Source organism: Peromyscus maniculatus, chromosome 13 (genome assembly GCF_049852395.1).
Source record: "Peromyscus maniculatus bairdii isolate BWxNUB_F1_BW_parent chromosome 13, HU_Pman_BW_mat_3.1, whole genome shotgun sequence".
In the NCBI taxonomy this organism is placed as follows: domain Eukaryota; kingdom Metazoa; phylum Chordata; class Mammalia; order Rodentia; family Cricetidae; genus Peromyscus; species Peromyscus maniculatus.
The window spans coordinates 7,896,448-8,184,805 of record NC_134864.1 but is presented as its reverse complement, the minus strand read 5'-3'; the positions used below and the strand labels follow the sequence as shown (position 1 = coordinate 8,184,805).

The following is a 288,358-nucleotide window of genomic DNA, read 5'->3' as shown; positions in this document are numbered from 1 at the left end:
AGTTCATCCTTCACAGACACTGGAGCACTGCCTCATCCTTCACAGACAGACACTGGACCAGAGCCTCATCCTTCACAGACACTGGAGCACAGCTTCATCCTACACAGACACTGGACCACAGCCTCATCCTTCACAGACACTGGACCACAGCCTCATCCTTCACAGACACTGGACCACAGCCTCATCCTTCACAGACAGACACTGGAGCACAGCCTCATCCTTCACAGACAATGGAGCACAGTTCATCCTTCACAGACACTGGAGCACAGGTTCATCCTTCACAGACACTGGAGCACAGCCTCGTCCTTCACAGACACTGGACCACAGCCTCATCCTTCACAGACACTGGACCACAGCCTCATCCTTCACAGACACTGGAGCACAGCCTCATCCTTCACAGACACTGGACCACAGCCTCATCCTTCACAGACAGACACTGGAGCACAGCCTCATCCTTCACAGACACTGGAGCACAGTTCATCCTTCACAGACACTGGAGCACAGCCTCATCCTTCACAGACACTGGAGCACAGTTCATCCTTCACAGACACTGGAGCACAGTTCATCCTTCACAGACACTGGAGCACAGCCTCATCTTTCACGGACACTGGAGCACAGCCTCATCCTTCACGGACACTGGAGCACAGTTCATCCTTCACAGACACTGGAGCACACCCTCATCCTTCACAGACACTGGAGCACAGTTCATCCTTCACAGACACTGGAGCACAGCCTCATCCTTCACGGACACTGGAGCACAGTTCATACTTCACAGACACTGGAGCACTGCCTCATCCTTCACAGACACTGGAGCACAGCTCCATCCTTCACAGACACTGGAGCACAGTTCATCCTTCACAGACACTGGAGCACAGTTCATCCTTCACAGACACTGGAGCACAGCCTCATCCTTCACAGACACTGGAGCACAGCCTCATCCTTCACAGACACTGGACCACAGCCTCATCCTTCACGGACACTGGAGCACAGCCTCATCCTTCACAGACACTGGACCACAGCCTCATCCTTCACAGACACTGGACCACAGCCGCATCCTTCACAGACACTGGACCACAGCCTCATCCTTCACAGACACTGGACCACAGCCTCATCCTTCACAGACACTGGACCACAGCCTCATCCTTCACAGACACTGGACCACAGCCTCATCCTTCACAGACAGACACTGGAGCACAGCCTCATCCTTCACAGACACTGGAGCACAGTTCATCCTTCACAGACACTGGAGCACAGCTCCATCCTTCACAGACACTGGAGCACAGTTCATCCTTCACGGACACTGGAGCACAGTTCATCCTTCACAGACACTGGAGCACAGCTCCATCCTTCATAGACACTGGAGCACAGTTCATCCTTCACGGACACTGGACCACAGCCTCATCCTTCACATACACTGGACCACAGCCTCATCCTTCACAGACACTGGAGCACAGTTCATCCTTCACAGACACTGGAGCACAGTTCATCCTACACAGACACTGGAGCACAGTTCATCCTTCACAGACACTGGAGCACTGCCTCCTCCTTCACAGACAGACACTATACCACAGCCTCATCCTTCACAGACACTGGAGCACTGCTCCATCCTTCACAGACACTGGAGCACAGTTCATCCTTCACAGACACTGGACCACAGTTCATCCTTCACAGACACTGGAGCACAGTTCATCCTTCACAGACATTGGACCACAGCCTCATCCTTCACAGACACTGGACCACAGCCTCATCCTTCACAGACACTGGACCACAGCCTCATCCTTCACAGACACTGGAGCACAGCCTCATCCTTCACGGACACTGGAGCACAGCCTCATCCTTCACAGACACTGGACCACAGCCTCATCCTTCACAGACACTGGACCACAGCCTCATCCTTCACAGACACTGGACCACAGCCTCATCCTTCACAGACACTGGACCACAGCCTCATCCTTCACAGACACTGGACCACAGCCTCATCCTTCACAGACAGACACTGGAGCACAGCCTCATCCTTCACAGACACTGAAGTACAGTTCATCCTTCACGGACACTGGAGCACAGTTCATCCTTCACAGACACTGGAGCACAGCTCCATCCTTCACAGACACTGGAGCACAGTTCATCCTTCACAGACACTGGAGCACAGTTCATCCTTCACAGACACTGGACCACAGTTCATCCTTCACAGACACTGGACCACAGTTCATCCTTCACAGACAGACACTGGACCACAGCCTCATCCTTCACAGACACTGGAGCACAGTTCATCCTTCACAGACACTGGAGCACAGTTCATCCTTCACAGACACTGGAGCACAGCCTCATCCTTCACAGACACTGGAGCACAGCCTCATCCTTCACAGACACTGGACCACAGCCTCATCCTTCACGGACACTGGACCACAGCCTCATCCTTCACAGACACTGGACCACAGCCTCATCCTTCACAGACACTGGAGCACAGCCTCATCCTTCACAGACACTGGACCACAGCCTCATCCTTCACAGACACTGGACCACAGCCTCATCCTTCACAGACCCTGACCACAGCCTCATCCTTCACAGACACTGGACCACAGCCTCATCCTTCACAGACAGACACTGGAGCACAGCCTCATCCTTCACAGACACTGGAGCACAGTTCATCCTTCACAGACACTGGAGCACAGCTCCATCCTTCACAGACACTGGAGCACAGTTCATCCTTCACGGACACTGGAGCACAGTTCATCCTTCACAGACACTGGAGCACAGCTCCATCCTTCATAGACACTGGAGCACAGTTCATCCTTCACGGACACTGGACCACAGCCTCATCCTTCACATACACTGGAGCACAGCCTCATCCTTCACAGACACTGGAGCACAGTTCATCCTTCACAGACACTGGAGCACAGTTCATCCTACACAGACACTGGAGCACAGTTCATCCTTCACAGACACTGGAGCACTGCCTCCTCCTTCACAGACAGACACTATACCACAGCCTCATCCTTCACAGACACTGGAGCACTGCTCCATCCTTCACAGACACTGGAGCACAGTTCATCCTTCACAGACACTGGACCACAGTTCATCCTTCACAGACACTGGAGCACAGTTCATCCTTCACAGACATTGGACCACAGCCTCATCCTTCACAGACACTGGACCACAGCCTCATCCTTCACAGACACTGGACCACAGCCTCATCCTTCACAGACACTGGAGCACAGCCTCATCCTTCACGGACACTGGAGCACAGCCTCATCCTTCACAGACACTGGACCACAGCCTCATCCTTCACAGACACTGGACCACAGCCTCATCCTTCACAGACACTGGACCACAGCCTCATCCTTCACAGACACTGGACCACAGCCTCATCCTTCACAGACACTGGACCACAGCCTCATCCTTCACAGACAGACACTGGAGCACAGCCTCATCCTTCACAGACACTGAAGTACAGTTCATCCTTCACGGACACTGGAGCACAGTTCATCCTTCACACACACTGGAGCACAGCTCCATCCTTCACAGACACTGGAGCACAGTTCATCCTTCACAGACACTGGAGCACAGTTCATCCTTCACAGTCACTGGACCACAGTTCATCCTTCACAGACACTGGACCACAGTTCATCCTTCACAGACAGACACTGGACCACAGCCTCATCCTTCACAGACACTGGAGCACAGTTCATCCTTCACAGACACTGGAGCACAGTTCATCCTTCACAGACACTGGAGCACAGCCTCATCCTTCACAGACAGACAGTGGAGCACAGTTCATCCTTCACAGACACTGGAACACAGCCTCATCCTGCATGGATACTGGACCACAGCCTCATCCTTCCCGGACAGACACTGGACCACAGCCTCATCCTTCATGGACACTTGACCACAGCCTCATCCTTCACAGACACTGGACCACAGCCTCATCCTTCACAGACACTGGACCACAGCCTCATCCTTCACAGACAGACACTGGAGCACAGCCTCATCCTTCACAGACACTGGAGCACAGTTCATCCTTCACAGACACTGGAGCACAGCCTCATCCTTCACAGACACTGGAGCACAGTTCATCCTTCACAGACACTGGAGCACAGCTCCATCCTTCACAGACACTGGAGCACAGTTCTTCCTTCACGGACACTGGAGCACAGTTCATCCTTCACAGACACTGGAGCACAGCTCCATCCTTCATAGACACTGGAGCACAGTTCATCCTTCACGGACACTGGACCACAGCCTCATCCTTCACATACACTGGAGCACAGCATCATCCTTCACAGACACTGGAGCACAGTTCATTCTTCTCAGACACTGGAGCACAGTTCATCCTACACAGACACTGGAGCACAGTTCATCCTTCACAGACACTGGAGCACAGCCTCATCCTTCACAGACACTGGACCACAGCCTCATCCTTCACAGACAGACACTGGAGCACAGCCTCATCCTTCACGGACACTGGAGCACAGTTCATCCTTCACAGACACTGGAGCACACCCTCATCCTTCACAGACACTGGAGCACAGTTCATCCTTCACAGACACTGGAGCACAGCCTCATCCTTCACAGACAGACACTGGAGCACAGCCTCATCCTTCACAGACACTGGAGTACAGTTCATCCTTCACGGACACTGGAGCACAGTTCATCCTTCACAGACACTGGAGCACAGCTCCATCCTTCACAGACACTGGAGCACAGTTCATCCTTCACAGACACTGGAGCACAGTTCATCCTTCACAGACACTGGACCACAGTTCATCCTTCACAGACACTGGACCACAGTTCATCCTTCACAGACAGACACTGGACCACAGCCTCATCCTTCACAGACACTGGAGCACAGCTTCATCCTACACAGACACTGGACCACAGCCTCATCCTTCACAGACACTGGAGCACAGCCTCATCCTTCACAGACAGACACTGGACCACAGCCTCATCCTTCACAGACAGACACTGGAGCACAGCCTCATCCTTCACAGACAATGGAGCACAGTTCATCCTTCACAGACACTGGAGCACAGCTCCATCCTTCACAGACACTGGAGCACAGTTCATCCTTCACAGACACTGGAGCACAGTTCATCCTTCACAGACACTGGAGCACACCTCCATCCTTCACAGACACTGGAGCACAGTTCATCCTTCACAGACACTGGACCACAGCCTCATCCTTCACGGACACTAGAGCACAGTTCATCCTTCACAGACACTGGAGCACTGCCTCATCCTTCACAGACAGACACTGGACCAGAGCCTCATCCTTCACAGACACTGGAGCACAGCTTCATCCTACACAGACACTGGACCACAGCCTCATCCTTCACAGACACTGGACCACAGCCTCATTCTTCACAGACACTGGACCACAGCCTCATCCTTCACAGACAGACACTGGAGCACAGCCTCATCCTTCACAGACAATGGAGCACAGTTCATCCTTCACAGACACTGGAGCACAGGTTCATCCTTCACAGACACTGGAGCACAGCCTCGTCCTTCACAGACACTGGACCACAGCCTCATCCTTCACAGACACTGGACCACAGCCTCATCCTTCACAGACACTGGAGCACAGCCTCATCCTTCACAGACACTGGACCACAGCCTCATCCTTCACAGACAGACACTGGAGCACAGCCTCATCCTTCACAGACACTGGAGCACAGTTCATCCTTCACAGACACTGGAGCACAGCCTCATCCTTCACAGACACTGGAGCACAGTTCATCCTTCACAGACACTGGAGCACAGTTCATCCTTCACAGACACTGGAGCACAGCCTCATCTTTCACGGACACTGGAGCACAGCCTCATCCTTCACGGACACTGGAGCACAGTTCATCCTTCACAGACACTGGAGCACAGCCTCATCCTTCACAGACACTGGAGCACAGTTCATCCTTCACAGACACTGGAGCACAGCCTCATCCTTCACGGACACTGGAGCACAGTTCATACTTCACAGACACTGGAGCACTGCCTCATCCTTCACAGACACTGGAGCACAGCTCCATCCTTCACAGACACTGGAGCACAGTTCATCCTTCACAGACACTGGAGCACAGTTCATCCTTCACAGACACTGGAGCACAGCCTCATCCTTCACAGACACTGGAGCACAGCCTCATCCTTCACAGACACTGGACCACAGCCTCATCCTTCACGGACACTGGAGCACAGCCTCATCCTTCACAGACACTGGACCACAGCCTCATCCTTCACAGACACTGGAGCACAGCCTCATCCTTCACAGACACTGGACCACAGCCTCATCCTTCACAGATACTGGACCACAGCCTCATCCTTCACAGACACTGGACCACAGCCTCATCCTTCACAGACACTGGACCACAGCCTCATCCTTCACAGACAGACACTGGAGCACAGCCTCATCCTTCACAGACACTGGAGCACAGTTCATCCTTCACAGACACTGGAGCACAGCTCCATCCTTCACAGACACTGGAGCACAGTTCATCCTTCACGGACACTGGAGCACAGTTCATCCTTCACAGACACTGGAGCACAGCTCCATCCTTCATAGACACTGGAGCACAGTTCATCCTTCACGGACACTGGACCACAGCCTCATCCTTCACATACACTGGAGCACAGCCTCATCCTTCACAGACACTGGAGCACAGTTCATCCTTCACAGACACTGGAGCACAGTTCATCCTACACATGCACTGGAGCACAGTTCATCCTTCACAGACACTGGAGCACTGCCTCCTCCTTCACAGACAGACACTATACCACAGCCTCATCCTTCACAGACACTGGAGCACTGCTCCATCCTTCACAGACACTGGAGCACAGTTCATCCTTCACAGACACTGGACCACAGTTCATCCTTCACAGACACTGGAGCACAGTTCATCCTTCACAGACATTGGACCACAGCCTCATCCTTCACAGACACTGGACCACAGCCTCATCCTTCACAGACACTGGACCACAGCCTCATCCTTCACAGACACTGGAGCACAGCCTCATCCTTCACGGACACTGGAGCACAGCCTCATCCTTCACAGACACTGGACCACAGCCTCATCCTTCACAGACACTGGACCACAGCCTCATCCTTCACAGACACTGGACCACAGCCTCATCCTTCACAGACACTGGACCACAGCCTCATCCTTCACAGACACTGGACCACAGCCTCATCCTTCACAGACAGACAATGGAGCACAGCCTCATCCTTCACAGACACTGAAGTACAGTTCATCCTTCACGGACACTGGAGCACAGTTCATCCTTCACAGACACTGGAGCACAGCTCCATCATTCACAGACACTGGAGCACAGTTCATCCTTCACAGACACTGGAGCACATTTCATCCTTCACAGACACTGGACCACAGTTCATCCTTCACAGACACTGGACCACAGTTCATCCTTCACAGACAGACACTGGACCACAGCCTCATCCTTCACAGACACTGGAGCACAGTTCATCCTTCACAGACACTGGAGCACAGTTCATCCTTCACAGACACTGGAGCACAGCCTCATCCTTCACAGACACTGGAGCACAGCCTCATCCTTCACAGACACTGGACCACAGCCTCATCCTTCACGGACACTGGAGCACAGCCTCATCCTTCACAGACACTGGACCACAGCCTCATCCTTCACAGACACTGGAGCACAGCCTCATCCTTCACAGACACTGGACCACAGCCTCATCCTTCACAGACACTGGACCACAGCCTCATCCTTCACAGACACTGGACCACAGCCTCATCCTTCACAGACACTGGACCACAGCCTCATCCTTCACAGACAGACACTGGAGCACAGCCTCATCCTTCACAGACACTGGAGCACAGTTCATCCTTCACAGACACTGGAGCACAGCTCCATCCTTCACAGACACTGGAGCACAGTTCATCCTTCACGGACACTGGAGCACAGTTCATCCTTCACAGACACTGGAGCACAGCTCCATCCTTCATAGACACTGGAGCACAGTTCATCCTTCACGGACACTGGACCACAGCCTCATCCTTCACATACACTGGAGCACAGCCTCATCCTTCACAGACACTGGAGCACAGTTCATCCTTCACAGACACTGGAGCACAGTTCATCCTACACAGACACTGGAGCACAGTTCATCCTTCACAGACACTGGAGCACTGCCTCTTCCTTCACAGACAGACACTATACCACAGCCTCATCCTTCACAGACACTGGAGCACTGCTCCATCCTTCACAGACACTGGAGCACAGTTCATCCTTCACAGACACTGGACCACAGTTCATCCTTCACAGACACTGGAGCACAGTTCATCCTTCACAGACATTGGACCACAGCCTCATCCTTCACAGACACTGGACCACAGCCTCATCCTTCACAGACACTGGACCACAGCCTCATCCTTCACAGACACTGGAGCACAGCCTCATCCTTCACGGACACTGGAGCACAGCCTCATCCTTCACAGACACTGGACCACAGCCTCATCCTTCACAGACACTGGACCACAGCCTCATCCTTCACAGACACTGGACCACAGCCTCATCCTTCACAGACACTGGACCACAGCCTCATCCTTCACAGACACTGGACCACAGCCTCATCCTTCACAGACAGACACTGGAGCACAGCCTCATCCTTCACAGACACTGAAGTACAGTTCATCCTTCACGGACACTGGAGCACAGTTCATCCTTCACAGACACTGGAGCACAGCTCCATCCTTCACAGACACTGGAGCACAGTTCATCCTTCACAGACACTGGAGCACAGTTCATCCTTCACAGACACTGGACCACGGTTCATCCTTCACAGACACTGGACCACAGTTCATCCTTCACAGACAGACACTGGACCACAGCCTCATCCTTCACAGACACTGGAGCACAGTTCATCCTTCACAGACACTGGAGCACAGTTCATCCTTCACAGACACTGGAGCACAGCCTCATCCTTCACAGACAGACAGTGGAGCACAGTTCATCCTTCACAGACACTGGAACACAGCCTCATCCTGCATGGATACTGGACCACAGCCTCATCCTTCCCGGACAGACACTGGACCACAGCCTCATCCTTCATGGACACTGGACCACAGCCTCATCCTTCACAGACACTGGACCACAGCCTCATCCTTCACAGACACTGGACCACAGCCTCATCCTTCACAGACAGACACTGGAGCACAGCCTCATCCTTCACAGACACTGGAGCACAGTTCATCCTTCACAGACACTGGAGCACAGCCTCATCCTTCACAGACACTGGAGCACAGTTCATCCTTCACAGACACTGGAGCACAGCTCCATCCTTCACAGACACTGGAGCACAGTTCTTCCTTCACGGACACTGGAGCACAGTTCATCCTTCACAGACACTGGAGCACAGCTCCATCCTTCATAGACACTGGAGCACAGTTCATCCTTCACGGACACTGGACCACAGCCTCATCCTTCACATACACTGGAGCACAGCCTCATCCTTCACAGACACTGGAGCACAGTTCATTCTTCACAGACACTGGAGCACAGTTCATCCTACACAGACACTGGAGCACAGTTCATCCTTCACAGACACTGGAGCACAGCCTCATCCTTCACAGACACTGGACCACAGCCTCATCCTTCACAGACAGACACTGGAGCACAGCCTCATCCTTCACGGACACTGGAGCACAGTTCATCCTTCACAGACACTGGAGCACACCCTCATCCTTCACAGACACTGGAGCACAGTTCATCCTTCACAGACACTGGAGCACAGCCTCATCCTTCACAGACAGACACTGGAGCTCAGCCTCATCCTTCACAGACACTGGAGTACAGTTCATCCTTCACGGACACTGGAGCACAGTTCATCCTTCACAGACACTGGAGCACAGCTCCATCCTTCACAGACACTGGAGCACAGTTCATCCTTCACAGACACTGGAGCACAGTTCATCCTTCACAGACACTGGACCACAGTTCATCCTTCACAGACACTGGACCACAGTTCATCCTTCACAGACAGACACTGGACCACAGCCTCATCCTTCACAGACATTGGAGCACAGCTTCATCCTACACAGACACTGGACCACAGCCTCATCCTTCACAGACACTGGAGCACAGCCTCATCCTTCACAGACAGACACTGGACCACAGCCTCATCCTTCACAGACAGACACTGGAGCACAGCCTCATCCTTCACAGACAATGGAGCACAGTTCATCCTTCACAGACACTGGAGCACACCTCCATCCTTCACAGACACTGGAGCACAGTTCATCCTTCACAGACACTGGACCACAGCCTCATCCTTCACGGACACTGGAGCACAGTTCATCCTTCACAGACACTGGAGCACTGCCTCATCCTTCACAGACAGACACTGGACCAGAGCCTCATCCTTCACAGACACTGGAGCACAGCTTCATCCTACACAGACACTGGACCACAGCCTCATCCTTCACAGACACTGGACCACAGCCTCATCCTTCACAGACACTGGACCACAGCCTCATCCTTCACAGACAGACACTGGAGCACAGCCTCATCCTTCACAGACAATGGAGCACAGTTCATCCTTCACAGACACTGGAGCACAGGTTCATCCTTCACAGACACTGGAGCACAGCCTCGTCCTTCACAGACACTGGACCACAGCCTCATCCTTCACAGACACTGGACCACAGCCTCATCCTTCACAGACACTGGAGCACAGCCTCATCCTTCACAGACACTGGACCACAGCCTTATCCTTCACAGACAGACACTGGAGCACAGCCTCATCCTTCACAGACACTGGAGCACAGTTCATCCTTCACAGACACTGGAGCACAGCCTCATCCTTCACAGACACTGGAGCACAGTTCATCCTTCACAGACACTGGAGCACAGTTCATCCTTCACAGACACTGGAGCACAGCCTCATCTTTCACGGACACTGGAGCACAGCCTCATCCTTCACGGACACTGGAGCACAGTTCATTCTTCACAGACACTGGAGCACAGTTCATCCTACACAGACACTGGAGCACAGTTCATCCTTCACAGACACTGGAGCACTGCCTCCTCCTTCACAGACAGACACTGGACCACAGCCTCATCCTTCACAGACACTGGAGCACAGCTCCATCCTTCACAGACACTGGAGCACAGTTCATCCTTCACAGACACTGGACCACAGTTCATCCTTCACAGACACTGGAGCACAGTTCATCCTTCACAGACATTGGACCACAGCCTCATCCTTCACAGACACTGGACCACAGCCTCATCCTTCACAGACACTGGACCACAGCCTCATCCTTCACAGACACTGGAGCACAGCCTCATCCTTCACGGACACTGGAGCACAGCCTCATGATTCACAGACACTGGACCACAGCCTCATCCTTCACAGACACTGGACCACAGCCTCATCCTTCACAGACACTGGACCACAGCCTCATCCTTCACAGACACTGGACCACAGCCTCATCCTTCACAGACACTGGACCACAGCCTCATCCTTCACAGACAGACACTGGAGCACAGCCTCATCCTTCACAGACACTGAAGTACAGTTCATCCTTCACGGACACTGGAGCACAGTTCATCCTTCACAGACACTGGAGCACAGCTCCATCCTTCACAGACACTGGAGCACAGTTCATCCTTCACAGACACTGGACCACAGTTCATCCTTCACAGACACTGGACCACAGTTCATCCTTCACAGACAGACACTGGACCACAGCCTCATCCTTCACAGACACTGGAGCACAGTTCATCCTTCACAGACACTGGAGCACAGTTCATCCTTCACAGACACTGGAGCACAGCCTCATCCTTCACAGACAGACAGTGGAGCACAGTTCATCCTTCACAGACACTGGAACACAGCCTCATCCTGCATGGATACTGGACCACAGCCTCATCCTTCCCGGACAGACACTGGACCACAGCCTCATCCTTCATGGACACTGGACCACAGCCTCATCCTTCACAGACACTGGACCACAGCCTCATCCTTCACAGACACTGGACCACAGCCTCATCCTTCACAGACAGACACTGGAGCACAGCCTCATCCTTCACAGACACTGGAGCACAGTTCATCCTTCACAGACACTGGAGCACAGCCTCATCCTTCACAGACACTGGAGCACAGTTCATCCTTCACAGACACTGGAGCACAGTTCATCCTTCACAGACACTGGAGCACAGTTCATCCTTCACGAACAGACACTGGAGCACAGTTCATCCTTCACAGACACTGGAGCACAGCCTCATCCTTCACAGACACTGGAGCACAGTTCATCCTTCACAGACACTGGAGCACACCCTCAACCTTCACAGACACTGGAGCACAGTTCATCCTTCACAGACACTGGAGCACAGCCTCATCCTTCATGGACACTGGAGCACAGTTCATCCCTCACAGACACTGGAGCACTGCCTCATCCTTCACAGACACTGGAGCACAGCTCCATCCTTCACAGACACTGGACCACAGTTCATCCTTCACAGACACTGGACCACAGTTCATCCTTCACAGACACTGGAGCACAGTTCATCCTTCACAGACACTGGAGCACAGCCTCATCCTTCATGGACACTGGAGCACAGCCTCATCCTTCACAGACACTGGAGCACAGCTTCATCCTTCACAGACACTGGAGCACAGCCTCATCCTTCACGGACACTGGACCACAGCCTCATCCTTCACAGACACTGGACCACAGCCTCATCCTTCACAGACACTGGACCACAGCCTCATCCTTCACAGACACTGGACCACAGCCTCATCCTTCACAGACACTGGACCACAGCCTCATCCTTCACAGACAGACACTGGAGCACAGCCTCATCCTTCACAGACACTGGAGCACAGTTCATCCTTCACAGACACTGGAGCACAGCTCCATCCTTCACAGACACTGGAGCACAGTTCATCCTTCACGGACACTGGAGCACAGTTCATCCTTCACAGACACTGGAGCACAGCTCCATCCTTCATAGACACTGGAGCACAGTTCATCCTTCACGGACACTGGACCACAGCCTCATCCTTCACAGACACTGGAGCACAGCTCCATCCTTCACAGACACTGGAGCACAGTTCATCCTTCACAGACACTCGACCACAGCCTCATCCTTCACAGACACTGGACCACAGTTCATCCTTCACAGACACTGGACCAGAGCCTCATCCTTCACAGACACTGGACCACAGCCTCATCCTTCACAGACACTGGACCACAGCCTCATCCTTCACAGACACTGGATCACAGCCTCATCCTTCACGGACACTGGAGCACAACCTCATCCTTCACAGACACTGGACCACAGCCTCATCCTTCACAGACACTGGACCACAGCCTCATCCTTCACAGACACTGGACCACAGCCTCATCCTTCACAGACACTGGACCACAGCCTCATCCTTCACAGACACTGGACCACAGCCTCATCCTTCACAGACAGACACTGGAGCACAGCCTCATCCTTCACAGACACTGGAGTACAGTTCATCCTTCACGGACACTGGAGCACAGTTCATCCTTCACAGACACTGGAGCACAGCTCCATCCTTCACAGACACTGGAGCACAGTTCATCCTTCACAGACACTGGAGCACAGTTCATCCTTCACAGACACTGGACCACAGTTCATCCTTCACAGACACTGGACCACAGTTCATCCTTCACAGACAGACACTGGACCACAGCCTCATCATTCACAGACACTGGAGCACAGTTCATCCTTCACAGACACTGGAGCACTGCCTCATCCTTCACAGACAGACACTGGACCAGAGCCTCATCCTTCACAGACACTGGAGCACAGCTTCATCCTACACAGACACTGGACCACAGCCTCATCCTTCACAGACACTGGACCACAGCCTCATTCTTCACAGACACTGGACCACAGCCTCATCCTTCACAGACAGACACTGGAGCACAGCCTCATCCTTCACAGACAATGGAGCACAGTTCATCCTTCACAGACACTGGAGCACAGGTTCATCCTTCACAGACACTGGAGCACAGCCTCGTCCTTCACAGACACTGGACCACAGCCTCATCCTTCACAGACACTGAACCCCAGCCTCATCCTTCACAGACACTGGAGCACAGCCTCATCCTTCACAGACACTGGACCACAGCCTCATCCTTCACAGACAGACACTGGAGCACAGCCTCATCCTTCACAGACACTGGAGCACAGTTCATCCTTCACAGACACTGGAGCACAGCCTCATCCTTCACAGACACTGGAGCACAGTTCATCCTTCACAGACACTGGAGCACATTCATCCTTCACAGACACTGGAGCACAGCCTCATCTTTCACGGACACTGGAGCACAGCCTCATCCTTCACGGACACTGGAGCACAGTTCATCCTTCACAGACACTGGAGCACAGCCTCATCCTTCACAGACACTGGAGCACAGTTCACCCTTCACAAACACTGGAGCACAGCCTCATCCTTCACGGACACTGGAGCACAGTTCATACTTCACAGACACTGGAGCACTGCCTCATCCTTCACAGACACTGGAGCACAGCTCCATCCTTCACAGACACTGGAGCACAGTTCATCCTTCACAGACACTGGAGCACAGTTCATCCTTCACAGACACTGGAGCACAGCCTCATCCTTCACAGACACTGGAGCACAGCCTCATCCTTCACAGACACTGGACCACAGCCTCATCCTTCACGGACACTGGAGCACAGCCTCATCCTTCACAGACACTGGACCACAGCCTCATCCTTCACAGACACTGGAGCACAGCCTCATCCTTCACAGACACTGGAGCACAGTTCATCCTTCACAGACACTGGAGCACAGTTCATCCTACACAGACACTGGAGCACAGTTCATCCTTCACAGACACTGGAGCACTGCCTCCTCCTTCACAGACAGACACTATACCACAGCCTCATCCTTCACAGACACTGGAGCACTGCTCCATCCTTCACAGACACTGGAGCACAGTTCATCCTTCACAGACACTGGACCACAGTTCATCCTTCACAGACACTGGAGCACAGTTCATCCTTCACAGACATTGGACCACAGCCTCATCCTTCACAGACACTGGACCACAGCCTCATCCTTCACAGACACTGGACCACAGCCTCATCCTTCACAGACACTGGAGCACAGCCTCATCCTTCACGGACACTGGAGCACAGCCTCATCCTTCACAGACACTGGACCACAGCCTCATCCTTCACAGACACTGGACCACAGCCTCATCCTTCACAGACACTGGACCACAGCCTCATCCTTCACAGACACTGGACCACAGCCTCATCCTTCACAGACACTGGACCACAGCCTCATCCTTCACAGACAGACAATGGAGCACAGCCTCATCCTTCACAGACACTGAAGTACAGTTCATCCTTCACGGACACTGGAGCACAGTTCATCCTTCACAGACACTGGAGCACAGCTCCATCATTCACAGACACTGGAGCACAGTTCATCCTTCACAGACACTGGAGCACATTTCATCCTTCACAGACACTGGACCACAGTTCATCCTTCACAGACACTGGACCACAGTTCATCCTTCACAGACAGACACTGGACCACAGCCTCATCCTTCACAGACACTGGAGCACAGTTCATCCTTCACAGACACTGGAGCACAGTTCATCCTTCACAGACACTGGAGCACAGCCTCATCCTTCACAGACACTGGAGCACAGCCTCATCCTTCACAGACACTGGACCACAGCCTCATCCTTCACGGACACTGGAGCACAGCCTCATCCTTCACAGACACTGGACCACAGCCTCATCCTTCACAGACACTGGAGCACAGCCTCATCCTTCACAGACACTGGACCACAGCCTCATCCTTCACAGACACTGGACCACAGCCTCATCCTTCACAGACACTGGACCACAGCCTCATCCTTCACAGACACTGGACCACAGCCTCATCCTTCACAGACAGACACTGGAGCACAGCCTCATCCTTCACAGACACTGGAGCACAGTTCATCCTTCACAGACACTGGAGCACAGCTCCATCCTTCACAGACACTGGAGCACAGTTCATCCTTCACGGACACTGGAGCACAGTTCATCCTTCACAGACACTGGAGCACAGCTCCATCCTTCATAGACACTGGAGCACAGTTCATCCTTCACGGACACTGGACCACAGCCTCATCCTTCACATACACTGGAGCACAGCCTCATCCTTCACAGACACTGGAGCACAGTTCATCCTTCACAGACACTGGAGCACAGTTCATCCTACACAGACACTGGAGCACAGTTCATCCTTCACAGACACTGGAGCACTGCCTCCTCCTTCACAGACAGACACTATACCACAGCCTCATCCTTCACAGACACTGGAGCACTGCTCCATCCTTCACAGACACTGGAGCACAGTTCATCCTTCACAGACACTGGACCACAGTTCATCCTTCACAGACACTGGAGCACAGTTCATCCTTCACAGACATTGGACCACAGCCTCATCCTTCACAGACACTGGACCACAGCCTCATCCTTCACAGACACTGGACCACAGCCTCATCCTTCACAGACACTGGAGCACAGCCTCATCCTTCACGGACACTGGAGCACAGCCTCATCCTTCACAGACACTGGAGCACAGCCTCATCCTTCACAGACACTGGACCACAGCCTCATCCTTCACAGACACTGGACCACAGCCTCATCCTTCACAGACACTGGACCACAGCCTCATCCTTCACAGACACTGGACCACAGCCTCATCCTTCACAGACAGACACTGGAGCACAGCCTCATCCTTCACAGACACTGAAGTACAGTTCATCCTTCACGGACACTGGAGCACAGTTCATCCTTCACAGACACTGGAGCACAGCTCCATCCTTCACAGACACTGGAGCACAGTTCATCCTTCACAGACACTGGAGCACAGTTCATCCTTCACAGACACTGGACCACGGTTCATCCTTCACAGACACTGGACCACAGTTCATCCTTCACAGACAGACACTGGACCACAGCCTCATCCTTCACAGACACTGGAGCACAGTTCATCCTTCACAGACACTGGAGCACAGTTCATCCTTCACAGACACTGGAGCACAGCCTCATCCTTCACAGACAGACAGTGGAGCACAGTTCATCCTTCACAGACACTGGAACACAGCCTCATCCTGCATGGATACTGGACCACAGCCTCATCCTTCCCGGACAGACACTGGACCACAGCCTCATCCTTCATGGACACTGGACCACAGCCTCATCCTTCACAGACACTGGACCACAGCCTCATCCTTCACAGACACTGGACCACAGCCTCATCCTTCACAGACAGACACTGGAGCACAGCCTCATCCTTCACAGACACTGGAGCACAGTTCATCCTTCACAGACACTGGAGCACAGCCTCATCCTTCACAGACACTGGAGCACAGTTCATCCTTCACAGACACTGGAGCACAGCTCCATCCTTCACAGACACTGGAGCACAGTTCTTCCTTCACGGACACTGGAGCACAGTTCATCCTTCACAGACACTGGAGCACAGCTCCATCCTTCATAGACACTGGAGCACAGTTCATCCTTCACGGACACTGGACCACAGCCTCATCCTTCACATACACTGGAGCACAGCCTCATCCTTCACAGACACTGGAGCACAGTTCATTCTTCACAGACACTGGAGCACAGTTCATCCTACACAGACACTGGAGCACAGTTCATCCTTCACAGACACTGGAGCACAGCCTCATCCTTCACAGACACTGGACCACAGCCTCATCCTTCACAGACAGACACTGGAGCACAGCCTCATCCTTCACGGACACTGGAGCACAGTTCATCCTTCACAGACACTGGAGCACACCCTCATCCTTCACAGACACTGGAGCACAGTTCATCCTTCACAGACACTGGAGCACAGCCTCATCCTTCACAGACAGACACTGGAGCTCAGCCTCATCCTTCACAGACACTGGAGTACAGTTCATCCTTCACGGACACTGGAGCACAGTTCATCCTTCACAGACACTGGAGCACAGCTCCATCCTTCACAGACACTGGAGCACAGTTCATCCTTCACAGACACTGGAGCACAGTTCATCCTTCACAGACACTGGACCACAGTTCATCCTTCACAGACACTGGACCACAGTTCATCCTTCACAGACAGACACTGGACCACAGCCTCATCCTTCACAGACATTGGAGCACAGCTTCATCCTACACAGACACTGGACCACAGCCTCATCCTTCACAGACACTGGAGCACAGCCTCATCCTTCACAGACAGACACTGGACCACAGCCTCATCCTTCACAGACAGACACTGGAGCACAGCCTCATCCTTCACAGACAATGGAGCACAGTTCATCCTTCACAGACACTGGAGCACAGCTCCATCCTTCACAGACACTGGAGCACAGTTCATCCTTCACAGACACTGGAGCACAGTTCATCCTTCACAGACACTGGAGCACACCTCCATCCTTCACAGACACTGGAGCACAGTTCATCCTTCACAGACACTGGACCACAGCCTCATCCTTCACGGACACTGGAGCACAGTTCATCCTTCACAGACACTGGAGCACTGCCTCATCCTTCACAGACAGACACTGGACCAGAGCCTCATCCTTCACAGACACTGGAGCACAGCTTCATCCTACACAGACACTGGACCACAGCCTCATCCTTCACAGACACTGGACCACAGCCTCATCCTTCACAGACACTGGACCACAGCCTCATCCTTCACAGACAGACACTGGAGCACAGCCTCATCCTTCACAGACAATGGAGCACAGTTCATCCTTCACAGACACTGGAGCACAGGTTCATCCTTCACAGACACTGGAGCACAGCCTCGTCCTTCACAGACACTGGACCACAGCCTCATCCTTCACAGACACTGGACCACAGCCTCATCCTTCACAGACACTGGAGCACAGCCTCATCCTTCACAGACACTGGACCACAGCCTTATCCTTCACAGACAGACACTGGAGCACAGCCTCATCCTTCACAGACACTGGAGCACAGTTCATCCTTCACAGACACTGGAGCACAGCCTCATCCTTCACAGACACTGGAGCACAGTTCATCCTTCACAGACACTGGAGCACAGTTCATCCTTCACAGACACTGGAGCACAGCCTCATCTTTCACGGACACTGGAGCACAGCCTCATCCTTCACGGACACTGGAGCACAGTTCATTCTTCACAGACACTGGAGCACAGTTCATTCTACACAGACACTGGAGCACAGTTCATCCTTCACAGACACTGGAGCACTGCCTCCTCCTTCACAGACAGACACTGGACCACAGCCTCATCCTTCACAGACACTGGAGCACAGCTCCATCCTTCACAGACACTGGAGCACAGTTCATCCTTCACAGACACTGGACCACAGTTCATCCTTCACAGACACTGGAGCACAGTTCATCCTTCACAGACATTGGACCACAGCCTCATCCTTCACAGACACTGGACCACAGCCTCATCCTTCACAGACACTGGACCACAGCCTCATCCTTCACAGACACTGGAGCACAGCCTCATCCTTCACGGACACTGGAGCACAGCCTCATGATTCACAGACACTGGACCACAGCCTCATCCTTCACAGACACTGGACCACAGCCTCATCCTTCACAGACACTGGACCACAGCCTCATCCTTCACAGACACTGGACCACAGCCTCATCCTTCACAGACACTGGACCACAGCCTCATCCTTCACAGACAGACACTGGACCACAGCCTCATCCTTCACAGACACTGAAGTACAGTTCATCCTTCACGGACACTGGAGCACAGTTCATCCTTCACAGACACTGGAGCACAGCTCCATCCTTCACAGACACTGGAGCACAGTTCATCCTTCACAGACACTGGACCACAGTTCATCCTTCACAGACACTGGACCACAGTTCATCCTTCACAGACAGACACTGGACCACAGCCTCATCCTTCACAGACACTGGAGCACAGTTCATCCTTCACAGACACTGGAGCACAGTTCATCCTTCACAGACACTGGAGCACAGCCTCATCCTTCACAGACAGACAGTGGAGCACAGTTCATCCTTCACAGACACTGGAACACAGCCTCATCCTGCATGGATACTGGACCACAGCCTCATCCTTCCCGGACAGACACTGGACCACAGCCTCATCCTTCATGGACACTGGACCACAGCCTCATCCTTCACAGACACTGGACCACAGCCTCATCCTTCACAGACACTGGACCACAGCCTCATCCTTCACAGACAGACACTGGAGCACAGCCTCATCCTTCACAGACACTGGAGCACAGTTCATCCTTCACAGACACTGGAGCACAGCCTCATCCTTCACAGACACTGGAGCACAGTTCATCCTTCACAGACACTGGAGCACAGTTCATCCTTCACAGACACTGGAGCACAGTTCATCCTTCACGACAGACACTGGAGCACAGTTCATCCTTCACAGACACTGGAGCACAGCCTCATCCTTCACAGACACTGGAGCACAGTTCATCCTTCACAGACACTGGAGCACACCCTCAACCTTCACAGACACTGGAGCACAGTTCATCCTTCACAGACACTGGAGCACAGCCTCATCCTTCATGGACACTGGAGCACAGTTCATCCTTCACAGACACTGGAGCACTGCCTCATCCTTCACAGACACTGGAGCACAGCTCCATCCTTCACAGACACTGGACCACAGTTCATCCTTCACAGACACTGGACCACAGTTCATCCTTCACAGACACTGGAGCACAGTTCATCCTTCACAGACACTGGAGCACAGCCTCATCCTTCATGGACACTGGAGCACAGCCTCATCCTTCACAGACACTGGAGCACAGCTTCATCCTTCACAGACACTGGAGCACAGCCTCATCCTTCACGGACATGGACCACAGCCTCATCCTTCACAGACACTGGACCACAGCCTCATCCTTCACAGACACTGGACCACAGCCTCATCCTTCACAGACACTGGACCACAGCCTCATCCTTCACAGACACTGGACCACAGCCTCATCCTTCACAGACAGACACTGGAGCACAGCCTCATCCTTCACAGACACTGGAGCACAGTTCATCCTTCACAGACACTGGAGCACAGCTCCATCCTTCACAGACACTGGAGCACAGTTCATCCTTCACGGACACTGGAGCACAGTTCATCCTTCACAGACACTGGAGCACAGCTCCATCCTTCATAGACACTGGAGCACAGTTCATCCTTCACGGACACTGGACCACAGCCTCATCCTTCACAGACACTGGAGCACAGCTCCATCCTTCACAGACACTGGAGCACAGTTCATCCTTCACAGACACTCGACCACAGCCTCATCCTTCACAGACACTGGACCACAGTTCATCCTTCACAGACACTGGACCAGAGCCTCATCCTTCACAGACACTGGACCACAGCCTCATCCTTCACAGACACTGGACCACAGCCTCATCCTTCACAGACACTGGATCACAGCCTCATCCTTCACGGACACTGGAGCACAACCTCATCCTTCACAGACACTGGACCACAGCCTCATCCTTCACAGACACTGGACCACAGCCTCATCCTTCACAGACACTGGACCACAGCCTCATCCTTCACAGACACTGGACCACAGCCTCATCCTTCACAGACACTGGACCACAGCCTCATCCTTCACAGACAGACACTGGAGCACAGCCTCATCCTTCACAGACACTGGAGTACAGTTCATCCTTCACGGACACTGGAGCACAGTTCATCCTTCACAGACACTGGAGCACAGCTCCATCCTTCACAGACACTGGAGCACAGTTCATCCTTCACAGACACTGGAGCACAGTTCATCCTTCACAGACACTGGACCACAGTTCATCCTTCACAGACACTGGACCACAGTTCATCCTTCACAGACAGACACTGGACCACAGCCTCATCATTCACAGACACTGGAGCACAGTTCATCCTTCACAGACACTGGAGCACAGTTCATCCTTCACAGACACTGGAGCACAGCCTCATCCTTCATGGACACTGGACCACAGCCTCATCCTTCACAGACACTGGACCACAGCCTCATCCTTCACAGACACTGGACCACAGCCTCATCCTTCACAGACAGACACTGGAGCACAGCCTCATCCTTCACAGACACTGGAGCACAGTTCATCCTTCACAGACACTGGAGCACAGCCTCATCCTTCACAGACACTGGAGCACAGTTCATCCTTCACAGACACTGGAGCACAGTTCATCCTTCACAGACACTGGAGCACAGTTCATCCTTCACGAACAGACACTGGAGCACAGTTCATCCTTCACAGACACTGGAGCACAGCCTCATCCTTCACAGACACTGGAGCACAGTTCATCCTTCACAGACACTGGAGCACACCCTCATCCTTCACAGACACTGGAGCACAGTTCATCCTTCACAGACACTGGAGCACAGCCTCATCCTTCATGGACACTGGAGCACAGTTCATCCTTCACAGACACTGGAGCACAGCCTCATCCTTCACAGACACTGGAGCACTGCCTCATCCTTCACAGACAGTGGAGCACAGCTCCATCCTTCACAGACACTGGACCACAGTTCATCCTTCACAGACAATGGAGCACAGTTCATCCTTCACAGACACTGGAGCACAGCTCCATCCTTCATAGACACTGGAGCACAGTTCATCCTTCACGGACACTGGACCACAGCCTCATCCTTCACAGACACTGGAGCACAGCTCCATCCTTCACAGACACTGGAGCACAGTTCATCCTTCACAGACACTCGACCACAGCCTCATCCTTCACAGACACTGGACCACAGTTCATCCTTCACAGACACTGGACCAGAGCCTCATCCTTCACAGACACTGGACCACAGCCTCATCCTTCACAGACACTGGACCACAGCCTCATCCTTCACAGACACTGGATCACAGCCTCATCCTTCACGGACACTGGAGCACAGCCTCATCCTTCCCAGACACTGGACCACAGCCTCATCCTTCACAGACACTGGACCACAGCCTCATCCTTCACAGACACTGGACCACAGCCTCATCCTTCACAGACACTGGACCACAGCCTCATCCTTCACAGACACTGGACCACAGCCTCATCCTTCACAGACAGACACTGGAGCACAGCCTCATCCTTCACAGACACTGGAGTACAGTTCATCCTTCACGGACACTGGAGCACAGTTCATCCTTCACAGACACTGGAGCACAGCTCCATCCTTCACAGACACTGGAGCACAGTTCATCCTTCACAGACACTGGAGCACAGTTCATCCTTCACAGACACTGGACCACAGTTCATCCTTCACAGACACTGGACCACAGTTCATCCTTCACAGACAGACACTGGACCACAGCCTCATCATTCACAGACACTGGAGCACAGTTCATCCTTCACAGACACTGGAGCACAGTTCATCCTTCACAGACACTGGAGCACAGCCTCATCCTTCATGGACACTGGACCACAGCCTCATCCTTCACAGACACTGGACCACAGCCTCATCCTTCACAGACACTGGACCACAGCCTCATCCTTCACAGACAGACACTGGAGCACAGCCTCATCCTTCACAGACACTGGAGCACAGTTCATCCTTCACAGACACTGGAGCACAGCCTCATCCTTCACAGACACTGGAGCACAGTTCATCCTTCACAGACACTGGAGCACAGTTCATCCTTCACAGACACTGGAGCACAGTTCATCCTTCACGAACAGACACTGGAGCACAGTTCATCCTTCACAGACACTGGAGCACAGCCTCATCCTTCACAGACACTGGAGCACAGTTCATCCTTCACAGACACTGGAGCACACCCTCATCCTTCACAGACACTGGAGCACAGTTCATCCTTCACAGACACTGGAGCACAGCCTCATCCTTCATGGACACTGGAGCACAGTTCATCCTTCACAGACACTGGAGCACAGCCTCATCCTTCACAGACACTGGAGCACTGCCTCATCCTTCACAGACAGTGGAGCACAGCTCCATCCTTCACAGACACTGGACCACAGTTCATCCTTCACAGACAATGGAGCACAGTTCATCCTTCACAGACACTGGAGCACAGCTCCATCCTTCATAGACACTGGAGCACAGTTCATCCTTCACGGACACTGGACCACAGCCTCATCCTTCACAGACACTGGAGCACAGCTCCATCCTTCACAGACACTGGAGCACAGTTCATCCTTCACAGACACTCGACCACAGCCTCATCCTTCACAGACACTGGACCACAGTTCATCCTTCACAGACACTGGACCAGAGCCTCATCCTTCACAGACACTGGACCACAGCCTCATCCTTCACAGACACTGGACCACAGCCTCATCCTTCACAGACACTGGATCACAGCCTCATCCTTCACGGACACTGGAGCACAGCCTCATCCTTCCCAGACACTGGACCACAGCCTCATCCTTCACAGACACTGGACCACAGCCTCATCCTTCACAGACACTGGACCACAGCCTCATCCTTCACAGACACTGGACCACAGCCTCATCCTTCACAGACACTGGACCACAGCCTCATCCTTCACAGACAGACACTGGAGCACAGCCTCATCCTTCACAGACACTGGAGTACAGTTCATCCTTCACGGACACTGGAGCACAGTTCATCCTTCACAGACACTGGAGCATAGCTCCATCCTTCACAGACACTGGAGCACAGTTCATCCTTCACAGACACTGGAGCACAGTTCATCCTTCACAGACACTGGACCACAGTTCATCCTTCACAGACACTGGACCACAGTTCATCCTTCACAGACAGACACTGGACCACAGCCTCATCATTCACAGACACTGGAGCACAGTTCATCCTTCACAGACACTGGAGCACAGTTCATCCTTCACAGACACTGGAGCACAGCCTCATCCTTCACAGACACTGGAGCACAGTTCATCCTTCACAGACACTGGAGCACAGCCTCATCCTTCACAGACACTGGAGCACAGTTCATCCTTCACAGACACTGGAGCACAGTTCATCCTTCACAGACACTGGAGCACAGTTCATCCTTCACGAACAGACACTGGAGCACAGTTCATCCTTCACAGACACTGGAGCACAGCCTCATCCTTCACAGACACTGGAGCACAGTTCATCCTTCACAGACACTGGAGCACACCCTCATCCTTCACAGACACTGGAGCACAGTTCATCCTTCACAGACACTGGAGCACAGCCTCATCCTTCATGGACACTGGAGCACAGTTCATCCTTCACAGACACTGGAGCACAGCCTCATCCTTCACAGACACTGGAGCACTGCCTCATCCTTCACAGACAGTGGAGCACAGCTCCATCCTTCACAGACACTGGACCACAGTTCATCCTTCACAGACACTGGACCACAGTTCATCCTTCACAGACACTGGAGCACAGTTCATCCTTCACAGACACTGGAGCACAGCCTCATCCTTCATCGACACTGGAGCACAGCCTCATCCTTCACAGACACTGGAGCACAGCTTCATCCTTCACAGACACTGGAGCACAGCCTCATCCTTCACGGACACTGGAGCACAGCCTCATCCTTCACGGACACTGGACCACTGCCTCATCCTTCACAGACACTGGACCACAGCCTCATTCTTCACAGACACTGGACCACAGCCTCATCCTTCACAGACACTGGAGCACAGCCTCATCCTTCACAGACACTGGAGCACAGCCTCATCCTTCACGGACACTGGAGCACAGCCTCATCCTTCACGGACACTGGACCACAGCCTCATCCTTCACGGACACTGGACCACAGCCTCATCCTTCACAGACACTGGACCACAGCCTCATCCTTCACAGACACTGGACCACAGCCTCATCCTTCACAGACACTGGACCACAGCCTCATCCTTCACAGACAGACACTGGAGCACAGCCTCATCCTTCACAGACACTGGAGTACAGTTCATCCTTCACGGACACTGGAGCACAGTTCATCCTTCACAGACACTGGAGCACAGCTCCATCCTTCACAGACACTGGAGCACAGTTCATCCTTCACAGACACTGGAGAACAGTTCATCCTTCACAGACACTGGACCACAGTTCATCCTTCACAGACAGACACTGGACCACAGCCTCATCCTTCACAGACACTGGAGCACAGTTCATCCTTCACAGACACTGGAGCACAGTTCATCCTTCACAGACACTGGAGCACAGCCTCATCCTTCACAGACAGACAGTGGAGCACAGTTCATCCTTCACAGACACTGGAGCACAGCCTCATCCTGCATGGATCCTGGACCACAGCCTCATCCTTCCCGGACAGACACTGGACCACAGCCTCATCCTTCATGGACACTGGACCACAGCCTCATCCTTCACAGACACTGGACCACAGCCTCATCCTTCACAGACACTGGACCACAGCCTCATCCTTCACAGACAGACACTGGACCACAGCCTCATCCTTCACAGACAATGGAGCACAGTTCATCCTTCACAGACACTGGAGCACAGCCTCATCCTTCACAGACACTGGAGCACAGTTCATCCTTCACAGACACTGGAGCACAGTTCATCCTTCACAGACACTGGAGCACAGTTCATCCTTCACGAACAGACACTGGAGCACAGTTCATCCTTCACAGACACTGGAGCACAGCCTCATCCTTCACAGACACTGGAGCACAGTTCATCCTTCACAGTCACTGGAGCACACCCTCATCCTTCACAGACACTGGAGCACAGTTCATCCTTCACAGACACTGGACCACAGCCTCATCCTTCACGGACACTGGAGCACAGTTCATCCTTCACAGACACTGGAGCACTGCCTCATCCTTCACAGACACTGGAGCACAGCTCCATCCTTCACAGACACTGGACCACAGTTCATCCTTCACAGACACTGGACCACAGTTCATCCTTCACAGACACTGGAGCACAGTTCATCCTTCACAGACACTGGAGCACAGCCTCATCCTTCACGGACACTGGAGCACAGCCTCATCCTTCACAGACACTGGAGCACAGCTTCATCCTTCACAGACACTGGAGCACAGCCTCATCCTTCACGGACACTGGAGCACAGCCTCATCCTTCACGGACACTGGACCACAGCCTCATCCTTCACAGACACTGGACCACAGCCTCATCCTTCACAGACACTGGACCACAGCCTCATCCTTCACAGACACTGGACCACAGCCTCATCCTTCACAGACACTGGACCACAGCCTCATCCTTCACAGACAGACACTGGACCACAGCCTCATCCTTCACAGACACTGGAGCACAGTTCATCCTTCACGGACACTGGAGCACAGTTCATCCTTCACAGACACTGGAGCACAGCTCCATCCTTCACAGACACTGGAGCACAGTTCATCCTTCACGGACACTGGAGCACAGTTCATCCTTCACAGACACTGGAGCACAGCTCCATCCTTCACAGACACTGGAGCACAGTTCATCATTCACGGACACTGGACCACAGCCTCATCCTTCACATACACTGGAGCACAGCCTCATCCTTCACAGACACTGGAGCACAGTTCATCCTTCACAGACACTGGAGCACAGTTCATCCTACACAGACACTGGAGCACAGTTCATCCTTCACAGACACTGGAGCACAGTTCATCCTTCACAGACACTGGACCACAGTTCATCCTTCACAGACACTGGAGCACAGTTCATCCTTCACAGACACTGGAGCACAGCCTCATCCTTCACGGACACTGGAGCACAGCCTCATCCTTCACAGACACTGGAGCACAGCTTCATCCTTCACAGACACTGGAGCACAGCCTCATCCTTCACGGACACTGGAGCACAGCCTCATCCTTCACGGACACTGGACCACAGCCTCATCCTTCACAGACACTGGACCACAGCCTCATCCTTCACAGACACTGGACCACAGCCTCATCCTTCACAGACACTGGACCACAGCCTCATCCTTCACAGACACTGGACCACAGCCTCCTCCTTCACAGACAGACACTGGACCACAGCCTCATCCTTCACAGACACTGGAGCACAGTTCATCCTTCACGGACACTGGAGCACAGTTCATCCTTCACAGACACTGGAGCACAGCTCCATCCTTCACAGACACTGGAGCACAGCCTCATCCTTCACGGACACTGGAGCACAGTTCATCCTTCACAGACACTGGAGCACAGCTCCATCGTTCACAGACACTGGAGCACAGTTCATCATTCACGGACACTGGACCACAGCCTCATCCTTCACATACACTGGAGCACAGCCTCATCCTTCACAGACACTGGAGCACAGTTCATCCTTCACAGACACTGGAGCACAGTTCATCCTACACAGACACTGGAGCACAGTTCATCCTTCACAGACACTGGAGCACTGCCTCATCCTTCACAGACAGACACTGGACCACAGCCTCATCCTTCACAGACACTGGAGCACAGCTCCATCCTTCACAGACACTGGAGCACAGTTCATCCTTCACAGACACTGGACCACAGTTCATCCTTCACAGACACTGGAGCACAGTTCATCCTTCACAGACACTGGACCATAGCCTCATCCTTCATGGACACTGGAGCACAGCCTCATCCTTCACAGACACTGGAGCACAGCTTCATCCTTCACAGACACTGGACCACAGCCTCATCCTTCACAGACACTGGACCACAGCCTCATCCTTCACAGACACTGGAGCACAGCCTCATCCTTCACAGACACTGGAGCACAGCCTCATCCTTCACGGACACTGGAGCACAGCCTCATCCTTCACAGACACTGGACCACAGCCTCATCCTTCACAGACACTGGACCACAGCCTCATCCTTCACAGATACTGGACCACAGCCTCATCCTTCACAGACACTGGACCACAGCCTCATCCTTCACAGACACTGGACCACAGCCTCATCCTTCACAGACAGACACTGGAGCACAGCCTCATCCTTCACTGACACTGGAGCACAGTTCATCCTTCACGGACACTGGAGCACAGTTCATCCTTCACAGACTTGGAGCACAGCTCCATCCTTCACAGACACTGGAGCACAGTTCATCCTTCACAGACACTGGAGCACAGTTCATCCTTCACAGACACTGGACCACAGTTCATCCTTCACAGACACTGGACCACAGTTCATCCTTCACAGACAGACACTGGACCACAGCCTCATCCTTCACAGACACTGGAGCACAGTTCATCCTTCACAGACACTGGAGCACAGCTTCATCCTTCACAGACACTGGACCACAGCCTCATCCTTCACAGACACTGGACCACAGCCTCATCCTTCACAGACACTGGAGCACAGTTCATCCTTCACAGACACTGGAGCACAGCCTCATCCTTCACAGACAGACAGTGGAGCACAGTTCATCCTTCACAGACACTGGAGCACAGCCTCATCCTGCATGGATACTGGACCACAGCCTCATCCTTCCCGGACAGACACTGGACCACAGCCTCATCCTTCATGGACACTGGACCACAGCCTCATCCTTCACAGACAGATACTGGAGCACAGCTTCATCCTTCACAGGCTTTGTACCACAGCTTCTTCTACCTTCCAAGTGGACCAATGACTAGTGGCTCTCCCAGAAGCCTCCAGGCCTTCAGTTCTAGATGGGGACTGTTGAGGCTTCAGGGTTTGTGGAGTGAGCAGTTCCTGGCTTCTCAGCCTCTTTAGCATGCTGCTGTTGTTGGACTACCCAGCCGACACTGTGTGAGCCAAAGTGAAAAAGAAAGTCCCCTCTGCACTATCTGTCCATTCCACTGGTTCTGTTCCTCTAGGGAACCCGGACAGATACATATCAGATAAGATATATCAAAGTTACAAAGTTACCACGGCTCTTAGCACATGAAGATGGTCTCAGCTTTCTTCTAAAGGTAAAGGAAATAATTAAGGTTCTTAAGCTCATTCTAAAGGCCCAAGCTTGTAAACTCAGTGTTTGGGAAATGAAAGTGGGAGGATCAGGAGCGTGGGGCTAGCCTGAGCTACAGAAAACCCTGTCATACACACAAAAAAGAAAGAAAGCAAGAAATCAAGAAGAAAGAAAGAAAGAAAGAAAGAAAGAAAGAAAGAAAGAAAGAAAGAAAGAAAGAAAGAAAGAAAGAAAGAAAGAAGGAGGGAGGGAGGGAAGGAAGGAAGGAAGGAAGGAAGGAAGGAAAGAAAGAAAGAAAGAAAGAAAGAAAGAAAGAAAGAAAGAAAGAAAGAAAGAAAGAAAGAAAGAAGGAAAGAAAGAAAGATCAAAAAAATTTTAAAAAGATTTAGATGAACTTTTAACCAAAGCCTACTCAGTATGTCCCTTCATCTGCTGTGAGGAATTGCATTCTGGGTGGTAAGATGCCTCTTAGGCAAACATGACTACACTTTGAACAATCTGGTGTGTCTTAGTGCCCATGCTGTTGCATAAAAACAACCTGGGAAGTCTCCTGGAGCAATCCCACCTGGTGTCTGCTGTGACAGAGTCACTGCCTTCTCTCTTCCCTGGTGGAACAGGAAGTCCCTGGATTGGTTTGCTCATGAAAGCCCCAGGGTCTAAGAAGAGACCCCACAGTGCGCAGCACCATCCCCTCCCTGAGAAAATTAACAAAGAAGTAAAGAAGATGGAGGGCGATCTGAGCATCTCTACCTTATTCTGGAAAGGAGAAAAACAATCCCTAAGAACTCAAAGTACAAGACTGTGGGTGGGTGTAGGGGCTAGTTTCACACCACCTTTGAGGACTCATCACAGGTCTGTTTTAAAGCATCCCTTCATGGATGAGGCAGCCCAGAGCAAACCCAGCGTTCTGGGAAAGAGCAGCCTCCAGTCTTGCCTCCAGGAGCCCCCTGAGCATCACCGACCAACCAGGAACTCACAGGCAAAAATGCTTAAAAACCCTCCCCAACCTGCAGAAACAAGTTACCGTGTGCTTTCGACAGGAACGGCAGATAGCAGGACCAATCCTGCACAAACTATGACGAGCATGCAGAGAAGGCCAGGAACGGGGTGGGGTCGGGAGGGAAAGGCAGGAGATGCCAGTAGAGTGACTAACCCACAGACATCCAGGTTCCAGGAGGAAGACTCGGGAGAAAGGGGCTGTACGGGCTGATGCTGGGGAAAGTGGCCAATGAACGACACAAGTCCCCAGACTCAGGAGGGGCGACCAGCCTCGGCCACAGTTCATACACGAGCTCAACATCCAGGTACACGGTAAGGACATTTGTCGAGGGGAAGGCACAAGGCGGCGGCTGAGGAACTGCTCTGGAGGAAAAACAGACTCAATGGTGCCCTGAGGAGACTGGGCCACAGCACCAGAGGAAGTCAAAGTCAGAGAGAGGGACTCTCACACACCAAGGATAAGAACAGCAAACCAGGTCGTTAACTATGAGGGACGGCAGGATCAAAACGGGCACAGGTTGGCAAAACCCACCGTTCCCTACCAGGAAAACATCCCGAAAAGACCTCTTAGGAATTGGTTCATTTTAATGTTTTAAAATTAAGTGCATGCATGGGTTTGTACAGGGGAGTGTCGGTTCCCACGGAGGCCAGAAACTGACAGTGCCGGGAACCGAACTCTGATCCTCTGCAAAGACAGCGAGAGCTCTTAGCCACTGAGCTGTTCCTCCAGCCCCATAAAGGAATTTCTTAAGAAGCTCTGCTGCTGGGAAAAAGAAAAAAAAAAAAAAGAACATTACTCCAGAAACAAAAAAACAAATCAGTCAGTTGTAAATAATTCTATCATCATCATCATCATCATCACCATCATCACCATCATCATCATCATCACCATCATCAATCTGTGCTAAATCCAGATGTGCTCTGCTTTGGGTTGATTCTAAATCTGCCTCTTGTTGGTATCTGAGATTCAGGAACCACACTTCATTTTTGTGTGGTACAATTTGAATGAGTGGCAAAAAAAGGCTCGTATTTTAAATGGTTTCCCTCCACACGTGGAGAGGCTTTGGGTACCTTGTGTTCCCTTGTTGATGTGTTTGTGTGTTTTGTACAATCATCTTTGCTGAGAGCCGGTATCCACTGACCACGATGACAATGTGAGTGTGTGGCTGGAGGCAGGTTCCAACTGTGCTTTGTAGACAGGGGTGGGAGGCTGGGGAGCGGGGTTGGGGGAAGGGTCCTGATGAGGACAGCAGAGCAGAAAGTCTGCCCTAACCTCCATCCGTTTGACCCCAGAGCCAGTGCCCATGAAGCACCACCCAGAGTGGAGGCCAGGGAACAAGGCTATGCCACCTCTCAGTACGAAAAGGGGTACCCTTCCCTCTGTCCAGGGAGTCACCGAGGAAAGCAACAGAGGAAGAGTGGTATCATGGGTCCCCAGCCAGGCTGAAGGGGATGGGATAAATCACAGTCCCCAAGAGAAACGCAGCTGATAATCCTTCTGGACGCTGGACCAGGTCACCGGTCTCCTGGCACAATCATCGTGTCCCCGGGCAGGGTCTAGATGGTGACTAGCCCTGGCCCTGGTAGTCTCTCAGTCTGCCACACATGCTGCCTGATTCCTCTTCTTTGGTAGGTGAGCCTTGAATCAGAAGGGGTCAGGTCTGGCAGGCTGAGGCTCCCAGGACACCAGAAATCTGTTAGGGATTGTATCATTGAAATTGCAAAGGCTACTTGACACTCTTAAATCTCATCACTCAGTGGCACTCCCAAGAGCTGGCAGCATGTGCTATTACATTTGGAGTTGGGATCTAGGGATGTAATTTAGTGGAGTGCTTGATCAGCATGCGCAAAGCCCTGGGTTCCCTCCTCAGCACAGACTAAAACTAATATGGCTGCACACACCACAATTCTATCACTCAGCAAGTGGAGGCAGGGGGATTTGAAGTCCAAGGTTGTTGTTGGCTGTATAGAAACTTAGGGGCCCTTATGAGCTCCATGAGACTCTAAAGAAAAAGAGAATTTGGAGTGGGGAAAAGTCCATGTAGAGCCGAGTGGTGGTGGCACATGCCTTTAATTCCAGCACTCAGGAAGCAGAGGAAGGTGGATCTCTGTGAGTTCGAGGCTAGCCTGGTCTACAGAGCGAGATCCAGGACAGCCAGGGCTACACAGAAAAATCTTGTCTTAAAAAAAAAAAAGTTTGCCAGGCAGTGGTGGCACACGCCTTTAATCCCAGCACTCGGGAGGCAGAGCCAGGCGGATCTCTGTGAGTTCGAGGCCAGCCTGGACTACCAAGTGAGTTCCAGGAAAAGGCACAAAGCTACACAGAGAAACCTTGTCTCGAAAAACCAAAAAAAAAAAAAAAAAAAAAAAAAAAAGTTCATGCAGTAAAGTGACTCTTGTATTATACAGAAGGACAGGTGGAGAGAAAGCATGGGGTGGGGACTTCACTGCATGCTGAAGGTAACAGGCCTCAGTGGCAAGGACTGAGGGGCTGCCCTTCCAGAAGAAGCCTGAAAAAGAAGCCCAGTTTCCTCCAAGGCATACCAACCATCAAAGACCCATTTTCCTACAACTAGGTGAAAACCCAATGCTCACATTACAAATTCAACAAACATCACTGGGTATCTAGTTTCTCAAAAGATCAGGGATCACCAGAAGGAACGTTCTAGAATAGCAGCACAGTGTTATGGGCCCCTGAAAAGAAAGTAAAAGTCACTGTGGTCAGAATAAAGGCTGTCATCTGTAGCTGCGCCAGGTGGCCCATGCCTTCATATCCTTTCACACGTACTGAAAATGGGGGGGGGGGCCTTGCGTTCTCATCCAGTTGTGTGTCACAGGCATATGAGAGAAGAAGTCATACAACTGATTTAGTAAACGAATGTTGTCTTTCTAGCAATGGGAAAGTGTGGTAGAATAATCTTTTTGTACACTGTGAAGATATGTCTTTGCCAAGGCATCTTCTGATTGGTTTAATAAAGAACCAAATGGCCAATAGCTAGGCAGGAAGAAGTTAGGCAGGACGTCTGGACAGAGAGAGCTCAGGGAAGAAGAAAGCAGGGCATTGCCAGCCAGACTCAGAGGGAACACGACATGCAGGAGGAAAGGCAAAAGCCACAAGCCACGTGGCAGCACGTAGATGAATAGAAATGGGTTAATTTATGTTAAAAGAGCTAGTTAGAAACAAGCCTAAGCTATAGGCTGAGCTTTCACAATTAATAAGTGAGCTGGCTGGCAGGACTGAGGAAGACTGGCTACAGGAAAGCACATGGCTTGGAAAGCATCGTGGACTCCCCTCTTAAAAGCTACAAGTACTTTCCCAGGGGTGTTACAACACATCCCCAGAGAGGAAAGACTCTACAGTGTAGCTTGAGTTTTCCTGCCTGGCCCACAGTCAGGACAAATCTTTGTCACCCGCCAGTCCCACGGCCACTCAGACCCAACCAAGTAAACACACAGAGACTTATATTGCTTACAAACTGTATGGCCATGGCAGGCTTCTTGCTAACTGTTCTTATATCTTAAATTAACCCATTTCTATTAATCTATAAGTTGCCACGTGGCTCGTGGCTTACTGGTATCTTTTTTTTTTTTTTTTTTTTTTTGGTTTTTTTCAAGACAGGGTTTCTCTGTGTAGCTTTGCGCCTTTCCTGGAGCTCACTTGGTAGCCCAGGCTGGCCTCGAACTCACAGAGATCTGCCTGGCTCTGCCTCCCGAGTGCTGGGATTAAAGGCGTGCGCCACCGGCCCGCTTACTGGTATCTTAACATCTTCACATGGCGGCAGCTGGGAGCATCTCCTCCATCCCAGTCTTCCTGTTCCCAGAATTCTCCTCTCTGCTAGTCCCGTCTATACTTCCTGCCTGGCTACTGGCCAATCAGTGTTTTATTTATCAATCAATCATCCACAGCACTACAGTCCCCTCTATGAATTCGCTATGTTTTATTACCACCTTGTAAAGTGCAGCATTACAGAGTTGTAGGGGACGTAAGGTCCCTACGGAATCAGTCTCCTGCCCCAGCTCACTGTTGAAGCAGAAAGGCTTCAGTGGGGATGAGGAAGCTGAAAGCCAGCACAGCTGGCTTCCGGACCTTCGTCAGATCGAACAGCGCTTGAGAGAGCCGCAGGTTAGTTCCCACAGTGTTATTGACATGTTACCTGCACTAATTCACCCCTGGACACTAAGACTTGGGGCGGGGGAGTGCAATGGTAGGTCGGTGTAAAAGTATGTGTGGGTTCATATGCACATACATGTGTGTACATCTATGTAGAGGCCAGAGACCAATGTCAAGTGTTTTCCTAAATCACTTCTCCCTCTTTACTTTTGAGATGGGTGCTTTCCCTGAACCTAGAGCTCACTGATTGGTTGGTCTGGCTGGCAAGATGAACCTAGAGCTCACTGATTGGCTGAGCTGGGTAGTCTACAAGCTCCAGAAGCCCTCCTGTTTCTGCCGCCTCACCGGTGGTGTTACAGGCTCATGCCACACCTACCCTCTTCTGTGGGTGCTGGAGATTCAAACTCAGGTCCTGATGCTTGCATGGCAAGCTCTTTACAGACTGACCCATGTCCACAGTCCTGAATCCTAACATCTTCTCTCTCTTATTGCCAGACCTTGAACAAAATCATCTAAGTATTTATCACATGCTTATGGCACTCCAGCTCCTGCTCATGGGGTGTGCATTCTATTACTTCATCTCTGTCTTCTCTCTGATGCACTGATGGAAGGGACCAAAGGCCCTCAGACATCCACCCGAGACTAGAGGAAGGCAGGTAGGAATTTGGAAGTGGTGGTGTGGCTTGTCACTCTGTCCACTGGGGACATAGAGGTTCAGTCTTCATCAGGTAACTGAAGATGGGGCAGAGGGTCCCCCTCAGAGCGAGCCTGCTGGAATGAGGCTAGCATCAGTGGGCATGATTCTCAGATGAGGATTTGCCTCACATTCTTCAGTTGCTAGAAGCGAAGGTCTCTCTCTTCCACGTGTAAGCATCTAAAACATGAGGAGTGTGTAGAGGTAACTCAGTGTCCTGTGGAACCGAGAGGAAGCCAACGCAGCCATACTGAGAGGCAACCGTGAGCAGGCGCCGTCAGCCCAGTGTGCTATCCACCTCTCAGTTCTCTCCCACTCTGCTTGTCATCGCAGCAGACAAGATTGTTCCTTTTGGGTAAAACACAAATGCTCCAAGTCGCCTACAAATGTGTACACAAGTATCCAATAAAAATCATCTTGTATACTTGAGTGCATTAAAATAATTGCCTATACAGAGTCCCTATTTTTCCTTACAACTGTATTCTTCAGTGGGCCTCAGATTCTGCACAGAGTCAGTTGTCTTCCCCTGGAATTCTACTCCTCTGTGTTCCTACAGCTCAGGATGACCACAGGTGCCCCTCACCGGCTCATCCAGAGCCCAGAAGTTGCTGCCCTTCTTCTTGATCCTTTGCATTTGATGCTCACTTGGTCTCTGCTCACACAAACAGTCCTGAGTCTTTCCCTATCTCAGCTGTGACTATCATTGCTGAGTCACGTGTTCCCCAGCAGCCCCATCACTGGCCTCCTGGCTTCAGACGGTGGCCATTTCCCCAGGGAGGCTACCTGCCATGAAAGACAGCTACAGAGCTACCTCCACTGTGTGAAACATGGACGAAAACCCTCTGGACCCCAGGACATGCCCATTTCACACAGGTAGAAATATCTGTAGTCACTACATTGAGAAGGTTTAATTGGTGGGTTTGATTCTGTGGCAATTCTATTTGGGAGCCTTCATATCTGTAGCAGGAGATGAATCTTCTGCCCCAGCACATTTTACCATCTGTCCATTTTCTCTCAATTACTGTGATCAACACCATGACCAAAACCAACCTAGGGAGGAATGGGTTTATTGGGCTCACATGTCCCCATCACAATTCATCACTGAGGAAACACAGGGCAGAACTCAAGACAGGAACCTGGAGACAAGAACTGAAGCGGAGACCACAGAGGAACATTGCTTACTAGCTTGCTCTCCACAGCTTGCTCAGACTGCTTTCCTACATGTCCCAGGACCACCTGCCCAGGGGTGACACACTCCACAGTGAGCTAGGTCCCTCCCCTCCCCTCCCCACATCTATTAATCAAGAAAGTACCCCACGTCTTGCCTACAGGCCAATCTGATGGAGGTAATTCACCAAATGAGGTTCTCTCTTTTGGGATAGCTTGTGTCAAGTTGACAAAAGAAAGAAGTCGTACACCACGATTCCCACTCACTGTCAGCTGATCAAAGTGTCGGAGACAGTAAAGGAAACCTCCAGTGTTTACACTACAAGAAGAAATGAGTGTTTGAAGAGATGGATGTGCTGAGTCTGAGTGAGAACAGTGCAGTGTAGACATGCTTTCAAACATCGCGTAGTATCCCACAAGTATGTACAATACTTTTATTCTTTGTCAATTAAAAGAAAAACAAATTCAACATGCCCAGTGTAGTGGCTTAATTAAGATGTAGCCTGTCAGCTGCTATAATGTCTCATGCCTGTAACCCCAGCACTGGAGAGGCTGGGACAGGCCCGAGGATTGCCCTAGGCCAGCCATTCTCAACCTATGGGTCGCAACCCCTTTGGGGGCCGAATGGTCCCTTCATAGAGGTTATCTAAGACCATCTGCGTGTCAGATATTTACATTACAATTCACAACAGTAGCAAAAGTACAGTTGTGAAGTAGCGATGAAAATAAATGTATGGTTGAGGTCACCACAACCTGAGGAACTACATTAAAGGGTCCCAGCATTAGGAAGGTTGAGAACCACTGCTCTAGACCATGTGGTAAGTTCCAGGCAGTTTAGGTCTAGAGTGAAACCTTGTCTCAAACAAACAAACAAGCAAAACTCTATATGCCAGTCCCTTGGAACTCTACCTACCTGCCAGCCCAAACCTCCCATCATAGGGCAGGCACCTGCTCAGGAGGGCAGGTCTCCCTTTCTCCCAAACCCCACCTCCATTTGTATTTACCTATCCACAGCCCCAGGGGTAAAGGAGGGTCTGGGACTCGGCACTTTCCTAACTCTCCTAAATCTGTTTTCTCTCCAAGCCTTTCTGAAAACTCACTGTGGGTGAGGAGTGCAGAGCCACGGGCCTGCTTTGGCTTCGGCCACCTCCTGTTTGGTGGCCTCAAACCACTTTGGAGCATGATTTCCATTTTCTTGAGTATCAGTTCTTACTGCACAGCCATTCTACATCAGTGTCCTATTTCACACCACAAAGCATGACCCCCCACCTCCCCAGGTAGTTTGCCCAACACTGAGCTGTGCACCCCCAAGCAAGGCCTGAGAGGCCTGAGCCTCCGGGGTGTTCCTTCCCTCCCTCTGTGGGAACATGGGCTCTTTGTCTTCTGCTGGAGTCACTCCCACTCAGCCTTTGAACTCCAAACAGCACCTGGCCCAGGAAGGTCTCCATTTAGATCCAGCAAAGAGTTTGTGGCACTAAACTAAGAATGTCTTCCTCACTGTGACCTACCGTGGATTTGTGGTTCTGAAGAACTGTATCTGGTCATGCCTGGTGGTATGTGCTTGTAATTCTAGCCTTGAGAGGTTGGGCAGGAGAATTATGAGTTCTATGACAGGCTTGGCTACACAGTGAGAATTTTTCTCAGATAGATGGAGATAGATATAGATATAGATATAGATACAGATACAGAGATAGATAGATAGATAGATAGATAGATAGATAGATAGATAGATAGATAGATAGACAGACAGACAGACAAATAATAGATAGATGATAGATAGAAGATAGATAGATAGATAGATAGATAGATAGATAGATAGATAGATAGATAGATAGATAGATAGATAGAGATAGACAAATGATAGATGATAGATAGATAGATAGATAGATAGATAGATAGATAGATAGATAGATAGATAGATAGATAGATAGATAGATAATAGGTAGATAGATAATAGATAGATAAAGCAAAGGGCTAAGAAGATGGGTCAGCAGGTAAAGCATTTGCTGCATTAAGCACGAGGACCAAAGTTTGGACCCTCAGTATCCCCAAATTCACAGCCTCCAGCTTGCAGAAGGTGGAGGGGGGATTCCTAGAGCAAGCAAGCTAGCCAGACTAGCGGAGGTATAGAGCTCTAGGTTCAAGTGAGAGGCCCTGCCTATAAATGTAACACGGAGAAGGTTTGGGGAAGACACACAGCATCCACTTCCAGCATCCACATGCCTGCATACATGTACCTATAACCTACACACACACATAAGTGCACCTGCACCCGCACCTGCACACATACATGCCCACACAAAAGCAATTATATATGCATACACACAAAGAAAACTAAAATGAATTAAAATAAAACAGCAACAAAAGAGTTCTCTCTTCCTGCAGCCCTGAAGCTTATCACAGGGCATTCCTAATGCATAGATGAAGGTCCCCAAGGGAACAGGCAATGGCCTCATGTATCAAGATTGTGGAATGTTCTCCAAATGAAGAGGGAGAAATTCCACGCTCATACGTAAGTGCGGTAAAGGATCGACCAGGCTCTCCTTTCAGGCTTATGCTGTTTATAAAAAAATGCCATATACTCTTTAGTCCCACAGAACCTTAATGCAAACTGAAATGCCACGTCTCCAGAAACACGGCCGCACTGTTCAGCACAGAGCCCGCCCCATTCCTGCCTAACCCCAAACACGTGCACGTAAGACTCTGAGATTCTCTTTGCCAATTTGGTCTGTTGTAGTAACAGACCCAAGAGATGGTTCGGGGGCTGTGGGTAACTCTTCAGTTGAAGTGAATCGGGAGCCTTGCCAAGTCTGTTCAGGCTCTGAGCCTCTCTGCCTAAGGAGGCCAGCCATCCTAGAAACAGGGAAGCCTTCCTGCCTGCACTTGCTAGAATATAGGAGGGTAGGAGAGACGTCATAGGCAGAGAGACGCAGCCCAGAGTGGACACCTCAGGCCCCACACACTGACTATGAGCTGTCCCCAGGGGAGTCCCCTCTGTTAACAGGTTACATAGGTGGTCTTGGTCTTGATTCTGTCCTGGTGTTACAATTGAACACAGTGTGTTCATGCATGTCTGTCTCTGGCAGGGGGGTGCCAGCTCCAAAATAAACTTGTGTGGAACAAGCCTTTGGTCCATCCACAGCAGTAACACCTTATCAAAACGTGGTCTCCCTACCATCAAGAAGACTGTATATAGGATGTGTTCCACACATTGCTAAGGGCTTAATGGCCATTCCTTGGGGCTAAGGGTAGGAGATCCTGAATTTGCAGCTCTTACCCAGTCCTGTGGTGTAAATGTTTTCCACCATGGCTGACCTCAGATTACAAAACTTACCTCGCTGACCACACGTGGGAAGAGATAAGCACTGCCCACTCTTGAAAACTATCATAAGCAAGCCGCATGTTGGGCCCCAAATTACCATTGCCAGGAAGTACCAAGAACTGAACCACTGCTTATGTGTACATTCACCCTGGAAGCATGAAGCGCCTACTGTATACATGGTGCTGTGTCAAGTCTTACAATACAGGGCAACAGGTCTCTGCTGGGGGCCAGGACACAGCAAATACAGTGAAAGTCTATACACTTGCACACTTGACCCCCAGGAGACAGAGTGATTTCAGGAAGCAGAAGGAACTTCAGGAGGTGGGGCCTACGCTGAGAAAATCGGGAGGACCTTATGGGTCACAGCCTGGTCCTGGCTCCACCTCAAACCTTTTGCTACCTCTGCCATCATGGTATAACCAGATGCTCATGTTCCTTCCGACACAACTGCCGACCACTCCCACCACCACGTCTTCCCAGCAGGCTGTGCGGGATCCCCTCCGTCTGCGAGCACTTCCTGCCTTAACTGTCAGGTACCTCGTCACAGTGATGTAAAGTCACCAACACACACACAGAAATTCTGATCACTTAACAGCAAGCTGAAAACCGGGAAGATGGCTCGTTGGGTAGCACACTGGCTGTGCGAGCTTGAGGACCTGAGTTCGGGTCCCCAGACCCGACATAAATTCTTGGTGGGCCTGGCAGCCCACCTGGAACTCCAGCGTGAGAAGGTAGAGACAAGAGATCTCCAGAACCAGGTGGCTAGCAAGACTAGCCATATTGGTAAGCTTTGGGTTTGACTGAGGGATCCTGCCTCAGTAAAAAACATAGAAGGGCAATTTTGGATGACGTCAACTTCTTGTACACACACCCACATACACGTGTTCCCACGCACTTGCAAAAACAAAAGACAACAAAAACGTGTGTGTGTGTGTGTGTGTGTGTATACACATGCACACCACACACACACACACACGCACATACACATACACACACATACACACACACATACACACACACACACACACACACACACACACACACACACACACACACACACACGGAAATGGAGAAACAACAGCAAGCTGAGTTTTCTCCCACAACAGGGCTTCAATTAATCTGACACAGCGGCACGGAGCTGGCTCACAGAATGACTCAGAAACCCAAGGGGAATTGTGGGAAGGTGCTAACAAAGGAGGCTTCACTTGCAGCTGCTCTGTGGGAGAGGAAAAGGCGGCAAGCCGCTGCTGTTGGAGTCAGGATGGCATTTTCGTGGTAAAAGTAGAAAACGTTAAAAGCTAAAAAGTTTAAAGTGTCAAACAAATATTTTTTTAAAAAAAACTTTCTATTGTTATGCCTTATAATGTGAAAAGGGAAGTAATTGCAGAGAGGAAGAGGGGAAATATATTCCTTTCTCACTCTTATGGTGAACAGCATGTACTGATAGGTAGTGCTTTCTATGTATCAAGCCAGAATCAAGCTACAAGCAATCAAAGTCAACAGAGGGACAGATAGACGGGGGATGGTGTCAATAAACATACCAGTGTACAAGTGTGAACAGAGAAACGCTTCGACTCCATCCAAGCCTCCAGCTCCTGGACAGTGCACCCACATTCAGAGCAGGTATCCCCACCCACACCCCACCGATGCCCTCTCAGACATACCCAGAAACCTGCTCTCCTAATTTCGGGGCCATCTCTCAATCCAATCAGGATGATAATCAATGCCTACTATTGACTACTACAGAAAGAAACTCCACATCACGGAGCCAACAACAGGAAAAAGCTGATGGTGCAGAATTATTTTTGTAGTTTTGGCCAGCCAAGCTCATCTCCATCCTGTCCAGGTCTTCCCTGCTCTGAGCTGGTGTGGCCAGGGTGGGCAGGACGCTCAGCTACGCTTCCACTTCAGACAATACCAGGAATGATTTTAAGACGGATGCAGTCCCACACAACACATGAGCTATGCACAGCACCTCCATGCACTCTGAAGTCCACATGCACTAAAGACTCGGCATGGACCAGAGGTCCTGTAGGCCTGACCTCACTCTGTCCACTCCTCAGACACGAACCGAGCCCTGTGCAGGTCAGCTTGAGCATGCAACCAGCTCCTCCACATACTTGGTGTCCTTTGCCCCGGGGTTTCTAAAAGGGTCCATTCCACCTTCCTGTCCCTCAAAGGTTGTGCTGATGATGTGCACCCAGGGAGGGCACATAGCTCCCCCTGTGGGCACAGAGTCGAATCTCTAACTCAGATGGATCCTTCTGATGGGGTTTTTTGTTTTGTTTTTGCAGTTTCACATTGTGAAAATACTCAGCGCTCTGCTGCTTTTCACGTTGGTAACTGGATGTTCTGTGTGTCCCTTCTGAAGACATCTAAGGACTCCATTATTCTCCAGGACAGACTTAACCACAGTGAATCAAGTTAGAAACCTGATCTGTCAATGGCCTTCAGAAAATTTCTGAGAAGTCAAATCCAGATGAGATGATGCGGCTTAGGACCAGCCACCTTGCACTAGGAAAGGGAACCCTGTTCTACTTATAATGGTTTTCACACTAAGGAAGGGAAAGAAATAAACAGAGAGGCCTTTAACTCAAAACCCCTTCAGAGTTTTCTCTAGGAATAATTTTCAAAGGCTTGGTTCTTCTCAGAGAACCTCCTTCCAACAGCAACCTGTCTTTAGAGGCTATTTTTAGTTTCCTATCAGTGAGGAAAAGATGTCGAGTACAAAGCCAAACGTGTTGTAGGAACACCTGGGGTGAAGGAGCATGAATACATGCTAAAGCCGAAGCAAGACTAAGCTGGGGAGGGATCACACATCTGGGGGAAAGTGCAGACCGGAGAGGAGATGAGAGCTTTGATTGAATTCTTACACACGCCCCTCCCTCTCTCCCTCCCTCAGGGTCTCTGCAGAAAGTTACTAACGTTGAGTCAGTAAGTGATGGTAACAAACAGATAACAGAAGGAAAAGCCGGGCCAGAGCTGTGAACATTGGAGAGGGAGGACTGTGCACTGTGAGCACTGGGAAGAGAGGACTGTGCACTGTGAACTGTGGGAAGGGAGGACTGTGCACTGTAAGCACTGGGAAGAGAGGACTGTGCACTGTGAACTGTGGGAAGGGAGGACTGTGCACTGTGAGCACTGGGAAGAGAGGACTGTGCACTGTGAACTGTGGGAAGGGAGGACTGTGCACTGTGAGCACTGGGAAGGGAGGACTGTGTACTGTGAACTGTGGGAAGGGAGGACTGTGCACTGTGAGCACTGGGAAGGGAGGACTGTGCACTGTGAGCACTGGGAAGGGAGGACTGTGTACTGTGGACACTGGGAAGGGAGGACTGTGCGTGCACTGTGAGCACTGGGAAGGGTGGACTGTGCACTGTGAGCACTGGGAAGGGAGGACTGTGCACTGTGGACACTGGGAAGGGAGGACTGTGCACTGTGAGCACTGGGAAGGGTGGACTGTGCACTGTGAGCACTGGGAAGGGAGGACTGTGCACTGTGGACACTGGGAAGGGAGGACTGTGCACTGTAAGCACTGGGAAGGGAGGACTGTGCACTGTGAGCACTGGGAAGGGAGGACTGTGCACTGTAAGCACTGGAAAGGGTGGACTGTGCACTGTGAGCACTGGGAAGGGAGGACTGTGCACTGTGAACTGTGGGAAGGGAGGACTGTGCACTGTGAGCACTGGGAAGGGAGGACTGTGCACTGTGAGCACTGGGAAGGGAGGACTGTGCACTGTGAGCACTGGGAAGGGAGGACTTGCACTGTGAACTGCGGGAAGGGACGACTGTGCACTGTGGACACTGGGAAGGGAGGACTGTGCACTGTGAGCACTGGGAAGGGAGGACTATGCACTGTGGACACTGGGAAGGGAGGACTGTGCACTGTGGACACTGGGAAGGGAGGACTGTGCACTGTGAGCACTGGGAAGGGAGGACTGTGCACTGTGAACTGTGGGAAGGGAGGACTGTGCACTGTGAGTACTGGGAAGGGAGGACTGTGCACTGTGAGCACTGGGAAGGGTGGACTGTGCACTGTGAGCACTGGGAAGGGAGGACTGTGCACTGTTCATCCTGAGATAGGCTCTGGGTGTGAATTGACATGTGCACTGAAATATCCCAAGAAGAAGAGAGTTCAAAATCTCTGTGTCAGGCACTGTGAGGACTTGACCCTAAAAATCATAAACCTGCCACCTAGCAGAGAATACAGATAACCGGGGACATTTAGACCAACAGGCCCAGCAGGCTCAGGCACTGCCCCCACGATTCATCCTGGTTAACCACTTGTGCCATGCATTGCCAACCTCAGCTGTCGTTTCTCCCAGCTGTGTCCACTGAACTCCCATACTTAGCACTGGTAGACTAACCTTTGACCCCCATGCTCGCCTTCCCTGCAGAAGGTACTCTCAGACTTGGATGGTGAAATTTGTGGTCCCAAGGTCCACGGCCAGAGGTCACCATGTATGACCCACGCTTTGGAGAAAGATTTGGAGCAGGCAGGGGGCTGTCCAACCCCTCCCTCCACTGTACCTCTTCTAGAAGGACCTGTGTGTCTCCAGGTCTGTGTCCTGTGAGAAAGGATGCTAAGGGTGGTCAGTCACCCTGGGGACCACAGTGAGGCACCAACGCTGCTGTGTGTGGCAAGATACCGGATGTTCACCAGGCTCTCCAGCACCGTGGGATGCCGTCGTTGCTACAACCCCACGGTCCATGTGCTTCCCTCTGCCCTCCATGGAGAGTCCGGCTTCACTGCAGTGCAGGATTTAAAAACTGCAAAGCACTTCTGTCAGCGGCCTGTCGTTTCCAATCTGTCACCACCACACAATGCCCACGAGGCAGGAATGGCTGAGAGTATTGTTCTCGCTTCACAGGTGAAAGACTGAGTCTCATACAGGCCAGGTGAGCTAATTTTCTAGACTCCCAACCCTAGCATAGCCCTCCACAGCCAGACAATGGGGACAGAAATCCAGAAGCTGAAAGTCACCTAGCCCTGAGATAAAAGACACAGAATACCCACTGTGTACCACCCGAGTTCATGAACCTCAGAGGGACTGCTGGACCCTGACGCCCAGCACACACGGCAGGTGTGACTCAGGCCCTGAGGCAGACCAGAAGCCCCTCCTTGAACTCCACCTCCTTTACCTCCTGGCTCACCTTTCACTCCAGCCATTGTGGCATCAGCCAGCTTCCTGACTGAGATAACTGTGGATTCTTCACCCACGATACCTGCTCGGCCCATAGGCACAGACACTCACAGACACAGCCCAGAAAAGCAAGAGCTGTGTGCAGCAGCCTCAAGCACAGCACAGGGATAAGCTAGAGTGTCTGCACCCTCTTCCCCTGACTGAGAATTCTGAGGGGTAGACCCCACAGTGCTCCACACAGGGGTTGGGACTGCGTGGCCTATAAGATCAGCAGCTATATGTATCAGCAGGGATGTGTGTGTGTGTGTGTGTGTGTGTGTGTGTGTGTCCACTGCCTGTGAAGAGAGCTGCACACAGTACATGTATGTGTGTATGTGTGTGTGTGGATATGTATACATACTGTGTGCAACTCTCTTCGCAGGCCGTGGACATACATACATATACACATATGTGTATATGTATATATATACACACACACTGTGCAGCTGTCTTCACAGGTAGAAGACATACATACATATATGTATGTATACACACACACACACACACACACACACACACACACACACACACACACACACCGTGCACAGCTCCCTTCACAGGCAGTGGACAGTACCCAATGGCTCAGTTGCACACATGTGCTCCACTTGTACACAGTGGCTCTGAGCACTCGGCTGATGAAGGTGTTAAGCACATAACTGAGAGACAAGAGCCACAGCAGACACGAAGGAGGTGTGATGGTTTGAATGAGGCACGATCCCCACAGCCCCAGCCCCTAGTTGGTGGCTCTATTGGGGAGATTTAGGAGTGCAGGCTCGTTGGAGGAAGTGTGTACTGGGGGCAGACTTTGAGAGTTTGACGACTCTTGCCATTTCAAATTCTTGCTCTCGGCTTCCTCCTTGACATTTAAAATGTGAGTTCTCAGCTGCCTCTGCTGCCACCCCTGCCTGTTGCCATGTGTCCCTACCCTGGTGCTGACACCCTCTTATCCCTTGGGAACCAGAAGTCCAAACAAACCCTTCCTTCTGTAAGTTGCCTTGGTGATGGTGCTTCATCATAGCTAAAGGAACGTAACTAAGACAGGATGTTAGTTTGCGAGTGGTCCAGGTAGTGATGGTGTCGGATGTCCGCTCCTTCATAATTTAGTGCTGAAGAGACTGAGCCACAGCACCTGCCGGTGGCTGGAAGCTGGACGCAGCTCTGAAGGGCTTCTGAACAGATGGGGAGGGGAGGAGAAGAGCTCTCCAACTTCACAGAAAGGAGACGATGATGATGATGATGATGATGGGGATAACATGGTAAGGGAGTGCATGCCAACCCTCACAGTCTCAGCCTGGGTAGAGTGCCAGGCCGCCATACGATGGGGATCTGCATGGCCAGAGCTGCAGTGCAGAAATATGCCCCACAGACACACAGGGGACATCAAATTGTAGAAAAGCTCGAGCTGAATACGGAATAAACTCACATGTCCTTCCCTGGATGAACTGATAATGAGAAGGCGGTGGATTTGCATCCAGAATACTATGTGGCCATAAAAAAGAATGAAATCCTATCGTTCTGTAGAAACCAGTAAGTCATTCTTGTAGGATGAGTGGAACAGTGGTCCCTGGGAAGGTGGCACAGACCTTCAAGAAGAGGTGTCAGACCCAGCGGGCGTGGAGGAGCACCCCTTATTATTGCTAAGCACCAACCCCTTGTTATTGCTTAGCATTGTAAGGCAAATGAACCAATGATACATTTCTGAACGGCCACCACTAAAATGCAAAATGCCCAACACGCTGAAGAGGGGTTGGCTGTCTTAGTCTGCTTTCCTATCGCTGTGAAAAACACCTTGTCCAAAAGCAACCTGGGGACAAAAGGGTTTATGTGGCTCACAGGTTACAGTCCATCATCCAGGGAAGTCCGGCCAGGAACCTGGAGGCAGGGACTGAAGCAGAGACCATGGAAGAGCGCTGTTAACCAGCTTGAGCTCCATGGCTTGCTCTGCCTGCTTTCTTACACAACCCAGGACAGCAGCCCAGGATGGCACCTCCCACAGTGGGCTGGTCCCTCCCACATTCATCGTTCATCAAAACAGTGCCCCACAGACTTGCTCATAGGTCAATTTAGTGGAGGATTGCCTCAGTTAATTCCTTCTTCCCAGGTAACTCAAGCTTGTGTCAAGTTGACAAAAACTAACCAGTGCAGAGGTTCTTACGAGTCTAAACAGTTACACGTACTAGACATGTATGGAGTGATCATCATGCATGCCACAAAGTTGGAGGGATTGAAAAAAAATAGTCAATAGACATTAAAATGTGTGTGTGTGTGTGTATGTGTGTGTGTGTGTATGTGTGTGTGTGTGTGTGTGTGTGTGTGTGTGTGTGTGTGTATGTGTGTGTGTGTGTGTTGGAAGATGACTCAGGTTCTGTTGCCTGTCCAAGCACAGGGTATCTTCAGGCCCTCCATGGTTCCTTGGGTTTTCTGATGACCTTGCCTCTCTTCAGATCAGATGTCATCACCCCTGTTCATGAGTGTGGCCCATCCATGGGCCATCCAGAGTCTACACAGAGGACGAAGGCAAGGCAAGCCCTGCTTGGCACTGTGCTCCCCTGCATGTGTGGAAGGTCTGGGGATGGCAGATGAGCTTTCTGGGTGTCCACTTGCAGTTCCTATGAATGTTGTCTGATGGTACTTGATATCACGGCCTCACTGAAAAGAAATGTGCAGTCAGGTTGTTCCCTTTAGGATAAATTCCCAGGGGTGAATATTCTTAATCATTTCCCTGAAGGGGAAATTAATTACGTCTCGTGATTACATGTATGAGTGAACATTTTCCATCTTATTTACTAATTGAATTTATTCTTATGGAAATGTTTACTAATAATTCTACCCATCTACAGACTCTTCCTATTCATAATTTTAATCCATTTATTTAGATGTTGATATAACATAGCTCTGTATTGTTCTCTGTATCTCAGGTGTTTGTGTGTGTGTGTGTGTGTGTGTGTGTGTGTGTGTGTGTATGAATGTGAGCATATGTGTAGGGGCCAGAGGCTAACCTTTGATGGAATTCCTCAGGTGTCATCCATCTTGTTTTAATTTATTTATTTTAGTCGATTAATTTTTTTTGAGAGAAGCTCTCTAGCCTGATCCTGGACTTCATAAATTAGCATAGACTGACTGGCCAGCAAGTCTCAGGGATCTTGTCTCGGGTGCCACAGAGGTGGGTTTTACAAGTGTGCAAGCACACCAGCAGCACTCTCAGCTGGGCTCTGGGGTTCCTCATGCTCGCTTTGCAAGCATCTTACACACCAAGCTGTCTCCTGGGCCATTTGTATGATTTTTATGAGCTCTTTCCATGCCTATCTTGGTGGGCCACCAAGGGCTACATCTCCATGGCCTATGTTGTATAAGTGCATCTTAGCATGCATGAACACTCTGCACAAAATAAATAATATAAAGAGCCCATCTCACCTTGTTTAAAAATGATTGGCATGTGATGTTTCCCTTTCTTACAACCTCAGGTGTTTCACTAGTGACCTGGTGTGTCGGGACATGAATTACATTTTGTCTAGACTATTACTTATGCTGAACCATGCGTGGAGGGGCTCAGGGCTTGTGATCTGAGATCTGATGTGGAGGAGAGATACCCACAGGCCCATTAGCTGACCGAGTTTGAGGCCCACAGCTGCAGAGTGAGGTCAGCAGCAGCCACCTGCTTCCTGTCCCCTAGCTTCTGGAGCCCTGGCCTTGGACTGCAGCAATATTTTTTTGCTCTTATGTTAGCTCTTAGTCACTGAGACAAAATGCCTGACAGGAACAGTTTAACAAGAAGAAATAGTTGTTTTTGCTCACAGTTGACTGTCTCAAGGGCAGAGCATCTTCAGTGCTTTTCCGAGTTGGCCGGTGTCCTGATTCTGTAGCCACTGATGCCGAGAACACTGCTTCACATAAATACACAGTATAAAATGGCAGAAAGAAGCCGGGCGGTGGTGGCGCACGCCTTTAATCCCAGCACTCGGGAGGCAGAGGCAGGCGGATCTCTGCGAGTTCGAGGCCAGCCTGGGCTACCAAGTGAGTTCCAGGAAAGGCGCAAAGCTACGCAGAGAAACCCTGTCTCGAAAAAACCAAAAAAAAAAAAAAAAAAAAAAAAAATGGCAGAAAGATGTTTAGACCTACTTCATAAATTGTTGGAAATTCCATCCCAATTCCAAGCCAAAATTCATTTGAATATTTTCTTTATTGAAACTCAGGTCCACAACTTAAACAACAATTTTTAGAATTGTATATTCTAACCCAATCCAACACAATGACAAACCAACCCAGTTAGCATATGCTGAGGGACCAGGGTGGGACAATAGTAGAACCCTTTGCTTTGCATAGTTAATCCCTCAAGATTAAGTTAACCCCTCAAAGAGCAGGAGGCTTTGTGCGTACAGTAAAAACCCTGCAATCCATGATCCACCACAGTCTCTCACAGTCTCTGAGCCCAGGCATTTCAGTGCTTGCTGGTATCATGCAGCCCGAGGGTCCCAGCAATGCAACCTGTCTGTAAGGTGTTCAGAACCATGGCTGCAGCGCAGCTGTGTGACGCAGTACAGGTGAGTATCACCGGAACCCCTCCGATTCACTGCACATTTGAATCTGGATTAAGTTTTCATGGCTGTGTGTTCAGAAACCTTTTCCCATTACCAGACATTCTGCGACCCTCACATTAGAGGCCATGGTTTAAGAAGGTGGGTTCTCTGCTAGAAAAGTCCTGAGGTAAAGTCTTGACTTTGCTCCTGCCATCTGGGTTAGCCTGGGGAAGCTCCTGTGCCCCCTCCATCTCCATCCCCATCCCCATACTGATGGAATAAGAAGTCTTCCAGCTTACTATGGTGGTGCAGGACAGTAAACCCAGGGACTCAGGAGGCTGAGACAGAAGGATCCCAAACAAGTTCAAGGGCGAGGCTGAATCGAAACTGAGTTCAAATCCATCCCGGGCAAATTACTGAGAACCTGCCTCAAATTTTTTTTCTTCAAAAGTGTTTTAAGGGCTGGAGATAAAATTCCATGGTACAGCAATTGCCTACCATGCACCAGGCCCTGGGTGCAATCCCCAGTACCACAAACAAACAAACAAAAATGTCATCCAGATAGCCTATCACCTACAGGCCTGTAACTTCTTACATTGTCAAGACTCGGGGGTGGGGGCACAGGGGTGGCTGGCTGGAGATAGGCTAGAGAAATTCAGAACAGGCACTGTGAATCTTCATCGAGAATGAGATGCCAACAGAGAGAAGAAACACAGCAAACCCTGCACCCAGCCCCAGCTCAGAGGCTTCATCAACCCTGGGTTTCGAGGGACTGCCCGCCAGTAAACAGTTAGTCAACTTAAGCTGTTCCCCTCTCCCTGACATTTACAATCTGAAAACATAAACAACTATGCTAGAATTTATCTGAGGAAGAACCCAGGCCCGGAAGAAATGCCACTGCAGAATCGGGGTGCCTCTGGCCTTTGAAGGTGTCCTAGAGATGAGGGATGTGGAATCTGAGACAGGTTACCAGTGAGAGCTGGTTACCAGTGGGCAGAACTCAGCCATGGGCCCCTCTGGGGTACCAGGTTTCAGTTGGGTGAGGGAGAAATGGAACTGGAATTCCATTCTCTAGGCAGAAGGCTTCAATGTGGGGATAGGTCCACGTGGAGCTCTGGGGCATGTCTTGGTTAATCTTTCACTGAGAAGATAAGAACCAGCTCTGGTGTGATAAACAGCTTGACATTTCAAGTACTCTGTATTATTGGAATTCACGGTGCCAGGTCAGTCTTAAGTGCAGCGTCCAAAGCCCTAAACAAGAGGAGGGGGAGTCTGAGATCTAACAGTGGTTATTGAAAGCAGGCCTGGTGTGTTTACATGTCAGTACCAGGTATGGCTCTCAGAGCCTGAGGAATGAGAAGCACCATCAATAACATCTCTTAACTCGATACAAACTCATACCAGGTCAGCATACCACTAATAATTCTCTCACCCACAAGATGGATGATAGCCCACCACAGACTTTATTTTATGCCCTGAGCAGAAGCCTCTCGCCAGCTCTCCGAGGGCTAGGCTAGCAGGCTTTGGGGTACTAATAGGTCTGTACCCTACTTGTTCCCATCAAAAGACTGTGTCACCCCCAAAACCGGGCTTGGCTCCATCTGGGGAGGTCATGGCTAGGGGATGGGGCAGTCATCCTCTGGAGGAGACTCAAGCTGAGGGAAGAGGGATCAAGCAGCTTTAGAGAAGTAGACTGGCATGCTGGGTAAGAGTGAATGACGAAAAACCAAGGACAGCCCACAGTAGCCTCTGTCAACCACCAAAGCACGCTCATAAAGGGACCCAGAGCATTGGGAAGGAACAGGGGCCTGGATGGCACTCAAGTTCAGCTCAAGGTTGTGAGCAAGGAACCCGGATACCATGGTTCACTTTGATAAGTGGGCTGAGACAATCACACAGGGCACATCTTCCACCAATTCTACCCATTTGTCCTCCTTTCCTTTCTGGCTTTTTCTTCGCATTTTTTCTTCTTCTGGCCATTTTTTTGTATCTGTTCACCTCTACTTGAATTCTGTGCCCATCACTCCACATGGAAGCCACAGGGCCCCCAAACCACAGGAGAGGAAGTGTGGCCCTTGGTGACCCCCATTCCCTGGCATCTCTGATCCACCCAAGGTCACAAATAAGCAGAAAGAGTGGGACAAGTGAAGTGTGCCCACCCGTGCTGCGGAAATGGAATTTCATCATTGCCACAGAAGCCCATATTTCCTATGAGTAAACCTAAGTGTTTGGTTTGGAAAATGATTGTCCCAAGAGGCCATAACAGGGGGTATGCGCAGACTCAGCCAGACCCCTGTGCTGGGATTTGTGAGGACATCACAGTCTCTCTGAGCCTTGGAAGATAGAAGTGAGTGCCTGCTGCACAGGAATGTGGAGATGGTTACGGATATACTGGTGGATGGTCTATACAGTCCTGACACACCTGTCCCCCTGCCCTCTGGTCTTGGGGCTGTCTCTCTAGGAGTGAGTGCCCGCTGTACAGGAATATGGAGATGGTTAAGTATACACCAGTGGATGGTCTATACAGCCCTGACACACCTGTCCCCCTGCCCTCTGTTCTTGGGGCTCCCTCTCCTTCCCTTTTTCATCTCAGGGTCTTTCTCAGGGAACAGGGATGATAGTCTCAATTCCAAAAGGAAGCCATGGACATGCCAGTGTCTAGACGGATGGGCAGCCCTGAACTGGAAGGTGCGTTTGGGATGAGTAACAGTAACAGGAGGGTGAACTGTCTAAAACTTAAGTGAACTAAGGGCTGAGGAGGTGGGTCCGTGGGTGAAGTGCTTGTGATGAAAACATGAGGACCATGAGTTCGAATTCCAGGAAATCCAGGCATGGTGCTGTGTGCCTGTAACTCCAAGGTTAGGGAGGCAGACAGGAACCCCTGGACCTTGCTGGCCAGCCTACCTAGACGGAATGGTGAGCTCCGCAATCAGTGAAAGACCTTGTCCCGGGATATAGGGCGGAGGACAGGCTGGACGGCTCAGCTGCTAAAGGCACTCGTGGCTGAGTCTGACGACCCGAGTTCAATCCAGGGAAGCCACACAGAATCAACTCCTGCAGGTTGTCTCTGACCTCCACACTTGGTGGCGTGTGACGCACATGCACACACAAAGAAAGAAAAATATCTGGTTTTGAGGGTCCATCGTTAGCCCTGACTCCACAGAACAGTGTTTTGTGACCCGGTGCCTTTGTGTAATGACTGCCTAAGCTCCGTAAGTGACAGATGTGGAAGACCCGCCGCCTGGATGATTAAGCAGCCCATGCTTCCGTGTGGCTTGAATCACTCACATCTAGCTGATGGCCCAAACAGGAAGAGACTGGAAGAAGCTAGGACAGTTCCAAGGCAGAGAGCATCAAGAAAGAATTTTGTACAGAGATACAATCCATCGATGAGAAAGAGCCTAAAATACTAAGGGGGTTACTAATCAAAAGACTAGTAACCAATACGAATTAATACTAATACTAAGTACTAACGACTATGTTCCACTCTGCAGCTGCATCGGACCAGGCCTCCAACCACAAAAATCATAGACTGGATGGAATCGGTGTCCCTCCTGTTTTTGGACTTTTTTTTGGAGCAAGGAAGTATGGAACTTGAGAGATGAGCAAAGAGGATGAGGAGAGACATGGCTTCCGGGAGACAGGGTGGCCAGGTGTCTCTGGCCCTCCCCTCCCCCAGCTCTATCCTGCTTACTCACTCTGCTGGAGTTAGTCACCATGCTGTGGCCTGCCTGTGGCAAGTCCCTCACCCCACTGTGGGCAGGCATGAAGGGAGCCTTCTCTAGTTAATGCCAACAAAGAACTCTTGATTCTTCAATCCAGCAGCTCAGGGGACAGGATCCCCACCCTGCTGACAGCTCTGTGAGTCTGCCCGGAAGCTGCTCACCCCCAGGTCAGGTGCTTGGGTGATGCCATTGTGCCAGTCAAGCCTTTGATTTCTGAGCCTGTGAGCAATCCTCATGCAGGGACATCTGAGCTGTACCATTCCTGACCACAGAACTCAGGGTCGATGGGAGTAGCATGCTGTTTAAGTGACTAAGGCAGGGGGATCATTAGTTATGCAACAGTGGATAACTCAAGCAGGAAATAATCAAGAAAATTAACCAACCAAGGGCAGCCTCCAAAAACACTGAAAAGAATGATAAACTAGAAACAGCAGTCAAAGACAGAAAAAAAAGCAGTTACACATATCAAACAAGGCAAAGGGGTAGGGGGAGTCACCAAAGATTCTACAGGTATTAAACAGATGGTATGGAGTCACTAAGACCCTCAATGACATTAGAAAGATGATGTGGAGTCACCACAGACCCTACAGACATTAGAGAGGTGGTGTGGGGTCACCACAGACCCTACAGATATTAGAGAGGTGGTATGGGGTCACCACAGACCCTACAGATATTAGAGAGATGGTGTGGGGTCACCACAGACCCTACAGATATTAGAGAGGTGGTGTGGGGTCACCACAGACGCTACAGACATTAGAGAGGTGGTGTGGGGTCACCACAGACCCTACAGATATTAGAGAGGTGGTGTGGGGTCACCACAGACCCTACAGATATTAGAGATAATGTCAAGTATCCTGAGCAATTGAATAAAAGAAATTCCACAACTAACACGAAATGATCAAATTGTCGGATGCAATACATAGCCTACTAAAGCAGACTGGTAAGGCACAGGAAGCTTGGGCCAAGTTGTACTGTAAGCCACATTGATGTTTCTTCATTGAAAACCTTCCACAAAGAAAATTCCAGACCCAGCTGGTTTCTATCAAATATAAAGACATAATACCAACCTTATGTAAATTCTTAGAAACTACAAGAAGAAAGGAACGCATCCCATCTTATGAAGCCAACATAACCCTGATAATGAAACGTGACACAGTTGTTAAAAGAAAATCACAGACCAATTATCCTTCATAAGCACACAGGAAAAACCTTCCAGTTCTTAATGCAGGCAGCTGGGCAGTGCCGAGGACCCCGCCAGCACAGCCCAGATGAGCTTTTCTTTGTAAACTCAGCTTTCCTGAGTTGTTTTGTTTTATAAGATTTATTTTTATATTTTTACTTAAGTGGATGCCTGTGTGTCTGTGTGTGGCTATGTGCATGTGAGTGCAGGTGACAGGCAAGGCATCAGATCCTTGGAATGGGAGCTACAGGCTTTTGTGAGCTACCTCATGTGGGTGCTGGCAGCTGAACTGGGTCCTGGGCAAGAGCAGCCGGTGTTCTCAACCACTGAGCCATCTCTCCAGCCCTCCTGAGCTGTTTTCTGAAATGCTGTCTCCCCCTCCCCCATCATTGCTTTTGTCCACATCTCACGTGTCAAGATGACTACAAAGTCTGAAGCCATGTCTTTGGCATGAGAAGGGTTAGCACACAACAAACTGAGATGCTGAGGCAGGAGCATGCCCAGAAGGTTTTCCTCTCATATTTACACTCCTTCACAGCACAGGCAGGCTTCATTATCTGAAACCTGAGCCCATAAGGCGCTGGGGAAGGGCCACAGATGAAACTCAGCTCTCTGGAGATGTGGGCTTGCTGCCATCCTGACCCCTGGCCTCGGTCAAGGCTAGATCTAGAAAGTGCTGAGCTTGAAGGTAAACAGTGACCCTAGCCTGGGAGGCAGAAGGGAAGCAATAAACACGGTCAGTCTTCCAGCCTCCTGTCTTTAAAACAAAGATGTTTCTACAAAGCCTGACAGTTTAATATGGTGGATGATAAGCCACATTGCGGCTTTCCCTGCTTTTCAGCTGTGCCTTGCTTATGTCATTGGGCTTGGTAATCCCTGTCTCCCCGTCTCATGAGCGACTAAACGTGTCACTTCTGTTTTATAAACAGGCCAGCTGTTGTTTGCAATTAGCTCCCCGTCATGGGTCCCCAACCTATTGTCTTATTATATAAGTCTGGTGAAAATAATATCGAAAGAGACGGGACGTGAAAACCCCAAACAAACCAACAGAAACTGGAAGGACACGTGTTATTTACTCGGAAGTATTTATCGGAAGTGAAATATGGGAGACCGTCAAGAGGGGTGGGGGCAGGCTGGATTTCTCAATGGCTTGGGGAAGTTGTGTTCCTTTTCAAAGAGAGCAGGTGTTAAAACAATGAGAAGTGACCTCTGCTCGGGGTTAGGAAGGCTGCATCAGTGTTTGTGAAGAAACAGGACAATAATAAAAACAACATCCTGCGCTGTGGAGAGTCTTTCTACTCCGTTCTCACGCAGGCCAGCTTTATTTATAGATAACAGAAGTGGCTTAGAAGATACACACACACACACACACACACACACTCATACATACACTCACACCAACACACATACTCTCATACACACACACACACTCATACATACACTCATACCAACACGCACACTCTCATACACACACTCACACAAACACACACACTCTCATACATACACTCACACAAACACACCTCTCACACACACACACTCACAGGCACACACATACACAGGCACACATTCACAGGCGCGCACACACTCCTTTCCCCGGGGAGATAAACTTTACTTGACATATTTGACTGAGGTGCCCGTGGGAGCCTTTTTTTCCGGAACTCTGTCCAGAATGCTGTGCTCTGCCGCTTGAATCCCTTTTAGCTACCAGCTTCCTCTCAACGCAGTTGGCCACATCAGACTCGTTTCCAGGATATATGATGCTTGGAGGCACAATTAGTACAACTGGAGAGAAGCCAAGATTGGCAGCCCGAACTGTGCAGCCTGGGGATGACCTGGCCTGGCCGGGTTCCAAGGACAGCTGCTCCCAGGGACACCTGTCCTAAGCTCTCACTGAAGACCTGTGTGTTAGCTCACCTGAGATGTGGAACAGACTGTGGATGGATGGCATACGCCCTAAGACCCCTGGCTAGTCCTTGGGCTCATGGCTGGCCACCAACGCCAGGAGTCATAGAACACCTGTAATTCCAGTTCTCAGAAGGTGAAAACACCTGTGCTGGCTAGTTTCTGTCAGGTTGACACTGATCTTGACGTATCTGGAAGGAGGGACTCTCACCCGAATAACCGCTTCTATCCGATGGCCCTGTAGACATGTCTGTGGGGCATTTTATTGGTTGCTAATTGATACAGGAGGCGTGAACAGTGCTACCCATGGGCAGGTGGTCATGGGTTGCCTGAGAACGGTAGCTGAACAAGTCAGTGAACAGCGTCCCCCCAGAGTCCCTGCTTCAGTTCCTGCCTCCTAGGTGCTTGCCTTGAGTTCCTGCCTTGGTTTCCCCTGATGATAGATGGCAAGCCAAGTAAACATTTTCCTCCCCAGAGCTGCTTTTGGTCATGATGATTTTACAGCAACAGAAAGCAAACCAAGACCCAGGGGATCCCCGGAGTGAGCGGGCTGCTAGACTTATTGTAGAGATGAGCCCTTGGTTCAATGAGGTACCAGCTTCAACAAATAAGGTGTAGGGAGACCCGGGAGGAAGACTTCAGACATCAACCCTGGCCTCCACATGCATGGCTCCAGACATGCACACATGTGCATATATACCCCTTCCACATGCATGGCCTCAGACATGCACACATGTGCATATACACCCCTTCCACATGCATGGCCTCAGACATGCACACATGTGCATATACACCCCTTCCACATGCATGGCCCCAGACATGCACACATGTGCATACGCACCCCTTCCACATGAGAGACAGATGTTTCTGGCAGCCCCGAAGTATGAACAATATTGATTCTGGGGAGAATCTCAGACTCCACATAGCTTATGAACCTACCTGACAGCCAGCAGAAGGTAGGTTCAAATTTGCATTCAGTATTCATGCAACCCCCATAACTGCCTAAGGAGAGTCGGAAGTCTCCCCATGATGAGTTGTAACTCCCCAGGGACCTCGGGGGCTCTCAGGAAGCATAAATTCTGTGATTGTCTCTCTTGTAATCTTGGTGACGGTCCCATCAACGTGTGCCTTAACTAATTCACAAATGGCAGGTGTCACTCTGGTCCAGATACGCACGCAAACATAACGAGCCCCCACTCCCATCCACTCCTTCTGTATGGACCTGACGCCTGACATGAAAGGGGTCGGCGACAGCAGACAGCTTCCGTTCTGTCATCTTAAAACACCTCTCTCTGAAGAACGGCGTTTCCCACTCAGAAGCACAGAAGTATTTCTCACATCTCGGTTTGGAGGAGCAGGGCCTTCCAGTTCTGAGTGAACTTCAGGTACCTTGGCTTTCATCTAGCCCAGTGCAGCCTACCCGAGCGGCGAGCGGGACAGAATCAAAGTCGACCGGAAACTCCTGCTTCCTTTCCGCTGGGCCTTGAAGTGCCCATCAAATGATGGATCCTGAAGTACTGTTGGACTCCCGCACTCCAGACTCTGCTCAGGTTGAGTAAACTCATCCTGGCAGACTCCACTCCTGCCTGGGTTCAGTGGGGGAAGTGAGGAAAGTTGCTGAGGACACCACAGCCCTGGTTATTACAGAGGGAGCTGCCAGAGTCTGACCACGAAAGTGTCCCCGCTGCCCCAGGGCTCCTGTATTGCAAGGATCCATCCAGCTGGTGGCGCCATTTTTGAGAGGTTCTGGGAACTTCAGGAAATTCAGCTACTGGAAGCAGGTAAATGGTTGTGGGTCCTTGATGGTCGGTTCACCTGTGGACTTCTCTGCTTCCTGGATGCTGTGTGGGAGCAGCTCTGTTCCTCCGCTGTGCTGTTCCATGACGGACACACACCTTTGACACTCGGAGTCAATATAACCTTTTTTCCTTCTGAGTGAGTGAGTGATACAGAGTCCATCTTCTAAACCGTGAGCGTCAGGTAGTCACTCTAAATACACAAGACCACACTGCCCAGTTTCTCCAGCACATGGCAATTTAAACAAAACAAAAAAAACACTGGAGAGGGGCTGTGGCTCAGCAGTCAGGAGTATATACTAATCTTTCAGAGGACCTGATCTGTTTCACCTCCAATACCAAGCAGAGCACAACCAGCCATAACTCAGCCCCAGGAGATCTGACGCCCTCTTCTGGTCTCATCAAGCACTGCACTCACATGCACATACCCACACACAGACACAAATTTCCACACATATTAAAATTGAAATAAATCCCTTTAAAAACTATCAAAAGACACACCACCAGGGGCTTTGAGTGACACAAGGGATCCTCTCACCCTGTAGAGGTAGACTGGGGTTCAGAGGTGTTCAAAATGGAAGAACAGGAGGTGGCCGTTTTGATTGGTTGCAGTTTTACACATGTTACTTGAACATCCAGTTTATACCATGGCTTCTAGAGGACTTTGCCTACGGGGATCTTTGTCTCCCACTCACCTCCTAAAGGCTGGGCTCCTCTCACAATTCCCTCTTCTACAGAGTACTGTGTTCAGTATAGGATTGAATGAAGTACCGTGCTTTGCATAGTAATGGGTGAAGTACTCAGCACAGCACTGAGTGGAGTACTGTGTTTTTCATACTACTGCAAGGAGCACTGTGCTTCCACAGAGGGAGGAGGCATCAGTAAATATCTGTCCCATTAATTTAGTAGTCAAAGGGACAAGGAAGACGAGTCTTCCCAGAGACTTGGGAGCCTGGCCAGGAGGCTGGACAAGAAGCCATTCACCACTTCGCATGAAACAAATCTGCTCTTTAAGACAAAATGTGGGGACTGCAGAAGAGATACTGATCACATGCAAGGAAATTTCTGGAACAGTGACCTGGGCCTCGGATGTCCAGCACGGCAGACCACAGGTGCTCCAGTGTTCTTGCAGAGGAAGAAGAAATCTTGGCACTCACCTCTGTGGTGACCTCTGAACTGGCGGCAACAGCTGAGAGGTCAGAGGAGACAGAGCAGAGCCCAGGCATCCCTGGAAGTCTAGGAGGGGCTGTGTCCCTGGGGATCAATCCCCTTCTTGGATCAAGGTTATCTGGCTGTCCCCTCCCCAGGGCTACCCAACAAGCCTTGGGAGCCTTTGTCCTCCTATGTCAAGGGTTTGTCCCGTGGTTTCCTGGTGTAGTTTTCCTGCCTTGACATGCCTTGTTATGTCTGGGAAATGGGCAGATGTTAGGGAAGGAGGCAAGAAGGATACTGGAGCCTTGAGAAGGGGTTTCCAGGGTCCCTGTGGAGTCTCACTGGACTAGACAGTGATGGTATGCCTGTCATGGTGGCAGGAAAGAGGCCTGAGAGTTGGGGCAGATAAGGTGTACACTGAGGTGGAGACATTTAGGTGATCCTGGGGAGACAAATTCCTGCTCTGACAGGACTATCTCGGGGTCACAAAGACTGGGGTCACGAAGAATAACATCCCACTGATAAGAAGGTCGAGTTGAGGCCGGTGAACTTCCTATGATCCCAGAAAGCAGCGCAGATCATTAAAATGATTTCTGAGTCTGTAGAGAAAGCAAACACAGCAAGCGCCGCTGCTTGGGTTCCCTACAAACACACCAGGGCAGCAGGGAGGTGGAAGCCCGCGGTTCTGGCCTCATGGGTCAGCATGATGCTGTGACCACTGAGATGGAGCCAGGTGTCCCCAGCACCTGCCGCTGTCTTCATCTCAGGGATCAGGGAAGGACGGCAGGAGCAGGGCAGGCTTCTGGACTGCTGATTGACAGTGACTGTGCCTTTGGGCTGAGATGTACCGAAGGCTCCTCCAATTTGGTGGGGGGGGGGGGCATTTTTATCAGTGGCATTGGCTAGATCAGAGGGACCGCGTGGACCCGGATGGGATGATGAACCTCTATGTGACGACAGAAGACATTGCAGGCTGATAGAGTCGCCTGGCCAGGAGCACCCCATGAAACACCAGGGTAGAGCAGCCACGCAGAAATACGCAAGGTGCACAGGAAGGCTCTGGATGGGCCAACCTGGTTCCCACTGCTCTTTCCCTGTGGAGCATCCTTGTTTTCTGCTCAAAGGACACAGGAAGAGGAAACCCACCACAATATACCAATGGACCGCAGTCAGGCAGACTTAAGGGAGACTGGTGTGGGAGTTTAACCACACATAAATTGCTCCTGCTGCAGAGGCTGGACAGGGGCCAGCTGAGCCTAAAGCAGGAAGAGGAATGGGAGGTTTCCATATGCCCCCCTTTGCCAGTGTGGCCAACACAGGTGCTCAGGAGCCTAGACTCTCGGGGACAACTCAAGCTGCAGGGGCAGACACACCACCACTATCCACCCAGTCCAGTGGAACCCCGTGGGGACTCCAGAAACCCCTTCTCAAAGCCCCACTCTCCTCCTTCCCTCCTTCCCTAACATTTGCCCATTTCCCAGAAATAACATGCCATATCAAGGCAGGAAAACCCTGCACCAGGGAGCCAAGGGACAACCATCCAACGTAAGAGGTCAGCGGCTCTCAGGGCTTGCTAGGCAGCCCAGGCCCCCGGGGACACAGCCACTCCTAGACTTGCAGGGATGCCGGGGCTCGGCTCTGTCCCCTCTGACCTCTAAACCGCTGATGTGTGTTCAGAGGTCACCTTTAGGCATCGTTTGAGGTCATAGCTCAAGGGGCTGTCCATGGCCACCTCAAGGCCCGTTCACTTTCAAGGAAGTGTCCTTCTCTAGGGACAGCCTGTGGCTCCCGATGGTCACGTCTTCCCCAACTACATGAAGGCAATTCACTCCATCAAAGCTCTCTGCTGCCCCATTGGGCTCTTCAGATGGCAGCAAAAACGTCTATTTGCTCCAAACACAGCCAGAAGAAATGCTCCCTTCCCAATGAGCGGGCAGCCCCGATGCAGGGGCGGTATCAATGACAAGAGGGTGAGCATAAGGCGGACTTCCTGCTTTGCCCCCACAGCTGGGAGTCAGGATTCCCTGATGGCTAATCGCCTGGGGACCCACCGTTTTGGTCTCACAGAAACCCAAAATTTTAAGGAAGGCAAGTGTTGGTACCCACATAGGGACAGAGACCTTTTGCTGTTTGTCCCACAGCAGGACTGTTGAGGATCTGTCCTCTCAAGGACATCACGAGGCAAGGTGAAGTCGGGGTTCCCTTCTTTACACAGTGGAAACTGAGCGTGGTCTTCGGAGCCCAACCAGCCCTGGGTTTGCATCAACTCCAGTGTCCCTTTGAGCGCAGCCTCGAAGCCAGCTGCCTGTGCCCTCTGGCTCTCAGTTTCCACCCTGCTTAACTGCCAACAGTAAGGCAATGGCCAATGTCACAGGACGTCATCTGAGTTAGACCCATGCTTGAGACCCTAGCACCAAACTCAAGGGAGCGCCAAGGTCTCTGCATACAGAGGATGTGAAAGGACTGGGTGTTTGTTTGTTTGTTTGTTTGTTTGTTTGTTTGTTTTGGACACAATTTGTGCCTTCTTTGCCTGTCGGAACGCCATCATCAAGCAGTTTGCTTTCTAAAAGAGGTCACACGTGACTCCTAAGGACCATATAAGGCTGGCACTGTCCTCTGCCAGCTGAGTCCTGATTGGGTTATTTCTTCTACGTCTGCCTGGGAATGCAGGTGAATGAAGGGAGTTTATGCAACCTCTTAGGGTTAAGCTGCGGGGTCCTGAGATCTCAATTTGCATTTGTTAACATGCTAATTTACAATTTAGGTCCCGAGGGCCTTGCTGTCTGACTGCTAACTGGGGTCTCCCTCTACCTCAGGAGTTTCGCACTAGTTGGCCTCTAACTCACTTGTCCCTGAGAGCAGCTTGGCTCCTGATGCTGTTGGTTCTCCCAGAGCACAGCAAGATTTTTTTTTTATTAAGTTATTTCATCTTAGAAATGTCTCATTTCCCTGAGTTGTGTTGTATGCATGCATATGTGGGTTTTTTTTTGGGGGGGGGGGGAGGGCACACACACACACACACACACACACACACACACACACACACACACACACACAAGCCAGAATCAACATCAGGAGTCTTCCTCAACTGCTCTCTATCTCATTCTTCCTTTTTATTTTGAGACAGCGTCTCCCCTGCGCCTGGAGCTCACCCAACAGACTAGATTGGCTGGCAGTATTCCCCAGGGCTCCTCATGTCTCCACAGGGATCACTGATGTGTGCCATGGCTTTTTACATGGGTGCTGGAGATCAGAACTCAGGTTCTCATATTTCTTCCCCAAGGAATTCACCACCGGAGCCATCTCCCTAGCCCAAAGGTCTCCCTCTAAGCCAGCCCCATCACCGTGGCTGACTCAGGCTTCCCTCTAGGTCAGGGGCCACTGAGATATGTCTGGCCTTTCTCAGCTTATTCTAATCCCTTTCTAATTAGTCTTCATTCGGTTCTCTTTCATCAAAGAGCATCTCTGAGACCCCGGATGTGTTGTCTCCCAGCTGCTTTCCCCAGGGGGACTTTGGGAACTGGGCGGGGAATAGATCCGGTCTCCACTGCAGTTTCCAATTGGAGGTTCAAGGCAGATTCCTGTAATTCCTCTGCGACTGATACCGGGTGGGGGAGACGTTCCAGCCCCCTTTGCTGCCCCCCTCGGTATTGTGGGGAGGGGTCATTGATCCAGGTCTGTTGTTTCCTGCCTTGGCGCTCTCCCTCGCCACTGCCCACTGCGAGGGTTCAGGACATGCCCCTAGGGGAACTGTAGACTCTTTGTAAAGTTTGCCAGTAAATCTCAACTTTAACCAAGGATGAAGAAAGAGGAGGCAGGAAAGAAAGCCTCCTTGCGGGTCGCCAAAGGCCCACATACACAGGGCACCTCCCCTTTATGGAGCGCCGGCCTCTTTGGTGCTCGTCGGAGTGCGGGACGAAGGAGTGACTTCTGCGCCCACTCGGAAGATGGGAAGACTGAGGTCTGCCGTCAGGAAGGTCCGTGTCCAAGACCCTAGGCAGAGACAGGTGGGACCGCGGCCAGTAGGACCTCGAAAGCCGGACGTACCTCCGCACTCGACCAGCTGCAGAACCTGCCCCGCCCCCAGCTCCTCACCACCCGCTGCCTTGCAGTTGCCAAGGAAACGGGACACGCGTGAGGGCACCGCGTAGGCGTAGAGTTCCGGTTGCTAGGGCGGCCTGGAGCCGCTCTAGTGCGAGAAGGAGAAGCGAGGTTCCAGAGCCCGGCAGCAGCCAGAGCAAGGGAACCCCAGTCGGTGTCTGCGCTCCCCGGAGGGTGACTGCAGGGTGATCCACTTCTCCAAGCCTTTCCCGGCCCCAAGAGACAGGGACTCTGTCCGGTCCCTCCCTCAAGAGGAACCCCCCATCCCTGGGAACCTCAGGGGGTTCCCTGACCTCTACAGTAGGTCAGCCTTCAGAGGGCGAGGAAGAGCTTCCTGGTGGGTGAAGGAAAGACAGAAAGAGGCCAGCCATGTCGAACCAGTAAGTGGTGGATTACCGCTTAGCCTCGGCGGATTCTCCAGGGTGGCTTCTTCTGCCGTTTCCTCTGCTCTCCTCACCCTCCTCTCCATCGTCCTCCTCTCTCCTCCTTTTAATCTTTCATCAGTTTCAGTATGCCTCAGGATCGATTATCCCTTCTTGTTGGCAAAGAACACTAGGCTGTTTGCCTCCGTCCCCAGGGGGAGGACCTACTCCCAGGCCTCTATCACATGCCCATGGCTGACCCAGGCGGCTTTTCTGTTAGTTATGAAGGAGTTGCTTGTGAGAACCCCAGACCCTAAACTACATTCCAGAAAGATCTGGAGGAAGCATCAGCACCCGGCTTCCCATCCTAGTCCCCAGGCCATTGCTGAGTGTGTCTCTCTTACCTCCTTATATATACTTGGCTCTGCAATTGCCGCATATTGTGAGCATGTGGTATGACTAACTGGAGTAAGTCCCAGACCCCAGCCATGGTCACAAGCACTCTGCAAAGCTGTAGCTCTGAGTACTGTTTCCATATCCCAGCACAATGCGGGGCATTGGCTTAGAGCATCCATTTGTGGCAGCCGTAGACCATGGCTCTAGGCCCAGCTTCCAGGAAACCTAAGCCTGGACGATCCCAGCTCACGAGGCTTGGGGTGAGGAGTAGGGTATGGGGAGATCAGGAGAGCAGATGGAGACCCGTGGGGCTGCACGAAGGCTGTTGAACATCAGGTCTAAGCTTCCTGGAGATGAAGTAGGAACTTGACAGTGTGGACACAGGGTGGTGTGCATGAGACATGGAACAAGTGTAGGTAAAAGGGCAAGCCCAGGACAACAGGGCGATGAGCTACCAGAAAAGGAACCAAAGCCTCCCTCCATGGGAAAATGGTGTGGGGAGGAAGGCCAGGCTCTGCTGGGTGCTGTGGGGTGAGCCGGTGGAAAGCCAAGAATGGAAGCCAGATTAGGCATCAGGTCCACGCTCATCACTGACAGTGGTGTGATGGGCCGGAAAGATCATTCTGGAGACAGGGAGGGAAGCCAGTGCAGTGGAGGCCTGACAGTTTCCCCACAGAGGTGATAGGCTGGCCACCCTGGCAGCGGACAGAGTCCTTAGACGTGAAAACACTTTATTTTTGGAATGTCTGGTGGTGAAGGAACCGAGACAGTATAGGAGGCTGGGAGTGGGCGGGTGCCACCCTTGATGGTGAGAGCCAGTGGGACATGTGGGCCAGCAGACAGCTGGGTACTGATTTTGCAAACCGAAGCTGAGTGTAGCCAAACATCTAGAGGGAAGGCAAACGAGAGAGCTCTTCTAAGAGAAGGGCGTATGGAAAGATAACACAGGAACATTGGGGGGCAGTGATGGCAGCTACTGAGAATGTGGGACTCAGCTGGGAGTCGGAGAGAGAGGGGTCTGGAGGCCGTGTGAATAACCAGGAGGCCCCTGGGATGGCACACAGCCAGGACGGAAGGGGGACCCACATTAGAGAGCACCCCCAATACAAACACCTAAACTCCCCAACACAGGGAGGGAGAGAGGGGAGGGAAAGGGAGGGGGAGAGGGGAGGGGAGGGGAGGGGAAGGGGAGGGAGGGAGGGGAGGGGAGAGTGCACAGGCAGGGAAAAGCCAGGCCTCTGGCAGAGCAGGAAGGTGGTTGGAGCATGCAGAAAACAGTGACCGACCGTGCACCCAGGGGGAAGTAGAGAAGGTTTCATTATCTGCCAGTGGTGGGAGATAATCCCCATTTACACACGTAGACACGCCAAGGAAACTCAGCTTATGGTCCCTCCCTAGCCATCGGTGGCAGGAAGAAATCTATCAAGCTCTAGAGCAGCCATGTGGTCTTTCTCAGCTCTTACCCACGGCCCTCCTGACTTCAGAGTCTGTCACGTTTCTAGGTTGTGTTCTCAACTCTGAAATCCATCACGAGCTTTTTAAACCACTAGGCAGTCTCAGGGTTGAAATACATCTAAGTTCTTCTCACCATCATACCTGTGACCCAGCCCCTCGGAGCCTTGGGGGTGGGGTCCACTCCTAAGGATTCATGAGCTCAGGAGGTGACATAGTCCGTCCATACCTAGCTGTCTTGAGAGGAAGGACAGCCTGACCATTACTGCGCTCTCCCCTTTGACCCCCACCTGGCCACAACCAGTGTCCACACAAAGAATCGTGTGACTGAAGCATCCTCACCATGCTCGGAACAGGGCAGAAATGTCCCACGGGCCCCTTGACTGGTGGCGGGTAAGCCTCACAAAGGTGTGCCCACAGCCTCACAGGTTGTTTGCCATTAGACCAAAAGAAGTCCTGGCTTGTGCTACAACGTGAGTGAACTTGCTACACAGTACGAGTGTAGGAAGACACCCACAGAGAGTGAGTTAGGACAGACTCCGTTTATAGACCGCTCCCAAGTAAAGATGGCCCACCTTACATCTGCATCATGGAGGCATCAAAAGCTGTCGGAATTAAGAAGACACCATACTGTGACTTTTGAAGGTGGATCTTCTCCTGGGCTAATGATTTATGTCTGGTTCTCTGGATGCTCGGCCAGGTCAACTCTTAATCAAGAAGGAAACTCCTGCCTCTGTAGTGTGCCATGCTACTGAAATAGGTCTTCACTGAGGATGTGTGTGTCACGTAAAGCTCTGTGTGGCACTGTCTAGATAAGGCCAACTGAGGCAATCTCGGGATTCATGGCCAAGGGCTGGGACGAGGCAGACTCAAGAGTGACTATTTGTCTGGACAGGATTCTCTTGGAGTGATGAAAACGTTCTAGAACTGGACAGTGTGATGGTTGTACAGCACCGTAAATATACTAGAGCCACCCTGCTACCCCATGGAAGACAGGGTTCCTGGTGGTTTGAGAAATGTGTCTCTTGTTTAGCGCCTTGCAGCGTCCCTCACCTCACATTATCATCACATATGTCCCACGTGCGCCGAAGGACCAGACCCTGCAGGGAGGGCGTGAGCTCATGCCACACCATGTCTGTGAAGGAGGTCAGCACTCTGTAGGCTGGTGTGGCTGAGGCATGGTAGTCAGGTCCCTGGCAGCCAGAGTGGTGGAGTGTGGCTACAGATACAGTGAAGGGATCAAGGCAGGACGCCCTAGACTCTTAAGGAACAGGTCTGTCAGAAAGCGATGGAGCCATCTTTAGTGGTGAAGAAATCAGGCCAAGACATGGAATCCGAGTGCTCACCTAGCACTCCATATTTCCCTTCGGCCACCACCATGCCCCTAGGGTCCTTGAAAGGTGCAGGTGAGGAAGAGAGAGGCTTCAGCCCGCAGGGAGAACCTGTGAGGCTCCAGTCACCAGGACTGCCTTTGGCTCAATGTTCCAGCGATAGCCAGTCTGCCATAGCCACGAACGTTCCTTGTTGTCCTTTCCTGGCTGAAGTGGGTGCATGAAGGCATAAACTCTGTGGAGGGCACAGACCCCCCGTGAGCCTGTCTAGCTGGCTCTCCCCAACACAGTACCCACTCACCCTGCCTTTCTGTTCCACTGGGGCATCTGTGGATCCCCATGCTAGAAGCCTGAGTCTGTTGATGCATGTGGGTCTGGGTGGGGTCAAGCCACTCATCCATGCTTTTAGGAGGCAGCCCCTTTATAGTGCTGCTGCAAGGATAAGCAACTTGAAGTATAAGTTGCTGTGGTAGTTTAAATAAGAATGGTCAACATAGGCTCATGCATTTTAATATTTGTTCCCGGTTGGTGGAACTATTTGGGAAGGATTAGGAGGTGTGGCCTTGTTGGAGGAGGTGTGTCATGGGAGGCAGGCTTTGAGGTTTCAAAAGCCCATGTCATTCCCGGTTAGCTCCTCTACTTCCTGCTTACTGATGAGATGTAGGCTCTTGGCTACTGCTCCAGCACCATGCCTCCGTGCCCTCCGCCACACACTCTGCCATGGCAGTCATGGACTCTAACCCTCTGGAACCACGAGCCTCTTCTAAATTGCTCTGGCCATGGTTTGCTATGGTAATAGAAAACTTACCAAGACAGTTACCCATAGTCTTTCACTGTTTATTCCATCCCCACATTAAAATTATAATATTTACTCTCAGTTTATTATTCCCAGGTTCTTGTTCATATTAAATTTGTATACCAGCCTCCAGACTTTGCTGTTTTTACATTTTAAGTCTTTGAGCAGGAGCAGATCTTGCCTTCTGTTTGTTCTTGACTTCTGCACTCTAGAATATTTTCCAGCTGGATCTGTGTGGCCCCCCACTCCACCCCAGTATTCTTTAACGCCCTTAATTTGAACTGGAATAGAGCTGGGACTTCTATTTTTTCCTCGACCCTTCCTTTATGTAGGGGGTCATCTGAGCCTTGCAACCTTGCTGTTTTAATCAACGTCATTTACTGTTACTGATTTCCTTGCATTTGGCAGTTAAACCATTTATAAACAGCAGTGTTAAAAGTCCTTTTTTTTTGGGTCAATCCCTTCTTCCTCTTTTACTCCGAATTTCCAGGGTCATGTTGCTTGTGTTTCCCTGGTGAGGATGCAGTGGTCCCTAGATCCAGCATCCTGCGGCAGCCATCTCTTTAGTGTGCACAGGGCATCTTTGCTCAGGGCTGTCTGTCAGTTTGCCAAGTATTTTCTCAAATGCCCGTAACTACCCTGTAGTTTTGACCTTCTAGGGCTGTAAGTAGGTGCTCCTGCATGCTGAGCCGCAGTCATTCCAAGATTCCCCCTGCCTTGGTTAGAGATGCTTTTCTTCTGGCTGTGTTTGGTTTGCTGAATGGAGTTTCGGGTCCGAGTCCTGATCAAAATCAGCCTGTGCTCTTCTCCTGTCCCCATATCTGTTGGCTGAGGCCCCAAGCCCCAATTTGTACCCAAAGCAAATCCTACGACATTTCTATGTTTGATGCTACCAGCTGTGGGGCCTGCTGGTGTGCTCGGCCTGCGTTCTCTCAGGCCAGTGACCGTCCTAAGTTATGTTCCTCTCAGATTCCGGGAGTCTGGGCTTTGGCGACATGACCTCCTTCTCACTTTACACCCTTCATGACATTGCGTTCTCCAGGCCGATGGCCAGCCACAGCTGCCTCTCTCTAGGTCTGACATCATCTTTGACTTGCTCATCTGTGCTGTCTCCTGTCCTCCCCTGTTGCTTATCTTTCTGAGGTGTGAACACACAGATGCAGCAGGTCGGGCATCTGAGGTGTGAACACACAGATGCAGCAAGTCGGGCATCTGAGGTGTGAACACACAGATGCAGCAAGTCGGGCACACCTGTGCTTTGAGCGCGTGCACGGTTGCTTCTGTGGGTCTCGCTCTTCCGTGGACAGTCATCGCCTCTGCTCAGTGATGCCTACCATTAACCCCTAAGGAGTTGGGGAGTGGAGTGTCCTGCAGTAGCCGAAGCTCAGACTTCCTGAGGATCCTGTTCTCTTCTGTGAGACACCACCTAGCTCTTCCACTAGCAGAGCCCTCTAATTGATGTTGAATTTTTGGAAGTGTGGTGCTTGCACACACTGTGGATGGAGTGCGGGATGCCTGACTCAGCATCCTAACTCAGTGGGATGGAGTGGCGGATGCCTGGCTCAACATCCCAACTCAGTGGGATGGAGTGGCAGATGCCTGACTCAGCATCCTAACTCAGTGGCATGGGAGGAAGGAAAAGCTCTGCTTTGGGATTCGCACAGTCTTTGCTTCTCATAGTAACCCTGTGTCTTGCCCCTAACTGCTCATGCTTGCTTTCCTCCTGACATTCGGGAGCCATAAAGCTTAAAAGGCCAACAATGAACCCTAAGGCCAGAACACCACCACATGGTGTGCCCTCAACCCCTGTGACTTGAGCTTCTGAATGCTCTGCCTTCCTCATCTCTAAACCAGGAAAATCTTTTACCTACATCAGAAGGGTATTGTGCATGCACTATTATGTGAATAGCTCTCAGAAGTGTAGCTGAAGGAGTATATAATAAGTAACCGCCTTTATCACTATTAACTCACCACCTTCATCATTAGATCATCACCAGCATCAACCACTATCACCACCATCACAATCATTAACCACTATGACCACCATCATCATTACCACTATCACCACAGTCATCACCATCACCATCATACCACCGTAACCATGGCCTCATGACCCTGAAAATCTTCTCACATCAGGAGGCTGCATCTGTCATTGGGCCAGTTAGACAAAAGCAGCACTGGTGATCCGGGCATCAGCCAGGGGCCACTGCAGTTTATCAGCACAGTGGATTGTAGAGCAACAATTCTGAGGAATGGGTTGGGGGGTGGGGGTGGGGGGATGTCAGAGAAATCTGAAGGTGGAGCTTATTGCTGACATTAGGATGCCATCAAAACAAGGTGGTGCTCTCCCCCAGTGCTCCCTCAGTTGCTTGTTGAGTGACAATAAAGGACTTGAAAGGCTGTGAACTCACAAGGAGAAAGAGCACCTGAGTACCTGCTGAGAATCATCAGGCACCCTGAAGAGGGAAAGATGGGCCTGAGGTGTGAAGCAGTTGGGGAGCTAGACCCAAAGCCAGAGGTCCCCTGCAAGGGGCATGCCCTGGAGCTTCTGAGGGGGCTGGAAGGAGCTTTGACTGTAGGGCAGTATCAGGTCATGTCACCCCCAATCCCATTTCTCACACCCCAGGGAGCAGGTGGCTAAGCGGCTCCAGGTCCAGCAGAAAACGCAACATGCAAACAGGTAGTTGGCCACCAGGACAAGGACACCTGGAAAGTGTCTAGGCTGGAGCCACAAGGGCATCCAAGTTCTCAAGCTCTGGCTTCTCAGATTCAAGGAACAGGGTATTCATCCTTTCCAGAGCAGCCTCCGCCCAGACACCCTTGATATATAAGCTGATTTCAGCCTTAGTTCTTTTTTTTTTTTTTTTTTTTTTTTTTTTTTTGGTTTTTCGAGACAGGGTTTCTCTGTGTAGCTTTGCGCCTTTCCTGGAGCTCACTTGGTAGCCCAGGCTGGCCTCGAACTCACAGAGATCCGCCTGGCTCTGCCTCCCGAGTGCTGGGATTAAAGGCGTGCGCCACCACCGCCCGGCAAGCCTTAGTTCTTAAGTGTCAAAGGCAAAAATTTGGGATAGGAAAATGTCTCCTGCAATTATTTCAGTCTGAACAGGCATATTTAGCAAATCTAAAACCTGAACTATCTATTAATAGAAAAAACAAAAAGGGGATGGTATGGTGCTTTTGGTGAATGATGTCCCCAGCCTTCAGCTGCCTCCACCCCACCCCAGGAGGGCATGGAACAGTCTGCATTTCATACAGCTATTCAACAAGCTTCTTGTTGTATAGACTCCACCCAGTCGAATGGGGCAAGAGACCCCAGCAGGCACAGACCCCACCAGCCCCTCACTTCTCATACGCTGTTATGGTTCTAAGGACAGCAACTGTTGGCTTTAGCTGTGGTTCATCCACACAGTCTCACATCTGTGTGAAACCGTCTGTTTGGTGACCGACTGTGGTTATTCACGTCTCATTGGTGGACTGTCTCTAGTCCTTTGCTATTTTCTTAAACAATGTTTTGTTTTATGTGTGTTAGTGTTTTGTCTTCATGTATGTGTGTCTGTGGACCACCTGCATGCCATGCCTGCTGAGGACAGAAATGGGCATCAGATCCCCTGGAACTGGAGGTGCAGAAGGCTGTGAGCTGTTGTGTGGGTGCTGGAACTGAACCCAGGTCCTCTGCAAGAGCAACTAAATACTCTCAACCACTGAGCCGTCAGCCTCAGACTTCCACTATTATTATGTCTTAAAATACTGGAGCTGGAGGGATAGCTCACCCCGTAAACGGTTTGCCTTGCAAGCATACAGACCTGGATTTATTAAAAATAAGAAAGAAAAAAAAAGGCTGGGTATGATGACACACTCTTACACTTTCAGCACTGGGGAGGTAGAAAAAAGGGGGAATCCCTGGGACCCACTGGCCAGCCACTCTAGACTACGGGATGAATACCAAGGCCAGTGAGACCCCATCTCAGGAAACAAGGTTTTTGTCTCCTGAGAAATGACATAGGGGTTGATCTTTGGCCTCCACACACCTGCACACACACACACACACACACACACACACACGCGCGCGCGCGCGCACCCACACCAAGATTCTAAAGGGCTGGGGATATATTTCAATGGTAAAGTGTTCACCTAGCATGCTCAAAGTCCTGAATTCATTCCCCAGTGCAGAAAAAAATTATACTGCTACAAATCATACTTGATACGTTGTCATAAAATTTTATCCACAGAGTCTGCACAGATCTAACTTTACAAGGCAATGTGGAATTACTTTCCAAAATGGTAGTTTCAATACACACTCCATCATATATACATATATACATTTAAATCAGTTAAAATCAGTTAATTGTTCTGGATATACATTAATTTATTATTTAAATTAGTGTAGTAACACTGGCTTCACAGACATGCTGAAGAACAGTTATATTATTTATAAAGAGGTTTTTAAAAACTGTTTACTAATCATAGCAGTGGTTGGAGGGAAACAGACAAACACGGGCATGTCAAAACACTGTAAGTTGTCTCGAGAACCTTCCAGTGCCGGGCAGTGGTGGCACATGCCTTTAATCCCAGTACTCAGGAGGCAGAGGGGAGGTGGATCTCTGTGAGTTCAAGGCCAGCCTGGGCTACAGAGTGAGTTCCAGGACAGGCTCCAAATCTCCACAGAGAAACCCTGTCTCGAAAAACAAAAAACAAAACAAAAAAAGAGAGAACCTTCCAGCCACTCACTGTGTTCAGAGCTCACACCTGCCTGTGTGTTCTGTTTTAGGATGTCAGGTGGCCAGTACGGGTGCCCAGTGGGATCAAATGTATACATGAGGTTGTCTAAACGCTGTGTCTTCCTCCAGAATGTACAATAAAATGTGGCACCAGACCCAGGAAGCCCTCAATACTCTGCTTGACAAAGAGTCTGAGAAGATGACCGAGCCTCAGAGAAACAAGGTCATAGTCTTCCAGATGTTAGCCACCTTCTACATAAAGTATGTGCAGATCTTCAGGAACATGGAGAATGTCTATGACCAGATAGTCCATCCGCAGAAACGCCTGCTGATTCGCAAGATCCTGGATGGAGTGATGGGTCGCGTTCTGGAACTGAAGAACGAGATGGTAGAGTTGGAAATGACAGAGTTCCATTATTTTGACGACATCTTACAGGACCTGAAGTTGGCTCCCGTAAGTGTTTTTGTCACTGTGTCCTCGGCAGGCTTTTTTTTTTTTTCTTGAAATAAGGCACTTGAGGCTGTGTCCCACGGTCTGCAGACTCTTAGCCGTGTTGACATGTGATGACCTTGTTGAAGTAAAAGCCTGAACGTTCTCTTCACTTAAACCTCACCATCATGAGGAAGGCGTTGGGTGCTTCCTTGTCTGTGTAGACCAGTCTTTGCGCCGTCCATGGGTCTGTTTGACACCGAAGTCCTGTTATCACAGAGATGCCATTATGTCAAGATGGTTGAAATGGAGTAAACTGACCCTCGCACAAATACTCCATAGCCCAAAGTCTCCCATTTTCTCTGGGCCATGCCCCCAAATCTCTGGGTCCACGATGCCCTTCTGCCTTCTAGTACCCCATCATCACTTAGATGATAGTCTTGGAAGGCCTGGACCTTGTGCCCAGTGGGATGACTCTCTTCCTTTGCTTTGGGTCAGTACTGATCCAGAAGGTTTATAGCTATGGCCTTTGATCCTTAGGCACTGCAGAAGAAGGCATCTCTCCTTATTGCCCAGGAAGCCTCCCTCTGCCTCCTGGTAATCTGGCCATCTCCTATGGTCACTCAGACCCTGCCACTGGACCTTTTCCCCTTACTGACAGACATTTGCCTGAGGTTTCTCTAATATCCTGGGTGGATGGACTTTCAAGGTCCACTAGACACCTCATTTCTTCCAGCAATAGGCCCTATGAACTCACCTTCAATTTTAAAAGGGTGATTCCCTCAGGTAGAGTTAAAAAGACAAAATGTCTTTATATGGGACTTAAGGCTTCTTCACTTTGAAAATAGTTTGATTTTTGTAAATGCAATTCCTTTTTCTGGGGAAGATTCTTCTAGCAGTGTTATCTGATGGCATCAGAATAGACTAACGAAAGCAGCTGGAAAGAGTGGAGACATTCCAGAATTTGCATGTGCATTTCCTGCGTTTCTAAGAACAAAAGTGAACCACCAGATTCAGTCAGGTGTGCTTGGCTCACCCGGGTGAAAAGAAGAACAGCCTGGGCCAAATGTGGAATCGCTGTTTATTGAATTATAGTCCCAAATTGAATTAGTAAGGTGACATTCAATGTCTAAATCTAATTTCAAGGCTGTTAAATGGTTACAGTCTAAAGAGTTTGGGGGACTCACATGCTGGCCTCCCTCCACTTTCCCTGCTATTCACACTGCCCCAAACTTCAACTCTTCACCTTCCTTACAACTAGGAAATGTTGCTGCTGTGAGAGGCCAATTATGCCCAGGAAGGAGAGGGGTGACGGGAATAGACATCGCTCAAAAAGTCTATGCTATAGGATGACATCAGCAGTGTTTCCCACCAGCCCTGGAACTGGTGGACAAGCCATATGATATCTTTGACATGCAGGGGCCAGAACACTGGGCCAGCATTAGCGTCTGGGTTCCGTGAACAGTGTCCTGGTAAAGAAGCAAGCCTTGGGAATGTCCCTGCCTTTGGACCATTCCAGCCAGCATCCTCTGCAGTTGGCCACTGTGGCCATTCTCTCACCAAGTCCACGCTCCTTGCTGTTTTTCTGGCCAGCCCCCAGCAGTTTGTATGGTAGGACTTGAGTCCTCTCCACAGAGATTGGGACACCAGGGGAGCTGTGCCAGTCAGAACTTCCCTGAGAGAATCTGAAGCCAGAAAATGATGGTATCTGTGTCTCTGTGATGAACTGTCCTCCTAAGGTGGGCCTCAGTCAGCTGTGGAGAGTGGAGAGAATAAAGCTAGAGCCAGAAGGAAAGATGGGGAGGAATAGCAGGACATCTTCATCCCACCTCTGCCCTTGGTCCTATGAATTACTCAAAATGCTTCCATATGTGACCACTGGGGTGTGAACCCACATCTTCATGCTGTGTAGCAAGCACTCTCGGCCACTGAACCTTCTCTCTGCCCCACCCCCCATCATCCACCCCTCACCCCCATCCCCCCACCTTCCATCCCCCCACCTTCCATCCCCTCACCCCTCATCCCTCACCCCCATCCCCCCACCTTCCATCCCCTCATCCCCCCATCCCCTACTCCCCACTCCCACAAGCAAGTCTCTGTGATTTGCTCATCCTGCAGCGATTCTAGGTGGATTTAAGTCCTGGGAGCCCGACAGAATGGTCTTACACTTATTCTCTCTTCCTCAGCAACAGTTGGACGTCCCCATACCCAGGTATTTTTTGAAGGAGAGGTTAGAAGTCATAAAAGGAAGAGAGAAGATCCTCGCCCGGATCTTAAATGAATGTGGACTGAACCTTCCTGATGTGGTTTGTACCATTCTAACAAATGTCTTTCTTTGTCTGTCTAACCTCCTCCTCCTCCTCCATGCCCCCGACGGTCTGGGAAACATTTACCTTATTCTCAAATAGAGAAAAGAGCTTCCCTTCCCCGCTTGCTATATGAGGCCTATAAGGGATTGTGTAACTTTGGCATGGTTGTTAGTGATTTGTTATAATTACTTTATATAAAATAAAAATCAAATGATAATGCTTCGTGGGTTACATCGGGAGCCATAAGACTGAGCCAATCACCAGCTGGGTTTGCTTTTTCATCTCTAATTCACCAGGTAAAGTCAGGAACTAAACCCACCAAGTTCAGAATTCACAAACTCAAAACCTACTGTGTGTTCTCAGTCGCTCCCTGGTCTTTTATGAGTTCTAACTGAGTGACATTTGAATCACCTAGAAGGATTATTGCTGGGAAAAGAAAGCCTTTAAGAAACCCTCAGAAGGGCCTGGGAGACGGTTCAGTGAGTAAAGAGTTCTCTTCACAAGCATGAGGCCCGGAGTTCAAACCCCCAGAGCCCTTGTAAAGCTGGCTGTGGCAGCAAAAGTGCCTCTACCCGTCCAGGGGCATTCTCCCATGATGTTCCCCTACGCGGGTACAGCTTCCAGGACAACAGTAGCCTCACTCTGATCCCATTCAGGTCTTCATGGCCTCTAAAGACTCCCTAACAGCCTTGCTTATGTATGTCAGCACCCCTAAAAATGGCACACACCAGTCACCTAGACCTGTTGCTATGTACCCCACCTGGGACCCCACAGTCTGCAGCACGAACCCACATTGTTTTCTGTTTTAATGATGTTCATCATGGTTGGATGTGTGTGTGTATTGTTCATGTGCACACAAGTGCATGTGCGTGCACTTGTGTGTTGAGTGTGTTTCTCAATCATTCTCCACCTTACTTTTTGATACAAGGCCTCTCACCCGACCTGGACATTACCGATTCGGATAGACTGGTTGGCCACTGAGTGTCATGGCCCCTTGGCTATGCCCCATGGGGTTCCAGGCACACACTGTCACACCCAGCTTTTTAGCTGAGTGCTGGAAATTCAAACTCAGTTCCTCAGCCTTGATAGAGACTGAGTCACCTCCTCATCCCCTGTCTTTTCACACATAAACGTAAACAGTTCTGAATGGTTTAACATTCTAGTCACTGCCGTCTACAGCTGACCTCAGCCTCTTACTTGTAGTACATTTAAGTCCTCATCTCAGAGACATCGTTTCCATTGCTATTTTCTCATTAAGCAAATGATGGAATCTCCAGCCTTAATCAATATGTCTGATTGACATTTCTGGTCATCTCAGGTCTAATTTGCTATGGAACTAAACTTTTGGTGTGTCTGTTAGCTTTCTTTTTGGAAAGTAGTGGTCTGGTCCATAGTGGCTAACCTTGGTTATTAACTTATCACACCTGGGAAAAGGGAACCTCAACTGAGAAATGGCTTCCATCAGATTGCTCTGCGGACAGGTATATGAGGACTTTCTTTTTACAAAGAATTTTTGTTTTGGCTTAGTTTTTGAGAATTTTGTGCATGAGCCCTGTGTTTACACCACTCCCCACAAACTCTTCCTGGGACTCACCCCTCCTTCCAAATTCATGGTCTCTTCTTTATTTACCATTGTTGCATGTATATATAGAGACATTATATATATAATATGTAATTGTATATAGTTATATATATATAACATATATTTATAGTTCATTATAAAATAATGAATGTGTGTATATACATTATATATGTTATACATGATGAATATGTTACAAATACATTCATACACGCATCTACAACCTACTAAGTCCATTTAACATTGCTCATGTGTACATGTGTCCTGAGATGACCACTTGAGATCAGACATCCTATTTGGGAACTTAATCCCTGGAAGAAACTAATTCTCCCTCTCTTCATTTTAATGTGGGACATTTCCTTGATTGTTAGCTGTAGGAGATCCCAGCCCACTGTGGGTGGCGCCATCCCTCAGCAGGTGGGCCGAGACTGTCCAGAACGGTAGCTAACGGTGAGCTGGAAGCCAGCCGGTAAGCAGCACGTCTCTGTGGTGTTTGCTTCATGCTTCTGACCTCAACTCCTGTCCTGGCTTCTCTTGACGATGAAGTGAAATAAGCCCTTTCCTCTCCAAGTTGCTTGTGGTCATGGTTTTTATCACAACAGAAACGCAATCTAGAACACAGCCCTTAAGTCAGGATCACAGTCTATAGTTGCTGTAGTACAGTACGCAGTTGGCGGCAAGTGCCTTACTTGTTAAGCCGTCTTGCTGGTCTAGTTCAACATGTATAAGTAGCGATTTGCCTGATTTTTTTGTTTTTATTTTTGTAGAAATTCGCCGTAAAGAGCCTAGCATTGGAGGAGGCTGTCAAAATGATCCAGATTGCTGAGCGGGCAAGGCAGGGCCGCCTCAGGGCAATGTTCATGAAGCAGATCTTCCTCCAGGAGTGCAGAGCCAAGGAGATCAAGCTGCTGGGCCAGAAACTAGCGGACACCAGCCTGGCTGCGCTGCAGATCCAGAAAGTACGGACGTGGGGGCGCTTCTGGATTTGGGGGGCAGGCAACACGTTCCAGCCTCGTGGCTGAGCTCTGAAATTCAAAACCCCTACCTATAGGAAAGCTGTGTTGAGTTAGTAAACCCCACAAAGATTTATTGGCTTACCCTGGAGAAGCATCGTCTTGTTTTTATTTTGTTTGTTGTAAACTTGGAAGTTAAAGATGCAGAACACTGTGTTTAAAGACTTCCAAAAGGGCACCGATAATTGTTGGAAAGAATGTTGCTAGACTCTAGCAAGGATGTAAACCCACAATCAAGGTTTTAAAAAACTGCATCCATGCAGAGACAATTGGGGAGATGCCAGGAGCAACTCCTGGGGCCTTGAAGACAAGCTCGCTACTTAGCACATTCCAGCCACCAGCCTAAGGGCCAGAACCACGGTATTCCTTCTAGAGGGGCCCCAGGGACTGATTTTTTTTCCCTCTTAAATAGTGTTGCTATTAGTGTACCCTGTCTTTTTCCTAGTGGAGGGCAAGTTTGCTTGTAAGAAGATGAAAACTACTGCCATGTGGCACAAATCTGAATTAAATTAAAAAGAGAGTAAGTCTAGGGAGCCTGAGTATGCAGCACATTGTCCTCAGCTGTGTCTGGGTAGTCGTGAGAGAGGACATGAGAAGGACAGGCAGATCCCTTTCTTTCTATCTCTGGCCTCTGCACCCTAAGCTACGCTTTAGTTTTACAGTTTTTGGAAGCATCTGAGCTGTTACTTCCCAAGTTACTTTGGAAGGTTTTAATTGTAAAACAATGAAGTGCTATCTTTAGGTACAGCCTCATTCTTCTGACTTCTAGAAGTTTCTCTTGAAGAATCCCAAGTAAGATTCGAAGACATCTATGAGTCATTTCTGTAATCACCCTTCTTTAAAACTATTGTCTGTGGGGGCTGTAGAGATGGCTCAGTGGCTATAGCATTGGCTGCTCTTCTGGCAGACCTGGGTTCAATTCCCAAGCACCTACATGGTGGCTCACAACCGTGTATAAATTCAGTTCCAGGGGATCTGATGGGCTCTTTTGGCCTCTGTGGCTGTTAGTTCCCATCCATGTATTGCACAGACATACATGTAGGTGAAACACTCGTACACATAACATAAAATAAAAATATAAGAAAGCTGTTGCCTGTTATCCCAACGTTTAAAAATCAATCCTAGTGGCACCCACAAGTGCGTGCTAGAGCTGGGCAGTTTCTAGGAGAACTTCGGATGGGAGTAACGATGCATTTGTTCGCAGGTTTGGCGAGGTTTCCATCAAAGCAGGAAAACAGTGAAGGAGAGGGAAGAGGAGATGGTATTCCTGGGGATGGTAAGTTCGATCCTTAAAGAGCAGATTCTGCCGGATGTGCAGCTTCTCTAGTGAGCATCTGGGGAAAGCAAGGAAAACAGAACTGGTGACTGGCATGCCTCTGCGAGATGCAGAGAACTCCAGACAGGAGGCAGGCGGTTGCGTCGGGAGTCCCGCACTCCTGCCTAGTGCCGGCAGAGTCCCGGCTTCCTGAGTGTCTTCCTGGTGAGAATGGAACAGCTTTGGTCCAGCTGGCCCTGGAGGGTCCGTTTCCACAGATGAGTAAGTCCTGGGTGTATCGCCGTGTAGCTGTGTCAACGACACAAAACAGTGGCTTAGGCAACCATCCGTGCTGTGGCGCAGGATCAGGAACCTGGCACAGCTTAGTTCTCTGCCTAGGGTGTCACACGGCTACTGTTGTGCAAGCTGGGGCGGAGGGGTCTCATCTGAGGCTCAGGTGGGAAAGGATCTGCCTCCAAGGCCACGTGGCTGTTTGCAGCGCCCCACTCCTGGTGGGCAGTCAGACCAGGAACATCAGTTCTTCGCCAGCTCTCAGTGGAAACAGGCCAGCACCTGGTCTCATGGACCCTGGAATCTCCCATGTGGCAGCTTGCCTTCCCAGAGACAGCAGGGAAAGAAGGTACACTCGTGGTATGCAGACCTTCGACATTGCCGTGTTGTTAGTTAAAAGTGAGTGACAGGTTCCCACAGAGGAGTTACAGCAGGTTGTAGGGACCAGAAGGCAGGGCACCAGGATCCCCTTAGAGTCTGGGGCAATGGATCCTCAGTACATTCTGTGCATGGAGCATGGGGCTTCTGAAGAGGGTTCATGTGTCCTGATCAGAGCCCATGCCCCCCAGGGCAGCCCACGACTTCGTTTTCAGATCCCTCTCTTCCTCAACTGAAACCATCCCCCCTCTCCCCACCCCCACCCGGGTCCTGCTAAATTACTGGGTACTGTTCCCTGTCGAAGCTCAGGAGACCTCGTGTGTCCTTTACACGTGACATCCCTTCAGAGCCCAGGAAATCAGCTCTGTAACACTGGCATCACCAGGGATGTGCTCAAGTGCTCATTCCTGATGGGGCCTCATTTGTTGTCAGCTTTGGTTGCCATTAAAGGAATTTTAACGGAGAATCCTAAAATCCCAGCAAGTCCTACAGCATCAGCTTCGGGTGTATCACATGCAGCCAGCCGCATTGCTGGGGGCCCCATTGGTGCCCTCAGATAAAAACACATCGACAGCAGTGTTGGCAAGGACTGGGTATGTGAAAAGAACTAGCTGCCTGTGGAGCTTTGGTGAGGCTGAGTAAGATAAAGAGAAACAGGAATATAAATAGACCATAAATAACCACAGACACTAACAGGCTAAAAAAACTATTAGAACGTGTCTTGAACCTCTGTGGTCATAAATTAGAAGACACTGAACAGAGAAGGTCATCTAGGGAAATATAAATATCAAAACTCACGGAAGCCGTAAGAAACCTCAATTAAGCCAATCACAGTAGCAGAGGCTTGACAGATTCTCCAGCCTCTGGGTTAGTCGGGGCCTTGGAGAATTAGGCGCCAAGGGCAGAGTCAATGCTTCTGCAAAGTCATTCAGGAAACTTCATTCCAGAAACCAGGGTGGAGCTGAGCCCAGTCAGTACAGCGGAGGTGGTTCGGGTGGTACTGTATGGTCCACATAATGATGACCTGTGTGGCCAAGCACCAACGCCAGCGCACAGTGAGTTAACCTGGCTGGACCTTGCTCCCGGGGCTTGGAGCACCTGCCCATGAAGGACCAGAGGTCCATCACATCCCCATCCTGCTCCATTCCTCCACCTAAGCAGTTCAGCTAGGGTCAGACTCTGGATAGGGCATTTCTGTTGCAAAACAAAACCAATCAAATACAGTTAATTTTCACTCGGTCGGGAGACAGAGCGAATTACCAACCAGAAGTGGCCTTGCCTGTATGCTGTTTTGTCATAGTTGGGGCAGCGCACATGACAGTGGAATGTGACCAGGACACTGCCCCCCACCACTGCAGCAAAGCACCGGCTCAGCAAAGCAAAGCTCACTCCCTGCTGCCGCCTCCCTGTCACCTCCCCACTCCACTGGTGGGTGAGGGAGGGCTGCTGTTATTGGGTGTTGATCTAGAGAGGAACTGGGACTTACTTGACATGCTTTTGAATTGTTGTTGGAAAATCAGTCATAAGCAGTTTCTGCCTCCCCCACCACGTGATATGGTAAAAGGACAAGACACGTTGGGTCAAAATAGAAAGAAAAAGATAGAAGAAGAAATAAATCTTGGCTGTGGACTTCGGGTCAGAAATACAAACTGAAAGCTGAATGAGCCGTAGATGGGACTGAAGAAGCACCTGAAATGTCACCTGCTCCCAGTGGGCTGGGCTGAGCCCATGTCAGTCATCCGCCAAGACAATCCCTCCCAGACATGCCCACAGGCCGCTCAGCTAGGGAAACTAGTCAAATCTGGAAGTCAGCTAGGGAAACTAGTCAAATCTGGCTCAAGTGAGAGACCCAGCCTCCACGTGTAAGGTGAAGGGTAATCAAGGCATGGACCCGAATGCACAGGTGTGCCTACACACATACAAATGCCCACATAAACACACACACACACACACACACACACACACACACACACACACCACATATGTATACATGTGAAAAATAACCTAATTATATTGGTGGTTTTTACTTTAAAAATCAAACCAGCAATCTAAGACTCATGGCATGAGCTTAAGCACTATGTGAAATTTCACAGTGGTCAAACTTTTGACGCAACAGCTTCTATTTGAGTCAACTTCTATTTAATGTGATTCATTCGCCTGCATTCATTTCCTGGCTATCTTCTGAATTAAAAAAAAAAAAAAAAAAAAGACCAGAATCCCAGGCAATAGCCAAAGACCTTTGCATTCACCCTTCGGGCTTGACTGCCTGCCCTGGTACCATTCTGAGGTGGATAGCTCATGGATAGCTCAGACTCCCCCGCTTTCCTCTGTAATTTCCGTGTGCTGGACTCGAGAGCCAAGCATAAGAACTCTCCACAGTACCGTTTGCACAGAATGAGGAGAACAGCTCCCCCGCTGCGTGTTCCCTGCGACTTTCTCTGCATGCTTTTTTACCCAGCATCCTGCCTCTTGACAATACATGTGCTATTGAAATTTTAACCACTGAGAAATACATGGATTCAATTTTTGAAAGAATGTTATCTGCAGTTTCCTGGCTGATGACCATAAAAAAAAAAATCCACTATCCCAAACCAAGGGCATGTTTTCAATTGAATATATTTTCCACTCTGTCACTGATGAAGGTGTTGCCTCCTCATTTCAAATCTCAGTTTTCCATTTTGTCACTGTAAAAGCCAGTGGTTTATCTGATCCCAGCTGTGCCCGTACCTTCACATAAGCCCACCACGCTTCCAGGGGCAACGACTTGGTCTCTGAAGGCGAAATCAGAGCAAAGGGCATCACTCTGTCTTTTACCCCAACCAAATGTTTCTCTTAACCATTGGCATACAAATTATTTTTTTGATACTGCCATTTTAAATATTTAGGTTCTAAGGTCTACAGAGGAAAATAAATAGTGGTCTAAAAATCATGTACGGCTATTTTAATTGGCAGAACCAATGGCACGGATCCCGTGAAAGGAAACTTAATGACCACAATCCATTCTCTTCCATGGACCCCTCAAAGCCATCCGTCCCGCAGTCAGGGCCCTATATATTTTACATTACCCTAAAGCCATGGCTGTTTGCATTGTAATGAGGAACTCTGGGGACACTTATTAAAGGGTAGGGCCTGTCCTTCTCCAAACACCATCAGAATCCTGAAAGCACCATAAACCCCCATTCATTTTTAGACTCTACCATCAAACGAGCTATTTTCTCCACTGCTTTGGGGCTAATAAATTAGAATTTTATTCTTGTTAACCCCAGCACAGTCTGGATTACCCTGAGACGGAAGCTCCTAGAGACCCTGCTGTATCTTTTAACGTTATAAGAGCTGCCTGTCCCGTCCGTGTCCCAGCAGAGGCAGCATTCAGCCACAAGCATTTCTCCTGCAATCACTGGGACCTCTGGGACCTCTGGCTGGCAACACGTACCTTAGAGGCAGACTTGGTTCAAAGCCCGGCTCTATCCTTTGCCAGGGGCAGGACCCCAAGTCTCCCACGCTCTCCCTGGGGAACTTCAGTTTCCTCTATGGCCAGCACAATACGGCCTCCATCACAGAGCAGCAAGCAAGACATCCGAAGAGCATAGAGAGGCCTTGCCGGAGTGGGAAGTGGGAAACACCTCCGAGGAATGTGGCTGATGTCATCTTGGGAAATGATAAAATGTAATGATGGTTGAGTGACCCCTGAAACAAAACATTTTAAGTCCTGGAAGTTCATATACAAAACCACAATACACTTCAAACTTAGCTCTTGTGTGAAGCACATGTACTGATGTCCTAAAGATCCAGTGTATCTGGACTCTCATTGCCACACCTACTGAATCTGTGTACTGAAAACCAGCCTGTCAAATTTTGATCTGGAAAAGTCCACGAGGCTGAGTCTGTCTTGATGCCTCCTGACCAAGCTGCAGAGGGACCTTCTGGAGATTCCCCCAAAGCAAAGCTGTGACCGCCTCCGCTGGAGTCTGCCAGAGGAAAGCCCACAGAGGCAGTAAGCCACCCCTCCAGCCCACCACGCCCAATGGTGAGGGGCCTTCCCCAAAGTGCTTAGTGGTTTCAAAAGCTCTTTTCAGCCAGACACTGTCCCCTTGCCTTTCATCCTGGACACTGAGAAAGGAAGACACTCACAAGCTCCAGGCCAGCCTGGGCTACAGTGTGAGGCTCTGTTTCAAAAGGAAACAAACACCATCCACTTGAGAGGCGCTGGAGAAAAAGCGAGGCTATCTCTGTCTTTTCTATTAAGTAGGATTTTACCATCCAGTTCCCTGACCCGATATAACTGATATATTTGATTTCAGGTCAAATGTGTGTGTATGAATATACATATTCATTATACATATTTGTATATGTATATTATGTATTATATATCCATATCCATATAATATATTATATATTCATGCATACATATCAATTGTGTATTAAGAAATAATATATTATTATTACTTGTTGTTGTTAATATTCTGCTTAATTATGGCCCCGGCTTTCCAGGTCACCGGACATTAAATGACAAAGATAATCCTTTTCTTTGTCTTCCCTTTGTCCTCTGGCCCCAGGAGTGCCTCGTGGGTTCTCTTGAGCTGGAGGCTTGCTTTCCTTCATCTCACAGGAGACCCTTTACAAAGTCTCTCCATGCTGGCTGGCTCACAAGGGCCTTCTGGGACTGCTGGTGCTACCATGCTGTCCTGCAGAGAGCAAATGATGTGGAGCTGTGTCCAGCTCACAGCACATGAGGAACACTGGCCAAGCATGGTCTGTTCTGCTCTTCAGAAAGCTTAAGATCCTGGGTTAGATACCAACATCATTTGCCACTCAGACACACTCAGTAAAGTCTTAGCAAGTGTTTTTATGTTTGTTGTTTGTTTCGTAACCCACTTAAGTTAGAGGGGGATCGGGAGGGTTGTGTCACCATGAAGTCACGAAAGGGCACTGTCACAGTCTCAGCAGGGAGAGGGCCTTGTGTAAAGCCACCACATGAGACCGTTCAGCAAGAGCCACCAAGTCCAAATGCACATTGCTTTCCATGTGCATGTGCATTAGATCATGTATGATCTATAGCATCCATAAGAAACTATTTTCAGCCAAAATGGCTTAAGCCTGAGACTCAACCAAGAGAGGCATCAAACAGAGAGAGTAAGGGTGGCCTCAGTCTGTGTGTTCTGCCTGTGTGACCCTGGGCAAGACCCTCGACATCTCTGTGCTCCTATTTCCTCATATAAAATGGAAGTAGTAACCTTCTCTCTGGGTAAGGCCTCTGCGGGGACTAATTGAGTTCATATTTGTAAACCACTCAAACTTGCCTCACAGTGAAGACTTTAAACTGTGAGGACACAAAGGGACAGACTCGGCCTGAAAGCTCACCGACACCCACCCTGTCTCAGTTCTTCAGTAAGCGATTGACTTTTAAATACCAGGTTTTTAAAGAAATCGAATCTAATGTTACTCTTTAACAGATTAGAGCTGGCTAAAATGGTGGGTCTTAAATAGTCACACTGAACTCCTTCAAGCCAGAGAACCAAAGAAAAAGATTCTCTTCCCTATAGTCCTTGGCTTTTGCCTGTCCTTGAGCAGAGTAGGTGTGTTTGTAGACCCACAGCTGCATACACACAGACAGGTGACTCTGAAATGATGGGGCACCCACCAGTTGGCACATTCCCAATGGGACCTGATGAAGAGTAGGGTGTTGTGTAATCTGAGGCCTTCCTAGTATGAAATCAGAGCCTGGATGCCAAGGCAGCCCTTGTAAGCACCTCCCCCAAGCACTAGTGGACACGAGCAGGCCCTGGGAGAGCTGGTGTGACAGTCACTAGCTGAGGTCTGTTCCTCCCCTTTGGGTGACAACCAACAGATAGACGTTCTTTGGATAATCACCAGCACCAAACCACGTGATTCCCAGTCTATTTGGGACTGATATACTGACCGGGTTTTTGTACATGACCGTTTTCCCTTCCTAATTTCAACAAGGGTTTTTAAATCCAAAGCCTGTCGAACGTTAGCTAAACATGGACATTAACGGAGCGTGGAGTCTTGTCCCAGCGCCCCACCCTCCCCCAAAGTCAAGAAGCATTGCTTCACGTCGCATTTCTTCAGCAACATCAATTATTAATGTGTGTGTTTTTGCTGACAGAGGACCTCGCTGGAAATGTAGGTTTCGTTACTCCGTTCTGGGTCGTTAACTGTGGAGAGCTGGTAAATGTAATGGTTTGCTCACATGGGGAGCCTTCATTAAGATGCATTAATCTACAGCCCATGCATTTCAGTGCATCGTATGTTATCATGTTCTCCCCTGCCTTTTAATATCCCTAATTTATTTTTAAATGAGTTGCTGTTTATGTGGCCAGCTAACAAATTTGAATTCATAAGACCAGTGTTGCTAAAGAAGATAAGATGTTTGTGCCCAAAGGACAAGATACTCATTAGCATAGGATGCAGATTTATTAGAACCTTCCAATGCAGAAACAGCAAGAGGAGAGGGTTACAGATGACCCAGATGTATTCTTGCCAGAGAAAGTCTATATGGAGAAGCGCGCATGAACTCTGCCATCTGAATGGCACAGCAAGGAGCTTCAGAACAGAGTGGAACGAGCCTGCAGCTTGCTGCTGCATCTCCACTGGCTCGGACCTCTGCTTTCACATCTGTCCAGTGGGATTCTCCATGCTCTCATTTCTACTTCTAAAGATGAATTCGAGCGTCACCCAGGAGACACGGTGCAAGGGCGTATGAGGAAAAGTACAATCACGTCGTGAGATGATTAGATCAGCCTGTGAAATGATTCTAACGGGGCTGGAGAGATGGCTCAGGGGTTCGGAGTGTTCACTGTGCAAGCTTGAGGACTGGAGGTCAGATCCCCAGGCCCCACATAAGTGCTGGGTGGGCGTGGCGGCCCGCCTGTAATCCTAGCTCTCGGGAAGGGAAAACAAGAGCAGACTTCCCAGCTAGAATGACCGGATCCATGAGTTCTGGGTTTAGATGAGAGACTCCAGGAAGATGCTCAAAGGCAGCCTTTGACCTTCTCACACACAAACACACACACACACACACACACACACACACACACACACACACACGTACCTGCATGCACACACACATGAAAAACAAAGATTTTGTATTTCTCACTCTGGATCCACCTGAATAAAAATTGTACTCTTCATACTAAATTCTCTTTATACTAAGTGAGAAAATTGTCTCATTTTTAGTAGTTTCTGGTGGGTATGTTTATAAAGTGTTACACATGTAGCTTCCTCTCCTGTTTCACTAGACTGTTTGGTTTTAAGTGGATTCTAAATTCTAGCAGATGGAAAGGTAAGATAATCCTACATGAAGTTCCAGAAGTGCTCCTTAGAGATGTGTGTGTGTTCAGAATTTCGAGAATAACTGAGTCTGGACTTCCATTTGCCGGTTGTGCTGAGACATCAGTGCCAAAGCCACCGACCCACTGGCTAGCACAGCGATCCCTGGGACTGACCAGAGCTACTCCCCCAAGAGTTAAGGAGTTACTCAGACTGATGCAGTAGGAGTTGCCAGGGAGACAACAGACACAAATGTCTGTAAGAGCATCAATGGCAGGAAGATAGTTCAGAAGCAATGAGTGCTGAGTATTGGTAACTTGGTTACTGACATAATTGACTTAAATTATTCCATGTAATTTTAGATTTAAAGATACCCATGTTTAAAACCAACATGCAAATTTCCCAGAAATGTACCCGTGAAAGGCTGGCTTCAGTACCCAGTCTGCCTGCTTTTGAGAGCCTTGATTGAACCTTTGGATGTCTCTAAAGGACGGGCTCTTCCCTCACACGGGAGAACTGTCCTGATGTTGTGTTTCTGATCTCGGGGAGTGGAAGTACGAGGCTCAGCTTCCTTGTCCACGCCCCTCTACGTCATCGAGTCCTCGTCTCCAGTGTGGGACTTGGATAGATTGCTGCAGAGGTGTGGGCTGATCTTCCTGATTTTGCTCCCTGTGTTTTATCCTAACACCCTTTGAGGCATGTCTGTTTACAACCTTGTGTAGATGCTGCCCGTTGCTTGGGGCCAGGGCCTAGAAGATGCACCACAACCAACCGCTTTCTGATTTGTTGATTGACAGATCTGGAGGGAGAACATTCTATAAGATGTGTTGAGATGTATGTCTGAACTGGGCTGCACAATGTCTTTCTTTAGAGTTGAGAGTGGATGTTTAGATCATTCTGAATAATCAGACTACAACTCCTTTCAGTAGCCTTTGTGACAAACATCCCTTCTCTGCATTCTGTTTCCTCCACTGATAAGAAGATTGGGAAAGCTTGCTGAAGGGACTTTGTAGACTTCCTGAATGTACTAGTTTTGGGTCACGGTAGCAAAATATCTAAGATGATCAACTTAAAATATAAAAGATTTATCTTACCTAAGAGTTTTGGAATTGTTGTTCATAATCAATGGGTCCTCACTGCTTTGGATCTGAATATGTGTGTTTTGAGCTGTCACCCATCTCAGTGTGTGCAGTGGCGTGGAGCTTGCCTTGTTCTCCCCCCTCCACAGTGAACGAGTTCTTCAGAGTGCACACTGGCTATGATCCGGTACTCTAGACGTATTTTTGTAATGCGTCTGTGGTGAGACGCCTCCAAGACACAACATATTGGATTCCCTTTTAATATTTTCCCCAGTCCTGTGACTCTCGGAATCTCAACTTCTGGGGGATTTTCTTTTCAGAAGCCGCCTCATGTCTATAATGAAATCAGTGCCGCCACCATCCAGTCTGAACGCGTGACCCGCCTGCGGAACGAGGTGCAGTTGAAACATGAACAGAACTACAAGGAAGCCTTGGTGAACATCAAGGAGGAGCTGAAGTTAATGGAAGGCCCTGACATCAAGGAGCACCTTCAAGACCAGATCCGGCAGTGGTTCATTGAATGCAGGTAACAGCGTCCCCTCGGGTGGCGCGGCTCACTCCGTGCTGTGGTTGTTGGTTGGTTGTTAGCTTGTTTGGTTCAGGCTTGAACTTAAAGGAAGCCTCTTGCTTCAGCGCTGGTGTGCTGGGCTTACAAACATGAGCCACCGCCTGGCTTGTTGTGTTCTTCAACACCAAGGGACCCAGGATGAAGATGTGAGGTTTCTTGACTTCATTTTGAAAAAGTCAAATGCCGATGCTGAGGATTCAGAAAGGTTTTTGATTAAATTGTTTCTCAGTCTGTGTTTGTTTTTTTAATATGGCCCATGTAGTGCTCTGTGACTGCATAAAACAGACTGTGCTGGGTAGGGTACAGATGGCCAGGTGAGTCTAAAGCCGAGGGAACTAGAAATGACCAGGTCTGACTGCCCTTCCCTTGAGAACCAGCAATCCATTGCTTATAGGAACCTCCTTCCGGCTCTGAGCCCCTGGTCCTCCATCAGTTGGAGGTAGCTGCGAGTTCTGAGCCCTAGGACTCCCTAAAGTGTTGGGTTGATAGGAGTTCTGAGGCCAAGGCTCCAGGCCTATTCTTATATTAGACTTTTTATTGCCTTTAAATGAAATGCTATATTGTCTGAAACTTGTTTGCTGGAGACGTTTTAAAGTACATTTTTTTCCCAAGGGGAGAGAAATAAGGGTGCTCTGTAGCCAGAAGTTGCTCTGGTCCTGCCTGGTCTGAGGCTGCTTATAAAATAATCATTCACTGGCTTATATTAATTACCAACTGTATGGCCTAAGGCAGGCTTCTTGCTAGCTAGCTCTTATAACAACTTATTTCTATTAATCTATAAGTTGCCACGTGGCCTTGGAATTACCTGTCTGCTGGTATCTTGCTGCTCCTTCAGTGACAGCTGGAGTCTCTCTCTTCCTCTTCTTTCTTCTCTCCATATATCTGCTTGGATTTCCTGCCTGCCTCTAAGCTGCCTTGCCATAGGCCAATGCAGCCTTATTTATCAACCAATCAGAACAACACATATTCACAGCATACAGAAAGACATCCCAGAGCAGTGCTCTGTCATGGGTGCTGAGGCAGGAGATTCGGACATCTCTTCCCATGCTGGGGTGTTGTATCACCCCAACATTAGGTTCTGAGACACTCCAATACCAATGCTGGTCAGCTCATTGGGACGAGAAAACTGAATTCTTGGGAATAGAAAAATCATATCTCCTCTTTAAATAAAATCACACCAAAGAGTGAATGTGTGGGGCAGGCAGGCTGTGAGCAGACATCTGGGGATCCTTGCCTTCCTGAGCCCAAACTTAGGAAGTTTCTCACAGCAGAAGAGATGGACCTCCTTCTGGTTCATCATTCACCTTCTTGTCACTGTAGAGGCTCACAAGGGACATATGGGGGCTCTCAGATGACAACTGGCAAGAGGCAGGGGCCTGGTTCCAGCAGCTGGACAGCCAAGCCCTGTCCACAGCCATGTGAGTGGACCGGGGAATGGAAAGGTGTAACCGTTTTCAACCTCCCGTGTTGACCTCATGTGGAAATCGAATACTTGTTCCCTGCATGGGAGTCCGACTTCATCCAAACTTGGTGGTGGGTGTTAGGCATGGCAATTATACTCTTTCTTATAAATGGCATTTCTACACATTTAATGATTTTTCTCAAATTGAGCATTGAATCTGTGAACTTTCCTTTGCCTGGGAGGGGCACTTAAATGAGGATCTTAATGGAGAATTTGGAACTTACTCTAGGAGACAGGTGGGCTCATCCTGGGGGAGGGATATACAGCCAAGCAGGTCCCCCTCTTTCTTTGCTGTCAATCTCCCTGTCTTCTTCTCCAGGAGATGGTTGCACAAATGCACACATTTGTCAAAACTTATCAAATCCCACTCTTGAAATCTGAGCAGTTTATCACCTATCAATTATACCTCAAGCCAAGCTGTTAGAATGCTATAAGATGGGTGGGGTACCAGCAATATGCCATTGTGTTAGTTCTTAAAATTCACACGATTTGCTGTTTCTCAGACTATCAAAACCCAGGGTTTCAGCCTTATTCCCACCCCACGCCTGCTGCTCATAGCATAAGGACAAGTTGCTCTTCTGGTTTAAAACGGTTGCTTCGGGTCAACTGTCTTTTCTTTAACGATTGGCCATCAGTTCAGATGTCCCCTTCTCAAGAATCTTGCCTGCTTTCTCTTCTTATGGAGCCTGCCTACACAGAGACCATGCAGCAAACACCCAGCCCCACGCTGGGTGAAGAGTGACCAGACTGAAGGATGTGGACAGACACCTGTCACTTATCACCTTAATACTGGGTCGTGTGGTGGGAAATGAGGTGTTAGGTGAGTTCACTGTTGTGTGTACATCACAGGGGTACACACACACACACACACACACACACACACACACACACACACACACCTGGATGCCCAAGCCTCCCTCCATGACTGGGCGCCATGATGCTTCTAGAGAATACCTGTATGTGCGTGTAGTAGTAGTGTGTAGTACATGCGTGGAATAGCACAGCACAGTGTTTTATCACACTACTCCAAATGGCACACTGTTTAAAAGGAATGGACTGTCTATTCTGGAATTCGGGGCTCAGTGTTCAACAGTGATCCCTGCTGACAGTGGGTCACCAAAGCCAAACCCACAGATAACAGCGTTCCTGTGCTCACAACACACGAAACACGCTAAGCTTTGTGGGCACTCATGGAAAGCTTTTGGGAGGGTGCAGCAGGAACTGAAGGTTGCCTCCAGCTAGGCTCCAGGGAGAGGGGTTAATCTAGAGTCGATCTTCTGTACTGTGAGAATTCTTTTGTTTCAGTATTATTTTTAGGAAAAAAAAAAAACAGTTATGAGAGGGGAAAAAGGCAATCAGCTTGTGTTGATTTAAAATATTTAAGACACTCGGGTTTCAGGGAAGTAGATTAATGTGATGTCATCATTATACTGTGTCATTCTCAGTGCAGAATTAAGTAAAATGGCAACAGGTATGAATTATTTTCCCTACCTGAGTCCTGGGAGGCCCTGGCTGTCACTCTGGAAATGCCCAGTTGTTCAGCATTTATGAGTTTCTTTGAAGATCCAGCTGGTGGGTCCTCTGAGGACACTTCCTCCTGACCCCACCGTCTCGGGGCTGGTTCGAGGCTCCCTCGTGGGTACACTGGGCAGAATTCACAAAGGCATAAAAATTCCTCTTTTTGAAGTAATGGAAGGTCGAGGGTAGATTTATTTTCATAATTGGATTAAAGTCATCTGATGGACTTTGATAAAGAGCTTTGCTCCCTGCCTTTTTAAATCAAAGGCAAATAAAAGCAAATATTGTCTTTTGAAGTATGAATCACAGTCAGTTCTCAGAATAAATTCCAAAAAGATGCGCAGGGCAGGGCAGCTGATCATGAGAAGCCATGAGCAATAAACAGACACTCTTGGTCAGCGTGTACAGACTGGCCTCAGGCTCCAGCTCACCATGCCGCTGAGGGTGAAGCTACCTCCGAGGGCTGGGTCACAGGTGTGCACCACCATGCCTTCTGATTATTTGTTTCTCAAGCTGTCCTAGGTGAAGGTTTAAAAAATTAACAGTTTCATACACGTATATAACAATTTTAGGTCGTTTTCAATCTTATCTTTGTCTCTAATGCCCTCCCCCTCGCGCTGAAAAGTTAAACTTCAAAAGTAACACATATTCATTTGAGGTAGAGTTAAAAAAAGAAAAACTGGCCTATGTATAGTTTTCATTTCAGCATACAGACAGCAACTGTGAACATTTTCGGTCAAGTTTCTTCCTGTCTCTTTTCTCTCTAATATATATTTTAATTAGTTTTATTTATACATATTTTGCATTAAAACTTCAACTTTGAACTTTCCCATGGCCCTGTAATGCTTTTCAAAAGATTTTTTTAAATGAATGCTTGGCATTTGATTGCATGGGTGCACTAGATAATAAACTGATTGTAATCTTTTTAATATTTTTCAGAGCCAATAAAAAAGGCTATCAAGTGATCTTGGAATTTGTGTTAATTTAAATTTTTAAAATTTATTTATTTATTTATTGGTTTTTCGAGACAGGGTTTCTCTGTATAGCCCTGGTTGTCCTGGATCTTGCTCTGTAGATCAGGCTGGCCTTGAACTCAGAGACTTACTTGCCTCTACCTCCCGAGCACTGAGATTAAAGGTGTGTACCACCAGCACGCCTTTAATTTAATAATTTAATTATTTTGGGGGCTGGGGAATAATTCTATTTTTGTTTTAGCCTTGAGACAGTGTCTAACTATGCAGCCCAGGTTAGCCTTGAATTCAAGATCCTCCTGAGTGCTAGGATCAACAGGTGTGTAACCCCAACTTATTTGAGTTGTTTTTGCTTGTTGATAGTTCTTCATCTGGGCTGTTCTATCATTTATCTACTTCTCTGTGTCTTGGTGTTGGGTTTTTCTTCAAGTGATCTCTGATATGTAGTTATATATACACGAATGTTAAACATCCTTAAGCTTTTGGCTTATTTTTAGAATACTGACTGTTTAGGTTTTTATTTGTCATTATTATGCCAAGGGAGGCATCACACCCTTTCCAGGTACCTTCCACACATATCCTTTAGTATGTCTTCTTCCCCTTCTTCACACTCTAAGGACCTAGGCTCTCCTGGAGAGTGAGGCAGTGACCTGGGCTCTCTCTCCTGCAGAGTGTGGCAGTGACCTGGGCTCTCTCTCCTGCAGAGTGTGGCAGAGACCTGGGCTCTCTCTCCTGCAGAGTGAGGCAGTGACCTGGGCTCTCTCTCCTGCAGAGTGTGGCAGTGACCTGGGCTCTCTCTCCTGCAGAGTGAGGCAGTGACCTGGGCTCTCTCTCCTGCAGAGTGTGGCAGTGACCTGGGCTCTCTCTCCTGCAGAGTGTGGCAGTGACCTGGGCTCTCCTGCAGAGTGAGGCAGTGACCTGGGCTCTCTCTCCTGCAGAGTGAGGCAGTGACCTGGGCTCTCTCTCCTGCAGAGTGAGGCAGTGACCTGGGCTCTCCTGCAGAGTGTGGCAGTGACCTGGGCTCTCTCTCCTGCAGAGTGAGGCAGTGACCTGGGCTCTCCTGCAGAGTGTGGCAGTGACCTGGGCTCTCCTGCAGAGTGTGGCATGTCTGCATTTGAAGCAGTGCTTTTGTTGAAGATCTCCATCTGGGAAGGATAACTAGTCAGAAGTTGTTCCAGTTGTTGACTAAGCAAGAACTAACTTCCCAGGCTTCACCTTCATTCCTCCTCCTAGCCCCAGGGCCAGAATTCAAAAGTGGGGTTCCACACTGTAACTCCCAGGGTCTGCTTGGTAACTGTAGCCATCTTAGTGACTGGGTACCTCAGGTGTGCATACAGGGAGGAGGGGGAGACTGTCATTTCCTGAACACTTTTTCTATTTCAAGAATGCTTTACACAAAGCGACCTTTGAGTTACTTTGCTCTTGCCGAATTAAATCGCCGCAATCTTGGTGTCTTAACCGGAAGTCTGGATGTTCTGAGATGAAGGGGTAGAGCCGTGCTCCCGGGAAACTCCAAGGATAATCCAGTCATTGCCCCTTCGAGCCTCTGGTGGCTGCTGCCACTCCTTGGCTTGTGTGTCTAGGTCACTCAGCCTAGCTCAGTGGTCACATCGCTCTCTCCTCTGTGTGTCTCTGACCACCGGGCACATGTTTTGCAAGGTATTGAGGGCAACATGGTGGGAATACCACATGACACAGATAACTCCAATCGGAGGTTCAGTCACATCTTCCAGAACCATTCTTCCATGTATGGTGTCATAGACTCCAGGGATTAGGACTAAGGGTCTTTGGAGCTCACTGTTCAGCCCACCCCACACCTACAGCCCTATGAGATACACTGTGCCTTTCCACCCACCGACAGCACAATAAGGTCCACACTGCAGGGCTTTGGGTTGGTCTAGATAGTTACTACCCAACAGGACTCTGCTGTGCTGCAAATGCTCTGGATTCTGCCCGCCAGCACAGTAGTAGAAGATGACCCCGTCTGGGTGTGTGGACTGGCTCTGACTCACAGAGGCTCAACTTTGCAATGCGCAAACCAGGGCACATTTAGAAGAAATGGCTTTCCTAATTTGAACGTGGACCTTTTCTGGACTGGAGCTGTGTGGTATGATCCTTGGTGATGGGCAGTAGTGGGTGGTAGCATGGAGTATGGTGTGAGACTGAGCTCCCAGTCAGTCCAGTGACCTCCAGGGGATTCTGTGGTGTGCTGTGTGGTTAAGCTGGGACACTCGACAGGGCAGGTATATTAAATGTATTTTCCACTTAATGTGCTTTCCAACTCACAGTGTGTTTATGGGACACAGCCCTGTAAGGTGAACAGCAACCGTGTATTTTTTTTTTACTTCATTTGAGTGTAGGTTGGGGCAGCCGCCTGTCCCCAGTAGCTAGCACATGGAGCAGCGCAGCTGAGGGGATGCTCGTTTCCAGAAAGCACTTGCTGTACTTGGTGTCAAGTGTCCTCACCTGAGACCACCATTCACTGCGTTGTTTCTGGGCTCAGTCGTGAACTTCATCCCGAAGTCTCATGAAGGGGTCCCAGCCACAGCTTCATCCAACACGCACTTATGAAGCAGAACCCTGAAGCTCAGCCAGGCTGCAACCCCCAGAGCCAGTCTATGGAACTGGGGCTCTCATCACTGAAGAGGCGACGGCCTTTCCTCCTCCCAGTCACCTGCATCAGCACCATGTAAGCTGCTTTCATCACCAGAACACTGGGGCTAATTCCAGGCCTTGAGATCTTTACCGACGAAAACCCCAAGTTTGTTTGGGAGTCTTGTGGTGCCTCTGCCCACGGCAGTGCATTGCTCACTGGCTTAGTTTAATTTCTGTTGCTGTGATTAAACACCCTGACAGAAAGCAGCAGAGAAGAGGAGAGGAAAGGAGAGAAGAAGAGAGGAGAGGTTTGACTTGTATTTTTAGCCCGAGTTCTAGCCCATCATTGCAGAGAAGAGCCACAGAAGCAGGAGCTTGAAGCAGTTGATCATATCATATCCACTCAAGAGCAAGGAGAAATAGTGCCCCCCTGCTCCCTGCTTCTGCTCCTTTCTCCTCACTCATACCAGTCAGGACCCAGCCTAGAGAATGGTGTCACCCAGAGTGGGCTCCGTTAGGTGCTGATCAAGACAATTCCCCAGAGATAGCCCCACAAGCCAACCTGATCTGGGCAATCCCTCCATTGAGGCTTTCTTCTCAGGTTATTCTAGATTATGGCAAGTTGACAGTTAAAACTAACCAACATTTATTGACCTTATAAAGTCAATAAATGCCCTGACTTCCAGGGACTTCAAATGGGGGCTACAGCGCGGGAGTCAGAACACTCTGATGGCCTCTCCAGTCCCATTTCAGCAGGCTTCCATGTTACTGTTCCCATTGCTGGGATCAAGTTCCTGACAAGAAGGGACTTAAGAGAGGAAAGGCTTCTGTGGCTCACAGTTTGAGGGGATACATCCATCACAGCAGGGAGACAGGGCACAGAACCCTGACCATGGTTGGATGGGTTGCATCTGGAAGCAGGAAGTAGAAAGGAAGTGCAGCAGGCCTACCCTCACTGCGTACTTCCTTCACTGAGGCTCCATCAGCACCACCAGCTGGGGACCAGGTATTTAAATGCAGGAGTGTATGGGTGACATTTCACATTCAAACCGGGGAGTGCTGTGAGCGATCTAAGGGGCTGTGTCGCTTTTCCAGCAGACACAATAATCACTGTGAAGGTCAAATGAAAGGACTCTGGGGGGGCAAGTTGGACCCCAGCAGTGTGACCCCCTGCTGGAGATGGAGCCACCACCACTGCCTGTTAATGTTATGATGCAACCATGCATCTTGTATAGACAACACACAAACGTACCGTGAATGCTGCTGCGTACACACACAAGCTCTCACGCTAACTTGGGAGTTGAGGCCCTAGAGAAGAGGCGCGTGGGTTCAGATCTCCACTCCTCCACTTAAGTCTTTGTGACCTTGAGCCATACCTCGTCTCTCTACCTTTGTTCCCGCATCTAAATGTATGTTGGTGATGGGGACAGTCTGAATGCCTGCTTCGTGGACAGGATGGTATAGATTAATAAATATGACGCCATTAGAATGCTGAGGACTCATGTGCTCCATCAGACACGCAACGTATGGCTGAGAACATGTGTTATATCCTTGGTAGCCCATGTTTTCGTCCCTGCGCCTAGCACTGTGACATCCCCAGCCATAGGCGTATTTGGTGGCCTCTTAGTCACAGTGCTGCCTACCAGCCTACAAAGGAGAGATTGGCTGGTGGGGGTGGTGGAGAGAGGAAGCCCCAGAGGGGGAGAGGCTTAGCTGGGAGAGGGCTCACAATAGGGTTGTGATCAGAACAGCAAGTGAGGAATGTGCTCCAGCCCCAGGGCACGGGAGCAGCTTGTCTGAAGTCGTGTGCAGATGTGCATTCTTCCTGGAGAAGGTTTCAGTCATTTGGGGGGTGGGGGGTTGTGCTTTCAAAACTAAATTACAGTCTTAGTTACGGGGGCTAAGCTTTGGCATTTTAGGACTGGGAGACCTTGAATGCGGGACCCTGTCTTCTCCCTTAGATCATGCTTTGGGAACTCTAGAACCAACCTGTCAATGCAGAGTCCCCGTGCTCTGGCCCCGGGAGGGCCAGTCTAGGAACAGGAACTTGCTGGCTACGCCCGCTGTCTTCAGTGGGCAGCGAAACCTTGGCTTTGACACTGGCCTGAGGGAATGGAGTCCTGTTCCCCCCACTGCCGCCCCGGGCACTCCCTGCCTGAACCACCAGAGCTGCTGGACCACCTCAGCTCCCGCCAGCTCCGCCCTCACAGTTTGCCCCTTTCGGATGAACCTGCCTGCCTCCTGCTCCGCAAGAGAGGGGTCTGTGCCAGGTGCTCATAATTAGCACCCATCTAATTAGTTCTTTAGTCCTCTAATTGTTTCACTGACGCACCTTATACATCTAGTGCAATTAGCCCACACTTCCCACAGGCTGAAGCGGTCGGAACCAGCCCCTCAGCTGTCGCTTTCATTTTAATTTTACTACCATCACCTTGAATTCTTTACGTAATACAGGAGATGTACAACCCGCCGAGTAACCATGGTAACCGTAGGCCGCCCATGGCATTGAAATTAGGAATGCAGAGATTGGGAAGCTCTAAGTCTGGAGTGCTGTGTAATCCCCGAATCAGACCAACACACACTGGAGACTTAGAGGGGCTTTCTCGCTCAGGGTTCTTGACTAGAATTCTCCCTCAGCTCTGATCCCCAACGCCCAGGACATCACTTACTTTTCCTGTTGCTCTGAAGAAAGCAGTTTAAGGAAGGATTTATTCGGGCTTTCAGTTTGGGAGAGCACAGTCTTGGCAGGGAAGAGCCAGCCACAGGAGCGTGAGCAGCTGGTCACACTGCAGCCACGGTGAGGAGACAAGGAAAGCCAAACACAGTACTCAGGTCCCTCCCTGCCTTTCATTCCGTTAGGATCTCAAGCCTGCGAGGGGCTCGCCTCAGCTAGCCTGATAGAAACTCCCTCACAGACACGCCCGGAAGTTATCTCCTGGGTGATTCTAAGTCCTGTAAAATTAATTATTAAGTTCATTAAATATTGAAAATACTCACCATCACACCGACATTTCCTCCTCCCAAGGGCTCCAGCAACAAGGCCCTTGGCCTGAATGTCCTCAACTCTAAGCCACAAAAGACTGAGAAACGGTCACCACCCCTTTGTATGAAAGGATGGTGGACACTTGTATTATTTTTTTCACTGCTGTTTTCTTTTTTGATGTTTTGTGTCTTAAAAATTGAGATATGAGGCGGCAGTGGCGCATGCTTTTAATCCCAGCACTCGGGAGACAAAGCTGGGCGGATCTCTGTGAGTTTGAGGCCAGCCTGGTCTACAGAGTGAGATCCAGGATAGACACCAAAACTACCCAGAAAAACCCTATCTCAAAAAAACAAAAAAAAATTGAGATACGGCTTAAATGACGTTAAGTCTGCTCCCCACCCCCATTTCAGTGCACAGTTCTGTGAGTTAAAGTTTGGCATTTTAAGTCTGGGAGACTTTGAGACTGTCTTCTCCCTCATGCATCGGGAACTCTAGAACCAACCTGTCAATGCAAAGGTCAGGCTGGGAACAGAGACGTGCTGGCCGACAAGAAGCAACCTAAATGAGGGTTTATTTTGACTTTCAACCTCGGGAGAAACAGACGATCACGGTAGCAAAGGCGTGGGGGTGGAAGAGTGAGGGAGTTTACAGGCAGGAAGTAGAGAACGGCAGGAAGTAGAGAACGGCAGGAAGTAGAGAACGGCAGGAAGTAGGGCCAGGCTACCAAGCCTCAAGTTCATACCTAGTGACTGCTTCCTCCCATGATGCACCACCTTTTAAAGATTCTACAGCCTTCCAAAACAGCACCACATGTGGAAACTGAGTGTTCAAAGACAGGAGCCTGTGAGAGCATTTCTTCTTCAAACCACAATAGTGCTCACAGCAGTTGGGCTCATTAGGTACCTCCTGGGAGCCCAGGTCTTTGCTCCTGATTCCTCCTCTTCCCTCGGCTGCTCCATGTGTTCATGCAATGTAGTTAAGAGGAAAAGAGGGAGCCACAGAGAGAGAAAGAGGGGGTGAGGAGGGAAGAAAGGGAGGAGAATCCAGGGATTTGAGAAGGCTGGCTGTGGCTTGCCATAGTTATTTCACAGAAGACATCGTAGACTTACGGAAGCTGGGCAGCTTGGCTCGAAGTCCACATAGTGACTAGCAGATGGAGAATAAAGATGCCGGGGAGAGACCTTTAGAGATGTGGGCATTGTGTAGACCCAGGGTGGTTTCAGGGGAAAGGGCAGAGCTTCCCTCCGAGAACTTTCAATGACATCAAAAGAAGCCACCAGCCTGCCCCTGTCAGGTACCCTCCGGGTGGTTGGGATCCGAGCTGTATTTGATTTTTTTCCTTCACATTTTCTACATGTTCTGCAGGAACCCTGCGTTATATTCAAAACGAGACAGAAGTTTAAGGAAGACAGGGTGGTCACACATGGAGAGACGAGTCGAGGGCTCATTATTGTGAATTCTTTGTGTAATTACACATTCAGTGAATTTTCAAAAGCAGCTGCAGTCAGCAGAGGAGATGCAGACATACGTGTGGGATGCTTGAGTAAGAAGCCAAATGAACCTCCTCCCTGCCATGGCTTTCATGGAAAATGTATGCGGTTGGGCAGGGCACGCAAGAAAGGATGGGTAAGAACTCGCGGTCCTGGCACTATTCACTGAGGCCTTGAGGACAGGCACATAACCCATGTGAAAGTGCAGATTTGATGTGGCTCATCGCAGTAAATTAAATTAAGAGCACCCAGGGGCTCTTGTGGTTCCCAGTCCAGGTACCAGAGCTGAAAGACAGACACTAGGCTCTTCCCAGCACCCAGGGGCTCTCGTGGTTCCCGGTCCAGGTACCAGAGCTAAAAGACAGACACTAGGCTCTTCAGCAAATGCAGCATGCCAGTTTCCTTTGTCTTGGGCCCTCTGCATTCTCAGTGTGCCCCACAGAGTGCAAGGACAGAACAGCCATCTCTGTGACAGTGACCTCACAGAATCAAGGTTGGCACTAGCTGCCCCTGCTGGATCTTCTATCTCCAACACCACCCAAGAAATGAAAGCTTGTCTTAGGCTTAGACGTGGAGACTTACATCCAAGCATTTTTGCTGCAGTGTGTGTAACACTGTGGTGACAGGATCACACGTGGGTTTTTGCATTCAGGGCCTTCTGGTTCTGAACAGACAGAAGAGCCGTGGTTTTGTGTAAACACTGCAGGACAGAAACAGCCACACCTTTGTGTTTTCTAAATATAGTGACACTCCCTTGCCATGTGATTGAACAAGGACAGAGGATTGAGAAAGGATGGGAAGATGAAGCTCCTGAGGAAGGGCCGGGGGAGACGCTGGCTGGGTTTTGAGCCTTGCTCGATGGGAAAGGGTAACAGTGAAGAAAGGCCTTTGCTTTTATCCCGACAGGAGCAGCTCTGTCCTGAGCATTTATTCTCCTCCATAAATGACATTTGGGATAGGAAAGCAGAAACAAGATCTACTTGTCACTTTGTCAACAGAGGAGCAAACCAACATAGGTTCTCATATCATCCCTAAGGAATTGTTTCTTTTAATGAAATTGTAAAGGGAAGGGCAGGCTGGCTGGATGTGGGGGTGTGCTTGTCACGTTCAAACATGAGCAGAATTCAAGACAATACTCTTGGACCAAGAAGGAAGCCTTGGTCTAGACTGGAACCAGCTAATAACATCCACTAATAAGCAAGGCATCTATGAATAGACCGACTCTCTTATCTGGCTCTAGGGGATCAAGAGACTGGGTGCGCAGGGCTCTCCTGCTCTCCTGTGAGCACAGATCCACTTGGTGTCCCAAGGAGGCCATGTAATCAAGTCCATGTGCAGTCCTTTGCCTTTATTGAGTGTCTGCGAATTTATGGGCAGCAAGTGACACCTTCAGAGGCTTCTGTGCAGAGGCACAAGCTGCTTGCTTTAGAACTTGGGAGAAATTTATGGGGCTGCTGACATTAATGGAGGTGGCTGGATGACTGTGGGGGATCGGCCGGAAACCCCTCCATCCATATATTTTTCATACTTGATGAAACACAGATAAATCTCTGTCCTGTGCGTCTGAGACGGTGAGACCCGTCGAAGCCTGGTGTCGGGCCTCGGGGGGGAATTTATCATTTGAGGAGTTCTGCTGTCTAAATCACTGTGAAGTCCAGACTGGCCATTTGCACATTTGTATGAGAATTTTTGACAATATCCATAAATTTTTAATAGGCCCTAACTTGACCAAGCGCACCACACCTACCGATTGTTAACAGAAAAATATGAGACCGGAGTGCTTCCCCTTCAGCGTGTTCAGATAAAGGAACAGGAAAACAGCCCTCCACTTCCACCGTATTTTTAGTGAGAAAGACAACATTAGTCACTAAATAAATTTTATAAGAAGTTAGCAGGGCCCCCATCATTTGTCACATGTAAGTAGTAGAGTTTCCTGAAGTCAGAGAAAATACAAAAAATTGTTTCTTGGGCACAAGGTCCCTATTTTTAAAATAACAAAGCTAAGGTTTTACAGAGACAGAAATGCCCTGGTCCCCATGGAGATTTTTTAATTTAATTTATCATTATTATTATGATGTGTGTGTGCGCATGCCATAGCACGTGGGTAGAGATTGGAGGACAATTCTGTGGTGTGAGCTCCCTCCTACCTTCCCATGGGTTCCAGGGATGGAACTCAGTTAGCCAGGCTTGCCTGGGGGCGGGGCCGAGGGCCTGATCTGCTGAGGCAGTCCAGGCCACTCCGAGGGGATTTCCTACTTTACCCCATCACAGGAGTGGCTAGCGGCAACTACCACACAGCTTTCCCCATTTCCAGTAAAATCCTGTTTATCATACTTCTAGTCTCCCAGCCGTTCCCTGATCTGGTGTGAAGCTTTATTGTAAATGCAATTTATTGGCATCTCCCCGGGCTGTGCGCTTGTCTGCCTCTGTCTCCCCCCTGCTATTACAAGAGATGTTACCACACCCGGTGGGTAACTGTCCTTTAAAATCTTAAAGCAGAGGGGATTCTGATGGCACAGACCTGGGAAGCTACTCAGGAGGCTGAAACCAGAGGATCAGAAAATCAAAACCTATCCAGGCTACAGAGTGAGTTCAAGGCCAACCTGGGCAATTTAGCAAGACCTGGTCTCAAAATTTTAAAAATATAAATATTTTAAAATTGAGGATGTAGCTCAGTTATAGAGATGTATGTTTTAACATACATACAACCATGCTTCTGGGTACAATCCCCAGTACACACACACACACACACACACACACACACACACACACACACACACATACACACCTACGAACACCCCGCACACACGTGTACACATACACACATATACTCATACATGCACAAACCCATGCATACATATGATCACAAACATACACACACATATAGACATGCATATGCATGCACACATGCACTGCATACATATACACACACATATGCATACGTGCTCGCGCGCACGAGCGCACATACACACACACACACACACACACACACACACATGCATAGACACACAAACAATATCCTAACAGTCCCGTCGAGGGCCCAAAATGCAAGTGTGACATCCTGTGCTGTTGTCAAGTACATCCTGGGCTCTCGGGCACCCAGGAATGTCCTTTTGTCAGAAGCTGTGCGGCTTCCCCCTCACGGGGAACTTCCCCCTCGCAGGGAACCCTAGCTCAGGAGAGCCTTCCCGGGTTTTTATGCTCTCAGAATTGTCTCCAGTGTTCTGTGTTTCATTCTCCAGGTGTTGGTGAAGGGGCAGGGAGTGGGCTGGACTCATATTGTTTCTTACCCTGCAGGATTGAATGGGCTGCTGCGGAGTCCATGACATCCTGTTTTGTTTTGATTGCTCATTTCCCACAGGTTCGTACTTCCAGAATTTCTGTGATTCATTCAGTTATTTCAGAAAGCACTTTGGCCCTTTCCAGTAGATGTACAATTAGAATGCTAGTATCCGTCCTTACAAATACAGTTACATGGTAGGGAAGTTGGAAGTGAATGAAGTCATATTATCACCTCTGCTTGTGCAGAGAGAAAGCATTGGATCAAGTTAAATGTCCCCTTCTCATCTGAAAAGGCAAGGCATGGGAGCAGGGGCATAAACTGTAATGGCATTTAGTTTAAGTGTGGCAAGATGTAGCTAGGTGTAGAGAGACTGTTATATCTTCTACCTGAGGATTTTTCTCAGAGCCATAGGCACTGTCTAGCACACCACACGTACTCAATGAGCATATTGTGAATGAACAGATGCAGGATGAACGGGTGAGTCAAAGATGCTGTGTCCTCAAGAGAGACACACTTCACAGACATTGGGCACAACCTTTGACCCTACCCATAACTGCTGCCATGATATGAATGAGAGTTGATAACCAGGATAGTACCAAGGGGAAATAACGAGAATCAATGTCTTACGGAGAATGGGGAACTATACCGTTAAATAATGATGGACGGCAATGCAAGGAAAACATCAGCCCTATGTGAGATGAGAGTGGGCCGTGAAGAGACAGAAGAATCACTGGAATAGACAGAGAGATGGACTCTGCTGCCGGCTGAATGGAAAGACGATGAATTGACCCCAGGAGATTTATAGGGATAAAACAGTTTCAATTAAAATCCCAACAGGATTATTTGTGGAACAGGAAATATAATTATTAAAGTCATTAGGATTGAAATAAGATCTAAGAACAACGAGGAAGAACAAATGGCCATGTATTCTAAAGTACATTATAAAGAAAAATAAGCTGCTTAGTGCTAATAAGAAAGCATAAATGTAGATCAGTGGACTAAGAGGGCGGCCCGGGAGCTGACAGACGTATATGGGATGAGTAATTTCTGATAAATGCATTTTTAAAAGGGAGCCAGAACATAAAAATACAGTTACGGTAACTACATTGTTAGAGCTGGCTGGTAACAGAAACGGAGAATTTAATGTCCTGGGAAAGACGCCACAGAAGCGTAAATATTATAAAATAAAATTGGGCAAGCCCACTGCAAAAATTATGAGGCCTATTCAGTATTAAGACTCTACAAAAGGAGAGAAACCAGCCGAGTATGACAGTTGCTGTGATTACAAATTGTTTTGCTCTGTGCTTTGTTGCGTTTGATATATCGTTCCTACTTGCTGTGCTGAAGAAATCAATAGTGAAGCAGATTCAAGAACTCAGCAGCCCTGCTCCAGCCCACTCCCAGGCCTTCACCTGTCCCCAGGCCCTGAAGACACACGGGCAGGGGATCACCTGTTGTCCCCTTTGCTCTTAAACAAAAGCAAGGAGTGGTGATCATCCCGTTGCCGGGTCTTTCCCGCTAAGAGCCGTATCATCACTTCAGGAACTGACGGGTGTTGAGCGCATTTCCAGCATCCTGCAAACACTCAATGGGAGGAAGAACATGGTGACTGTGCGGGCAGCACAGCTCTGTTCCCTCTGCTTAAAACCGTGAGAACTTAACTCCAGCAAAGTGTCCCTTGCACACAGAACGCTTCCGACTTGAGGAACGGGCTGTTGTTAGCCTAGATGCCCACAGGCTGTAAGCTAAAGTGGCTGAGGTGGGCTGGGTGGGTCTGGGCAGGGCAGGAAAGGCTGAGGTGGGCTGGGTGGGTCTGGGCAGAGCAGGGCAAGGCAGGAAAGGCTGGCTGCTGCCTCCCCACAGGAGTCCAGTGTAACCTCTGCCTCAGAGCTGAGAGGTACAGGAGTGTGGTCTTTAATGCACAGAAGGACAGGGCAACAGTATTTATTGTCTGAGTCTCTCAGAAGCCAGGTAAATACTTCACAAATAAGGCAGAAAATGCCCTGTCGGAAGAGCGATGCTGACAGACCCGCTGGCCCTAGCTGAACTGGAGGCAGTACTGGGCTCCATGGTGTCTGGCCGGGGTTCTTGTCTGAGACCGAGGCAGGCTCAGGATGACACAGCCACATCTGAGAGCGCCGAGACAGGGGAATGAAAGCCAGGTCCTAAGGCCACAGCCACAGTGGAGGAGCAGTGGGGTTGGAGAGGTTGGGATGAAAGCATTCAGAGTCAAGCCCGTGACTGATCCCAGGAGAAGCAAAGGAAATGTCAAACGCTGCTCTCCAGAGCTTTCCCCACCCCGGTGGCGCTCCAGGGCACCCCAGCTCACAAAGCTGGAGTCTGGTGGCCGCCAGCACCGATGAGCACTCCAGGCTCCCTGGGATGGCACGCTTGCTCTCTGGGGTTTTGTCTCTCCACATTCTAGGGGTGATTTATCACTTAGTGATGGGGAGGTGACATTCATTCTGTTAAAAATATTAAATCACCTCTAAAATTTAGTGTTTTCGTTTTCTCAGTACATTTCAGGAAACATGTTCGGGAATAACTAAAAGTTTTCTTATTGGAAATTAGTATTTGTCTTGATTAAAAATATCATGGGCTGGGGAGATAATTCACTCAGTAAAGTTATTTGCCCCTTGCGAGCTCGGGAACCTGAGTTTGACCCTCAGAGCCCGTGAAACAGACGAGCCGGTGGGAAAGGTAGACAGGAGATGTGCTGGGGCTTGCTGGCTGGCCACCCTACTTGGTGAGTTCCAGGCCAGTGGGAGACCCTGTAACAACAGCTAAGGTTGTCCTCCAGCCTCCACATGCGTGAGTACACACATGCACACTTGTGAACATGCACATGCAATACATAAATACCCCGCGAAGTTTGCTGTAGAAAATGTCCTTCCTAATAAAATACACCAGTGTTTGCTTGTAGTGTCAACAAATGGTTCACAGCTTCTGTAGATTTGCTCTACCAAGACAGCACCGATTGCAAGCTTTCTGTCCCCATAGCTGCCTTTCCCCTTCGCCTCTGTACTTCTCCCTCCCGTCTCCCTCCCACCCCAAGCCCGCTTTGTTCTGTAGACACAGGTGAGCTGGTAGGTCCCATGCAGGCGGCTCTGGCTATCCCCACAAAGCTTCCTGTGTCGTTCGTCTCCCCTGGAGGCTCTGATGCCCACGTGGAGAGTCTTTCTCTGACCATGCCTGCCCAGCAATTTCAGCATGAATGGAAAAGGGTGGGGAGGCGGAGAGGAGACAGAATTCGGGAATGGCATTCTAGCTTGCTACCCGCTGTGTGTCAGCAAGACGGTGCAAGTTTAAAGATAATCAAGGCTTTAGAATCATAGCTGAGGGAAAGCTGTAATTTTAATAATTATGCATAATCTCAACATATTGAACATCTCGGAGCTGTGTGGAAAATTCTGCCTCAAAGTTCATTTTAAATAGAACAGGTTCTTGCCTTTATTAAACTATTTTCCAGACTGCAGAGAGAGAGAGAGAGAGACCCAGGTTATCACCCTCAACACAATTCCACAGATAGGTGCCTCTACCCGATCTTTTTGTAAAATGAGAGAGAAATTATTATATTTGGTCAGTTTATGCCATATGGTGTGATTAAGCAGGGCCTGTCTGATGCTATGGGATTTGAGCAAGATTTAAAGTGAAGGAAGAAATCAGAAGGTAGCCAAATCCATCAGAGCTAGACATGCAGGAAACAGTATAGGAGACAGGGTGAGGGAGGGTCACTGGAGAAACAAGGTAACTTAAGTCCTGAACTAGGACAGCTTAAGGCCCCTTAAGAATAAAAGGGGCCCTGGGATCAATTGTCCCAAGAGAGCTGGAACGAAGCTTAACCTAATAAAATGGACAAAAGTTTGGAAAGAATTAGTGAGCTTTGAGCAAAGAAGTGATGCACTATGACTCATGTTTTAAAGGGGTCACTCACCTGCCACCTACCCCAGGTGGCCACAGAACAGTAAGAAGAGGTCAGCTCCTGGTGTAAGCAAGCGCTTGGTGACAGTGTCCTGGGTCTAGTGCAGTGGTGTGTACCAGTCACCCTCAACACATGCTGGGAAGGTGGAACCATTGGAAAAGAGACAGGTGAGGATGACTCCGGGCCGTGCTCCTTGGAGCACTCCCTGGAATGACTGAAACAAAGTGTCTATTCTCTACAGTAGGAGGAGGAGTTTGGGGGGTCAGAGTGGAAAGAAGACTTGGGCTGCAGACACATCTCAGAACTTCTATGTTCCTTGGTGTTGGGTGGGCAGCTAGATTGGGTCAGTACCAGGGAGAGGTGAGAGCCAGGGAAAAGTGAAGCCAGGGAGAAGCAAAAGCTGGAGATGCCATTAAGGAGCTGAGCATGTGGGGGGTGAGTCAAGCTGTGAGCTGGGTGAGACCCCAGGCTGTGAGGGTGGACAGAGAACAGGGGGCCCTAAGATTGAGCCCTGAGCTCAAGGTAAGGGGTGGGTACAGAACACTGGAAACTGAGGCAAAATGGGATCATGTGAATTGGGGGGCGGGGAGTGTAAGTTACAAGGCTGGAGAGATGGCTCAGCCATTAAGGTTAGGAGCATGTATTGCTCTTCCAAAGGATCTGAGTTCAATTCCCAGGACCCACCTCAGGTGGCTCACAACCTCCTGTAACTCCAGCTACAAGAGACCTAAGACCTCTGGCTTCTGCAGCACCCACACATAGCATATGCTCACACAGACACACGTAGATAAGGGTGGGGAAAGGACCCAAAAGAGGGGATTGGGTTGCAGAGATCGGTGTGAGAAAGGAGAGCCCACAGAGGATCCCCGCCAAGAAGGGAACAGGAACTGTGCCCATCCTGTATGTGACCAGCTGTCTCTATGGAGGAAAGAAGGTATTCAGTGAGAGAGGAAGACCCCCAGGGATGGGGGGGGGGGGGACGGGACACTGGAAACTAAAGCAAGAGAACCTTTCAAGAAATAAGGCTCTGCCTTCCAACTGCAAAAAAGCATGTCCTGGCTAGTTTTATGTCAACTTCACACAAACCAGACTTATTTGGGAAAGGGGAACTTCAATTTAGAAAATATTCCACCAGATTGGCCTGTGGGCAAACCTGTGGTACATTTTCTTGATTGATGATTATTGTGGGAGGGCCTAGATCACTGTGGGTGGGGCCATCCCTGGGCTGGTGGTCCTGGGTGCTGTAAGAAAACAGCCTGAGCAAGCCATGAGGAGCAAGCCAGTAAGCAGCACTCCTCCATGGCCTCTGCATCAGCTCCTGCCTCCAGGTTCCTGCCCTGGTTGAGGTTCCTGCCCTTACCTCAGTGATGGACCATAATACGGAACCATAATATAAAATAAACTCTTTCCTCCTCAAGTTACATACAATCATGGTATTTAATCACAGCAATAAAAACCCTAAGACACAGCATCATGATGGAATGCCCTTTAGAAAACAGCAATGCTAGGCCATAAGCTGTATACTAGGATGCTGGGCCCCAGCTGCCATAATTATGTCCTAAGTCTGGGTGGCCGAGCAGCAGGAATGCATTGTCTGGGTTCTGGGCAGGAAGCCCAGAGGGTCAGCAGGTTGGTTCTTTCTGGGGACCGTGAGGTGGAGCCCTGTCTTAAGCAAGCACAGCTGCAAGGATCTCCTTTCCAACAAGGCCATATCTGAGGTGCTGAGGTTAGAGTTTTAATGTAAGCATCGGCAGGGGCAGGGGCACAGCTCAACACTCCACACCCGTGAGAGCTCTCTTAACGGGGCGGTGCGTGTGGACAGTTCTCCCAGCTGAGTTCACGGGGTGAGAGCTAAGAGAAGTGAGCATGCCGACAGAGGGGCTGCAGATGACGAGGGGGAGGGGGAAGTGGGGGAGTAGAGGAAGTATGGGAGACTGAGGGAGAAGGAACCTCAAGAAGAGTGGCTCCTGAGAAGGCCGGAGACTACCGAACAAAGCCAAGCCCTTGGGGACAGAAGCATGTCTGAAGGAGGTGACAGGAAGGTGGTGGCTCACTGGCGGGTGGGGTACCTGGCTATAGGAGCTTGTAAAGATGCAAGTGCCCATCACTGAAAAGGTCCCACACTCAGTGCTCTCATGTGAAGCACAATTACGTGCCTATTGATTTTCAGTCCCATGGGTAGTGTGACTGTATTTGTCCTGGTGTCCAGGGGTCCACCATCCATAGGACCCAAGACCGTGGGGAGAGTGTGTGTTGGGAGCAGAGGCATAGGAGTCCCCAAGACAGATACTTTGTGTTCCACTCTTAATCAAAAGCATCTTGGTGCTGACACTGTATAATTTGGGGTCGTGACACTGTATAATTTGGGGTCTTCAGTTCCTTCTGGGAGGCTCCAGAAGGGCATCCCCTGTAGTCACAGCTATCAAGCCCCATAAACAATGCCAAAATTACCATGGAAGCCTAAATCACATTCGCTGTTCCGTCTTAAAGACCATCAGCACCCCGACTCTGCAGCTCACACACCCATGGGAGCTTATCCCAAAGCTTGGAATACTCAGGGACACACTGAACATAAATTACAAGACATAAAGTACCATCATTAAGATGAATATATTTGATATTATTTTATGAAAATTACCATGGAATTTTAATATTAACTCTTGCTGTGAAAATTGATACATTCTAAAATTAAGAAGTAACGTGCAAAATGGGATCATGTGAATTTGGGTTTTTGGGGGGGGAAATGTAAGTCATGAGGCTGGAGAGATGGCTCAGCCATTAAGGTTAGGAGCATGTATTGTCTTCCAAAGGACCTGAGTTCAATTCCCAGCACCCACCTCAGGAGGCTCACAACCTCCTGTAACTCCAGCTACAGGAGGGCTAATGCCTCTGACACCCACACAGCATACACTCACACAGACACACATATATGCATACAATGAAAAGCGTGTGTGTGTGTGTGTGTGTGTGTGTGTGTGTGTGTGTGTGTGTGTGAGAGAGAGAGAGAGAGAGAGAGAGAGAGAGAGAGAGAGAGAGAGAGAGACTAAATTTGTCATGATCCCTAAAAAATTCAAGTTCAGCAATCCAAGGAGAGAGTCATATGATGGCGTCCCTTGCGGAGGGGTCTGCAGAAGTCTTGTAGGTGAGCATGTTAGGAAGACTGCTCCAACCTCCACTCCAAATGCAACTACTGAGTGACGGGTTGAGAAGTGAATCCGGGGGCCCTCACCCTGAGTCTGAGAGCTTCCGGGTCTCAGACTTCCCGGTATTGATGAATGGTGTCCTTGGCATTTTCCTGCTTTTCCTATTGTGACAACTCACAGTTTGAGGTGCAGGCTGAGGTGGCAGGGCAGTCAGGGAGCGGGGACATGAGGCAGCTGGTCACATTGCGTCTGCAGTTGGAAAGTAGAAACGAATGAATGCTCGTACTTTCTCTACTTTTTTCTTTACTTTTTTGAGATAATAATTAGATCATTTCTCCCTTCCCTCTCCTCTCTCCAAACCTTCCCATCTACCCCTCCTTGCTCTTTCAAATTCATGGCCTCATTTTGCATTAATTGTTGTTGTTGACAGTGGTGGTGGTGGTGTGTGTGTGTGCATGCATGTGCATGTGCATGCATACATGTGTGTTTCTAAATACAACTTGCTCAGTCTGTCATCTCTTTCCTTGAGGCCGGCCTTGAACTCACGAAGACCTGCCTTCCTCTGCCTCAGGTGCTGTTACTTTTCCTTTTTATCCAGTCTGGGGTCACAGCCCCTGGGATGGTACCAATGACATCTAGAGAGGGTCCTCCCACCTCAGTTAAGCTAGCCTAGAAACTGGAAAACAACCCAGAGTCTTGTCTCTTAGGAGATTCTAGATTCCGTCAAACTGATGATCCATATCGAATCTCACCATGCAATGAAATGCCTTGAAGAACCCAGTGGACGATCATCTTCTAAGTGAGCAAAGGCCTGACATTCCCAGTGCAGCCCATAGGTCCATCCGGCCAGCGAGGTAGTGACGAGGGGAAGTTCGTTGAGAGGGTTGATTCCTTACGGCAAGCAGCTACAGGCAACTACACTCATTCAGCTGCCGTTCCTGAGGCCAGATTTCCTTCCTGAATTTAGCACAACATAGTGCAGCATATTGAAGCATGGAAGCAGGGTGGCACATCCAGCCGGCTTCCATTAAACCAGACCCTAATAGACTTGAACAGTGTATAGCTTTGGAAACTACTTATTGCTCGTAAAATTGTATCTATGCAAACATGATTGGTTGTTTCTTGTCTGTTGGTTTGTTGCTTATTAGTTATAGTTTTTGGGAATGTTGTACAATGTGTTTTGATCATATCCACCCCCTCCCCAACTCTTCCAAGGTCTATGCCCCCTTCCCTACCCACCTGACTTTGTCGATAGCTTTGGAGCCTTTCCTGGAACTCACTCTATAGCCCAGGCTGGCCTCAAGGCCTTTTGTGCTGCTCATATATTCTTGGATGTGTGACCTTACATTGGAGCATAACCAACCCACCAGAGGCTACACTCTTAAATCTGACTCTCCCTCTTCCGGTAGTTATTATTATTGCCAGTAGCTCCTTGGCTAGGGGTGGTCTTCATGACCACGTCCCCTCTCGATGTTTAGGGTTTGGGCTGGCTTGATAGGTCTTGTGCATACTGTCACAATCACTGTAAGTCTGTAGATGCAGCTGTCCCATCGTGTCCAGAAGATGCTGTTCCCTTGAAGTCATCCGCTACATCTAGATCTTACCCTCTCTCAGCCCCCTCTTCCACAGTGATTCCTGAACCTGGAGAGGGTGGGAGTATGATTTAAATGTGCCATTTAGGGCTGAGCATTCTGCAGTCTCTTATTGTCTTCATTTAGGCCCGGTGTGGGTCTCTGTGTCTATCGCTGTCCTAATTAAGGTTACTATTGCTGTGATGAAACACCATAACCAAAAGCAAGTTGGGGGAAATGGGGTTAATTTGGTTTATGTTTCCCATCATAGTCTGTCACTGAAGAAAGTGAGGACAGGAAGTCAAACAGGGCGGGAACCTGGCAGCAGGAGCTGATGCAGAGGCCATGGAGGGGTGCTACTTACTGGCTTGTTCATCGTGGCTTGTTTACCATGCTTTTTTTTTTTTTTTTACAACACAGGCTGGGCCTTCTCCAATCAATCACTAATTAAGAAAATCCCCTACAGGCCTGCTCACAGCCTGATCTTACAGAGACATTTTCTCAATTGGTGTTCCTTCCTCTCTGATGACTCTAACTTGTGTCAAGTTGACAGAAAACTAGCCAGCTCCATCACCGTCTACTACAAATAGAAGCTTCTCTGACGATAGTTAAGAAATGTGCTCACCTATGGGTGTAGTGGTAACTCATTAGGAACTGGTTCACTGCTATCCCCACTCAGCAGAATAACAGCAGTAAGTTCTTCCCTAGGGCCTATGACCTGTCTAGCTATAGGTTCTTGGCCTAAAATATGGTGCCAGGTAAGAGTTCTGCCTTGTGACGCTGGCCTTAAATCCAATCAGAACGTGGTAGGTTTTTACCCCCATGACATTTGGACCACTATTTGCAACCATGGGCACACCTTGCTAGGCAACTGGGTTTTGTAGCTCGAAGTGTTCAAAGATGGATAGGATTAGTGATTAATTTCTTCCTCTGATAATAGGTTTATTATTGTTGTTGTTGTTGTTTGAGACAGGGTTTCTCTGTATAGCTTTGGAGCCTTTCCTGGATCTCACTCTGTAGCCTAGGCTGGCCTTGAACTCACAGAGATCCGCCTGCCTCTCCCTCCCAAGTGCTGGGATTAAAGGCGTGCGCCACTACAGCCCAGCTTAGGTTTATTGTTTTAAAGTGAACTAAAATATACATATTTTAGAATTTTCTGAGTTTTAGTGTCTAATAGAGTAAATATCAGTTGTGCAGCTCACATAAACAGAAACCCTTAGAGGTCCTCAAGAATCATTTAGCATGAAAAGAGGACCTTGAGTTTGGGAAGCAGTTAAATGTGGCCATCACGTCCAAGCCTTGGGCTTTCTACTTCTGGGAATGAAAGGCTCTGATCTAGCAGCTAGTATATTTTTCCTACACATGGAGTAAGTGTAGCGCTTATGTCAAAGTCAGTTTCTCTTATAAATAATGACCACATCCTCCTTTGGTAATTCTCCACACTAAATTCCACCGGCTTCTTTCTCTGTGGTTGCAGGAAAAATACTTGTTGGACCCTATCAAACATGGGGGCCCAGACTTCCTGAAGCATGCGTGAATGTTTCAGACACTTGCTGGACATGCCATTTGTCCAACTCCACCCTTCTGTTTAGTTTCAGAGTCCTGTGTTTACCCTACATTTTAAACAGGAAGAAATGATTTGTGCTTCTGTCTTGGTTGAAACTAAACCACAAAGAATTTTAATATTAAAATGGAAAAAAAGGCAGAGGAAGAAAAATAGAACCTGTCTAAGAGAGCGATGTCCACCTCAGACTAACATGTCCCCAGAGGCAGGAAACCTCAGGCTGCTTGTCCCTACTCCTCTGCGTCTCAGGGACCCTGCCCAGCCCTGAGCACAGGGTTCCTCACCCTGGATAGCCGTCACTTACTGATATTAACGCACGTGGGTTGGTAAGTGCGTTACCAAAGAGATTCATCTCGCTTCTCTTTCAACTCACATTCTTTCTCTCTGCAGGAATTTAACGGGTACATTTCCAGACTACCCCAATGTAGAAGACGGAGGCTCAGCCATCATATTTTCCAACAAGACCCCAGAGCAGGTAAAGGAATATATGAGAAGTATGAGGTGATCAAACCATAGTCGCATTTCCTTAGACTTGAACGTGAATGGATTTACAGTGTGTTACGTCTCCATGATTTATGGTTACTTACATATCCCAGGGTGAATATCGTCTCACCTATCCTTTCTGATTTGTTTCATGATCAATTCATTCTTTCTCCTGTCCAGTTGTGGAAAAGCTGTGATGACACATCAGACCATTTTCTCTGTCAGTTCTTAACAGTCTGAGTTCTGGTTCCTGGTACCTCCCCATCCCTCTTCCATCCCCAGCATCAGGTCTGTGACCCCTGCAGTTCACTCCCCCATCTTCCACACCCCAGGCCGCTCTCTCATGATCTCCACATCCCAGGCTGCTCTCTCTTGTCTGCCCACATATCAGGCCGCTCTTTTATGATCTCCACATCTCTCTCAGGCTGCTCTCCCTTGCTCTAAGGTAACTTCTCTCAGATCTATTAATATTTCCTTGGCTACTCTAACAAATACAATAAGATTTAAAAACAGCAGAGTTATAAGTACTTGAAGCAATATTTTATTATTTCACATTATAGAAATTACTTCCTAGAAAATGCAGTAATCTCAACATGAAATCATTGACAGATACCCAGTTGTCCAGAATCACATGGGTAAAACTTGACTTGGGAGTTGAGAGAAGCCTTAGTTAGACAAAGAGATTGCTGGATCATTTCCCTGAAGACTCAATAGAAGAGAAGCATACTTTGTCTATTAATCCCCACCCTTGGTACAATTTCAATCAAAACCAAAGTCATTTTTTTTAAAGATATATTTATTTATTATGTATACAGTGTTCTGTTTGTATGTATGTCTGCATACCAGAGAGGGCGCCAGATCTCATTATGGATGGTTGTGAGCCACCATATGGTTGCTGGGAATTGAACTCAGGACCTCTGGAAGAGCAGTCAGTGCTCTTAACCCTGAGCCATCTCTCCAGCCCAACCAAAGTCATTTTTATATTGATTAACACATTTTCAAGTTTTTATGCAAGAACACATGGAAATCTAAAAAAAAAAAAAAGGCTGAGTAAGAGAATCTGTACCGGTGGTGATGCCACCGAATCACAGAAAGAGCAGGCAGGTGGCAGCCGCAGTAGTGGCATGTTCACACACGAGGAAACGTTCTGTGCCGGCTGCTGTACACAGATGTGCAGAGAAATCCTGTGACCACCGAGCAACCGGGGTGAACTCACAGCTGATAAACTGTGGTTCTGAGACTCAAACCACAGAGGCCAACTGTAGAATACTGTGTTCAGAAGCTGATTCAAACACAAACTAGAAGTCAGTCCTCCTGATGGTTCCTTTCAAAGGAAGGAGAATGGACCAGCAGGTTAAGGGACGGCCAGGCTCCCTCTGTGGCAGGATTCAGGACATCCCGAGCCTTCCTTGACTTGCAAAATAAATTCCTCTTGCATTCAATATTCACATGTAAAAATGTTAAACCACAAATTGGCAGAAGACATTGCTAGAATATTTAATAATCAGAAGGGTGGGGGATAACTTTGGAAGCATGTTGCCGTAGGCAGAAATCATGTAGAAAACAGACTGATATGACTGAGCATGTAAAACTCAAGCAGTTGAAAAATAATACTGTAAGAGAAATTAGAGTCATGAAAAACTGAGGAAAGGGCTTGCGGCATCGCTGATGAAAGGTTCGTTCATATTTAAAGAGTCCTTAGAAAATAATAAGTCATCATCTCCATGGAAAAGACATCAAAAATATGAACTTTTTTTTAAAGAAAAATGTTTTAATTACTGGCACTGACCTCTCACTGTAAAACAGTTTTGCTGCGTCTCTTTATCCACTCAACTAATAAAAATTTTAAGTTAGAAAACCAGCTTGGTGTGCCTGTAGGAAAATGTCACTCTCAAACACTCTGGCTGGTGAATTCATTAGCATGGCATTTTTTTAAGGCACATGGACCAAGTTAACATCAAGTATTTCAATACGGATGTTCTCTGCCTGAGGGACACCATTTGAAGAATTTATACTAAAGAAAATAACAAGGCAAGTTGCCAAAAGTTAAAAATGTCAGGCAATGGGGCAAATAAAAAGGACCCAGGCTGGGTGTGGACACCCTCTGCCACAGCTGAGCACTATAGCGCGATAGCAGGAAGGCGGCCATGATGGTGCGGAAGTGATGGGGCCGTGCGGATCTGCCCTGAGTACCAGTGCCTCGTTACCCCTGCTGTGGGTGAGTGTAAAAGTTGGTTATGTCTGCCTTGTTTACAGCATGGATGAAGAACACGAGAGGGAGAGAGAGAGAGAGAGAGAGAGAGAGAGAGAGAGAGAGAGAGAGAGAGACAGACAGACAGACAGACAGACAGACAGACAGACAAAGAGAGACAGAGAGAGACAGAGAGACAGACAGAGAGAGACAGAGAGAGAGAGGGGGGCGGGGAGAGGGAGAGGGAGAGAGTCAGAGAGACAGAGACAGACAGAGAGAGAAAAAGAGACAGAGAGAGAGAGTTTTGAAATAGTCTCCGTAGCTCAGGCTAGCTCAAACTCAAGGATATCCTTGAACTTCAGATTCTCCTGACTCCAGTCCCTAACCAGGGCTCACTGGTGTGTACCACCACATGCATGTGTGTGGTGTTAAAGACAGAACCCAGGGCTAGGGCTTCATGCATGCTGGGCAAGCACCCTTCCAGCTGGGCAGCCAGCCCTCTAGTGTTTGGGGTTTTTTGTTTGTTTGGTTGGTTTGGTTTTTTTGGTGTTTTTTGTTAAGATCTATATTATTTTATGTATATGAATGTTTTGTCTGCATATATGTATATATAAATACACCTCTTCTGTGCCTGGCCCCTGTGAAGGTTAGAAGAGGGCATTGGATCACCTGGAGCTGAAGTTACTGGTGTTTGTGAGCCACCATGGGGTTGCTGGGAACTGAATCTGGGTCCTCAACAAAACCAACTAGTCCTCTTAACTGCTGAGCCAACTCTCCAGTCCCCCCCCCCACCCAGTATTCTTATGAAGAGCTAAGTACCTGGAGCACCATGCACTGGAGTACCCACTCTTAAGGTCAGAGTCGGAGACCTGACACCAGCCCCTAAGCCAGACTGCCCACCGTGTTCCCTGTGGCCTATGGGGTCAGGTACAGGTTCCCTCTTAAACCTGACATGTTCATGCTGAGGCCAGCTTCATTCTCATAACGCCAGACCACTCTCTGGCCCTCCCCCAGAATACCATAAGCATGCAATGCCAGCATGGCTGCTTGGCAGTTCAGCAGGACTTGCCCCGAGAGACCATCACTTTAACTGTGTTTTTTCTTTTAACTCTGCGTTGTTTCTTTTCTTTCTTCCTCTCTCTCTCTCTCTCTCTCTCTCGTGTGTGTGTGTGTGTGTGTGTGTGTGTGTGTGTGTGTGTGTAGGTCTTGCCCTGCAGCTAAGTCTTCAGGAACAAGCAGGGTCTTGAAAGTCAGACCAGGGCAAGCAGCCAAACATGCTTCGCTGTAGTTTAAAGAGCAGTGATTACGGGATTAAGAATGTTGGTGGAATGTCTCAGTTGTCCACAAGAAACATGAAAAGGAGGAGCTGATGCTAGTCAAACTAAAAACAAACCTCGGGGCGCCTGGTTAATACATTCCGATAAAGCAAAGGGGACCACAGGGCAGCTTGACATTAAACGCCGGCTGAGAACAGAGCCGTGATTACAGACCACATTCCACCAAAGGCTGCATCTGGAGCCTGAGCCCGCCAGTCTGGAGATTGGGCTCAAGCTTCCTGCCTGGACCATGTGTGATCAGATGAGAGTGTGCATCAAGCCCGGAGTTCAGTTCCCAGCACTGTGGGGGAGGGTGGAATACTGGCTCACTAAAACCAGCAGCACACTAAAGAGGTAAACCGTGGTAATAAGTGGCAGTTGTTTCATAATGCAGCAACACTTTGAGTTTAAGGTATGTGTGGATGCACTGCATCATGGGAAGTGAACCACAGAAAAGAGCATGGACTCATCACATGGATGTGGAAGGGTCATTTCCAAACTCAGCATCTCTCTCTGGTACTAAAAAATAAAAACCTCTTCTGAGTTGTTGGTCAGTGGGGTCCCCGAGACACCCCAAACATTACAAGCCACTTCTGTTGCGTTTGGTTACCCTCGAGGGCTTGACCTTAAGACCCTCTTCCTGCAGATACTACACACTTGAGGCACAGGACATGGAGAAATCAAGTTGCTACATCCTTACTGGCTAGATCACATAGTGCCAGAAGGTTCTATTTGCAATACTAAGGGAGAAAAGTATTTCAGCCATCTTAACTGCCCAGCTGTGAACCCCATGAACTGCAGTACTGACTGACCCTGCAAGATCTGCCGACTGGTGCAGTAGTGGACACGAATGTTCTGGACGTAACCAAATACTTTCTGATTCAATCTAAAGCCTTCCACGAGACAGAATTTGTGCCTGGGCCCTAAACCCATGGCTGGGTGGGTCATAGGCCACAGGGAGAACGTACTACTATTATTTTGCTAAATGGACAGAGTAATAAACTGCCCAGGATCATTGTGGAAGAGGAGGTAGAAAAATTATAAGAGCCAGGGGAAGTGGATGTCCACAGAGAAACATTATTTGTTGGTCATGGCAGAAAACCAGAGCAGCCGTGACAGCGTACACAAGACCTGAGCAAGATCAAACCAGTCAAAATCCCAGTATGGACAGGGGAGGGAGGGGCTTATGAAATGACATTCCTAACTCAGGAGCTACCTGCACTTGGTGGCTGCCGAGGAAGGGAGGGCCAGTTTTCTTCGGTGATGTGGCCCCTGAGAAGGCTACCCATGCTCCAGCAGATGGTCATCCATCCACCAATGCACATACAGGAAGCACCCAGTAGACTCAGTGTTTGTTTGTCTGTCGTCTGTCTGTTTGCTTGTTTGTTTTCAAGAGCAAGCACATGAAGTTGAGAGGAAATAATGGTAGAGGGGATAGGGAAGACTGGAGGAGGTAAGAATGGGGGTGGATTTAATCAAAACACATTATATGCATGCATGATAAAAAAAATCGAATCCAATAAAGTGAAATATAGCTACCCTTCTGTAACACAACAATGAACTTCCATCTTGGTTTGAAACCCAATGTCATGCCTAATTAAATTCATGAGAAACAGTTCCACGAATGGCAGAAACACACAGGAATGGCCGTTACACCACCACTATTAAGCATTGTTCTATGTGAACTATTGTGCACTCTCAGACAAGGCAAAGGGCAAGGCACAGACATGGGGACAGGCAAAGGATCAAGTACTGCAGATGTATCTAACAGAAAAACCAGAGAATAAGCTAAAGAACTGAATGCTGTGAGGGCTGGAACCGGAGCCTTACACTATTAGTGAGCAGGGCAGTGAGTCTGTGTGTGCAAATGCTGGTGGAGAGGAAACACCACAGGAGCCATCCCTTCAGAGCACCAGCATCACCATAAAGATGCAATGCCTGTGGTAAACTCAGCAATGATGTGTGCCAGGAGAGTCACAGGCAAGACCACAGGGTGGGAGCTGCCCTTGGGTTGGGATGATCAGCGTCACAAACCCCAGTTCTGCTAAATATTGTTCTATAGATGTAACTGATGCAAAAAAAAAAAAATAACCCTCATCGTATTACTTGTTGGAGCCTTTGAGAGGAGAGGGAGTGAGGGTGAACACGCTAAGCTTCAGATAGCCGAGGATACCCAGTCAAGCCTCCAGCAAAAGTGACCTGTGGGGAGAGAAACCATCTCTGCCAGGTATTAAAACATGATTTATTAGGAGCCTGTTTAGGTGGGCAAAGGCTGAAAAGCTCCAGCTTCCATATGAATGCATACATGTATACACACACGCATTCATCATCTGGGTAGAAAACAGAGCAGTCCTCAGGTTGAATTACTTGGGTTTAAAATGGGGCAGGACAGACATGTCCTGCTGCCACTGACAGGCTGGGGAAAGCATGGTCTCTTCTAGTGTCAATGCAACCCCTGAAAGGTGTGGAGATATGGAGAGAGGTGTCTGACCTCCATCTACCCCTCCTCTGAGAGTGGACAGACAGCTTCTCCCGACAAATCCTCCTCAGGAGAGCTAGCTAGCCTCATCCAGCAGGGACGGAGCCCAACAGGATGGGGAAAACGGTCCTCCTCCGGTGAGGTGCTATGATTGTTTTGGTCTTTTCCATAGGTTATTGAGGATATACTAACCAGCCAAGAGGAAGAAGAAAAACTCAAAAAGAAAAAGAAAAAAGAGGAAAAGGAGAGTAAGCCCAAAAAAGGCAAAAAAGGGAAGGAGAAGAAAAGCAACCAGAAAGAGAAGGTTGTAAAGGTAAGGAGTGCTGGAGAGCTCTAGAAGACTGACTGTCTTCTTCCGACTGGACTCTGGCAAGGGGTGCCCTCGAGTCTGCTGGGGTCGCCATCACTAGCTTCAGATTTCATTGTGTTTTAGGTTGATAGCATCCGGTCACAATCTTTTCTACATTTTATAAATGCCTACCAGGATAACTGTCAGTGTGGACAACTCAGTTTACATAATTTACATAATTACTCCCCAAAATAAACCATCACACTTGTCTTTCTTCAAGGCAAGCTGCTTGGCAAACCAAGGACCCACTGTGAAGTGAAAGCAGTCCTCTTTGTTAGTCCAAATGTGCCCCTTTGAATTCATCAGAAACGCTGACACGGAGGGTGTGCCTCCACAGCACCTTCAGAAATCACCAGTAAAGTGTAAGCAGCTAGCACTTACCCCAGGGGACAGTTGGGGGAAAAGATATTAGCCCTGCCTTATTTGTTTTAATTACATACTGTCCTAGTCTTTATTTCTCTTGGTATGATAAAACACCCTGGGGGAGGGGGAAAGCAATTTAGGTGAGAAAGGGTTTATTGTAGCTCACATGTATATAATGTAGTTTGCACAAATCCATCCCCATTCATGTCTTCACATGTCAGTCACAGTCCCTCTTAGCAGGGAAGCCATGGTGGCGTGGAGGAAGCTTGAAGCAGGTGGTCACATCTGTAGAGTAGAGGGAAATAAAAGCGTGCACATGGCATGCTTTGCTTGTATTCAGATTCCTTTTGTCACCCAGACACTGTCACCCCCATCTAAAGAATGGTGCGGCACATGGTGGGCTGGTTCTTCCCAAACCTTGGAGAGACTTCACTTAAAAATGACCAATTACCTTTTTAACTAAGATCTATTAGTAAAAAGTATGCTCTTTCCAAAATATCACACAAGCAGAAAGCCGGACATTCTGCAGGTTCATGAGACAGTCTCAAACATCGTCGTCACTGGGAAGAAAAGGCCACGTGAGTGGAAAACAGGGATCTGAGCACTGGACTTCTGGGTGACATCATCCGTGACTTGGTGTCTGGAGCTCCCATCCCCTGGGTCAGTGGGATGAGGAAAGGGTGGAGTCACTGTCTTTGGGACTCCGTGTTTGCACCTAAGAACATCACCATGGAAGAGGGGCAGGAAGACTGAGAGACGCGGAGCAGACGTCTGCAGTGAAACAGTGTTTACCAGACGACAGGGCCGCTGCACACAGGAACACAAATGACTCTGACTGTACTCTTAAGCCCGGCAAAGGAGCAAGCCAGCCCAATCCAGCATGCGCTGGGGAGGGGCTTGTGAAGTCCCCGCCCCGGCTGAGGAACTGTATGCTCTTGACGGCTTCAGGGGGAGGGAGATTCCATTTTCTTCAAGGATGTGGTCCATGCTGTACAGGCAGACCCAGTCGATTTGAAAAAAAGAAGGCATGAAATGGGATGGATTTGTGCAAACTACATTATGTACATGTATGAAATTCTCAATTGACAGAAAAAATTTTTTTTAAAAAAAGAATATTTTAAAATAAAACCCCTGTGGGTCACTTGATCCCTTCGTCAGAAGCATGGCAAAATAATTAAATAGTGAAAACAGGACCGTTTCTCCTCCTTTCCTGGGTCCGTCTAGAGACACAGCAGCGAGCTTTTAAAGAAGACAGAGCTCACGGGAACGGTCGTCTTCACTTTGGGGTTAAAGGAGGAGAAAACAGAAAAGTCAAAAGCCACATTCACATCTGAGCTGCTAAATTCCAATTTTTCATGTAAGAGTTTCAGAAAGATATTATTTATGTTAGGATTTTGGCCTTGTGTGGCAACATAAACTTGTACTCCCAGTGTGGAAGGTAGAGAGACAGGTGAGTCCCTGGGCTCCCAGACAGGCCAGCCCGGCCACTAGACAAGTTCCAGAGCAAGGAGAGAGCTGTCTTTAAAAACATGCTGGCACTCCCGAGAAAGAGCGCTTGAGGTTAATCAATAGTCTCCACACACATGCTCACATACATGCACCAAATATGGACACACAAGTGCACACACAAACATACAAAAATAGTTTTCACCCATAGTCAAGAAAATCAATCTGTCTCTAAACTTCACACCTTCTGTTCACATTCTGTGTGAGCTCAGAATGTGCTGTACACTTGGAACATTAAAAAAAAAAAAGTTTGAGATGAAAACATTGTGGGGAGAAGCTTCATGACCAGGTCTAAGAAAAGAGCTTTTCAGATTTGCCAAAGTGGAATCTAGGGGCCCAGTGATGGCTCAATGGTTGAGCACCAACTGCTCTTCTGGAGGATCCAGGTTCAATTCCCAGCACCTGCCGAATGTCACAACCATCTGTAGCTCCAGGTAAGGGGATCTGATGCCCTCTTTTGACCTTCATGGGCACCAGGCATGAATGTGGTACACATACACATACATACATACATACATACATACATACATACATACATACATACAGGGAAAGCACTCATACTCATAAAATAAAAATCTTTTTTTTTTTTTTAAGTAGAGCCCAGGGCTGGGAGATGGCTTACCAAACAAGTGTGAGGACCAGAGTTCAGATCCCCAGAACCCACATAATCGCCAACTGGACCTGACAAACTCCCTCTAAGTCCAGCTTCAGGAAACAGAGACAAAAAGACCCAGAGCAAGCTGGCTAGTGAGACATAATATCAATGAGTTCTATGTTTGATTGACAACTAATTCAGGACGATTCCCCCATCAGCCCCAGGCCTTTACATGCACATGCATACATATGCATCCTCCCATACACACATGCAGACAGGCATACACACACACATACACACACACGCGCGCACACTACACGCATACCCAAGAAACTGGGGCAGGGGGGAGTAGAATCCCTTCTAAACTTGACAAGTTAGACTCCGTCAAATGTAAAACCTCTTGCAGTGTGAACGACCTGAGAAGGAGGATTTAAAAGTGAAATGGCAAGCTGCAGCCCGAAGAAAACACTTCTAAACTACCTCACAAGGGATATCTAAAGATTGCAGAGCGACTCCTCACAGTTTCACTGTAAAAAAAAAAAAAAAAAAAAAAAAATGCTTTTCCATAGGTTTTTGATTTGTCATCGAACCCGTTGAGGATTTCAAACAAGGACTCCCCGTTACCATATATCCACATGAAGGGGATACCTCCATGGGGGCATGCCTCTGTGAGGGGTACCTCTCTGAGGGGATACCTCTGTGAGGGATGCGTCCATGGGGGCATGCCTCTGTGAGGGGATACTTCTGTGAGGGGATACCTCCACAGGGGAATTTCTCAATGAGTGTATACCTCCATGACAGATACCCTCATCAGGGGATACCTTAGGGAGGGGATACCTCTGTGAGGAACCACTAAAGCCAGAAGGACATTTTCCGCCAATGTGTGGTCACCTCTGCAAACATGTATGCATGTGCACAGCAAAGTAATCTCATTTGTCTGCTGTGGCTTTCATGGTCCTCATAGTGGCTTCCGGAACAAAAACAAGAGAGATGAACCCATCCTACAACTGGTCCCTCTTTCAAAAGCCACACAGTACACCATTAGGAATCGTTGCAAGTGCTTTGACTGAAGCAGAACAGAACCAGACTGAGTGCTGCTGGGAAGATCTTTGGCCCCCAATAGCACAGTCATGTCTAAGAGTACTTGGGTGATGGTGTCACCCCGCCATGACTGGCCACAATCTTCTCTCTAGTCTCTGGGCCCCAGGAGGAGTCCCATATTGAAGAATTGGGCCCCAGCCATATGCTACCCACGTACAGAGTGTATCTCTCCTGCTCTGCTAAAACTTTCTGGACTCTCATAGTCACACCCAAAGGTTTGTTTCCATGGAGATTCTAAATCCCATCAAGTTGGCAACAAAGATTAACCATCACAGGTACCTTCAGATAAGACCAGTGATCGGCAGAAACAGCCTCGGGCAAGGATGAAACCCAGCAGTGTGAAGACCATATTTAAAAGTCTAACTCTGTCAGCATATGGGAAGATCAAAAACAACAGCAACACCTTGCTTTCGGTCCCTCAGCTGTGAGAGGAGAGAGTTAAGAAGATAACAGAGACTGTCAGGTGGCTTCTTAAAGACTGACTCATCAAAAACTGAAGAAGGGTGGGACTGGAGAGATGACTCGGCAGGTAAGGGCACTTGCTGCTCCAGCAGAGGACCTAGGTCTAGTTCCCAGCACCCACATAGTTTCTCACAGTCATCCAGAACTCCAGTTTGAAGGGATCCAGTGTTCTCTGCTGACTTCTGCAGGCACACACATGGTACACACAGACACATGCAGGTAAACACAAATGTGCATAAAATAAATAACAAAAAATGCATCCATAATGGTTTTTGAACTGCAGAAGGGGCAGGAGAGATGACCCCTTGGTGGCTTCCGGGTCTCCTACTCACCCTGGCCGCTGTCCTGGGGTACAGGAAACATTTACCGTATAGAATCTTCCCATCTCTAGATCTTAGATCCTGAAATAGAGGCCATTGCTGACTGAGAATGATCATGGCTGGAAACTGTATTTGAAAATAAAGTATGCCAATATCACGTGACAGCACATTACATATAATCAGCATGTTGGAACTACTTTTGACCTTGTGCTAGCGTGTCGTGTTCTGTCCCCATTAGACCTGGAGCTGTTCGTGCTTGTCAGGGTTTGAGGAGTTTGAGGAGTCTTTTCCCACCCACACAAAATCAGCAACCGAGCTGATAGAATTTGAAAAAGGAAACCTGAAACTATGGCACCGTGACCCAAATCTGTCTCAGTTTTCTTTGATGATTTTGTGTTTGACTTGCCAGAGGATGCCCCTGGGTTTTGTTTGAGAAGTGGCCGTGAGGAAACAACACTAAGTGGTGGCGGGGTGTAGGGAGGACAAATGAAGTTTAGTCACGCCAGCCAACAACGTAAGAATCAAAATGAAATGGCTTGCTGCACCTATTCACCCGGTAAAGCCTGTAACCGCTTGGCATCGTGGTGTGACGGGCAGGTAACACACAGGCAGGCAGACAGCAGAGTACAATGGAAAGTTCCTTCAGTCCAGACCAGTAAGTGTGGCCCTTTTCCATTGGGTTTTAGGTTTTGCACAGTGCTGTGTGTGATGGCGTCATTTGTGGGATTAATGGGGTGAGGTTGCTCTGCCGTGAGGCAGCAGGAGGGTCCGGAGGGTGGTGTGAGTGCCTTCAGGGGGCCAGAGCCTGCTGTCTGGCATTGGCAGGCCCTGAGTGACATCGGCATGGCTCTGAAGAAATGCAAGGGTGGAGCTTATGGGGGCTCACACTCCTTCCCTGGAAACACTGGGCCCGTGGAGTGGCAAAAACAAGCTTGCTAAAGTCACCAGTGATAACATGAGACGGGGACCTGCAAAGTGCAGGGACAAGAGGTGTGACCTCCCTGGAGTGGAGTAGAAGAGGCTACGAATTCAGATCCATGAGCCAGCTCCTTCATCCATCTTCTCGGAAGATGTCTTCTTTTTCTCACCATCTGGTTCCCAAATAATGACACAGAGACTTCTTATTAATTATGAAAGGTCGGCCTATAGCTTAGGCTTGTTTCTAACTAGCTCACAACATAGATTAACCCCTGTATACTAAGCTATGTTCTACCACATGGCTTTTACTTCTGTCCCATTCTGTGTGTCTGACTTGTTCCTCCTCTGGCTGGCTTCTCTGCCTCTCTTCTTCCCAGAGTCCTCTCTGTCCCCAGAAATCCTGCCTATACCTCTTCCTAGCTATTGGCCATTCAGCTTTTTATTACACCAATACATTTTCACACAGTGTACAAATACCCCACAACAGATAGATATGAGCAGCCAGGTTCTCACCTCTCACCCACCTGGCCTTTGTCTTCCCAGCTCAATGCTGAGGGAGCTGTTTGTAGGACACTCACAAGAGCCCGGGGCCAGGCCTTCCTCTGTTCAGAACAATCTCCAACCACTTGGCTGAGCTGAGAACAGCAGGGTCACGGTCAGAAAGCTTCTGTCAGTAAAACACAGGGCTGTGCTTACGTGTTCAGTGCACTTATACGACCCTATCCAAGTAAAGACTCATGGGAAATAAATGACCTTGGGATTAAGACGGCAGATTCAAACTTCCTGGAGGAAAATTCTACAGTATTTGTCCAAAGACGTGATGTATTGGATGCTTAGAACAGCAGCCAAAGGAGTTACTCAATGAAGCTGAAGGCTCTTTATCAAAGAAAGAAATGCATTTCGAGGGGGCAGCAGAAGCTCCCGCTGTATTTTACCCTCCAGTGAGAAGGCAGCTGGAGTACCTGCCAATTATGTCATTACCGCATGGAAAGCCGGACCCTATTATGTCATGGGAATGTCTAGTGTTCCCTCTTTAAAGTCACCAGGATTAGAAGTTTGCCAAACCAGTCTCACAACGGTTTTTGCGCTCGAGAACTTGATCTGTATTGTAGAAATGAAAACAGGCCTCTGGTTTTGTTTTCATGTCCGCGCCTCAAATACCTGTTGCATTCGAAGGTGTATGCCGGTTTCAGACAGAGCCGGAGGCCTGGGTGAGATGGCACCCTTGCCTCGAGAGTGCCTCAGCCCAAAGCAGCGACGACAAGGACACTGACGGTCCCTAATGTGTACAGAGAAAGAGGTTCCCATAAAATGGAAAGCACCCCCTCCCCCCCCAGCACCCCATGCCTGCTCCAGCCAAAGCAGTGTCCCAGTGGCCAACCTTGCCTCTGCCGCCCTGCCCTTAGGCCAAGTCCAAGGTCTGTGCAGAGTTCAGCTCCGGGGCCTTCCCAGGCTCTTCCTCTAGGCTTAACATTTTTTTCTCTGCGTGTGTCTGTTGGAGCTCTCGCTTCCCTCCCCTGCCCTCTCCTACACACACCCGTGTGTCTGTGCCCCAGTGTTTCACACTAACTTGATGACCTCTCATTGTTCAGAGTCCCAGCTCTGCAGCTCAGAGTTCCCACCTGCGTTTCCCTCTTCGGTTGTGGCTCTGTGGCTCTGCCTGTGCACCTTCCCCGAAATCCTCCTCCCCTTCCTCCCCTCCCCCTCCTCCCGCTCCTGGTCCTCCTCTTCCTCCTCCTCTTTCTCTTCTTCCCTCTCCTCCCCTTCCTCCCCCCTCCTCCTCCTCTCCTTCCTCCCCTCCCCCTCCTCCTCCTGCTCCTCCTCCTCCTCTTTCTCTTCTTCCCTCTCCTCTCCCTCCTCCTACCCCTCCTCCTCCTCTTCTTCCTCCTCCTTCCTCTGCCTCCTTCTGCTGCTGCTCCTGCTTCTCCTCTTCCTCCTCCCGCACTTTCTGATCCTGCTCCTCTCCTCTTTCTTCTTCATCCTCCTGCTCATTCTCTCCTTGCTCCTCCTTCTACTCCTCCCCCTCTTCCTCCTCATCCTCATCCTCTTCTGTCTTCTCCTCTTCCTCTTCTCTGCCGCCCATTGTTCTGTGGTCCTTGGTAGTGTCAGCATTGCTGTAACTGACTGGGTTGTGTTTCCATAGCTGCTTGGGTTTGCTTGGGTTGCTGTTGCAGGGTTTTCTTTCCTCCTCTCTGAGAAGTTCAGGGACTGAGTCCTCAGGCATGGGCTCCTCACTGAGAACTCCAAAAATAAAACCAAAAGAGCATTACATCCCAACAGAGGCCCAAACTGCAACACATAAACACAAGAACCTGGGAAAAGCAAGGTAGCAGAACCACTCCAAAGGTCAGACTCCTTGGAAAACAAGCTGAGGTCAAGATGAAGCTGAATCTCTCCTCCTCTGCCACCGGCTGCCAGAAACGCATTGAAGTAGATGGTGAATGAAAGCTTTGTATGTTCTATGAGAAGTGCATGCCACAGAAGTAGCTGCCGAGGCTCTGGATGACGAGTACAAGGGTTATGTGGTCCGAATCAGTGGTGGGAATGACAAACAGGGTTTTCCCATGAAACCAGGCAGCTTGACCCACGGCAGAGTGCGCCTGCTGTTGAGTGAGGGGCATTCTTGTTCTAGAGCAAAGAGAAATTGAGAGAGGAAGCAGATGCATTGAGGATGCCAGTCAACTTGGTTATTGTAAAAAAGAGAGACAGAGAGAGAGAGAGAAGGATATTCCTGGACTGACAGATACTACTGTGTCTTACCCATTGCGACCTAAAAGAGCTAGCAGAATCAGAATGCTTTTTGATCTCTCAAAAAAAAAAAAAAAAAAAAAAAAAGATGATGTCCATCAGTATGTTGTCAGAAAGTCCTAAACAAAGAAGATAAGAAGCCCAGGACCAAAGCACCCAAGAGTCAGCATCTTGTTACTCCAATGTCCTGAAACACAAATGCCGACATAGTGCGCTGAAGAAACAATGTGTTAAGATGGAGAGATGGCTCAGTGGTTGAGAGCACTGGCTGCTCTTCCAGAGGCCCTGAGTTCAATTCCCAGCACCCATATCGTGGCTCACAGCCATCTGTAATGAAATCTGATGCCCTCTTCTGGCCTGAAGGCATACTGCAGGCAGAACACTGTACATAATAAATAAATTAAAAGAAAAGCAAGGAGGAGGCTGCAGAACATGCCGAACTCTTGGCCAAGAGAATGAAGGAAGCCAAAGAAAACCGCCCAGAATTGATTGCCAAGAGACGCAGGCTCTCCTCACTGGCAGGAGTTTTTTCAAAGTCTGAGCCCAATCAAAAAATGAGCCTTTTGTGTAACAAATAAATTACCATACTTTGATAAAAAAACAATCCAAACAGACTGAAATGGCTAAAATACCAAGAATGCACAGCACTAACTGAAAACCATCAGTGATTTCAAAGGAGAAATAAATAGATAAAGGAAGCTGGGAAGTGGATGAGAAAGTCAGCAGCCTGGATAAGAAATTCAGAGAAAAAAAAACAAATGTTTTAAAGAAAAAGAGAGAGGAGAGAGGCACAAACTGAACTTTTAGAAATGAAAACCTAAAAAAAAATCAAAACAAAAATATAATCCACAAAAGTACCATCAACGAAGTAGATCAAGCTAAAGAGAGACTCTCCAGGATGGAAGTCAGGGCTCAGGACACACTGCTCTCCAACAGCAGTAAAGAGACCAAATGAAACATGACCACAGCTTGCGAGGCTCTGGAACCTGAGCTGGAGATCACAAGTGAGAATCCATGGTGTAGACGCTGAGATAAAAGTGAAAGGCTCCAGAGGCCACATTAGAAAAGAAGGAAGAAGAAAAAAGCCAAGTGTAGTAGGAGGCAGAGACAGGAGGATCGCTGGCCCTGCCGGCCAGCTAGTCTTGCCAAACCGGAGAGCTCCAGGCTCAGAAAGAGACTCTGTCTCAAAATGAAAAGCATCCAGTATCAATCTATGGCCTCCACATGTGCACCTATGTTTGTCACCTACACACACACACACACACACACACACGCACGCACGCACGCACGCACGCACGCACGCACGCTCATGCACACGCACACACATGCACATGCACACACGCACGCACACACACACATGCCTGCAAATACCACAGCTCTCAATCGGAACTCCAAAAGCCAAGGAAAGAAATTAAAACAGAGAAGAAGCCTACCAATGCACAATCGATGTTGTGGAATGGCCCTAATCACCAAAAGCAGTCTACAGAGTCGGTGGAATCCCACTCAAAATTCCACTGACATTCTCCACACAAACAGAAAAAAATAATAATCCTAAATCCACACAGAAGCACAGAAAAGTCCAAAGACCCAAAATCGTCCTGAACAAAAAGAATATTGCTGTAATTCTGGAGGCTTCACAATAGCCAACTTCAAACTGTACCACAAAGCCACAGTAGCCAAGACAGCATGGTATGGCACAGATGGACATGCAGAGCCATGATACAGACAAGAGGACCTGGAAGTACACCCATGCAGCTACAATCACAAAGGAGCTAAAAACACACACTGGAGAAGTGTGTGGAGAAAAGACAGCCTCTTCCAATAGTGCTAAGACTGGGTACCCCAGGCAAAATGGCTTTCACCAAGAAGACAAACAAGAGATGGGCATCACAGTGTAAGCCTTGAGGCAGAGGCGGGCAAATCTCTGAGCTGGAGACCAGCCAGCCTGGTCTATATAGAGAGTTCCAAGCACCCAGAGCTACAAAGCGAGACCCTGTCTCAAAAAGACAAACAAAGGAAAAGACTACAAACAGTAAGTGCTGGTAAAATTGCTGGAGGATAGGAACACTTCTCACGGTGCTAGTGGGGTACAAATCAGTGCAGCCCCTGTAGATATTAGTGGGATCCTCAAACACTGATTTCAAGAGAATTATCTGGCTACACCACCCTTAGGCACGCATCTGAAGGCTTCTAAGTCTTCTTACTACAGGCATCCCTGCACGTCCATGTTCACTGAGGCACCCTTCACAGCAGCCAAGATAAGAAGGAACCTAAGGTGTCCATGGACACATGACTAAATAGAGAAAATGTGGTTTATATACACAATGGAGTTTTACTTAACCACAAATACCAATAGTGTGCCATTGTCAGGGAAACAGGTGGAACGGGTCATCGAGCCACACTTGAAAGATGAGTTGTGTGTTCTCTCTGATGTGCAGAGATTAGATTTCTAGGTGTATGGGGGCGGGGGGTAGTTATTTGAATTAAGGGGCTGGAAGGAGGGGGAAGGGAGAAGGAAAGAGTGATGGGAGTGATTATAAGAAAGTAAAATAACAGCCATTCAAGGGAGGGCGGGGAGGGGAAGACGCTGGTGACATTGATAAGTGTGTTGTCCTCTAATCGGACACAGATTGGACTTCTGCCCCTGAGCACCAGCTATCATTGCTGCTACTTTTGTTGGTTTTGACACTGCCCTTGCAGATTTCTTTGCTCATGCCGGGGTATCTCCATCCCAAGGGTAGGACAATGGCCAACCTGAGCCAACAGTGCCATGGCTGGGCTTCTTAACCGATGAGTTTGACTTCAATATGAGATTGATCTAACCCAGCGATCAGATTAGCTTCTTCTTCCACTCTGAGTCCTGATATTTCTGGGACCAAATTCTCTTCTGGCTGTGCAAAGCAGGTGGCTTCCTTGACTGCCTGACAAACTGTGGTCCTGGACTCCTTATGTAACACCCAGGAACACCCTGGGAATCTCCACGACAGCCTGTACCACTTGCTTCAGGCATCTCTCCTGGTGAGCAAGGACCTCTTGGCACCTGCAGCCTGGCAAAAGCCTGTGGAAGGAGGGGGTCCCACCTTGACCAAGCAGAGATGGGGCTCATCTGGGGCCAGAGACTGACTGGGGTCTAACTAGATACAGTCTGAGTGTTTCTTATGTGTGGGACCCTCTGACATGTGGTCTTTGTGTCTGGCTTCCCTCGCTCACTGTATCCTTATAGCAGGTGTTGACGCCTCATTCCTTCCCATGGGTAAAGGGCAGCATAGTATTTATTCATCTATGGACTGGGCATATATGTTTTATATTCTATTTCACCCAATAAGTGTTTATGGTACACAGACATGCCAACTCCAGGACTAAGGGGCATCCCACTATTTGTGATCCTCTGTCTGCTGGGAAGTAGAGGATGCTCACAGGAAGGAAGGCTCCTGAGAGTGTAGGCAAATTCCAGCCACTGCTGGGGTGTAAAGCTGGCTCCTGTGGATTCCTGGAAGAGAGTGTCCTGAGTCCAAAATTATCAGAAAGCATTAGCAGCCAGAAGAAGGGGACCAAAGAAAGGAGACAGGGCAGGAAAGAACATGCCACCATACACACGTGACAGTATCCTCCTCTGTATGGATGCAGCAATGTCAGGAACAAGGAAGTAGCCTGAGGACCAGGGCTGGGAGGGCTGCATTCAGTCTGCTACAGGCTGGGCTTTGCCCTGCGCAGATAGATCTGATGAGGAGCTTCAGGGCTCTGCAGGGCTTCAGTTGAAGGAAGTCTTCAAGTTGGTCAGATCTTGCCTGAGTCCCTTCTGGCAGGACAGAGAAGGAGGCACCAAGTCGGACAGTGTACAAGCAAGGGTCCTATCGAGTGGCTGAGACAAGAAGAGGGTAAGATCCCTGGAATCAGGGGAGGCAGAACAGGTGTGGTTTGGTGCCCATTTGTCTATGGATGGTGAGGAGGAGGAGGAAAGAGTGGAGGCCCAAAGGTCATGCAGTCTCCAGGGCGTGTGGACACACGGTGATTGGTACCACCACAGAGCCCAACACTAGAGCCCAGAAGAGGACGGGCTGTCAGTTCTCCAGTGTCCAGGGATTCACAGCATCCTGGTGAAGAGATTCTCATAACAACACACAGTCGCCTCCTCACGTAGATGCTAAAAGTATTCAGGGAGCTCTAGAGACAACCCATGGGCACAGCAACCATCATGCTTCCTTTGGACCTTTTGACAGTAACAAGAACCATGACATTTGTCACCAGAAACTTTTGATGTGATAGAAACACCAGCTGAGAGCCTGCAAGGCTGGTTCTCACAATCAGGGACAGAGGGGCTCAACGCAGAGCTATCGACCACGCAGATGGCAGATGGCAGTCTCCTGTCTTGATGCACAGAACTGACAGGAGAAGCCAAGGGCCACGTGTTTGAGCTCTCTGCAGTGGGGACTTGGAATCTGAGTTCTGCAGACCCCTACTTCACGGGGAAGCCAGTTCATTCCTGGGAAGGAAGAGCCTGTGGCTGGTTCCCAGGATCAAGGGACACGTGAGCAAGAGGAAAGAACAGCACGTGTCTCTCAGAAGCCCGGAAATGGCAGGGGTACAGGAAAGCCCAGGGTGGAGAGAAGCTCAAAGCCTGGCTATGGGGACACGGCGAAGGGATAGAGACAGGGCCCGAGCTGAGTGCTCAGCCCTGGTAGGACCAAACCAGGGATGGGCCCTGTGGGAAAGCCACCATGCAGAAACAGTGCTGGGGCTAGCCATCCATGCCTCCAGTGCTGGTTGTGGCACTCCCTGCTCAGGTCACTAGCAGGGGTGTGGTGGTTGAGGCATGACCTCCAGTCCAGTCAACTATATTGTGTGTGCCTTTTGCTGTCTGGTCTTAACAGATAAAGTGTGCCTGCAATTCACAAGAATATTACTCTGCCCTGAACAGGAAGAAGATGAGGAATGGAAAATGTCACCAAGCCTTTTCCTTCAACTGATGGAAGAAGGAAATAGCTTATACAAAGGTCAGTCCCGGAGAATGCCTGGTCCTCGAGGGGTCGCCCTATCTGCTGAGTGTGCCCAAGCTCCAGTGGGTGGACAGGTCTTAAGTGCTCAGTCACGGAAGGCTGTGTTCTGTGAATCCAGCCCAAACCTGTCCCTCTCCTGCTCCTCATGCTTCCTAAAAACATAGAGTTGTTGTGGTGGCTGCTGTCCTAGTTTAAGAAAAGCAACCTGGGAAAGAAAGGACCTGTTTCAGGTAGGTCTGTCATGAAGGGAAGGCAGGGCAAGCACTCAAGTCAAGAACCTGGAAGCAGGAACCGAAGCAGAGACCATGTAGGAACGATGCTTACTGCCTTGCTCCCCATGGCTGGTTCACTCGCTTTCTTATAGCACCACCTCAGGGGTGGCACAGCCCATAGAAGCCTGGGCCCACCCACATTAATCATTCATCAAGACAATGCCTCCACAGACTTGGCTATACGCCAATACGATGGAAGCAATTTGGTTGGTTGGTTGGTTTGGTTTATTTGTTTGGTTTTTTTTCCAGACAGGGTTTCTCTGTGTAGCACTGGCTGTCCCGGATCTCGCTCTGGAGACCAGGTTGTCCTCAAACTCACAGAAATCCACCTGCTTCTGCCTCTCGAGTGCTGGGATTAAAGGCATGTGCCACCTGGAAATGGAGCCATTATTTAAACTAAGACTCCCTCTTTTCAGATGACTCTATCTTATGTTAATTTAGTAAAATAATAATAATAATAATTAATCAGCACAGTTAGTTTTTCATTGTAGCCTAGGAAAGAGTCTCAAAGAATTGTCTAGATGAGGTCAGCCGGTGAGCGCATCTGTAGGGGACTGTCTTGATTGTGTTCATTGATGTGGGAAGACCCAGCCCACCATGGGTGGCACCATTCATTGGCTTGAGGCCCTGGACTATATGAGAGTAGAGAGGGCTAGCTGGGTGATAACAGGAAGGCAGCTTGGGAGAGTCATGTCTGCCTGCTCTTGACTGTGGAGGTGATAAGACTAGCCAGTGAGCCCCAGCCTGGAGGTCCCTGAAGTGATCAATCTTCCTTCCCTGAGTTGTTTTTCCAGTCAGGGCATTTTCCACAGCAACAGAAATGAAACTAGGAAAATGGAGGCGGAAGACGCACACACAGGGCGCGAACATTCTAGAACTTTCCCCAGTTGAGCCCTCCACTCCGCAGCTGACCGAGCTCTTGCTTAGTGGCATAAAGAAAGGCATTCCATTAAGGAAATAAATTCCATATGTACACATCTTAGTCCTCTCAGACCAAGACACGTCTCGTTCTGATGATTGTTTTGTCTGTGGCTCAACTCCAACAGCATGGCCAGAACCTAGCCCGTGTGTGAGCGGATGGACTCTGCCCTCTCAGATATCCGCCGTAATTTGCCAGGACTGTCATCCAGCTCCTTAGTCCCACTGTACCCTTGGGATAAATCTTAGCAGCAGATGATTAACCAGTTTGACCCTGGTCCCTAGTACTGTTGTGGAAATCCCTGGGAAATGTAATAAGGATGTAAAGGAGAAATTTTTCAAATGTCAGTCAATCATGGACCTCCTTCCCAATCTGAGTCTGATCTGGACAACATTGGGTCGGATGGATGGATGGATGGATGGATGGATGGATGGATGGATGGATGGATGGATGGATAGATAGATAGATAGATAGATAGATAGATAGATAGATAGATAGATAGATAGATAGATAGATAGATAATAGACAGACAGATATGTATATACTTAATATTGATTCAAGGCATTTATCCCAGTAAATTGGGTTATACCCTTAACAATTTCACTATAGTTATAGGTTCACTACGCTAAATACATTCTAGCAGGTACCCTCCTACAGACCACTAGTGGCAGGGACATTCAGGGTGCTCTGGGAGGAGCCAGAGGTGCCCATGACACTGTTAGCATATGGCACCTGAGTCCAAGAAGGAAGCCAAAGGAACCAACTAACATTTACCAGGTGCCCAAAACATGCAAAGACAGATGTTTTTGTGCCCAAGTCATCCCATCTTCGTAGGAACCAGGCAATGAACTCAGTCCTTGCCCTCGTCAGGAAGGGCCATAGGGAAGCCTGCCATCTTTCAAGTTTGAGAACTCATCCAAACCTTTACTTACAGTGGAGCAGAACAGTCACCATCAAAAACCTCCATCCACTCACATATTCACTCAGCAAACCGTGCTGGATGCGATATTGATCTGGAGGTCCAAAAATGATGTCACCCATCCACATGCCTGCAGGGCCCCAGATGGGAAGGGACCAAGCTGCGTAGTTGTGTGAGTTTAGAACGAAAGCAGACATGCGCCCTGAGCAGTCAGGACCTTCAGGAATCCACTCTGCAAGTCCAGGCCTGGCTGGGGTCCCACTGACTCATGTATGCATGCATGCATGTGTGCGTGAGTGTGCGTGCGTGTGTGTGTGTGTGCGTGTGTGTGTGTGTGTGTGTGTGTGTGTGTGTGTGTGTGTGTGTGGACAAGAATGATAACTGGCAAGACAGTCGTGTCTTTTGGCCTCTTTACCACCCTGTGTTGTGCCATGTGGTCACTGTCTCCCACTGGCCTTCAGGATGGTTTCCACACAGAGGAGCCGAGTAATGCTATGTTCCTTCTCACCCGCGTCCTCCCCGGGGAGCCCTCCATTTCTTCGCACCCATCATAGGCCCTCCCTGATCTCTGCTCACTACCAGCCACTCTCTTCTTCTCTTCTCTCCCTCACTCTGGTGGCATCATCCAAGATGTCCTCAGCAGGAAGGACTTCCAGGTGTGAGGGGCTGCGTGCACATATTTGCCCTCAGGATTTGGAAGGCCTGACTCCCCGCTTCCCCTTTCATACAACTGTGCAGAGAGGAGGAGGGCAGAGGAAGACATTGGGGGAGGAAAGCCTCGCTTCTCACGCCAGGCTCTCAGGAACTCGGAACGTCCTAAGGAACCGAGGGGCGCCCAACGCAGGCCCAAGAGAGCAATACATTGACCAGCCGAAGGAGCTCCGGAGACCACATCCTCAGCCTACTGACACCTCTCCTCCCTTAGCATGCCCGGAACACTCCCACAGCAGCTGTGTGCTGTCTTCTCTCCTTGCTCACAATGCTTGTCCCCCCAGGCCTTGCGCCAGGAAAAGCCCCTCTGGGGGCCTCGGCTGAGTGGCGGTCACCTCCCCACCTGCACCCACCTTGCCCCTTTGTACCCAGCTCAGATGGCAAGCAATGCGTATGTGCTTCACACACACACACACACACACACACACACACACACACACACACACACACACACACACACACACACCTGCAGTGGGGCCCAAGTCCCGGAGGACCTAGTTGCTCTGGAAGCAAGGCCTTGGTCTGAGACTCATCAGCTCGGCAGCATCGTAATTAACACTGAATTGACTTCCTTCGTGAGTGAATGAACACAGAAATGAATTCATCAGACTGTGTGAGCCAGAGGCAGATGGCGCAAGAGTTTCACTTTCGCGGTCTTTTAACACTTGCGAGCACCATGTAAGCGCTTCTTTTTTGACAAAAAGCAAAATGAATTTGGGGGCAGATTTGGCATTCCCATGGGAAGCCAGATCTTGCCACCTCCAACATCCTGCCTTCACCACCACCTCTTGAGCATAGCCTGTTTCTAGGAAATCCACCACGTAGGGAGAAGCCGCAAAGTGTCTTCTAGTTGGAGGCTTCGGCTGTCATCTTCCAGGTCTCCGGTAACTTAAATAGAAACCTCTTCATCTTAGATTCCTTTTCATTAAAACCAAAGGTTTGCCTTCTCAAATAATGCATTAGCATTTTAATCGCTAAGATTAAGCCCCCTCCGCCCCTCCTCACCACACCGCCCCCCCTTCCCCTCCATGTGAAAGGGCTCTGGCCTGCTTTTCATAGTCCGGGATAAAAAGCTCTTTCTGGCTGCAGGAGAGCGAGGCAACAAGTACCCTCTGAGGGTCCCAAAGAGCTTCCTGCATTTACAAACGCCCATGAAATTCCTGAAGGGATTGAAAAGTGCCCTGTGCAGAAGTGTCATGAGAAAGCAACATTTCGAAGGAAAAAAAAATCAGCCCATTGAGACCTTCTGGAGGGGAGATCACAGGGCCCCTTGTGAGGCGCTGTGTTAGAAAGCGTACAGCGACTCCAGCGTGTGGACGCGTTCCTGCGACTGTGGCAGGAATGCTCAGGCCGCTGTTCCCTCCCTGTTAAGTATTCCACGGTCCTTCTACGGCTGAACGTCTTGTTCTCAGAGTCTGGGGAGCCTCTCTAGCGATGCGCTGAGAAGGGGGTCCCTGTAAATAGCGAAGCAGCTCTGCTCTCTGATGTCTTAATGTAGGATGTAAACTTGTGGTGGCTGAAAACTTACCAGTCCTGCAAGGTGGAAGCATGTCAGGTAGTGAGCAAAAGTAAACGGCACTTTGTAACACACTGAAGCTCGTTTTGCTGTTGTTGGGGGCAAATGTAAGTTTTGTTTGTTTTTTTTGTTGTTGTTGTTGTTTGTTTGTTTGGTTGGTTGGTTGGTTGATTGGTTTTTGTTTGTTTGTTTGTTTGTTTGTTTGTTTTTAACAGAGAAAGAAGCCAGTGAGCCAGGCATGGCAGAGAATACCCATAATCCTGTCATAAAATAGGAGACCTCTAGGTCAAGGCCAGTTGGACTATATAGTGAGACCCTGTCTCAAAAAAAGAAGCATCTGTCAGCCCTACATTTAGACTATTCTAGATGTTAGAATAATGTGTATTTCGGGAAATGAGCTTATTAAGAATATTTTTATTTATCTTTGATAATTTTATATATGTATACAATGTTTTTTGATCATATCCATCGCCAGCTCGCCTTTCCCACTCTTCCTAAACCCCCTCAGGATGTCCCCTCCAACCTTCATGTTCTCTCTTTTTATTTCCCCTCAAGATTTACAGCATTCAATTAGTGCTTCCCACACATACATGGTGGGGGGCCATCCACCAGAGCACGGGTTTCCACAGCAGTAGTACCCCCCACAAATGACATCCCACCAAAGCAGCCATCAACTGCCAGTAGCTCCTTAGCTGGGGTAGGGATTAATGAGCCTCTTCCCTACCATGTTGAAATGCTGACTGGCTTGATCTTGTGCAGCTCATGTGCCGGTAAACACAGCGGCTGTGAGGTCATGGGTGCCATGGTGATGCCACATCCGGAAGCCAGCCTTTCATGGCTCTCCTCCCCATCTTCCTGCTCTTACACTCTTTCCTCCCCTTTTCCCATAACGTTCGCTGCGCCTGGGTAAGACTGATACAGTTACCCTGTTGAGGGCTGAGCAACTGCCCGCTTCAGACAGAAGCTTCTCTGACCAGGGTGAAGGCTAGCACTAATCTATGGTATAGACATAAATACTTAGGAGGCAGTCGTCCGTTTATCAAGACAACAGGAGAGGGTTCCCTGCTGTGGTCTGTGACTTCCACAGCCATGGGTTTTGACCAGGTTTACAGTTCTAGGCGTGGATTCCTTCCTGTCTCGCAGGCCTCAAATCCAATCAGAAAGTGATTGGTTGTCCCACGACAGTGATACCACCGCTGCACCAGTGGGCAGGCACATCTTGCCTTGCAGCTTGCAGGGTCCAGCTGTGGGTGAGACCACATATGACTTCTCTTCCCTGTGGGAGCCCATTTTCAGGTTCCTAGTGGCTTTATCCAGCACGTCTGCATAGAGAGGATGATTGGACCACGGGCCTGAGCGCAGGTGTCTGAGATGGTCTGCACTTGGCTGTGCTGGGGGGAGGGGTCTTTTGCTCCACCCCTTGGCATTCCTACAAATACTCGGGACAGAGACCGTCGGGGCCCATTAGAATAGGTTCCAGGCCCTCTTGGGGCTATCCTGTATTTTCTATCTTTATCTCTGCCTCTAATCGTTCTGTCTAATATGTCCTGCTGCTCCTACTCAAGAGCACTCTGGGGAAATGTGGGGGTGGGGTGAGTAGCCCCCCAGCAACTGTATAACACCTTCTAGCTCTATGTAAGCTAGACATGGAGGAAGCTTTGATCAACTCTAGCTTCATTTCTGTATGTCTTTAGCGATAGAGTCTCACCATATGGTTTTGATGGGCAACCAAAAATATTTGTCATAGCCTGGGTTGCTTTCAGGAGTCTCTGGAGGTTCATTGACCAACAGCTTCTTATAGGAAACTGTCCCACACCCGACACTGGGATTTTCATTTTATGAAATATGTCTTCTGATAGAAGCATTGTCTAGCCATGCGAGGTACCCCCTTTTTCCAGGCTTGTCCCCTGCCAGACCAGATGATGGCATACCTTGAAATTCTTTCATTACCTTCAAACTAGAGTCCCTCCAGTGGTACTTTTCATCCCCTCTCCCCACCCTGACATCTGTCCTGTGCTCTGGACCCAGTCATTAAGACACTTCTCATGCAGCTGCCCTGTCTGCGCCAGCGTGAAATCTGTTTTTTTCTGTTTCTCATAAGTCTACATTCTGCATTTTTCAAGCCCTTGTCATGACCCACTGGCATCTCACCTCTGACATCACTCACAGGCTTACCCCCAGATCGTGGGGGTGTGGCGTATGGTGTGGTAAAGTGGGGACGGTAATACACTCACACAGCTCAACTCACATCTTTCCCAGGCAGGACGTAGGTGAGGTGAGTGAGGATCCCTGCTAGACTTTGTTGGAATCCGTCCAGGCTCTGCTCCAGCTAACATCTGCTGACCTCAGAGCTTGTCTAGGAAGTAAAGGGGGCCCACCTCACTTCTGCTTGGCGACATCCATTAAAGTAGTTCCACCTCACTTCTGCTTGGCGACATCCATTAAAGTAGTTCCACCTCACTTCTGCATAGTGACATCCATTAAAGTAGGCCCACCACACTTCTGCATAGTGACATCCATTCATGTGGACCCACCTCACTGGTGCATGGTGACATCCATTAATGTGGACCCACCTCACTTCTGCATGGCAACATCCATTAAAGTAGGCCCACCTCACTTCTGCATAGTGACATCCATTCATGTGGACCCACCTCACTGGTGCATGGGGATATCCATTGCTTTTCCATAAGTGACCACATGGCCACAGGGTTAATGTCTATAGCTTGCAGACCTGACCCACTCTTAGACACTAGACCTTTGTGTCCATGTCTCCCTGAAGCTATCCTGTCCCAAGGGCTCTTGCCTCAGGCCTCCCAAAATGGTGCATCACAATTCCTGATCTAGACAATTCCTCAGTTCTCTCCTCAGCAGATTCTAGGCTGTGTTAAATTAACAAAACCAACTACTCCTATATCTTTACTTCATGTTTTCACATTCCATTTTTCTCTCCTTTTTTCGAACATCATATGACAGGTCTATGAACGCTCTCATTCTCTGGCTTCTCTATTCAAACTTCTGTTCAGAAACTGGACAGATTCGTGTGTGTTGAGATTACAGTAACAGCCCTCATTAACCCAGATGTTGAACTTAATTTTTTTTCATTTCCTTTTTCTCTGTCCTTGTGGAACACAGACACGTGGATGAATAAAGATGAGTCTTGGAATTTCCCTCAGGACTATGACCCAGAAATGATCAAGGAGGAGAAACGGAAGGAATTAGAGTTTGAGATAAGGGTTCAGGTATGCCTACACTTGCCTCCAGTAGGAAAAAAAAAAAAAGCCATTTGCTGCCACGATTACACTTTTTTACCATTTCCAAATCGGTAAGCAATCCGAGAATTTACCCCAAGGAGACACAAGGCATGTGAAGTTACCTGAAAGCGGTGTGTGTACTTTGCATTTTCTCCTAGGTTGATGAGTTGATGAGACAGGAGCTGAGAAACCTTAAGCTGGCTGTGAACAAAGAAATAGAACACCCGGCCCGGGGAAAGAAAGGGAAGAAGGTGGGTATTAAACACGCGTGGGCAGCAGAGTTGGCCACGGACAGCAGGGCCTGCTGGGTAGCTGGTTGTACCCAAGATGCCCCACATCAAACATGGTGATTTGAATAAGAATGCCCCCCATAAACTAATAGATTTGAATGCTTGGTCATCAAGGAGTGGTGCTGCTTGGGAAGGATTAGGAGGTGTGGCCTTGTTGGAGGAGGTGTGTCACTAGGGGGGTGGGATTTGAGGTTTCAGAAGGCGAAGCCAAGCCCAGTGGCTCTCTCTTCTCCTGCTGCCTGTGGATCTGGATGTAGAACTTTCAGCTACTTCTCCAGCATCATGTCTGCCTGTATGCCAGCATGCTCCCCACCATGAAAATGGACTAAATCTCTGAAACTGTAAGCAAACCCCAATTAGATGCTTCCTTTTATAAGAGTTGCCTTGGTCATGGTGTCTCTTCACAGCAATAGAATACTGACTAAGGCATCAAGCTTCCCCCTTTTGCTGATTTCACTATTCACCACTCAGTATTTGGTGGTTTGGCCCTCTCACCTCCACAGAGGCTCCTCCCCAGGACCACCCATTAACACCCTACACAAGATGAGTGCTATCTGAGGGGCCACAGCAAATGCCCCAATCCCTCTGCCCCCATCTGCTCCCATAGGTCAGTTTGTAGTGGAAGCCAATAACAGTGAGCAGGGTTTATGAGTGTGAGAATCAGACTGAAAGAAGCTGGGTGGGTCCACTCCTGAACTCCCACAAATCCATCCTGTGGTGGTCTGCAACAGCCAGTCAGACTAAAGCATGTGCAGTTCATTCCTTTAGCCTGCTGTGTCCACCTTCATCCCACAGACAGCCCAGCAACTGGGCCAGAATGTTCAAAAGAAGAAATCCAAGACTCCCCTGGCCGTGTTGTCAAAGACAGAAGAAACATGAGGTTTAGAGACACTAAGCCACCGGTCTGTGGCTCATGAGCTCAGGTGCACTGTGTTGAGTCTTGGCATCTCAGGGGACACATGGCCTTAGGATAGCTATCTTAGTCCATTTTGTGCTGAGCATATAGCTTAACTCTGAAGTCATTTAAATTGTCCCTCAGAGCGCTGTTCTGAAGACACAAGACGGTGGCCTGATGCCGTCCCCTCTCCTTTCCCAGGACATCTGCTGATGTCACTGTTAAACTCCATGTGTGTCTTCATCTATGAAAAGGGGTTGTGTTCATGACTAGACACGGAAACTAAGCTGATCACCATGGGAACATATTTCGGAGGTGGCTGTGACCCCCTGTCAGATGGCAGGCGTCCTCCTCCTCGCCAGCCAAGTCCAAAGCCATACCAGCCTTGCTTCCTTCCTTTCCTCCTCTGACTTCTCTCCTTGTTCCTTGCAACCTGGCATCTACAAGATGCCACCATCTGTCACAAGATGTCACACAAGATGTCACAGCACCATCAGGTGCTCTCAAGGGATTGTTAGTGATTGTGTAGCTAGAAGAGTTTTCACAGTCCAATCCCAGCCCAGGTAACCTAAGATGAATTTCAAAGCAAGCTAAAAGATAATCAATTACGAGGAGTCTTATAGGGAAACCATTAGCCAGGGATGAAGGATAGCCCTTGGCAGTTTCCTGCACTTTCTGGAGATGGCAACTTGGTCAGAGATTATCCAACATCCTGAGTGGTCCTTCCTAAATGCAAGTCTGATTTGGACACTCCCCATTCACACTCTCCAATGGCCTCTCTGTATCTCGGGAACAGACAACAGTCTCCCTCAGAGGGGCCTTTGGAAACCCCATAGTGGCTCTTGTTTCTTTACATGTGAATGGCACTCTGTGTCCTCCTTGTGCTTCATAACTGGTGGGTGTTATATTTGCTGGTGATACCATGTTAGTGTCTTTCTTATACCTAAGGGCCATGAATGTAGGAATGTGTAGACATAAGCGACCCTCTCTGGCTCAAAGCAAACCTCAATGTATATTATTGTATGGACTAATTGTTAAGTCTAGCTCCTATGGGGATTGGTCCCCAAGACTAAATGAATGTCTTGGGTGTCACAGTCTGGCTTCTAGAGAATATGAAAGAGAAAAAGAAAAGTTAGTATTAAAAAATCCAACAATAATAGAAGAGGAAAGACTTCTAAGTTCTTTTATGAGCCTACTGGCACCCTGAAACCAAAACCAGATAAAGACACCAAAATTAAAGAAAACTAGGTGTCGATATTCCTGACTAACAGGGGGACACATAGCTTCAACAAAACACTAGCAAACTGAGTTTGGCAGCATTTAGATGGATTTTGCTCCCGGACTGTGCAATGCAAGGATGGTTCAACATGCATGGATAGGTCCCTGTGCCCCACCACGTTGACGGAATGGAGTTGAAAAGCCTGAGTTGTTCATGGTCACAATCAATTACCTTGTTCTATGTCCTTTCAGAAATGGGAAGGTATGTGACATGGTTCAATATTCTACTATGGAAAAAAAAACTCAACAAATTAGGTATAGAAGGAATTTACCTCCATGCCGCACAGCTTTGCTAGTCAACACTACTGTACATAAGCGAACACAAACATACAGACTGGCAGGCAGGTGGATGTAGACGCAGCAGGACAGAGGGCCCAGGCAGCCCTGCACACAAACACACAACTCCTCTTTTGTCGAAGATGCAAAAGCAATTCAAAGGCGAGAAGGCGCCTCCGGGAGTCACCTGCTCGCTCGTTCTTTATGAAAACCTTGCTCCTTCCCACTTTCTTTCAGCAAGGTAAAGGAAAGAAAGGCAAGAAGAAAGGGAAACGGGGGAAGAAGGACAAAGACCTGACAGCTGACAGGTGAGGCCTGGGCTTGTTCTGGGGGTGGCAGATGCAGAGAGCAGGCAGAAGAGCAAATAAGAAATGCAGAGATGCAGCCCGAATCCCAGAGCAGGCTGAGGTGAGGCAGCCTCTCAGCCCTCCCACGGCCCTCCTAGACAGTGTGGGGAGTGATAGGCACAAGAGGAAGCTCTGTATAGACTCCAGATGGAAGAAAAATGCCCAACAGGACCACTTGCCTGGAGGTTTCTGTAACTTTGAAAAATTCTAGTATTTACGTGGGAGTCAGGGGGTGGTGCTTATTAAAAAAATGGCTGAGAAAATAACATCATGAGACTTCAGAACATGCATGCTGAGTTCCTTCTGGGCAGAGGGAACCTCACTTCCTTTATAGCCTCACCCTGTGCCCTGTGCCCTACCCTGCCTGCTGATGGAACCAGTCCAAAAATGTAATGCAGCCGAGTCTCCAAGAGATGTTGGCAATCTTGAGTTTCTTTAGTTCAACTCCAGTGCTAATAGATGGCTTCAAATGCTTGTGTTTTTGTAAACTTCGAGTGTGGGCATGCAGGCATGCAGGCATGCATCGCATTGTCAGGGAGTTCAGTTAACGCCTGCTGATTGGAGGCCAGGCACCATTCTGAAGCAGCCTTCTCTTACTGTGGGTTTTGCTCATAGCAGATGTGAATGACATCCACGGGAAAAGAAGCCTACCTGAATTCTTTGCAAGCCCCTCTGCAGTCACCCCTGAGGCACAGTACCCCACAGCTGGTGCATGCTTGGAAGTGGCTCCCCTTGAGGTTACACTGTTTGGCTGCTTGGTGCCCACAAGTGTCCTAGGGTACATTTTGAGACTCTGGTATACTCATTCATGGAAAGACAGACATCTGTCATTGCGTAATGCTGAAGCTGTCCAGGACAGAGATACGTGATACATGGTCATTTTGAGGAGGGTCTGGCCAGGTGGACACATAGAGCCACTGTTTTTATATAGTGTTTTCCTCCTTTGTTTTTGCCTTAGTTCCAAAACAGAGTGAAGTAATGAGAAACCAAGAGCAAACACTGGGACCCCCGACATGCCCCTGCTCCCTCCTAGTTAAAGGGTTCACCCACGTCCCTTTGCATTTGAGGCATCACCAAATACAGTGGTGCTGACTGGCATGGCCGCAGATGTGGCTCCCCCACCATGACTGCTGGGATGCTGACGGTGTTCTGGGATGCTTCCTTGCACTTGAATCTGTCACAAACAAGTTAGAAGCAGTTTGTTCTAGTTTCCGTTCTGACATCGTGGTAAGAACACTGATGGAAATCAGTTTAGGAAAGGGGAGGGCTGTTCTAGCTAAAACTCCAGGTCATAGTCCATCACTGAGGGAAGTCAGGATGGGAACTTGAAGGTGAGTCTGCTTGGTAGTCCACAGAGCATTACCTCCAGCCAAGGATGTCACTTACAGCCAAGAGTCCAGCAGGAACTGTTGAGGATGCTGATTGCTAGCTGGCTCCTTCACTGAGTCATGCTTAGGTAGCTTTCAGATGTAGTCCAGGACTGCCTGCCTAAGAAATGGTGCTGCCCACAGTGGCCTGGACTCTCCTGTGTCAATTAATGATAAAGGCAATCCCCACAGGTCAGTCTGATCTAGATTACCCCTCAACTGAGACTCCTTCCTTCGATGACTCTTAGCTGTGTCATGCGGAAGGTTATAAATTATCCTCATCCTGGCTGTGTGCCAAGCTTATTTTTGAGAATATTTTTGTTGTTGTTTTGGTGTGTATGTATAACACAGAGAACTACACCCATCTAACACAAACACAGCTTTGGACGATTTGTCTTCCACATAAGAATTATCTTCAGCCAGGAGTGGCGGCACAGTCCCAATACTCAGGAGGCAGGGATAGGCAGATCTTTGTGAGTTCAAGACCAGCATGGTCTACAATAGTGAGTTCCAGGACAACCAGAGATACATAGTGAGACACTATTGCAAACAAAACACAAAAAGAATTATCTTCAGGCTGGGCACAGTGTCACATGCTCTGATCCCAGCAATCAGGAGGGAGAGGCAGATGGAGCTCTATGAGTCCAAATTTAGCTTGGTCTACATGGTGAGTTCCAGATAGCCAGGGGCTATGTAAAAAAACAAAAAACAAAAAACAACAACTTCAGGACTGAAAAGATGAAAGATGGTCAGCCTGTGAAGCTCCAGACAACCACATCAACCTCTGGCCTACACACATGTACACACATGCACACACACACACACACACACACACACACACACACACACACACACAGATTTATCTCCTGTATAACCCACTCTCACTCCTTGTAGATGTTAAGCCACTATACTATCAAGTTAAACAGGAATTTCACAAAGGCTAATGATCTATGGGCTCACAGATGCTAACTGAAAATAAAATTCTAGGAACATTATATTACTATTATCGGGTAATTTCTAACTCATATTTGGACCATCATAAAGACTGATGGAGTCATAGCAGGTTTCAGACGCCCACAAATACCATTCTTATTAATAGGAAAGATTCAGTATCCGCACGGCTAGCTGAAAACGCCGGTTTCAGAAAGCCTAATTTATCCCCAATTGTAGAACATTGCAAAAACGCATTTATTTGCACGTATGAAAGAGTACTCGAGAGCAGGTGTGGTCTTGTGTGTCAGTGTGGGCTGATGACAGAGACCGTGTATTTCCTCCCCAGGACCATCGAATCTCTGTACAAGGAACTGGTTGAAAAAGGCCTGCTGATCCAGGCTCTGAAGGTCAACCTCTCCGACTACATTGGTAAAGTACACTGAGGACAGTGTCTGCACCTGTCACATGACACACTCCGAGGTTCTAGAAATGCATTTCATTTGTGTCTCTTTCCAGCCTGGTCATGGTGGCTGCTGGTAAATGGATTTTAACAACCTAAGGGGGTGCTATGAACCAAGGGGCTCCCCTAAATAAAACCAATCCCTTAGTACGGCTGAAGCTGGGTTTCTCGACCTGGTGGCAGAAGTCCCTGCTTGGCCAGTCCCTTCTGGCATGACCTGATATAAAGAAATGAATGGCTCATGCGTTTGTGCCGATGCCTTGCCTCTGGCACTTCTGGGGTGCACAGCCTTTTCACGGGGTGTTCCTTCCTGAGAACTCTGAGTGGGGTCAGAAGCGTTGGGAGGACAGAGGTGGGACAGCAGTGACTATTCAACTAAGGGTATATGTTGATTTTTTAAATTAAAAACATATCTGTGATGACCTAAGAACATGCTGTTTAAAATTTCCCACACTTCTGCACCCTGATGGAGATGTTGCGTTTTACTCAGGTGAAGAAAACTTGACTGGTGGTCAAGGACAGCCTCTAACATAAGCACCAAAAGAAGTCACACTCAGAAAACTAACTCTAACACTAACACTGTTGCCTAATGTACACTTGGAATGCGGTCTCACCCGTCCTGAAATGTGTCGTCACAACTGCATGTCTTTCTCTGCCCCACATCCCGGTGAGGGTGTGCATGTAGTTGTGGCTCTCTATTCTCCTGCGACTCCTTCTGTCTGGAACCCATCACTTCTGTCTTAGTTAAGTTTCTTTAGTTGTGATAAACACCATGAGCAAAAGCACCTTAGGGGTGAAAGGATGTATTTGGCTTACACATCAAGATCACAGTGCATCACTGAGGGAAGTCAGAGCAGGAACTCAAGACAGGAACCTAGAGGCAGGAGCTGAGGCAGAGGCCATGGAGGAGTGCTGCTTACTGGCTTGCTTCAGTAGTTTTTGCTCAGCCTGCTTTCTGATAGAATCCAGCCCAGGGATGGCACCACCCACAATGAGCAGGGCCTTTCCCCATCAATCACTGAGAAAATGCCTTACAGGCTTACCGGTGGGTCAGTCCAATGAAGGCTTTTTTCCAGTTGAGGTTTCCTCTTTCTAGACAACTCAGGGTGACAAAATCAACTGTAAGCAGCCCACCCACCTCTCTGACCCAATCACAGCTGCAGCTTTCTGAAGAGTCTGGGCTGCTTTACAGGTGGCCCCCTCCGCTGGGTTTCTTTGATGGTTTCTCCACTATCCCGTCCAGGTTAAGCATTTTTGGCAGGAGAACTGCATGCATTGGTCTGTCCTCAGGCCCTTCACTGCAGGAACCTGGAGTCTCTCTGTCTCACCTGTGACTTCTAAGTTGAACGGGTGGTGAAAGCGCCGTCCCCAGACACTCTCTGTTGGAAAGCTTCCTTGTTCATTTCCAGATGATGAACAGTCCCTGGGGTGGGACCAGGGACTCGAGAGATTGTTCCAAGCCATCTTTCATGCAAACACCTGAGAATCTACTGGTGATTTTTGACACCTAGATGCCAATTTATCTCTTCATCTCTCAGACTAGAGGACTGGCCTATTCGCTCAGGCAAGCCTCTTCCAACCTTCATTTGTTCAGGAGTTTGGCTCGGTTTGTTGAGCTTTGATTATGGAATCCTGTTCTACAGTCTTATCTGTTTGCTCACTATACCACCATCCCATGGTTTACTTTTACAGATTTTTGTACGTGTGCGTTATGCATGTATACATGCTTGTATGTGTGCATGTATGTGCACAGGCATGTGAAGAGCAGAGATTGACCTCTGGTGTCTCCCACAATTACACTCCACCTTATTTTTTGAGATAGGGTATCTTGTTGAACCTGGAGCTCACAGATTTGCCTGGCTAGATAATGAATTCCCCACATCCTCCTGTCTCTGCCTCCCCAGCACTGGGGTAGATGTAGACTACTGAGCCTAGCTTTGGCAAACTCAGGTCCTCATGATTGCTTGGCAAACACTGTCATATCCCCAGCTCTGGTTTCATTCACCTCCCTTAATCTAACCCAGGCCTCTTGACAGACCTGGTCAACAGGAGGCTACTTACAATCCAGTCCTTCACTCCCCAGCCTCTGACTGGGCATGGACCTGCCAGCCAGACCAGGGTAGGGGTGGAGGATCTTTGCTTAGTGCTTTGATGACTGGTCATTACCTCCCCGGATCCATTTCTGATTTGGGGACTGACCACCTCAAGTCTGCAGGTGCCCTTCATCAGAAAAGCCAGACAGACTTCCCACATTAAGGGAGCTGTAGTCAAGTAAGTGTGAGATATTCTTAAACAAATCACCCACCACTGGGAAGAGCTTCGTTCTCAACATTGCTCAGCCAGTTCGTATCTGGTCTCCTCATCCAGTGAAAATGATCATCTCTCACTCGTCCTCTGGCTCACTGATTTTGATTTTATTTTCTTGGTTTCTTTAGCATTTTTATACAAAGATGGCCGGCCCGCAGTTGAGCCTGGGTGACTCATGCCCTATGAAAGATATCATCTCAGAGCCCTGATTTCCCTGTATGTGGACAAGGAGAGCAAGTGTGTGGGCCAGGCCCCCAGGATTCCTCCTCCTAATAGGAGAGAACCAGGAGCTCATACACAGCAGACTGCAGAGTCTGCGCACTCTGAAGACCAGGGTCCAGCCGTGAGTCCTCAACAATGCTAGGACCTCAAGCCAGCTTTGGAGTCCTGTGGTTTTCAGTTCCTCTCTCATGTTAGCTCCCTTAAAATTCCAGACGTCATCCACACCGCAGCGGGTCAAGGCTGCCCTCCCTGTGCTCAGCTCTGCCCCTGCCCAGATGCTCAGCTCCAAGCACTGGCCCTGTACCCAGAAGCCCAGCCACAGGCTCCTGGCCAGATCTCAGCTACACAAGAAACAAGACAACTAATTTGGCTTTGCAACTACCGCACGGTCAATGCTGTTCAAACACACTCATTTTGAAGAGCCCAGACCCCACACCCAGGGAGCAGCAAGCTCCAGGTTCCTGTGAGGAATATTCTGGGCACTTCTCCCACCCAGACTCCTTTACCACAGGGTTAAGGCTGGATGTCTAGTGCTTGGGACCCTTGATCGGGTTAGCCAAAGCTAGCCCACTCTAGCCTTCCAGAATTGCTGTCCTTCTCTGGCTCTTCCGATGCCTCCGTTTCTGCTACTGTGGAATGCCAATGCCAATGGCAGCAGCCTCAGTGAAGGGATGTCAACACTGAGTGAGTCACACCCCCAGTTCCCAGCCCTTCATTAGCCGCTGCTCCTGCTAACCCTCCGCCAATGCTGTTGTCACCTTCACTGGTGGACTCAGGGTGTTTCCATGAGAAGAGGCGTTTGCCTTCAGGGTGCCCCCACATCGACTCAGAGCACCCAGAGACCAGCCGCCTACACACAACTCAGATTCTCCTGAGTGCTCTTGGCACACCGTGGCTCAGCAGCGGCTGTGCGTGATGAGAAAGGGACCAAAGCCCGCCCTGTGCCAGTCACATTCTCCCCGGTGCTCATCACCTCTGCTAAAGCTTGGAAGATTCCGCACGCTTCCAGAACTCCAGTCCCCAAAGCTATGGCATATGCCAGCATCGTGCACAAGCATGATCTTGCAAAAGAGTTCGCCTGGAGATGTCTCTCAGATCACTTAATTGTGCTTTTTGGAGCCTGGGGAACTCACACCAAACACAAATGTAGCATTTCCAGAAGTTTTCAATACACGTCATTATAGCCGGACTTTGACTCTGTAACTATGTAACACGAGGCTTGCCCATAGACCATGATGCCTCCGTCCCCACCATGCGTGGTGAGCGCTGAGTGGTAGGGGTGAGATAGCCCCGTGTGCCCTCACCCCTGCCCCGGAAGGATTTCTTTAAGAAGTCTGATTACTGGCTGGGAAGGTAGGTGAGTCAGCATGAGGATCTGACTTCTAGCCCTGGAACCCACAGACAAGGAGGCAGGTATGGTGGCGCCCCCTAGTGCTGGGGGGGCAGGGACAGGTGGATCACTGGCGCTCACTGGCCAACAAGCCTACCTACCTACTGAGCTCCAGGCCAGTGAGAGACCCTCTTTCAAAAACAACGTGGGCAGCTTCTGAGAAACAACAGAGATTAACCTCTGACCTCCAAATACACACACACACACACACACACACACACACACACACACACACACACACACACGGGTATTTTGATATTTTGATAAACTACTTCATACTTCATTCCTTTATTATTTCTACATTGAATAGAGTGGAAATACAGGTAGCTGGTTTTGTTTTGATATCCGGGATCCTTTGTGTTTCCGGTTTCCTTCAGCTGTGCTCCTGCACGCTGCGTCTCTTTATTTTGCTCACTCTGGACCTGTGTGGTATGACTATCTTAACGGGGACCACAAGCCTGGCCGTTTAAACCATAGAAACTGATCGACTCCCAGTTCTGCAGACCGGAAGTCTGAGGTTGAGACGAGGCAGGGTGGGTTCCTTCTGCAGCTGTGAGGAAAGCACTCTGCGCTTCTCCCCTGCTTCCGGTGTGTAGATGTCCCTTCTGTACCCTCAGCTTTCGGTCCTGTCCTCCCTCCAGGTCTGTCTTTCTCTGTATCCAATTTTCCTATTCCCATAAGGCCAGGAATCCTGCTCATTTTCAGGCCACCTGGTGGTCCTGTGATCTAAAAGCATCTTCGTGGCCCCTCCTTACAGGTGAGGTCACGTGGTGAGAAGCCGGGCTTAAAGACTCCAACACAGAGCCTGTACAGAACTCAGTTCAGCCCTCGGTGCGCTCTGCTTCTTCTCTTTCAATTGCTCTGCATTTCTATCCCCATTTCAAGTCCTCTACCTCAAATACCCTTTCTTCTGGCTTTCTCCTTTTCTCTCCCTTCTGGAAGATCTGGTGCTTGTGCAGGGGCTCCAGAACTTTCTGAGCTCTGACTCTTGTAGGTGGGAAGGAATAATGGCTCCCATTCCGGGCAGTCATAAAACACAGAGACATGCTTTCAGAGTGAGGCTCATAACTTGGCAAACAGCCCGGGCTAGTTGGACCCTTCTCTCTATCAGAACCAACACCCACTAATTTAATTTAATATAATTTGTTTAAATAAAATCTGCTAGGTTCCAGAAAATATGGTCCGCCTGGATATTAATATGGATTTACATAAGCAAGAAAATTGAGGTCACTTTCACAGCCCTCTGATGTCGTGTTTACCGGCAGCAAGCACTAGATTTAACGGTTACTGCAGGGTCTCTCTCCCTTCTGGTAGAGGCTAAATTAACCATTCTGCTATTTATTACCTGCTTGTTAAAGCGCGGGAGTCTCTGGATCCGTACTGGAAGTGTCCACTATCACTCATTCCGCCAACCAGTACCCTCGTCCTTGCCAAGGACGTCTTCTTTTAATGCCGAGGATTTGGAAGGCTGCCCTGCACGAGACGGCAGCCCGTCTCTCGACTGTCGCTCTAATTTTCCACACGTTTGGAAATGCTATAGGCATTGGGTGTCTTTGACATTTCACATACAGGAGTGTGCACGTTGCATCTCTCTCTCTCTCTCTCTCTCTCTCTCTCTCTCTCTCTCTCTCTCTCTCTCACACACACACACACACACACACACACACACACACACACACACACACACACCCCAGGGTCAGTGAACACCTGAAGTAGGAAAGAAAGCACTTGGGGAACACAGTCAAATGCCCTGCCTCACTCCGGGAGTATTTTCACCGCGGGTTCAGAAACAGATCACAGGAGTCATAGCGATACATAAAGGTCCATCCTTGTGACAAATGGAGACAGCCAAACTAATTTTCTTGGTGACCTTATCTAAATGAGTTAGAAAATAACACTTCAGATTTATGGCTACTTACAATTAAGCCCTTTGATATCTTTAATTAAACCTGTAGAGATTTATTTCCGTATTATTCCTTTGGTAACCCTTTAAAAATGATAAAAATGTAAATTAATATTACCCTCAACAGGAGATGTTTCTATTTATCCTAAATTAGACTCAGACCCTTCCTTTCACAGTGCACGGCTCGGGCACACATTCCACATGGATCTTAAATAATTTATTGTGGAACTTTCTGCCAATTTAAGAAATAATCTCTTAGTGTTGAAAGTAAAACCTGCCGCATTTTAGCATCTTTGTATGTCACTCAAAACTTTAGCTCACTTCACACAGCCCAGCACTTTTTTTTCTCTTTATGGTGACCATGAATGACAATACTGAGGATCAAATCTGGGCCCTGTGCATGCTAAGCGGCCAGTATTTATTCTGTGTGAGATTATTCTGACTGTTAATATAATTTACTTTTTATTACTTCTGGTGTAGCTATGCATTCTTGCCTGGTTTCTCTTCAAACCCTTATCTAAGAGAAGATGCCCTGGGTTCATTCGGGAGCTGTGATAAAAATCCTCTGACCGAAAGCAACTTGGGGAGGAAAGAGATTATTTGGTTTACACTTCCAGGTCACGGGTCACCAATGACAGAAGTCAGGGCAGGAACTCAAAGTGGGAACCACTCCTGGAGGAAGGCTTCGTGCGGCCTCACTCTTCTGGCTTTTGTTCACTTACTCTTGTGTGCTTAGCTAGCTTTCTTATACAGCCCCAAACTGCCTGCATAGGGATGGAGCCACCCACTGTGGGCTGAGCCTTCCTATATCAATTAATAATCTAGACAGCCCCCCCATAGACAAGCTCACAGGTCAAGCTGATCAGGGCAATTCCTTGATCAAGGCTTTCAGATGACTCAGATGACTCTGCTCTGTGTCCGGTTACTAGTTCAATGTGACTAGGACAGCCTCCATGGTGGCTCTGTCATGTTGCATTTGTGTTCTCTGAGCCTTCATTTTTCAGACCAGTTTGGTTTCCCATTCCACTCATCCAGATTTCCTTCCTCCCCAGGCGAGTACAGCTACCTGGGGACCACTCTGCGCCAGGTAGCCATAGAGCCCATGCCTTCCCTCCTGGACGTCAGACAGCTCATCACGCTGTATGGGATCTTGCCTTTGGGTAAGGATTGGCCATTCCCACAGGCTGAGGCAGCAGCCTCCCTTCTTGCTTTGATGGTATTTCCTGTCTGACCCCAAAAGGACTTTTCGCCATCCCGCCTGAGACTATGAAGCGTTGTCTCACTTCCACAGTACAAGCCCAACAGAGAAGGGCATGCTGGGAAGAGGGGCTTCTGTGCCATCTTTGGGTCCCGTTTTTGTGTTATGGCAATCCACTGAAGAGAGGTGGCCTCTGTGAAGTCAGCCAGCTGAGCCCAGGGGCTAAGGTGGCTGTGTGCCTTCACTTGAGACCTTCCATGGCTGGTTCTTTCCTGTGTACTAAGCCTTTCCCCGAGGCACTCCTGATCTCCCCCTACGTCCTTTCTCAACACTGAAAGAATTCTATCACAGTTCTTCAGACATGGCTCTAGGATGTGCCTAGGGATGCAGGAAGGCATGGAGTCAGTCTTCTTCCCCCTGGGGAAGGGCAGCACCCCAACCGGTGGGGCCCTGCCCACAGCTTTGAAACTAGAAATTCCTCTCCTTTCACCTGCTTCAGTAACTTTCCCGCTCTGACTTCAGAACTTCAGTCTGCTGGCAAGAAAGCCTCACGTCCTCTCCCGGCATTCCATCACTAGTAGTAAATGTAATTTGAGGGCAATATAAATATACAGGTACTATATTTCATATTGTATCTCATGCAGATATAACGTATTGGAGCACATGATTGAATGTCAAAAAACTCAATATGTAACATTCACGGGGCCAATTTAATAAAGTACACTGAGCCTCACACCTTACTGTAACCTGCTGGGAGAGAGAAAACATGAGGAGCCAGTAGTTTACAAGGAACTCCTCCTGCCCAAGGGTGCTACATCTGTTCCCTTGGCTTGCAGGTTCCCGGCATGCATGGTTTTCTGTTCTGCTCCAAAAGCCTTCCTTTGGGAGGCAGCCTGCCCCCTCTACCTCCCTCATCCCTTTGTCATGGAGGACCCTCCCACCCCCCACCCCACCCCACTGCACCCCACCCCCACCCCAGCTATCAGCAGCAGCTGCCAAGCCCCTCCTGGCCGCAGAGTCAGCTGGAGAGCTTGTTCTCCTGAGAGAGTTTTATGTCACCTGTCAAGAATGCAGACCCGCGTAGGGCAGATGAGCTGTGTGCACAGACATGCCTTCGGGGTGTTTCATCTAAATTTCCCATGTCACCTCCAGACGCACGTGAGGGCAGCCTGGGGAGAGGCCGGCTGCGCCCGGCACAGTTCCTAAAGCTGCCACTTGCCTCCCCACAGCCACAGGAGAAACTTCCTGTGGAAAGTGGTGTCCTGCTACAGAAGGAAGGAGGGAGGGATCCCTTAGGGGGCACTGATTGTTCGGGGCACTTCAGTGGCAGCCATGGCAGAAGCCTACGGAGGCCACTTTACACTTCTGGTCACGAAACAGAGCCCCATCCTAAGTGAGGAGGACTGGGGTTGAGGCTCTGTGGACCCCTCGGGGTATAAGAGAAAGCCCGGGATGCATCTAATCAGGTCCTGAAAGATCCATAGGAGAGGCTGAGGGTGCTGGGGAGGGTGCTTTGCTGGGTAGATCTGGGTTTGTTCCTATGGTCACATACCCTCCTGAACCCTACCCTCCAGAGACTTCCATCTCCAGATGGTAGAAATGGGGTCTGGGCCTTGAGCAGCAGCCCTCTTGTTGCAGTCCTTCAGACCTCAGACAGGTCCCATACCCAAAGCTAGGAGTGTCCTGAATCTCTAAGCCACAACAAGAGCGTGTCAGGAAGAGCTGCAGTCACCAGAGCTGTGAGGAACCCTGGCTCCCTGGGTTAGCTGGGCTCCAACCACAGGGACCTTCCCTGGACCACTCTCTTCACCTCTGAATGGTCTGGGTGATCCCTCCCTCAAAAAGCGACATCTTGTATACACATCTGGCACATCTTCCCCAAGTCTCCTGTCCCTTCCCCAGATTCCACACTGCTTCCCCCGACCCCATCCCTCGACCCCTTTCTAGACTCTCCCACCCCCTCACCCCAGCCAACACCCTTGGCAAGCCTACAATTCCCATGCTTCTTTCAGACACCCCAAAACTGTCACCCGTCTCCCCACCTGCCCTCTCCCCGTCTTTCCCCGCCACCTCACCAGTCAAAATGCACACAGCTCCCTGGAGACCTACCTGATTGGTCACTGTGCCTCTGTCACTGGGATCTTCCTCACACCATGCTCCTGGGCTCTCCTCCTCCAAAGTCCAGCATCCATATCCCCTTCTCCCAGAGGCTAGCTGAGGCCCCCAGCTTAGCTTTAGCTTATCCACCATCTGTGGATCTTGAGGTCCAAGCTCCCTTTGCCTCCCATTGCAGACACACCTGTGTAGTAGAATATTTGAAGGGCTGTTACTTGTGTTTGTGTTGCTGTGTTACTGTGCCTGTGTGAAACACCCGATGTCTAATAAAGAACTGGCCAATAGCAAGGCAGGAGAGAGGATAGGCGGGGCTGGCAGGCAGAGAGAATAAATAGAGGGAGAAATCTGGGAAGAGGGAGACTAGCAGCCATAGGAGGAGGAGGATTCCAGGGTCCAGCCACCCAGCTACACTGCAAGCAATGGAGCAGGAGTAAGATTTACAGAAGTAAGAGAAGAGGAAAAGCCCGGAGGCAAAAGATAGACAGGAAAAAGTTAAGAAAAGCTGGCTAGAAACTAAGCCAAGCTAAGTCCGCGCATTCATAATTAATAAAAGCCTCCGTGTGAATTTATTTGGGATCTGGGTGCCGGGCCCCCCAAAAGAGACCAAAAAGAACAGAAACAAACACCACCACGCCTAAGGCTCAGTCGCATCCTACCGTCCCACTGCAGGTTCACCTTCCCAGGGCTCAGTTCCCTCCTGACCCTAAACTCTAGCAGCACATCTCAAGACGTGTCCACACTTAAAACCCACCCTGCTTAGCCACAGGAGCACCCAGGGTTTGCCAGGGCCATGCCCGGAGCATCCTTCCACATCCAAGTATGAACCAAAGAGGAACGGCACCAAAACAACTGTACCTCACCCATGTGTCCTGTTGCTATGACTCCCCCAACCACAAACAACGCGCCCTTGTTTATGTCACCTGAAAGAATAGGAGAATGACGAATTTCCTGATTTTCACACAATTCCCTGTATCTTTTCAATCATACCTGAAAGGAAGGGACAGATTGTATTAAGCCAGGCATGATGGCCCCTGGCCGTGATCCTAGCGTTAGAAAGGCAGAGGGGGAGCTCCCAAGGGAATCGCCTTCACCTGGAGGAGCATGGGAGTATCTGGGCTCCTGGCTGGACAGCCTTGCTCTTAGAACCTTGTCCCCAGGAGCACATCCCATGCCCTGCCTCCACCTACCAAAGCCCCAGAGGCCTGGCAACAGCCTCCCCATGTCCCCAAGGATTCCCCCACCGCATCAACAACCACCCTGCCCCTCCCCCTACCCCCCTTCATCTGGAGGAAGAGGAGGACGAGGTAAAGGAGGAGGTCTTGAGTTCTGTTCCCAGCACAAACATCTGGCAGCACAACAGCGGCAATTCCAGCTCCAGATGTTCCACCACCTCTGGCCTGTGCTGGTGCCTACAACTTTGCCTGACCCTTGAGACACCATAGGGTCCTGAGATGGCTCTGCAAGTGAAGCCTGGGGACCTAAATGGAAGGAGAGAACCTGCTTCTCTAAGTTGTCCTTTGACCTCCAAAGATGGCAGCCAGGTGCTGGAACTTTCCCCCCAGGCCAGTAAAGCAGCAGCCTTGATAAACCAGGAAGTCTAGGAAGAGGCTCAAGGCACACCCACAGGCAGCCAGGGGTACTTCAGTCCAGATGCCCTCAGGGACCACAGTCCCTCCCAGGACAGGACTATCACAATGCAGGCCTGACCCTTGAATGGCTCCAGGCAGCCTGTCCTGCCCTTTGTGAGCATGACCCAGCTGCCTTTCCAGTCCGTTTACATTTCCTCAGTGGCTTGTTCATACAGGCAGAAGGAAGCGCAGGGGAGGCAGTCAGTATTTTGAATAATTTTTGGCACTTTCTTTTCCAATACTGTCCACATTGAACATCATTAGTTCTTCTGGGTTTTTTTGTTTTGTTTTGTTTTGACAGGGCCTCTCTACAGAGCCCTGGCTGTCTTGGAACCTAGTAACTATGGGGTCCCAAGTCCCCATCCTTGCTACTTTAAAGCAGCCTTAAAAATTCTGGAAAAAGCCAGGTGGTGGTAGTGCACGCCTTTAATCCTAGCACTCGGGAGGCAGAGTCAGGCAGATCTCTGTGAGTTCAAGGCCAGCCTGGGCTACCAAGTGAGTTCCAGGAAAGGTGCAAAGCTACACAGAGAAATCCTGTCTCAAAAAAACAAACAAACAAAATTCTGGGGGGAAAAAAGGCAGAGGGAAAGGATTGGGCTAGCCTGGGCTATAGGGTAAGATCTTGTCTCAGATTTTATTATTAATATTATTACCATTACATTCACATATTAACAGCCAAGACATAGGCACTCAGAGTCACCCGAACCAGAACCCCCAAGGACAGCTGATCCACTCACCACACCAACCAGCACTGAATTCTCTGTACCTTGTACTTACTGAGTGCCTGCCCACTCTGCTCTGCCCCCCCAAGCCCCCTTCCCCTTACCCCCCACCCCCACCCCCGTGTTGGCGAACACCTGCCCTGAGGTATGGACTATGAGGATGAAGACAAGAGGCAGGAACAATGATAATCCAAGTTGCTTTCCTGCCAAGTGCCAGGTGACCTTTGCTCCTGACAATCTGGGGCCAGCTCAGGAGGAACACCTCCAAGGCTGTGTCCACTGGCCATTGGCCTTCACTCTGTCTCATACACTTCAATACGTAGTAGAAATGAATGTGTCTCAGCCAACCTCATTGTCTCTCTGCGTTCCTTTCCCAAGCTGTCAGATGATTTAGTGAAGCCCTTGACAGAGAAACCCCACAACTATCACACACACACACACACAAAGCTATTACAGGTATGCTCTGTAAAATTGTGAGTTTGGAAAAATGCAGGACCGGGGAAGAAAAGCTGGCCTGGAGGACCCCAGACGGCCCAGAGCCCACTGGGGCAGGTGAGCCTTGGGCTTGGCATGATTTCCGTGTATTCATCACGGCCCCAGAGCCCCCTTCATACAACGCATCACGGCCGGAGGCACCCTAGCGTAGGAAGGACCTCTGGTTTTCTTGGCAGCGTTCAGCAGCATTGGCCTCTGCCCTTTCCAGGGTCCGCAGAAGTGCACGAGAAAGCTCCCTGGGTGAAGTCGTTGCTGCTGGTCGGGCCTTCCGGGGTAGGGAAGAAGATGCTGGTCCATGCCATCTGCACAGAAACAGGAGCTAACCTCTTCAATCTGTCTGCCTCCAACATCGCCGGGAAGTACCCCGGCAAGAGCGGCCTGCAGATGATGCTCCACTTGGTCTTCAAGGTATGTGCTGTGGCTCCCCTTTCCTGTTCCAAGTGATGCTCACTTCCTGCAGGCCATTTTCCTGGACCGGCAGACGCATTTGTGTTGAACTCCCATTTCATCTCTCCATAAATTAACTCTTGCTCACATCTGGCTGAGCATCCCACAATTAGAAACAGCTGCTCTGCAGCATAAACGCCCTACTGTGCTGCCTGGACCAGACTCCCGCAGCCACGGGGTTCCTTCCTGAAATGCCTGTGTGTCTCCTGGAAAATCAAACCCACGTTTGACGTCCTCAGCTCACCAGCGTCAGACCTGTGCTTGTGTTGTTTCTCATGTGGTATAAATTACGGCGCTCCATTCCTCTCCGAGCGCTGGCTCTTCTAGCGAATCTCAAGGAGGAACCTGTGGAGAGCTAAGCCCAGCACAGGAGGCTGACAGACAAGAATGACATGGGGTCGTGGACAGCATCTCAGAGGACCAACTGCTCTGCCAGCTCTGTGACCTTTGTTAAGTTCCTAACAACCCCTTTGGGTCCCATCACCAAAAGGAATGAATCTTAAATACCTCTGATGGGAATCTTTTATAGATAATATGAAGATTTTATAAGATGTAATTGTGACTTGGCTGAGGACCTTGAGGCCATCCCCCAGCCGCTCAGCCTACCTTTAGTCGTTAGAATGTCACCTTTGACTACAGAAACCAATGTGGCTGCACACACCATCCAGGCTGGGCGCTGGGCCGAACCTGCCTTTCAGAACTATTAAAAAAAAAAAATGGGGCTGGTAGTGTCAATGAAACAGAGAAGGCCCAGCCTGCAGGGCCCACAGAGAGAAGACAGGGATGTGAGACCAGAAGAACCACGAGTCTGTTTTCTGGGATGCTGCTTATATACCCTGTGGGAGTGGTCTTGAGCCTCTCTGGGGGAGGAGCTATGTTTGGCAGGCTTTGAGGGGGTGGGTTTGGGGAGGAGATGGGGAAGGTAGCCAAGGTGGATCTTCCACCAGACTCCTTCCAAACATTCCAGACTCTTTGGGTATAGGGATGCCAGTGTGCCAAGGTGCCAGGGTGCCAAGGTGCCAGGGGTTGAGGTGGAGCTCCCACACAAACAACACTCTTGTGCACGTTGCTCTGTATGTGTGCTGGTGAGTTTTAACTGTCAACTTGGCACAACCTAGAATCACCTGGGGAGAGTCTCAAAGAGGAATGCTCTAGATCAGGTTGGTCTGTGAGGATTGCCTTGGTTGGTCTTAATTGATGTAGAAAGATACCGTCATCCACTGTGGGCAGCACTGTTCCCTAGACAGGGGCTTCTGAACTGTGTAAGAATAAAGAAATCGAGCTGAACATAAGCCAGCCAGCAAGAAAGAGACATTCATCCCCCTCTGCTCTTGACTGTGAGTGAATGTGCTATGACGAGCTGTTTGAAGTTTCTGCCTTGACTTCTGCTATGATAGACTACAGCCTAGAAGTGTAAGCCAATCAGACCCTTCCTAAGTTTTGTTCCCTACTCCCACCCCCACCCCGCCCCAGAGCTGAGGTCCAAACCCAGAGCCTTGAGCTTGCTAAGTAAGCACTCTCCTACTGAGCTGAGCCCCAACACCCCACTGCAATGTTGCTTTTATGTGATATTTTATGATATGGTGATATGATAAAATATGCTGTGATATTTTATCACAGCAACAGAAACAAAACTGCAACGGTATTCCCTTCCTACAACACTGCTGCTACCTCCATCACCAATAAGAAAACAGAGGTACAAAGTGAGAGAATAGTTTTCTGGGGTCATAGTGCTGCTGTGTGACCCCCAAAGTCCAGCAGGAGCCTCCATGGTTCATAGCCTGAGTAATGAACACACAGTTTGTGCCTGGGTTTCTCCACTGCACACACGGCTCCTGGTGTGACTCTGAGCACAGCCAGTGACCTGAGCCTTGGGTTCTCCTTCTAGGAAAGTGAGAGCTCTTGTCTTGATACCAGATAAGGAATCATTGCACTTACCAGAGTAATCACAACCCGACATTATGTGGACAGGAAATGCTAGATGTCAGGCTATTAAAATGTAGACCGGCTCATCATCCACCTAGGCCCCTTGGTGTCGGGAGCCTGACACACACCTCATTAAGCGTCACCTTTGTTGTGTATGTAGCTGATTAATGAAAGACCCAGAGTCTCAGGAGTGGGAGTCCTTCAATTAAGACTGCTCCAAGAGGCCACTGTGCCCCAGCATGACTGACATAGAAGTTATCTGCATTTAATTAACCAGAGGAAGCAGGATTGGGAGCTTGCTTAGGAGAGTCAAGGGCAGGAAGCTGGAGAGTGTGGCTCACTAGGACCCCAGGAAGCTGGAGAGTGTGGCTCACTAGGACCCCAGGAAGCTGGAGGGTATGGCTCAGTAGGACCCCAGGAAGCTGGAGAGTGTGGCTCACTAGGATCCCAGGAAGCTGGAGAATGTGGTTCACTAGGACCCCAGGAAGCTGGAGAGTGTGGCTCACTAGGACCCCAGGAAGCTGGAGAGTGTGGCTCACTAGGACCCCAGGAAGCTGGAGAGTGTGGCTCACTAGGACCCCAGGAAGCTGGAGAGTGTGGCTCACTAAGACCCCAGGAAGCTGGAGGGTGTGGTTCACTGTCAAATGTAGGACCCAGGCTGTGGGCTCAAGGGCAGCAAGGCCGGCTCTATGAGATTTGCTGGAGATGAGTACAGAAGTGTCTTATTACCCATCATGCCTCTTGAGACTAATCCCTCTGCCTGGATTAATCTTTGGGGAGAAGCTGCAGCTGCTAGGAACCTGCGTTTGCTCTTGCGGCCAGTTGGGGGCACTCAGTCTTCCACACTACCCTGAAAACAGGGTGGGAAAACAAGCCTCCGGCTTGCTTCACATAGATTCAAATCCATTTTGTGGCCACTGCTCCTGAAGGAGTCCTGTATTTTACACAGGGTGGCCGGGAGAGGGGTCTCCTTTAGGACATGTTCGGTATAAATGGGAACAACAGTTACTTCAGATTCTCTGTCCAGATGGGGTAAGATGGAGACAAGAAGGTATTACCTTAAGGAAATATTAGAAATTACTCATTTGATCAATTAAACATTTGGAACACTTTCACGGTCCCTCCAGCTCCTGGTGTAGACAGGGAGAGTTGAAACACCAAGAGAGAAGACTAGAAGGTGGGGAGACACGGGAAGAACATTTATCTTTTTTAGGGAACCAAAAAAAAAAAAAAAAAAACAATAGCCGGGCGGTGGTGGCGCATGCCTTTAATCCCAGCACTAGGGAGGCAGAGACAGGTGGATCTCTGTGAGTTCGAGGCCAACCTGGGCTACAGAGTGAGTTTCAGGAAAGGCACAAAGTGACACAGAGAAACCGTGTCTTGAAAAACAAACAAACCCGAGGGGACAGAAGTGAGGAAGGAGACATGGGGAAGCCCTAAGGCACGCCCAACTCTGCAGATCCCTTGATCCCAGCCTTGCAGCCCCCAGAATATAAGACAATACATTTCTGTTTTTAAGCAGATAGAAAGAACGAAAGAAATATTGGCTGATTTGGTGTATGATGAACACTGAACAGGTATGCATGGGCAGAAAGGCCATTTCCCAGGAATCCACAGTCTCTTTGGATCCTTATGATAATAAATCAGAGGCGGAGATACCAAAAGGACTTTTGGAGACATCTAACCAAAAGTGAGGCACACACTAAGGAGTTATACATATCGTTCTTTTTAACGGTGCCCAAATCCAATAATGCCTCCATGCTACAGACAGGAAAACTGAGGCTAAGAAGAACTAGAGGGCTGGAATCTAAACTTAAGTCCAGGCCTGACTTCAAAGCCATAGGATCCCCATCTTCCTAAGTCATTTGCTTGTCTCTGATTCTCCTCTCTCCTCATTAGAAAGACCTTGACCCTTCAGGATTCTCCACAGAGACTCACAGGAAATCAGAGCAAGCCAAACAGAACTCACCAGGCTGCGCCTGAACTCTGGGGAGGTGCTGGCTCTTCCCTGCTGGCCTGGGGCTCTCTCCTTCCCACTTCTAATCAGCAACCCAGCCAAGGGCCAGCACGAGAGGGGGGTCCTAGGAGAAGACGGCTAGGGCGGCTGCTCAGCTGGGGGTGTGGGGTGGGGGGGTGGGGATGTCAGGTCTAGGGCATGCAGCCAGAAACAAAGGAAGCACAATGCTTTGGTGCTCAGTTTCTCCCCCAGGAAAGGAATGCCCAGATGTTGTCCAAGGCTCATGCCATAGTCCCAAGAGGACCTGGACAGCCCTGCTCCATAGCTCCTGGGGACGAGGACTCTGATGCATAAGACCAGGACACTGCTGCTGTTTGTGGCGGTATGGCTAACACAGATCTGTGAAGAATGTGATGTACATGTCACAGGCCACACATGGCCTCAGAACAGAGCTGACTAAATGAAAAGAGGGGGTGACTGGGAAGGTGGCTCGTTCAGTAAAGTCAGGCATTATGAGGACTTCAGTGCCAACCCAAGCACCCACATGAAAAGCCCGCTGTGGTCATCCCAGGGCTGGGGAGGTGGAGACAGGAGGATCCCTGGGACTCACCGGCCATCCCAGCATAGTCTCATCAGTGAGCCCCAGGTCGCAGTGAGAAGCCATGTCTCAAAAAACCAAGAGGATGGCTCCAGAGAATGACATCTAAGATTGATCTCTGGCACCACATGCACACATCTATACATACATGTGCTTTCTCTCTCTCTCTCTCTCTCTCTCTCTCTCTCTCTCTCTCTCTCTCTCTCTCTCTCTCTGTATAAGGCCTATATAAGGGGCCTGGACACTAAGCATAAATCCTAAAAGGGTGTCTGTATGAAGGCCAAGGATGCCTTCCACAGAGTGATAAAGGTGGTTTCAGATTGAGGGATGGGGTGCAGGGGGTACCCACACCTTTTCCTGCACACGTCCTTTGTTTATAGCAGTTTTAAGCCAATGGCAGGTTTAAGCAGCATGTGTGGAGAGTTCACCGTATTCTCCCCACGCACATACAGCCCTAACCCAGCACCCCACAGTGTGCGTGTGCTGCGGTCCGGGACTCAGAATGTCATGTCATCAATACAAGGCCACACTTTGTCATGCCTGTTAGTGCTGGGCATCTGGGTAGCCAGAGAGGTCTCTGTCTTGTCTTGCACTAATGTGGGTTTTCAGTGCTTAATCCTGGGAGGACAGAGTCAAAGGTGAGAACACCCCAGAAGGAGCCCAGATGGAACCATGTTCGAAAGTCCATCCCAAGTCAGGGATGTCATAATATAGAAAAAAAGAAAAAGAAAGATAAGGTCTTCGGGCCACAGAGCCATGTAGTAGGTGTAGCTCTGTCTCCAGCTCTGGTAGGAGTCTAGAGGAAAGAAACAAGAGGGCCGATTTCTCCTCGGAAATACTAGTTTTAACTGCCCTCCGAGGACAAGTGGGGCCCGAAGAGAGAGAGAGCACCAGACTGTAGGCACCCTGCACTGTCAGCCGCAGAATGTGAAGGAACACCCTTCTGTTCCCCGCCAGCATGGCAGCACCTCACGCACAGACCCAGGATGCTGCACACCTGCAGACAAGGAGGAGTTCCCACCACCAAAGGTCCCCTCCCTCCAGCCAAAAGCACATGCTCAGCCAGGCCTCATGGAATAGAAAAGTGAATGAGTGTAATTGGTCCTTTCCAGCTTGGTAAACTGAGGCAATAGCTTGGAAAGCATTGACTGGGTTTTGTTTTCCTAATGTTCTCCAGTGAAGCAGGATCCTGTGGGAGAGAACCCTAAAAGCATCCAGGGCACGTGTCCATAACATACATGATGTAAGCATGTTCTAACAGCTCAGACAGGTGTCCTGAGGTCTGATGCCTGTGGTGGCCATTGGTGTGCTCCGAGGAGTCACAGAACTCAGTGATGGAGGCCTCCTTGTTTTCATGAAGGCCCGGCCTAGTCAGTAATTGACAGAGACAGTTGATATTTGATAGGCCTGAAGGGCCCTCTGCTGGCCGAGGTGTGAATTATCCCACATGACTTCTGGAGGTTCAATTACATTTAATTGGCCATGACCTCAAGCTATCTGCATGATTTAAATGAGGCTTCTCCATAGCCACGTGAAAATTAAAAGAGCAAAAGATACCATTTTTCATTAGCAAATTGTCAAATCTTTTTTTTTTTTTTGGTTAATACTCACATACACACAAAAGAGTGGAACAGCAGATCCAAGCATTCATTGTTGGTGATCGGAGCCTCCAAGCAAGAGAGGTAGATAGACAGGCGAAGCTTCTAGAAGGTTGAGGTACAGCCAGGTAGAGCCTCCAGTAACAGTGACTGTCAGCATCATAGACATGGAAATAGCAGAGGTGAGACCCAGCTATCCGGGCCTCGTCAACTCAAGCCAAAGGAGCCAGTGCCGCGCAGGGCAGCCAGACTGCTCTGGTTGTTGGTTAAGTGGAGCTGGCTACAGTTTGCTAATCATCATGGTGGTTTTCACAGCTTTTCCTCTTGGGTAGAAACAACCTGGCCTTGGACTTGGTGGTCTAGAGATGGTCGACTTCCTCAACGAACTGCTGGGCCACTGAGGCCAGAGTCATCTTGCACAATGTCCTGGCCTTATGATGGCTTACTGACTCAGTGATTAAGTTGGTAGAAAAATGCCAGTTTGGAGTGGAAGAAATATACCTGCTCCAGCAAGCAACTGTCCAAGTTAGCCCTGGATTATTAGCTTAGGCAAAATGCTTTTTCTTTTTTTCTCTCTCTCTTCTTTATTTCGTTTTGTTTTTCGAGAGAGGGTTTCTCTGTGTAGCTCTGGCTGTCCTAGGACCCTGTAAAACAGGCCGGCCTCGAACTCAGAGATTCACCTGTGTCTGGTTCCCAAGTTCTGAGTCTAAAGGCATATACTACCACCACCCGGCACAGTTCTTCTTAAAGGATCAACAGGTCAATAGGCCTGTGTGCTGGACTGAAGTGAGTCTGGCCCCAGTTAAGACAGTGAAGGGCATAGATAGGATATGAAGACAGGTGTCTAGCATTTTGTGCCACTTCAGATGTCTGCAGGATCTTGTAAAGAACTGGTATTATTAAATAAATGGGATCCACACAGTGACTGTGGGCATTGTGAGGCCAGTAATAGACCTGGCACCCTGGGCCTGGTTCTTCCCAGAGTCAGGTTGCTTGGGAATGAAGCCCAAAGCGGGTAATAAACTCCATCGAAGGCTGAATACTAGCATGAGACTGATAGTCAAAAAGGACTGCAAGAGAAAGTTGAAAAGAACTTTAAAGAAAGAGATTGGCCCTGGCGTGAGCTTTTAAAACCTCAAAGCCCAACCCATTGACACATTCTCTCCAGCAAGGCCACACCTCCTAATCCTTCTCATCCTTCTCAAGTAGTGCCACTCTGGATGACTAAGCATTCAAACATACAAGCCTATGGGGACCATTCTTATTCAAACCACCACAGTGGCTTTCAAGTTTTGCGAGGTGACCAAAGTGGCCATTATTTATCATAACTGCCATACAAGAGGTATTATCTACAGCAATGCTTGTAGCAAACTAAACACATAGTCCTCTGCTGGCCTAGTCAGAGTCTGGCCTTTGTGGCCTCAGCTGGTGTTTTGTGACAAAGCTTTGGGAAAGTATAAGGACCTGGGCAAAGAAAACATACTGTGCTTTTGACAGATGACAGATCAATGGCCCAGGGTTTACATGGTTTTGGTCACCTTGTGGTGGTCCCTACCTGTTCACCGAGGGTGTGGGGGTTTGTAGACAGGTAGATCCTCCAGGAAGCTGTGTGGCCCTAAAACCACACAGCCTATGTGTGACTTCTACCAGGCCCTGTCTCCTCAGAGGTCATTCTAAGGGAATATCAACCATGTGCTCCCAAAATGCCTATCCAAGTACTGATAGGTATAAGATAGGTCAGAAGCCATCTGTATGTTCAAAATAAGGTTAGAACCATGAACGACAGTCCCTCGTATTACAGGATGGTAGAGAAGTACATTTCCTATTTGGAGACTGGTCAGCCGGCACAGCAGTCCGCAGGGCAGTGCTCACGGAGTCACGGACCCTTCCCATTTCTGTGACTGGCATCGAGAGGTTTGTAAAAACACGAAGTGTCTAAAGACAGATGTGAGATGGATGGAGTCAAGGGGTCTGTGCCAGTCTGCTCCAGAGCTCTGACTGGTGGGTTCTGTAGTAAAAAGAGACCTTCTCCTTGGCAGGTGTCTGTCCAGTACCTCTGCCAATGTGTCCAGTTGATACGGTCTTCAGAAGAAATCCAGCAAGAGTCCCCAAAATAACACAGTCTAGGGGTCTTGATTGGGTTCATTTTCTCTGCCAGTTAAAAAATTAAAAGGCAGGGGCTGGAGAGATGGCTCAGCAGTTAAGAGCACTGGCTGCTCTTCCAGAAGTCCCAAGTTCAATTCCCAGCAACCACAGGGTGGCTCACAACCATCTACAATGGGATCAGATGCCCTCCTCTCTCTGAGGCTCTCTTCTCTCATGCAGGCACTACACCCAAGTAGAGCACTCATACACATAAATAAATACATCTTTTTTAAAAAGAAAAAGGCAGGAAAAATCTGAAGTGCAACAGGTAGCAGCTGAGAAATCTCCTGCACCTCTGACAGAAGAACCGCGTTTATTGGAGATGAGGAAACAGACGTACAGTGTGCACACAGAGAAAAAGCCCCCGCAGAGGGTGAAGAAGCCTCTTCTTGAAGGCCGGAGGTTTTAAAGCCTCAGAAGAGTTGTCCTCCCCTAATTTAGGGTTGGCCAACCTGAAGAAAGGAAGGATGGTTGACCGGTCCAGAACTGTTGTGGCACATCCTGAGCAGGCCTTGAACTTGTTGAGTCTGCTGATGGGAGACAGAAGCCTGCAAGACTTTGTTTTAGGCTGCCAGGCTTCTGTCTCATGTCAGAAGGTTGAGGAAGAAGCTGGCCGTCTTGGAGATCCGCCACCTTTATTGCCTAGCAATGACGCTATCTGTCTGCCTACCAGGGAATCTAACTCCTAGTCTCTCACAGTGTCACACACTGTCCCACAGCGGTAGTCCTCTCTCCTTCGCTCCATCCACATCTTCTACCTAGTCTCCCTCCCAGGTTGTCTTCTCCGGCTTTCCCACCTCCTCACGTGACATCATTGTGGTATTGTTGCACTAAGTCTTGGGCACACTAAGCTGTCTAGATATTTCTACACTCCCCCGATGAACTATTGCCACATCTTCCTGAAAGGCCCTCTTTGTCTTCTAGACTCTGTCCACGAACACTTCGGCAGCCTGTCGCTGTCTTCTGTCCTCTGCACCGCTGCCAAGGCCACATCCCAGCTACTCAGCTTCCTGACTGGCCTTGCCAACAGCCAGCAGTCCCATCTTGCTCCTGCTCCCAGGATGACTTTCCCTCCAGGCCCCTTCATCAGTGGCTTCCTGGAAGAGTTCTTGGACTATGCCAGCCGTGATCTATCCAACCCTCCCCTCCCTCTTGCAGATACCCGCACACCATTCCTGGATAATCTCCCTCCTGGACCACTGGTCTTTCTGATGTCGGGTACCTTCAAGGTCAGGCTCAAGCTGACCTCATCATTTCCTCCTTCATCCAGTCCCCTTTAGTTCACCATCGTCTTGTTCACCCCATGTCCACTTCTCGTGTGTGCGCGTGTGCGTGCGTGCGTGCGTGTGTGTGTGTGTGTGTGTGTGTGTGTGTGTGTGTGTGGCCAGCTCTACATGCCCCCAGGCAGGCACTGCTCCCGTCTCACCCGCTCCCTTCAGAAGCCTCTGCTCCCCCCTCCAGCCTTGCCCTTCTCAATGCCCACTGCCCACAGAGCCGAGACTGCCCATTCCCCCGCAGAGTGCCAGCTACAGCAGACCTCACATACCGACCTTGACACAGATAGTACCTTGAGGTCTTCCCAGGCTCTCCATGGCTTCCAGGATGTAAGCAAATTCCATTGCATGGTCCCCGGCCTCTGACCCCTCCTGGGACCACCATAAAAAGCCCTGGTGCTATGCATCATGACCAGTGCCCAAGAGCCTGGCTCCCTCCCAGAGCGTGACAGCTGCTTTACCCCTCCAGTGTGACCATCTGGGAACCTTGAGGCTCTGTCTGCCGTCATCTGTGCCCACAGTCTTGATCCCAAGTGCCCCTGCCACCCTCTGAGTCCCCTGGTCTTTGTTGTTCTTGAATCACCTGCAGATTCACACCCACCCTCTCCTGCCTGGCTGGCTCCTTGAGGTCCTAGTTCCTTTGAAACGGGTCCCTGAATTATTGATCTTTATGATTTATGACCCAGTCACTCCGCACAGTGCCTCCGATCTCCTCTGTCATGAGCCTCTAAAGGAAGAAAGAAAGTTATCTTTATTCTACATTCAGGCCAGAATTGGGGCCGCTGGTCCCTCTCCTCAGAGTCCCTCACCCCTATGTCTCCATTCAAGGGTGGCCCCCATTCCTCTAATCCCCCCTCACTGTCCAGCTACCCGGGCCTCTCTTCTCTGGCCAGCACGGCACAGGCACCAGAAGTCCTGTGGCCCCCCTCCACTCGGCTTCCCACAGGAAGGACAGGAAAATTAGACTCGTGCTCTCAAGAGCAAGGTGACTATGTTTCTTGTGACCTTTCTGATAGGGTGAAAGAAGATACAAGACACAGTGTTTACAGACCCGAAGGAAGTAGACGGGAAAGTGGGGGAAAGGGAATCATGGGGAGGGGAGAGTCGTGGGAGGAAGAGGGGGATGATGGGAGAGGGCAGAGAGGAATTAGGAGAATCTGCTCAAGTATACTGTATACATGCATGAAAATGGCCTCACATGACCATCTGTAATGTCGGCTTTTCAACTTTAAAAACCATGATGCCAATTGTACCCAGGCACACACGTGTATTTTCCCAGTCAGGACATCATGGTCTAGAGCAGTGGTCCTCAACCTTCCTAATGCTGTGACCCTTTAATACAGTTCCTCGTGATGAGGTGACCCCCAATCATGAGATTATTTCATTGCTTCTTCATAACCACAATTGTGCTGCTGTTATGAATCAGAATGTAAACATCTGTGTTTTCTGGTGGTCTCAGGCCACCCCTGTGAAAGGGTCGTTCGACCCCCAAAGGGGTCACAACCCCCCAGGTTGAGAACCACTGGTCTAGAGCTTCCAGTGTTGTCCCAAGGAAAGCTGCTGTGCTGTGGGGAGAGGAGGCTGCCTGGGACTCTGGCTCCTCTTTGCCCCATCATGTACCTTCCACTGACCAGCGCATACATACACGGCGGAGTAAAATCTTCAGCAAAGGTTGCAATGTTCCCTGATACCTGTCTCCTCTGACTGTCCCTTCTCATGGCTTCCCAGCCGGGCCTGGCATTATTCAGGTGGAGCCTACATCCTGTGTGTGAATGCTCATCACTCGGGCAAAGATCTTGATGCCCAAATGTGATGGATTCTGCACTGCCAGACTGGAGTGGGATCGCCAGCTCCTGCCCCTCCCTCTGCAGTACATACACGATCTTCCCTGAGACTCGAAGGATGCTGAAGCCGGAGAGTCATTAAATAAGTTGCTTTGACGTCTCTGGGCACTGGTTTTGTCACATAAAAGACAACAGATGAGGAAGAGGGAAGCAGGGAGGGTGTCCCTTTGTCTTGTGGCTTATATCCACCGCAAGGGTGACAGCTGAGGGGCAGGTGGCCTGGTTTGTGCTGGTCGCTCCTCACCTTCACTGGCAGCCATGCAAAGCTACCCCGGACCTGGAGGGGGTGGCCGTGGTGTTCCAGGGGACACTGTTGCAATGAATGGGATTGAGATTGGGAGAGAAGGGTGCTGCGTGAGAAGGGCCAGGCCAGACACAACCTGTGCAAACTGATTTAGTCAGGTACTAGCACAGACAGAAGGGTGTGTGTGCGTGTGCACGTGCGCACGCGCGGAGGCCAGAGGTCAATCCTGATTGTCTTCTCCAGTCACTGGCCACCTTATTTTTTGAGACAAGGTCTCTCTCGCTGAAGCTGGATTTGACTGTTTGGGCTGGACACGTCAGCCAGCAAGCCCCAGGGGTCCTTCTGTGTCTGGTTCCCAGCACTGGGACTACAGACGTACACCACTACGCTAGCTTTTAACCTGGGCTCTGGGGATTCGAACTCGGGGCCTCACGCTCCCACGGCAAGCACTTTATTGACTGAGCCATCTGCCCCTTCCCCTGAGTGAGCCTCTTCATCCTCTTTTTCTCTCCCCCTCCCCCTGAGTGAGCCTCTTCATCCTCTTTTTCTCTACCCTCTCCCTGAGTGAGCCTCTTCATCCTCTTTTTCTCTACCCTCCCCTTGAGTGAACCTCTTCATCCTCTTTTTCTCTACCCTCCCCTTGAGTGAACCTCTTCATCCTCTTTTTCTCTCCTCCTCCCCTTGAGTGAGCCTCTTCATCCTCTTTTTCTCTAGTGATCAAACTCTGGGAAAGGGAAAACATCTATTCAGATTCTGGTGCCAAAAATAAACCACAGAAAACAAGGCAAAAAATGGAGTACCCACAGATGGAGGTTGCCCCAAACTCACAAGTCTCAGTGGTTCAGGGTGGGGCTCGGTGGAAGTAATGTCTGTGAAGAAAGAGCTAGGTTTGTGGAATCAGCAGGGAGTGTTTGGGTCTTCGTCCTCCATGCATTCATCTCCAGGGCCTTGGTTCTCTCCTCTGAGGCGGGGACTCTGGAGCCTCCCCACATCCTTGGTATAGAGCAGACTAGAGAAACACAGATGTAGCCTTGTTTCCTGCATCATTCCGGCCTCTGTCCTTCATCATTCCAGCCTCTGTCCTGCATCATTCCAGCCTCTGTCCTGCATCATTCCAGCCTCTGTCCTGCATCATTCCGGCCTCTGTCCTGCATCATTCCAGCCTCTGTCCTGCATCATTCCGGCCTCTGTCCTGCATCATTCCGGCCTCTGTCCAGTTTCTGCCATTTTGCAGCCATGTATCTCAGGTCATCTCTGCCCCTCAGCATCCCTGTCTATAAATAGGTTGTTGGCAATGGGACATACTCTGTGGGATCGAGTTGGGGACATGGAATATATGTGAAGCCCCGGGGAAGCAGCAGGGCCCGGCAGGTGATGGCTGTGTCGCGTGCAGACTGACTCTGAGCTGTGCACTGCCTGTGCCCTGTGTCCGGTACAAAGCAGTTCCGCTGCTCACTGCTAGACTGCCCTTAGTGACACTCCGCACCACCTGAGGACTGGGATTTAAAAGTAAGACTTGAACTCTCCAGCTCTGTGCCACGGGGGTCTAAAAGCCTGATATCTCCCCAGCTGCGCTGAACCCCACAGTTTGCTGAGTGTCCTGGTGTGTTGGGGACACAGATGTGTCCGACACAGGTGTTGGATCAAGTTCAGTCAACATCTCCTTTGTCTTTTAAGGTACACAATCGACTTTCCCACTTGGCACATAATGCCAGGGAGACAGACTCCGCCATCAAGCCCCTAGTGACTTTTCTATCAGCCATTGAACAAATGGCCGAGTTTGAAATCGTGCCCGCTGCCTGGACGATGTTCCCTCAACAGTGTTTCAAGAAATACATAAACAAGAGTTCCTAACTCTGTGTGTGTGCTGTAGCTGATACTGCCTTTATCCACCACAATTTCATACAAAGCTCAAATTGTTGCAAAAAATACTTGAACTCCGCTGCTAGGTGGGTGCTTTGAAGAAATTGTTTGGTGTGCGGCCATTATTCACATACCCTGGTTAAGTCCAGTCCAACTCGGCCATGAAGCCCTGCTTGCTCTAGCAAGGCACAGAGCCACCGTCCTGTGGGGGCCTCAGTCACAAAGACACAGGTGAAATAGCCTCACGGGAGCCTGTGATGAAACTGTTTTCTCATAGCAAGCAAACTTGAATGGACCTGGGAACTGTGAGTAGGCTGTGATTAAAACACGTGGCCCAGTTCCCATTCACCTGCAGCTGAGAACCGGTGGTTTATTACCAACCAAACTAGGCAGGGGCTCCGGGCACTGACGCAGGAATGTGTCCCCTAAGACAGGCCTGTGGAGGAGGGGGCCACCCCATGGCCTTACCTCCCAGGCAGGAACCGATGTGCAAAGTGCATGGATGACCGCTGCATGGAGCAGGTGGACAGCCACACTTCCAGGTGACCTGAGGCGGGCCTTCCTGAGGCGGGCCAGGGATGTCCCAGTCATGGTGTGGGGAAAGAGAGCAGACACCCTTCAGGAGAAACACATTCACCTCCAGGCCTGCTCTTGCCTCTCTGCAGGTGGCTCGCGAGCTTCAGCCTTCTGTGGTGTGGATCCAAGACACGGAGAAAACTTTCTACAAAAGAGTCCCACAGGCTGAGAAGCTGGTGAGTCCTCCTGGGGGGTTCCTTTTTAGTCTCTAACTTTTTTCCCCTTCCTCTACAGGGCCCCTCACAAGGAACCATGTCTACTTTTCAAGACAGTCTTAGCTTTTCAAAGCAGTAAAGGAGACGGGGGCTTTAAATCTTTCCACAGTAGGCTCTCTTTGCCCTAAGTGCTTGTCAGTATTTGAAAGAAGCCAGTGCCTTGATTTTTATGAGGCATAATTTGGAAGAAAACGGGAAAGAAGGAAGGAGGGTGTTTTTTTTCAGCCCAAACATGATTCAGAGGAAAGAAACAATTCAGAGAACTCGGCTCAGTTACAGCCAGGGGCACACACGGAGTTATTATTACGATTTCCTATTGTTCATAATAATAAATAGCAAAGGGCCTCAAATTCGTGAACAAAGGCCATCAGCAGCAAAGCTAAGTGCCCTGCATTCAGGGCCTCTGGGGAGCTCAGTCTCAATTGCTCCCTTCCTCCTTTTCTCGCTTTTCAATGGACCCCCTCCCCCACACTTCCCCCCACAAATCACCAGCAAATTTCCCACAAGTTTAAAAAAAAATTAGAGATACACAGGCTTGTTATTCCACACCAATTTGTAGCAAAGCAAATAGTGGTTAGCTGTGAATTTCTGATTAAATCCGTAAGGATTTTAATCACTTATGTATTATACATCATTTTCAGCAGGTAGAGGTGATTTGGGTAAAGCCCGAAAGCTCAATCTTTGCTTCTCCAAATGAGCCCTGATTGCCCTGTCATTTCAAAACCTCTTAGGAAGACTCATTTGTTATAGTTCTTCTGGGAATCTGGTGGTTAGCTCCCTCTGCTGACCATGCCGAGACATTGAGGATGAAAAAAGTCCCAATGTGAGAAACCGATGACAGAAATCACCTCGAGATTATCCGTCTAAAAGGCATTGTATATCTAAAGAGCATGCAGGGCTATGGTCAGCCAGTGGTCATATATAGATATGATGTAATCATAATGTAGATTGTTAGTGGACATGGTGATTTGCTCTCTCACAGGCCTTCAACCTGAGTTATGTCAAACTCAGGAGGCATAGGCCCAGGGCTGGTTCTGCCGTTCACCTTAGCTGGCTGTGTGTCTTTCATCGAGTAACTTAACCTCTCTTAGTCTCTACTTACTTAACTATCAGCCAGAAGAGCCTCCAACTTCAGGACATTCCTCTGGCTTCCTCTCTCATGACCCCTTAGCTCTGCTAGATGGCTGTCAGAAACTGTAGCAACCTAAATCCACAGAGAATCTGCAGGATGTGGCCTGTTGGTGAGAGCCAGCGTGCAAGGCAGGAAGCTGGCAGAGATGGAGACGGTGGTGGTGCAGACAGACCCCCTCTCCAGATCCTACACCCACCCTTCCTCTCTTGTCTCCCTGACCCCACAAATGACATCCATAGCTGAGTCCGTTCTGTAAGAGATGGAGGCTGGGGAGGCACAGGCCTCACTGTGGACAAATTGAACTTTTGCTCTCTTCTCATTGGCCAGAAGATCCTTGACTGTCAGCAGAATTCCCCACTTTGAAGACCACAGAGCTCACCCTGGACAAGTCCCAGAACATATTAGTTACTTTTCTATTGCTGTGATGAAACATGACCAAGGCACCTTATAAAGGGAAACACTTAATTTCGCTTATGATTTCAGAGGGTCCGAGTTCACCACGGCCTAGTGAAGTCATAACAACAGGAACAGCTGAGAGCTCACATCTTGACTTGAGAGCTGGGGGCAGAGTGTACCCTGGGAATGCCATGAGTCTTGAAACCTCAAAGCCTGCCCCCAATGGCACACCTCCTTCAACAGGCCGCACCTCCTGATCCTTCCCAAACAGTTCTACCAACTGGGGACCAATTATTCAGATATACGAGCCTATAGGAGCCATTTTCATTCAAACCACCACATAAAATATCCCACTGAAGTTGAATAAAAAAAGCACTCTTAAGGTGTCTGAACACAAGGCCCAGGGATGACCCAGCCACCCCAGCAGGAGGTGAGTGCTTTGGAAAGAGCCAAATACATGCATGGCAAGCTCCAGAAGAACTTAGGCACAGCAACTTCCAGTCTGACCCAGGGGAGCAGGGCCCCAAAGTTCTCAATGCCTTTCCACCATGCCAGGTCTGAAGCTAGACTCACTCTCCCCAAGTTCCCCAGCCACCAGGTCTTGGGGACCCACCACAGTGGACACCTATGTTCAGAAGGAGAGGACCAAAGGCCAGGCCAGCATCTCTTACAGTGGAAAAGGGGACTGGGGGCAGCATTCTCCTGACCACATGGGACCCAGAGTCCTTTTCCCCACGTGTCCCAGCCTCTATCCCAAAGGACTCTCTGATCTCCAAACTACAAACCCCCAGAGAAGAAAGCATGTACCTAAAACCAGGAGGCCATGCACAAAGAACAAGGCCACTTGGCTCAGGGTGACTACCTGCCATGCTTGGAGATTCTACGAGCATCCCTTGAAATCATATCCATGGTGATGTGTCCCCCCCAGTACAGTAAAATTCATGGAGCTCACCCCATTCTGAGCAATGAGCTGATGGAGAAGGCCTAGCCAGCCATGAGAAAACCGGAAGGTGGAGCCTGTGTCAGGACGCCACACTTGTGGGGTATGAAGACAGGTTCTGACAGAGATGGCAGATAAAAGAAGCAAAATAAACCCATGGGGGCAACTCCCAGCCACCCTGGGAGGAGGCCTGGCCCTCTCTCACGAAAGAGCAGAGATTCAAGAGAACACAACTGGGAAGGGGTAGTGTGGGATTCAGAACCGGGCTGAGTATGGAGGCCATACCTCCATGCCTGGGTGCCTGGAAGACCCTTAATGTGAAACTGACTTTCCCTTCTGCTACAGGGCCAGTCCTCTGTGCCTCTCTGTTTGACTCTGTGCCTCCCATAGATCCCCGGGGACCATGTTAGACCTCTCCTGGGTCCTGCCTTTAAAGACTTCTTGTCTTAGGAGCCAAAGATGAGAAACTCTGAAATCACCCCCTCCTCCTGCTCACTCCTGATCCTCTGTGTCATTCCAGCAACCTTTGATAAGACCTCAGGAATTTCAGAAAAGTCAAATCCTCAGGGTGTGTGGGTGGGTGGCGGCTCCACCCATGCTGCTTTGAGGAACTCAGCCCTCCCCTGGTAGACGCTTGCTGGTGCCTGCCTTATGATGCTGCTGTAACCAGACGGTCAGTCCTGTCAGAGATGAAGGTAAAGACTGAGGCAAGGGTGCCTGCTCCTGCATTTTCTGCACCATTACCCTTTGTTACTTCATCTAGCCCCGGCCTTCCTTGCCGCCACAATAGGTCTCCAGGGAATTGCTTGCTTTGTTGGCACGGGCTGTGACGCTCGTTTTGTGGAGCTAACTGCAGAAAAAGCAAATTGCAATTGCCGTGTGGATGCTAGCCACTAATTTGAAATTGCCCACAGTAATACAGTTGTGAGAGACTGGCAGGCCAGCCGTGAGGGGTGGCGGATGTGGAGGTGGCCAGCTAATCAGGAGACGTTTCCCAGCATGATTGATGAGCAGGTCTTGTGCTGAATGAACAGCTTTGAAATGGAACTGGACTGGCCTGAGCACTGGGGAGCTGGGGACTGGATGAACACACACCCCTGCTTTTTCATTCCCAACTCAGGAGAAGGCACCTCCTCAGTGTAAAGCTGTCACTATGGATGCCACCCAGGATCAACATTTGTCATCCAAATGGGCTACTTAATTTGAGATCTCCCTGCCATTTCAGGACATGCAAGTAGCAATACCCTGCTTCCAAAAAGGAAGAGTGGGCACTGCCATCGCCATAGCAACCGGGCTACTAAGGATGGACGGGCTCGGCCATGAAGGTGTGTCCCTGTTTGGAGCCTTCTAGAACCCTCGGATCAGTCCTTTCTCCACAGTCTTTGGGTGGCCCACACATGCACCCCTCACATTCTGCCTACCTCCACAAGGCTCGCTGGCCCTACTTTGCTTCTTAAAGGACTAGTCTACCCTCCTCATCTCTACTTACCTCTCAACCTGCCACCATCCCATCTCCACTACACAGAAAATGTTCTTAAAAAGCACCGTGGCATGAAAAGTAGGACACGACTCCTCAGAAAGCCCTAAAAGCATTGAGAAATTCTGAAGACCTAACTAAACAGGAAGACATTCAGCATGCGTGGGTTGAAGATTTAACGTTGCTGAGAAGGAGTCTTAGTTGGGTTTCTGGAGCTGTGGTAAAACACTGACCAAAACCAACTTGGGGAAGGAACAGTTTATTACATCTTATAGGTCCACTGAGGGAAGTCAGGGCAGACCCATGGGACAGGAAATGAAGCAAAGACCCTGGAGGAATGCTACTCACTGGCATGGTCCCCATTGCTTTCTCAGCCTTTCTTACATAACTCAGGTCACCTGCCCAGGGGTGGCTCAGCCCACAGCAGTCTAAGACCTCCTACATACATCAAGCATTGATCAAGAAGATGCCTCACAGCTGTGCTCGCAGGCCAAGCTGATGGAGGCAGTTTCTCCACTGAGGTCCCCTCTTCCTGGATGACACTAGCTTGTGTTGGCAAACTAACCAGCACAGACGACATCGCCCCAAGATCCACCTACAGGTGTAGTGCGACCCCCATCAACATGGCAGCTGACTGCTTCACATACTCTTAAAGCTAATTCTAAAGTCGGTGTGGAAATTCAAGAGACCCAGTCAAAATAATAAAGCCCCCAAGTTTTTAATGGCCTAAAAATCTACATTTTTCCAAAGAAGACACATGATTGACCACTAAGTTCATGAAAAGATGCAGACTGTCATTAGTCACCAGCCAACAGGAGCCACAATGACCAAGGCTGGGTTTGAGCATCTCTGTCCAAGCTCCCTTCCCATGATTCCTCTTGTCTAGCTGTACCAGTCAGGCTTAACTCTGAGGCAGCCATTGCCCAGGGCAACAGGGCCAGCTCTGCTTCTCCCTGGGGTCCAGCTTCTCCCTCTGGGTGCAAATGTGACGCTGAAATCCTGCAGTCTCCTGCTGCCATCAAAGCTGCTTCAGGTGCAGAGACCTTGGTGACACGAGAGCCCAGGACCTCAGGTTCATTGTGATGCCTTGAGCGGCAAAGGAAAGCTTGAGTCCATCATCTAGACAGCTCAGAACAAAGGAGGTTCCTTTTGCTAAGAAATCAGCCTTCTGGGGTGGCCCACTGAGGGTCAAAGTCCTGGCTCTTCCGTCACCGGGTGCTTCCTTCTTTCCATCCTTCTCAGTTCCGAGTCTGAATGCCAGAGACCAGAGGCAGGAAATTACCACAGTAAAAAATCAGCCAAGTAGGAGGCACCTCCCAGGGCTCATCCAGGGACACGGCTAGAGAGCCTCAAAGTCACCTCACCGAGTGCACGTCACCACACACTCCACTCCATTTTCTCCATGCAGCCTAATCTTTCCCCTCTCTCCTCCTCCCAGAATGAACCAAAACGCCTTAAAAAGCACCTCCCCAAACTCCTGAAGCTCCTGAAGCCAGATGACAGGATCCTGATTGTGGGGACCACACAGCGCCCTTTTGATGCTGAGCTTCAATCCTTCTGCAGGGTATACCAAAAGATTATTTTGGTCCCCAGACCCGACTACGCTTCCAGATATGGCAAGTATCGTAAGGGCTTCCACGCAGCACCAAAGCCTGGCCACTGGGGTTTGCTTGCAAGCAAGCAGAGAAGGAGGGCTGTGGGTGGGCTCTAGAGCAGTGTTCTCAACCTTCCTAATGCTGCGACCCTTTAATACAGTTCCTCACGATGTGGTGACCCCAACCATAGAATTATTTTCATTGCTACTTCATAACTGTAACATTGCCACTGTTATGAATCATGATGTAAATATCTGTGTTTTCTGATGGTTTTAGGCGACCCTGTGTAAGGGTTACCCGCCCTCCCCTGCCTAAAGGGTCGCTACCCACAGGTTGAGAATCACCGGCTTAGAGAACCCTGGGCACTTCAGGGACTAGGTTATTGTTCACTCTGGCTGCAAAGTGTGGCCCTGGCTTCATAAAATCCATATTACACACACAGCAAGGAAGAATCTGGGACCTGTTATGTCTCTACCCACCCAGGGCTTGTCTGTCATGTAGGCCCACAGTGTTCCTCACCGTCCTTCAGACCAGAAGGACAGAGGGAAGGTGGGTTGGTGGGCGTCACAGGTGACGTGACAGGAAAGAAGAATATGGAGAATCAAGGAGCCAGGCGGAGATGAGGGGAAATGAGGAGGCTGCAGAGATGGGGAGAAATGAAGAGTTTGTGCCTATGGGGAGCAGAGGAGCAGGGTGCCATGCAGAGCATCAGTGAGGACCCTGCTCTTGCAGCAGTGTGGAGGATTCCGTTCCTCCCAGGGCTCCCCTCCCTCTCCCTCTCACCCACTTTTCCTTCTCTTTTATTGCATGTATTTTACATCACTTTCTTGCAAAGAGATGGGGTGTTCCCTTTGAGGGACCTCAGCATGAGGCTTGACTTTGGATTGAGTGGCTTCGGTTGTCTGACAAAAGGGAAGCGATCCATGGATGTCACAGACGACTGTAGTCTGTGACAAAATGCCGGGCACCTCCAGGAACTCAGGTCATGCCATGGATTCTTTCCTGAGTGTTCTCTGGCTTCATCATCGTGGTGGAGAAGGCAGCCCTTCCTCTGGGACAGAAAGCACCTCTCCTGGGCCCAGGGCCCATCCACCATGTGCCTGCTTCTCACACATTTCCTCCCGGCAGTGATTTGTCTGGCCGCCATTGTTGCCGTCATTATAAATGCTGTCGGTGTCTCCTGCAGTACCTTGAGGCTGTCACTATCGGGGCGGCAGAGCATCTGTCTTAGAGAAGGACCGCTCCTGCCTCCGAGGTGATCACCGTGGTTTCCTCCAACCCTGCAGGCGGGAGCTGCAGATCCATAGCTGGGCCACTTCTCGGCCATTTATCTACCAGCAGCAAGAGCCCAGAGGTTTATGAACACACACACACACACACACACACACACACACACACACACCTCACAAACACCACAGGGCTGAGTGGGGCGGTATGAGCACAGTGAGATCAGCAGGCAGCTGGCGGGCTCGAAGTAAGGCTTACTAGACATAATTCAGTGTCCACCTCCCTCCTAGCCCCCAAATCAAGCTGCTCTACAAACCACCCCAGGTTGATGGATGCCCCATGTGGTCCTCAGAAGCCCCCTGGACCGCCCTAATGCTTCAGTCTAGCTGCTTTTCCCCAGGGTCCACCTGGCTAATTACACAATTCATCACAGGCCCTTGCCCGCATGGGATGAATGCAGAGGCGATGTCTTCACATTTGTTTGGAATCCAAGGCCCCAGAGGGTCAGACGCTCACCCAAATCACATCACTTAACTCTTTTCACCCATGAAGCTCAAGACAAAATGAATGTTAAGATTGCTATGTCATGTCGGGCCCATCCAGGGTCAGCTCAGTTGGGGGCAGAGTAAGACTCTTCCCCTTCTCCACAAAGGAAAGAGAATGTGCATTGATTGGTCTGCAGAGTGAGGGCCCTTCCCTCCCAAAAGAGGGAGCCCAAGACAGGCCTGGAGTGATGGACTGGGCAGTGAAGAGCTTGCTGACCTGCATGTGGACCTGAGCTTGGGCCTTGAGCTCCCACTTCCCATGCTGGGCATGGTGATGCACACCCGTCATCTCAGCTCTAGGGAGGCATGGACAGGCGTTCCCTCCCTCCACCTGCCCACCAGCCAGCTTGGTCAAATCAGCGAGCTCTGGGTTCAACCAGAGACCCTGTCTCATGAAATGAGGTGGAGAGCAATTGAGGGAAATCTCGGACATCAACCTCCAGCTTCTACAATGGAGTGCATGGACACGCGCAGACACAGAAAGACAGGCAGGCAGACAGACACCACAAACACACACACACACACACACACACACACACACACACACACACACACACACACACACACACACAGAGTCCCCACCAGAAGGTCCTTGCTGTCATGGACACTCTTGAGTCCTGACAGGTCCACACCCCACCCACACCAGCCCTAGGACACCTGTGCTCTTTCCTCCCTGTCTGTGCTCCTAGACCACACCAGCCGCCTGCCTGCCAGCCCTGGGCCCACTGTGCAGCTCCGGCCTGAACTGAGACTTCCTGTGCCAGGTCCCATAGGCTCTGAGGACAGTGGCTCCAGTACCACCACAGATTTCTTCTTCTTCTTCTTCTTCTTCTTCTTCTTCTTCTTCTTCTTCTTCTTCTTCTTCTTCTTCTTCTTCTTCTTCTTCTTCTTCTTCTTCTCTCCTTCTCCTTCTTTTCTTCTTCTTCTCCTTCTTTTTCTTCTTCTTTTTCTTCTTCTTCTTCTTCTTCTTCTTCTTCTTCTTCTTCTTCTTCTTCTTCTTCTTCTTCTTCTTCTTCTTCTTCTTCTTCTCCTTCTCCTTCTCCTTCTCCTTCTCCTTCTCCTTCTCCTTTTCCTCCTCCTTCCTTCTTCCTCCTTCCTCCTCTTCCTCTTCTCCTCCTCCTTCCTTCTCCTCCTCCCTTTTCTTCCTCCTCTTCCTCTTCTCTTCTTTCTCCTTCTCCTTCTCCTTCTCTTGAGAAAGAATATCACTATGTACCTCTAGGTCACCTGGAACTCACTGTGTAGGCCAGGCTGGCCTTGAACTCCCAGAGATCTGCCTGCCATTGCCCCACCCAAATGCTGGGATTAAAGCAGGTGCCACCGCACCCATCAGACACGTTCCTTTAAAGGTTAATAGGTCGAGTGCAGCAACCACAAGGTGGAAATCAGGCTTCTGCTCTCATCCACCCTGGGTCCTGAGGTGGCTGTGGGCAGGTGGACAAGTCCCCTCACTGCTCTTACATTGTGACTGCCAGCAATGTGTGCACACCGAGGAATTTTCAGGACAGTGTGTTACTTATTCCGAGGTGCAATGTTATTCATTAAGCAGCGCTGTTTACCGTGCAAGAGAAGCCACGAGGCACAACAAAACCCACTACGAGAGTTTATTAGGGGAAGGGGAACAGAGGGGAGTGCCTAGGCCTATAAGAAATGGTCTTGCAAGGAGAGGGGGGAGGGGTATGTGATCTGCTTTTTAATGGATTCCCCCACACATGCGCATATGGGCTTACATCGCTATGCTATGCATGCACACGCGCATAGAGTGTGTGATCACGCTGCTTGCAAATCACATGATCACGCAGCGCATAGATTACATAGGACATAAGACCCTGAAATGACTTAAGCATCTTGCCAGTGCATGCGCGGCCATGTAGCTGGGGGAGTGGCCAGGAATTCCAACACAGTGCTACACAAATTCTGGCATCATACATGTCTTTTTTTTTTTTTTAATAATTTTTAGTTGCCATACAAAATAATGGGTTTCATTAATATAAACCAATGTCACATCATTGTAGCTTGCTAATATGGAACTGCCACCACCCTCCCTGCTCCCTTCTCCCCCACCTTCTGGCCTCTTTCTTCCCCCAGAGAGTCTCCCTTCTCCTTCTGCTCTCAGGTCGTGTGTGTGTGTGTGTGTGTGTGTGTGTGTGTGTGTGTGTGTGTGTGTGTGTGTGTTTAAGTCTGGTTTCTGTATATAAGAAACATTCCTTGCTACACCAGACTATGTGCATTCCATGACTAGCGATCCTCACCGGTGATTGACATCGCTCATGTTAGGCCGTTGCATGGTCTGGGCCAGGAACATCCAAGGCTGTACCTACTACAACCTGACATGTGGCAGAGACAGGGTGGAGGCTCTGATTCTGGGGTGCCCAGGCTCTCACTGCCCACACCCTGACAGTTCCACCTTGGGCCACAGGTAGCAGTCCTAGGTACACAAAGCCTGAAACCATCTGAGGTCCCATCTTGGATTCTGTCGGGGCTTCTCCAGCTGTGTGTGACTCTCTCTCCCCTCCTTACCTGCCAGAGTCACCACAGGAAACTCCTGGTCTTTTCTGTAGATGGAACATGTTTGGGCAGAAACTAAAGATGTTTGCAAGTGGCACTATTTTCTAGTTGGGGCTGTGTGCGGTCTGCCATTTTTTGCCAGAGATTGTATTTTCTGATTTCTAACTCAGCGGTGGTTATATTTGGATGCAAATTCTCCAGGCTTGCTATGTTCTATCTACACACGCACACGTTCTGTAGTTCATGTCTCATAGTTGATGACTCGGGAATGGGGTTAAGAAACTTGAAGACAATGTTAATAATTTGAATAACAGCAGTAATCCAGTTACAGAAAAATCCCTGTCACATGCTGGGGACTTCCAAGTATGTCAGGTGCATAGCTCTACTTCCTTCTCCCACTAGCTCTGACTGGGGTTCCAACCCCAATGACCCACCAAGGACATAGCAGAATTACAGGAAGTTGGTTGCTTTTTTCAGCCATTAGGGCCCCCCTCCATGGCCCTGGCTGCTTCCCCACAAGCTCCCAAAACACCTTTCCTAATGTTACAGCAGTTTGGCTCCTTCAAGGGCCATCCACCCAACCCAGGAGGCCAGGGGCCATACACTCAACCCAGGAGGCCAGGGGCCATACACCCAACCCATGGGTGAACACTGGGTAGTTCTTATATGGGCAGTGGTACTCCTTAGCATAGCCATGGGTATTCTGTCAGGCATTTTATCCATCATTGCAGTATAAACAGAACTTTATATCTTGGCTGCTTTGGGTGAATGGATTCATGGAGTCACTGAATAGACCCAGAGTGGACCCCTGACCAATGGACCCAACCATTAGATCTCCATTAGAACAGTCATTTTGAAAATATAGTTTTGGTTTTCCTTGAGAAAGTTAAAATGCTCTGAGGTCTCGCCAGACCTTCCTAATGAAGAGACGACAGTCACAGGAACACTCCTCACCCGGCCTGGTTTGGGAACAGCAAGCCCCAGAGATCCCCTTGAAGCTCCCTGAGCAGTGGGGTCATAGCTTGATGCTACTGTGAAGATCACGTAAGGCATCGATCTGTCTCTACAGTTAAGCACCATGAAGCATTTTGTGACTCATTTCTACAGCATCCTTGTACTCCAATAGCAAAGTCCCTTGACCAGCGCCCATCTGCTGGGCTGCAGTCAGCCAGCGTGTTGGCAGCTGTCGGGGGAAGCAGAAAGCATATTTGCTCTATTTGGTTCAGTGTGTGGCGTTGCCATGTAGAGCCTGGCACCAGCTAATAAAAGCAGGAATCTATGTTCTTATTCCAGTAACAACGGTAACACAAGGATTGAACCTTGTAATTAAAAAGAGAAAGGCATGCATCTCCCACGTATCCAAACTCATGGGAACACACGATACTTTGATGAACAGTGACACCACACACACCTGAGGTGAATTTCCTTGGAGTGTGCATATACCCGAGGTCTTGGAAGTTTTTAAATATCTTTACAGGTGCTACATTAAAACCGCCTGAGTTTCATTTTCCTTTGTGAAACTGCAGACTTGAGGGTCTCCAATATGCATCTCCGATGCTGGAAAAGTTCCCAGAGGAGATGCATCTAGTTGACTCAGCTGTCTGCTCATTTGAATTGCAAACCAGCTGGGGTGGTTTCTCTGAGAATCCTCCTCTTGATGAGGCTGGGTTCAGAGTGGAGACCTTGGCTAACGGTGCTGACTGTGCCCTAATTCTGTCCCCGTCTTTCCCACCGTCTTGGATGTTGGCAGTCCTGTGGAAACAAATCATTCTGCGCAACGGAGGCGTGCTCACCAACGCCCTGAACATCAGTTGCCTGTCTAAAGTCACCGATGGCTTCACACAAGGACAGATCGTCAAAGTGGTCAAGGATGTGCTCACGGACCGCAGAATCCGGCAGCAGGCTTACAAACCCCTCACTGGTGTCGAGTTCATCACCATGATGACCAGCATGAACCCCGTGTACAAAGAGGAAGAAGAGTGTTTTAAGGTAACAGAACACCCTGCTAGCCAAATCCTAGGCAAACACTCGTCACATGACCTCCTCTCTCCCTCCAGGTTCCTGGGTTCCATGGATTCCAGTCCTGCCACAAACAGGACAGTTTAAAATTCGCCATTCTGAGATGACAAAAATCTTTTGTGCCATGAGGCATTTGTCTTGTGAATTTCATTTGCACCAGGAAGAGAGAGCATGTGTCTTCTAGGTCTCAACAAAGCTGTCCTCTGTGGCCTTATAGAGTAACAGCCAAACTGCTGGATTCAAAGCCACTGATTTCAGAGCTGGGAATGTGGGGGTGGAGCGCAGTGGTACCTCTCTCTCTCTCTCATTCTTTTTTTTTTGGGGGGGGGGGTTGAGACAGGGTTTCGCTGTGTAGCTTTGAACCTTTCCTGGAACTCGCTTTGTAGAGCAGGCTGGCCTCGAACTCACAGAGATCTGCCTGCCTCTGCCTCCCGAGTGCTGGGATTAAAGGCGTGCGCCACCAGCTTTCACTTTACATTTCATATTATGGAACAAGTTTGAGATAGGGAAAAACTACTCTTGAAATATCTTTCAAGCTGAAGGCTCTCTAGCCCCTGACCTCACAGGGTCCCTCCTTTCTCAGTCTCCTATGTACATACAATAAGAAACATGAGCTGGCTCATCAGAATTCAGTTTGCTAGTGTTTGGGAACATTCTAATGTGTTCATGGGAGGCTTTAGATCCAGAAGAGACCTGGAGAGCGTTCATCCCAAGTCCTTCTTTCTATAGAGGAACAAAGCTGCCCAGATCCATGCTTCTCCATTCACAGAGCTGGGCCGAGGCAGTCAGGAACCCTTGTGCTGATGCCTAGGCTGGCGGGCATTCCTCAAAGGCTGCTTTCTTTCCTTTAGCCCAGTGGTTCTCAACCTTCCTAACGCTGTGACCCTTTAACACAGCTCCTCATACTGGGGTGACCCCCAACCATAAAATTATTTTCATTGCTACTTCACAACTGTAATTTTGCTACTGTTATGAATTGTAATGTAAACATCTGTGTTTTCTGATGGTCTTAGGCGACCCTGTGAAAGGGTCATTCAGCCCACAAAGGCATCTTGACTCACAGGAGGAGAACCACCGCCTTTAGCTCCATATGAATAGAATTGTGTCCTGGAATCAAGGGTTGAAAACTGTGCCAAAGAAGGTCACCATGGTGTTACTCTATCACCAAAAGGAAACTTCAGATTTTCATTCAAGATTCTCACCTCCAAGAGCCTGCTCAAATTTCCCCTCTAAAGTACATCACTTTTCCACCAAGCCTAAAACGTTTTCCCTCCTGCTTTGTCCCCAAGTACTTCCGTGGGAAATGAGAAAATGTAAAAATAATGTCCCAACTGGAAGGTGGTGATCATTTGCTGCAGAGATCCAGAGAGAGAGTCAGGTGTGGTGGCGCAAGCCTTTAATCCCAGCACTCGGGAGGCAGAGGCAGGCGGATCTCTGAATTTGAGGCGAGGTTGGTCTACAGAGTGAGTTTCAGGACAGCCAGGGCTACTTAGAGGAACCCTGTCTCAAAAAAAACAAAAAAAAAGAAAGAGAAAAAGAGAGAGGGGGAGGAGGAGGAGGAGAGGGGAGAGAGAAGAGAGGAAGGAAGGAAGGAAGGAAGGAAGGAAGGAAGGAAGGAAGGAAGGAAGGAAGGAAGGAAGGAAGGAAGGAAGGAAGGAAGGAAAAGGAAAGGAAAAGACCCGGAGTGAACTTGGGGCTCTGACAGCCTTGCTGCCTGGGCCTCCTGTGAATCATAACACGGGAACCTCTTACCCAGAGCATACACAGATGGCCATAGTTGTGTCCCAGTAAAACTCTGCAGGGCAGACAACAGGCTGGGCTTGGCCATTGCTATGTTTTGTGGAGCTTGCAAAACTGAAAAGGAAAAAAAAATCTTGTTGAGCACTTGAGTTTTTTATTCTATCCTGTTAACTGTTTGACATCCTGATGCATTAACTGCCTTAGTTCACAAATACTCATCATCTCCCAGTGAGATAATCTTTTCTGAAAGTCTGCCTTTTTTAACCCTTTCTAAAACACTGACTTTCCTCCTCATTTTGAGGAGTGTGGCTTTGCATGTTAAGACCTAAAGCTGTTGTTTTTGTTTTGTTTTTTTAACTTTGCAAATTGGACTGTAGGAGTTTCGCCTGTGATGGGTGTTTGAGGGCTGTGACTCTGGGCACAAGTGCATATGCCTCTTGCCTCCATTCTTCGTGGGTTGAATCATTCTATTCATCGAAGAAATGAAATCGTTTTCCCACCATTAGCCTATGCCCCAGTCTTTAGTGGAGCACCAGGCACAGTGCCTACCCCAAGTAGATGCTCCATAGATTTGTTAGTGACACATTTATTGAACAGATGGGATGATGTCATCACACTCCTGAATACTGTGATGACCAGTGCTGACATGGTGTACAATCGGGCCCATAAATTTTCCTTAACTGTGCTTCTGAGAATTTATCTACTGAGCTCACAGCTCCTCAAGAACATTCTGTCCTGTTCCTTGGAGATGGTGGAGTAATAATGTAATGTATGGATGATATAATCATTTAGACCTCATAGACTTCTGTTTTATGGGTAAAAAGCCTGAGCTGTAAAGAGGTGTGGTGGCTGTCTTAGTTAGGGTTTCTATTGCTGTGAAAAGACACCATGCCCACAGCAACTCTTATAAAAGAAAACCATTTCATTGGCGTGGCTTACATTTTCAGAGGTTTAGTCCGTTATCAATCAGCATGGTGCAACATGGTGGTGTGCAGGCAGACATGGTGCTGGAGAAGTCGCTGAGAGTCCTGCGTCTTGCAGGCAGCAGGAAGTTGACTGTGTGTCACACTGAGGGAAGCAAAAGAGATCTCAAAGCCCCCCCCCCTCCCACCCAAACCCAAACCCCCCACCCCCGCAGTGACATACTGGTCCAACAAGGTCACACGGACTTCAACAAAGCCACACCTCTTAAAAGTGCCACTCCCTTTGGGAGCTTTTTTTCACCCCAAACCATCACAGTGGGTAAATAAGAGTCCCTCCAAGGTGCCTACATCTTGGTATGCAGAGCTTGCCAGGCAAAGGGAGAACAGGTTTGCTGCAGGCTGACCCTAAGTTCCTCACACTAGTTTGAACTGTTCTAGGGAGTCCAGTGGAATCCTGAAAGTAGACAAGGAGATCAGAAGAGAGACTGAGAAAGGAGAGAGTTAGAGGGATACTCATTGGCATTTAGCCCAATGCCACTAGCCTGTGCACAGTCAGGGAACCACACACCAAAAGAGCAGGGGTCTGGGGAAGCTGCAGAAGGCAGGAGAACAGGCTGTCCTCTCGGGCCTCCAGAGAGATGCACGGCCCTGCCCATGCCTTGACCTAGATCAGTGAGACCATTCCAGAACTGTGAGGTCCTAAATGTGCGGCTTTTAAGTACTGATTTGAGTAATTTGCCAAAGCAACAGAGAAGAAAAGAAAACAATACACAAAACAGGTAACTACAGGGCACTTGGCCAAGGGCATCGGAGCTATGATTCATGGCTTGCTCCAAAACTACGTTCATTAGCTGGACCCCATGCCATAGAATTAAGAACTCATCACTGAAGTCTTTGAACTTATGAAAACAAGTTCATAATAAAAGCATTATGACCCGGAAGGAAATAACATGGGGGAGACCCAGCACATACCAATAACAGAATTAGGGCCATTAATAGTTATAGAACATTCTGAGGAACACTACATGTTAAGTATGATTAAATTACAAAAAGCCAGAAACACTACAAGGGGGAAACACATATACTTGAGAAAAAGAACCAAATAGAATATCTGATACTAAAAAAAGAGAAAAACATTGAGGTAAACATTCAGTGAATATGCTCTTTGTTGACTACACATAAGAGACACTAAACCTAGCCTGTGGATGGATAGGGAACCACAGACTGTTAAAATGAACGTGAAAATCAAAACAGGAAAACATTGTAGAAAATATAGTGTTTATGTAGCAACAATTAATGAAAAAAAGAGGCCATGAAATTGAAAGAGATCAAGGAGAAATATATGAGAAGGTTTGGAGACAGGAAAAGGGAGGGGTAAGTGATGTAACTATATTACAATCTCAAAAAATAATTTAAAAAGAACAATGTGACAAAAAGGTTGGAATACATATAATTACATGTTCAAGAAAAATATGAATATTCAAGTGAAAATATGACTTCCAGTAGAAATTCACTCTTAAAGAAAAAAAGCCAAATTAAATTATAACAGATAATTCTCTTTTAAAACCACAAAACAAAGCTTATAGATTAAAATGTATAGTTGGCTGGGCAGTGGTGGCGCACGCCTATAATCCCAGCACTCGGGAGGCAGAGCCAGGCAGATCTCTGTGAGTTCGAGGCCAGCCTGGGCTACCAAGTGAGTTCCAGGAAAGGCGCAAAACTACACAGAAAAACCCTGTCTCAAAAAACCAAAAAAAAAAAAATGAATAGTTGTTAAGTAAACAGCAAAAACTAAGAGATGTATGCACTCTAGAGTAGATAAGGTTGAAGAACAAATCACAGAACTGGAAAGTAATCCTGGGGAGTTCCCCTAAAAAAGGCATCACAGAAAAACAAAAGAGATAACATCTATAAAAGTAAAATTAAAATCTACAAGTTGAAAAGAATTGACCTTCAACTATCAGAACTCTCAGAAGAAAAGAACACAAAATAAATCTAAAATAATACTTGCAGAGAATTTTCCCAAATTAAAAGCCTAAAATATCAGATTAGAAATAAATTCCAGCCAGGTGGTGGTGGTACTCACCTTTAATCCCAGCACTTGGGAGGCAGAGGCAGGCAGATCTGTGTGAGTTTGAGGCCAGCCTGGTCTACAGAGCGAGATCTAGGACAGGCACCAAAACTACACAGAGAAACCCTGTCTCAAAAAACAAAAAATAAATTCATTCATTCATTCATTCCAGGCAACCAGCTAGGAGCAAATCCATTTTTGTCCATTATTAGATGTGTAAGAACAAGATAACAAACTAAACTTCAAAGCTATCAGATTGCCCCAAAGAATCAACATGGGCAGTCAAATGTCTCCTTGACAACAAGAGATGCCAGAAAATACTAACTTATAACTTCAGAGTGTTGAGGAAAAATCATCATCTCGCTAATATTTATATCCAGCTAAACTAGCCCAAGTGACAGGAGAAAACAAAGATATTTTGAGACAAATGACTGAAATAGTCTCCCACTCACAGAGAGCAACAGCAATTTGATCCATGTCATGTCACCAGCAGGAACTCACTTTCTGTGTACTGTTCCTAGAGAAGTCCTCTCACGTATGTACAGGGAGCGTGTAAAATTATGCACTGGGACTAGAGAGAGAGCACCCAGGAGAGTGCTCACTGCTCTTCTAGAAGACCCTGGTTTGGTTCCCAGCATCCATGTCAGGTGATGTACAACTGCTATTATTATAGCTCCAGGGGAGCTGATGCCCTCTTCTGGCTTCCCCAGGTACCTACGTACATGTAGGCACACACACACACACACACACACACACACACACACACACACACACAAGAGAAAAAAAGCGTAAAGGAGGGAGAAAACTTTTTTTAACTGAATTGTAAGAAAACTGATAAATAGCATACAATATAATCATTTCCTGAGATTGTAAGATTATAAATTGAAATGATTCTCGGGTTTTGAATAAAATACTATCAGTTCCACGTTTTTCACATCTCCCTCAGAGGATGCTGAGTGGCCTCCTGTGGTCATACATGCCTACCAATTGAGCTACTAATGGCTGACCACATATGAGGTAATGGCCACATTACCAGGAAAGCCACATCCTCAGGGCAAGTCTTAATTAGGCAGAACTGTTCGTAGAAGTTGGTATGTGGATCTCTAGAATTGCTTGTCCTTAGTACCTGAGGACAAGTTTCAAGTCACAGAAATCCAAGCTAGAAATGCATTGAGACCTTGAGACCTTGGTACTGAACACACATCAAATGCATGGTGTCTAATGGCCGCTTCCTTCTCAGCAGATGCGTCTTCACCACCGGGATTATCTCAGTCTGTCTATGTTGTCTGATCGTCTCCTACACATCTTCTCATTTCAGAACTGGTATGACAAAACCCCTTTGGGGAGGAAGCGAGTCATGTCACTGACGGTTGGTGGCAGCAGAGAAAAGGAGAAGGAAAAAGGGAAAAAGAAAGGGAAAAAGGGGAAAAAGAAGTAACCTCTTCCTCGGGAGCCACCCTGAGCACCTTTGAGACGGTGATGGCCCCAGCTCATCGGGGAGAGGCTCACCTCTGCCCAGCTGGGGAAGCCCGAGGAGAAGCCAGGGGGCAAGCAGCCACTCTCGGGCACCGCGCGCACGTGCGCTCACCACTGTGTTTATTCAGCCATCCTTCAGGAGGCTGGACACCACGCGAGGTGTCCTCCACAGCCGTTTCTACTGCTTGCCTGCCACTGTTCCTTAACTTGTGCCAGGTCTGTCTATAGTTGAAGTTTGCTTTCCACACGCCCCGCGCTCTCCCCAACTCACACGCTTGTCGGTATTAGCTCCAAGATCACAACATGTTAGGGAGGTCTCTCCTGTGACGAGAGTACCATGAATTGTATTGTCAGCACACTAGCTGTTTATTAACCCATATGCATTGTATATTATTATTGCACATATTTTAATTAGTTATTTGCTGTTGTAATGGATATCACATTAATGGAATAAAGCTGTTGTTCTTGAACTGACTTGGTCATTTGGTTGCTGGAGTTAAGCAAGGTCTTCACTGTGGAGTCTGTCAGTCTCCTAACGCGTAGATAAGGCTCAGGAAGTGCGGTGGACCCCTCTGATATTTGGACCACTGCCCTGAGATGGCTGGTCCCCAGAAGCCATCTGACCTCTGTAGGCCAAGGACTTGGCAAAAACCACAACATAAAAATGGGGTAGGGAATGAAGAATGGTTAAGAGTGTGTGTTGTGCTTGCAGAAGCCCTGGGTTAGGTTCCCAGCACCCACATCACAAAGCTCACAACTGTCTGCAACCCCAACTCCAGGGAATCCCAACTCCAGGGAATCCAACGCCCTCTCTGGCCTGAGGACACTTGCACTAATGTGTACATACCTACACAGAAACACACACACACACACACACACACACACACACACACACACACACACAATTAAAAATAACAAATAGCAAGTAAAATAAAACCCAAATGAGGAAATCTAAAGAGATAAATAAAAATATTTGAGGACAGATGAGTTAAGAGGTCAACATAGAAATTTAAACTTTGTAAGAATGTAGCGGCTACTTGGTGGGAAACACATTAAAAAAGTGTTGAGGGCTTAATTACAGAAAGGAGAGATAACTGAGATGGGGTAATTTCATTTCGATGCTAAGGATACCTCACCTAACAGTTTGGGGTAGAGCAGAGTCACCATGTCAGATATCCAACTTCTCCAGGACCCAGCAGCACGGCCCATGGCTCACAGGAAGACTAGTCCTCCAGCCAGCCACACATGCCCAGCCTGCGTTTATCTGTCTGTGGTGGGCAGTGCAAACAAGCAGACACACAGACCCTCACTGACCCCCAAGCCTTGGACATGCCCTGTGCACCCCAAAAGCACAGCTGCCCCAGATAAATTCCTAGAAGAGAAACTTCTGGGCCCAGTCACTGATGCATTCTCTTGATTCCACGCTGATCCCCTTTACAAGAGTTGGGGGCACATAGGAGAAGCCTGTCACTCAGGCTCTGTGGGAAGTCCCCCACTGTATTCCACAGAGCAGCTGCAGATGCCAAACTTGATGTTAGGCTTGCCTGAAATCACACTTAAGGCCCAGCCTGTGCTCTCCCAGGAGACACAGAGGCCTCTTGTGAGGAAAGGAAGCAGTGATGGCATGGCGGGGTAGGATGGAGGGGTGAGGGGTGGGTGAGAAGAGGGGACACTCTCTTCTACAGTTCTGCCAAGGCCTCGGTTATTCCTGGGCCATTATGTGGCAATTAGCTCCTCTTGAGCATGCTCCTAAGTGAAGGGGGCAGTAATTAATGTCATTAACCCTCATTAAGGGAGCATTCTATGGAATGGCATCTGATTAGAGTTCTCTGGTGGTTCCGCACCCAGCCTGCACTTGTGAAGAAGTAGATCCCTGTTCCCACCCCATTGCCTGGCATCCCAGCATTCCTCACAAAATGCCCCAGAGACTGCCAGCCCTTTGACACACACCTCTGCTCAGGAATCACAAGTTTTAAAAAACCTCCGAATGCAGAAGAATCCGCTCTTGAGGCTTTCCCTCAGCGCGTGTTTGCATCTGCGGCCCAGGCAAGCTCTCTGGCGGGTGATCACAGGGTAACTGTCCCCCAACTGTGCTGTTTGTCGTCACTGTGGAACCTAAGCCACTGAGGTCAGCGGCTCCTGAGGTTCCCGAAAACTTAAGAGTTTACTGTGAGGGTGGCGGGCAGGGATGGTGTTAGTAAAAGCAGAAGGGATAAACAGTTGTGGTCTGGAACCAGCTACCACCTGACTGGGCAAATTTGGAAAACCCTGGCAACCCTGAACCAAAGCATGCAGCTCAGAGCACCTGAAACAACCCTTCTCAGGGGCATTCATTTGCTAAGGTAGGTTCCTTAGCAATTCTGTTTCCATAGTGGTTCAGTTGAAGCCCAGCTGTCTTCTAGATTTTTGCATGGGCTTTCACCTTCTAGGTGATGCTCAGGAAGTGGCTTGGTGGTCCAGTGGCCAAGAACATTAATAAAATGCTGTATGGAAGAGGGTATAGACAAGCTCTGGAAAACCCTGGGAGCTGGTCTGAAAGGTCAGGTTTACGGCCACTAGCTCCACCTCCTGCGCCCCCCCCCCAATAGTCAGCTGTCAGAGCCTGATGAGGTACATGAGTCAGTTCTCCTGAATCCACATCTCTGTAATCACCTAGGAAAACCCTGGGATGCAGGGATGCAGCCTGTCAGAGTAGATGTTAGTCGGGTGCTCCCACAGTGACCTTGGTGAAGATCAGGGGAACTCAAGGTCTGGAGGAGGCGTGGCCTCTGCTCCACACCCTGGTTTTGTTTGTGGATGACGGTGGTTTCATAGTCTGAGGCATTTAACTCAGTTCCTGCACTTGGAAGAGGTGGGGGGAGAGGGAAGGGGAAGGAAGGAGAGGAGAGGAGAAAAGAGGAGGAGGGGAAGGGGAGGGGAAGAGAGGAGAGAAGGAGGGGAGGGGAGGAGGAAGGAAAGGAAAGGAAAAAGCAAACCAAACAGGGAAACTTCTGTTGTCAGCCAAAGGACTAGGGACTCTAAAAGTATCTAGACAGCCAATTTTACTTGTACGGAGCAAGGCTCTGCCAGACTCAAACTCAATCCCAGCCTTCTCTGTCAGCTCTACACACACAGCACTTTCTTCTTCCGTCTTTTGGTTTTGGTTTTGTTGAGTGCTGGAGACCAAACCCAGGACATATGAGGCACACAAGGCCTACACACGTGCACCATTTTAATGGCCCTCCACTTAGGCCGTGGCGTGCTGGCGATGGGTAAATGAAGCTACGGCAAGCGGGAAAGCTAATGGCTGCCCAGCACAGGGCAGTTCTGCCCAGCGGTAGCCTAGAGCCAGGTCTCCACCTGTGTGGGTCCCGTGAACACCCTTCTGGGGCCAGAGAACCCGGAGAGACGTCCTTCTGTAGCCTTACAGAACTTGGGGACCCTCTGCAGACACCTCCAGTCCTCCATCTCAAACCTTCCATTTAATCTGTTTCACTAGCGGGGAGCCCCTCGGAAGACGGGGGCCAGGACACCTCTGTGCATCACTCTTACACACCCTGACCTCACCTCTAGAGCCTTGTCCCCACTCCTCTCCTCAAACCCCAACCTGACAGGAAGTTAGACCCAGACCGCAGGCTATGAGGAGGGTCATGGTCCTCTACTCTGGGCCAAGTGCAACAGGGCTGAATCCAGCTTAAGCCAGTACAGCCACACACACACAAACACACCCACACATACCGGCACACTTGCAAAAGGAAGACCCAAACACTTTGCATGCTTGTATGCAGATTACATGTGTGACCACATGTGACATTCATAAACTCACGCGCACACATACAAACTATGCCAAATACACATACCTGGCTACTACACATATGTACAAAGAATGTGCATATACATGCACATACCACCCACTACAGATGTGCAGAGATGGATATATAAACTGAGATATGTATATACACAGATTAGACATACAGTCACATACACTCACATATGCACAGATTTACACACATGCACACACTCAACCCCAAGGCCTCCACTTGCTCAGAGGGATGATGGCAGGTGCCTCTGGCCTGCATAACCCTGGGCCTTCAGGCCACATCCGGGAGCTGCAGCGGGAACCAAATCAGCGCAGCAAATGCGGAAGACACTCGGGCAGGTGTTCGGATGGTGCAGACTGTCTACTCACTACACTCTGTGTAAACATCCTCTTCCTGCTGCTCCTCATGGGGGCCAAAGGACACCCCAGCTGCAGCAGGAAGGGCTGAGGCAAGACCCACAGCTCCCAGCTGGACCTCATTCACAAGTCGGGTAGGGTGGACCCGCAGCTGCTCCCCAGGAGAGCGCTTTGGATAGAGGCCACATTGTGAGGGCATCTCCCTAAGCATCGGGCTCAGAGAAGCCAGGAGTAGATGCAAGTCCTGAGATATCAAGTCTGACTGGACAGCTGGGGACAGAGGTGGAGCTTTGGATGGCCTGGGGCCTTGTTTTCTTCTTCATCCTTGAAAGACCTAGGGGGACTCCAGACGGCTCCTCCAGTGTCTGAGTTCTGTCACTCAGAGGACAAGAGAATAGGGCCTCAGCCATGACAGACTCTGGGCCCTTCTGGAGATAAGGAGTGGTACGACACACCCAGAGGACAGACTAGCATGCTGGGGTTTCCATCCTGAAAGGTCAAGACACAACACTCGGCAAAGACATGAACAGCTGGAAGGTAGAGCGACCGCTCCCACGGGGCGCATGGGTCTCTGAGCATCCTGTCTTATATAAGCCTGAACTTTGGTGTCGGAGCCAGAACCCACTCTAGTCCAAGGCTGCCTTTATCCCAGACAGCAGAGGTAATGTTTGCCTTTGATCTTTGCTAGCTACCCACACAGCCACCCGGGGCCAGGCTGTGCCTGTGCCCCAGGAGGCTGCCGGCAAAGAGGTTGCCCACATTCTCACCCAGAATGTTGCCGGCTCATGACTCAAAACCTACCAGCTTGCTGGTCATGCCCCACCCAACAACTCGGTTACATAAGCTTTGTGTTTTCTTCGTTTTTGTGGCCTCTAGACACAAAGTCTAAGTGGCTGCTCTCTGCACTCCCCAAGCTGTGCTGGAACGAGAGAATCGGGAAAGCAAGATTATGACCAAGCTGCTGTTATGGTTCCAGAGAAGTGGGCCTTCAACACCCATAAATAGCATACAAATTAACGTATGCAACTCTGCTACCAATAAACTCCCAAAGTTTCACACAATAAACACTTCTCTGTCTTTTAAGTTCTGGATTCATGCAGGGGCCTGCTCCCAGGACTTCCTAAACTCACCCTCGACTTCACATCCTGCATGTAGATGAGCAAGACAAGGAAGGCTTTCTGAGACAGCCCCACAGTGACATGGACATGTCTGCATCTCCTTCTCCACACAGACACAGCTACACCCAAGTGCAAGAGAAGGGAGAGGCTGGCTGCCTGTGTGGCCGGCCTCCACCACAGGCAGAAATATGAAGATATATTGGTAGTTTTTAGGCTGTGGAATCAAGTGTCCAATTCAAGCAAATTCAGTATTTCCAAGCAAAGACACTGAAGATGGATGGTTATATGATAGGGTAGATAAGTGGAGGATGAATAGACGATAGATAGAAAGATAGATAGATAGATAGATAGATAGATAGATAGATAGATAGATAGATAGATAGGATAGATAGAATAGATGAGAGATGATAAATATATAGATGATTGATAGGTAGATAATGGAAGGATAGATAATGATAGATGATAGATTGATAGCCAATAAGACACTTACATGATAGATATATAGATAGATGATAGAAAGATAGATTTTTGATTGATTGATTGATTGATTGAATGGATGATTGGTAAGCAGATAATGATAGATAGATGATAGATTGATAGATAATAGCTAGATACATATATACATGATTGATAGATACAGACATACATACATGATAGACAGACAGATAGACAGACAGACAGATAGATAGATAGGTGATTGATAATAGGTTAATGAGAGATGATAGCTCTTTAACAGTCCAATTAATACCATTCCCTCATCTGCCTGAAATGTCATTACTCTTTTGAAAGAAAAACTTTCATATAATCTTTTACCAAAATGCAAATACCTCAGAGGGGTTAAATGCCTTGTGTTTGCCAAATGCTGACAGATACAGACAAAGGACTCCAAATGGACCAGTTCCTTCCGACACTGTCTACCCCTTCCTGAGATGGCAGCCCAGACCAGTCACACCTGGTTTTGAACTTCACACAGATGCGAGCACACACACTCCTCTGCCAGGTTTCCTCTCATCCACATTTTGACGGAGTCTCTTAAGCTCTCCCTCCGCAGCAGCATCTACCCACTGTCATGGAACAGGACTGCTGTGTAGACACTGCGTTTAGAGTGTTTATTTCACAATTAAGGAGAATACATCTTTGGCCTTACGTTGGGGGCTCTGTGCGTGATGTTGCCGTGGACGTCTGTGCAAGAACTTCTCTATGTACACACGTGACTGCTCTCCCGGCAGAGCATCCTCCAGGGTGACTGGCAGTGCTGGGGCTTACTCCCCATCAACACAGACAAACTCTCAGTATCCACATCACCCCCACACTTAGCATGACCAGCTGTTTTCGTTGTCCCTGCCCTGGAGTGGGAGCCACTATCACAGGGGAGTTTGAATTTCCTTCCCCTGGTGACCACTGGGGTGACACATCTCTCCCTTGGCTGAGATTCATCGGCTACAGTCTGTGTAACGTGTTTGGGAAGCTGGCTGGCCCCTTGCCCACTGTGTCATCTCTTCCTTACCAACTTAGGTTCCTTGAAGTTTGTAGGGGGGCGGGGGGCTGCAGATACAGGAGCCACAAATACAGTCTCCTATTCTTTAGTCTCCTTCCAACTGTCAAAATGGTCTTTTGATGAACACAAGTTCTTTTGGTTGTGGTGTCATTGTTTGGTTTTTCGAGACACAGTTTCTCTCTCTAACTCTGGCTATCCTGGAACAAGCTCTGTAGACCAGGCTGGCCTTAAACTCATGGAGATCTGCCTGCCTCTGTCTTTGCCTCCTAAGTGCTGGGATTCAAGGTATGTGCCACCACCGCCTGGCTGAACAAAGGTTCTTAACGGTAACATCACTTTGCTGATCAGTTTTCCCATGTGGATGGTGTTCTCTGTGTCCTGTGAGTGAACTCTTCGGCTGCCGCAAGACTATGAGGCTCTTCTTGCTAATCTCTCTTAGAAGTCTAGTTATTTTACATAGCAGAGTCCTGTCTACCAGTTCACCTAGAACTGACCTTTCCTAATGGTATAAGTTTTATTTTTTGATCTGTATGAACATACCACTGACCTAATGGTCCAGGACCATTCATTTTAAAGGCCCCTTTGCCTGGGCCTCTGCAGGGTTCTCTGTGTTGTCAACACAAGCATTCAAAACTAACAATGAAAAACTAAAACAAGTCTCCATAGATGCAATAACTTGCTTAGGAACGCCCCACTCCAACCACATGCGCAAGAGTCTCATTCTGCCAATGGCTCCCTCTGTCACAGGAGCTTACGGATTCATTATGTCCCTAGAGTGGTCCTACCTACCTTGTTTCTCTCCAAAAGTGTCATAGGTAGGTTTGACCATTTGCATTTCTTAACAAATTTAGAGTCGGTTTGTCTATTTCTACCAAAACAAAACACCTGATATTTAATGCACATTATATCAAATCAACATATTAATTTGAGGAGATCAGACATCTTTGCATTATTGAATTTTCCAGCCCATGAAAGCTGTGTTTCCCAGCATGAAGCTTAGACTTTTAAATTTCCTCATGATTCTGTGTTCTTCATGCATAGAAATCTCACACATTTTAATTAACTTTTAGTGCACAAAGCAACATGTTTCACTGTGACATTTTCTTCATGGGTATCATTGAGCTTTCCTCATTCACCCCCTCTTCCCCCTTCCCTGTGGCCCTCCTGATGCTCCCCCATCTCCCTGAAAATAGCCCTGGGTTGTGTATATGAAAGAAAATGTGTGGGATTTGTCTTTCTGAGTCTGGTTTATTTGTTTTAACATGAGTATTTCCGGTTCCGTACATTTTCCTGCAAATGACATAATTTTATCCTTTATGTCTTAATAAAATTCCATTGTGTGTACATCACATTCTCTTTATGCCTCCATCTGTTGATTGACAGCTATGCTGATTTCATATCTGGGCATCATGAACTGTACTGAAATGAATGTGGGTTTACCCGTGTCTCTGCGATCTTACACAACCTTCCTAAGATGTTCTTTTTGGTATATATCTTTACATTATTTTTGAGACTTTAATACCAATTCATTACTGATATATAGAACTAAGACTGAGTTTTTATATTAATTTTATATCCATAAATGTGTTAACTTGCAATCAAATTTTAAGTATTACCTGCAATTCTCTATGTTAGCAATCATAGCCTCTTTGAATAATAAGTTTGATCTATTTGCAACTATCATTGTTTTTATTACTTTTTCTTGCCTCATTGCACTGGACTGGTCCTTTCATTACAATGTTGAATAGAAGTAGCAACAGAACAATATTAATCTCAAACTTCCATTGGGAGAATATTCAGCATATTGCTATTCAGTACAAGAGACCATGTAAGTTTTATGAAAATATACTTTATCACATTAAAACCTGTTTGGGGCCTAGGGAGATGATATATCAGATAACGTGCTTGCCATTCAAACACAAGGACCAGAGTTCATATCTCCAAAGCCCATGTAAATACCAAGTGGGCAGAGCAGCCTACAGCTTACCCTAGCACTCAGAAGGTGAGGACAAGGATCCTCCCCACCTACCCATCCACCTTGCTCCCACCACAGAGGTGGGGGGCAAGTTACCCAGCTAGACTGGATATATCATCAAGCTCTGGGTTCAACCGAGCAACCCTGCCTCAGTTAACAATGTGGACAGTGATCAAGGAAGATGCTCAACCTCAGTCTCGGGCTTCCATACCCACATCCACATGTGTACCACCACACGTACATGACCACATACGTGATTGTGCATACATACATGCATGCACATAGAGAGAAACCTGTGAAATAAATAACAAGGTCTAATTACGAATCTTGGCATGCCAAGTTTTTTAGGCCATGTGTGGATATAAATGTGTATCAAGTTCTTTTCTCTGTCTAGTCAGATAATCACCTTTCTCTTTCATAGTTGTCATGTTGGATTTAATGAAATGATTTTCATTGAAGTAATTATTCACATTCTTATGAGAAATAACATAGAGAATCTCTTGTATACTTTGACTATCCTCCAATAGTAACACTGCACATAACTATTATGCATTAAAACACATTGATTATATTCAGACTTTCCCAGTATAATTTTACTCATATTTGTGTCAAGTTTTATGTAATTTTGTCATCTGCATATATTTGGGTATCTATGGCTATTGTCAAACACAGAGCAATTCTAACACCAGAAGACCCATCGACACACAATGCCCGGCTGTCACCAAGTCTTCCTCCCTCCTAGGACTCTTCCTTTAGCCCCTGGTAACCACAAATCTGTCCTGTTTCCAAATGTTCTTTATGCAGAATGCTACATAAGTGGGATAATACAGCTGGACAGAATCTTTGCAAATGGCTTTCTTTTTGTTTTTGTTGTTATTGTTTGTTTGTTTTGTTTCATTTTGTTTTGTTTTGTTTTGTTTTCGAGACAGGGTTTCTCTATATAATAACTCTGGCTGCCCTAGAACTCCGCTCTGTAGACCAGGCTGGCCTCGAACTCACAGAGATCTGCCTGCCTCTGCTGGGATTAAAGTCATCGGCCACCACTGTCCAGCTGTAAATAGTTTTCCTTTATTCAATGTGATTCCATAGAGGACTCCTCAATTATTTGGTCCAGGGTTTTTCTCATCCCGTGCTCTGAAGGTACCACAGTTATCCATCCTTTGGGGTGATATGGGGTTTAGGGTGAACTTATTCTCCCAAGAAATTTCAAAACAAATACCCAAGTATAACATACAAAATTTCTGAATTGGCAAAAGCTGCATTTCCATGGCAGTGTATGGGTGACTCGGTTTCTCCACATGCTCTTCAACATGTGATACTGTTACTATAACTGCACAATAACTGATTGACTACTAAGCATTAGACAAGCCTTGCGTTTTCAAGTCCAAGGTTGTGTCTGTGACCTCCCTTCTATTCTGCACATCATCAAATCCCACTTGGTAATATTTTTGCTTCAACTCTTCTGTATGTTCTCACATGAAACCATTGTGTAACTTGCTTCTCATACAAAATTCTTACTAGACTTTCACATCAAGATTTCACAAAAGTCAGTAGCCATATATACTTCCTTCTATGCTTTGAAAGATTTGTACAAAGTCGGCACTATGATATTTTTAACATTTTGGTAACATTTACAGGAAAATAGAGCTGGGGTTTTCTTTAAAGAAAGGATTCTAATTTCCAGAGTTCATGTATTAATAATGTGTGATAGATAAGACCAGATTTTCTATTTCTTCTAGTGTCAGTTTTGGGAAGTCATATTTTTAAGAAATTTGTCTATTTCTTCTAGCCTTTAAATTTTTAGCATAAAGCAGTCATGATATTCTTTTCTCGTTTTTAGCATTTGTCAAAGTCAAACAGCCTGATGTTAGTGTCTGTGACCTCACACTGCATTTCACTCATGGCATTAGCTACTTCTACCTTCTCTCTTTCCTTCACTGGCTTCATAGGGTCTCTATCTTTTTAAAATATAAAGACAAACAAACCTCTCAAGGGGTCAATTTTTGGATTTAATGGCTGTATTTATTATAGCTTATTTTCTTATTGATTTCTGGTCTTTTTCATTTCTTTCCCTTTACTCTTTTTGTGACTTAATTCAATCTCTCTTGTTTTCTCAGAATGAAGAAAACTCTTTAAATTTTCAGCCTTCCTTCTTTTCAATATATTAATTACGACTGTGCATTTCCTCTGAAAATCTTTCACTTAAGAGTTACCAAGATTAAAGCAAAAACAGTTGTGTGGAAAATGTTCGGTGTGATGCATTTCAGGGTTTACCTGTACAAATAGAATCAGAAGGCTGTATACCAAAGTCAGTTGTCATCTGTACATAGTGGACTTACAGAAATGCCTATTTCCTTTGTCATTTTTGTTAATTTTTGATGGGCCCTTTCTATTTAGCTTGTGACACATTTGCAATTAGAATTAAATATCTATGATTTGTGATATCAAGTATTGCTTAGGAGAAACAAGATACCATGGAGAAATGGAGATGCGGCCACACAATGCCATGTGTGGCGCTTGGGTAAGAACAGAGTGGTTCTTCAGTACCATCAACTTGTAGCTACAGAAGGAAGCATCTGTAGTGTCTTGGCCCTATAGTCTATTTTAATTTTTGTCCTAGTGTCTTCTCTCGGCATATCCCAGGGAAACACATCTACAATCTTCTGGAGTGGTTTTAAGTGGCTAGTCTATCAAATGACGGAAATTCCAAGTTTTAATAACTCAATTGATAGTGAAAAGATGATGAATGAACGCGTTTACTACCCAATGGCTAAGGAAGTAAAGGGACAGGGCGACCTCGGAACATTTGTAGAGTAGAAACACTAGAGGACAAGAACAGAGGGACAGAAGGTGGCACAGATCCGTCTCCTGGACCCGCCATCTGCCTTCATTCCTAGCTGCTGCCCTTGGGCCTGGATTAGAGCTAGATCACACACCCATGTGTCTGTGACACCCATGGCCAACCACAAGTTCACCACGGAGACCGGAAGTTAATACAGCCTCACACACTGCCCTTCCCAGCCACCAAATCCATACTCAGCTGTCCTGGCTTCTCCCTCTTACTCTCTGCCTTGCCTGGCCCTGAAACCCACTGTCTCCTTACCCGTGCCCATCTTCTTGGGCCATGGTGGCTCTCACACTCCAGGATGTTAGGACACGGGGAGCACTGGGCCAGGACCAGGTCAGATCTGGGGATGCAGAGTGGATGCAGGAGAGCTGACCTGAGCTTACAGAGCCTGGTATAAACACATGCCCTCTCTGTCCATGAGATCCAGAAAGGAGACCCGGGGGAACAATAGATGTGTAGCATGGCTTACTCTGAAGCCCTGAGAGGAAAAGGCTAGCCTCCAACTCCAGGCAGACACCTACACTCACAGACCATCTACACAACACCCAGCCACTTCCAACACCTTCAGTTGGGGTGCGGTGCCCTAGCTGTCACTTACATAGCTGTGTGCCAGCGAGCTGTGGCATTTTCCTCCTGATGGCTAGGCTGCAAGGGTCACAGGCTCTGAGGAGTGAGGCCTCTCATCTTAGGGTAGTCAGGCAAGGCTCGGCCTGGGCTGATCCCAGGGTGCTCCAAGGCCTCTCCGCTGTGTACACTGGTGGCTATGAGGATGGTCAGCACCCCTCAAGGCCCACAGTCCCCACCAGTAAGGCTGGCACTGATTCACACACCCGAGATAGAGACGACACCCGCCCCAATTGATTACTTGCCTCCACAACTTTCCCGATTTGCTAGTGTTCTGCGACTGGCAGAGCAACTGATGGGAACACCACCTCTCTGTAAAATGGTTAGCCCCAGACTTCAAAGCTTTCGCAAAGTACTTTTAATTGCATTCTCCCCAACAAGACATCCGAATTCGCCTCACCTCGCCTTTGTGTGGGTATTTATCCTAAGCACAATGCCCACGTCCTGTGCCATCAGATTTCCTCTCTCATCGTTGGAAATGCGAGTACTTTGGAACTGACTGGAGCAAATTATAATGCACCCAACCAAGGCCTTTTGTCACGGAGCCCTTCGCCAGCGCTGCCCGCCTGGCCCTGTGAAAGCTGTGGGACCCACTGGAGTTCATTTGAGAACACTCTACCCCAAGTTGGTCTTGCAAATTATTTCTGCCCTATGCAGAGTCTTTTTACACATAGCATCAAGGGGCTTTGAATCACGCATAATACATACTCGTTCATACACAGGGGGAAGGATTATTGTGCAACCAGGATTAAATAGCGCCGGTGGTAATGAGCTGATAAAAACCGAATCATCGCGAGTCCACGTTTGCCCCTGTGGCGAGGTGGCGTGAATACGGGTGGGGAGAAACTTCAGGGCTGCCAGGGCTCAGGTTGTTTGTTCCTATGGAAATTAGCCTGTGCCATCCTCCACGGGATCAACATGGGCTGGGACTATTGTGGCCATGGGGAAGGCAGCCCTGCCTTTTCTTCAAGGCTCAGGAAAGTGAGGAAGGATAGGTCTCTCTAGGGTCAACCAGCGGTAAGATGGCAGCCAGGAAGGCTAGGGTCTCTGCTGCCACTTGAGGGACCTGACTTCCTCAACTTGGCAGTGAGCTTGATGCTCGTAAGGCTAGTCCAACTGTGGGCTCTGTGAGGAAGAGGGACCCAGCCTCTCCCCAACCAACTGATCAAATGGAAGACAGGCATCACAGTATGGGAAAGACCAGAGTATTCCCTGTGCCTGCAGAAAGTGGCAGCCAGTCTCCTTTCTAGTGACAACCTCTCAGTGGCCAAGGACACTTAGCCCTGTCCCCATGCTGAGCAGACAGACACAGCCAGTCACTCAGCTCATGGCTTCCATCCCTATGGGTGTGAAACCATCCCTCACACCTCTAGAAGCATGGGGAGAGATTGAGGACCTGCCCATTGGCCACCTGCCCAGGGCCCCCTCAAGGGACACCCATGCAACTTGTGCTTCATGGATCCCTCAAGTGAAGATGTACAAGCTCCACTCACCATCACCCTCAGATCAGATCCATGCTGTCAGGGACCCCAGCAAGGTGCAAGTCTTCTACTCTAATGGTAGACCTGGTGGACACTGTGGATAAGAACATTTAGTTATCTTGGACAATTACTTTCGGACCCTACAACATCCTAAAGGTCCCCATTGACCCTGGAGGAATGCTGAGACCCCTTGAGCAGGACAGTTCAAGACCTCCCTCATTCTCGGTTCTCCCTGGGGTGAAGAATGGCTGGGTCATAACAGGTACCAGAAGATAGGGGACATGTGCTGTTACTGGGGCCACTTAGAGCTGCTTGGAGGTTAGGAACCCGGGCTGCTTTCTCCCAAACTATTCTATGTGCGCTATTAGGTAAATAAGTCTTCCTGAGTCTCCCTGAACCTCCCTAGGAGCCAAGGCCCAACCGCTATGGAACTCTGGAAGCTGGGACGGGATACTTGTCACATTGCTACCTCCCTGCAGGTCTTGGGGACAGCTGCATTGTAATAAAATAGCCTCCAGCTTGCCCAGAAAACACTGGGTCTGAGAGGACCCCTCAGAATGCAGAGGACTCAGCTAGCAAATGGGGAGAAATTCACTGTATAAAATAGGTGCCTGCTACATGGATAGAGTTCACAGTAGGTAGAGTGTGAGCACAGAGTCTCATGTCATCCTTGTCACCTGGCCGGTGAAGGCCATTTCTGGAAGGAAACAGCCCCTCCATTTATAGAGAGTGAGTATCCCCTGAAGAATGGGCGGAGCTGTTGATATGGCTCCCTCAGGCTCCCCAAGGAAGTCTCCCCCAGTTTCCCCGGTGTAACCAGTGGTGGTTAAAAGCCTGGACATGAACTCTCCCCTCATCCCAAGGGAAAGTTTCCATCCTATGATTCCTTGCAGGGAGGGATCCGAGGCCTGTCAGGAATGAAGCTGAGCCTCTGGACAGACAATAATCCACAATTCACCAGGGCGACACTATACTGGTCTGAAATGTGGGCAAGATGGACTTGTTCTTGGATGGAATGGTCTGCCTCTTTGTTCACACTTGAGGAGATATCCAGGGCCCCACTATGACCTGGCAAGCAAGAGTAGCCACATAAGCTCTGAGGGATAAAATTCTACCACACTTGTTTCTGCACAAGCTAAACGTGAGATTTTGTTAACTAAAGGCTAAAGTGTTCAGCCATTGGCTGCCGGGCCAACAGACTGCCTCAAGTCACTACAGAAACACTGCCCAAGAACCGACAACAGCATCGGCCTAGAGCTGGTGAGGGAGGATTTGGTTTTTCCCACCAGAGTTGGTCCTTATCACCAACAGTATACCCAAGACCTAATACATTTGCCAAAACTCAAACTACTCACTTAGAATAGTGGAATTCGGAGCTGGGGAGTTGGCCGAGCAGTTAAGAGCATACACTGTTCTTACAGAGGACTTGGGCTCAATATCCGAGTGTTGGACAGCTCACATACGCTGCCTGTAACTCCCCACTCCAGCTCCTGGGGATCTGACACCCTCTTCTGACCTCCACCTGCACCTACACACACACACACACACACACACACACACACACACACACACACAAGGGGGGGCAGAATTTTAAAATAAAGTATTTTTTAAATGGGAGAGCTCAACTGTATGCAATACTGCCTGAAGACTTTTTGGATTTGTTTGGGGTTTTCCTCTATCTAAGGAGAAAGTCTCCTTTATGGGAGGTTCATCATTGGCATTCTATGGCACACCATCCTGGGAAACTCCAGTTAATAGCACCATTTCCAACCTATCTATATGTCTTTCCTAGGCCTGTGCTCACTAGTGAATCTCCAACTGGAGAACGCTCAGGAGACTCCCATGCCACCAGAGCAGGGGACAGTCCCCCTGGCCAGCACTCCCACCAACATCACCTCCACTTCCTCACTTTCCCCCAGGTGGTGGTGCTGAAATGGGTGACTCCACGGCCAAACACATTGTCAAAACTCAGAGCATACCGTTGAAGTGAGGGGACTTGACTGGGCCCATTCTTCTTCTGTGGTCCCCCTCACCTTCTTTTCCTAGCTTCCTGACTCTGGTCCTCTAGGCTCTTCTGATTCCCTAGCATCCCAGATGAAAGGTACTAAAGGTCATCTAGGTGCTAATCACCTCAAATTCCTATCCTCGGCTCTGTGCTCTCTAACTAAATGGGCAGGTGTGTCTCCAACTGCCTACTCATGCCCTCCACTAGACACAGAACGGTCCACTCACTCTTCCAAAAGTCCACATCGACTCCACAAAGCTCTCCCCCCGGCTTTCCCCAGCTTGGCCCATGAAAACCCCAGGCTCCCCTTGCCCTCCTCCCCTTCCCCCCTCGTTCACGCCCATCCACGGAGGCTCCTGTTCCTGCATCCGCCCTGACTTTGTCTCAGTAACTAAGGAGGGTGAGCTGCCCTCTACTTCAGACCCTCCATGGGCTTCCATCTCCTCTAGAAGAGCCAGTGTCCTTACCATGACCACGAAGCCCCTCCATGACATAGCCCCCATTGGCTGGGCCTCACTCTGATCCAGCTCAGGCTGTTCTCCAGGCGCCCAGCGCTTTCTTTGCTCCGATGCCTTTGTCTCTGATAGTTAAATGCCTGGAATGTCCACTCCAAACCACTGTATCTGCATGACTTTCTCCCACTCTCTCCTCGGTCTTTGTCCCAATGTCACCTAATCCAGAGAGACTTCCTGGTCATCGTACACAGCAGCCACCCACCCCAAGTTCCCCGACCCTCATCTTCCTTTGTGGCACCTTGTGTACATTCACTGCCCACCCCCAATGCTGGCACCTGTGCTCCGTGACAGAAAGAAGTTCTCTGGTTCACCACTATATTCACAGGACGCTGATGATCATATGGTCATCAATATGTCCTCTGTCTCCCAGGCTCCTGCTGTATCCTGCATTTGTTGGGGTCTCCTTAGCCGGGGTCTTCGTTCTGTCTACTTCTGGCATCATCCATTGTTCTAGAGTAGCTCAGTCTCATCTCTTCAAGGAATTCTCCAGAATAAAAGCAGGTTCCCGAATGTCTATGTTTCTGCCGTTGCATGCCTATCATCTGGTCCACCTTTGCCCCCTTACCTCAAAGTCCTACAGACTCACGGTTGTCTGGTTGTCCTGTCAGCCTCATCACAAAGCTCACACAGGGATGATGGGGGCACACTGTCTGTACTCCCCACCTTCTCAGGGCCAGGAGGAATTCACTTGGTTTGAGCCTAAACTCAGGCCAATATATTACTCAGAGAGAGTTTCTTCCCATAATGGGGGCCCATCCTCCAGGTCAGCTGGAGGAAAGCGAGCTTTTTCTCTCTGTAAATGTGGCTTTGTCTAGCAGGCGAATCAATGAGACCGAGAGTAAGGTGAATCTGCCCCAGCAGTGAGAGAACAGTAGCTCTGTGGAGGCCCAGGTCCTCAGACACACCTGTAAGGGAACAGGGAGCATGCCTCACCTCTCTGCCTCCTCTTCCATCTACCCTGCTTCTCCTCCAAGCAGCCTGGCCCATCATGGAGGGCTGAAGATACTGCACTACTTCCTTCCCCATTAAACTTGCCAAGCACCTTCTGGTCTACCCCAGGGGAAATGGCCGGTGTCCCACACAATCTTGTTTAGAGGCCATCTATTCAGTGTGGAATCCGGATTGCCTTCTGGCTTGTTCCAGCTTGGAAGCACCCGGCTCCCATGCTTCACTCCAGATGTCTTTGGCAAGTCGAGGAACTGGAAACGCCATGGCAGTTCCAATCCACCTTCAAGAACGACACTTCTCAGAGAGCAGAACCTGGTTCCAACTGCATGGTGCGGAGTGTGTATGGAGGTGAGGGCCTCGCAAGGCTGCACAACCCGAGCTTCTCAGGGGAAGCTGAGATGTCGCTGATTGTTGACTTGAGGTTACTTCCCCTCCGCCCTCCTCCCCTGTCACCTCCAACAGAGAGAAAGCTTCAACCAGAATACATTTGAATGGCAAAATAATTTATGCTTAATTAGTGTGCTAGATTTAAAATTAGAAGTTTAAATGCACAATCAATGGATTGTTTAATCTCATTGTTTTGCCACTCATTAGCCATTCTTTCTAGATGTCTGTGACAAGAGAGCCTTCTCCTTATTCCCAGGGTCCCCTTTCCGCTCCTGCCCATAAATTATGCCAGATTAACCTTCGTCAAACCACATCCTTCCAGGGTCACAAGACACCTCGGGAGAACTTGGATAGTTTCTCACTGACAGCTTATGTCTGGCACCAGGGACCCAGCCTAAGTGTCCCCTCCCCAAGACTGCACTGTCCCATGGTGCCTTCCACCTCTGGGGGCCCAGCTGTGCCTGTCTCCCCTGTTATTCACTCTCTTCCCTACCTCCATCTAGAGCAGTGGTTCTCAACCTTCTTGACGCTGCCATCCTTTAAAACACCTCCTCACGTTGCAGTGACCCCCAACCATAACATTATTTGTGTTGCAACTTCATAACTGTAATGTTGCTACTGTTATGAATCAATGTAAATATGTGTTTTCTGATGGTCTTAGGCGACCCCTGTGCAAGGGCCATTTGACTCTCCAAGGGGTCACCACCCACAGGTTGAGAACCATGAATCTAGGCAAACACATTTCCATCTTCCAAAATTCTGCCCATTCCTTGACTCACAGATAAGACTCCACTCACTCACCTCCCTGCCCCCCCTGAGCTCCCGCCCCACCCACCGCCAAAGCTGTTTCTAGTCTTTCCTGCCATGTTTCAGCTCTCTACCCCATCTTGGGCCCTGCTCAGGAAAGTGATTTTGACTTCTACGTCAGCAGCAGAGAAGACACCGTGAGAACTCTCTCACCCATCTGGATGGGGAACAACCTCACATCTGTCTCATCTCTTCTACATCAGTGGAATGTCCCTGCCAGTGCCCCTGGCTCTCAGGTCATCTGCTCCTCCATCCCTTTCTAGACTTGCTCTGTTAGCAGCATTCTCAGTAAAGTCCTTCCCAATGAGTGTCCACCTTCTGAGGGGCACACACGCCCATCTCTGTACTCTCCCACAATGACTGATGCATATTTCCTTCTCCAAACCCAGCCACTGCTGCATGAAAGCCTACCCTCAGAGTCTCCCATTCACACCCATACACCTACTTTCACTGAGTTGCACGCAGATCTCCACTTCTCTGGTCAGTCCCTTCCACTGCCTGTGGACCCTCCCCGCTCCTTGTCCAAGTGTCAAGCATCACCATGACAACAGCCCGTGTCTCTCACGTTCTCTATGTTTGGTGGTAATCTGATGTGCAGATGCCCTGTACTCATTCTTCCAGCCAAGAGTCCTGGAGGATGGGGTTAGAGCGATCGTGCAGCAGTTAGGAGCACAGGCTGTTGTTGCAGAGGACCAAGGTTCAGTTCCCGAAACCCACCTGGCAGCTCACACCTGTCTAACTACAGTTCCAGGGGATCCAACACCCTCTTCTGGCCTCTGTAGGTACTGTACACACATGATACACATAAACACATGCAAGCAAAATACTCCTACACTCAAAAACTAAAACTTAAAAAAAAATGTTTAGAGTCTTGGAAGATGTGGGTATCTAAACATACTGACCCAGATCTGCAGGTCAGCAGGTCCTGGTGTGTGAGTAGACAACCCCGAGCTCACCTTTCCCTTCCCAGGGCAGCCCTCCTCTCCCTTCCCACAGCCGTGCAGCCTGTGGGTCTTGTGCCCCTTCCAACATCACCATCTCTGTGTCTTCTGCCATTGCTCAGCTCTCTAGAAAAACACGGCTAATGTAATGTGACGGCCCGTGTTGTTAATCCATTCTCTACCATCCAAGCCTAGTTAGCTGTAGAAACCTTGTCAAAAGCCAGAGGGAGCCTAGAGAAAAGGCACCAGGTGGCTTTGAGTTTCCATCTCACAGAACAATGGTTTTGTCATTGGACCTCTAGCTCGGAGTCCAGAGGCTAAAGGTCTCCTTCCATGGGCAGGGCTTAGGAACTCCTTCCCTACTCCTGTCTCTTAGACACACACACACACACACACACACACACACACACACACATTCACTCACTCACTCACTCATTCACTCACTCACTCACTCACTCACTCACTCACTCACTCAGGGAATTGACCCTCAGCCCTTCTTTGTCCGGCAACCACCTTCTGGTTGACTTTTTCTTACATTTATTGTCTTGTTCAACCATTGAAAAGCCACATCTTACAGGATAACCATCCTATATTATCTGTCAAATGGATGTCCGTCAAAAAGTGCTCTCCTACTTTAAAAAAAAAATCACTATAGAAAAATGCCTGGAGCAGCCAAAGGGAAGCTTCTCAAGGAAGAGATTCACAGCTTGTTAGACCACCTTACAGAGGACACAGTGGTGGGTCAGGAGAGGGTAGGAACACACCTTGCCAGGGGAACCATTTAAATATGTACAACTCTGGCTTTGAACCCTCAGCCTCACTCCAGGACCCCAAAGGTAGACTTTGTTGGGATCATTGGATCTCTCTGTGTCTCTTATGACCACACTGAATACATCTCTTTTTTTCCTGCTTTTTACTAATTTTTTTAACTCAGATAAAATTAGAAAAAAAAATCTGCAAATCTTTCCCCTAAAAAGTGCATCCTTGACAAACAATGATCAAACTCACTCTTCCCTCAGTTTAAAAACAGATTTTCATTTCACAATAAACAGTAAGCAAATTTCCGTGCCATTAAATACCCCGCCATGACAATGCTCCCCCCGCAAGACAGGGCCCCTCTGGATTAATGCACCACAGCCTACTGAACCAGTTCCCTTTTGTGGATATTTGGGCTGCTTCCAGATTGCATGGGTTCATCCAGTGGCCCCTCCCAAAGCAAAGTCCCCCCTGGAGAAAAGGCTCACTCTCCTGCAAATGACGATTCTCCAGCCCAACGCTTTCAAGACCCACCATCCACTGAGGACAATTGTGACTTTCTGCTCCATCAGACCCCAATCCCCAGGCCCACAAACACGCTCCCAGCCACGGTCTCCTCTTGTCTGCAAGTACCATTTGTACTTTCTCTTCAACATTTTCTAAGTTTTTCCCACAAATGTATTCTTTTTTAAAATAAATAGTAATAATAGTAACAGCTTTGGGGGCTGGAGATGCAGCTCAGTGGTACACCGCACACTTAGCATAATGAGGTGCTGGGATTTATCCCTGGCATCAGCTATTCACAGAACTAGCGCCAATTTCTTACAAACTAAAGGTACTTGCTTAGCAATGGCTGTTAATGCATTACCTAGACTCCTTCCCCTTTCTCTCTGCATCCTTTATGTGCATGCTACCGAAAGGAAAATCAGACTACATGCTCTTCCCTCCAGAGTTTTATGTCCAGCTCAGGTGGGTACAGGCCTTCCTTTATTAACTTAACGTCTCTTTTAAATTTGTATTTCTTCACATACTGGTGGGATTTAGCATTATCTTGAGTGATCTATTGGTATTTCCCCTTCCTGTGAATTCGCTGTAGATGTCCTTGGCCCCTTTTGCCTGGGGCTCTTCGGCTGCTACTCTGTGCCGCACTGCAGTCAGCACACACTTGGTAGAGTGGGGTTTTCTCCCAACATCCTTCTTTTGTTAAATTTCCTCAATGCTGGTGTGGCTTGTTTTTCAGGAGTCCCTCCTCACACCTAGTCCAATTTTCTACTTTGTTGGTCTATGGAAAAGCTATTATTTTTGTCCTTCGGTGGGGTAATAGCCTTGCTTACTGAACATTTTATAGGTTCTAATAAATACATTTGAGTTGATCTGCTTGCATTTTCTTCTCTGTATGTGTGGGCATGTGTGTGTTCAGCTGTACGCACACATACATGTGCAGATGCATCTGGAGACCAGAGGCTGACATTGGGTGCCTTGTTCAAGCTCTCTCCAGCTAATTGTTTGAGACAAAACCTCTTACTAAACCTAAACCTCACCCATTCAGCTAGACTTGGCCAGGCAAGATCCTCTTGCCTCTGGCTCCCCACCATTGGGACTACAGGTGCACACCACTGCCCTGGCTTTTGACCTGTGTGCTGGGAACCTAATCACAGATCCTCAGGCTTCCGCAGCAAGCACTTTACACACTGAGCCAGCTCCACTGTGTACACTTGTGTTTTCTACAAGCCATATCGTCTGCAGGGTGATTTTCATCATGGGTTTTTAATCTCTGTGTGTGTGTGTGTGTGTGTGTGTGTGTGTGTGTGTGTGTGTGTGTGTGTGTGTGTGTGTCTGTGTCTGTGTCTGTGTCTGTGTCTGTGTGTCTGTCTGTCTGTCTGTCTCTCTGTCTGTCTGTCTGTGTGTACCATGTTATAAAGAAGTCTGCAGAGGTCAGAAGAGGCATTCGATTCCCTAGAACTTGAGTTACAGACAGTTGTGAGCCAACATACGTGGGTGCTGGGAACTGAACCTGGGTCCTCTGCAAGAACAGCAAGTGTCCTTAACCACTGAGCCATCTCTCTAGCCCTGTCATTTTGTGATTTTTAAAATATGTTTTGTTCTTATTTCCTATTTCTGTCCTAGACCAATTTCTAAAACATCTCAAAGGAGGGAGAACACCTCAGGGGTCTCTTTAGCCTCACGCTTCCTCACGCACAAAGTTGCATGGAGGAAGTTGCGTCACTGCGACACTCCCAGATGCTCCTGGCCCTCTTCTAATCTCTCATGCATTTCCCTGGCGAGGATTTCATTTAGGAGAATGAGTTTGCTTGTGTGGCTTTGCCCTTCTGGGTTCTCTTTGGTTCTGCTACTGAGAAGTATCCTTTGCTCCTTCAGCTTCCTGGGTGGGGCCAGTCAGGCATGGCAGGAAGAAACCAGGCAGCAGTGACTGTGAACGTCCTCTAATTCAGGGATTTCTAGAAAGATCATCTGGCTTCAGATCAGAAGCGACATTCTGCAGATGGCTCATCAGTAATGAGGCTGACACTCTGACCCCCTAGTTCTGGTGCCTCCTTCCAATTGGTTCCAAACCAAGACAGGCAGGAAATGGGGACAGTGAGCTGCTTTATTTTCCCTTTTGATGGTAGAGAAAAATATGTCCCCACATCAGCTAAGATGCTAGCTGTCACTTCCACAAAGACAGTCTCTCTCACACTTATTCTAGTTTACTACAAGACGTGGTAAGAAATGGATGTTAGAGATTTTCAAATGGTGTGGTCAAGATTTGTTTTTATTATTTTTAATTATGTGTATGTCTGTGCCCATAAGGGGCTGTGTGTACCTGAACACAAGTGCCTGTGGAGGTCAGAAAAGGGATCTGAAGTGACAGGCAGTTGCGAGCCACCATCTGGGTGCTGGGAAGTGAAGTGGGGTATTCTGGAAGAGCAGCAGAGTGCTGGCTGGTTTTATGTCAGCTTGACACAAGCTGAAGTCATCCAGGAGAAGGTAGCCTCCATTGAGAAAATGCCTCCATAGATCTGGCTATAGGAAAACCTGTAGGGAATTTTCTTAATTAGCAATCAATGTAGGAAGGCACAGCCTATTGCGGATGGTGCCACCCCTGGGCTGGTGGTCCTGGGTTCTATAAAAAAGCAGGCTAAGCAAGCCATAAGGACCAAGCTAATAAGCAGCACTCCTCCATGGCCTCTGCTTCAGCTCCTGCCTCCAGGTTCCTGCCCTCTTTGAGTCTCTGTCCTGACTTCCTTTTGTGATATAGACGTGTAAGCCAAATAAAACTTTTCCTCGTGGGAGACCTAGCCCCACCCCTCATCTGCCACATAGCGACATGGGCTAGGAGAGATCCCCCCCCCCCACCTATCAACACCTGGAGCAGGCGGGAGAGCTGGGCCTGTGGTCATAAGGGCGGGAAAGCTGTCCCTGACCCCCACCAGCTACAACACTTGGGAGAACAGGCCCTGCGCCCCTCCAGAGCAGCACAACAGAGCCAGCCCTGTCGGTGCAGGTGTGAGCCAGCCCAGAAGTCTGGAGCATGAGAGAGCTGCCCCCATCACCCGGATAGCTATCTTGTGGCAACATGGGCGGAAGAGAAGTGCCCTCCCCTTCCTGCCACCCCACCCATCAGTGCCTGAGACAAGTGGGAGAGATGGCCCCGTGGTCCTAAGAGTGGGAGAACTGTCCCTGACCCCCACCAGCTGCAGCACTCAGGAGAACAGGCCCATGCTTCGCCAGGGCAGCACTACAGAGCCAACTCCGTTCGCAGAGGTGTGGGTGAGCCAGCCCTGAAATGGGGGCATGGGACAACTATCCCCATCTACCGTCTGGAGGACCAGCCCCACAGCTGCCCAGGCCCAGACCCAGGGTTATGACTTGGCCTGCCCCAACCTCCATTCCATCTATGATCTGTTGGAGCACGTGAAGGGACCTGACCCACAGACCCAAAGCTGCAGGATCTCCACAATACAGGGTGTCCAGGAAAAGTCTTAATGGGGACCCAGCATCAAACATGTAGTGGAGACCAGGCCTCGAACCAGACCAGACTCCTTGCAATAAAAATTTGCAAGTACAAATATATGGACCAAGGAGTATATGGTGTGACTTGTTGGGTCACACTGAAGCTTCCATGATGAGATTATTAATTCCTTCCTTTTTTTTTTTAATTTTTCTCATTTTATTTTCTTCATTTTTTCTCTTGAATTTTGTTTTATTGGGGGGGCACAGGGGTGGAGGGCAGATGCAAAGGGACAGGGAATAAATGGGATCAAGATATACAATGTGAAAAATGCATAGAATAAATAGATTTAAATAATAAAAACTTAAAATTAAAATATAAAATTAAAAAAAAAATCTTTTCCCTCCCAAGTGACTTTTGGTCACGGTGATTCATCACAGTAATGGTCACCCTAACTAGGACAAGCAGTGTGACCTCAGTCAATGATGTCCTGCCCGGTTCCTCATGAGCCAAGTGAGGACATAAAAGCCCCTGCTCTGAGGAAAGAAAGCACAATGATAAACACAAGACTTCAGGAATGCGCAGGCACAGGCCAGACCTGTCATCAGCCTGTAGTGTAGGGTTTGCTGTGTTCTCCGCACAGCAAGTGCCTGGCCTAAGGCAGGATTCGGAAGGGGGCTACCAGTGAAGTGTGGCAGTACATGCCTGGACTTGCAACCACCTTTGAGGGGGCTAAGGCAAGAGGATCCCCATGAATTCAAGACCATCCCGGACTACCGAGTGAGACCCTGTCTCAAAACGATAAGTGGGGGGTGGAGTTGGTGAATGAAATCCAGGTGTTCGTTCTTGAGAACACACCCTCACCTCCGTCTAGGCAGCACGATGCTTAGACCTTCAAAGTCGAGCCCCTCAGAACAGAAACTCCTGCCAGAGTCACCAAAAATACCTAGCATGCCTGGCTGGTATCACACCCCGTCAAAACACAGAGAAGAGTAAATGGCCCTGCTCCCTCACTGCACAAAAAGCTGCCATGAAAACCACTGTGCCACCCACTGAGCTGATGGGTAAGCCAATCCTGACACAGAACAGTGAACATGTTCACTCTCGCGCCTTGGTTGAAACTTAAAAAGGTGTGAGAACAGCTAGAAAGAATCAGAGATTTTTCAGCCAGATTGTACAGTTTCTGGCTCCCCTAGCTCTCAGTTAGGGAAGCCACTAAAAAGATCAATTAGATCCTTCTTTGTTGCTATAACAAAATACCTGAAGCAGGTGACTTTATAAAGTAGAAAGTTTCTCTATGTCTCAAGGTTCTAGAGGTACAAGGTCAAAGGTCTTATCTAGTGATGGCCTTTTTGCTGGTAGATTCCCGAGATAGTCTCTTGTGTAACAAGAAACATGGAGCATTGTATGTGTCTCTCTCTCTTCTCTTACAAAACCACCCAGACTCAATCATGGGGCCTGCACTCTCATGGCTTTTAACTTAATCACTTTCCAAAAGTCCTACCTTAGCTGGGCATGATGGTTTACGCCTATAACCCTGACACTGGGGAGGCTGAGGCAGGAAGATAGAGCGTTTCAACCAGCCTGAGCTATTTAGGGACACCTTGTGCCATAGTCCTTTGGACCTCCCAGAATTGGCTAAATTCCATCATAAATGCAGGCAGACCAAGGTCTGGGGAGATGGCTCAGCCAATGTAGTGCCTGCCACACAAGCTTGAGGACCTGAATTCTCTAGCATCCATCTAAAAGCTGGGCGTGGCGATGAGCACTTACAACCCCAGCACTGGGGGTGACAGACACAAGGTTTGCTGGTCAGCCAGGCCAGATGAATCAGTGGACTCTGGGACCAGTGAAAGACTCTGCTTCAGTAAATATGGTAGAACCATAAAACAAATAAAGACACCTGATGTTGACCTCGGGCCCCCACAAACGCACACATGCATGCACACCCACAACACATGTGGACATACACGCAGAGGTATACAAACACCACACACATAAAAAGAGGGGGGAAGCAGTTTCCTCAAATGTGGGTCTTTCATCCACACCAGTGATGGTTTAAAAGTTAAAAGAGAACAAGGAAGCCCGCCCCCTTTAGAGGAAGCCGAGATCCACCTGCCATGACTGCCTTATATGTTGTGAGCCTTTCAAAAGACAACCACTGAAGGAGAGAGTGAGATCCACGGCTTCTAAGAAGTAAGTGGGGGTGGGGGAACTTAGGGGTACTGTCTTCCTTTCTCCTATTTTGGGGGGTACATTAGGGACAAGGGAAAGTCCATCAAAGCAAGAAGCCAAGATGAGAAATTTTCATACTGAAATAAAGAAATGCATGTTGCCTTAAATATAATTTGTGTTAGTTACATTTCAATTCCTAATTTATACATCACGGGCTTGATAAAGGATTACATTATAACAAAATTAGCCAGGATCATTAGCATAGTGTATGTGCCGCTGATTAACCACCCAGCAGATCGCTGGGTAATTAAGATCGGCGAGGGCCGTATTTTGAGACATTGTCATCCTATTATCTGCCTAACGAGTGCTGGGCCCTCGCCTCCCTTCTGATTTGGGGTTTGATAGCAGCCTAGCACAATGTCACTGTGTTTCTGTACACACATTCACACCCAGTCACTGGTCCCTGTGGCCACTCCCCAGCCACATAGAAAACCACCTGCACGTGGGAGCACAAACTCAAGACCCTAATGCCAGGACTGGGGATGGAGCACTTGCCTAGCATGCAGGAAGACCAGGGTTCCATCCCCAGCCCCACATACAGCTGGATCGGGCAGCACACAGACTATTATCCCAGCTCTCAGGAGGAGAAGACAGCAGGATCAGGAGTTTAAGGCTGTACTAATAAGTCCGAGGCCACCCTGGACTACATGATGTCTTTAAATCGATCTGTAAATATATAATACAGAACATCAGCATGTGCCCCCTCTCAATACAACAGAAGACCCAAGACCAGGTCAGGGAGATGTTTCTGTGGCCTGTGTTGAGAAAGCAAACAGTCAATAGTACCTCTAAGCTGGCCTTCAGGCACATCCCTGTCATCCCTGCACTCCAGAGGCTGAGGCAGGAGGCTAGCAGGTTCAAGTTCAGCTTAAGCGACATAGTAAAGCCCTGTGGTGTGGTTTCAAGGTAAAATGTCGCCCAAGGCTCATGTGTTCTGACACTTGATCCACAGTTGGTGGCTCCGTTTTGGAATATTGTGGAGCCTTTAGCAGTGGAATCTCACTGGGGGAAGTGAGTCAGAGGGGCCGGCCTGGAGGTCTTTTGGCACCATTCCCCTTCCTGTCTGCTCAAGGCTTCATGGCCGTGGAAGTGACGTGTGAGCAGCTGCCTGACTCTCCTGTCACCACACCCCACACCCCCACCCCCACCTCACCCCCTCCCCACCACCCCACCCATCCCCACCCCACCCCCCTGCTTTACTGTATTGTACTTCCCTGACGGACGGTGGCCCCTCCAACTGTGAGCCAAAATCAGCACAATGTCACTTCCAGAGTTTCCCTCTAAAGAGCCTTTCTATTTCTCCAAACACACTGAACTGCCTATGCTCATCTCTCTAGCAGCCTGCACAGTGGCCCTGAGAAGAGACCTCCTCGGCCCTGCAATGGAGGTAACAGCAGCTCTCCCCCCGCCCCCCCCCCCCCCGCCCCCGCTGATCATAACCCAGCCCTGGTTCTATTTATAGCCACCTCTGCTCCTCTGAGGACAGGCTAACTTTGGACATGCATTAGAAGAAGGGAAGAAGGCTGGTTCCTGCGCACAGGGACGCCACAATGTCCAGTTGGGACTCACCACCAGATTATCCCCTCAGTTCAGACTTAGTGAGGAGATTAAAATCTGCCCTGGCCACTGGGGACAAGGACACTGTGCAGGAACTGATCTGCACTGAGGTGGAGCCCGTGGACGCCGTGATAGAGCTGGCGAATGACGACTGGATGAAGGAGCCCTCAGCTCAGCTGCCCACGGGAGCCCTGCTAGGTAACAGCCACACAAGGCCACAGGCCAATTACTAATGCATGCTGGGGTCTGCCCTGGGGAGAGAAGGCAAGGTTTCAGACAGGTGGTGATACATCCTTGACATCCACTTCTTGGATAGTTGTTTGTTAACTAAATAACAAATGGAGAGACTCTCCAGGACAGTGACTATTGGCAGGTAGACACTGTGATGGGCAGCAATTTGTGGGTGTGTTCAAGAAAGCATATCAAGGGGAAACTGCTAAAAGGTATTATTTAGTAAGGGTTTCTACTGCTGTGAAGAGACACCATGGCCACAGCAAGTCTTATAAAGGAAAACATCTAATTGGGGCTGGCTTACAGTTCAGAGGTTCAGCCCATTATTGTCATAGCAGGAAGCATGGCAGGCAGACGTGGTGCAGGAGAAGGAGCTGAGAGTTTTACATCTGGATCCTCAGGCAGCAGGAAGAGGAAGTGACACTTGGGCCTGGCTAGAGCATCTGAAACCTCAAAGCCCTCCCTAGTGACACACTTGCTCCCCAAACCCCACACCTACTCCGACAAGGCCACACCTCCTAATAACACCACTCCCTTTGAGCCTGTGAGAGCCGTGTTCATTCAAACCGCCCTAGGAAGCAAGAACAACGTAAGATATTGCTGCAAAGGTCAGTAACAAGGGTGAGGCTGCAGGTGTCTTTGGGTGACAGAGGGCTTGGCCAACATGCCCAGGACTCTGGGCTCCATCCCCAAAACTGCAGAATACACAGGTCTCCAGGGCCACATCTGTTTGGGTTGGACAGGCAGCCACTGGACAGACAGACATGCCTACAGAGACACTTTCTGGGTAAGGTCTTGGTGGCCTTTGTTCTGGCATAAAGTCCCCTCTCCCCCAGTTTTGGCTGCATTTTTTGTAGTGTTCTTAGGATTCAGCACAGGTGACTTCATCTTCAGCATAGGCTTACACACTTGCCTATCACACATGCTGAGGACATGTGTGTGTTACCTCAGCATCAAGTTCAACATCACACAAAATAATCAAGAGAAGAGCTGAGCTTCTGCTCTGGCCCAGGGCGAGCTGTGCTCACATCCATCTTTCTCCTCCTCTATCCACTTGTGGTGCAAATTTCAAAGACCCACTCCTGCATCACAGGGGCCATTTGATGGTCTTTTTTCATATCCAAAAGATTGACACTAGGGGCAGAAGAGATGGCCCCGTGGTTAAGAGCATATACTGCTCATGCAGAGGACCCAAGTGGGGTTCCCAGTATCCAAGTCAGGTAGCTCACAACTGCCTAGAACTCCAGCTCCAGGAAATCTGGCACCCTCTTCTGGCCTCTGCAGGCACTGCACTCACATGCACAAAAAAATGTGCATGCACACACACACACACACACACACACACACACATTTTTATTAATTTAATTTTTTTAACTGTGCACATGAATGCATAATTAAAAATAAAATAAATCCATTACATGTGGAAATTAACCACAAAATCCTTAAACCAAATGCCTGCAGAAGAATGTCTTTATACTACTGTTCTTATAAATAATGCTGTAATCAAAGTCTTTGGTACCATCTGTATGCTTTTATTCTTATATGGGGCATATCGTTAGATAAGTTCTTGGGAACCATGTGACAGATACAGAAATATAAAATTTTCCTGGGATGTATTTCCAAAATCCAAAAGGAAGTAAGGAAACATGTTTTGCCCTGGCCTCAAGAGCACGAGCATTGTTGGTTTTGAAAATTTGTGTTGAAATTGCCAGTTTAATGAGGATGTGCTGACAATTCTTCACTGCCTGGTAGGCCCTTCCTGTGTGTGTGTGTGTGTGTGTGTGTGTGTGTGTGTGTGTGTGTGTGTGTTCACATAGGTGCATATGTGTATGGGGGGGTACAGATGTAATTAGCAGGATGCGTGTGTTGGGGAAGTGACTTGCCTGTGTGTGTGTGTGTGTGTGTATATATATATATATATATATATATATATATATATATATATATATATATGCCTGGGGAACACAGAGATCAACCTCAGGTATTGTTTCTCAGGCTCCACCCATCTTGGTTTTTGAAACAGGGTCTCTCCCTGGCCTGGAATCCACCATTATATTAGGCTGGCAGGCCAGAGAGCCCAGGGATCCACCCATCTCGGCCAACCGTGCTGTGGGATTACAAGCATGTACTGCCACACCCAGCGTCTCTACCTGGGTTCTAGGAACTGAACGTGGGTCTTCATGATTGCCTGGCAAGCATTTTCCCATTGAGCCAACTCCCCAGCCCTCGATTGTCCTTCCTTTTCTCACCAGACATGGCCTTGTAGTTCTCCTCTTTGTGTTCCATGTTGTGGTGATAATCTAATTGTACTGAATTATTATTTTGATTGTATGTTAATAAATAAAGTTGTCTGGGAGTCAGAGCTATTAGAGCCATAGCAAGAGTGTGGCAGTGGTGGCACACGCCTTTAATCCCATAGATATCTGTGTGTTCAGGGTCAGAGCTATTAGAGCCATAGCAAGAGTGTGGCGGTGGTGGCCCACGCCTTTAATCCCATAAGATCTCTGTGTGTTCAGGGATACAGCCAGCATTGGAGACATATGCCTTTAAGACCTAGGGGGCTGTACATTCAGACAGTGACGAGGCAGTCATGTGTTTGGGTTTACAACCAATGAGAAGGCAGAACAACATACTTTAAAAAAACGAACCGACAGGAAGTAGGTCTCTTTTCGCGAAGCTGGGACAGCAGGAGGAAGGGTGAGATTTTAGCTCTGAGCTCTGACTTCTCCGCTTTCTCTTTTACATTGTTTCTGTGTTTCTTATTAAATAAGACAGTTGGTTACATCTACACCATGTCTGTGTGGATCCATGGCCAATGTCTCCCATACCCTTGAATCCTCTGGTCATTGTTACCTGACATGGCCTCCTGGCCACAGTTGCTGCAAAGTTGATCCTAGCCTATAGATGACCTCTGGTCATCGTCAACTGTTTTCTAGATAGTCTAATTATCCTGGTGGTGCTGGTTCTGAGCCCTCAGGTCCATCCCCTGGTCAGACCTCCCGATGTATGTGCATCTATGAGCACACATGACATGACACATTCATGCATACCTAAGTACATATATGCACTAGCATGAGAGCATGCATGGGGCATTGCTGCTGGGGAACAACTCAGAATGGATGAGGAGTGAAGTCCATGGTTGAAACCTCTGAGAGGGATCCATCCCATGCCCTGTGACTGAAGTATCTTCCCTTGACAAACGTTCCTTATGGTATGTGATATTTAAGCTCCTTTCAGAGAGGCACTTCTTATTCCTCTCATCTGAGGTCCTCAGGCCCATCAGCCTCGACCTTCAACTCAGCACATCTGTCCAGGAGCCAGGCTGGAGAACTGAAAGGAGGAGGTCTTGTCTTCACAGATGGCGATGGGATTAGAAATAAAGTACTTCCCTCCTGACCCACTCTGCACTCTGCCCTGAGGCCAAGCATCATGAACTGCCTCACCTCCTCCTTGACCTCTGGACTCCTGTTCAGGGCAGTAGTGTAGAATGTGCTAGAAAGAGAAGGGTCAGGTCACTGTTTCAATCCACAAAGGTCTTCCTGTGCATGGCCAGCTCCTGCCTGTAGCTCCCACCACCTCAGGGGCTTCCCTTAACCTGCTGCCTTCCTCACAGCCTGCAGTCATGAGTGCCACCTGCCACCAGCGGGGACCCTGGCCAGAGCAAGAGTGCTCTCTGCATATCTCTTGCTAATGTGTCCTGAATGGTTAAGATTTGTATACTGGAGTCCTTCCCCTCTTCAGGGCATCACTTCTTCCCATGTCGCTGATGATGTGGCAAAGTCTTTCCCCTCCAGTTACTCTGCAGAATTCTGGAAACAGACAAAATATGTCAGGGAAGTCACAATCCTCTACCACGAGTCCTTTGGTTATGGACTTTGATACAGACTTCTCTTCAGCACGAGGGGAAGGTGGGCTGACACCACACACTGTGAGCCAACATTGGTGCTGTGTCTGGCCAGTGTCTCTGAGCGCTTTGTAGGGCACGAGAGTGGCCTTTCCTTGGGAGTTCCTTGAGCTCCACAGAGGAGCTCCTGGACGGCCTGAACGTGGACCTGCTTTCTGCACTGCCCTCAGAGACACTGGCATCCCAAAGGCTCGCGGTGGTCCCGAGGTGAAGTTGGCCTGCTTTTTTTCTTATATGAACTTTGACCCATGAAATTGCTAACTTTTAGCTATCCTTTGGGACCCGCTGCCTTAGGTCACAGGTTGTGTCCCTTCGTTCTCACAAGACTTACTGGGATTGGAATGTACAGGAGGTCTTTGGGATTCCTGGAAAGGGTCACTGTGGCATATGTGACTGCAGCCTGGACAGGGCATAAAGACTCAAGCTCACATAGACACTGTACAGAATTCAGGAATGTAGAAGACTGGGAACTATGGTGATATTTTATTTGTACTGAAATGTGATTTGTATGTTAATAAATAAAGTTCCCCAGGGGTCAGAGCTATTAGAGCCGTAGCAAAAGCTGGGCAGTGGTGGTGCACACCTTTAATCCCAGCTCTTGGGAGGCAGAGCTAGGCAGATCTCTATGTGTTCAAGGATACAGCCAGCATGGAGACACATGCCTTTAATCTCAATACCAACCATAGAAGACCTGGAGGTCTGTACAGACAGGCAGTGATGAGGCGATCATGTGGTTGGGTTTACAACCAATGAGAAGGCAGAACAGAAAGTCTGTATAAAGACAAACACACAGGAAGTAGGTCTCTTGGCTGAAGAGGATAGCTGCAGCAGTGAAGGGTAAGGCTCTGAGCTCTGACCTCTTGGCTTTCATCTCTGCATTGGCTCTGGGTTTCTTATTTAATAAGACAGTTACTTCTACAGGGAACACGCAGGGGAGGAGCTGGGGAGGGGCAGAGTGGGGAATACCTACCGCATGAGGAAAGCGGAAAGCCAAGTGTCATGGGCAAAATCATTCTAAACAGAAGAGAAGAGGTTTCTTTTATATTATTTGTCATGTACTTATTATATATTATATATATAATCATGCATTTATTATATATAATACTAGGTTTCATTATGACATTGCGTACATGTATATAATGTATTTGGATCATATTCACACCTACTACCTTCTCTTGACTCCCTCATGTTCCTGCAGATCCCATTCCTTTTCCCAATCAGGTTGTCCTTGGAGAGAGAGAGAGAGAGAGAGAGAGAGAGAGAGAGAGAGAGAGAGAGAGAGAGAGAGAGAGAGAGCGCATCCTATTGAGTTTAATTAATGTTGCTCACAGAAGCCTGGATCATCCTGTTTCTACCTCCAGGTATTGAGATTCCAGACCTGTGCCGCCACCCACCGTGCCTGGTTTTTCATGTGGCTGCTCGGGATCTGAACTCAGATCCTCAAGAGTGGGTAGCAAGCACACTATTCACTGATCTGTCTCCCTGGGATATATTTTTTAATGCCACCAGATATTCCAAACTCACACACTGCTCCCTGGCCTCACACTTTGTGCCCAGTGCCTTGTACAGGGTCTCAGTCTTGAGGAGAAGCTCAGTCATGGGGTACAGTGCTGGCATGCACTAGCCAAGCCCCCTGCTGACATGACACTGGATGGATGCAGACCCTATTAACAGTGCGCTTCTGCAGAGAAATATTTCCCTCTACTTCAAGCCAAAGCTGAAGTATTGATTGTTCATGACAAGCGCATCATTTGTTCTGGCTCCTTTCCCATACCTACTGGAGTACAGAGACGGGGAAAGGGTGGCTGAGAGGAGGGTGGCAAGACCCACCTAACCCCTCAAATGCATCAACTGTACAATTTAGTAACTGCCATAATCACATACTTAAGAAACAACTGATTACTAATTGCTATTATTAAGGGTATCAGCATTCTGTGATTCTGCTGAGGGTACGTCATATACAAGTCAAGATGCTACTTGAATTCCTGATGGAAATGGAGGAACGGATGTGTTATGCTGTGTTTAGGGCAATGGTATTTAATCATCCAGGGGAAAGCTAACGAAAGACTAATTGGGCTTTTATTAAGAGGTCTCCCCAGTAGCATCTATAGGTGGGATGAGTACACATGAACATGCAACAGACGTGCACACGTGTGAAAATGGGGACCAGATGCGAATGGGACTTCTTACCCAAGGCTGTACGCTGAAGGCGCCATGACACTTAGCCTTGTGCACCATGCCACCATGTCATACTTCCTTACATATGGAGAGGGGCACCATATGAGATGTTTAAGTTGAGAGGGCACATGTGGCCCCTGCCACAAAAGAGACATGATGACCAGGGTCAGACTGGTGGTGCAGTGGGCAAGGCAAAGGTCTCAATGAAGTGCCCCCGACTCTCACTCTGCCGCTGGCAATGGAGCCTTGAACATGTCAGCCCAGTCCTCTGCAGCTTAACTTCCCAGTTTGTGCCAACTCCGACGCTCTTTGCAAACTGGGCTAGCTAACGTTCTGAGAAGAACTTGTGTCCATGAAGGAGATTAGCATCACCCATTCCCAGCCACCCTGCCTCCCTGAGTAGTTCTTCCCACAGAGGTCTATGCAGACCAGCGCCTGCCTTTAGCAGAAGGTTCCGCTGATTTTTGTCTGTGGTGGTATGGTCTAAATGGCTGGTAGGAAACCAGGTTGCACATTCGTGTACACAGAATGAGCCAAAGCCAGGCTACAAGGGAAAGGGGAGGAAGTACCTCAGCAGAGTGGACCAGACCTGCCGTCAGGCTCCCATTGGGGCAGAGTGTCCTAGTCAGGGTTTCTATTGCTGTAAAGAGACACCATGACTGTGGCAACTCTCATAAAGGAGAACATTTAATTGGGGTATCTTACTGTTCAGAGGTTTAGTCAATTATCATCATGGTGGGATATGGCGGCATGCAGGCAGACATGGTGCTGGAGAGGTAGCCAGGAGTTCCACATCTTGTACAGGCAACAGGAAGTGGTCTATCTCTTGGTGTGGCTTGAGCATTTATGAGACCTCAAAGTCTGCCTCCACAGTGACACAGTTCCACCAATTAAGACCACATCTAAGGCTGGAGAGATGGCTCAACAGTTAAGAGCCCTGGTTGTTCTTCCAGAGGACCCAAGTTCAATTCCCAGCACCTACATGGCAGCTCACAACTACATCCTTACACAGACATATATGCAGGCAAAACACTGACGCACATAAAATTTTTTAAAAAGAATAAATAAAAATTGTAGCTAGAGTTTTTCTGCCTGGCCCACAGTCAGGACAAATCTCTGTCACCCGCCAGTCCCACAGCTGCTCAGACCCAACCAAGTAAACACAGAGACTTATATTGCTTACAAACTGTATGGCCGTGGCAGGCTTCTTGCTAACTGTTCTTATATCTTAAATTAATCCATTTCTATAAAGCTATACCTTGCCACGTGGCTCGTGGCTTACCGGCATCTTCACATGCTGCTTATCATGGCGGCGGCTGGCAGTGTCTCCCTCCGCCTTCCTGTTCTCTCCATTCTCCTCTCTGTTAGTCCCGCCTATACTTCCTGCCTGGCTACTGGCCAATCAGTGTTTAATTTATTGACCAATCAGAGCAACACATTTGACATACAGACCATCCCACAACAAAAAAATCATTTTAAAAAAGGACCACATATAATCCAACAAGGCCACACCTCCTAATAGTGCCACTCCCGTTGGAGGCCATTTTCTTTCAAACCACCCCAGAGAGAGAGGAATCAGCGATGCCACACTGACCTGCTGCTTTCAAGAGGTGTTACCTTCCCACTTTGAGGAAGAAAATGGCTCAGATGAGGCTCAGAGGTGTTAAGGACCCAGCTGAGTGCTCCCAGCTACTGTGTACCCAATGCTCCCCTTGGTACCTCATGATACCTAGAGTTCACCCTGGGGCTGCACTTGGAAGGACACCAAAGCTCACTGTGTTCACTTAATAATCAAGAACCAGGTAAGAGTGGAGAGGAGCATGTGTTAAAAAAACATCAGGAAATTTGCAGGCAAATGGATGGGACTAGAAAGAACCATCCTGAGTGAGGTAACCCAGACCCAGAAAGACAAACATATGTATTCACTCATAAGTGGATATTAGCTGTAAAGTAAAAGATGACCAGGCTACAATCCACAGCCCCAGAGAGGCTAGGTAATAAGGAGGGCCCAAAGGTGCGCACATGGATCTCCCTGGAAAGGGGAAATAGAAGAGATCTCCTAGGTAGCTGGGGGCAGGTGGGGATGGGAATATGGGGAATGAGGTTGAGAGGTGGATGAAGGAGGAGAGTAATAAAAGAGGTGACTTGATGGGGGGAGGGCATTTCTAGGTTGGGTAGAAACCTGGTGCAAGGGAAACTCCCTCGAATCTACAAGGATGACTGCAGCTAAGACTCCCAGCAATAGTGAATAGGTAGCTTGAACTGCCCATCTCCTGGGATCAGATTGGTGACTACCCCAACTGTCATCAGAGAGCCTTCCTCCAATAACCGATGGAAACGGATGCAGAGACCCACAGCCAAGCTCTGGGCCGAGCCCAGGGAATCCTGTTGAACAGAGAGAGGAAGGATTGTATGAGCCGGTGGCGGGGAGGAGGTCAGAGTCGTTACAAGGGAACCCACAGAAGCAACTGGCCTGCTCATGGGAGCTCACAGACAGCTAGAGAGCCTGCGCGGCACCAGCCTAGGGCCTCTGCTTACTTGTGGGCCTCTTGGCAGTGGGGGCAGGGCCTGTCCCTAATGCTTTGGCTGGCTTTTGGGAACCTATTCCTAATGCCGAGTTGCCTTGCCCAGCCTTAACATAAGGGGAGGAGCTTAGTCCTACCTCAACTTGATACACCATGCTTTGTTGGCACCCATGGGAGGCCTGCTCCTTTCTGAACAGAGGTGGAGAAGGGGTGGATTGGGGAGGGGAGGCAGAGGAAGGTAGAGGAGGGAATGGGAAGAGGGGTGGAGGGGAAGCTGGGGTCATGATTCAAAACAAATTTTTTTTTAGCTAAGGATCGAACCCAGGGCCTTGCGCTTGCTAGGCAAGAGCTCTACCACTGAGCTAAATCCCCAACCCGCAAAATAAATTTTTAAAAATTAATTAATTAAAAAAAAAGAGTGGCGCCTAGGTCCTCCCGCCTGCAGCCAGGATGTTCATGCTCCCTGCCCACCTGAAGGCACTGTGCAAGAAGGTTCATGAAGGCACTTTCCCATGGAAGATGTTATAACCAACTGAGCTGGTGCCCCAGGGCCATAACCCACCAGCAACCATGCATGCATGTGCATTCACACATTCCTGCAATATTAATAGTTCAGAGTCCCTAGTTCTGAACATTTCAGCAAAAGATGGAAAAACAGAAGGAAGAAAGGAAGGGAGGGAGGGAGGGAGGGAGGAAAGAAGGAAGGGCAAATGCATGAGATGCTCCTCTACAGAATAAGAGCAGACATTAGAAGCAGGAGGGGATCCATGGCAGGGAAGGGAAACAGCCATGTTCCCCAGCAACTCTGCTGCTCACCCGGTCAGAGCATGTGGGGGCTGGGAGACCCTGCTCGCAGCAAAATGAAATTAAACCTTTCTAAGTACTTATAAATCAGAACCTAATGACACTATCCCACCACCAGCCTGAGCATTGCTCTTATTACTTTGATTCACAAGCCAGGAAAAGATCCGGAATTATGCACAAATTATTGTCCCATCTTCTTAATTAACGCTGATTGCAAAATTCTTGCTAAAGTCCTTGCTAACAGACTCAATTATGTACCGCCTGAATTGATTCACCCAGATCAAGTGGAATTTATTAGAAATACACTTTCCTACAATAACATCAGATTATCTTTGAATATAGTTAAATTATTTAGGAATAAGATGGCTACAGCAACCGCTCCCGCATTAGATAACGCAAAAATACCTAGAATTAGAGTGTTTCTTTGCTTTCTGCAAGACGCACACCCTGGGCGCTTCCTTGTCCCAGAAGCAGGTTGAGTCACACTGTGAAGAGATGAAATGCATGCCTTAGAGCTAATGGTCCAGCTTCAAAGACATATGGGCAGGAAGAAAAATCCTACCAGGTCGCGTCTCCGCCACCACCACCACCACCACCCCCAGGACGAACCATCCCTACCGTCCCTGCCTGTGGAACACAGTGAAATTGCAATTAGACTAAATCAGGATATTTTCAGAATCAAAATGGAGAAACAGACTAATAAAACGGTAATGTATGCTGATGGCATCTCCCCATTAGCATCACTGCCAAGCACGCTGGAGAGCTTGGTTTGGGAAGAACAAAAGGGAAGGGAGGAATTAGGAGAGAGGTTTTCTGCCTGCCCGAGAGGACTCCAGCTCCTGAAAATGGTGCTGTGCCTCGGAAACACGGCAAAGCCAGAATGCCATGGCAGGCACGCTCTCTGAAGCCAGGGTTGACCTTCCTATTCCCATACACCCCTGCCTTTTGACACCAACATCAGGACCTGGATATGGAGGGCGAGCTGACTTTGACCTTCTTCTCCACATCCAGCTAGACAGCGGTCAATATTTTCAGACCAGGTGGATTATGGGATATTCAGGTTGGCCTTGGACGGATGAGCAACTGTCCAGAGGCTGTGATGAACTCAGCAGTGGTGAGGGGCACACAGGGTCTGAGACGTTGTCCAGGGCAGTGGGACCCAAATGGACCCAAGGATGTGGGCATCAGAGCAGAGGGGAGAGTCGGAACTGTTTCGTGAGACTAGAGTCCAAGGCGTTAGTGTCGACACTTGTCTAAAAAGATGAGCAGCCATTAGGCAGAGGAATGGGAGCATACAGTTTTGAAAGAAAACTTGCAATTCTTTAACATACATAGGAAGGGTGGAGGCAGAGAGATGGGTGCCAAGACACACACCACCTGTGCTTCTCCATCTCTCCCTCCCTTACTGATAAAATCCTTAGGACAGTGCCATGTGCCCAAGCATGTCCCCTTCCTTGATGCCAGGGCTGATCTTGTTCTCATCTACGAAAGACTTCACAGCAGATCAAAGAGGAGATGGAAGGAGGGGGAACAGGGGAAACTTGAAAACATATAAAGTTCCCAACCCGAAGAACAGAAAGGAAAGTGAATGAAAATAAAATGACGGTGGACTGTCACATGGTGTAAAAATCTGACATGCAGAGCTGGCGTCCAAGAAACAGGCAGAACGGGACAAGGAAAAAAAGATCAAACGCCATGCTTTGTTGATACCCATGGGAGGCCCTGCCCCTTCTGAACAGAAACAGAGGAGGAGTGGATTCGGTGGAGAGGAGGGTGGAGGAGAGGTGGGGGGAGGGAATGGGAGGAGAGGAGGGAGGGAAAAACTGCCATCGGAATATAAAATAAATGGATAAATGTAATAATATTTTTAAAAAATGATCAAAGGAATAACTAACCCACATTTTCCAGGATGAGTGGTTAAAGATATGAATTTACAGATCCAAGCTCTGTATGCCTGAGGTAGAGATGGGAGGCAGGGTCTGGCTGGATGTCTGGGCATTTTGGTTACCATGGGAGAGTCACAGTTACCTCGTAATAAAGAAGAGCATGTCCATGGGCAAGAGGGAGTGGAAAGCAGATTTGGAGATGAGTTGGTACAGTGCTCCTTTCCACAAGCCAGCAAAGGTTTCTGTGACAGCTGGCGTTCTCTGTCAACTTGACAGACTAGAATCGCCTGGGAGATGCACCTATGGGCGTGCCCACTGTGGGCGGCACCATCCCCTTAGCTGTACAAGTGGAGAAAGGGAGCTGACACAGTCATCACCCTCCACTTCCTGATTGTGGATGTGATGTGATGGTTGCTTCGGGCTCCTGCCATCTTTACTGCCCCACCATGATGAACTTCACTCTTGGTCTGTGAGTCACTAAGACCTGTCTCTCTTCAGTTGTTCTTCTTGGAGCATTTTGTCAAAGCAACAGGAAAAGAAACTAAGGCAGTCCTTACTGCCTACAGCAAAAGTCAGCCAACTGGTTATATGAATAAAGTTTTATTGGCACATAGCCACCTCCTTTGTTTCCAAACAATCTCCAGCTATTTATATATCCCAAAGACAGAGCTGAGTAGTTGTCATAAAGACCATGAAGCCCATAAAATCTAAAACATTTACTGTCTGGTGCTTCACAGCGCAAGTTTGGCATCCTCTACCCCACGGCCCATGGTTTAAGTTTTAGGGCAAACACTAAATGACCTGCCTGCCCCAGCCATCCCCTCCCAGTCTCCTTTCACCTTTCAGATATGACTCTAAAGCCTGATCCACACTCCAGTTCCACCCTTAGTCTGCTGGGAGGCGAGTGTCTCTCGGGGAAATGTTTGCCACTGGCATTGACTGGAAGCCTTTAGAAATTTTTGTAGCGATTTGATACAATAGCACAGTTTCATAGGTAAGATCATGGACTTCCAAGTCTGTTTTCATTTTGTTTTCTCCAGTAATTACTTTTCAATGGATATGGAAAAAGTATCAAGTCTATAACAAATTGGGAAACCTCCAAGAAAAAAATGAAAAAGAAAGCCTGGTCCTTCACCTCAGGTGATTGGAAAACTAAACTACACCTCAGCAAGGGGGTCCATCCTGAAATTCTCTCAGCCTCAGAGACCTTCAGGCTCTCTGGATGCTGGAAACATGCCAATTCCTCCTTCCAGGAAGCCCTGGGATTCACAGTCGGAAACTGGGGATAGCTGGCCTCATGGCATACTGGCTAGGATCAACCTAGAACGCATGCTTAGGGGAAGCGGTGACTCAGGCCTGACCCTGCAGCTGTGGAGCCCACGTGGCTTGTCACAGTTTTCAGGTGAAAACGTCAGATCTCTCCACTGGTACCTGAAGCCATCATTACTCCTGGCTCCATTGGGAAGTAGTGAGTCGGGTGACTTTCTACAACTGTGCTCCATCCTGAGGGCACTGACAACTGGAATGCCAACCCTTTCTTACAAGTGGGAGTTTCAGCCTGTGCCGACCCTCAGCTCCCACCCTCAGGCCCTCTGCCAGACCGGTCTGTTTTCTACCTTTACCCCTTCCATCTAGACTCCAGAACACCACCCTGGGTATCATAGCACTGTGCCTTCCTTCTCAATGAAGAATAACGGGGTTTGCTCCCCTGTAACAATCAGGGAGGAAGCACACACCCCAGAGAGAAACACACCGGCTCCCCCCTGCTCTGTGCATATGCCACCTTTGGAAGGCACCTGCTGTGGCCTCCAGCTACTCCGACACCTTACCTTACCCTAGGTAACCAAAGCACAAATGCTTAGGCCTCTGATGACACGGTTCTAGTCACTGCTAATGGCTGCCTTGTCCATTTCCCGCTAGACTCACAATCCAGGAGCTCCCACACTATCCATTTGCTTCTAGTAACTGAAGCGAGCTTTGTATACATTAACTCCATACATGTATGTCCCCAGTCCAGTAGAAATGAACCCTCCATCAGCATCAACGGACTTCCAAAACCCAGTTTTGTAAGAAACCCTCTCATGATCTAGCCAGAAACTGTAACTGACATTGTATTTTTTGAGGTAGGGTCTCATTTAGCTCAGACTGACCTCCAATTTGCTATGTAGCTGAGCTTGAACTTGAACTATGACCTTGAACTTCCAATCCTCTTTCTTCCACCTCCTAAGTGCCAGGATTACAGGCATGCTCCATCATATCCAGTCTTAGGTGGTGCTGGGGCTTGAACCCCGGGCTTGATACACGCTAAGCAAGCACCCTATCAACAGAGCTACATCCCCAGCCCTAACTTACATTTTCCGCATGTGTATGTGTGTCTGGTGTGCACGTGCATGTTCAAGTGTGTGGGGGAGCGTGTGTATGTGCAGGCGTGAGTGCACGTGAGGGCATGCACAGGGCAGAAGTTAGTGTGGGTTGTCTTCCTTGATGTCTTGTCCTCTCATACGTTGAGGCAGACTCTCTTGATTGACCCCAGAGCTGGGGAATCCCGTCTCTGCCCAGAGCACTGGGAGTACAGGTGGTTGGTCATGCCCACCATGCCAGTCGCTTTTGTGGGTACCAGGAGTCTGGATGCACATCCTCATGCTTGTCAGCACGGTACTCACTGAGCCGTCTCTCCAGCCACCAACTTACACTTTAAATTAGTAAATTTGGGTATTGTGTTTGTTTACATTCATTTAGTTTATATAATTTTTCCTGTTGGAGGTTTAATGCCATTTTTTTTCAATAAGAAATAAGTCCAGGGCCAGAAAGATGGCTTGGTGATAAAGGTGCTTACCTCCAGACGTGACAACCTGAGTTCTGTCCCTGGGACCCACATGGTGGGAGGGAGGAAGAGACTCTGAAGCCCTTCCTCTGACCTCCACACATGCCCCATGAGAGAGCCTGCTCGGGTGCTTGCTGGCACATGACCTCAGGCAATCATACAAGCACGGACACACACATATACACACACACTAAGTAAATCAATAAATGTGACAAAAGAAAACTTTGGAGAAAGAAGTCCAGAGAATTCTCCATCCATCAGAGGAAGCTGGCTTTACTTGGCCCTTTGTAAAAGGACGGGAAGAGACCCCAGTAAGGTCTGCTTTCAAACAGGGTCACGGAGCTCGCGCAGCACAACAATCAGACTAAACCGACCTCAAGAGGGAAGCATCCTGCTCCCCGTGTGAGATCCACAGCAAACAATCAGGCCGAGCACGCAATTTGTCTCAAGAGGCAGAAGCTGCAATTTTACCATGTCATTATATCCCCAGGAGAGTTGTGAAGAGAACGTCGCCTCCTTGGGCATGGCATGCTCCGTGACAGGCTCCCCAGCCCCTAGTCCTACGCTCTGTAAATGTCCTGACAGAGTTGTTGCCACGCGGTCCGGCACGAGGAGCATTTGGTGGCTCTGCCTTGAGTTCAGCCATAGTGGCGGCTCACATTCAAGGGCGCCTTTGCATCCTGGGTCCCAAAAAGCCCTTGTGGGCTGTCCGCACAAATGGTGCTTGACCTTTAGCGGAGATCATGTCAGTGACAGGGCCAGACCTTGCGGCTTTATATTGCCTGGGCTGGGCTGTGTAGCACATCAGGGAAAATAAGTTACAGGGGTGGTTTGCGCACCCCCCACCCCCACCCCCACCCCACGCGCCCGTATTTTGTTCCTCTGCACGATGGAAATGAGATTTCTTAATAATGTGAAATTGGTACAGATAATTTAAGTCATTATTAATAGATACACTTGATCTGAGGAAGTAAATGTTTTAATGTTTTGTTAAATGAGGTGTGCTGTATTCACATTGTCATTCAGAGAAAAGGTTAAGACACTTTAACATTCCTCATATTAATGTCTGCGCAGCTAACGCGAGTAGCTGTGTCTTGGAAGTAAAAAATGGAGCTTTGCGCACCTGCCAGGCTTCCCATTCAAAACAATAATGATCAAAGTAATTGCAGAACGTGGGATGGAGGAAGGTGGCCTTCAGAAACTGCCAGAGAGACTAGGATGAGAAGGGGGTTGAGAGAAGCCAGTGACCCAGCATGCACCTGTGGGGCTGTTGGAAGAGACACCATCAGCCTGGAGTCCGAAGGAATCTAGAAGGTGGCAGTATTAGATACTTTTCTGTTGCTGTGATAAAATGCCATGACCAGAAGGAACTTTATTTGAGCTATAACGAGAGGGTTATATGCCATAATGATGAGGAGGGTATGACAACAGGTCATGGGAACAGGAAGCCGAGAGATCACCCCTAGACTACACACAAGACGCAGAGAAGGCGCACTTGAAGTGGGGTGAGACTATAAACTCTCCAAACCTACTCCCAGTGGCATACTTCCTCCGGTAAGGCTCCTTGACCTGAAGGTTCCAGAACCTCCCCCAAACATCACCACCAACTGGGAACCAATGTTTAAATACCTGAGCCTGTGGGGGACATTTCTCGTTCAAACCACCACACTGGCCATTTACAGAAAGGGCCACACTGCCTGGGCCAGCGATGCGAGTGAGCACGTTTAAGGGCATATGCAAAGACTCTGAAGAGTCCATGTGACTGTGACTTCTTGCCCCTTCAACTTTTCACTTCCATAGACACATGGCCCCAGCAGGCAACTAGAGACGTTTCAATGGCCCGGGAAGAAAGCCAAGCACTGGTTCTACCTGGAGAGCATGGGGAAATGGCATCGATGTCCGGCTTCGGAAGCCCTTCCTATTGGCTGCCGAAGAGAAAGAGGTCAGTCCTGTCCTCAAGCCACCAGCCTAACATTCAGACCTGGCTGGACTGTCCCACCAAGTCCCAAGAGTATGAACATTTAGATGCTGTTTGGGAGAAAAAGATGACCTTTTGTCAGCTCCGTTACAGGAAATCAAGACCCTGGCACCCCATGAAGATAAGAATCACCGCTCAGACTCCACCATGTGAGCAACCCATTGTCATCGCGGGGTAGGATTCACCTTCATCCCCCTGGATGCAGAGGCAAAGAAAAAAATCTCTCTCATCAGCTGTCTCCGTGACAAGATAGTTAGGAAAGATGAGTTTGTGTCCTCCTGTGGGCAAAGCATCACGCTTACTATTTAAATCTCCAAATAATCTCTCTGCAATATGATATTCAAATCCAGTTACCACCTGGCTCAAGGGTGGAGAAGCGGCTCCTCATTCCCCGCTCAGACAGAAGCTGAGCATCCTCTCCTGCCTTGATTTCTCCCTTCCTTCTCCTCCATTCATTCATGCTCTGCCATTCCGTTTGTTCAGAGCCCTGCCCCGTTTACCATACAAACAGGGCATGCACGTCAAAGTGGCGCCATCTGTTAGTTCGTCTGAAGAAACAAAATGATGATATCTGCTGACTTGGGGCAGATTAAATTCATTAGCAATCCTCTTTCCAGGAGCCTTCAGAAGAATTTGCAGGGAGGACCAGCTCCTTGGTCAGAACATCTGTGGAACCTCACTGCAAGAAAAGAGAGGTTTTGCCAGGCGGTGGTGGCACACGCCTTTAATCCCAGCACTGGGAGGCAGAGCCAGGCTAATCTCTGTGAATTCGAGGCCAGCCTGGTCTGCAGAGCGAGATCCAGGACAGCCAGAGCTACACAGAGAAACCTTGTCTCAAAAAACCAAAAAAAAAAAAAGAAAGAAAGAAAGAAAAGGAAAGAGAGAGAGAGCGAGGGAGGGAGGAAGGGAGGGAGGGAGGGAGGGAGGGAGGGAGGGAGGGAGGAAGGAAGGAAGGAAGGAAGGAAGGAAGGAAGGAAGGAAGGAAGGAAGGAAGAAAAGAAGAAAGGAAGAAAGGAGAGGTTTTAATGGCGACACCCAAGACAGGAAGAGGAACTGGAGAGAAAGGTCTGCTAAGGCTGTGTGAGGTGAAAATCCACTCCCATCTTCAGTGTAACTGCTAATGTTGATACATGGTAAATTAGTAATTTAACTGGGAAACAAGACACTAGCCAAGAAAAATCAGACCAACTGTGAGCCAATGTGGAGGCAGAACCAGATGCGTGTAGCCTTCAAAACAGAGATCAAAGGAGACCCCAGGCAGCAAAGCACAGTTGCTTGGGGACTCCAGGAAGGACTCAGGGTTCTGAAAGCCCAACTAAGTGAACTTGAACTGACCCTTCACTGACACAAGTTGCCCTTCTGTACAGACATGCTTTGATGGTTTAAAATAACTCCGAATAACTCGCTACATTTGTATCACCTAAATTTGGGTGCAACATCAGTATGCCCTTGGCACCAACTGCCTCTGAGCTGGACCACAAGAAGTCTCTAGGGCCGTAAACAGAAGGGTTCAAAGCCGTGAGTAGCAGGTTGATACCCTCAATTCACAAGAAACAGGATCCTCCTATATGCCTGGAGTTTCCCCACTGGTTTGTAACACTGACTCCGCCCACTGCTCTGGCCTGCTGAGGTCATTTGGAACCTGAGTGCATCTCTGAGGCTCCCCATTTCCCCTCGTATATTCATATTCATACAAGTCACCCATCAGTGGACACGCAGGGCAGACCTTAAGGTGGCATTTTACAGTGTCCCCGGCTCCCTTCTGAAGCATGGTCTCAACCTGACCGCAGATAGAAACACTCAGAGGTCCCGGTGGTCCCGATGCCCAGGTTGCAGCCTAGCACAGCACAAGAGAGTCTTCAGGCTGGGGTCTTGTCATCTCTGGCTTTTCTAGCTCCTTGGGGGATCCCATTTTGCAACCAAAGTATTAGGCACTGCTCTGAGGCATTGTGCATGGCCCTGCTCCACTGTGAATCACTCATTCAGATTTTCTTTTCCAAAGAAGCACAGTTTTTCGTCTTCTCTGAAGTCTTCAGGATACCACCCATCTCGGGTTGAAGCGCACACACCTCTTACCTCACGCCCCTGTATAGTAACAAACAATCTCATCCCAAGCCATACTTTGTCCTTCTCACCTTGACAGACTCCCACTGACCCCCAGATCTACAAGTGACGCCTGTTTTTTAAACATCCCGAGACCATCTTTTCCAATCCCATGGAGGCTTCTCCAGACAGACCTCGTGTGTTCTCTAGTCTAAGGAATCTCAATTTGTTCTGCATTTGAAAAGTAAAACTAAAGACTCTAGTCCTTCTGTTTGGCCATAGTTCCTCAGGTTTAGACAGTTTTTCAGCAACTTATCCACAAATTCACATTTAAAACGAGTTTGGTTTCCATGTGGACTAGGCTTGAGGAAAGTAAAGCCTGAGTCGATTCTTGGGTCTGTGCACTGACTTTAACTGAGTTGAAAGGGGTGAGGACGAGAGGAAGAAGAGGGGGATGAAGGGAGAGGGAAGAGAGGGGGCGGGCAAAGAGCATGTGGGAACACTTGGCTAGGTAGACATGGCCAGTGTCACTTAGAGGCGGAAGCAGGTAAGGAGCCCAACCCGGAGCACTGTGTCAGAAAAGAGTGTGGCCTCATCCCATGGGACTTCCCACTGCTGGTGGCCAGGAAGACTAAATGGCTCTTGTTAGGGTCTTCCAGACAGTTTTTTTTTCTGTGTGATCCTTGCAGATGGGGTTTTCATCACTGAACCTCTGAAACCCTACAGCATACCCCAAAAACTTAATGTTTGATGAATGACTAAAGGAAAGAAATGGTTGGTTTATTTATTTAATGTAAGAGTCAACACTGCTTCTATTCTTGTTCTGGAAAAAGAAAAGCCAGCTCTCTGCCCAGTTTGTGAGGTCATCTTCATGTCCCACTTGCAAAGGCGGCACTGCCTGCCAGGAGTTATTTTTAACGTTCTACTCCCTAGCTACTGAATTCCAGTTCAGACATCGAGTGAACTGGCTAAAACACACAGGAAGCTAAATTTAGCCTAGAGTGCAGCCCATTTCATCCTGACATCCCCTCCAGCCCTCTTAAAAACATCCAATGGCAGATTACAACGACTTGGAAAAAATCCTCCAGTATAAAGTGAGGGGCACGCTCAAGTTGCCCCATATTCCAGGAGCGCTCTAGAAATGGATCTGATGACCATCCATTTCAGGAGCATAAGACAGTGCGGCGCCTGCACTTGGAACTGGAAACACTTAAGGTTGCTGCTGGAATGAGCAAGGGGGCTGTAGCTCATGGCCAAGCCCCTCCAGCCACACTGGCTCTCATCAGTGAACCCCTGGCCCTCTGCACAGCCAGCACCCCCTGTCTACCTGTGTGGAGGCATCCCCAGTGGACAGACAGACAGCCATACCCTATATCTAGTATATCTTGAGATCCTCCTCTGTGAAGCAACTAAGTCCAAGCATCATAGGCATGTGGTGGTATTGTGTTCCCCAAAATATTGTGTACTCTAATAAATTTATCTGGGGTCAGAGAACAGACAGCCACTAGATACAAAGGCTAGAAAATGGTGGCACTCACACCTTTAATCCTAGCATTCCAGAGATAGAAATCCCTCTGGATCTCTGTGAGTTCAAGGCCACATTGGAAATAGCCAAGCATGGTGACACACGCCTTTAATCCCAGAAAGCCAGCCTTTAATCCCAGGGAGTGGTGGTAGAAAGCAAAAAGATATAAAAGGCGTGAGGACCAAAAACTAGAAGTATTTGGCTGGTTAAGCATGAGGCTGGTTCAGAATTTGGCTGGTTAAGCATTCAGGCTTTTGAGCAATAATTCAGCTGAGACCCATTCTGGATGAGGACTCAGAGGCCTTCAGTCTGAGGAAACAAGACCAGCTGAGGAACTGACGAGGTGAGATAGCTGTGGCTTGTTCTGTCTCTCTGATCTACCAGCATTGACCCCAATAACTGGCCTCAGGTTTGATTTTATTAATAAGAACTTTGAAGATTCCTGCTACACAGGCAGGCTCCAGCCTTTGGGTCAGCCTGTGCACACCCACCTGTGCCTGTGACTCGGGTCTGTACCAAGAGCAAAGATGGGTATACTGTCTTTCTCGTCACTGTGACAAAATATTCATGAAAAGCAACCTAGCAAAGGAAGGGTCTATCTGGGTTCAAAGTTTGAAGGCGCGGTCTGCACCGCAGGGAAGGTATGATGGTAAAATCACTCCAGCTGTGGCTGCAGGAGCATGGGGCAGGCAGCTGCTCGCACCTTGTCCACAACCAGGAAGCAGGGAGAGATGAACGCTGATGCTCAGCTCCCTTCCTTCTTTCCACTCAGTCCAGGACTCCAGCCAATGAGATGGTGCTGCCTGCACTGAAGGGGCGGGGCGGTCTTTCCACTTCAGTTAAACCCTTTGGGAAACACCCTGTATGCACACCCAGAGGTTTGTATCTGTGGTGGTTCTAAATTCAGTCCAGTTAACAATGAAAATTAACTATCACAGTTCCATCCTCCATCGGCTCGACACCCAAATATGTCATTTTAAGTCATCATATTCTGCCTAAAGCTTCATTCTCATCTCACAATGCAAAGTGCATTGAGTTCATTTCCAAACATCTCCATAGTCTTTAATGGTCCAAATACTGTTCGAATGTCCAGGACCAGCAGCTGGCTCAGCCACACAAGTGCAAGGACATTAGTTCAGATCCCCAGATGCCCATGGAAAAGCCAGGCAGGCATGAGGGCCGCATGCAACCTTGGTACTGAGAAAGCAGAGATGGGGGGTGGGGGTAGCCTGGGCAAGCTGGCTACCTAGCAAGCTCAGGATTCAGTTAGAGACACAGCCTCAATAAATAAAATGGAGAGCTACCATTAATTTCAGGCCTCTACATGGAAGTGCAATCTACAAGTATGCACACACAGAGAGAGAGAGAGAGAGAGAGAGAGAGAGAGAGAGAGAGAGAGAGAGAGAGAGAGAGAGAGAGAGAACTCAAAGTCTCATCTGAGATTCAAGGCAAACTCCTTTTTTCTTTCTTATGTATTTCTTATGGTTGTGTTTGTGTGTGAGGGAGTATGTGGAAGTCAGAGAACAGCTCTGTGGAGTTGGTTCTCTCCTTCACCTTTATGTGGGTTCCAGGGATCGGACTTATGTTGACAGGCTTGTGGAAGAGGTGTTTATCTGCTGAGCCATCTCGATGGCCCTCAAGACAAGTTCTTAACTATGAGCTTCTGTAAAATATAAAAGCAAGTCACATACTTCCAATATCCAACAGCACAGAGTAAACACCCCCAGTCCAAAAGGGAGGGGGCAGGCACAGGGAAGAAAGAGTAGACCAAAGCAGGACCAAACACCAACTCCTATAAGACAGGACAAACCCCGAGTCCCGTGGCTCCAAATCTGCTGTCTGAGCTCCAGTCCCGCCCTCCAGCTCTGCAGCCTGCAGCGCACATCGATTCCCCTGGGCCAGCTCTACCCTGTGCCTGAAATGCTCCTCGGTGGGCATCCAATGATCCCAGCATCACCGATGTCCTGAGGTCTCCAAAGAAACTCAGACTTCACCGTCACAGCATTGGACAATGGCTTCCCATGACCTCCTTGCAGAGAATCTAACCCTGCCACACATCACATGGCCTTGGCTGCTTTCTGGAACCCCTCACTCTTGCAACTTTCCGGACCTCAGAACCAGCGCCATGTGGACTACACTGCAAAGTTTTGCTGTCAGCTTGAGGTATAGCCTGGCTGTCTTGAAACACAGTCTTAATGGCCTGTTGTCATTCCTCAGAAGCCATCTACCTTTAGTGGAGACAGATCTCGTGTTAGTCTGGAAATATCACTAATTAATTAGGCTAAGCTGGCTGGCCAGGGAGTCCCAGGCATCCACCCATCTGTGCTTCCCCAGTCCTGGGAATACAAGCTTACATCACTGCACCCGACTTCTTTCTGACATGGGTTCTGGGTATTGAACTCAAGTCCTTTGCTTTACTGGTTGCGCCATCTCCGAAGCACCGTGAACCTGTCAAACATTTGTCCGTGTAGAAACCACTGTTAGGACCTGAGCGCTATACACACTGGGAGCAAAGGGCTGACCGCACTGGGCTTCAGTCTCCTTCCAGCGACTCACCGGAGCCATCGCATCCTTCCTTCAGCACCAAACCAAGTTCCTCCCTCCTCCCTGCAAAGCAGCGTCTAGAAGTTGGACTGGAGTTGTGAGCAGATGCCGCTGTCAGCCCTGGGATCTGGGCAGTGTGGACTGCTGGACAGGGAGCAGGTTCTGAAAGACCAATGCAATGGGCTCTGGTCACAGCTTGACCGCATCACCGAGCAAGCCTGGCCCTGCCTCTTTCTCTCCAAGCCTGTTATCCCGAGTGGATGCCACAGTCCTTAAGCAGCAGTAGCCATGCATGCAGGCCCCCTGTGTCTTTCCTCTTAAGATCCTTACTTACCATTTCTAAATATGATGTTTTTTTTTTATCTGAGAGAATATTATTTATCTGCTAAGTGTTTTGGCCACTGAGGTCATATTTACAAACTAGTCACTTAACCTGCACGAACAAGTATCATCAATGTTGTGTAAGGCTGGGGGTCACCTGACTAAACAGTGAATAAGAGAAATGCTGCATCTGTCCATCAGGATAAATACATGTGGTCAGTGTCTGTCTTTGACTCAACATCAGCACCAAGATGGGCAGAAGCATTTTTTTTCCTTTGGGGTTAACATCTATATAATCAGGGAGGGAGAGAACGCAGTGACATCTCAGTAGTCACATGACCCCAGTCATATCAAGTAACCATTATCACATCAGAACCCACAGGAGTTATAAATACACCACCATGGGGCTCCAACCGGAGGACAATTGAGTAATGACAATGGAAATAGCCCACTCTCCGTAAGGCCTTCTTCCTCTGCTAAAGAACCCGTCCTGAAATCAGTTGTTCTGCAATGGAGAGGCAACCAGACCCAGCTGGAAGAAAACTGCGAATCTTCCAGAAGATGAACAGAGAGCCTCAGGGCAGAGCTTGGACTCCCAAGCTTGAGTTCCATGCTGCATTGGTTGCAGGAGACCTGGACCATATTCAGTCCCTCATGGACCAGTTCTTCCAGGATGCCAACATGGTGTTTGAGATCACTAATGGAGAGATGGAGTGGCAGGTGACATCCTTGGCCACTTTTGGGCTCTCAGGTACCCTGCTTCCTCTAAAGCTCAGTTGTGTGTCTTTAAGCTTTGACTAACACTCTGGGGACGTGTGCATCCTGTGTGGAGGTTGAGTCCATAGACTGCCTGTCAGGAGCGTGTAACTAAGGGAGCTCTGTAAACAAACCTGGTCTGGTGGGGGACAGGCTATGAAAAGGAAAATGATGGGTAAGAAGCACCCATCCAGTGATGTTGGATGTGTCTCTTGCCTTGAAAGCAAAGCCTTGGTTTAGCTGTTGATCTTGGCAGCTGAGGGAGCCACAGAAGACTAGACAAACCTCTGACACGAAGCTCTGTGTGAGGTCCTTCTGTGAGTCACTGAACACCACTGGAACTCGCCAGTGCAAGTGACATCCTAAAACCCAAACAGCTTCAACAGAGGGAAGAACACTAGGAACCAAGACCCTCCTCTTAGGACCTAGAGAAGCCTGAAAGCAAAGAAGAAAGGGGAGGTAAATCTGTAGATCCTTGTGTTGTGTGTCAGGGCACACTCGGCCTCTCAGATGTGACTGCTACGTGCTGAGCCATCCAGATGTACTCAGGCTTTGGGGCTGGTAGGCTGCACTAGGCACCCACCTGCTGTGCGCTGCTGTGTTGAAATCCACCACAGCTCTGGCAGACCGTGGGAATTTGAGGATCTGTAGCCATGGTCCCAAGTCCTAACCTGGGAGCTCTAGCAGACTAAGCACGTGGAGAGGTAAATCTTTACCAGCATATTTCCGTGTATACCTCTCATGAGAAGGGAGAACTGGACCCCAAACACTGCCCAAGAGCTATGCAGATAGTAAGGAGCGTGGGGCCTGCTGGCTGGGTGCTGACAATCCTAGTCTGGACTGCACCACCTCCTAGTGGGATCTTTCTGGGCTTCCCTCCTTCGCCTGTCTCAGACCAAGAATGTCAGCTGCTTAAATGCTAAGCTTTGTTTATTTTTCAAATCACATGCTACCCATCCCTGGCAAGCCACCCTCCCCGGCCCCATCTTTTTCATGTTGCCAAAGTCTGAAATGTAGTCCCTTTTCTCCCTAGTCTTTTGACCCCTGTATTCCACACCTTCCTAGAACACACATCTGCAGGGCAGGACACTAGAATGTGCTGACGTCGGAGTGCCATGGAAATGCCAGTCCAGTTAATCAGCCTCGACTCAGTGAGGACCAGGAAAGCAAGGGCTCGGGGATATTTAGATTCCCTGGTGATTTGCCCAGTCCCCTGACTCCCCAGAGCAGAAACAGCCCCTGGGAACACTGATTCTTGAGACAGTCTCTCAACTAGGCTAGGCTGTCAGATCAATGTGCCCAAATGTCTTCCGGTCTCCATCTCCCCAGCACTGGGGCTGCAAGCATGGACCACCATACCCAGATTTTGTATGTAGGTTCTGGAGATCAAACTCAAGTCCTTGTATTTTCGGAGCAAGCGTTTTATCAACCTCGTCATCTCTTGGGCCCAGAAGTTTAGGTTTTCTTGTTAGTGTGAAGGAATCTTATCAGTACAGCCCAGGACCTAGGGAGTCTTGGCTCATCAGGGTGGGCATACAGAACTGTGGGGGTTGGGGAAGGCAGCAGAGTAGGCTAGGGACTTCGAAGGCTCTGGAAAAGTGAGCAGAGTCTGTATTTTGGGGAACACACCAAAGCAGGAGTTCAAGGTGTGGTCCCTGAGGAAGACAGGGGGTCGATCTCCTCAAGGAAGACCCACCCCATCCCTGTAATCAGACTGTATTCCCTAGAAAAGTGAGCCCAACCCCAGGCACACACACACACACACACACACACACACACACACACACACACACGCACGCACGCACGCGCGCACACACACACACACACACACACACACACACAATCCCTGGGTCTCTGACTACTGTCATGCCACACCAGTGACGACAATCCCTCCCCACTTCCACACTGAGCAAACAGCAAGCTCAAGGCTGGGCCTTGGGGACAAGCAGCAGGCTGGGACTCTCTGCCACATGCAGGTAGATAATTAATGAGTGTGGGCTTTCAAAACAGCCCAGCATGTGTCCCAGGAAGGAGGTGGCCTCAGAAAGGGTCTCCTGTGCAGCTCATTACAGGCACCTTATTGATTCTTCCATCATTACAGAAAGCCGTCTGTCCCTTGATGGTATTCACAGAGGACACCTCCCGGTCCCACAGGTGCTCCTGGCCACTAACAACCTTGCCCTGGCTTTATGAGAGCAGAGAAGTGTTTAGAGAAGCCAAACACACAGTGTGCTCATTCATCCATAGAGAAGGAACAGCCCTACACACACACACACACACACACACACACACACACACACACACACACGCACTCACACACGCACTCACACACGCACGCACGCACGCACGCACGCACGCACGCAAGCACATGCACGCCAGAATCATGTGGACTTTGGACAGCCGCATGAAAGCAGCCTTCCATAGCAGCCATTTCTATGAACACTCAGCTTTTTGTTTTTCAGAAGTCTTTTCTTCAGCAAACCTTGGTGATGGGGTTTGTTTTGTATGTTTGTTTCCTTTTAATGATGAAAGGGTAGGCGGCAGAAGGTTAGATTCTGGAAAATTCCACAGCCCACTCCTCTCTCAAGCTACCCCCAACCCAGAGCCTAGAAGAGATGCCTTCTGCACTGAGATTACATACATACATACATACATACATACATACATACATACATACATACACACATACACACATACACACATACATACATACACACATACACACATACATACACGCATACATACATACATCCTATCTCATCTCATCCTTCCTCCCGGACCCCCCTTTAACTCCAAATTTTACCAGATTTCCAGTCGCCCCAAATCTGGGAACTCCCCCTTATCTCGCAGTAATCTCAATCGCAGCCCTCCCCAGTCTCTTCTCTTCTTCCTCCGTGGATCCTGTCTTTCACTCTGTGTGTCTCTCTGCTCTCTGTCTGGGGTATGCATCTCTAACTCTACTCTCAAGTGACTCAGCGCACACGTCCATCTGGTACTTAACCTCTAAGAAGTAGTTTCACCTTCAACTCTAGCAAATTGCGCTCCCGCCCCACCAGTCCGTCCATCTACCCCACCCAGCCTTACATCAAGTCCCCTCCCTTCCCCTCCCAGGCCTCTGGACCCTGGAGTACAAGCGGGAGCTCACCACACCGCTGTGCATCGCGGCAGCCCACGGCCACGTGTTCTGCGTGCGACACCTTCTCAGTCACAGCGCCGATCCGGATGCCAGGCCCGGAGGTCGCGGTGCCCTACACGAGGCCTGTCTCGGGGGCCATACCGCCTGCACCCGGCTGCTGCTGGAGCACGGGGCAGACCCAGATCTGCTCAGCGCGGAGGGCCTGGCACCCCTGCACCTGTGCCGCACACCCGCCTCTCTGGGGTAAGCTGAACCCTGCACCGCTGACTGGTCTCAGGACCCAGATTTGGGAAGTCTCAGGCCTAGACCCAAGTCTGCACTTTGGTCACATATTTCCAGGCCTGGATCCATACTTGCTTCTTTCCCAGGCCCCTGATTAGGTTAGGGACCCTGACCCCACTTCCCAGGCCGGGTACCTATCTATCCCCTAGTCTGCATGCTGGAGATTTTCTGAATCTGGTCCCCAGGCCAGGACCTATGTGCCCTAGTCCCCAAACCTGGGATTGTGACTCTAGGCCCCAAGTCTGTCCCTAGGCTCCAAGCCGAGGACCCTAAGCCTCCTCCCCACATCAGAGACCCTGACCTTGGTCCTCAGGCTTGGGATTCTGAACCTAATTCCCAGGTCAATGAGCCTGACTCACAGCCCCAGGCTGGGATCTTTAGGGCCCAGGTTGGGATAGTCCCCAGGCCATGAACCCCGCCCCACCGGCCGCTGGACCGTCCTCGACCCCGCCCCTCCGGCGCGGCCCCGGGCGGGTTAATTAGCGCTTGATTGCGAGCGCGCGGGGCGCCACGCCGCGGTAATGAGCCTCTGATCACGGCCTGCAGACGCGGCGCTGAAGAATGCTAAAAGGCCACTGGCGGGGTTGGAAGCTGAAAAATTAGGGTTTTTAATGATAATTTTATGCAGAATAATTGTCACAGTGTGACATAAATGGTTAGCTCCTCGGGCAGGGGCTTCCGAGACCCGCAAGGACTCCACCCGCCCGGGTTGTGCTGCCTGGGGTCGGGGAGGAGCAAAGCCCACCCCCATCCCCCACTCCATCCCCCACCCCATCCCCCACCCGCGACCTTGGTGCTGCTGTTGGGATTTCCTGCCTGTGCTGTGTCGTCCCAACATTTCTTTTTGAATAATCTAGCCCCTGCCCTTGCGTTATAATTGCTTGGCTGCTTTCTCTGTAGTGGCGATAACATAAAATCACTCCATTTTGCACTTGGATCTTGCTGGGGTCGTCTGCTCCCCACCTGCCCAAAGTTACCAGGTTCTTCTGCCCCTAGAGGCGCGCCGTGCAGCAAGCAGGCAAAGACGTTAGGCGCTGGGTTGAGAATAGGAGATGCTAGGGGCCCAAAGCCTTGTGAAGGACATCAAGAAGTTGCACAATTTCTAAAATTTCATATTCTAGCTTCTCTCCCTCAACATACTTCTTCTGGGATACATCCATATTGTCGTGGGTATCCCATAGTTCATTCCCTTTTCATGCTAAGTAGTATTTCACGGTGTGGATGTACCACAGTGTGTTTTATCCATTCCTAACTGAAAGATATTTGAACTCGGACATGTAGTTCAGGTTAAGGCACTTCACCGGATTTGTGAGGCTCTGTGAATTCACACAATTGTGATTGTGAGTTCAATCCCTAGTTACTGCAAGATGATGATGATGATGATGATGATGATGATGATGATGATGATGAAAGACTGTTAATTGTTTCCAGTTTGGGGCTGTTGCAAATCAAATATCCCTGAGCTTTTGTGTCCTTTTATAAGCTTTTATTACGTTTTGGTAAACCTAGGGTTGCAATAGCTGGACTGTCTGATGAGTTAACAAAGGTAACTTTAAGATTACTACCACAGTGGTATGCCAAGTTAGGCCATTTACATTCCCTTCAGCAACACGGGCATTTGAATTGCAGGCAGGCAGACAGACGCAGGGAAGGAAAGGCACCATGGCTTCAGTGTGCATTTCCCCGATTATATTATTTCCCAATTATATTGGACTTATTCACAGATACTTAACCCATACTTATCTACCATCCGTATTTCTTCTTGGGTGAGCTATCTGTTCGGATCCTTTGTCCAGATGTTCAGTTCAGATATTTTCATGTTAAAACTTTGAGATCTCTTTATATATTGAGGGTCCGAGGCCCTCATCACACCTGATTGATAAGCACCAGCTCCCAACCTGTACCTTCTATCATCTTCTCTTGATGTCTGTGAAGAATAGGTCTTCATTTCGATAAAGTTCAGTTTGTCAATTGTACTCTTTTAGGATATGTGTTGGGCTATTTTATCTAAAACTTCTCTGCCTGACCCAAGCCCACGAAGGTTTTCCACATTCTCATCTACAAACTTAAATCTTACAGTCCTACATTAAAATCTAGATTCATCTTGCCCAGACTGCAATCACCTCGAGTTATAACTTCAAGGCCAAAGTAACCCCAGACACTGTGTCCTGAATTTTCTCGGGAAACTCAATAGACAAAAGCAGGCTAATGGTGGGAGAGGTTCTGCACTTGGAACCTGGCTGCAGGAGTGTGCCTGGATCTTGGATATCAGCCCAAGATAAGTTAGATCCATTCCCACTGCCGTGGACTCACAATGGTCCTGTGTCTGATCTAAATCTCGGGGAGCCAAACGGCCATCTTGCTGCCTCTGAGCTCACAGTTCATTCCATAGGTTCCCCCAACAATTGTGTACAGATGCTAAGAAGCCTGTCCTCACCCCAACAACAACAACAACAACACATCTTTCTTCTGTCTCAAGCACTGTGGGACCCACTGTCATATGCCAAGAATGAGCTGATCCAGAAAAATCTATGACCCATTTTGAGTTTATGTCTGAATATGTTGTGAGAGGTGATCAAAGTGACTGGTGTGTGTGTGTGTGTGTGTGTGTGTGTGTGTGTGTGTGTGTGTGTGTGTTGCTTTTGCATGTGGATATCACACTATTCTTGTCCTCAGCATAGTTACTCTGACGCACACCTATATTGTTGTTGTGTACAGCCCAGAGATCATTCCTTTTTCATGCTGAGTAGTATTCGATAGTATGAAATACTACTTAGAAGAGTCCTTGTAGATTGTCTTTTTAAAAGACAAAGCACTCTTTCTATTCTTAGGTTGTTGAGAGTTTGTATTATATATGGACATTGAGATTTCTTAAATTTTTTTATATGCATGGAAATGATCATATGACCTTGCTTTGTCTCTTAACATTGATTTTCAGATGTTACACTAACCTTGCATTCCTGGGTTTATTAACTACACTCATTGATTATTGTATGCAGATAGATAGATAGATAGATAGATAGATAGATAGATAGATAGATAGAAAATGGATGGATGGATGGATGGATGGATGGATAGATGAATGGATAGATGGAAAATGGTGGATCGATGGATAGATAGATAACAGATGATAAATGAGAAATAGAGAGAGATAGTAGATGATAGATAGATAGATAGATAGATAGATAGATAGATAGATAGATAGATAGATAGATAAAGAGAGATAATAGGTGGATGCATGGATGAGTGGATAGAGAGTTGGATGGATGGATAGATAGATGATAATTGGTTTTCATTTGCTATGATATTTTTTAATGTCTATACTTATACTCATAAGAGACATTAGTCTATGGTTATCATACACCATCTTTGACTGATTTGAACATCAGTGATACAGTCTCAGTAATGACCTGAGAAGCAGTCCCTCCTCCTCCCTCTTCCTTTTTCTAGATCTTAAATTGTCTCATATGTTTGATGAAGTTCACCACCAAAGCTATGCAGATGTGGTGTTTTCTTGGCAAGAGGTTTCTAACTGTGAACTCCCGTTCTCTCCTAAGTAGAAGGTTGTTTCTCTTAAAGCAAGCTTTCACAGAGATTTGTCTCTTTCAGCGAAACTGTCTAATTTGTTGGCAGGAAGTTGATGCTTATTATCTTTTACTGGCTGTAAATTCTGTCACATTACCTCTGTCATTCATGATATTAGGGTGTCTATATAATATTACTTTTATGTATATGAGTGGGCTATATTTACATATATAGAACAAACTCTCTCTCTCTGTGTATGTGTATAAAAGGATAATTAAAGAAAAAGAGACCATGAATTTAAATTTGAGAGAGAGTGTGGAAGTGGATACATAAGAGAGATTGGAGGGAAGAAAGGGAAGGGGGAAATTATATAATTACATTTTAATTTCAAAAAATTTAAAAAATGAGAAAAATAATTTAAAACAGCTACTTTGACATCAATATGGTTCTGTCTTTACTAGTGTTCGCATTTTACATCTCATGAGTTCTATTACTACTGTGTAACAAATTAGCACAAACAGACTTCAAACACCACATTTAAAGCTGGAGAGAGGGCTCAGCATTTAAGAACACTGACTGCTCTTGCAGAGAAATCTCATTCAGTTCCCAGAACCCACACGGTGGCTCATAACCATCTTTCATTTCAGTTCCAGAGGACCCAATGTCCTCTTCCTACCTCCATGGGCACCAGGCATAAATGTGGTACATAGACAAGCATGCAGATATTCACATGTACACATAAAATTGAAATTAACTTTTTGAAAATGCATTTATTACCTCATAATTTCTAAGGGTCAGGAGTTTGGCCACTGTTTTGTCAGGTTTCCTTCTTCCAGACCTCTCAAAAGACTGCACTGTAGACAACATGAAGGCCTATGGTCTCCTCTGAATGGTCAACTAGAGAAAAACCTGTGGCGAGCCCATGAGGACTACTGGTAGAATTCAGTTCCTTAAGGACTGCTGGGTTGGATGGTCTCCATTCCTCACTGGCTGTGGATGAATTCAGTTCCTTGCTGTTTTCAGTCCATTCTCGTTGCTACAACGAAATGTCTTAGGTTAGATAGTTGACAAATCATACATATTTATTTCCCCCATTTCTGAGGCCGAGAAGTCCAAGACCAAGGCACCAGCAGACGCAGCTCTCGTGAGGGCTCCGTCTGCTCCTGGCAGGCAGCGTTGAGCTGCACATTCCCGTGGCAGAAGAGGCAGACAAGCTGGAAGCGGTGAACTCACTTCCCTCCAGGTCTTTTATAAGCACCACTTCCGCCTGTGACCACAGAGACCTTACACCTAACCACCCCCTAACGTCCATCCATTTCCTCTTAGTACTTTCCCATGGAGGATTGGCTTTCAAGGTGAATCTTGGAGACACAGAAACATCCAACCCATAACCTTTGCTACGTGGGCCTTTCTAGTGTGGCAATTTGTTTCATCAGCGTATGCAAGTTGAGAAGACAACGGAGCCTGCTAGCAAGGGAGAAGTCACAATTTTCTTGACCTACTGGCAGATTAAAAAAAAAATCTCCTGTATCTTTTTTTATAGACTATTTGTTAGAAGCAGGACAAAAGTCCCATCCAAGAGAGAGAATAAAGGAAATATTAAGATAGATGCTGACTGCCTGTTGAACCAGTCTTTCAACTTTAACTGTTTGTTGATTTGTTTGTTTGTTTGTTTGTTTGTTTGTTTGATGACAGAGCCTCACATATCCTGGCTGACCACAGAATCATTACGTATCCAAGAATAACTTTGAACTTCTGATTCTTTTGCCTCCATCTCCTAAGTGCTGAGATAATGTACATATGCCACTAGGCCCAGCTTACAAAGTTTTGTTTTTGTTTCAGCTTTGTTTTGTTTTTGAGACAGGGTCTCTCTATGTAACCCTGGCTGTCCTGGAACTCACTTTATAGACCAGGCTGGGCTTACACTCCTAGATCTGCCTGCCTCTGCTTCTGCTGGGATTAAAGGCTGAATTTTTAACTTTATGTTTTAAGTGGGTTTCTTAAAGGCAGGTTACAATTGAATCTTGTTTTCTTTTACTCAGTCCCACAAGCCTCTGCCTTTTAATTTGGTGTTTGGCTCATTTACATTTAATGTAATTTTTGGTCTACTTAAGCTCAAATTAAATCTTAAATCTAGTCTTTGTTCTCTGTATCTTCTGTCTTCTCTACTGAGCATTTTTCCTTTTATCTCCATTTTGGCATATCATAATAAATATGATTTGGGTTGTGTTATTGCAGTGAATCCATTTGGGTTTTACCCTGTACATTTTTACCTTATTTTGGTCGGACCTCAAGCAATAATAATCCATACCATAAAAATCATATGACAGTATAAAACCATTTATCTCTTCTTGTCCTCTGTGTTATTGGTATTGTACACTTTACTTATACATTCAAGTCCCACAATGTATTGCTATTATTTTTTAACCATTATCTACTAAACATGTTTAAATAATACAAAACAAGATTCTACTTTTACTTATGTAGGTACTTTTTCTTTTCATAGCTATGTGAAAATTCAAGACTTCATATATTATCATTTTCCTTCTGCTCCAAGGACTTTCTTTAGTAGTTCCTGTGCTGAGAGTCTGCTGCTGGTGAATGCTCTCAGGATTTACTATTTGAAAACAGTTATTTCTTTTGAATGTTTGAAAGGCATCTCTGCTGGTAAGGAACTCTGGGCCAACAAACTGGTCTTTCTTCTTTCCCATCCTCTCCCATTCTTCCATCTTCCTCCTTCTCTTCCTCTTCTGCTCTTCCTTCTTCCTGCACATTAGACACATAGATCCACTGTCTTATGACCTGTATTTCTTCAGCAAGAAATCTGCTGTCCTCCCTGTCCAGACTCAGAAATTTCTATTTATGTCCCACTTTAAGCAACTGATAAAATGTTCTTACCAAATTGAGAAATGTGTTGACAGTTACAACTTCATATGTCTAGTAGACCTTCCATCACTATGACAAACATCTGGCATAAACAACTTATGGAATGAAGGATTTATTTGGGCGCATGGTCTCAAAGGCTTTGATCCACAATCACCTGACTCCATTGCTTTGGGTCTGAGGAGACACAGACCCTCATGGCAACAGGAGCATGGTGGATAAGGTTACTCACCTCATTGGATGCAGGATGGATGCCTCTATGTTCCTCTCTTGGTTCCACCCACTCCTTCATCTTAAGTCCACACTTACCGGGTGGTTCTACCCACATCCACAGCAGGTCTTCCCATCAGTTGTATAATTGCTATATTTATTTTATGGAGATTGAAATACTATTTCCATTTCATTTGAGGTTTTATTGTTTCTTCCCTTACTCTATACATTTGTTGGTCATTTGTGACTTTTTGTTTGCGGGAATGTTCTTTGTTGAGAACAAAATTCCAAAGTATAGCAAGTTCCAGTAGAAAATATAACCCATTCAATGATATTCCATGTATAGGTATTTACAAAACCCATACCTCTAAGGGCACACATATATTTTTTATTTGTGTCTTATTAAGAATTAAAGTTAGAGAACTCGAATGCAGCATGGTACCCTAGATTAGATCCTGACATGAAACATGGGTATGAAGTAGAAGAGCCAAATTCAATCACCATTTTTATTACCATTAGTTCACCACCAATGTTAGTTTCTTAATGGAGACACATGTCCCATAATACCACAAGATCTCAACTTGAGGGAAAGCTAGATAAAGGGAATTTCTGAGCTCTTTGCCCTGCCTTGCCAATGCTCCTGTGAATCTGAAATGAGTATTAAATTGAAAGGTGGTTTATTTTATACTTTATTTCATAGTATTCTACTAAGAATTAAGAATGCAGGACCTACCCAGAGCAGAAAGTACTGAGCCCTGAGAGCAGCCTGTATGATAAGCCAACAGTTTGCATTTAGATCACAAGACCCTGAGGCCTGGGGCCAGCCAGTAGCATTGCTCAGTTTTGGCACTGGACAGAAACTAGCATCCTGGCTCCAGCTGGCTTTTAAGTGCCTTGCAGCTCTAGGGCATTGTTTCATAAGAGCTCTGGACACGTCTCAGGACAGGATGATGTTAGTTAAAATCACTTTTCCTCTGCCATCCTCTTGCTTCTTTTGGATCATTTTCTCTTATGTTTCTGTGTGTGAACCTTTCCCTTTGACTGCTTAATCTGGGAGTGTTGTATCATTTAAATCCTTGGCATGGGCTGTCAGGGAGGCAGTTGAAGTTAAATGATGACTAAACCAGAAATCCAGGCAGAACGATGAAACACCTGACTTAGAACCCCTCCAACGTCAATGATCATGCTGAAAACACAGACAGATTCCATCACACACCTCTACAACAATGTAGCCCACTCCCTCGGAGGATAAAAAGTTAATAGATGTCAGGAAGGATGTGAGGGTGCAACCAGACTTTTCTGCTCCAAAAAGTCCTCCTAAAGGCAGGACTCTGAGGAGGTCTGGCTTCAGGGAGTATAAACATTGTCAGTTTGACAAGAAAGAACTACTTTCTCCGGGATCTTTTATACATAGTCAATTTTAGGTCATCCTTAATGTTTTTTTACCTCACAGTAGCGAGAAGGTCGCTGACCCACATCCAGAGCCATTTCATTCCCTCGCTCTTCTAACAATGGTCCCCATACCAAGGGACCCAGCTCTGCCCCCACCCCCTTTCAGTCAGCAATTCTCCATGGGCACAGGACTTGAAAACCTTTGAGTCTCTGAGTTCTTGGGATTTAAAAAAAAGTTATCTGCGCTTCCTTCCAACCAGCAAGCTTCAGAATTCAGAATTTCAGCACACGAAAAGGGATATGAGACCTTTAATCTAGTGGCTGTTTGAAGAGACTTTTTTTTTTCCAAAAAAGAAAAATTCCAGTAAAATCCCTCTGTTCCCCACCTTGCAGGCTGCATGGCAGCCTCGCCCTGTTTGTTATCAGAGTCCCCCTCCCCCGACCCTATCCACCCTTTTCTTTCTAGCGATTAAAACCATAGATGACTTCTGGAGTCCTGGTTCTTGTTCCTGGCTGTCCCCGTCTTGACTGAAACAAAGTCAAGATGACTAGCTTCCTCCGTGACATCTGTTAACGAGAAGCACACGGGCTCACTTTTTTGTGTGTCAGCTCAACTAAGTGAAAGATAATTCATAAGTCAGAATTGGACCCATGGAAGCAGCTGATTGAGGTGGGGGTGGGGGCAGACATCACTGAAGGAAATCATTAGGCAATTCTGCTCCAGTTCCAGCCTGGCAGGTGGGACTATCTGAGTGGAGGGAAAAGGCACGCAGGCATTCCTCGGTATCCATGCAGAGTTGGTGCCAGGATATCCGAGGGTACCCAGAATCTGAGGATGCTGAAGTCTGCTATGTGCAACAGTCTCAAATTGAAACGGAAACCACACACATCCTCCAGTATATTTTAAGTCACCTCCAGATCCTTAGAACGCCTAACACAATGTAAGTGATGCATAACCCCTCAGCGTGCTGAAATGTTTAGTAACGATGGCTAGGGGGATCTGCGCATGCTCAGGACAGATGCGATTGTTATCCGAATATTTGCAGTCCACCATTGCTTCAGTCTGTGACTGTGGGACCTGCACACAGGGAGAAGCCAATCCACTCTTTCTCTGAAGCAAAATACTAAACAAGCCAAGCTGCTCTGCTCAGGATTTCAATGGGGACGATGGTTCACACTCCCAACTCCAACACCAGCAGCCCCCGCTCCCCACCTAGCAGCAGAAGCCTGGCCCACAGTTGGAAGGCACCCATACATAATCCAGCAAGCAGCCCGCTCCCGTGCCCGTCAAGTAGGAAGTCTCAGTTGACATAAATTTAAGGCATCTTAGGGAATATTCAAGAGAGCAGACTCAGGACGTCCCACTTGGCGACTTGCTGTTTGGAGAACTCCGTCATTCCTGAGTACTTGCAAATGTTTTGTTCCCTAGAACCTTCTCGGCTCTGACAGACATGGGCATCCCCAGTCTAAAGATGAGGAAACTGGAACACAGAGGGGGCTGGTCCTGAGTCAGTGTGTGACACACAGGGACACTGACAAGCCAGGACCCAAAGACGAGCAGCTTCGTGTGGGCAGTGCTGCAAGATCACCTCTGCTTTGTGAGCCCTTCGAATCCTGCCTGTGTCCCAGAGAAGTTCCACTCACGGCCATGACTAATATCCAATTATGCTCCACCACCAGCTCAGCCTGAGCTTCCCCTTGGGGCCATCACAGGCAGGTGTCCTCAGCCCTTCTGCTTCTCCCGGTATTCCTTTGTTTTCCGTTGCTCTGATAAACTGCTAACCAATCTGAGAAGGAACGGCGTTCCTTGGCTTAAAGATCACAGTGTCACTGAAGGAAGTCAGGGCAGGAACTCAAGGCAGGAACCAAGAGGCAGGAACTGATGCAGAGACCATGGAGGAACTTACCGGCTTTCTCTCATAGCTTGCTCAGCCTGCTTTCTTTCTTTTTTATTTTTTAAGATGTATTTATTTATTATGCATACAGCATGTATGACTGCAGGCCAGAAGAGGGCACCAGATCTCATAGATGGTTGTGAGCCACCATGTGGTTGCTGGGAATTGAACTCAGGACCTCTGGAAGAGCAGTCAGTGCTCCTAGCCTCTGAGCCATCTCTCCAGCCCCGGCCTGCTTTCTTGCACAACCCAGGCCCCAGGTTGACACTGTCCAAGGTGGTCTGGGCCCCCCCCACATCAATCATTAAATAAGAAAATGTCCCCATAGGTTTGCCCGCAGGCCAGTCTGATGGAGGCATTTTTCCTAGTTGAGATCTTCCTTCCCAGAGGCCTCCCTCTAGTTGGTGTTGAGTTGGCAAAACTAAGCAGTGCACTCCCAGGCAGCATCTTATTACCTAGAAACCAAACCAAAGCTCTTACCTCAGGACCAAAGTCTCGGGAGACACTTCATAAAAGACACTAAGCGTCACTGGTTGTCAAGGAAACACAAATTAAAACCACAATGAAACAGTCTCCATTTCACTCTGATTACAATTCAGGACCCTGACCGTGGCAAATGTTGGTGAGAAAGCGGAGTGACTAAAACTTGCCTACACCGCTTTTTGGTGTGAAGTTTTGTGTGAAATGATACAGATTCTTTGGAAAACTTCCATTTTCTTATAACATTAAATATGGACCCACCTGTTACCGTTTCCCAGGCTGTAGGTCAGGAAAATGTGGACTCATGGCCGCAAGAAGATGTTTACAAAAATGGCCGTGGCAGTTCTATTCAGAACAATCAGGAAGTTGAGACACACAAACACCTGTGAAGACTAGCAGACTGCGGCATTTAAAACGTGGTCTACCTGTGCGATTGAACAGGATGCCATAGTAGAAACAAGAGCGGCTTACTCTGTGCACAAAGTGGTGCAAAACCGTGACAGAGTCTCGGAAAGACAAAATTAGACGACGGGAGAGGAACCAGAATGGCAGCCTCCTGCGGCAGCGATAGCTGAATGACAGGAAGAGGCTGTCCTTGGGAACTGGAGGTGATGTGCCTCACTTCGAGGCAGGCGTTAGTGAGGGGGATTCTCCAGTCAGAGGCAGCTCAGGTGCAGTGGCGGACAGGCTCTGTGTGTCCCCTGTGTGTGACTTCCACTTCGGAACTCCTCAGTCTCCTTCCGTTATCAGCTCCCTTATCAGTTTCTCCACACCCCTGCCTTTGTTCTCTCCTCTGATGCCTTTGGCTCTTCGATTCACCCAGCGTTTTGGGACCAGGGGAGGCGCAAAGGAGAGGGGGGAAGAGAGAGAAAATTGCTGTTCATCTCTTTTGGAAGAAAGGACACTAGGGAAGTTTCTAGAAGGTCGGATGTTTAGCTGGTGGGCCGTGTGTGATAAAAAGCAGCCAACTTTTGAAATTTTCTTTCCTCTTAATTACGCCTCCATTTGCCAAGGCATGGGGGTCCGTGTATAATCTAGAGACAGTTGGCCCCCAAATATCACCATCCACAGCAACCATCCAACACCAGAAAAATGCAGCAGCAGCCATTGCCCCAAGGGAGACCATGATGCTACAAATGGCGTAGCAGGTACTTCCTGCTTCCTCTGCCTTGAGGCTGTGTCTACTGACACTGGCCTTCTCTACCGGGAACCCCTGTGCATCCCCAGGATGGAAGGGGAGGAAGGAAAATGAAAAGGGGGGTAGTCAGTCCCAAAGAAGACCATTGGCAGAAGGTCCAGAGAAATTAGGTAGAACAGCTCTCCCATTAGTCGGGGGGGGGGGGGGGTGTCATCCTGTCCTTCATGCCAGCTGGCTGGGGAATCAGTCAGTGGGAGGAAACTTTCCCCTAATAGCTTCATTGGAAGACACAGCTGCAGTACCAGTTTGAGATAGCTTCTTGGCCAGGGATGGGAGGTCATATCCGCTTCTCAGTGCTGGGAGCCCATCTGGCCTGGACCTGCGCAGACTCTCCGCATGCTGCCACTGTCCGTGAGTCAGTATGTGTATCCGTCCTGCTGCATCTGGAAGGCACCATTTTTTTTTTTTTTGTATCATCTATCCCTGAGCTCTTACAATTGTTCTGCCTCCTCGTCCACAAAGTTCCATGAGCCCTGAAGGGAGAGGCTTGGTGGAGACATTCCATTTAGGAATTAGTGTTCCAAGGTCTCCCACTCTCTCCACGTTGTCCAGCTGTGGGTCTCTGTATTTGTTCCCATCTACTGTAGGGGGATGCTTCTCTGGTGGTGGCTGAGCAAGACACTGATCTATGGGTATGGCAACATGTCATTACGAGTCATTTTATTGTTGCTTTATTTCTTTAGTAGAACTAACAGCATTTGGTTTTTCCCAAGTCCATAGACTATCAAGTCTCGGGTTCACGGCCACCTGAGCAGTATCAGGCATGGGTTCCATCAATTAATTTTTTTTTCAAAGCTCGGTGTTCAGGGGAGGTGGATCAGTGGGTGAAGTGTCTGCAGCACAAGTACCAGGTCCCCATCACCCACAGGAAAGCCAGATGTAGTGTGGCATCTGTCTTAACCCCAGTGCTGGGAACAACAGACAGGAAGGTCCTCACAGCTCACTGGCCAGCCAGTCCAGACAGGGGGTGAGCTCCATCTTTAGTGAGACCCTATCTCCAACCATAAGTGGTAGAGGAAGACACCTGCTGCCGGCTTCTGGCTTCTATACACACACACACACACACACACACACACACACACACACACACAATTCTTAGTGGAGTTAGGGAATGTGCTCAGGGAACTCTCTGGCTCATCAAAGGTGCTTAAAAAATTATAAAGACACACCTCTAGCAAGGTATAGTCTGATAAGTTCATCATTAGGCTATTTTACAGTTCATCACAGAGCAATTGTATAGCTGTGTGCACATCGTAACACACAAACATTAATGGAGTAGCCTGCCTCACACCTAGGCAGGAGGGGACAGCCACTCCCAAGCTCCACCTGTTAGGATGTCACTGTGCTACGGACTATCCAGGCAGCCTTACCTGGGCGTACAGACAGACCTATGCATAGAAGAGACACGGTAGAAACGCTAGGTGATGGGAATCCTCAGCTCCACTGTAACCCCCCAGCACAGCCATGGTACATGCAGAAACATGGCCACAAAGTACCAATTTGGTCCTCAACGGGAAGATGCCGCAGAGAGGATGGTAGGTGTAACTGAGAACTTGGAAGACAAGTGGAACAATCTAGAACTCTACTCTGCCACTTCCTGGCCACATGACTTTCTGGAAGTCATTGGTCTTCTAAGCCCCATGCATCTGCAATACTGAGATATGGCAGTGAATAAACACAATTAGAAAAAAAAAAGTGCATGGGCCAGCAAGATGGCTCAGTGGTAAAGGCACTTGTCACTCAAGCCTGATAACCTGAGTTCCATTCTGGGAACTCACGTAAAGGTAGAAGGAGATCACTGACTCTACAGAAGTGTCCTCTGGCCCCCACATGCATACCCTGGCCCATGTGTATACACACACACACACACACACACACACACACACACACACACAAACATACACACACACACACACAAACATACACACACACTAATAATAATAATCAATAAAATATTAAAAGAAAAAACAAGGTGCTGAGGATGCCAAGTTAGGATCAGAGGACAAGAGAGTACCACATGAAGGGCTTTGTGGAAGCAAGGTGACCGTGAGGCAGAGATGAGGGCTGTCTGGAGCCGCCTGAACGGAATGCGCAGGGACCGTGGAGGCTGAGCAGACAGGCAGGGCACAGGTGAGGGCAGAAGAGGTGGGGCATGGGAAAGGCCATGCTGAGGTGCTTGGACCTTCTGCCAGAGGGTGACGAGTAACAGCCGTGGTCTGTGGGGAGTGCTAAGTGGGGAGCCGTGTGCAGGGGGTGGGCTCTTCATGCTTCTGTTTGGGGGATGAGACAAAATGGCCCTGATGTGACAGCTCTTGGTGGCCTTAGCTCTAGTCCCTCCTGCCTCTCGTCAAGTGGCTTCGTCTCTTACTGTCACCTAGACCTTGGAGCGGCTGTCGTTCTCTCTGCGGTCATCGTCAAGGACAGGGACGGGGGTTGAGACAGGTCAAGGGGGGAGGGGGGAGTGTCTGCCCATGGTTCTTGGTATCAGACACGTTCAAGGATGTCTTAATCCTCGTGAGATGGAGTCAGGGTTCTGAGAGCCACAGGTAACAGCACTACCCTTGGCTCCCAGCAGTGACGGTGTGTACCACCCCCCAGGCCCTTCTGATTTTGCCTGTCTATCAGGCTAGCAGAAAACTACCTTACCAAGTCCCAGATTAGAGTTCAGGGCTCGGCCCCAGCGGAGCTCCCTGCAGGCCTGAGTGATGCTTTCGCTCTGGACCACTGCATTGGTTATTTGCTGTTTCTGTGATAAAACACCGTGACCAAGGCAATGGAAGAATTCATTTTGGCTTGTGGATCCAGAGAGGGGGGAGTTCCATAATGGTGAGGACGGCATGGCGGCAGGGAGAGGAGCAGGAGGTGACCTCTCAGCCACATGGAGGAGGCCAGCTGAGTGAACTGTAAGGGGGTTAGTCTATGAGCTCTCAAAGCCCACCTCCAAGGGCATTCTTCCTCTAACAAGGCTCTACCTCCTAAAACTTCCAGTCTCCCCAAACAGCCCCACCAACCTGGAACCAAATATTCACTACACAAACCTGTAGGGGACATTTTTTTTTTCAGTGAAATTACCACAAGCACAGATGTGGCATGGAAATGATAACTGTTTAAGAAATGGTTTCATCCTGGGATGGGATGGAGAAAGTCCCCACACCGTCACCTGCTTCTTCGCCACCCTTCACCACCGGCCCTCCTCTCTCCCCTGTCTTGCATTTCCAAGCCCCTGCTTCTATCAGAGGCATCGGTGGAAACCTTCAGAGTGTTCTAGAAACTTGGAAAGAGTGACATTCTTATAATCCAGCTGGGGCTGGGGCTGATGGGGCAGGGGGATGGGTAGTTCCGTGATTAACAGCATCAGTCGTTCTTATATCAAGTTGTTACTCCAACTAGTCTTAGAAATTTTGAAAATATAAAACAGTGAGAGGAAATCAAAGCCCTTCATCACCACAGCATCCCCTACTGAGGTAACCCCTCTTTGCCCTATACAATTCCAAGCTTTCCTCAAACGTATTCTTTACTGGTGGCTTAAGACAGCACCATCAGTGTGTCCTGTAGCCTGATGGTTCCATGCAGCCATGGGGCAGATCTGTGTGTGTGTCATTACCTAGGCTAGCACGCCTTCATTTTTAATGACCGCCTGACCTATGCTGAGAGAGACGTGCCCCTATCAATTTGTCCTGTGGCTTCTCTCTCCAGTCTGTGATTCTGCATCTCCAGCCACTGCCCAGTATTATAAAGCACCAAGGGTTAGCCTATTAAGCTCTCCATTAAAAACAGAAAAGCTGGGCACCTGCAACCCTCCAGAGTGTGGGCAAGTGTCCCCATTCTGTCCTTGTGTAGCAAACAGCAACCTGCCATTAGCTCATCAGGCCAGGCTCTTCCTATTTCTTTGGAGGCTGTGCTGCTTTAAAAAAAAAAAAAAGTAGGCGAAAATGTTTGTAATGTTTTCAAGGCTCAGTGACAAAGTGAGACAGAGCCCTTGATTTCTAACCTCCCGCTGCACCGTTCAAAATTCCTCCCAGAGAGCCAGGCAGGAAGCAAAGCGAAGCACTCTGATTGTAAAATTTGCATCCTTTCTTAGCTGGGTACCTTCTTCCCAGAGGATGCTTCCCATCACACTGTAGTTGTTTGTAAAGATCTTTCACCCACGACAGACCACTTCTCATGATACTGCTGATTCGGAGGCAAGAGAAGCACAAAGGAAGAATTAAAAATACTGAGAGTCCCTAGGAAGAAATAGAAATGCATTTCAGGGCAGCGGCTGTCAGCCCCCAAACCCTCGATGGATGATCTGGATCAGAGCCCCAGTTAAGTAAATAATAGGAAAATCAGCAGCGATGCAATAGGGAGCTGAGAGATGGTCGTTAGCGAGAGGCATTTGTTCAACAGGCTTTCAGGGAATTCAGATAATGAGCTAGGCACAGCACTACACCCAATAGTCAGACACACTTTCTACACACAAGGAGCCAACAGTTTTAAGACGAGAGACAAAGATGCAGCTCTCATCGGAAATGCAGCGCTACGGTTTCGTGACAAGTGGCCTGTTTGACCACAAAACAAAGGACAATGTAGAGATGCCACCCTCCAGCCTGGGGTCGTGAGGAAGGCTTCCCAGAGGAAGAGGAAGGGAAGGCATAGGAAGCTGGAGGCCATGCCAGTGAGTCCCTGGAACAAGTGCACACACAGGCATGAGAGCAGGCAACCACAGGATGATCCTAGGGTCTATCCTTGGACAGAGAGAACTGAAACCCAGCAGGGAGGAGCCTTTGGCAAGGGAAGCTGGTGAGGCTCAAGGGGGCTGGCCCAGGTGGCACCTGTGTCCCAGGGAAAAGGGCAGGGTCCTAAGCAGGTGTGGATCCATTGACTAATCACACCACAAAGATTCTTTTTGGGTTGCATGGAGCTTAGTAGGCTGAAGGTGGACAAATTAGGAGAAAAGGTCGGGGGGTGGGGGGGGCTCTCAAACGGCAGTGGCATAGGAACGGTGAGGAAAGGTATTCACGTGACTGTGTCACCAGCCAGGTTGAGAAACTAGTCGCAGTAGGGGAAGGGTAGAGGAGGATAGAGAATTGGCAAAGGACATCTGGAGGGCAGAAACAGGCCCTCTCCTGGGGATGCTAAGATGACAGGAAGGGGCAGACGCGGGGGTGAGGGGGGGCGGGGCGTGGTGGACTGAAGGAGCAAATGTGGAAACTGATCCCAGCAGACAGGGGAATAGGTGCCACTGCTGGAGACAGCAAGGGGGGGGTTCTTGAAAACACCCCCACCCCGCAGAGCTGGGGTAGACTCCTGAGTCAATGGAGAAGGGTGGAGGCCAACAGATCCCAGTGAGCTGTGATCTGCAGCAGTGCACTGGAGTATCTAAGGAAGGCACTATCCCGGTGGGTGGGAGGGACATCGGTAACGACATGCCCCTGAACGAGACAGACAGGGAGCTGTGTGATGATCTAGATGGGTCAGCTGAGACCAGAGCCAGTCTCCAAGGAGGGTCCTGCCTCCCACAACAGAGTTCAGCAGCCAGGTGGAGAGGAATGGTTGACATTTAAAAGATGGGGATGGCCATACTCTCCTCAACAGGAGGGAAATGAGAGCGGGCAGTTACCACAGCACTGCCGGAGAAAGGGAAACAGGAAGGAGGAAGTCAAGGAGACAAGTCTTCAGTGCTCACTAGGGCAGAGATGAAGAATACTGCCAACTGACGTGGGTGAGTTCTGCTCTTCGGTCAGTGTGCAGGAGTATATCATCACAATGACACTATCCAGGGATTCAGAGACCCAGGAGACAAGCAGGGGGCACCGGAAGAGGGCCTGTGGCTACTTTCCCCCTCTCAGGTTAGCAGACTACATTTCCCACCCGGGGGCTCGGCTGCCAGATCTAGCATGGTCCAAACAGCCGTCAGTGAAAGATGAGGTGTGGGGGTGCTCCCAGGGGACAGAGGAGCGGCTGAGAGAGCTGCTCTTCTGTAAGAAGATACGTGTGTGGGGTCAAAGGTAGTCTTGAATCTAGAGGCAGGAGAACCCATTCTCCTCAGGGGAAGAAGCAATCTCCCATAGGACTCAGAAACCCTCAGAGACTGTAAACTTGCGTCACAGCCAAAGCGCGCAGTTTGGTCAAGAAAGAAGGGATCAGAGCAAACAACTCCATATGTAGGCATGGGTGTGCTTCTGGCTGATGCTTCCAACGCAGAAAACTCTGGTGCCTGTCTGAATCAGAGGCCTTGAAAAGAGGATGAAGTCCCACCCCTCTCCCCCAGTCTCCAAGGAGGGTCCTTGCCTTGCACAGGAAAGATGGGGCATCCTGATCTAAAGGATTCTCTCTAGACCTTAACCTCCAGGTTTGACGGAGTCCAGATAAAGTCCGAGTGCCCAGCGCCCTGAACGCTGTCATGTGGACATTACCTTCCCAAACAGCACCAAGCGATGGCCATTCTCATCCTAAGTCTAAGTGCTCTTAGAATGAAAGTCCCTATTCATTTGATGACCCCTGGGGCTGGGACCCTGGGTTCGCCGTAATCTTATTTTGTCTCCGGTCTATTCGTTTTGCAATGGGTGGCCTTGGCCCTGGAGCTCGAAAGTCCTGGCTTTGGCTGGAGCTCGCTAGTGGTGCCCGGTGCGCCGTGGGTGGCGGGTCGCGGCTGGTCACGCGCGCTGGTGACCTGTTTGGCTTGCCCGCAGGTGCGCGCAGGCGCTGCTGGAGCACGGCGCGACAGTACAGCTGGAGTGCGGCCCTGGCCGGGACACACCGCTGCACGTGGCGGCCCAGTACGGCCTGGACGAGCACGCGCAACTCTACCTGGGCCGCGGGGCGCGCGTGGACGCGAGGAACGGTCGCGGCGAGACAGCCTTGAGCGCGGCGTGCGGAGCGGCGACGCGGAGCCCTGACGAGCACGCGCGCTGCCTGCGGCTGTGCGCGCTCCTGCTGCGCGGCGGCGCGGCGGCAGACGCGCGCGACGAGGACGAGCGCAGCCCGCTGCACAAGGCCTGCGGCCGCGCGCGCCCCAGCCTGTGCACGCTCCTGCTGCTGCACGGCGCCGACGCGGGCGCGCTCGACTACGGTGGAGCGTCGCCGCTGGCGCGCGCGCTGCAGACGGCCACGTGCGCGCCCCCGGCAGCGCCGCAGCGTATGGTGCAAGCTCTACTCAACCACGGATCCCCCTTGGTGTGGCCCGACGCCTTCCCCAAGGTAAAGGGACCCCAGGGGAGGTTGGCCATGCAGACACTGAACATGCCAAGGCTTGCATGCTGTGTGCCCAAAGGATCGTGGGAGGGTCTGCATTTCTCTCAAAACTTCCAGGGGAGGTGGAGGCTGCGAGTCTTGGGACCCTACTTTGAGAAGCGAAAACTTAAGACGTATCCTCGTGGTTAGCAAAACTAAAAATGAAGAGGCTGCACTGTTGCTAAGTATCCCAGTTTGTCTCCTTTCGAAGTAGTCTCCTGGGGACGCCTAGCACTCACTTCCGTGATACCATCCCAACGCCAGCTCCCGGGTATTCATTCCAGCAGCTCGTCTTTTGGTGTAATTTCCAGAAAGATGAAAATGAGTCTCTTGTCACAGCAGGCGTCTGCTCTGCATCGAAGTCACCCAACCTGCCCAGCGCCTTGTTAATGTGAGCACTTGACACCTTCGCAAATTACTCCCCCTGCGTGAAATTCACCTAATGTGCCCTGTGCAGGTCACCCCTGCGTTGAGACCTCTATCCCTTGCCCCGGCAAAGTTTGCAAAGTTTGTTCAGCTCACCTTGTCACTTTTCCATCTGTCAGGTCGTTAATCACGGAAAAGACAAACAATAAAACCCCCAGACACGTGACAATGGTGTATATGTCTGAAAATGCCATAAAGACACCATGACAAAAGAAAAAGTTAAAAGGACATTCAGGACCTGAGGAGATGGCTCCCTCTGTAAACCGCTTGCAGCAAAGGAAGAGGAACCAAGCGTGGGTCCCTAGCAGCCATGTAAAGCCCAGCTTTGGTGGCGTACACCTCCAATCCCACGCTGGAGTAGTGACAGACCAAACAGCCAGCGTAGCCTAAACGCCCAGACCCAGTGCATTAGGGTTTGCAAAAGCAGTGGTCCTCAGCCTTCCCAATACTGCCACCCTTTAATACAGTTCCTCATGCTGTGGTGACCCCCAAACCATACAATTATTTCATTGCTACTTCGTAACTGTAGTCTTGCTACTGTTGTGAATCGTAATGTAAATAAATATGCGGCATGCAGGATATCTGACATGTGACCCCTGTGAAAGGGTCATTTGACCCCCAGGGGTCACAACCCGCATGATGAGAACCACTGCTCTAAAGGAACAGAACTGATAAAGGAGTGTGTGTGTGTGTGTGTGTGTGTGTGTGTGTGTGTGTGTGTGTGTAGTATTTTAGAGTGGTTGAGAGCCTATGATCCAACAATGGCTGTCTCCAGACAGAAAGACTGAGAACTTAGTAGATGTTCAGTCCACAAGACGCTGTTTCTCAGCAGTTCCGATCTGGTGCTGGAGTCCTGGAGGGGGGCTGTGAGTCTTCAAGTCTAGACGGAATCCTGAAGAAGTTGGATTTAATACCAGCCTCAGTAACAGGGCAGATGAACTTGTCAGCAGGAGTGAGGGCAAACATACAAAACCAATTTTCTCCTTCCATGTCCTTTTATGTGTCCTGATATGGTCCAGATTTAGGGTGAATCTTCCTGCTTCAAATAATCTGATTCAGAAAATTACTCACGGGGCTGGAGAGATAGCTCAGTGATTGAGAGCACTGGCTGTTCTCCTAGAGGATGTGGGTTCAATTCCCAGTACCCACATGGCAGCTCACAACTGTCTGGGACTCCAAAACACCAATGCACATAAAATAAAAATAAATAATTTTTTTTAAAACATAGAAAATCCCTCACAGGATGGCCCAGAAGCTTGGGTTTTAGTTGATTCCAGGTGTAGTCAAGTTGATAACCAAGATTAGCCATCGCATCCACACCCTGGTTCCAGTAAAAGACCCTATCTCAAACAAACAAGATGGGTAGCTCCTGAGAAATGATACCCAAGGCTGACTCTCCCCCAGCTTCCACATGGACATGCTCACATACCCAAGTAAATAAATTAATAAACAATATTTGCGCAAGTAAGTAAATAAATAAAGGATCAATCTTGAGGACCAGCTAGCCTGGTGTATGCACCAAAGTGGCAAACAAAGTGGCCTGCATCAAACAAGATGAAAGGTGAGGATAGTCACCCAACAGGTCCTCTGACTTCCACATGCACATGGTATTCACACATGTGCATATAAACAAACACACACACACACACACACACACACACACACACACACACACACAATGCCATTCCCAAAGTATTAGCTAGAAGAGACTACCTTTCCCAAAAGACTTCATCGTAGGAAGCCAAATTGGTCATAAAATTTTGGCTCATTTTATTTTAAAATTCACCCCCATCTCCCAAGACATCTCAATCATATACGCCTACCTATGTACCTGTGAACATGTATGTGTGTCTGGTATGTTTTGAACCAGCATCTGGGAAGCTGTTACCCAAAAATGATCCAAAGAAACAGTTTTCAGTGTCCTGAGATAGTGAGATTCACACATTTCTCTCAAATGACTTGGCATATGGGCACATTCAGAGTGAAGGATGCATCAGGAGTCAGGAGAAGGGTGGAAACTCTACCCCATGCTTCATTCACCTCGTGTGTCATCAGACAAGCATGTGGACTCTTTGTTGACAGGGTCACCCACGTCATCCCCCCCCCCCCCCGTGGTGTTCTGCCAATACACACATTTCAATATGGCAGGCTCTAAAAAGGAAGTGCTAGCATTCTTGGATTCTGGGTCTCTACATCCATAGCTTACACTCTAAACACTCCCTCCCCATTCCCAGCAGGACCTGGTCAGCTACCTGGGACATGGACTGCCCTTCAGTTCACATCCTGTCTACATTAAGCCCATATGCTCAGTCATCATCATATGGAACCACACAAAATACAAACCAGAGTGGATCTCACAGTAGGCTGCAAACAGAAAGTGACTGATGGTGGTCTCCTTTAAGGGGTAGGGGTGAGATGGAACAGTGGAGGGACTTGATGCCAAGCCTGGTGACTTGAGTTTAGTCCCCAGGACTCACACTGTAAGAGAGAATTGACCCTTACAAGTTGTCCTCTGACCTCCACATACATGCCGTGACAAGTCATTTCAATTTAAGGGACCCCTCCTCATTCGGGGGCTGGAGCTTGAGCTGCAGCCTCCCAGCCTGATCCCTGGGGAGGTCTTCTAGGAGCAGCCAGTGCCCTGTCTTGACCTACAGATGCAACACATGGCACCATGCTCCCCTCCAAGTCTCCAGGGCCTCTGTTCTGCAACGTGCCCACGTGCCATGCCAGCCATACGGGGTGTGGTCATATGTTCATCTCTTCACACCTCAGGATTGGGGGCTGAGCTCGCATGTATCGAGCAGTATGCCACAGCAGGGTCATGGGAAACACTTGACCCTGGCAGTCGCAAGGATTCTCTGGCCAATTTCATACCAGCGTGTAAGGAGCTGAACAGCTCTTGAGACATCTTTGTAGTAAAAAGGCAGTGCCTGCCCTGCATGTGGAAAGTGCAAACCCCTGTCAAGGTTTGCTGCGTGAATGCAAGGGACTCCGGTGGGTGACTGACTCCTGGACCCATGTCTGCATCCCACCTCTGGACATGAGGTGCTGACCTCCTTGCACTTCTAGAAATGACCCCACTTTCCTGAACAGCCTGCAGATGAGATGCGCTTACCCACACTGAATCCATGCTAGATGCGCCTGTGATGGCCTGGGCTGGCCTTGCCCAGGGGTAAGCAGACGAAACCGTGGGGATGGAGAGGCCACATACTCCCTCCCACACAGGCTCCTGTCCGTTTCACCTGGGAAGGCATCCCGCTCACCTAACTGGCCTCAGCAGCCCTGTGGGGTGCACAGCAAGCGTACCCAAACTGGTCCCAGAGATGCTCCACCGTGGCAGGCAACTACCAAGCCACCTGGAATGCTGCAGAGCGTGCAGCCCCCATGAGCAGCAGCCGTACTTTAAATAGATGTAAAGAGACACCCGTGGCGCTCAGAATTACTGAGGCAAAAGGTTTCCCAGAGAGCCTGTGACATAAATCACAGTTCCCAGTGCCCAGACAAAGGCACCGTCATGGCATCAGGCAGACAGGGAGCATCCATCTGAGCCATGCTCACTGTACTGCTGTGAAAGCCAAGGGGTGCCAGGCTTTGGAGCCCACTGTGTCCACAATGCCAGGCCCTTCTGCCCTGCTGACCCCTAGTTCACACCAGAGGCAGAGGGGCAGGCCCAGAGCAGGTGCAAGCAGAGGCTGGCAGCCAGGGTTCAGACCTAAAGGTGCAGAGACGGAGTAAGGACCAGATCTGGAGCAAGGGACGCCCCGTAGAGCGGAGACCCAAGAATGTGGATCCAGCTGTGATTTGGGAGAGAGGCTTTACTGAATTTCTCCTCAAATTCATGGCTCTGAAATGAGGCCCATTTTCCTTTGTCCACATCTTTCAAGAGCACATTTCTGGTTCACCACAAAAGAGAACGTTGGGGCCATAAAGAGACTAAGAGGGCCTTAAGCCCAAGCCGCCTCTAAGAAGGACATGACCTGGGACCACTGGAAGTGGCGGGAGAGCAAGCGGTCAGCTATATTTGTCCCCTGCTGTCACTGACCCCCTCCAGAGCCCTTTGCATTCTGTCCCTTCCTGGTCTCTTTCTCTGAACCAGCCCTGTTTCAACGAAGCCAAGATATGCTACCCGAGGAGGCGGTCAGCCGCCTGCGAGGGTCAGGAGTAACTGAGCTGCAGGCCCAGCAGTGACACCGAGGTGTAAAGACTGGACCAGCCATGAGTTCCCCTCTCTGCTTCATTGACGGTTCTGCCTGCCCACCGCGCCTCTCACATGTTCACCCATGTGTTCATTTAACAACCACGCTTAGGGGCTGGAGAGAGGACTGAGAGGCTAAGAGCACATGCTACTCTTGCAGAGGACCTGAGTTCAGTTGCCAGCATCCACATCAGGCATCACAGCCTCTTGTAACTCCAGGTGTAAGGAGGATCCCACACCGAAAGCGCGCACGCGCGTGCACACACACATACGCACACACGCACACACGCACACATTTTTGGGGGGGGGTTTCAAGACAGGGTTTCTCTGTGTAGCTTTAGAGCCTGTCCTGGAACTCACTCTGTAGTCCAGGCTGGCCTCAAACTCACAGAGATCCGCCTGCCTCTGCCTCCCGAGTGCTGGGATTAAAGGTGTGCACCACCACTGCCCGGCACATACACACATTTACATAATTCAAAATAACAATAGATTTAAAAATATGCTTAGCAGTCCTGGCTGAAGTTCCATTGGGGACAGGAGCACACAGACTTTTGCCCCTGTGAGCAACCTGACTTGGGGGTAAGACAATCATACACACTGAGACTGTCACAGAAACACCTGACTTTGCAAGTGTCAAATTGGGTCTTGGCCTTGGCTGGCTGTGTGTATTTTTTTTTTCATTGCTGTAATAAAATATCTGACCAAAGCAACTTAAAAAAGGGAGGTCTAGCCAGGTGGTGGTGGCGCATGCCTTTAATCTCAGCACTCAGGAGGCAGGGGCAAGCAGATCTCTCCGAGTTCAAGGCCAGCCTGTTCTCCACAGAGAGTTCTAGTACATCCAGGACTACACAGAGAAACCGTCTTGAAAACCAAAAAAAAAAGGGGGGGGGATAATGTTGGCTCACAATTTGTGGGTACAGAGTGTCATGGTAGGGACTCCACAGCATCGGGAGTGTGGTGCAGCTGGTCACATTGCACCCACAGTGAGGAAGCAGACAGAGCTAGGTGCCGATGCTTAGAGCTGACTGTCGTATTCGGCCCAGGTCCACAGGAGAGCTGTCCACACTTAGGGTGGGTCTTCCCATCTGATATAACCCAACCTGGAAACTCCTTCACTGACACGTCCTGAGATCTGTGTCCTAGATGATTCTAGATCCTGTCAATGTGACAATAAAAATTAACCATCACACTGGGGTATCAGAAACCCCAGGCATTTGATGAACAAGCCCAGATCTGAGGACCAAAGCCTAGGGGATGGTATTACAGACAGCAGGCACAGGACAGGCAGATGCCCTGTGACAGAGCAAGCATGGAATGCGTGCCTCTGGGAAAAAGGACTGCCATGGTAGAGAGGAAACAGCAGGCCCCCACACCCACACCCACACTCCCACCCCTACCCATGCTGAAACAGCTGAGCAGGCGCCTTGCGAAGGGCCTGGGCCCTTTGCCTAAGGACAATAGAAATCCAGTTCATCATTTTAAATGAAGGAGGTGACATTAACAAAATCTGTGTGTTGAAATGAATCTGCTTGAGTGTGAAGAAGAAACTGGAGGAGAGAGCAGAGGGGAACCGCTGGCTGCTGTGAAGATTCAGATGAGGAAGACAGAGAGCTGGAATGCAAAGGAAGATTCCAGAAACATCTGCAGAGTCCAGGTCTTGCCTCACTCCTGGACGTTGACACTGCTGGAACCATAGCCGCCTGATTTCTTGTTTTGTGCCAAATTGCAGAATTAGGCAAAGTGACTTCAGCCACTCGCTGCAATTTCGCCAGATTTGAGCAGGAGATGGCGGAACTGTGGTCAAAATGCAGGCCCGGTTTCCCTGGCTGCCCGCTGCGCAGCGGTGTCTCCAGGGGGGGTGGAGGGACGGGAGCCGTCAGGAAGCTCTCCTCTGTTTTCCTACCCTTCCTTTATTTCTCCATCTACATATAAAGCAATGTGCCTGTGTGATTTTTCCCCTTAATTTTCTTTCTGCCGCCTCATTAGCTGAAGAGCGTGCGCTTGGACACTAATGACATCAACGTGTCAGAGTAATGTGGCAGCCGCCTCTCGGCAGACAGCAAGGAGGCAGCGGAGATTTTTAAACTGTGTTGGCGTAAAAATAATGAAGGCAGCCAGCTGCCTGGCAAACATGAGGGGCACAGTGCTGAGGGGCTGGGGAGGGGCGGGGAGCCCCAGAGAGGTGGAACAGAGGGAGAGACAGAAAATGAATTCCTGGAGACAGGCAATAAGACTTTGTCACAGTCTATGACCCCGGTTGGGGGAGGGGTTGGCTCTAGGGGAGGGCAGCTCTTTCTTACCCTGGGTGGGGGAGGTCTGCCTAGCATGCCGTCCCTGGGAGCCATTTAACGTGTTGTTTTTTTTTTTTTTTTTTTTTTTTTTGCAGAGAAGGAGCGGGTCTGGGGTGGGGGAGGGGGTAGCATGGCCTTAGGAAACAGAAAGTCCCAGAGAGCACTCCTGGGAAGCAGGAGACTGTCTGGGGTCTAGCTTCCCCCAGCAGAGAAGAGGGTAAATGAATGAGAGGTGATGGCCCAGGACTGGGGACACCAGAAATATCAACAAGTAAAGAGCATCTTGGAGGGGACAAGGACACACCTGGCTAGAAGAGGTAGGGAGGTCAGAGCCCCCCCCCCCAGCTGCCACTCACTCTGTCCCGCCCCCTTTTCTGAAACCGGCCTCAGCTTGACTTGGTGACGGGTCATTTCATTGGAAGCAATGGATCAGAGATAGTCATTCTTACGATACAGTGTGGGGCATGAGAGATGGCTCAGTGGGTAAAGGCGCTTGCCAACAACCTCGACAACCCGAGTTCAAGACCCACGTGGTGAGAGAGAACAGACTGTCTCAAGGTGTCTACAGACCTCCACACACACGCCCCTGAGATGTGGGCATATACAAGATAAACGATATAGTTGCAATGTCCGTATGATGACCAGTCTAGAGAAAAGCGGTGGTTCCTGTCTCCTCAGAGAAGAAAGGGAGGAAGGAAAAGGAAAGCCCGGGGCAGCACTAGCATGGTGGCCTCTCAGTTAGAGCCTCTCTGTAGGGGCACTGTGAGTGTTCACACAGCCAGGCAGACCTTGCCAGGAACAGTGGGCAGGCAGCTGGGGTGCCACAGAGCAAAATACAAAGGGTGGAATGGGGAACCCAGGTATAGAGCAGCCTGGGGACTCTACCAGGAAGAGGGGGACAGAAAGAGGCCTCGGCCTAAGCAGATGGACGCGTGCCCTAGAAGCCAGCCACTCTTCCGCTCTGAGGACTAGGCAAAGAGCAGGACCATGGCTTCCTCACGTGTTGACAGACTTTGCACAGGTCCTCACCTTCATCAGAAGAGAATAAAGAGGAGCTGGTGTGGTGGGTCAGTGCTAGGAACGATTGCTCTGTGGTCACGAGGATCTGAGTTTGAACCTACATAAAAATAGCTAGACACAGCCGCACGCATGCCTGTAACCCCGGCACTGGGGGTGGGAGGGAAGCAAGCGGTCCCCTCGACCACACTAGCTAGCCAACCACCCAACCGGCACTGCAGGCGTCCAGTTTAGAGAGATCCATGTCACAAGGCAAGAACTCAACATCCAACAGAGGAAGACGCTGAGGGTGCGATGCTGGCCTCTGCATGCACAGGCACGCGCCTGGGCACCCGTGTACGCATGTGCACGAGCCACACACACAAGAGTAAAAACTTGATGGATTCCTGAGGTCGGGAGACAGCAAAAAGAGAAAAAAAGTGGGGCATCCAAGAAGTGGAGAAGTGTGTGTGTCTCAGCAGATAATCTGGAAGAGCTGAGAGCTGGGTGAAGACATAGCCTCTGGAGTCTGTGAAGACAGACAGGCTAAGAGAAGTCAACAGAAGGACACGAAGAGAAACATACAATAAGTGAGGGTGCCAGACAGACTAAAGCCAGGTGCTGCTCACACTGGCTGTGCGGTCTCCGGTTCCCTCTCCCTGCTGCTCCTGATTCTGCTCTGTGTCCTGAGTGGCCAGAGAGCCAGTCTGTGCTCAGGGACTCCATGGATGATTTGAGCATGGAGGGAAAAGAAGCAGGTTTCCTCCTCGCTTGCTTACCTCCTGCACCCAAATCCACGCCATCTTGCCTCCTTCTGACTCAGCAACCACTTTCCTGGACCCAGACCTCACCCACCCCACAGTCGCTGCTGGCTTGACATGGCGCCAGGCTCCCTGCATAGTCATGGTCTCTGGACTTGAACAATGTCACCTCAATCAGTTCAGTCCCTGAGGCACATAAGGTGGCTGGAGAGAAAGAGAAAGTGCAGGCACAAAGGTCAGAGTGTAAAGCCAACCAATAGATGGTGACGTTTTTCAAGATGAGCCTAGGAAAGAGGATTAGGAACCATACCAAAGACTTAATAGAAGAAAACTCAGCTGCATTCAAAGTCTTAACTTTTAATTTGGGGTGAAATGAGTGTTCTTGACAAGTAAACGACAGAAAACATATCTTTGAAATTCTAGCAAAACTGCTCTTAAAATACTTGGGGATCTCCGTGAGTTCGAGGCCAGCCTGGGCTACCAAGTGAGCTCCAGGAAAGGCGCAAAGCTACGCAGAGAAACCCTGTCTCGAAAAACCAAAAAAAAAAAAAAAAAAAAAAATACTTGGGGAAAAATTCTTATTAGCTATGCAATAAGAAAACAGGTTATTTCTAAGGGTATAAAATTCAGGCTGGATTCAGATTTCTTGGCTACAATATCAACAGAAGACAATGAAATACCCTCTACATATATTTTGAGACAAGGTCTCATGTAGTCAAGGCTGACCTTGAACTTGCTGCATAGTTAAGGATGGCTTTGAACTTCTGATCATCCTGCCTTCACCTCAGAAGAGCTGGGCAAACCACACACAAACGCCACCACACCAGCGTTTTATATGGAGCTGTGAGTTGAACTCGAGGCTTCCTGGAGTCTAGGCAAGCACTCTACCGAACTGAGCTACATCCTCAGCCCTCATCAACATATTTTTTTCAGTTGAAGAATAGCATTTATTGGGGGTGAAGAAACGCACACACATGCAGCAGGTGCACAGAGGAAAAGACTCTGCAAAACAGAGGGGCCTGGGGAAGCAGGAAAATCCCTTAGCATATTTTTGTGGTTTGTTGTTTGTTTGTTTGTTTGTTTGTTTGGTGGTGGTGGTTGTTTTGTTTTGTTTTTTGGTTTTTTTGGGGGGGGATTTTTGGTTTTGGGGGTTTTTGGGATTTTTGGTTTTTTGAGATAGGGTTTCTCTGTGTAGCTTTGGTGCCTTTCCTGGAACTCGCTCTGTAGCCCAAGCTGGTCTTGAACTCACAGAGATCCGCCTAGCTCTGCCTCCCGAGTGCTGAGATTAAAGGTGTGTGCCACCACTGCCCGGCTCCCTTAACATATTTTAAAAGGAAAAGTTTGGACACTAGAATATCAGTCTGAGCCAAGAACCTTTCATTTGATGCCCAAAGAAAGAAGATATTTTCAGATTGGAACAGCTCAGAAAACTTATCTTTGATCCTTTTTTTTTTTTTTTAAGAACAAAAAAGTATTTCTATTCAATTATTTATTCAACAGATATACATGTGAGCACCAGTCAGGACCAGCAAGATGCTCGGTGCTTTGGATAACTGGGTGAGCACATCAGAGAGCGCCATACTCCCTCAAGAAGTCTGCAGCCAAATAGGGCAGAGAGATATGATGGGCCATGAGCATAATCAACCAATGACAGGAGGCCGGGGAGATGTTAGGCTGTGCACCACCACAGAGAGTGTCTCCTCAGAACAGTGCCACGTATCAGGACATTGCAGAGCACAGAGAGGGAGCACACACACCATCATGAATGCAAAGCAGGTGAGGCACAGTGGTACACACCTGTAATCCCGTGTTTGGGAAACTGAGGCAAGAGATTGCCAGCTGGAGGTCAGCCTAGGATAGACAGCAAGACCCTCTCTCAAAACAAAAGGGGGAAAGTGGGAGAATTGCTCGGGCCAGCAGGATGCTGCAGCAGATAAGGGCGCTTGCCGACAAGCCTGGTATCCCGAGTTCAATCCCGAGACATGTAAAGTGGAAGGAGAAAACTGACTTCCGAAAGTTGTCTTCTGACCTCTGCCCACATGCATTGGCACATATTCACCCACATACATACACAAATAAATAAATGCAGGTAATTAAGAAAATTATATGATATTTTTAAATCATAGTCCTCAGCCTCAGAGTTAGTAACAAGGGTGATATTAGCTGAAGCTGGCCAGACAGGTATTGGCAAATGTCCCCGAAGAAGTGTCTTCTGTATGAGGCTGTGCCCACCGATCTTGGGCCAGCACGAAGCTCTGCAAACCCTTCCCTCGGGACTTCCTGGCTTTACTTTATTGTTATTGTTACTAGGGTTGGCACAAGTACCTTCATTTTTACCCTGATGTTTTTCATGGGGAAGAGAAGCAGAGTGGAGTGTGGCAGTGAGTTCCGAGTGGGGAGATAAGGTTGGTGGAGGTCCAGGGATGAGCAATCCGAATGAGCAGTCCGTCTGTCCTGAGACTGGAGAGGCCTGAGCTGTGTGTGGAATAGCAGGGGCCCACGGTGGATGAAGGTGTTCAGAGGTGACGAGGGTGGATGGGAGGCTGGATAGGGCTCTAAGGGACGCTGCTGTGACTTTGGCCGTTGGTGATGTCTGCAGAGCAGAGGCTTCACTTGACCCCTGTTTCATCAGATCCTCCCCACTGCCATGAGGAAGAGAATAGAAGAGGAAGGCATGTTGGAATCCTGACACAGCGACCCACATGAGGGTCACCCCTTAGGCTAGGCTGGCACGCTGATTCAGGATGGACCTCAAAGACAGAGCTGTGGGGGCTTCTCCACAGACTGCATGTCGGGAATGAAAGAAACGGAAAACAAAGATGGTCTCAAGGCATCCAGCCTGAGAGTCGGAAAGACAGATGTGCCAGCTCAGAGAGGTGAGCTAAGATGGCCAGGGCCAGGACCGCAGGTGTATGGTCCGGGAAGCTAAGAGCTCAATGCACCCAGGCTAGGTCAGGACATAGAGGAGAGCTAAAGGAAACCATTGGATAGTCAAGCCCAGAATTCCAGATTCCAATAGCCTTGGAGACCAGTGGCGTGGGGATGGTATGGGAAGCTGAGAAACCAGATGAGAGACAAGGGAAAAGAGATGAACGGAGGGACAACCCTCTCTGAAAAAAAAAATGGAGATGAGAAAACAGCCCAGGAGACTAAGGAAGAACCACAGAGAGGATTAAAAAAACCATGGTTTTCTTTCCCTGCCAACTGCCACCCGGAGTGTGGACCACTGAGGGCCACCTCTCCCTGGACTCATGGAAACACGGTCTTTCTGCTGAAATCTCACCACTCACCCCACTTCTGCTCCGCTCAGACACCCCTGCGCCTGGTTATGGAGTGGGGCCTCTATAGTGCACAGTGATGCCCTGCAGGTTTGCCCTGCCCACGGCCTTGCACATCACTTCACTAAATTTCTCTCAAATGGAGATGGCTTGCCAAGAAGACATAGGTGATTTTGATGCCAGAAAAGTTAAAATAAAATATGCTAATACCTGTAGAAGAATTTGAAAACATGAAATTGTCGCCTGCAACTAACAACTAAGCTTCGGCGATGCCAAAGGCAAGCATTGGCACCACTGTAGATCGGCAGCACAGCCTGTGCCTGGCGTGAGGCCTGCATTTGACTCCTAAAAAAATACTTTAAATAGGGCCAGGCATTGTAGTGCACACCTTTAATCCCAGCACCTGGGAGGCAGAGGCAGGCAGATCTCCGTGAGTTTGAGGCCAGCCTGGTCTACAGAGTGAGTTCCAGGACAGCCAGGGCTACACAGAGAAACTCTGTCTCAAAAAACCAAACCAAACAAAACAAAACAAAAAGCTTTAAATGATGATTGTGTCTTCTTAATTCCAATAATTGTCTACTTTTTAAATTCTTCCCAATAACTAAGAGGATTGAAATTTAATGTTTCAAGAAGTTAACAGGAGGGCTGGAGAGATGTCTCAGGACCCAGGTTCAATTCCCAGCACCCACATGGCAACTCACAGTTATCTGTAACTCCAGTTCCAGAGGATCCAACACAACATACATGCAGGTAAAACACCAATATATTAAATAAATAAATAAATAAATAAATAAATAAATAAATAAATAAATAAATAAATAAATAAATCATTTAAAAAAATTAATTTGACAGAATATCCAGGTATGGAGGCTTATATAATTAGTGCTATCTGCAAAAACAAACAAAAATTAAGAATAAGATGATTACGCCAACTATCAATGTTGTTAGCACAAAACATCAGACTACAGCCAATGTAATGAGATTTTTTTTAAAAGTAAGAAATATTAATATGAAAGATGAAAGGAGAGCAGCTACAAAAATGCTCATCTACCCAGAAAATCGTGCTTGTTCTTCTTCAAGAGGACCCGAGTTCTGTTCCCAGCTCCCACATTAAGCTCCTCACAACACTTATAACTCCAGCTCTGGGTGATCAGACACATTCTTCTGGTTTCCTCAGACCCCAACATGGGGTACATAAACTCATCCAAGTACATACACATACATAAGTAAAAATATAAATTTTTTGAGACAGAGTCTCACTATGTAGCCCTGGCTGTCCTGACACTCACTCTGTAGACCAGGCTGACCTAGAACTCATAGAGATCTGCCTGCCTCTGCCTCTCAAGTGCTGGAATTAAAGGTGTGCGCCACCACCGTCCAGCTAAAATATGCACATACTCCCACACAGACACAGACACACAGTCTGTAGCTGGAAGTTTTCCTGTGTCCCACTGGGTCCAACAGCCACTCAGACCCAAATAAACACACAGAGGCTTAATTACAAACTGTATGGCCATTGCCTATGCCTCAAGCTTCTTGTTAGCTAGCTCTTATAACTAAACTCAGCCCATTTCTATTAATCTATGTTTCACCATGTGTTCCGTGGCTTTATCTGTGTGTCATGACATGCTGTTCCCTGGACAGCGGGATGGTATCTCTCTGCCTCTCCTTTCTCCTTCCACTGTCTCCCTTGGATTTTCCTGCCTGGCTCTATCCTGCCCTGCCATAGGCCAAATGGCTTTATTTATCAACCAATCAGAGCAACACATATTCATAGCGTACAGAAAGACATCCCACAGAAACAGTCAAAATAAAATTAAATATTTAAAAGTAAATAAAAGAATTTTTTTTCTGTGGGGATTGTGAAATAAAATGCAAGGGGCCACACCAAGTGGAAAGTCAACTGCAAAACTATTCTTCCCTCGCTATTATTTTCTGACACTAAAAAATTGCGGTGAAGAATTGGGAACACAATCCTCAGGCCACACTGCCCACAGAACTGCTTTCGTTTGCTCTGAGCAGCTGGGCAGAGGCAGGGGGCTGTCACCCATCAGCATCCCCCAGCCCACCCCAGCCCCTAAACCTGGCTATTAAGCCCCAGCCCTGACTGCACAGGGAGTGATCCAGAGATGTGGGATCTCTGGAAGAGCCACTGCCTCCTGGTGGGTCCACTCAGCTGAAGACACTCGTGTTCTGGGATCCTTTCCCTCTGTGTGGTGTGACTTGGTCCTTTGAGGACACAGCCAGGGAGTGGCAGACATGAAATACAAGAACATGCCTGCGTCTCCAGCCTTTCTCCCCTTGAGCCCCGAGCCCACCACCCTGCATCCTGATCCCCATGCCCCCCCAGGTGCTGAGGACCTGTGCTCAGGTGCCCGCTGTCATTGAAGTTCTGTTCAACTCCTACACTCACCTCCGAGTTTCCGAGTCTTGGCAGGAGGTGATTCCTGAAGACGTATACCAGGTGAGGAGTTGCCTCCATCCCTTTCCCATGCTCCAGAACTCGGTCCCTCTCACTTCTCTGTCTGGAGTTTCACACTCAGACCCCGGAAGTAAAAGATCTAAAGAAGGAAGACAGGGAAGCTGGGTGGTGATCAGCGGGCACTGCCCCTATAGAGCCAACCAACCATAGGTCCAAAATATTGGGTGTACATTGGATCCCCCAAAAAATACACCGAGCTTCATCACTTGTCATTATTCTCTAAACAGCACAGCATACAACAACCCCTCTAGGTAGTATTTTTATTGTTGCATTATGGGTAATCTAGAGGTGATTGAGAGTAAATGGGAGGGTAGTGTGTGTTTCGCACAAACATGAGGCTGCTTTGCATAAGAGACTTGTCCATCCATGAATTTTGGTATCCGCAGAGGTTTGGTATCCTCAGAGTCCTCTGTGGACACCAAGGGCAACTGTGAGGTGCTATCGGACATGAGGAATAAACAGCCACCCCATGATGGCTTAAAGAGTACTGCGGCTGAGGGAGCCAGCACGCAAGGAAGGAAGGAGGCTCCTTTTCCAGGAATGCCCCCTGGCCACGTGTAGGAGATGCAGATTATGCCGTGTGACCTGCACTCAACTGTGAGCACTGCATACATCCACACATGACAGGGTCCACAGGCAGCCATTGATCACACAGAGGGAGGACACTGCCTTCCAGAAGCTCCCAGAGAACATTCTCCAGGGTCTCACTGCACATGTTGGTGAGTGCCTTACAAGGCCATGAGCCGATGGGCTTCAGCATGGCTCCTGAGTCTACTGCTGCAGAGAGACAGCATGCTTGTCCCGTTCCAGATTGATGGGACCGCCCCTGGAGCTGCAGGGTTGCTGTCCCAGGGCCAGGGAAGAAGGGGCTTGGAGGAAACATCCCCAACTCTGTCCCTCTGACACAGTGGGCGCTTCACTTGGGGAAAACGTGTCCACTCTCTGAGTGGAGGCCAGGTCTCGGGCGACAGCGCTGCCGCTCTGCTGTGTCTGCCTGGCACCTGGGAGTCGCAGGGTGGCGTGAGCCGACGGTGCTCTGGCCCGGGAGAATGTCTGTTAGCGCCAGACACCGCTCACTCTTCCTCCCTTTCCTTCCAGATGCACGAGCCTTTCTACCGGTCTCTCTTCGCCTTGGCGCACACCCCACGCTGCCTGAGGCACCTTTCCCGCTGCGCCATCCGAAGGCTCTTAGGCAAGAAGTGTTTTCTCCTTGTGCCCCAGCTACCCCTCCCTGAGACCCTGCAAACTTATCTGCTTCTGGAGCCAGAGGGTGTTCTACATTGAAACCACAGCCTTGGAGCTCAGGTTCTTCCCTGCATCTTTGTCCATCTGCAGACGGTATGCGAGGAAGCACCCTGGGGTGCACATCCAGCCCCCTCCATGCCCCAGCTGACCAGGGGAGGCACAGACCCACAAGCCTCCGGTTCATATGAAATGGAGTTGGAAATAAAAACCCTCTCTGTTGTTGGAGCTGGAGAGATGACTCAGCAGCGAAGAGCTTCTGTCTGCTCTTGCAGAGGACCTGGGTTCAATTCCCAGCACTCACCTGGTTGCTCACAACTATCCATAACTCTAGCTCCAGGGGATCTAGGGCCCTCTTCTGACCTCCAGAGGCACTGCATGCACATATATGCATTCAGGCAAAACATTCACACAAAGTAAATAAACGTTTAATTTTTTTTTTTTTTAGAAGACGCTGTCTCTTGGTTGTTTGTGAGGAGCACATGGTCAGTGGCATGGTAGTTGTGGTCAGAAAGTACCCGATTGATACCAAAGTCAGACTAAGAGATGTGAGTGGGTTCCAAGGTATAGCTCTGGCCCCTGTAGGTCAGCAGCATGGCACATCCTCCCTGGGCTTGTAGGAAAGGCTGCCCACCCTCCTGGAGCCAAGCCACCTGGCGGGGAGCTGTGCCCAGAACATAGCAGACCCCCCCCCCAGGACACCTGATCCAGGGTCAGGCTCACCTTCTCAGTGCCCTTGTGCTTGCGGACACACGAGAACCCAGTACTCTCAGGACGTGGAGGATGGTAAGCCAGATCTTGATCATTTAGAAGTCTTCTGCCTCCTACCAGATCAACCTTTGTTGATCCCACTCCAGGAAATGATGGCAGAAGTCAGATGCCAGGAAAAGCACATGGACTGAGGAGTGCCTAAGCTCGGCCTAAGTGTCACCCAGTAAGAGATGTCCCAACATCAAGGCCTGCACTCACTTAGCTCTTCATTCTGATGCTTCAACACAGGGGGCCTTGCTGACCCCAAGGGACAACCCCACCCATGACAAGCCAGTCCCCAGAGAGAGGAAGAAACTCTCTGCTGACCATGCTTGTCCTGTTCAAGCTAGCCATCCCGAAGCCCACATGTGGCCACTGCCTTTGTTAGATTGTCACTTAGGACCTCTGCTCTGCCCTGACCTCTCCATGACCAGCAGCCAGACATAGAAAGAAATGCTGGCCAGGCAGCAGTGGTGTGCACTCAGTCCTCGGCAGGTAGAGGTAGGAGAATCTCTGAGTTCGAGGCCAGCCTGGTCTACAGAGTGAGTTGCAGGACAGCCAGGGCTGCACAGAGAAACCCTGTCTCATAAAAAAAAAAAAAGGGAGAGAGGGAGGGAGGGAGGGAGGGAGGGAGGGAGGGAGGGAGGGAGGAAGGGAGAGACGGAGGGAGGAAGGGAGGGAGGAAGGGAGAGACAGAGGGAGGGAGGGAGGGAGGAAGGGAGAGACAGAGGGAGGTAGGGAGGGAGGAAGGGAGAGACAGAGGGAGGGAGGAAGGGAGGGAGGGAGGGAGGGAGGGAGGAAGGGAGGGAGGGAGGGAGGGAGGGAGAGAAGGAGAGAAATGATCTGCCCAGGAAAGAGATGCAACTATGGTAAGTAACAGACCCAAGGCCTGTTTGTCCTTCCTTGCCACCCCCATCCCCCACCTCCTGACGGAGACTAAGGCCTCCTGGGTGGTCCCCATGGCATGATGAGCTCTTCCTTGGAATGAAGGCTGAACTGTCCACTCAGTGGCTGTGATGGCCTTATCTTGTTTCTCTGTCTCTGTCTCTGTCTCTCTCTGTCTCTCTCTCTGTGTGTCCTTCTCTCTCTTTTTCATGCTGGGGATGGAACCCAGGACCTCTCATGCCCTCGGCAAGGGCTCTACCACTGAACCACACCTCAGCCAGCATTTTAAAGCAAGAGCTCTTCATGGCCATCTTCTAAAGATAAGCAGAGTGAACCCTTTTCTTTCTCATTCCAGACAAAATGAGATACTGCAAGGTAGACCGCAGATAGGGTCAGACACACACTCCCATTGTTACACTGTGGGAAGGGAGTTCAAACCCCAGCAGATACCAGCAATATGCAATGTCTCAGTAAAGCCCACAGTGAAAGTGAAAACAGGGACCAAGCAGGCTCCACCGGTTGAGGGTAGCCATCACAGAAGAGATAGCAGGGATGAGCCATGGTGGGCGGTCACGTGTCCTCACAGTGGCTCTTCCCAGGGAGTGGCAAGACTGCACCGTCCAGCTCCGTTGGATGACCCATCCTCATGCTGCCCGTGGAGGAGGCAATTGGCCTGTCCAACCAAAGGGCGAATAAACACGTTTCCAGACTGTATCCCAGGCAGATGGCTCCACCAGCCCTCCTACCTGGATTTCCAGAAGTTCCCGCTGTGCATGCAAAAAGGAAAACAATGGCAAGAGTGCAGGAAAGTTCTGGGCACAGTGGAGGGAGAGTGATGCAGCCTCTCCAAGGAAGGGCCCCGTACATTGGCAGCTGGAAGTAGGTAGTTCTAGAAAGACCTGGAGACAGGCAGACCAGGAGACCTTGGTCTGTGCCTCCAAGGAACCTGAACTTTATGGAACAGACATGAGGAACCAGAGAACAGGTGAGGAATTGCAGTACTGAGAGGAACCCGAGAGGTTGCCTTGCCCTGGAATGGAATGCAGTGCACTGGATAGTGACAAACAGCCCATGGTGACAGCCCATGGTGACAGCCATGGTGAATGGATTCCGAGCCAGGCACCCTCACAAGCAACAAGAACAGTTATTTCAAAGAAGTCAACTGCAATTTGTTTATGTGCACCCCTCTAGCTAGGTTAGAGATGGTGAGATGGTCAGTGTAGGGTTAGAATCCGGCAGTCTGGTGTTCTGAGTGTTTGGATTTCTCCACTCATCTGTGACACTTCACTGCTGGTCCTAAGTCTTCACTGAGGCCCAGAATCCAGCCCAGATAAAGAACTCGATGGATATCTGTTCGTACAGATTAGAAAAAGAAGGAGAAGAAGAAAAAGAAGGAGAAGAAGAAAAAGAAGGAGAAGAAGAAGAGGAGGAGGAGGAGGAAGAAGAGGAAGAGGAAGAAGAGGAAGAGGAAGAGGAAGAAGAAGAGAAGAAGAAGAAGAAGAAGAAGAAGAAGAAGAAGAAGAAGAAGAAGAAGAAGAAGAAGAAGAAGAAGAAGAAGGAGAGAAAACAGTACAACACCAACAGTGAAGTGACTCGGAAAGCCCCGGCCTCATTACATTCTGAAAATGAAAGCGTGTGCTTATCCTCTTGTGGCCATATTCTCAGCCACCCTCTCCATCCCAGCTCACTTGAGAAAATGCTTCAGGTGCACCCCTAAACTATCGTAATACCCTTCCTCCCACCCCCAAGCCCCCAAATTTCTTGTTGCTGTGATCAAATACCCGGCAAAAGCAATTTAAGGGAGAAAAGGTTTATTTGACTCACAGTTGAAGTGGATAAATTCTGTCAATGGGGGGGGGGCGCTGGGGGAGGTGAAGTGGATACATTCTGTCTGGGGGTGGGGTGGGACTTGGGGAGGTGAAGTGGATACATTCCATCATGGGGGGCCGGGCTGGGGGAGGTGTTCACATCTCATCCACACTCAGGAAGCAGCTCATTTTCTCCTTTTCATTTGATCCAGGACCCCAGCCCAAGAGATGGTACTCACGTTTAGCCTGAGCCTTCCCACCTCACCTCAATCTAGAAACTCCCTCACAGACACGTCCAGGTGATGCTAGAACTTGACAATATCTGGCAGTGGGGCCACTGGGCCAGATAGCAGCTCCGCCTACAGCTTTTGTTTCCTGAGAGATCTTCAGCGGGCTTCCCTCCAGAGCTACATCCTTCTACACTCCCACAACACAAAAAGCTACCAATGTCGACTGTCTGTCGGGGCCCTCACAAATGTTTGCCATTTTCAGCCTGGTTTGGCTGTGGGTTTTGCTTTGTCTTCTGACACCTGTCCACTTATTTAACTAAGCACCCTGAAAGTCTGCTGGAGGCAGAGCTCGGAGCCTGGGCTCCGGATGCATCATCATCCAGAAAGACTCAATGTTTACCCTGCCTCCCACGGACCTCATAAAATAAAGCAGGTCAACTTGTCCCAGATCATCAGTTCTCAATCTGTGGATCTCAACCCTCTTGGGGGTCAAAGAATCCTTTCACGGAGGTCACTGAAGACATGGGGGAAAACAGATATTTGCATTATGATTCATAGCAGTAGCAAAATTACAGTTATGAAATAGCAACAAAAATAATTTTATGGTTGGGGGTCACCACAACGAGCGGAGCTGTATTAAAGGGTCACAGGATAAGAAAGGCTGAGCACCACTGTCCTAGATTTTTCTGGAGTCACTCAGGCAGGGCAAGAGGAGCTTGGAGAGGAAGATCCCCCGATGCTCTACTCCCTCCAGTTACCCCTCTTTCTGTTGAACGAAGGCTACCACATTTCTGGTGTGCAGGAACTTGGCTGCATGGCATCCAGGACCCTCAGTCAAACCATCCTGGTTGGCATGGACCCATGTGTAGCAGTGACTGATAAACTGGCCCGCTAGACAACCAGTAGTTTTCCACTCTGCCCCCTGACCTTTCAGGAGCATGACGTCACAGCTGCAAGACGATGGTCAGGATAGAGGCTGTGAATCACGCAGGTTCTCCTGGGTGTCACGACACACGAATGATGTTCTGAATGGACACTGGAATTGTCTGAGTCCAAAACAGCTACCGTGGCTGTTTGGCACGAACTCAATCACCACGTTAAATGGCATCCATTCGTGGTCTCCCAGAGTTTAACGGTTGCTAGTGATTTGCTTTGTTTTAGCAAAACAAAACTGATGTGAATTTTTTGATGGCTATTACAAGAAAGAAAAGGAAAGAGAGCTAAAAAGAGAGGGAGGGGGAGACAGAGACTAAAACCTAAAAGAGAAGGTGGGCTATCAATCACTTGAGAGAAACTTCCCAAACCACACTCCTGTGAGGCTGGGCTAACCCAACTTGCTACTCCAGCAAATAAAATATTTGCCATTTTTTCTTCTTATTAAGTTGCTCCTTTTTCCCCCTCTGTTACAGTTCATATTCAACACAATTTTTCTAGAATGTAGAGTTTAAACTCAATTCTATGTGCTTACATTTAAGTTTTATTTTATTTTATTTCAAATGACTTATTTTATTTTTAATTTTATGTATGTGTTTGCTGGTGCCAGTGCCCATGGACCGCCAGAGGAGTCTCGTCATCTGGAGCTGGAGGTAGTTTTGAGCTGCCTGATAGGGGAGCATTGAACTTGGATCCTCTGCAAGAACAGTACTTGCTCTTAACCAATGTGCCATCTCTCTCTCTAATTCCTTAACGCTGATTTTTTTTAATGGCATATTTACTTGGTTCCAGATTCATATGGAAAAGAGCAATCCTGCTACCTGCCACCTGATAAAAAGGAGGAAAACTGCCTGTCTTTCTGCTCCTTCCATCGAGTGTGGTTACTGCTCATAATCTGACCACACTGAATTCAGAAACACAGGCAAGGCTCTCCACTGCCATCAGCCCTGAGGAGGCGGGCCTCTGCAGGCATAGCCCTCCCCTGGACGGAGGGAAATGGTCACAGCTGGACCTGGACACAGTCCAGAGCCCAGGGACGATTAGTACACAAGCAGGCACTATGAGCATTGTCATTTGAAATTCTGGGTGCAGCATTGGGCATCTTGGTAGAGTGTGCGTGTCAGTTTAATTTGAAGTCAGGTAATAATCACGGATTCCACAGGATTCGCAGAAAAATGAAAAGCATGCACTTTCTAGATCTAATGGGGACCTGCTAATCTCAGGTAACTGCGTATAATCAAATTTCCAATCTCTGAGTTAGCCCTCAGGCACACTCTGAAGGGTCCGGCTTTTGAACTTGCACAGAGAACACTTACCCACTACAGGAATCACCACCATTATACACGGGCTTGGAGAACCATCTGGTTGGCTTCCCAGTCCACCAGGGGCACCTAACATGTTATTCAGTCCCTAAAATCTGGGGTGCTAAGTGTTCTTTGGCTCTTAAAGTCTGCCCCAGGACCATGTGATAGGCTAGGAATGTTGCCTCTTTTATCCCATTGTTTCAGAGATAAGTTGGGGGGTGGAGAGATGACTCAGTGGTTAAGCACATGCTGTTCTGGGGGAGAGGACCCAAGTTCAGTCCCCAGCACTCATGCCCGGCAGCTCACACCTGCCTATAACTCCAAGGGACCCCAGGATCTCTTCCAAGCCTCCAGGGACATCTGTATCCACACATGCACATGCACCCACACTTACATGTAATTAAAAATAAAATAAATCTTTTTTAAAGATAAATCATTCCAGCTGGGCGGTTGTGGCACACAACTTTAATCCCAGCAGTCGGGAGGCAGAGGCAGATGAATCTCTGAGTTCCAGGCCAGTCTGGTCTACAGAGACAATACCAGGACAGCCAGAACTACACAGAGAAACCCTGTCTCGAAAAACAAAACATAAATAAATGTATTTCTTTTGGAAAATCGTCCATGTGTAGCTGCAAAATCTGGGTGTTTCCACTCCAGTTAATACTCCATCTTAACGCCAGTACTTCAGCATCATTTACCGGCATCAAAATGTTCTGCAAACTCTAGGACTTGTCACGAATGTTCGGGTCTTTCTGTGATGATGTAAACATGCAATTGTTTTAATTAAATTGCTACAATAAGCCTGAGATAAGTAAGCCTTGAGCCCTGATTTCAGAGGTGAAGAACGTGCTTCTCGTCCAGTCCTGCAGGTGGCGCCATTAGCAAACTCTCTCAACTTGGCCCTCCGGCCTGCTCCGCCCACAGTGGAGACAGGAAGAAAACACCCACCAAGGCTTTTAGTCCACCTGCTAAAAGAAAAAGAGCACGGGAAAACGACAGATCCAGAAGGCACCCTATAGAATTGCGGGGTGTCGTAAAAAATTAAAAATTAAAAAATCAGTAATTAAAGTATTGATTGTGGAATAGCTTGTTTCCTTTGTATTAAATATGCACAGCGAGGTGTTTATAAATAAATATGATTTTCAGCTGACTTTTTTATGGTGCCATAATGACAGCCCAATCCTCATTTGTGTGTTAAACTGCGCTTTAACAAAATTATACATTCGCCATTGCAATGTAAGTGGCTGGGCTTGCAGCCTCCACGTAATCTCCCAGAATCGTGTTTCTGCAGTCCTAAAACTCTTTGCTTAATCACTCCAATAAAAAGAGTAGATTCCTTTGTAATGCAATTTGTAAGCAATAAACAGGATTGAGAACACAGTATTGCTGTTGAGTGCGTTTAATGCAGGGTTTTAATTTGGTGTGTAATTATTCATTCGGTAGGCACTTTTTTCTTCTTCTTCGGATTTCCTTTCCTCTGCTCTGAAGAAAAGTTGGCGAGTCTGGAAAACGGGGTTTCCGTGTATCTGATGTAAGACGGAGTTTGATGCAGTTCTTATGAAGAGCACATTTGTTTTAATCTGCTAAAGACAGGAGGTCACATTAACGAGTAATACAGACACATAAAAATGTGATTACGGCTTCTAAACAGAACGCAGTAGGCTTCTAGTTAACACAATGAGATTTCTAGGAAGTGATGCATACGTTCCTCAGAAATGACACATTTCTCACGTTCTATTCCAATTAAATTACTGAGGCAGCTAACAGCGATGAGCCCAAAACACGAGGATAAAATGGGGGGTTTCTT

At 48.9% G+C, this 288,358-nt stretch overlaps 2 protein-coding genes across 3 annotated transcripts; both read left to right on the top strand.

Moving 5' to 3' along the window:
* The first annotated feature begins 63,795 nt into the window (after window positions 1-63,795).
* Window positions 63,796-191,903, top strand: Drc11 (dynein regulatory complex subunit 11). Its single transcript, XM_016007120.3, has 19 exons — window positions 63,796-64,085; window positions 72,890-73,214; window positions 75,377-75,496; window positions 77,846-78,037; window positions 79,296-79,367; window positions 88,705-88,910; window positions 113,845-113,929; window positions 120,096-120,236; window positions 133,204-133,279; window positions 140,752-140,858; window positions 141,029-141,121; window positions 143,847-143,917; window positions 146,603-146,685; window positions 153,591-153,698; window positions 158,905-159,104; window positions 173,258-173,344; window positions 178,767-178,944; window positions 184,951-185,189; window positions 191,272-191,903. The coding sequence occupies exons 1-19, from the start codon at window positions 64,075-64,077 to the stop codon at window positions 191,389-191,391; spliced, it is 2,514 nt and encodes an 837-aa protein (XP_015862606.1). The 5' UTR covers window positions 63,796-64,074; the 3' UTR covers window positions 191,392-191,903.
* Window positions 191,904-219,181: 27,278 nt separating this feature from the next.
* On the top strand, window positions 219,182-281,861 carry Asb18 (ankyrin repeat and SOCS box containing 18). 2 transcript variants are annotated; one of them, XM_006988652.4, is made up of 6 exons: window positions 219,182-219,430; window positions 242,624-242,746; window positions 245,863-246,130; window positions 264,427-264,934; window positions 279,268-279,381; window positions 280,498-281,861. In XM_006988652.4, the coding sequence occupies exons 1-6, from the start codon at window positions 219,226-219,228 to the stop codon at window positions 280,681-280,683; spliced, it is 1,404 nt and encodes a 467-aa protein (XP_006988714.2). In that variant the 5' UTR covers window positions 219,182-219,225; the 3' UTR covers window positions 280,684-281,861. The 2 variants fall into 2 exon arrangements, with proteins under 2 accessions (XP_006988714.2, XP_006988715.2); XM_006988653.4 differs by lacking the exon at window positions 242,624-242,746.
* The last annotated feature ends 6,497 nt before the right edge of the window (window positions 281,862-288,358 follow it).

Bases quoted from the DNA above. Each gene is read 5' to 3' on its own strand.
- Drc11 (XM_016007120.3), top strand. The intron at 79,368-88,704 runs GTAAGTTCGATC...TTTTCTTTTCAG, and splicing joins AGATGGTATTCCTGGGGATG to AAGCCGCCTCATGTCTATAA. The intron at 120,237-133,203 runs GTAAGGAGTGCT...TGCCCTGAACAG, and splicing joins AGAAAGAGAAGGTTGTAAAG to GAAGAAGATGAGGAATGGAA.
- Asb18 (XM_006988652.4), top strand. From the start codon at position 219,226: ATGTCCAGTTGGGACTCACCACCAGATTATCCCCTCAGTTCAGACTTA. The intron at 219,431-242,623 runs GTAACAGCCACA...CATTGGTTGCAG, and splicing joins GCCCACGGGAGCCCTGCTAG to GAGACCTGGACCATATTCAG. The intron at 246,131-264,426 runs GTAAGCTGAACC...GCTTGCCCGCAG, and splicing joins CGCACACCCGCCTCTCTGGG to GTGCGCGCAGGCGCTGCTGG.